The following is a 288,358-nucleotide window of genomic DNA, read 5'->3' on the forward strand; positions in this document are numbered from 1 at the left end:
ACCAAAAGTTATACACAAAATCTCATGCCTTTACCTACGCTTAATTATATTGTAATTGTGTATGAAAGAAAACAAAACCCAAACAGAAATTCACACAGGAACTATACTATTGAAGGTGACGTTCAGTTCTGAAATGTGTAAGAGGATACTACATATAATTATCTGCTTTACAAGTGGAGGAAAAAAGTATTAATGGCTATTGTGATTTCAAATTGCTGGGCCATAAACCTATTGGAATACAGCAAATCTCTGCATCTTTGCTCACTGGTCTAGACAGCTGCCATGTGGGTTCTCGTGCTTCTGGCTGGCTGAGTTAGCAAAGCTCTTAGGTTAGCATAAGGCCTGGTCTCTTATTCGAGGTCCTGTATGACTTCATTAGCCATTTGTAGTACTCTGTGCTCTCAAGGTTGCTGGGTAGAAACATTTAGAAGTACGTACTTGTTTATTGTGAGCCACAAAGGTAAAAAATGCAAGGGTACAGTTAAAGAAAAAGGTGTTTATTTAGGCCATCAACTAGGATCATAATAAATAACACAATATACTAACATAATAACAGATGTTCTCATGCATTTATCGTGTTTATAAATATAGACGAAAGCTGGCTTACAGGGCTGTTGGGATGAATTTGGAAAAGTGTATTTGGCAATTATACAGTAAAAGTTAACAGTGTTGACTATCAGATTCTATCAGTTTTTAGAATACATCCCCTATACATCTGTGAATAAATGGTAATGGTCTCTGAGAGTTTCTACTTTTTGTGAACATGCCAGAGTTAAGTCAATTGTCAAAGGATCCAAACTGACAATTTGTTATTTGTCAATATTTCTAATGAAAAACAGATCTTAGAAAAATGAACTCTTCTGCATTTCAGTGTAGAGGCTGGTATATGACAAGCTGGAATCCTTCAAACAATAAGAAAATGTGCCTCAATGAAATAAAACCCAAAAGTAGAAGTTTATAAAGAGTAACTCTGATACTCAATATACAAATGCTATAGTATTGCGTTTGTAATCTGGTAAGTAAATGACCAAATATCTGAATGCAAAAGTGATGAACTTTGATTAAAGCTTAATTTTGCTAGTAAATTTCACACAAAGGGTTAAAATAGGCTAATCTTTAACATAAAGCTTTAGGACAAATAATTTAAACATATCAAACACTAAAAATGTGTTTTTAATTGTTATTTACAGTTAATCAATGATACCAGTGTTTAGCTTAATCCAGCCAATTGCCAGTCTTGACCCCCTCTTTCAACATCTGTTATTAAGATCCTCCTTATAAATACGTAGGCAAATTAATTTAGTGAAGGAGAGCGATCTGTGGTCCAGAGTAACTCAATGTACGGCCATTTGGTTTGGAGACAGCGTTTAATAGGAGTGTCGTCTGTCTGTAGCATGGGATCTTCAAAACCCATTACAACTGCAGTCCCTTCTACATACATGACCTGTTGAATAAAATAAAGGCACCAAGGTCAATCAACAGTCTTAGCAAATTCTTACGTGGAATGAAAACAATTTTTAGAGACTAGCAAATAAGGTATTACATATTGTTGCAGATGAAACTTTACAAGTAATTTTATTTTGTTAGAAATGAGCAGGAATATCTGCTTACTGATTTGTGTCAAAGTAAATTTGTAAATGATATTTAATTGCTAGCTGGCCAGGTGATTTTTAAAAATTCAAGATCGTGTGAATCATAAAACACAGACTGTTTCTAAGAAAAAAACATTCTTCAATAGATCTATACCATCGGAAAGAAATGTTTAATTATCATATTTACATATAATTTATACAGGTCCTACTGCTTTTATACTGAGGTTCTCAGATGCTCATACTGCCTCATGAAATGGAGAGCTATAAAAGGAATATAGCTATTATGTTCTGAGGAACATGTTTCTCCTTCTAATTTAAGTATTGAATTTCTAGAGCTGAAAACAATTTGAATGTCAACAAAATTTGCTATTATGGTATTAAATATTCCTGAAATGCAATTCCATGAGTGCATTCTGTACAGCATGAAAAATCATGGAGAAAAAATTTAAAAAGATGTCAGGACAGAAAGAAAAGTAAAATAGAGGTTGAAGATCAAACTAACCAGATACTGTATATGCAGTGGCAATGATCACATAAATACATACTGACTGGCAGGTGAATACCAAGAATAATTTTATTCTGATTAATTTACAATGAAACATATTTAAAAAGTATTTTGGACATAACATAACAAAAACCCTAAGTCATTACCAAGGGCTCACTGTGGACATTAATGCACTCCTCGGTGGTTAATTTCTTTTTGCACCAAGACAAATTCTGATGCTGTGTAATTTAAAAGAAACAGACATAGATAGTCTTCTTCCCAAGTATGTAAACTTATTTTTACACATTCACTGGCTGATACACAGTGTAATTATGTTCTTCCAAAATAAAAGCCATAAGCTATTTAACTAAGAAGCCAAAAGAAACAACTTTATTATCCTTAAATGGTAGTTGCTTCTAAAACACATTAAATATAGGAACAGAATATATTACTAGATCAGATAATCTTGTGTCATGAATCTACTCATTCCTAAGAAAGCGCTAAAGCTATATTGTAATGTGAAATACATTTTTCTGGCATCTTTATTTAATATATTAGTTTCTAGTGTTGATGAAATAAATTGACATTGAAACTACAACTCTGGCTTTTCAGTCCCCAAAGCAAAACGGCCTTTTCTGAAAAGTTATACACCAATATAATTCAAGTTATTAAGTTAAATACAACCGGCTCTGTTTGTCACAAAGAACTTCATGTGCTCATGTCATTAGAGCAGAAGTGCTTGGGCAAGGTACCATGACCCACCTCCACGGCCTCAATCAGGCTCGGATGCCTGGTGGCTCAGACTCCACCTCACTTTGCCAGCATTCTCCTTTTGTCTGTTACCTTTTTAAATAGAACCTTGCTATGCAGCTTTAATTTTAGCTCTTGAATAACTTCAAAACATACTTCTGTGACTTAATGACTTCCATACTTTGCTTTATAGCTGTTGTATATTACCGTCATTCTAACAGTTCATCCTATTTGTTTTCTCATCTTTTTGTTAGTGTGTCAGAAGCTTGTCCCAAGCATGATTTGAAAACTTACACTATATACAGGTAGAGTGGCCAAGCAGACCAAGGACAGGATTGGGAATCAGGAACTCAGTTCCAATCCCTGCTCTGCCAATGACATGCTGTGCGACTCTGGGTGAGTCACTTAATCTCCCTGTCTCAGATGCCTCATCTGTAAAATATGGATAATATTTGAGATACATCTGGTAGGGATTGTATAGGTGAACAATTAGTGATTATAATGTACCTCCTATTACAAAGCTGTGCAAACATCAAACTCTAGATGAAGCACTCATTCGCACATTAGAAAACAGCATCCAAATTTTCTTGACAATGTACATTCTTTGCATATATATATATATATATATATATATATATATATATATATCTCTTTGGACCTGATAAAATTATCTAACTTATATTTTGTTATAAAGATAACAGTAAATTTTAGTCTTTTAGATTTGGTCTAATTAAAATTATGTACTTAATTTACACTATCTGTTTTCTGTAACCTTCCACAATTTAGATACATGAAGTCAGCATGGGCAGATCAAATTAAAAAGGAATGTTAGACCTTATTCCTTTAAAATTGGGTGTAACTAATATATATACTATAATTAGTATCTACTGTAACTGATACTTGAATAAATGCAAAGATAATAGACACTCAAAAAGGGGTAATTGATGCAACCAAACTCTAGCGTTAAGCCAGGTTGAGTACAGCTGGCAGTGAATCACCTATGTGCTTTGTCAGTGGTTAGCAAAGGAAAGCTGTGAAGCATCATGAGTAGGAGCAGGGGCTCTGAGTTGGACTAAGTTTCACTCCCAGCTCTGTCATTTCCTGGCTGCTTGACCTGTGAAATGGGGATATACAGACAACACTTACTTCATAAGGTGGTGTGGTGGTGTGAAACTTAAGCAAAGTACTTAACACAATTTCGGGTAAATGCTCAATAAATGCTGGCTACGAAGGTTGTTTATTTAAAAATATTTTTTTCCAACAAAAAATCTCACTGTTACCTCTTTCTTCCTTTAAATGGATCAGTAACAACTTTCACTGGACTAACTACAATGTTATTTAGAAACATGCTACATTGCCAAAGGGTAACGATCTGTATGGGGGTGTATTTAGTCACGGTGAAGCTACTGCTCTGAAGTCCAATGTCAATCTCCAATGTAGACTAACATCTACTGGTCAAATCGAAAGATGACCAATTCTAAAATGTGTCATCATAGTAAAGAGACTCTTGGAATAATCTCAGGTAGCAATTGTATGGGAATTGAATGTTGTTATATACTCACATACTTATTTCATCAACCCAGTTGAAGACCGACGACTACGTGAATTATCATACCTTTTCATTATAATTTGACTGCTTCAATCCATTGTAGTGGTAGACAGTAAAAGATTCTGGACCACTGGAGCCCTATTATAAATAAAGGACTATTAAAACTTTAAATTATATTTATATCAGGCAATTTCTAATCAACTGAAAGTAAAACACATGTTTCTCAAATCCTTGTCCTTTGACTGGGGACTCATTTGACAAAAGAAGGAACTTAGGTTTATGGAGTTATAACTACCAGAAAGCCCTGAAGCTGAAAGTGTTGCCTCTGAAGATGATGCTGGAAAGGAGGGAAGGTTGATTTCCATTATAAGCTCTTCCACACTAACTTAATGTTTTTAATTATGCATGTATCACTATAACTGTTTTTCAAAAGACAAGCTTCTGAAACAAAAATATTTCCTAAAATTTATCTTTCTATGTAAATAATTTGTTCCTCTCAATGAATTGAGAAAAGCAGTAGCATCACTTTTACTCAGACTAAATACACTTCCAGTATGTACCAATACTTCAAATTTGGCCCACAATATTGAATTAGTGGTTTCTTTTCCAAAAAATATCCAATATTTGAATATTGTCAACCATTAATTAGTGAAAAGAGCACTGTGAGAAATGAAAGCATACTTTAATGCTTAAGGCAACTTCAGTAATATTCAATAAAGGACATTATATCACTAACAGAGTAAGCTTATAGAAAAATGGGTCATGTTATTCCCACTATCTTAACCTTGCTTTTCAATTAGCTAAAGACCATGTTCAACCCTCCTAACTTGGCGTTCAAGGCCATTATGGGCCTGGCTCCCAGGGATTCTCCTCAGGGCCTCTGCTGGATAGATCCCCCTTGGCTTCCTGGCCATATCCGATGGATACAAGCAGGCATGTGGCCCTCCTTAGAATTTTTCCAACTGGAATTAAGGGAAGACAGCTGCTGGCAACTGGAGCTTCAGCTCCTACAGAAAGCTAGGCTGTGAGAATGTAGCCACTTTAGAAGAGGGGATGGGAGGTGGAGACGCTCCCAGTGCTGTTCAAGGACTCCAGGAGCACCTTCCCAGTGCTGCTTCAATTCACCTGAGCTACTCCTTCCCCTTCGTGTATTTTCCCCCTCACTTATGCCAATTTAGGCTGGGGTTCTGTGACCTGCAATCATGAGTCTTAAAATCGTACAGGGCTTTATCTGCCTTTTTAGTCTTATCTCTAATTACTCACCTTTCTGAATTCTGTTTTGGACAAGCATGACTCATTTCCCTATGAAAAGATCTTTTGTTGGCCTTTTGCACATTCATGAATTTTTTTTTACTCTTTAAAATGCCCTCCTCTCCTTCCTTTTTCCAGACCTGGTTTAAATCTTACTTTTTCTGTTAAGTGTTTCCTGAACACACTAGTTGGTTTTTTACTACACTGGAACTTAACCTTTATCATAACAATTGTCTAAATAATTTGAGAATGAATCATATAGTACTACCTTGTATCATCTCGTCTATTGTTATTTTGAAAGACTGTTTAACTTTTTATGTCTTACATTCCCAACCAGAGCCTAAACTCTTAAATGTTTTTTGTATCCCACTCAAAATGACTTACAGAAAATAGAAAAATCAATTTGATCCTTTCCTTAATTACATGAGTCAATGCAATTAGTTACATAATTTGACTCTTGACTATCAGAGTTAAATTATTTAAACTTAAAAAATAACCATTTTCCTGTAATCGAATACAATTTATATTCCCTATTTCCAGTAATTAACTGGCATAAAATACAGAAATACCAACAAAAGGTACTGTAGCCCAGTGGCAAAGTGCGTAGACTCTGTGGTTCGACAGACTATGATTCAGATTCCTGAATCAGCTACTAAAATACCTAGTGTAAGACCTTCAACAATTGTCTTAAGTTCTCTAATGCTCAATTTCCTCATTGTCAAAATGGGGAAAATAATAGTATGGAGTTAAGAAGGCCACAGTGCCTGATGGAGAGTATGTGCTTGGGAAATGGAAGCTGCTACTGCTATTCTTATTTAAACGAATGACCTTGAAAAGCTTATAAATATTCCAATTTTTTTGCTCCTGTGTCAGCCTCTACCTCATAGCAAAGAAATGTTCTTCCGTAGGACCTACTTGAAGCATTGTAAAGATTACTGAAGTTAAATATTTTCCTGGCTGTCCTTGTCACTCCAGTTTCACAACTTCATTTATTTGTGGTTGATTAAATAAATGTTTACTGGGCCAGGTACAGTGGCTCATGCCTGTAATCCCAGCAGTTTGGAAGGCCAGGGTGGGTGGAACACCTGAGGTCAGGAGTTTGAGACCAGCCTGACCAACAAGGTGAAACTCCATCTCTACTAAAGATACAAAAATTAGCCAGGCATGGTGGCAGGCCACCATGTGTAGTCCCAGCTACGCAGGAGGCTGAGGCAGGAGAATTGCTTGGACCAGGGAGGCGGAGGCTGCAGTGAGCTGACATCGTGCCACTGCACTCCAGCCCGCTTGACGGAACGAGACTCCATCTTAAATAAATAAACAGTTTACTGAATGATCACTATATTCATCTGTTAGGGACAAGACAGTATGTGATTAATTGCCAAAAGGAGTGCTGAGTCACTATGCATTTTGTGGCTACAGGAGAAAGGGGACATCAGTGGTATGTAGGGCATGATCGGAAAAGATCTATGACACAGAGGGCGTCTGAGCTGCTACAGGATGGGAATAGGTGGTACTGTGACAGGTCTTCCTCTAAAGCAGCTGTTCTGTAACTTGGGCCTCCAGATCACCTGCAGGGCTTGTTAGACCACACTGCTGCACCCACCCTTAAAGTCTCTGCTTCAGGGAGAAACCTGAGAATCTGCATTTCTAACAAGCTCTTGGAGATCACACTGAGAACTCACTGCTCTAAAGGTAATCAGGAGCAGGATCACATGCTCTGGGGAGGGAAACAGCATGAACTATACAGAGGCAACGAGACAAACCAGGCTCAGGTGGAGAGTGTCTTCAGAATAGGCAACAAGCAAACAGTGAGAGAGGAACACAGAGGGAACAAACAGTACAACCAAATGGAAATGTCTGTTACAGGCGAAGGAGAAGGAACTGGAACCCTCTTATTACCTAAAAAATTACTACAACTGTCTCACTTTACATTTTTCACTTCAAAATCTTCCCCAAATTAAATAAAAAACAGGAATATTGTATTTTTACTGTATTTATAACTAAGAATATTTCTATCAAATGTTCCCATAGCCTTGAAATATAATTAAAATTAATGCTGTATCAAAGTTTAAAATGCTATAATTTATTATTTATCCAGATATCTAGAACATCAGATTCCAATAAAAAAAAAAATCTAGTAGTCAGAATGTCAACAAAGAGGCTATCACACTGAAGGGTCTAATGTCGGAAAATACAATCTAATTTTTCATGAAGTCTTTGCCAAAGCTTTAAAAAGTCCAGTAGTCTACACTGTGATATCCTCGGTTACTTTTTGAATCTTACCTCTTTAACAATTTTATCTAGAATTTAACAATCTTTCTTAACAATTACATCTTGAATTCTAGTAATTTTCCCTCTAGCTTTTAAATTATTTCTATTTGTCAATCTCTCTAATAGCGGTAAAATAGAAATTGGAATGTCTGTTCCAACAATGAAGTTCAGTGCAAACTACACTGATATGTGATAAAATGACCATGATGTATATTATCTACTTAAGTAATTTGATTTAGTGGTAAAATGCTTCACTTAGAGAACAAAGACAGGTGTTGGATATAGAACTGGCTTGCCAGTGATACAGATATAACCCAAAAACATTAACGTTGGCACAGATGCCTCTGCTATTCCAGGTAACTGAACTATCGAAGCCCAGTGGAAGATATGTTCCAATGGGAAACAGCACAGACCCACTTAGGTTTTCTTCCACGCAACTGAAATTCTCCTGGAGCTTAGCTTCATTAGGTAGGGGCTTCTACTACCCACAGCCACCTTGACCTTCTCTCACAGTATTTAACAGTTTCCCAAGAGAAGAAAAGTGGGGGTGGGAGTGGAGAAAGATAATCTTTCTCTTTTTACTCCACAAACTTCCGAACTGTTCTCTCCATATCATTACGTGTATAGACTGGTGTCTGCATCGTCTTCTGCTACCCTACCCATCAAGGCACTGCGTTACTGTATTCGAACACACATTCCCTCTGTCTGGGAAGGTTTCCATGTAACAGTGCTTTCTCAGTCTCATATCTGCGCATTAGGACATTGTACAGAAAGAGAAAATGCTGCAAACAATCACAGGTAATCATCCCAACAGAGTAACAGTAAATATATTTCCTCAACTATGTTACCTGATCAGGAAAAAATTCTTGAAGAAATGGGCCCAATAATATGATTCCTAATCCTTCTGGATCTAATTTATTCTTCATGAGATTTATACTATGGGGAGAAAAAAGAAAAACAGTGGATACCAGAGGAAAAAAAAGCTGCTTTTCTTTCATGATTAAATTACTGATACTACAACACATTCAACTGCCAAAAATACTAAGAGCTGTTCTTTTTAGAACCTTAATGACAAATACACAGGAATGACATCTAATTTGCCAAAACTTGGTTATTTTTAAACTAGAGTAATCTGTTACTATTTAAACTTTAAATTGTGACGACTTTGGAATATTGTTCCTTATTAGGTAAAGTAATTTAAAAACCAAGGCTTATAAACTCAAGCTTGTAACTTCCCAAAGGCAAATTCTCTTTGCTTCATAGGTATGCCTGAATTTATCAATCAAATAAGGCATTTAACTAACAAAATGTTTATTTTAAGCCCAAGCAGAAAAAGAAACACGGTCAAAAGGCAGTGGAACATCAGATAATAGAAAACATCTCTTAAAAAGCTTACTTTTAAGAACTAATAGAAGCTTAAAATTCATAGACAATGTAATTTGAAGGTTAAAGAGCTACATTAATTCTCAAAGAGCTAATGTGTCATGAATGACAGTGAGTGATATATACTGTATTGGTCCGCAGCAGCCTAAACTGCGTACCAGCCCTTACGATGTAGGTGTACCAAGACTGGTGACAGGTGGTGTTATGTGTGACTAGAAAGAAGGCAGAAAAAAGCAGACTGCAGTTTAATTGGTTTAAAAATGGAAATAGTTTTCAGAAAAGTTTTATTTTCTATGCTATCTCAAACTATAAAGGACGAGTTAAATCTACCTTACTACACAACATGTAAAGTGTTATGTTTGGACATTTCAGGTGATTCTAGTCAACCACCTTCCTCAGGGGCAACTTCTCTCCTTTGAGTTTGCTGCTTCGGTCTGGGTCAGTTACCAGGTGTGCCTTTCACAAAAGGAGCTGAAGCTATTCTTGTGAGGGTCAACTATTTTTAAGGTTTATGAAAGCTGCATCTGTGCTGACATAGCCGTCTCTCTGGGAAACACCTGGGTCAGGCTGCCTCACAGTCCTGCTACCTGACATGTAGTATTGGCCTTGTGAGATGCTTTTGTGGGCCCGTGGCTATCATTCTTGTATAGCATACTGTACAAAGGATATGGCATTTTAATGAGTCTGAGTAAGGCCAGGAGGTTATGATGAAGCAAATGAAGGCAAGGTCATATTACATTTAATTCATTTAATCCTTAGGATGGCCCAGTTATTTTATGGGCCATCCTGTATTATAACTGTAACTAGGCCAAAGTAGAGTGAATACTTCAGTCCAATCTTTCAGCTACTTCAAGAAAAACAACCTGAATCAAATGTACTAACTTTATGATTCAAGGTACGTTTTCTATCTGATAAAACAAGGAAAATTAGGTAGATGACATATAGCTACGTAAGAATTTGGAAAAAAAAAACACAACTTTTTATTCTTTCTCTTCCTTAGTCTGGTCAGTAGCAAAAATTACTTGAGTTAATTCTCTTTTGCAAATTAGAGCAGTGTAAACAAGATGGTCTCTACTTGGAAATAAAGTTAGAAGAAGTGTAGTAATTAGTATCATACCATTTGTTGGACTAGGTCAACACTCTGAATTTGTTTAAATTGAAAACAATTATTAATATTCATTTGTTAATATTTCTATTGAGAATGGATGAAATCACAGCTCTAGTAAGATTGAGACAGATTAATTCAGATGTGGTTGGTTTATAAATGTTTATATGTATTGCATACTTTCAAAGAAAGCATGACTGAACTCATCTAAAAACAGAACAGGATCAAATTGTAAAAATGGTGTCTACCAATATTTCCTGTTGCTTTTGCTGAACCCTTTCATTATGTTCGATAAGCTCACGTTTTCTCATTCTTAGAAAAACTTACGGAAGGAAAAACTATGCTGAAAAAAGGAGTACAGATCCTATCTTAACTTTTATTCCCATATTTGATCAATACATATATCCACTTAACAAGAGTTATTTTTTCACGGATAATAACTAAAGATCTTAATCTACAGAGGAAGTTGTAGATGTAACAATGTATAAAACATAACAGTGAGAATGAAGACAATGACAGGATCCTAAGAAATACTGATATGCCATAATATATTGCAGCCACTCCCACGAGTTTCAGGTCAGTTAATCATTTAGAAATGTTAGATATCTTTGATCATCTTTATTTAAGAGGGAAAGTCAGAGGCCTGGTGGTTATTTAAGCAGGGCAACTAGCACTATCTACATAGAACCGTCATTACTGAAGATACTAAAGTCACATAGAATTTTAAGACATGGGGAAGTCTTTGCAGAGAAAAAACTTTTTAAAGTTTATAGAAAGACACTTTTAGCATTTTTTAAAAAGCAGGACAATAACTGCTGGGTGGGAACGGAAATTCAATTTAAGTATGTCAAGTCTGCTATAACATTGGATTAGTTCGATTTCTTTCTAAATCTTTGCTTTACATGGATTGCTATGCTTCGTATATGCAGATATAGATTTTTAAAAAGGTAAAAATGTACAATATGTCTTAAACTTAAATGAATCTTTTTGAGTTGGCTAAATAACACTTCCTGTTTAGCTTACTATTCAGGATCTGAAACAAGGTCCAATGCTTTCATCACATCTTCCAGAAGTGAATCGGGTATGAATCCATTATCTGGGGGGAAAAAATCAGAAACAACTTGAAATAAGAATTTACTTCAAGAAATGCTGTTACTGCTGATCAGATTCCAGGAAAAAAATCGCATAAAAAATACAAAGAGTTAAGGAATAGTATGCTGCTTATTTTACGCATCATACCTGTTGTTATTAGAGATTCTCTTCTATTAGTTTCAAATAAAAAAATTTTATAACTTGAGAACCCTGAGAAAGCTTAAAGTCAAATTATTTGACCTTTAAACAGTGTTACAGCGTTAAGCGGGGAAAATATTTTTCTACTTAATCTTTCAATAAACAAAGTAAACCTTTACATTCCCATTTAAAAGTTCATTTAAAAGAATTCTTTACCAACAAATTCCCTTTGTCACAATGTTATTTAGTTTCCTAAAGGAATGTTAGCGATCCACTGATATTTAGACAACTGACAGATTAACAGCAAAGATATTCTAAAACAGACTTGGTGATTTAAATAAAAGCTGTAGGTTTTTTTTGAAAAAAAAAAAAAAAAACACCAAAAAATCCTGAAATGAAGAGTCAAACTAATGCTGATGATGACTACTTTATGGAACATGGCCCAAACTCTGATGATGCAACAGACCATGACACACACAAAGTCCTTGTGGGGTAGTTTGAAATGAGAGTGGTTTTAAACAAGTAACTTGTTTATTCCTTAAATGTACAGTGCCCAATTTCCCCTATCCATTTACTCATGCCTGAAGACTCTCAGCTTTAAATCAGCTTCCAATGTCCTTCAGGGATTAGATGATTAAAAAAAAATCTTGCCATGGAGAACAAGATGTCCAAAAGCCCTGCTCCTACAATCAAACTACAGAATAAAGTGTGCAGTTGCTCTTTCAGGATGTGGAATTGTACACTATCACTATCAGAAAGGAATGAAGTTATGATTGTAGACTGGTCTTTTCTATTCTTAAACCTCATAAGGAGCTGTTTATCCATTTGAAGACAGATTGGCCTTGACTAAAAGGTTATGAGTCATCTAGGATAATTAAAAATGTGCAATTTTTTAAGTGAAGGGTTAGAGTAATTCCAGTTTGTTAAGTTACCAGTAATTTGAGGTATTGAGAATAAAGAAGACCTTGGTTGAAGGCACTTGTAAAAACATTCAAGCTCTGTGGGCTTAGCTTTGATGAGTCTGATCACGATTTTGCTTAAGTTAGGTCACAGCTAAAAAGGCTCAGCATCTCCAAATGTGAAACAGGCTTTATGTGGCCACCAGCAGACAGGAACAATTAGGTTTCTGTGTTTATAGGCTATATCCATTTGGTAGTACAGGTGGAGTCTCCCTCATCCAAAACACTTGGTTCTAGAAGTGTTTTAGATTTCAGATTTCTTCTGGTTTTCGAATATTTGCAAATACATAATGGTTGAACATCCCCAATCTGGTCCAAAATCTGAAATGCTCCACAGGGTCATATAGGCACTCAAAATTTTGGAGGATCAAACTTTCGGGTTAGGGGTGTTCAATTTGTACAACGTTCTTCAGGAGCACTAACAGCATGTACTTTGTCACAGCTGCCAGCCTTTCGGCAGAAACTATAACCTGCAACTCAGCTCCCACCCCAAGAAAAAGTTAATTGGCAAATGACAACAAAAACAACGTGACCTTCTTAACAACATGCTTAAAATACTAATTTTAAAACTAAAGATGTAATAGAATTTTCTCAATAATTCAAAGACTTTTAATATAGTCAAGATTAGAAAGAGATTTCAAAATTATTCTCCTTTGTAGAAAACTTTGATATGTTAATCATACCTACAAAAAAATTCTTTAGAAAAAGACCAGAATCGTTAAGTGTAAAAACAGATGAAACGTAGGTCATGTGACATTTCGTCAACTGACTCCCTAGAGAATAAGGAAACAGAGGCACAAAGACGAAAAGACGACCTGAAAGTCAACAGCAAAGGAAATCTCAGAATACCATTTGATTAGTCAAGCAGATCTATGAAGAACTAAAATAAAAAAATAGAACTTGCATGCGTTGGTAAATTAACTACATAGATATCAACACAAAAGAATGGGGACTATGAAAAGAGGGCAGAGCAGCCAATGGCTAGCACATACATACTGTAATACTGTCGGATTGTGGCTGACAGGAGGAAAAAAGCTGTTGGTTTAAAATTTTTAAAGATTTTTACCAGTTAAATATCCAGATTGCTAAAAGTGTCAAGTCCTTAGAGATTGTGGGGAGGAATAACTCAATGCAAAAGAGTGCTGATGAAGGAGAGTGAAAGTGAGGCGTGTCATTTACTGGATAAGACAACTGTTTCATAACTGGGAGGAAACCTGAGTTGGGCTTTCAAAGAAAATATAAAACAATCAGGATTTCTGTTCTGAAAGATTAAGAAAAACAGGAGAGACCAGCAGGTCTCAATTTTAACAGAGATACTAGCTAAACTGGACACTGCAGGAAGAAGGCAAATATCAAATACTCAAAATTAACAGAGAAGCTGGAAAAAGGTTTCTCAAGAGTTTTGCAACAAATAGCTTATAAGGAAACTGTGAAGCCCAGCATACTTGAGGCTAACATTTTCCATATACTGTGGGAGAGGGAGACTATGGTTTCTTGGGAATCAAAAAAAATTAGAATTTAATGTCATTGTAGTCAAATATTAAGTGATTTTATTTTAAACATTGTATATTTATGTAGCAACATACCATTAAAACCTTAATATAGATCTACAATTTAATAAATACTCTTATTGAAAAAGCAAGTGACCTCTTCCCCAAGGCCAAGTCACACAGACACAGAGTTGAGCTTTTCCGGACCTCTTTGGCATTAACTTCTGGCTGGCCCACCTGGCTCCCCAGTGGGCAATGAGTTTTGGAGGGCAGGGAGTCCAGATCCCCAGGGCCTACCACAGTGCTTGACTCATAGCTGCTCGATAACATTTGTTACTTTTAATGATACAAGCTCAGAAGTAAGTAGCTCGTTTATAGCTCGTACTGCAAATTCATTTGTATTATGTGATGGAAAAGGTACAAAATATGGTGGCAATATACAGAAAACTGTTAGCTGGGGCTGCCTGACAGAAACAGTGATGACAGTGACAGGAGTGCAGGGAGGCCACAGCAAGGGCGCAGGGAGGAGCATTTATTTAAAAGGAACAGAAAAGACAAGGCAATTCTGGAGGATGTCTAGGGAGTGGTGTATATTAAGCTCAATCTACAATAGTCCAATTATTCTTAAAGACTGGGATATTTTAAAAGAAAAGGTGTTGCTTCCTGACATGTAATTGTACAAGGGGGAGGGGATAAAGGAGAAAGAAGAAAACAAAATCCATTATGTATAATGTGAAAACCTGTGATGAGCACTTCAGACACTCCCTATGCAGACCTTGATGTCTTTGGAGATTATGGAATAAGCTCTGTGCCACACATTTTTAAAAAACAACACAACGGTTAAGGTATTGAGTACTGACTAATTCATATAAAGTAGTTGCTATTAAGTCCATTTTACAGTTGAAAAACTGAGTTAGGAACTTGTCCAACATCACACAGCTAGTGAGGAGTAACAGAGATGGTATCCAGAGTCACTAGAGAATTCTTGTTCAGTATCTTTGATCATATTAATGTATCTTCATCCTTATCATTTTACAAAAATTCCTATAAAACATGTACCTGAATACAAAGCACATATCCAAACAAACACTTTCTTCCACAAAAAAGATCCACAAAAATAAACACTGTGGCCTTTCTCCGAAGCTCATGTGGAACACTTTGAATAGGCCTAATACCTGATTCTCTTTAAGCTGAGTACGTATGCTAGTCTCCCCTTTCTGAATGTGAGATTAAACTGAGCCAATTATCTAGAGGAGATACATCAAGGTCCCGCAGAAAGTACAATTTTGCTAGTATTCTAAATGAGAAACTAACAGTTAAAAAATATATTTTTGACCTTGTTTTATAAGTATGCTTGATATCAAAATAAGTATTGGGCTCCTAAGATCCTCAAGATTCTGAAACGGGCAGAAATTGCTCAACTAGAAATGGGAGTATCAAATCCTTACTCCGTTAAATTAACAGTTCAAAGTAAACTTAAATTTAGAAAGGTTAAAAAGTACCTCTTTATGACTTTAGCCTTTCAGAAAGATACTGGTAGTAGAGAGAAGGGGAAAGATTGCTGAAACACTTAAAATCTAGTCTTGGTTCTCACATTTAGGTATGTGGCTCTGGAGAAGTGACTCAAACCATCACAAGGTTGTTCTCTAAAGAACAAAACGATGATGATCCCTGCCTATCTCCTAGGTTTGTGGCAAGGTTTTAATGAGGACATGGAGGTAAAGTGCTTTAGAAATTGTAACATTCCATGCAAATGCCACACATCATTCTTAGACAGATCCCCACTTACATACCAGGTTTATGTTCCAAATGATCAGTACTAAATCACTTGTTTAGGTTATGGAAGATGTGGTCTCATAGAGGCAATGCTATAAATAGTGATTCGCCTGTACATGTCTATTTAATTAGGAATATACCCACAGCACAGTGTTAACAGTGTGACTGCAAATCCACCCAGTCAGATACCCGGGTTTAGCAACCAGGGGTGGGAGCTAAAAGTGAGATAAAAATATAAAAATACTCCTGGGTACCTTCAGTGTCCCTCTAGGTCAGTTATTCTACGAGCATTCTGAAGAGGGTGACAAAGGATAACTGTCCCTATACCAGTCTCTGCTAAATGGAAACTGTATCTAAATGCTTGTAAGAACTTTTTGTACACTAAGTGTTGCTTACATCTTGAAACAAAAGCATACCATTTGGAGAAAGAAAATTAAATTAGCAGATTAGTCTGTAAGTGATTGAAAAGAATAAAAACTGAAAAATTAATCTACTTTTAATCCTTCTACTTCTTAGAGCTATCACATAGCTAAACCGTGAACAATGTGATATTTAGATGAAAAGTAGATTTTATCTTCTTCCTAAGTCATATATAGAGGCATAGTTTCTAAGCTATCTGAATAAATTTTGCTTAATAATTCAGTTTATAGTCCTGATAAGTTGTTACACATAACTCTGTAGATTAAAACCATTTAATTTTCTTTGTCTAGTAGAAATACAGCAAATTTATTTTCATATGCATCTCTCACAACTCAATTCTGAAATAACTGCACTGATTATAAGTTATGTTTTAGTATTGGTAATCTGAGAAGTTCTAATTTTCCTTGGTACATTGTAAAAGAATAGTACAAGCCTGCTACCTCATTAGTGATTACTGAAAGCAAACAAAACTACTACTTTTGACAACTGTCTCCTACTTTAACAACCTTAACTTCAGTATCTTTGCAGCATTGATGAAATTTTTTTAGTCTTACAACATCAGCCTTCTAAAGTTGAGTGCTCCTTTGTCTGCTCTGAAGGCATTTTTTCATGCCTTTATTCTTTAATAGTTATTATCTCCTAAGATTTTCTGATCCTCTCCTTGTATGTTTCTTTTCTCAAGAAACTCATTCACTCCCAGTTTCCCATATGAAGGTTCCCAAATCTTCACTAGTAAAACACAACACAACACAACACTTAACGATTACATGAAAGCTATGTGTTTGGTTTTGGTATGTTCGTAGTTATACTGGGTTAAGAATATGACTATCATCTTGGACAATCGCTTGTACCACTGGGCAAGGTGCTTTCTACATTATTCATTTAATATTCATAATGCCTCTAAGAACTAGGTATAGTCGTTCTAACAATGATACCTAAGAAAACAGCAGACCTAAAAGTAACTAGCCTAAAGTTATTTGCTAGTAAGTGCTAAGAGTATATTCTTAGAAATTTGCATGACATGGATTTTCAGAGAGGAAAAGAGCAGATCGCTAAGTGTAAAAAGTTTCAAGACAGAAGAAAGTATATTCATAAAGATAACTGAATCCATTCAGGTGTCCACAAGGACTTCACTGATCCAGCAACTTCCATTTCTACATGGTACTTTGTAAGGGAACTTTCAAGTATGACAACTTAGTTTTGAAGTTATACTTGAAAGGTGAGTTAGCTATAATAAAGTCGTAACTGTTACCTAAATATGTAAACACAAAAGTGATCAAAACAACCTCGGTGACAATGACTCAGCAGACATTTTAATGATATATAAAACTATACTTTGTTAGGCAGAACAGCTAAACATAGGCTCCAAAGTGAATGATTCAGATGATCTTCCTCTGCTTCTTTATCCTGGGAGGTCAATTATATAGAAATATCCTGGAAGATCTGTTTATTTAATATTCGTTTGGACAAGTAAAGAAGAAAATGACTTACTTTTCAAACAGTTTGTTCAAAAGGTGGTATTTTTTCCCTGTTTGGGGTCAAGATTAATCAGAGGTCAACTATACCTTCAGTACTCCAAGAAACCCAACTCAACAAGGACTTGTGTGCTATTTCATTTGTTCACATTTTCACTATTTTCCTTTTAAAATGTTCAAGAAACACAACTTACGTTTCATTAAATAACCCAATATATCTTTTGAATAAAATCAGGTAGGTATCAATGTCTTTCAAACACATGAAGACAGAAAACAGAGATGATGTTAATAAAATCTTTTACCTTCTGGGTCGTAGGTTTGAAAAACTCTTCTGGCTTGTTCTGAAGGAGCTTCAGGGGCAACTAAAGCCATATCCTGAAAAGATAAGAAGCACGTTGTCAACTAGCTATAGTATCATGACATTAAAAAGAAAACAGATACTAGGGTAGGGAGACATAATGACATTGGAGTCAGAAGACTTTGAGTTATATTTGTATCACAGATGTGTAACGAGATAGGTCATAAACTCTCCAGGTCATTTATTTTACATTTGAAAAATGGCAATAAAACTTCAACCACAGAAAATTGTTGTGAACAATACATGTGAAGCTTTATATAAATACTTAAAACACTGGGGAAAAAAGTCTAATATATGGGCAATTACTATAAAAATGTAGCATAAAAAAAAAACAAACACAAAAACAAAACCCGAACCATTTTTTTCCACATTTTTTTTGTTCAGGTAAGAAGAAATAAAATACACTCTAGTTTTCAAATATTTGAAAATAAAATCCAGAGATTTATTATAGCAAATAATGACACAATTAGATAGCAGTGCATTAAAAATTTTAATTTAGTAACCTAGTCAAAGCTCCATCAAGTTCTACATGTCCAGAATTTTAATTTTTCAGAACTCAAAGGAAACACCCTAGAGACAGAAATTTCTTTCCCCCATAAAACAAATTCTCTACCATGACTAATTTCTCACAGAAAACATTTATCAGGATTCTAAGCACAAAAACTGTGTTATCTTTGATTCTTTACATTTACCCCACATATCTAAGCCATTACAAAATTCTACTTGACACACATGAATCTAAAATGCAGGCTCTTGTTGTTTACCTTTGGTTAGCTTTTACCTATAATTATCTTTGCCTATAATGGTGTTCACTCAGACAAACGTCATCAGAGAGTAAGTTTCCAAGTACCCCTTCCCTACTACCTTGAATCCTTTTTATGGGGTACAAATGTTAAAATCTAAAATGCTGTTCCCCTGTGGACACAATTTTTGCAAGAAATGTACTTCTCAACTGTTATTCTAATATCTCACCTTTACCCTGTTCACGGGTGAAGAAACTAAGAATCAGAGGAGTTCGAACTCAACCATGAGGACTCGGTTCCTGAAAACCTTATTTATAAAAAACAGGAATGGGAACTAAAACAAGGCAACCTGTGCAAGCCCTTACACATTTTTCATGTATTATAATAAAAGGTAAAGCAACTTAAAAATCACTTGATATTTTTTAACATCTGTAAAATTTTGTAATGTACAGTTGTCTCTCATTTACAATCCCTGGCTAGAAACTTCTTAGGCGCACCCTTCACTGCATTTCCAACATTATTTTGCTGATAATGTGTATGCCCAAGTGACATGTTTTTCCTTTGGCTTAACTTTCAATGCCTTTTTGATTTTATGATCTAGTCCTTTATTGCTGGATCCTTGAACTGTATCTAGTCTTTTGCTGTTACAAAAAAATGCTGAATCAAATAAACGTGAACATGTAACATCAGAAACGTGCAGTTATATTTGCACAGCAGGTCACCAGAGTGGGATGGCTGGGTCAAAGAAAGGTTTACTTAACCCGAACAGTATTTCTTAAAAACCCTCTTTCCTTTTTCTGATACATTACCAATATAGCCTTAGCTCTATAATTAACTTTTATCCCAAAGCTAGGATTGCAGTGTTGGCTCTCAGATTTAGGGAACAATTGCTGACACATGGGTTATTATTATTCCTCAGTTCCCTTTATCACTCCCAAACCTGAGTTGCAGATTTCTACATTTATTCTAGTATAAGCTTTAGCTCCCTTAACTATTTCTAACACATTTTTCTTTTTCAATTGTCTCCATTTGACTGTTGAAATTTGTAGATGAACACTATAACCTTTGAAATTCTGGCTGAGAAGCTACATGGTTAACAGATCAAATTTTATGCAGAGGGGAACTTACAGGGGCACAAAATCAGGATACAGTTATTCTTTCTATTCACCATCTGTTCCATTCTCAACCTTTTTTTGGGTCACTAATAAGTGAGGAAAAGTTTTAAAATGAGTTTTAAGATATTGCTGGAAATTTCTAAGTATTACTTAAAACTATGATCTAAATAGAAGAAAAGGGAGTATCAGGTTATTTTTTCTGGGTTAAACTAAATCTTTGTGGGGGAAAGGTAGCAGAAATATAACTGAAGCATTACTTCAATATTCTACAAAGTAAAGTTTGGGAAATTATTGCTGTTTACATAGTAGAGAGAAGCAAGTAAAATTCCAGATTTTAGCCATAGAAGGTTTAGATCAGATTCTCTGGCATTAAGGAGCTGAAAGTTCTGGAGTGTAAAAATAATTTAAAGCAAACTACTTGATGCCTTTTCTCTAAGTGCCGTGTGTTTTTTAAAAAAATACTCTGCTAGTGGTTGGGCACTGGGGGTCACGCCTGTAATTCCAACACTTTGGGAGGCCAAGGCGGGCAGATAACGAGGTCAGGAGTTAGAGAGCAGACTGGCCAACATGGTTAAACCCCGTCTCTACTAAAAATACAAAAAATAGTTGGGCGTGGTGGCGGGCTCCTGTAATCCCAGCTACTTGGGAGGCTGAGGCAGGAGAATCATTTGAACCTGTGAGGCGGAGGTTGCAGTGAACTGAAATGACATTGCACTCCAGCCTGGACGACAGGGCAAGACTCTGTCTCAAAAAAAAAAAAAAAAAAAAAAAAAAAACTACACCAACGTAGAACAAAATTAAAGTAAACCTTAAAGAAAAGTATACCACTTATCTCTTTCTTGCCTCTGGTTATGAATAGGCTATATAAGCTCGCCTGCTATAGAAAGAGCAGTTGGAACTCAGGCAAATGTCCTGGTAGACTCTAGTTAACACATGTTCATTTAGAGCAGGGTTTGGTAAGCATTTTTCTGTAATGGGCCATTGAGTAAATGTTTATGTTTTGCAGGGCACATGGTTTTAGCAGCAAAATACATGACCATGGCTATGTTCCAATAAAACTTAACTTTACCAAAACAGGTAGTGACTTGATTTGGCCTGAGGGCCATCTGCTGACCCATGATTTATATAATGTATTACATACTTTTTTCCCCCAAATGCTCTAATATTTATTTTTTTGAGATGGATGGAGTCTTGCTCTGTTGCCCAGGCTGGAGTGCAGTGGCACGATCACACCTCACTGCAACCTCTGCCTCCCAGGTTCAAGCAAATCTCTGCCCCAGCCCCCCGAGTAGCTGGGATTACAGGCACTCGCCACCATGCCCAGCTAATTTTTGTATTTTTAGTAGAGACGGGGTTTCACCATTTTGGCCAGGCTGGTCTTGAACTGCTGACCTCTTGATCCACCCGCCTCGGCCTCCTAAAGTGCTGGGATTACAGGCTTGAGCCACTGCGGCCAGCCCTTAACATTTATTAAACATGCCAACTTTTTGATATATGGGGGCAATAAAGACATCTTAATCACCTTTACAGATTTTTACAAAGAATATATTTTGGCTATTATCAGAAATTAGAAAAGAGGGCAGGGAATTCTAGCTAGAAGGAATGGAATCATGAAAGGCAGGGAGATGTGACTTCATAGCACACAGGGAAACTGAAAAATGCGAACAGGACTCAGAACTGCGACAGAAAAGGAGGACTTAGGAAGGGAAATGAGCTTCGACAGAAGAATGAATTTGATTTTTGAACTTTTAGAGTTTGGAGGTAATGGTTAAACATCCAAGTAGAATACATGGAGTTATCTTAATACTTGGCACACTACAAACACTCACTGTTTGCCAACTGCGAGCTTCTCGTGAGCTATTAGAAATAGAATACCAGTGTTAGACTGAGGTTACGGCTGGGGAACCTGCCAGGGAAAATACTGAAAACTGATGAAAGCAGATTCCTTCAAAGAACTAAGAAGCGAGTACAGTTGATCCTCAAACAACACGGATTTGAACTGCATGGGTCCATTTATATGTGAAATTTTTCTCAATAAATATATTGGAAATTTTTCTTGAAAATTTGCAACAGTTTGAAAAACTCACAAACTGTGCAGCCTAGCGATATTTTCAAAAATTAAGAAAAAACTAAGTATGCCATGCATGCATAAAATATATGTAGATACTAGTCTATTTTTTTTTTTTTTACTACCATGAAATGCCACAAATCTATTACAAAAAGTTAAAATGTACCAAAACAGGGGCATACAGACCGTACCTGGCACCATTCACCGTCAAGAGATGTAAATGAATGTGAAGATGCAGTATCAGATCATAACAGCATGAAATTAACTTTAGTGCATACTGTACTACTGGAATAATTTCATCACCATCTCCTGATGCTATTGTGGTGAGCTTGTGTTGTATCTGCTTAAAGCACAAGTGTGGCACTAATCATCTCCGCATGTGCAGCCCATCACTCCAGTGAGTTCCACATCACAGTAAAAAGTGATCCCAAACAGTCCTCACATACTTTTCATCATGTTTAGTGCAATACTGTAAATCTTGAATGAAACCATGGGACCCATATGGAGTGCCACTAGTGATGCTGGAAATGCTCCCAAGAAACAAAAGTCTGGACGTAAGAAAAAGTGGAATTGCTTGATATGCACCATGGATTGAGGTCTGCTGCTGTGGATACTCACTATGTCAAGAGAAATGAATCCAGCGTAAGAATATCATAAAAAAAGAAAAGGAAATTCGTGAAGCCATTGCTGCAGCCATACAAATCTTCCACTTTTTGCAAAATACCTCCTTGTACAAAAAATGCGACTTGTATGTAAGTGCAGGATTGCTATAGGAAAGGCACACCTTTAGATTCTAATAAGATTCAAGAAAAAATGCAATCATTATACGACAAGTTAAAGCAAAACAAAAGTGAAGGAGCTAAAGGTGGAGAACTTAATGCCAGCAAAGGATGGTTTGATAATTTTAGAAACTGGTTTGGCTTTAAAAATATCAAGGTAACAGGAGAAGCAGCTTCTGCTAACAAAGAGGCAGCAGGTAAGTTCTCAGAAACCATTAAGAAAATCTTTGAGAAGAAAGAGTATCTGCCTGAACAGGTTTTTAATGTGGACAAAGATGCCCTATTCTGGGGGGGAAAATGCCATAAAGAACACTTATAAGTAAGGAACAGAAGCAAGCACTAGGATTTAAGACAGGAAGCAAAAGGCTACTGTTTTATGCAAATACAGTCAGGGTGATGATCAGGACTGCCCTTATCTATAAAACTGCTAACCCCAAGCCTTGAAGGGAAAAGACAACACCAGCTGCCAATCTTTTGGTTGTATAAGAAGGCCTGGAAGAGAACGCTTTCTCTGGATCGGTTCTATCAATGATGTGTACCGGAAGTTACACAGTACCCTGCCAGTAAGAGACCATCTTTTAAAGTTCTTCGGATATTGGACAAGGTCCCTGGCCACCTAGAACCCCATGAGCTCACCACCGAAGGCATCAAAGTAGTTAACTGCCCTCTAACGCAACATCACTAATACAGCCTCTAGATTAGGAGGTCATAAGGACCCTTGAGGCTCATTACACACAGTACTCTGCAGAAAAGATGGTTATTCCTATTAAACAGAACCCCAACAGCAAGAACAACATGGAAGTCTGGTAGGATTACACAGCACTGAAGAGGCCATCATTGTTACAGAAAAAGTTAATCCATCCAGCCCAAAGCATATTCCTGCTAGAGAAGACTGTGTCCAGATATTGTGTATGACTTCACAGGATTTACACAGCCAATCAGGGTAAAGGGTTTCAAGATACAGATCTCGGAGAAATTCAAGAGCTAACAGACACCACATCAGAGGAAATAACAGAAGATAGTTTGATAGAGATGAATGCTTCTGAACCAGTGCTGGACAATGAGGAAGGTGATGTATAAGAAGCAGGACCAGAATACAAACTGACATTCATCTTAATTTTAACATATTCTTTTCTCCAGCTTATGAGAATCCAGTATATAATACATATAAAATACAAAATATATGTTAACCTACTGTTGGTTAAGGTAAGGCTTCCAGTCAACAACTGGCTAACAGTAAATTTTTGAGGGAGCCAGAAGTTCTATGTGGATTTTTGACTATGCAGGGGGTTAGCACCCTAACTCCCATGTTGCTCAAGGGTCAATTATGTTTTCAAAAACGAATTGCATTAGTCTGTTTTCACACTGCTATAAAGATACTACCTGAGGTGGGGTAATTTATAAATAAAAGGTTTAATTGACTCATAGATCTGCATGGCTGGGGAGGCCTCAGGAAACTTACAATCATGCTAGACAGTGAAGGAAAAGTAAGCGCCTTCTTCACAAGGCAGCAGGGAAAAGAGCATGCAGGGGAAGCACCAGATATATATCAACCAACCAGATCTCCTGAGAACTCACTATCAGAAGAACAGCATGGGGGAAACAGCCCTCATGACCCAATCGCCTCCCACCAGGTCCCTCCTTGCGATGGGAGATGAGATCTGGGTAGGGACAAACAGCCAAATCGTATCAGGAATTAAGGCAACTTATTGGTTGAAGTTAAGTGTAAAACAAGTAACTCAAAACCTTGTTTGTGGGGAAATGATAACAAACCCATTTGTTAGCTATCTAAACAGAAACTCTTTTTTTCCTCCCAACAAACAATCTGGCGATATTGGTTAGGTTCCAAATAACAAAACCACCAACTATAACTGCCATTACTAATAAAACAAACTGTGTCTTAAACAAGAAAAAAAAAATCATGTTTTCCTTTTTTGGTCTCAGTCATATACTACTAACAGCTAATTTGGTCAACTCCTTAGGCATTAACTCTTAATCATATTACTTAAAAAAGATGTGTTTATACTACAGGATGAAAAAAAATGAAAAGAGAAAAAACCCAAGAGATTATTATAAATTCAAATGGAAATATTCCAGAAGTTTTCTTTCACAAATCAAAACCAGTACATAGTCTTCTAAAGTGATTACTGACTTGCTTATTTTGAGTGTTTACAATGCTTTTTGGATTACCATAGAAAATGATCTTTTAGTTAAACCTTGTTTAAATTTATGTAATGTTTAAATGTTTAGAGATGTAATCAGAAAAAGTTACAAAACCACCTTCTATTCCCATTAAAGTGTTTCATTTTGCTGTTCTTTTAACTCTGTAATTTTAATTCAAATTATAAACACTAATTTTTACCAATTTATTTAACTTAAACACTTGTAAACAGGGTTCCTAGTAAAAAGATCTGTAGAAAAATCCATGTAGCAAACTTAATATTAACATTCAATATACTGCATATTTGCATAGCAAGTTTGAAGAGCAAGTAAGTATAGAATTCCATTCAATTGAAAGTGTTTTACTGCCGTATTTTTCTTATTGTACGTAAAACGGTTAGAAAGAATGTAATAACTTTATAAATGTGAAGAGGAGGATTCTACCCCTCAGATTTTCCATTTCCAAAATGTAATATAGCAACAGTTTTTAGGTTCCATATGTAGTATATTTTCTCTAACTATACACAAAACCATAATTTCTTAATCATTTGGCAGGCTTAATAGATGGTAGAGAAAAACCCAGTCTGTGCACTCAAGGTCGCAGTCTAACAGAAGAGAGAAAAACATGCTACTCTATCTTTACTTCCATGAATATTATTAAAATTATCCTAAGAAAATTATATTCTAGGATGAAGTTCTAACAAATATACACTAATCCTATACTCCCCCCCAACACACACAAAAAACCCCCCCATGAATGATAATTAAGTAAAGGGATTCCAAGGTCAGCAAATATAGTTGCATTTTCTTTTCTTCATCCCTAGTTGTAATACTTAGGAGAAAATTTCAACATGTACTGCATTTGGAACTCTTTTAGGTACCCTCAGTAGGAACAGACCCTACACACATAAGACTCAACTATTACATACTGTTTTAGTTAGCAATTAAAGCTCTGATTTATCATCGAAATTATTTTTATTGTAAAAGCAGTTCTTTATATTAGTCTGATATAATCACATGATTTTATCAGAGGAATTTATATTCAACCAATTTACTGGTCAACAGGGATTGCTAAACAATCTAGCTTTTAAAATTATCTAGCCTCACTCAGCTTAATTGCAGGGGGTTGGCAGGGAGTTGGGGATGGAGGTAGGTGGACCAAGCTGTTAATGGGACTAATAGCCTACAATCATGAAACAGGTATCTCCTTTTCACGCAGCTCTGTATTATCAGTGTAACTATTCACTGTTCACCACAAACCTTTTAAAATGTTGTAACATTAGCCATCCTTCCAAACACCTACTGAAATATAAGGCCTGTGTACAGTGGGTTGGCTGGGGATAAGTAGTTCACGACTGAAAAGGTCTTTAAAGTTTATTCATTAAGCCTTTCATCATTATGAAGAGCAATCTGCTGTCATGATTCATCAAAGAACCTCCGAGAGCATCGTCATCTAACTTCAAGAATGATTGCTCATATATTTATGACACTTTAGCTTGCAGACAACATTTTATAGTGTTAAAAGTCCCTCCAATAAATAAACAGAAGGTAACTGGTATATAATTTACCTTTAAGTAAAATTTTACTTTATAATGTTTCACCTTTAGTCTTTGCTTACTATCTATATTCATGACCAAATAATTTGGGAAACAGATTTTAAGTCAATTAAATTATCTCAAAACATAGTATGTCATTAGCACCAGCAAGATTAACCGAATTCAGTTAATCCCAATATCTGAAAGCAGGAAGGATGGTGGTTTTTTTCTTACTCTTTCATTCTTTTCCAAATAATGTGTAACGCCCAGGTCACCTCCACAGTAGCCCACTGCTGTGAGGCACCAATCTGTGTAATATGGGCAGAGAAGCCAGGGTAGGAAACACGGCAGAGAGCCCTCTGAGGTTCCTCCTCTAGAAACACAGACTCTAAATGCACAAGTGGAAATAAGGCAGTGGGAGAAGAAGTTTCTAACAGATGTGATCTACTCTTGTGCCGTAATTAGTAAAATCATTAATGAGTGGGCTGCTGACTCTCCAAATTATCATAATTGACCAACTCACTTTAAAAAATCCGTCGAGCTTTTCTTGATGTTAGGTGATGTTCTTGGAGGTTCTTTGATTATTCATGACAGCAGATTGCTCTTCATAATGATGAAAGGCTTAATGAATATACTTTAAAGACCTTTTCAGTAATAAACTACTTATCCCCAACCAACCCACTGAACACAGGCCTTATACTTTAGTAGGTGTTTAGAAGGATAGTTAACGTTACATTTTAAAAGATTTCTGGTGAACAGTGAATATTTATACTGGTAATACAGATAAAGGTACCTGAAAAAATAAAGTTACTCTTTATTTCAAAGTTAGGACTCTTTGTATCGCTGGAATTCATTTAAACTGTTCAATCACCTAGATACAAGATAATCGATGGTGGTAGATATTATTGTTCCCAATTAGTTGCTGCTTCCTCCTTCTAAGAGGATTATTTGTCACTGTCTGTTGCTAAGTGACGTGAAGTACCTGTCTGTGAAAGGGGCCTACTTCCGTGCCTCAGTGACATCAGATTTAGCCAGAGAAATACAACTGGGAGTGACATTATGCCAGCTCCTAGCAGAAACTTTAAGTGCCACTATCTGGTTTGGCCAGGAGTCTTGTTCTTTTCCCTCTCTTATGAGAACTGCACATTCCAGGCAGAGGCTACTCCTTCAGCCCAGATTTTAAAATAAAGGAGACACGTGGAGCACACCTGCAGCTGACATGTAAGTTACGAGGGCGGTAAGCTTTGGGCTGGGTGTGTTGGGGAGAGGGTGGCAGTGGTGTGTTCCAGTACAGGCAAAAAGAGGGTACATTGTTTTTAGAGATGTTAAAACATTCTCAAATTCCTTTTTGCCATCACCACATGCAGGCAAATCTAAACAATGTCAGTGGTCAAATACTCCTTCTACCCGCAGGATGGGTTGTTCTCATCGCCCCCTTCTTGAATACCACTGTGTACATGACTGAAATGTCAGGGTTGTTGGTTACTGCAGCAAGCTGGCGAAAGGGATTAAAACCTAATATACTGGCTTGGGCTGTATGTTGCTTGTGCCACATGTATTCTATTTGATCTTCCTATTGAGAGCAGTCTACATTTTCCTCTTGTGTCTTCCCTCATGCTACCCAGGGACTCTGACCTTAACAATGTAAGCTGCACATGGAGGAATCTCCACATATGCAGACTTCATGTTTCCTATGAAAATGAATGCTTAAGAAGATGACTGAAACTGTAGTCCACTCAATACCAATTAATTTGATCTTGGGAGGCTTGGATTAGTATGAACAAAAAGTGAGGGCCCCCAACCAATCCTACTCTCCTTTTCTACAATTTTAAACAAGGTTTGCATGATTAAAAATTAGTCACAGTACTCACATTTATAATTTAAAATTTTATCACAGCTGTACAGAGAAGCTTTGATTGTTGACTGAGAAGGCCGTTCTACTTCCATGAATTTGCTTTATATTCATGCCATGGATATTCCTGTTTAGCTTTCTATATCAAGACAGACTTTCATATAGTAAAGATGATTTGGAAATAAATCTGATTATTTAAGCTGGTCCTATAGCTGATTGTCAACCTTTGCTTTCATCTTAATATCCTAGCACAACTAGTATGGTTTAGCTATAATCAACCAATTACTATTCCCCAAATACAGTATTAACTTTCCCATTACAACACTACATCTATATAGCCTTCATTTCATGTCAGTCTCAAAGTTACCATGTCCTTTCATTCAAGTATAATCTCTTCTACACCAACTTCTTCCTTCTTCCAGGCTCTACTCCACTCTAGCATAATGAGTTGTTTTCTTGAGGGAGGGAAGTTAAATGCACAGCTCAGAAGCCAGAAGACTAGAGTTTGAATCCTGCCTTGGTACTCACTAGTATCTAACTTTGGAGATGTCATTTTTCTCATTGGCCCCAGACTGTAACACGTAGATGAAAACGACATGCAGCTCACAGGGTTGGTTTGAGGATTAAATGAGGAATACTCCTGAGATGATTAATTAGTATACTGCCTAACACACAGACAACATTCAGTAAATGTTCACAGTAAACTATTACCAAGTATTATTAATCCTTACATTTCAACAGTACTTAGCACAATGCTGAATGTGTGTGACAGTAGGTAGTATGAGAAATCAGGTAGTGCCACAAGAAGGTACTAAGCTGGAAGAATAGAAGCAACAAGAGAGTAGGAGAATCAGTGGACACAATACGAATGATGGAAGGCTGGACCAGGAATGCTGAGCAAGATTTTGATAAGCACATTCTGGGCAGAGGGTAACATAAGCAAAGCGTGTGCATACACACGCAAAAATCCAAATTAAACTCAGTAAGACTTAGTGATGGTCATCTATTAACCGTACAAGACCTTTTTTTGTACTCTGCTATCAACTCTACTGGCTATAATTTTTTTCTATCAATTCTAAACAGATAGCTCAGGGTGTGGGCTTAAAGATACTGACTCTTAATAAAAACTCACAGGCTTCATTCCTAACAGAATACTTCTAGGCCCTTCCATCAGTATTTTATCTTTAGACAATTACTTGGATACTATTGTAGGAGAAAAAGAAAAATTCAGTGGAAGAGAGAGACTTCTTCCAGGAAGGCTGACATCACTGATGACTGAGAAGTAATACCTAAAAGAAAAAGAAAATTCAGGGAAATCACAAACACCAGATATACAAATACCGCTGCATAAGACAAAGAGTACATAAGGGTAATTGATGTTCACTTGGCTTAAGGAGGCAAGAACATTTATATTTTGAAAGTTTTCTGGTCAAAATGATTAGAAATAAAAAGCTTTAGTAGTATGGTGGCACAAGTCATTGGCGTAATCCTAGACTGCTGATGGGGGACAGCCCCAAAGCGTGCTAAGCAGCTAGGAAGGAGTTTGTGATTAAAAATTTACATATTTGTAGTAATTCAAATCATTGAGAATTAAGATGTCCAGATGTCTACCCAAACTTTCCAAGTAGTTCAGATATGAGATTAACTTCAGTATTCTTTAAGTTGCTATTTTAAGGTGTTAAAAGTCACGTAAATTATGATTAAACTACAAATACATTAGCATTTTCCCTATTTCCTTTCTGTACTAGATAAGGCACAAAATCTCAATATACGCACAAACTCCAGAATTTACTTAAGATAAAAGGATGAGGTAACCAAACTGCAATAAAACACAAAATGCCAACTGTGAATTTTCTTGGAACAGTAAAGCCTATAAAGCATCACTTTACTACTTTTCCTTAACATCGTTTTATTACACGCAGAGAAATCGTCAAAGTAGAACTGTCCAATTTTTAAACACCTAAGAGAAACAGGCTCTAACAGTTCACCGCAGTATTCTTCCTGCTACACTAAAGAGTAATAAAAGCAGCTTGTGCTGTAGAAATAATTCTCCCTACATTCCCAGTAACAGATCCCACTGGAAGAACAATCTCAGCTCACACAGCAACAGTTAAATAATTTTTTCCTCCTTAGCATTACATTCAGTTTCTTTGTGTCATGGATTTTCATGTGTTCATACCTGACAAGAAAACTGCTTTATCAAAGGAAAGGTCAAAGGTCAGGTTCTGCACATACACAGAGTCCCCTTATAACCATAAAAGGCAACAAAAAAGGGATGTAAAACTCATTTCCCCAACTTCAAAGGAGAGTTTAAATGGGGTACCAAGCAAATTAGCCACTGATCTTCTGAAGATGAAACTAGATGATATACGTAGGGTTCAACTATTTTTATACTGGATCAACAGCTGTCACTCCACATTGAGATTTAAATGCACAATAAAAACAAAAAAGGCATTTATTATGTCTTCCATTTTATACATTCTAAATTCTAGGAATATTTAAAGTAGATTTTCAGATTTAAAGTGCCCATTTTGAATTTGCATTGAAAATTAATTTCGTAATTAGTTCCCAATTTAAGGGAAATTAAGAAACTGACCTAAATAAATTATTCTTAAAACCCAAATATAAAAATAAAAGATGAAGAATCAATGGGGAAAATGATGGTTAGGGAGAAAAAAGAGGACAAATGCCCTAGTATTTGAACACTTAAATAATTATGTATTATTATGAAAGACCTGACTCCTTAAATATTTAACATATTATAAAACAAACGTTACACAGCCTTCATCTAATAAGAGCTAGTTTTTTCTTCTGAAATTAAGGAAAAACAATTCAAAAAGTTAACTTTAAGTTCTGTATTCCTTAACCATCTACTTTTCAAAGTACATTTCTTTTTACCTGTGCAGCAGGTTCGCATATTTTCAAGTAACCTCATTGAAAGTGCCATGATACGATTTCTGAAGACCCATGCCCACGGGGCACATTCTGTCTCCATGTACAGACCTTTGTTCTGCCATAGCTCAGATGACCTGCTTGGAAAGTTCTCCATCGTACTTAATAGGAATTAAGTTTCCCTCTTTGAAGAGGTCCATTTACGTACTGCATTTCACCTCACCCGTATCCTCTTATTAGAAGTTCTGTGGGAACCCTGCTGCTTGATGACTCTGCAGTTCCTATAAGGTTCCTGAAGTTAGATTCTGTGATATTTCCCTCAGTAGTAACTATACAGCTCTCATTTACATAGGGCGGCTTAGATGTATTTCTCACCACCAGACTCCTTAGGATACTATGTCAAGGAGTACAATAACAGTTCTGTTGTTTGACAGAGACAGAGGGTTAGTAAGAAAAGATGACTTTATATCAGACATAAAAGATGATTTATAAAACACGGCAGTTTAAATTAAAAAACTTAAAGTTATATTTCTTCATGAAAGAAATGTTATAAATCATCAACCTCAACATTTTAACAACCTGTTCATACAATTATTAATTTTTAATGATGATTTTCAAGTAAAACTGACTTGTGAAAAATCTCTTTTAATCCTACAAAATGTGTGGGATGATTATAGGTCAGGAGGAGGACTCCAGTACAATTAAAAAGGTAAATTCTGGGTCACTGGATATATCAAATATAAAGTGACAAGTACATTAAGTAAATACTTTGGCACTGAAAATTAAAATCATGAACCTATACTAGTGCCCTTTAAAAAAATATTTAATTACTTTAAGTCCTAAAAGTAAATAGTTCATTTCAAAAACAAAAACAGATAGTTAAGAGGTTATTTCACTGGACAGAAACAGTTTTCTTAACCATCCTCAAATCATGAAAGTAAATTTTTAACATGTTATACAGCATATAGGTAGTTTGACAAAGCTTATTTGTAAATACTCATGACAGCTGTTTCTATTCAATAATATGGGTGGTTTGAATTGGTCAGGTGGGATAGCAAAAGCTAGTTTTTCTATTTGCCCTCCACGTAAGATGCAGATCTATTGAATTCTGATGATCCAAGACTATTCAGCAATCTTAAGTGCACTTCCCAACCCCCAACTTATCAAGTAATAACATGGTTATCTCACAATTTTTTTAAAGATTGATCTACAGCGTGTTCAATAATGTATTTGGTCAAAAAAAAGCCACTGAGAACCTACACTATGCCTGGCACCGCTCTAGGAACTGGCAAACAGTAGGTAACAAAACACAAGAATACTGCCTTCACAGAGCTTACTACTGAGAGACAGATAATATAGAAAACAAGTAAATACAGAGTATGAATCTAGTACCCAGAATATACTAAAAACTCTTATAACTCAATAACAAAAAGACAAACAACCCAATTAAAAAACAGGCGAAGGACCTGAACAGACATTTATCCAAAGAAGATGTAGAAGTAGACAACAGGCACATAAAAAGATGCTCATTAGTCATTAGGGAAATGCAAATCAAAATTACAATTACCACTTAACACCCACTAGGATGACTATAATAATAATTTTAATAATCCAGTATTGGCAAAGATGTGGAAAAATTCAGTTTTCAAACTATGCCGATTATTTTGATAACGCAAATGAACATGGGCCACAAGCTTCGACTTCTAAAGGAAAGTAGGTTAGGAATAAAGGTAGAGAAGAAAAGAAAAAACAACTCACTAAGAAAATCAAGTCAAATTTAAATAAACATAATTCACAATAAAACCAAAGTTGAAATGTCAAACATATTTTTTTCTGAGGAAGAACAATGCTGTAATTTTAAAACTTAGTCAATATAATACACTACTTTCATCATATTTAATCGCTGAGACCTTAGTTTGTCCTGTATATAAATATGCGAAAATACATTTTTAAAATTTACTTACAAAATTTAGAAAAAGGAGCCAAAGCCATCAACCACTTGACATCACAATATTTTCAGTGCTAGTCCTGAGACTATGTATAGATTAATATTTGTGAAAATTTTGGAGGTGATATTCACTTCTAACACAACACACAAATTATTCCAAAACTGCAATGTATTTAAAGTAGTGGTATATATATTTGAATGTCACTGATTTAAAGGAAATACTTTTAAATCATGAAAATTGAACTCAAAAGTGCTACTATTTAAGAAAATGTCTATTTGTGCTTCATCTTACTTGTAATATAGTTAACATTACTCATAATTTTTGCCCAAAGTCATTAATTTGCTTCAGGAAAAAGATAATATATGTGCACTTTCTCCTATTACTAGGGTCTAATACATAAAGCTTTCATTCCTACAAAAATTTAATTACATGTATAGAACATATAAAACTAGAACTTATAATCTAAAACTTAAGAATAAAACTTTCTAATTAGATGCTTAATTCAGTTTTCCATGTACATTTGCAATAATGCTTAATTCTTCATTTTACTTATTTATTTATTTTTTGAGATGGAGTCTTGCTCCTTCGCCCAGGTTGGAGTAAAGTGGCACAATCTCAGCTCACTGCAACCTCCATTCCCTGGGTTCAAGTGATTCTCCTGCCTCAGCCTCCTGAGTAGCTGGGATTACAGGCGCCCACCACCATGCCTGGCTAATTTCTGTATTCTTAGTAGAGATGGGTTTTTCCATGTTGGTCAGGATGGTCTCGAACTCCTGGCCTCAGGTGATTCACCTGCCTCGGCCTCCCAAAGTGTTAGGATTACAGGCATGAACCCCTGTGCCCGGCCGATTCTTCATTTTAAGAAAGCAAAATCTTACTTTGTAAATTTCAATGTTCTATTATTTCTGGGAAATAGTATAATTATCCCTTCTCAATTATTCATGCATTAAATATTACTGGCAACATACTTTATTAATTCACTTAACACATATCTTTTTACCCCATACAGAAGGCTAAATTCAATACAGCTTCTGATATTTTACTCTGTCTTAGCTATCACATTTCTACCTTCCTACCCATGCAACATTAGAAAAGTTTTTAACTCCTCTATGGACTGGTTCCTTTGGCATAAAGTATAGATGTGGGTCAAAGGATTCTGACAGCTCTCACTTGTGCTAAATTTAAATTTAAAAACTAAGCAGTTTTTACGTGGTGCATCAGTCTACGTAATAGATTGTCTCCCGTCACTGCTCTTTGGAAGGAAATACAAGAAAGGGATGTCAGAGAAGCCACAGCATAGCCTGTCTCAGCAAGCTCAGCATGCCTGCCTGAGAGGTCTCTCATTTCCCCAATCCCACTTATTATGTGATATGCATATAGTGAACAAATTGCTTTCATAATGAGCAGTTACATTCAACACCAGCTAAACTGTTACATACACATTTTCTAAAGCTCTAAGATCTAATCATTAGCCACACCTATCTTATTAGACATTTCTACCCCTCTGCTGCCAAATCCAATCCATCACGCAGTCCTGTCATTCTACCTCAGGAGCAAATCTCTGAAATCCATGCTTATTCCCTCTACCTCACTACCCTGGACCAAATTACACTCGTTGTTTACCTGAAATACAACTAGAGAAGTCTTTTTTACCTATTCCCTGGGTTATCCTTCAATATATCCATTCTCTACAATTAGCCAGAGTTATCTTTTCCAAATGTGAATTTAATCCTGTTCCCTTCCTTCCCACCTCCCCCAAAACTACTCCCACTACCAATTTTTCATAAGTCCAGTTGTCGTAACTCTTAGTATCAAAGAGTAACATGGCTTGCTGTTCTTCCAGCCTCATCTTCCACCTTGTCTCCCTAATTCTCAGTGCTCCCTCCAGCCCTTGTCTTTCAGTTTGTTCTCACCCCAGTTCATCTGTCTGTCTGTCCTTCCTTGTTTAGGCATGAATTTGCTCTATTTGTGATGTAGAGAATGCTCTTTCCCCTCTCTTCTTCTGCTTTAATCTGATACCTCAGGTTCTCATTTGAGGCATCAATTTTTCAAGGAACCATCCCAGTTTTCCAAAACTACAATAAATTCTTACAGCATTACGGACCTGTGCTTTGTCAGCACTCATCACACTTGTAAATTTATGTGATTATTTGAAGATCCTTGAGTAACTCAAGGAGAATGTCCGCCTCCATTAAAAACAGGCCCATATCTACTTTTGCTCACCACTGTATTCACAACACCTGGCATAATGCCAGGCACATACCAGAGTCCAGTAAAAAGCTGATAATTGAGTATATGAATGAATGAAGACACTTGCAACTATTACCACCTTCACCGCGTAAGGCACATGAAGAATTCCACTGTTCTTCACAGGCATTTCACAATGCCAAATTATGGATTGCCTTGAAAATTATGAACTTAAAATAGACTTTTTTACTTAACTGTAACCAGAACAAAAGTCAGCACATGAAATACACCAACAAACATATCAGTTTTATAAAAAAAAGACATAATACTTACAAGGAACTGCTGGGGAAATATTAAAACAATGTTGTTTGTTTCAGGCCACTGAATGTATAATAAAGCAAACTCACCAAACTCAAAAAAACAAAAACAAAAAAAAAAAAAAAGAAAAAAGAAAAATCCACAGCCAAAACTGCTTGCTCAAATGCAGAAATATTAAAGAAGGAAGGGCCGAATAATGGTTCTTGTTATAATTTTCAGAAGAGCAAAATTTCCAGTATTTTTTATGTGGTGAAGACTATAAGAACATCAGTTTATATTTAACAAATCCAAAACAGGACTCAATAAATGTGATCAAGTATTATTGTTCTCATTTGCCATTAAGGTGATCTTCCAGCTTTGTTTTACTTTTATTTCAAGGGGAAAAAAACAATTCTTCACTGGTAACTCATTTTAAAGGTAACATTTCAAACAATCCAAATTCGATATTCTAAGAATGTATATAGATACTACACAATAAAGCATCACAATGAGTCGTGTAAAATATTCTTAGGGGAATATAAATGTCACTGGAACCCAAATGTGGGAAATCTGTCCAAAAGTTTTATTCATTCAACTAATAATTCCTCCCACCCCTAATGTGCTAGACTATATACCAGATCCTGAGACTACACAGGTAAGTCTCAAAACAGTAACAATTAGTATAAAATTCAAGAGTTCCTACACCCACATGGCAGGAGTTTGTGTTTTTCTCTTAACTGCATGTCTCTAATTCAACATGTTACTGCACCTGATGGGGAACTATGAATAAAAAGGTGGGCGAGAGACAGCCCCTGCCCTAGACAAAGTTAACTGGCTGCCATGGAACATGCAGAAAACAGTATGGGAATTAGAAACTGTGTGCTGTGTGACACATGCAACAGCACAATGGGCAAGTGGTATGGGAACCACAAAAGTATCAGGACAGGTAGGAAGACTGTATGTCATAAAAAGAAGGGCCTATTCCACTCTTAGGAACTCCCTCAACATCACTAACTTTTTCAGATAACGTCCTCAGACTCACCGCTCATTTGACACTGTTCCTTGTATTCACCTTCTGTGAAATCTCTCCTACTGTTCTGACAACCAAATCATTTCTTAAATATCAATTATAAAACTTAAGATTTAAAATATTGTCATCTTTTATATTTCATATATTTTAGTTTCATATAATTAGTTTTCCTTAGAGAATAAGGTTGCAGATAAACATGATTAAAAATTGGTTTGAAAATACATTTTTGTGTGTTAAGTCAGAATTAATTTTCTTTTATGGAAATGTATAAAACGAAATCCCCACTCAGGAGTTAGTAATTGTCAGTTTTTGTAGTTCACATTGTGCTTTTTAACTTCCTACTTCAGGAGGGAAATAAATAGCAAAAGCTTTCAGACTAAATGCAATGTATCAGTAACACTGTACTTTTAGCGTTTAATTTTAAAGCTTTCTGTGCTTAAGAAAAGGTAATTATGTATCTTGCTCTATAACCCCTATCTGGATTTTTGCCAACGCAATAAAATTAAATACAGTAATACATAATTACATTCACGAAAATTAGCATTGTCAATTCAGACTAGGGTACAATTTATACCATTTGTACTTTCTACAGAAACAAATAATAAACTTAGATTGACAAATGTATGCTCAAAAAGCTCAAGGAGAAATCAGGAAAGCACAATGAAGAAACCTCAAAAATACAATTCTGTATCTTCCTACGAACATTCAGCCACCTATCAAATTACCTATGATCCCAGAGATGTTTAATACATGTTTCTTGAATACTAAAAATGATGATGATGATGATGACGACGACCACAGCTAAGATTTACTGAGTATTTAATTTGTACTAGGCACTGCTAATTACTTTGTATTTAAGCCTGACAGCAATTCTAAAAGCTAGGTACTATTATGAATCCCTATTTTAAAGACACAGAAAGGGGGCTGAGAATTGTTAGGAAGTGGCAAGGCTGGGATTAAAACCAAAGTTGTCTGAGGACAAAGCTCTTAACCACTCAATTGTGGAAAAACATGACATACAGATTATAGTTGAGATTTAAAAATAGTTTCGTTATAAGAATTTTGAAATAGAAATATTCAGATATGGCGGGGCACAGTGGCTCACGCCTGTAATCCCAACACTTTGGGAGGCTGAGGTGGGCAGATCACTTGAGGTCAGGAGTTTGAGACCAGCCTGGCCAAGATGGCAAAACTGTCTCTACTAAAAATACAATTAGCTGGGTGTGGTGGCACGCACCTGTAGTCCCAGTTACTTGGGAGGCTGAAGTAGGAGAATCTCTTGAACCCAGGAGGCGCAGGTTGCAGTGAGTCGAGATTGTGCCATTGCACCCTAGCCTGGGCAACGGAGTGAGACTCCATCTCAAAAAAAAAAAAAAAAAACAAAACGAAAAGAAATATTCAGATATATTTCAGCTATTTCAATATTGTAATCAGGTATAAATTAAAATTGTGGGAAGTAATCAATCTTAAAAGAGCATTTGACTTCAATACCATTGAAGTACTAATAGACTTAAAAATTTTTTTCAAAGGAGATGCTGTAATTAAAACATTTTACATCATGTATCATCTAAGTTAATCTTGTATCCTACTTACAAAAAAAGCAATCTAAAACTTCAAAATTCAGTTGCTTTCTCCATAACAGTGATTTCCGAAAAAATTCAAAAGCTAAAGCTCTAAAGAAAGAAAAAGAAATTATAACTAAATCATGATAGATTTTGATTAAAAGACTCCAGATTTAGAGCAGGAAAACAGTATGTTCTTCGGTATTAGTTTTTGAGATTTTTGAACAATTCATTTGTTGTGGGAATAGACTGAAGTTTGCACAAAGATCCAAACCAAATATGAACTTATAATACTTGTTTGCCTGATGTCATAACTTAAAAAAAAAAATCCTGCTATAAGCATACCTTGGCAAAAAATACGGTGAGGTGAGTCTCACTGCCAACAATCCAAATAGGGAATTTTGGAGATTTCAAGTAAGAACCAACCTAGAACAAATGTAGCAAAATAAAACAAACAAATTAAAAATTTATACTGCCTCTTAAATATTTGCCCATAAATATCTGAAGCATAAAGTGTCCAATTTATATTTAACTGAAATAATGTATTGTGCCCGAGCATCTCACCCACAGAGATCAAATGCTGAATGTAAAAATGAGCATAAAAGACTGTCAGTACTGAGCTTATATTGTACTTTGACATTAAAACAACAACAATATAGATTTAACACAGCTGGAGATAACTATTTAGCTCTAAGAGTCATTCTCAGGTTTTGCTCAAGTTCCTAGATAAAATGACCACTTCTTAGAATTTCAGCATGAAACCTCAAACCCTAAAACTATAAACTTGTTGATAATAACTTTATAAGGAAAATAATTATAGTTTATCAAATGAGTAGATTTATGAATAATCAAAGGGAAAGAACATCTTTGTTCCCAAAGAATCAAGAAAAATTACAGTTTAAACCATTTAAGTATGTAAGTGTCCTGTTATTTGACTCTTCATAATAAAAGGTAAGTTCAAAGTTTCACAATAAGAACAGTCTCTTTAAAATGTATAAAAAGCCCTATTTGTACCCTGCTCTCAAGGTTATATAATCTGTGAACATTACTATACCAAAAACTTGAGAACACAATTGTGTGTGTGTGATTGAGGGAAAAAAAGCATAATACTGAACAAATAGAATAGACTTATGAAACCCAACACGCTCATGTCATTCAATCCCACTCTCATATGAAGACAGAAACTTTAAGTTAAAAATGACGAATCTTACCAATACAATTTGCTGCATTTTCCTTTTTCTTACAGACTGCCTATAATTGGGGAATTCCAAGTGGCTGTTTGCGGCAGTCAGGCCAAAAACTCTTTCCTAATCAGCCAGGAGCCCCTGCTTCAACCACCACCCTGGCCCTGTGGAATTTATTCTTATCACTAGGAGGGAAGTGGAAAATAGGTATTCTTTTGTATCCATGGACAGAGAAACTAGTATCTTTGTCCTATGATGGGAGGGATGAGTTAGATGTGCTAATGTGGCAATGTTGAGCCAGTAAAGTAGGAAGGATGGTTTGGGAACAGCAGAGAAGAATAAAAGAAAAGGAACAAAGAAAGAGGGAAAGGTATGATCACAGTTCCAGAGTGGACAAGGATTTTAGAGGTGAGCCGTGCAAGTCCTTGAATTCATATATATGGAACCAGAGAAATACACAGGATCTGTGCCTGGTCTCATCTCAAGCAACTAAATAGTACAGAGCTAGAATTAGAACTTAGGTTTTCTGACTTCTACTCTGATAGATTTCCATCACATCACATGGTGCCTCGTGTGGTGAACAGATTAGATATTAACCTTTCTTTTAGAAAAAGTGTGCATTTGAATTCAGGTAGAAGTAAAAAAAGATAAAAGAATAAATGAATGCTAAACTCATGGAATGTGTTATAACAGTAAAAATATATTGAATGCATAAATAAGTGTAATCACTTTGAACAACAGTTTGACACTTCCTCAGAAAGTTAAAAATAGAATTACTGTTTGACCAGTAATTTTACTTCTGGGTATATGCCAAAGAAAAATAAAAACATGTTCACAAAAAATTCGTTCATCAATGTTTACAGCAGCCCTAGTCATAATAGCTAAAGTAGAAACAACCCAACTGATGAACAGATAAAACTGGTTTAACATGCAAAAGAATATTATTTGGTCATAAAAAGGAATGAAATACTAACACATGTAAAAACACAGATGAACAATGAAAACACTAAGCTAAGTGCAAGGAGCCAGAAACTAAAGGCTACATACTATATGATTCCATTGGTACGAAATGTACAAAAGAGGTAAATCCACAGAGGCAGAAAGCAGAGTAGTGGCTTCCAGGGGCTGAGTGGGAGGAGCATGTGACTGATAACGGGTTTAAGGTTCTTTTTGTGGGTAAGGAAAACATTTTGGAATCAGATTGGGGTAATGATTGCACAGCATCATGAATCTATTAAAAAGTCCTGAATTGTATGCTTTTAAATGGTGAATTTTCTGGTATGTGAGTTATAAATCTATTTTTTTTTAAAGTAGAGTCAAAAGTAGCCATAGCCACCTTATTCTTCGTTGGGTTTGCACGTGTGTGTTGAGAAGGAGAAAGACTGCGGGAGGGAGAAAGAGATCATTTCATCACCTTAATTGTATTAATGCTTGTATGGTCAAAATGATATTGCAAAATGTTAATTTTGCCTTTAAAGGGAAATCTGCTACACTTATCAAAGCATGGGGAAATGTTCAGACTTACAAAATTAACAAAAGCACAATGACTTCCTTAATGCCATTCCTCTAAGCATCTGATAAAAAGTAAATGTAAAATATACATAGAATTTGAGAAGTTAGAGATGAACACTGCAGTGTAATACAGATTTTCAAAAAATGCTGTCTGGACTCACTTTTGAGGCCCTGACTAGAGGCCAGTCATTTCCTTGAAAAAGATAGCTAATTAAGTTCTTACTCCAGCCACTACCATTATAGGTCTCCCACACTCCAGGGATCACCCTAATCACCCTGGAGTCAAGTACCAGACTATTAGGGATAACCCAAGAGCCCCCCAGAAGTATTCAAATTAGCCAATCCACAGGGGAGTCCAGGCAATCTAGCTGACCCCATCCTACTTGAGGTACATAAGCTGTTCCTATGGCTCCAGCTTGCTGTACCCCAGTCCCCAGATGCAATCCTGCATGTGGCCCTGCCTGGCTGCCCTCTCTCATTTGCAGTTGGAAGGAACAGAGTTTTGCCTTTCACATATGCAAGTGTTAGTGTGTTTTGCTGCACCATTAACAGAGTCCTTATATCTTATTTAAAACCATAGTTAACTGCTAAAACACTACAGCAATATATAAACAGAAGAATATACAGCAGCAATTGACTTCCCACTAAGATCTTGAGGAGAATGTCCTTCTGTTCTACCTAAAAATTAAAGCAAAGTAAAGCTCACATTTAGAAAACCTTACAATTCTGGTGAATATGTCCATTTATTCATTCAACAAATATTTCTGAGCACCTAGCACCTAATATGTACCTAGTAACGTCCCTGTTTCCAAAGAGTCTATATTCCATTAGGGAAGACAATAGAAAAGCAAACTCAAGATTTAAAAAGTTAAGTAAATAAAAAGGGTCATTAATCATTCCTATTAAATATTGTGGAAAGGAGTAACTGAGGGAGTGGTCAAGAAAAAAGTCTCTGAGGTACGATCTGAAGTCCAGCCTGAAGGGGGCACTGAGCCATCCATCTTAAGAGCTGGATGACTCCAGGCAGAAAGGACAGCAAGAACTGGAGAGGGCTGGGCATATCTGGGAAAGTGAGAGGACACCAGTGTGGTTGGAGCACAGCAGTAGAGAAAGCAATGCAACTGCAAAGACCATCAAGGTCTTAAGGGATACACAGGAAATATTTCCAAATATAAAATCTCCACCCCCTAGCATCATACAAGACGCAGGCATGCAAGCACATCTCACCTGCCCCAACCCCCGCCTCCATGCTTAACTTTCTTTAGGATCTATGAATGTCTCTGTATATGTGTTAGGGGGAAGGGGATGCACTTTGATTCTCTAGTTGCCAGGCTGTTTCAGAATAGCTTTAGCTTATACAGTTAAAGTCACTTCAAATACTGTTTAACAATATGATCACTACTAAAAGAGTAAGGGCAGGACAAATCCGATTTGATTATCATATGCATATCACCCAGTGTTCAAGTGTTACCATGAAAAAGGAAAGCTGTCTGACAAAAAAAGAAAGAGAATAAACCATGGTTATTGTTATCACATATAATCATCACCATCCGAACCACTGCTATGGAACCCTGTTCTAAAATAGAAAAGGAAGGCCGCTGCCTTAGGCTCATGCCGTAATCCCAGCACTTAGGGAGGGAGGCCAAGATAGGAGGATAACTTGAGGTCAAGAGTTTGAGACCAGGCTAGGCAACATAGCAAGACCCTGTTTCTATTTAAAAAATTTTTTTTAATGAAAAAAAACTAGAACTACGTCTTTCTCCCAAATTGTGACATCTTATGAAGTTCAAGTCAGTAACGATTTACATCCCATTTAAAATTATTTACAATACCCATTTCAGGTGATTTCAGATTGTGTAGGAGGAGAATGAAATAAACAGCAATAAATGAGAGTTACATGGCAGTTCCTAGCCCTAGTACATGTGTCAAAGAGTTTAACGCTGTAAAATGCTTGAATTTTTTTTTAGTGTGAAATCATTTTTCAGACGGAATAAAGTCAGAATTTCAGGCATCTGGCAATTCTTTCTCTTTGCCTAATAAAGTATTACCAGTTGTTTTGGTGAAGCATATTCTTCATTAGGTAATAAAGAAACAGTGCTTTCTTCATCCTCATTTTGCCAAAAATAAATTCATATTCAATAATAGACGTCTGTAGTTTTTTTGAATTATTTTGTACTGGGTTCTGCCCCTCCTCCCACAAAAAATAACAATAGACCTGGCATAGGAAACTCAGCATAATCAGCCAGCTTAACCACACTTAGGGGATAGGAAGGAAGAAGAGAGCGGTACTGAACAATATTGCTGTGCTCAAATGTGCTGTCAGAGGAACAAAACAGTATCCACAATAGTGGACATCTGAACAAAAAAAACATTCAAAGTACCTTAAAAATCAATTTACCTTACAGTATCTTAAAGCTTCCATTAGTGTTAAAAATCCTACAGCTGCTTGTTCATGTATACCAAGAAGTTCTGCAAAAAACAAAAAAACAAAAAAACAAAAAAAACAAAAACTTAGCATTGTAGTAGTGTGTATAAATTTGAAACGTACTTATATGTATATATATTTATACTACACCAAAAATTTAACTTTTACCCAAAACTATACTTTAAAACTTAGCATGTATTTATTAGAAGGTAATGTCAACTAATCATTACAGTATTGCTCATTATAAAATACCATTAGATCAGCTTTGTGGTGGGTAAATGTGATACTTCAGATGTGTATTAAATGTATTTATAAAACTTGATATTCAGTGTTAACTTTTTAAATGAAAGAATTTACTCCCTGAAATCCATGCGATTGTTGACAAAAATACAAGAAGAAAAAGAGACTTAATACCTATGTAAAAGGGCTAACTTGAATTGACTTTCATTTTGAAAAACAAAAATGGATATGCTAATCACTGGTAAAATTTATCATTGGGTAGCAGTGACTGTACTTGCCTAATACTTAAAACATGGGCATTTAATGCCATCCCTCTTTCCTGTAAATAAACACAGGCCGTATGCTTAAGACTGGGGAAATAAAGATGAATAGAAAATGATCTCTACCATAGAAAGGCTCCGACTTTACCAAAGACGACAGATGAAAAAAACATGTGGTCTCTCTGTACACACACAGAGTGGTATGAGAGTATCTGCTTACAGTGTTAGAAAAGGCTTATAAAAGTGCTAACAGGGAGTTGAATCTTGAAGCATATTATAGTTTTCCAGGCCAAAAAGAAGATGAGAAGAAAATTCAAAGCAGAAGAAACAGCAAACAGGTATGAAAAATCAATGCATTTAAGGAATGAAGAATTTGGCCAAGTTTCCTTAAATGTTTCTGGCTTGGGGAACATGATAAATAGTGATTAACAGAGAATTAAGAAGTAGGTTCTGGACTCGTGTCAAGAGGTAACATGAGTTTGGCTTTAGACAAGCTGGGACTGAGGTACCTTTAGGTGCTCTAGCTAGAGAGGGATAAACAGCTGGAAGTAAGGCTCATGAATACAGGGGAGAAAGGTCAGGGTTGGATATAAAGATTTGGGAATGGTCAGCATAGAGATGAGAGTTAAAGTTATGGATGTGGGTAAGTCAGAATAGACACACCACAGAGAACAAAAATGTGATGATAATGAAGTCTTTTCATAAACGATATCCTTCAGCTAACATACATTAATATAATAATATATTCGGGTCCATAATATATCTAAAAAGCATTTCTTTCTGGTTAAAAATTATGTTCACTGTGAACATAATATATATATAATTTTGCATCCTTTTTACCATCTGGTCATGTTTTGTCCATTTTTCCATTAGGATATATTTTCTTATCAATTAATGTAATAAGAATATTAACTCTGTCATTTTTGTGGCCAACATTTTACTATGTAGCCTTAACTACAACATCTAGATGGTGTAAGGCAAGAGCTGACAGTTTAACTTTCTGGATTGGTAAATCCAAAATTAATAGAAGGTGCATATACATACAGTTTGTACTTTGTCACTAGCTTCTTACAAGCACAGATCGGGGAGAGTGATGCTTCTTTAATTGTGGTTTAGGATTCCTTAGGGATCACAGGACCCTTTTAGAGACTATGTGAGATCAACATGATTTTAATAATATGATGTTAATTACCTTTTTACAGAGTTTTACAGAGGTTGAATGATCTGTTATGTTGTATCAGACTACATTTATAAGCATATATGAAGATCCGGCTGTCTACTAGTAAGCCAAGCATTAAAGGGATTTGCAAAAATTTAAAACAATGTCACTCTCCTTAATTTTTGTTAATGGTTTATTAAAATGTTACTTATGTTAATATTAATAAGGGTATATTTTTTTTAATTATGTTTCATTTCTACAAATTTAGGAGGTAAATGTGAAACTTTTTAAACACATATACTACATAATGATCAAGCCAGGGTATGAAGAATTTCCATCACTCAAGAACAATGGTTTTGTTAAGCATAGTGATCCTACTCTGCTATCAAATATTGCATTTATTCCATCTTACTGTATGTATGTTTGTACTCTAACCCACTCCCCTCATGCTTCCCCCACCACCCGCCACTTACCGTTCCCAGTCTCTGTTATCTACCATTCCACTCTCTACTGCCATGTGATCAAATTTTTTTAGATCCCACATATAAGAGCATGTGATTCTGTCTCATTGTTTCTGGCTTATTTCACTTAAGATTATAATCTCCAGTGCCATCCACGTATACTGCAAATAATAGGATTTCATTCTTTGTTATGGCCAAATACAGTTCCATTGTTTATAGATTCCAGTTTATCCACTGACATGTTGATGGACACTTAGGTTGATTCCCTATCTTTGCTATTGCGAATGGTGCTGCAATTAGCATGCAAGTGCAGGCATTCCTTTGATAAACTGATTTCTTTGTCTTCGGGTAGACACTGAGTAGTGGGATTGCTGGATCAAATGGTAATCCTAGTTTTTTTGAGAAATCTCCATACTGTTTTCCATAGTGGCTGTACAAGTTTACATTCCTACCAACAGCATATAGGAGTTCTCTTTTCTCTATCTTCGCCACACTTCTTTTGCTGTTTTTTAATAGCCATTCTGACTGGGGTAAGATGACATCTCACTGTGGTTTTGATTTGTAGTTCTCTCATGATCAGTGATGTTGAACATTTTTCATATACTTAAAGTGAATACATATTTAAAATTTTCTCAACGTCTAACATGAAAAACACTGATTATTTGCTTTGGGATCCTTCATAAGAACATAAAGGGCATGAGATTAAAAGGTCTTAGAATCTTCAGGTTAAAGCAAAACAAGGGAGAGAACAGCTCAAATAGGTATAAATGGATACTTCATATCTTTGCAAACTTTTCTCTCCCTTTCCTTCTGAAATGTAAGCAAGTTTAAATGTTTTCATGTAAAAAGAATACACACATTGGGAAACAGTTTCACAGTTTAATTTCTAAAATCAGTTACCACCACCTAGTGTTACAATTAGATACTACATCATCTGTTTCCCTGGGTTTTTAAACAAATGTCTAATAATATTATCATGTTACTAAATACAGCAAACTAGTTGTTCATAATTCTTGGGTAATGAACTATTCAGATTTGATCAGTAAACACATGCCTAGACACCTAGTTTGGATGGTAACATTTTAAAAATGTATTATGCCTATTTTCTTAAACAGAATATGTACTTAACATTTTTACCTTCTTATGATAGTTTCAAGAGCATCATCACACTAGGAAAATTTACTTTTATGCCAAGTTGTAATACAGTGAGGATATAACATTCTCACGTTACAATTTACAGAATTTATTTGTATGAGACTTTCTCAATAAGCCTTGAAAGTGTCTATTTTCAAGTATCCCTAATCTGAAAGTCTGAAATCCAAAATGCTCCCAGATCTGAAGCATTCTGAGAGCCAACATGACTCTCGAAGGAAATGCTCATTACAGCATTGTGGATTTCGGATTTTCAGATTAGGGCTGCTAAACCGGTAAGGAAAAATGCAAATATTTCCAAATCTGAAAAAAAACCCAGAAATCTGAAATGCTTCTGGTCCCAAGCATGTACTCCACAGTTGCAAAAAATTCCAATTACTTTGTGATTATATTCTTGTCTTCTTTGCCAGAATTAATTTACTATCTTTTATTATCAGAGACGGGGTCTTGCCATCTTGCCCAGGTTGGTTTCAAACTCCTGGCCTCAAGTGATCCTCCTGCTTTGGCCTCCCAAACTGCTGAAATTAAAGGCACAAGCCAATATGCCCCACCTGATTATCTTATAAAAGAGAATGAAACAAACCATGAAGACTCATTCAGTTTCTGACTCCATTTTTAGGAGTTCCACATACTAAGTGGAATATAACCAGAGAAGCACCAAAGAAAGATGATATTTTTTGGCCTAACTATAATATCCATTTCTGTTTATTTTTTAATTGACAAATTAAAGTTGTACATATCTATGGTGTACAACATGTTCTGAACTATGTATACATTGTAGAATGGCTAAACTGAGCTAAGTAACATATGCATTATTCTATGTATGATTCCATCATCTTTCAATTAGCTATGCATTGGACTGGCTGTTAATACTGATTTCTTTTTATAAAAACAAAACAAAACAAAAAAACCCACAAAAAACTATGAAACTTCTGGGTTTCTGAATTACAAGAGTTGACTCTTTCCCTATCCCATAAAGAAAATAATAAATAAAAATAACCATCAAATAAGCATACAAAAATACTATGGACAAAAATAATATACAAATACTGAAGAATTCCTTTAAGATAAAAAAGAGACCATGAAAAAATTAATCTCCAGAAAATCAAAATCAAAGAAAACTTTAGCTCAACATACATGTAGTGGTACAAAATGAAGATGGATGGCAGGTAGAGAGGAAACAGACCACAAAAGGATTTGAGAGCCTTAGGAGGAGTTTGGATTTTATTTTAAGTGCATAGGGAAGCCAGCCATCGAACGGTTTTAAGGGAGAGAGAAACATGATCTCACTGAGTTTGAAAAATATCACACTAGCCACTGTGAAAGAATGGGCAAGAATACATTTAGTTTGATTACTTCTATTGTGCCTTATTTCTGTTCTATTGGAGAAACAAAAGACCGTTTCAAAAGCTGGGGCAGAATGAAGTATATGGATTCAGGACCATATAATCTATATAAAACACTAAGTAATTTTTACTAAAGAATGTACAAAACAATATAGTTGGGAAGATAATATTGTGAAGATATAATTTCCTCAAAATAACCTATAAATACAATATAATCAATCCAAATCTTCAAAGATGTCTTAAAACTGGAACTTGAAAAGCTGAGAGAAAAGTTCAATTGGAATAGATAATGTAGAAATGACTATGACAATTTTGTAAAAGTATAATGTCAGGAAACACGCTAATGAATATCAAAGTATATTATAAAACTATGTAATTGTGAAGTTTTGCATAAGAAGTCACTAGTAAATAGATCAGTGGAACAGAAGAAATAAAAACACGTAAATATGGAAAAACGTGTCTAACAAAAAATGTATTTCCTATCTGTGGAGAACTGACTGGAATTAGGACATTAGGTAATTCTTTGAGAAAAAGTCAAAAGGCAGATCCCCAACTCATACCATTCATAAAAACATAATCCAGATAGACTAAAGAGCCAAACATTAAAAAACAAAAAGCCCACAAAAGTATTCTTGGAAAATACTAGAGAATATTAGTTTAATCTTGGGGTGGAGCCAGGCATGATGGTGCACGTCTGTAGTCTGAGCTACTCGGGAGACTGAGGCAAGAGGATCACTGGAGCCCAGTTCAAGGCTGCAGTGAGCTATGACTGCACCACTGCACTATGGCCTGGGTGACAGAGTGAGACCCCGTCTCTAAAAAATGAAAATAAAAAATCTGGGGGTGGGAGACACATCAAACTGATACAACAGGAGGAAAAAAAAAAAAAAAAAAAGCCCAAACAGAAGCCATATAAAAAAAAAGACCAAATGATTTAACCTCATAAATATGAAAGCCAGTCAGACACAGTAGCTCATGCTTGTAATATCAGCACTTGGGAAGGTCGAGGCGGGCGGATCACCTGAGGTTGGGAGTTCGAGACCAGCGTGGCTAACACGGTCAAATCTCGTCTCTACTAAAAATACCAAATTAGCTGGGCATGTTGGCGTATACCTATAATCTCAGCTACTCGGGAGGCTGAGGCAGAAGTGCTTGAACCCAGGAGGCAGAGGTTGCAGTGAGCTGGGATGGCACCACTGCACTCCAGCCTGGGTGACAGAGTGAGATTCTGTCTCAATAAATAAATAAATAAATAAATAAATAAATAAAAGCCTTGGGTATAAGAAAATATATCATTAACAAAGTTAACGAGAGAGAAGGCTGGGTGACAATACTTGCAGCAAAGGTCAAATAGAGAAAGAACTAAGAGAATTTATAAATACCTCCTAGAAACCGAACAAAAGAAAATAGCTCCTTCTCCCCAAATGCCAAAAAGATGAGAAGAGGAAATTCACAGAAGAAGACGACTAAAAACTGACAAACACATGCAGAGATGATCAAGCTCAGGCTCAATGAGCACCAGAGAAATGTCAATTAAAACAGTCTATCATTTGTCAACAAACTGACAAAATGTTAAAGATGGACAATTCTAAGTGTCAGGGAGGATGCAGAAAAATACGAACTCTCCTACACACTTGAAAGAGTAAGTTTATACTTTTACCAGTTGATAAAGCAAATTTTAGAAGGACATCTGGCATTATCTATCAAAATTTAACAGCTGTTCCTCAAGAAGTTAAACCTTATGAGTTACTGTATGACCCAGGATTGCAACTCCTTGGTCTATGGCAAAGAAACCCTAAAATATAGATCTCATAAAAACCTGTATATGAATGTTCCTCACAGCATTACTCATAATGGCCGAGTGGAAACACTCCACATGTCCATTAGTTGGTGAATGAATAAATGTGGTACATTTGTGCAATGGTATGTTATTCATCAATAAAGAGGAGTGAAGTACTGGTACATGCTAAACCATGGTCAACATGAAAATATTATACTAAGTGAAATCAATCAGTCACCAAAGACCAGATAGTGTATGATTCCATTTCTATGAAACAGCCTGAACAGGCAAATCTATAGAGCAGAAAGTAGATGAGCAGTTGCCAGGGCTGGCGTGGAAGGAAGTATAAGGAGTTACTGCTAATGGGAACAGGGTTTCTTTTTGGGATGATAGAAATGTTTTGAAATTGATTGTGATGATGGCTAAACAACTCTGAGAAAATATTTAAAACACTGAATTGTACATTTTAAATGGGTGACAAGCATATGTGAATATCTCAACAAAGCTGTAAGTAAAAAAAAAAAAAAAAAAAATTAACAGATGCCTACAATTTCAATATACTTTCTACTTTCAGAAATCTAACCTGTAGGTATATATACTTAAATATATATGGAAATACTTATATACAAAATATGTTTACTACGGCAGTTTCTTAGAGCCAAAAATGGAAACAATCTAAATGTTTACCATAAGGAAACAAGGCAAAAGACAGACTAGGAAAAAAATACATTTACTGACATCACACATACATTCATTCAGCATTTACTGGACTTATTTCCTGCTCTGACAACATAGTAGGAGGTAATATAGAAAGAAAAATTATAATTAAATTGTTACTAGTTGAAAATTCTTAGGCAAGTTGCTTTACCTCTCTAGACTTCAGTTTCCTTCTTTATAACATACGGAGTAATACTTTCCTTGAAGGGTTGTTGTAAAGATTAAGATCCTATTTCTAAAATGCCTACACTGGCCCATAGAAAAAACTTAGTTTCCCTCAAAAGCCTACGCACCTCGTTTATAGAAACAAAAACATGTACACAAATAACTATGATGCGAGGTATAATAGAATGAAGCAGACTGAGGTAAAGCACCATATATGATCAGAGGGAGGAGAAAACTTTTCCTGCTGTAGGGGTAGGTGGAGAGACATTAAGTAGGAGTTAATATTTTAATGGAGCCAGATGGAATGAGCAGGAGGACATTTGGGGGAAAGTACTATTAGCTGTCTGAAAAGAGCAGTGGTTCTTAATCCTGACTACACAGTATCACTTGCTTAAAAATATATAAATGCCCAGATTCCAGCTGAGAACAATTCCATTACAATCTCTAGGTGGTAGGGCCTAGGCATGTGATTTTAAATTTCTCCTAGTTAATTGTGATGTGCAGCCAAGTTTGAGAACCAGTGGATTAAGGCACTGGATTTGTGAAGGAGACTAGTAAAAGATTATAAACATAGGGTTGAGTAGGAACACAGACGCTCTTGAACGCTAAGAAGCTGAAACTGTAGTTGGTAAGCATTAGCAAGAGAGTCACGGAAGGCACTGAGCAGAGAAATAACCTAAGAGGACATGTAAAACAAAATCATTAACCTGTCAGTTTGTAGAATATACTGGAGTGGAATGACAGATAGAAAGCTATAGCATGATAGTCTAGACAGGTGAGAGTAATGAGACCACAACAGACTTGGCAAAGGAAGAAAAAAAGAGAGCAGCTAGCATTTCTGTGCTTGTGCTAGGCAGCGTATGTGAATATGTCTATTTTTAACCTCAATGCACAGGTAAGAAAACCGAGGCTCAGATAACTTAGTAGTTTGCCCACAGTCAAACAGCAGAGGCATAAACTAACTGGTGCCATCACCACTCCCAAGGTCTCTACTTGTTCCACCATGGCGCAGCGTCCTGCAGTACACTTGGCCTCCGTGAGAGAAAATTCAAGAATGGAGAATCTCGAGGACTCAGCAAGTCATTAGATACCTGACAGTAAGGTACAAATAACTAGCAGGTTTTCAAATAAAGCTTGTTGAATAAATTAACATCAGAAACATTATGGCAAACTGCGTAACAACCTTTGCCCTCGAGTGTTTCAATTTTCTACAAAGGGCAGTTACAACTATTGATGATTTTAAATTTCTCCTAGGTAATTGTGATGTGCAGACAAGTTTGAGAACCAGTTGTTAAGAGTGCTCATTATGCAGCAGTGGCAAACATGTATTGAACAGTGTTTAAGGACTTGATGAATATCCTTTTTGCCATTTTCTCACCTCATTCTAACTATCCTGTGATAATCACTCCCATTGGAGGATGAGAAAGAGGCACTGAGTGAAGTATCTTATTTAATTCCACAGTTTAATAAATGGCACAACTGAGATTTCAACCACAGTAGTCTAATTCCGCACAGCTAACATACTTAATCATTATGATATACTGCCTCTTACACTACATGTTAGTCTTGAGTGCTATAATACATACGTGAGATGGCATGGGAGTTTATCTTATTTAAATTCCACAGTATACCTGAGAGGTAGGTATCTGCCCCATTTATAAAGAAGAAGCTGAGACTGAGATTTTAATCCAAAGATTCCTGTCCGTGGTACAGAGTTAGTAAATGAGTCATGCAGTGTGCCACTTTCAAGGAGAATGAGGGGTAAGAAAACGCTATGATTTTAGCAGGTAGTGAGGTCTTTGCTTTAGAAGAGCAAATGACACAGATTTCAGATCATAAAGAGTAAATATTTTAGTAATGCAGGCAAGGAAATTCTGCTGGTAAAAGGATGGAGAGAAAGAGGCTTTGTTGTCTGGTCGTTACACATCACGGTTTTTGTTTTAAGCAGCAGAAGCCACCTAAATTTTGTGTAGACCAGGGAAGAGAGTCACATTTAATAGAAGAGACTATAAATGGAATCAACAGTAACTCTGGAAAGATATATAGTTCTTCTAAAACAGGAAAAAAGAATATGGTGAAAAAAGACAACTTGAGATTCTAAAGTCGGCTGAGAGTGTGTGGGCAGAGGTAAAGTTAGAGACAGATAAAGAGGAGAAGGGGTTTGAATCCACTGCCTTAAGCAGCTGTAGATAAATGAGTTATAAGGAGTAGAAAAAAGGGTTACAATGTGCAGTCAGCAGTGAGAGTTCAAATGAGTTAAGTAGGATTAATTTACAGTACGCCCAACCAATAAAACTGATAATAAGGTTTCTTTTCTAGCAGTAATCACCAGCCTGGCAGCGGGAGAGAAAATGTGTCCTATGTGTTATCTCGGAAAAACCAACAAGTTCAGTGAAAGATAAGTGGGGTATTTTTCTCATTTTTAAGTTTAATGATTGAAAACAGTTCGCTTCAAGTAAACATTCCAAAATGCAGGAAATATACCCGATTTTCTTTTCCAAGTTAGCTATTTCAAAGTTATTGCTTAGTTTGGCTTTTAAACTACACAGAAAAAGGGTCCACAGCAAGATGACAGTCTTGAAAAGCATTATTTCAAGAAACAAAAATGATGTATGTGTACATCTCAAGAACTGAAACTGATAATTGACTAATACATTCTGTAAAGGAAGTAACGATTTCACGGCAAGAGCTGCCTAAGGAGCCTCCTATTCCTTTTTTCTTTTTTGAGATGGAGTCTCGCTCTGTCGCCCAGGCTGGAATGCAGTGGCACGATCTCAGATCACTGCAACCTCCGCCTCCCAGGTTCAAGCAATTCTCCTGCCTCAGCTTCCTGAGTAGCTAGGACTACAGGCGTGCGTCACCACGTCTGGCTAATTTTTATATTTTTAGTAGAGAAGGGGTTTCACTGTGTTGGCCAGGCTAGTCTCGAACTCCTCACCTCAGGTGATCCATCCGCCTCGGCCTCCCAAAGTGCTGGGATTACAGGTGTGAGCCACTGCACCTGACCATGGAGCCTCCTATTCTTGAAACCTCATTCTGACTGTTAATCCTGCCAATGAAAGGTACCTCATCTTAGTCTATGAGAGGTTGGGTGAGGAAAAGCCGAGGGAGGCAGAGGAGTATTCCGGTTTGCGGACTAGGATAAGCTATCGAGAATCCGGAGAATGCGTGGAAAGATGAACCACACTGATGGGTACCAAGTGTGAGAGAGAGTGATGCGCTAAAGACAGTGTGGGAAGGGTCAGGCCAGAGCACACAGTAAGAAGCAGCAAGGACAGAGGGTCAAGTGGGATGAGGCACCTCGACCCAAGTTCAGCGAACACCTATTGCTTCCCTAATCATATGAGATAAGATACCTGAGGGTCCAGAAACAACTGGAAGAAGAAGAAAGAGGGGAGTGTGCAGAAGCCATCACAGGTGAGAGCGAAACAGAGAGACCTAGAAAACCTGTATATTACCCAAGAGAGACTGAGATGAGACTTTTTTTCACTGACAGGATTAAATGCTTTCAGCTATGAATCAGAATAAGGGCTGAAGAACAGGATAAGCTCAATTACAGAGAGCTGAGCAAGATAATTTGTAGTTTTTGTTCACGAATTTCACTGTTTAAACTCTGACCTTTATTAGAAATCAGCAAAACTTGGTTCTCATTCTAACCTCACCACTAAGTAAATAATTTTGCATATGAATTAAATAAGAAGTGACCTTAGTTCTTAAATTTCTTAAATAGTAAAATGGGTTTTACTGTGGTGCTTTTTAATTCTGAAGTTTTAATTTTAATGATTTTTCCTTAATATTATACCCTTTCATGTTTCTGTTAATTAACTACACATTTCGGAATTAGAGAAAAATTCAAATGGAAGATCATGAATCACTTCAATGGGAGCAAAAAGTGGTAACTATTATTTTCTCAATTATATTTGCTCTGTTTGCCTGTGAGCTCTGAGAACTCTAGAGCTTCGTGTCCTATACTACATACTTCATGGAGGTACACTGTGGTTACTCAATTTAAGTTAAATGAATAAATAAATGAATTCAGACTGACCCAGTAATAAACTGAAGGCAATTTTATTCCGTTATGTATCAGCTCTCCTTAATGGAATGGATTGGCCAAAATGGGATCCATTTCAATGTGCCTGGCAACACGTGAAGCCACAGGAAAGAAATAATTGAGACCAGAAATGGAAGTGGTAGTGGAAGAGTTGGTAGTTTAAAAGTCTCAGACAGTATTAAATTTGCTCTGTGTTTTAAAGTATGCACATTAAAAGTAACATAGGCAAAAACCCAAAGTAAATATTTCACATCACGAGGCTTTGTAATGCTCAATTTTAAGCAAAGAATGCAGTACTATCTCTGAATAAATATGCACTGTGTTTATATATATTAAGAGTCATAAATCCCAGTTTTATACCAGAGAAAATGAAAGGCTTGAGAAGTAACTTGACTGAAGTCATACATTTGGGATTTGAACCCAAGATCGCATGGCTTCAAGATTAATGGTCTTAACATTATGGTGCCTTGAAAACTGTAAAGGATTCTTCTAATTAGAAAGCACTTAACTTCTAGGTAATGTAGAGCCATTAAATAGATGAATAAAAATCAGCTGTATTCCACTGAAATATTATTCATCAAAGAGAGCAACATAACAAAGAATATACTTACTCATTCCTGAGCACTCTCTGTCACCATCCCATACATTAGAAACAGCATGTCCCGTCAGCAGGAGATTAATTAAACTTTGGCTATTAATAAATATTAAAAAGCAATTAAATATGAATATAACTAGTTGCCAAATCAAACAATTCCTATAGCAAGGTATAAAGTAATGACTTTTCACATTAAATTATGTAAGAATTTACAAAGTTAGGGAAAACCTTACATGTTCCATTTTATATATTCGGCCTTGCTAAATGTATCACTAAGTATATCAGCACAGTGGTATTTAGTGTTCTACATATTCACATACATTTAACAACTTTACCTAACATATATTTAAATGGATAAAAAATGATAGACTAATAATTTACTTAATATTTACAATCTTTAAAAATGAATATATAATTATTAATATTTTGTCTTTGATGAAAGATACATGAATTTTCATCTTTGAGGCAGAAAGGTCTAAAAAGGACTCATGTATTAGAGTAGGTTAACTATCACTGTTTCATTGATTTTTGGTAAAAATAGCCATAAAAAGCTTGAGAAGGAGGGTGGTCCGAGAGGAAAACTGGGAATTTTTTTCTCCCAAGCAGAGAAGCATTTACAAAGATATAATTATTTCTAAGTCAAAATGAATAAATTTTATCATTAAAAAATCATAAATGGATTTGTTAAAATACCTCCCCACTGTTATCTTAAAACAAAATATTTGCCACAATAAATACAACGCATACATAAAATGAAATTAACATTTCATAATCAAGCAAACAATGCATAAAACAAAGAAGTGCTCAAATCCATAGATGTTATACTGTTAACACCACTGACAAGCAAAATTACCTGACTCAGTCATGTTTTATCGTAAGTCAGGTTTCTAAAAACTAGAGTTCACATGAGGAGACGAGATTTTAGTTAATTACCTGCCATGTCCATATACAGGATCTATCAAGGGTTCACTTGCATCTTCAATTTCATTTTTTATGTTTTCAATGCCCTAAAGAAACAAAGAACTCATTGACTTATTTCAAAAAACGAAAATGAAAATTATGATAGTTTAAAAACTGACTAGTTTACACTATAAACTAATACAATTATTTAAGTAACTTTTCTACCATGAGTAACTCAGATTTGAAGTGGGGGGACATTTGAGATAACTGTAAAAAGTAGTTCCTCAAATATCTTTTATTTTCTTTCATGGGATCTATATAAAGAACACTCATGGATGAAATATGTACTGTTGGTTAAAGGGGCAAGGAGAGAGAATTAACTTTTAATCGGAGAAAGGAGAAATTATTTAATAAATGAATTATTTAAAAGTTAAATGAATATTAACCTGTTAAGGAAACTGATTTTTTTTAGATCATGTAAAAACTTATTGCAGTAAATACATACACAATGAATACTGATAGAGATATAACATTAAATAACTTGCATTTTAATTATTTAACTGGTACATAAAATGGAAGGTTTACTTCTGATTTTAAGTATTACTTCACAAATATTGGTCATTCAAATGTATACTTACAAAATGCAAATTAGAAGGCCAGGAAGTGCCTTCTTTTCTTAAAAACCAATTTCCTGATATTTTCTAAACCTCCAGAAGGGCACTCAGCTCCCAAAAGTTCTAGATACTGGGTAAGTACCAGAAGACCTACTAATTGTAACCTCATCAATTCCAAAAAGGACAAAGATAAACTGCCATTCATTGTTCTATTCACTTAACTTTAGCCGTTGGTTCTATCATTTCTAACAATTAAACAGATGATTAATTAACAACCAAGATTTTTAATGAATGACTAAATCTCGCAGGGGGAAACAAAGAAGCATGAGCTCTTGCATGTGCCATCCTCGTAAACAAAACAAATCAGGCTATGATAATGTCAAGATGAATACTATCAACAAGTGACACAATCACTAATGAGGAAGCGGATATCATTTTAAAGACCAGGTCAAGGAAGGACAACTTGCATGATAATTTATTGTCTGTAAAGAAGAAGAAACAGGAGATATCAAACGTTTTGAGCATTATAAAGTTAGAGAATACTGAACAGTCAAGAAGAACTTATAAGAAACCAGTCATCTTAGATACCACTATCACTGCTACTCCCAACATCTACACAACTAAGCACTTTTGGTTCTCTTATTTATACTTAATAATCCAAATAAGTATTTATTTACATTTCTAAATATGCTCCCTTTCTTTTCCACTCCATGACCTGTCCTAGTTTAGGCTTCTCTTATTTCAATACCCACTTTTCTAGTTTTCCTGACTCTAGTCTTGTACTACAAACACCAACTCTTATCCATCACAACTCCCTATCCCAATTTAATACATCTTTTATCAACAAAAAGATCTTGTCACTCCCTTGTTCAAACTTTTTACTGTGTTCCAATTCTGAGCAGATGAAACCTACTCTTTGCACAGGGTATGTAGAAAGGCCTTCATACTCTAAGTCTTTTCTTACATACGTGCCCAGTCTCATCTTCCACAATTGCCTCTGGTGTCTTATGCTGCAGTTAAGGCTCAACTACTTAGAGCTCCCTAAACCTGCATTATACCCTCAATCCCTTACACTTTTATACTTGCAGTGCCCACTGCTGGAAAAAATTTCCTCCAGCTTTTCCATACAGAAAACTTGCCCTCATGCATCAAGGTCCTATCTCTGTCAGATGGTCCCTACTAGAAACAGTGTGCCCTTGATTCCATCTAATAGGTTCAGACAGAACACCAAATGCCAAAACACACTGCCATAATGGAATTATTAATGTGTCATTTTTTTTACAACACTAAATACATATCACTAAAAATGTATCCCATATTATTAATACAAACATAGTCCTTAGCATAGAGTCAATGCTCAAAAAACATTTGTCAAATAAAAGAAGTCTGATTTCAGACATGATAGATATAATAGGATAGTCAACTGAGACTAACACGTTACTAGAGCTATGAGACTGGTATTTGGGGAAAAAGAGTAGGACTAGAAAGGGACATATTGGAACTATTATATAGCTATTTATAAAGGTAACCTGAGTAAATGATATATCCATAAAAGGTATACTGGATCCAGGGAAGAAAATTTCTGGAATATAAAAATTTAGAGGAGGAGAGAAAAGAGCAGGAGGTAACAGGTAAAGAAGGAAAGGAAGCTATCAAAGAAAACAAAACAAAGTAAGAATCGTGAGACGTTATAGAAAGAAAACTCAAACAGTAATTTATCAAAAAAAAAAAAAAAGAAATCAAGAAAGGGAATGAAGGTCAAAAACAGCTTCCAGAAGGGGTTAAGGGGTCAAGTGATACACAGAAGGATCAAAGGAAACACAATTTGGAAGAACTGACAGCATTTCACAATTAGAACATTATTGATCATCTCTGTAGTTCAAAAGAGCAGAGGTGAAAGTAAGCATGAAACTGCTTAAGTAACGAGTGAGTGCTGAGGAAACAGAAATTAACTAATTTTCAGCGTAAAAGATTTTTATTCTAAGAATTTAAAAACAGCATCAGGAATAAAATTACTCATCACGGCAGGAAAAACAGCACTAAATAACATTAATCAAAGGCAGAAAAAGCATTTTCTTGAACACACCTTTGTCAGTAATACAGAATACAGAAAAAGCAATACTCCAAATTTATTTCCCCACATTGAATACTGGTCCAAGACAGCATCTTTTAATTCTGGTAAACTTCTGAATGATCTTTTTCTGGGGGAAAAAAAGAATTAAGTATTGGTATCATGATGAGGTTAACTACATTCATAAAAGGGAAAATTTTTAAATTTTCTTATACATTAAAACATACACATACAAACAGGAAACTTTAGGGACATTTCTAAATTTTTCAAATACAAATTTAGCCACTAAAACCAAAAGCTATTTCTGACAACTATCACAATATACGATATGTATCATTAAGAAAGAACACCTACTTGGCAGGGAACCTCTTCATCTCTTAGGTGAACTGTCTGGCATCAGTAAATTCTTCAATAATATACAGTTATTTAAACAATAGAGTGGCCTTCTTGTAAGAGGGGGTAAACACAAAGAACACTTCACTTTTTAAATCCTAGAAATTACTTAACAAATATCTGAATGCCAAAGATAACTTACATTTGCGGCTTCTTTTAAAAGAAATTAATGTTGCATTTTAAACCAAATGCCACCCATAATTCTATCAACAGCCATCTTTACCTTTAACTTTGTAATAAAAAGTTTAAATGCTCTAACAAAAATATGGGCATTCTTAATAAAAGGTATAGAAAACAGATACTGGCAAATAAGAAATAATTCTAATATTTATCCTACTAAAAATGTTTATATTTGTTAAGGACACAAAAACATTAAGCTAAAATGATTTTTTTCATTGTAATGGTGAAAAAGCTTTTTAATGTTTTTAAAAAGCGTATTTGGATAGTTAATTAAGGACTCAGCATAATTTAAACATTTACAAACTATTTTCATTTAAAGGCAAATTAATCCTGAAGCAATGGATTTAAAATTTATGTTTAAGTAGCGCATTTCTATGTAAAACTAAGAACTTTTGCACAGTATGAACAGACTTAAAGTGGCAATGTGTCCACAGAGTAAGTATTTTAAATGTTCCAATGTTACTTACTGAATTAATGCATGAAATCGCTCAAAGCCAAGCTCTTCGACAGCCAAGGCAGCTATACATAAAAGACACTTTTCAGCACTACACATGGCAAATAAATGACACAAGATACACACAGCAGGCTGTAAATACTTTCAAGCAATCAAAACTTTCCCTATTTCCTTACTCCCTTAAAATTCTCAGTTTATTTTCAACTTTATTAAAACATTATATTTCAACATCTTTGTCATCATCAATATAACTAAAATGGATATAATACTGAGAATGTAGAAGGGTGATTAAATAGACATTTCAGTTCAGCTATGCTATGGTAGTTTATAAAGTATGAAAAATTACTGATAATCAGTGCTTCACACATCATAATGTGTCCTGCACTTTTAAATAATCTTTCAGATTATATAAATCCAAGTAATATCATCAGAGCTAACCTTCCTTTTCATAATATAAAATTTTAAGGTTTAATGCTTAATTATTAAACAAACGTGTATAAAAAGGCAAAACACTCTCAAACTACACAGGTTCAATGACAGCTTTAAGTTTGTTTCCTCATTTATTTGTATAACTGTTAAAAAGTTTTCAGTAACTTATTTAGATTATGTTTATTAATCAAAGGAAATCAAAGCATTTTAATCAGAGGTAATGTTTATTGAGCAGTTTACTAAGTGCCAGGCCCTTTTTTAAATGCCCTACATGTCTTACCTCATTTAATCCTCATATAAACCCTCTAAGCTCCATTTTACAGCAGAGGAACCTGAGGTACACAGAAAAATCCTCTCAAGAGTACATAGGACTAAACAGCAGTGATGAGATTGGAGCCCAGATAGTCTTGGCTCTGGGGAGTTATTTATCACAATGCATAACTTCACATATATTTTATAAAGCAAAACTTACTACTACCAAATATAAATTCTCACTGGTGAGTTAAGAAAATTGATTCAATATGAAGTCAAAATTTTAAATTTTTATTTACAATTTAAAATGTCGCATTATGCTAGCTTTCCAAAGCCTAGTTGTAAGTGTTTCATATTTCGTTTTAAAATCTTTAGCAGTCCAAATGGATTCAGTTATCTCTTGGTTTATGTGGGAAACAAACTGAAATTGAACCTGAGTATTCACTACTGCGAACAACTGTGCATTACCAACAAGCCAAAACTATACACACCACATAAGCCAATGAAATTAATGTTTGTAGAGAAAGTAATATTAACAAGAGGGGAAAACACTTTACATTAAAACTTTCAGAAAATGAAAACTCTACCTAATCTTTTCCAAATTATATTATTTGTTCTGCAATGTTAGATGATCTAAATAGTTTTACTGGGTATACTACAAAAGTAGACATAAAGATAATAATTTAGAGAAAAGAGGCAAGCAAAATAAAAAGCTTAGCAGGCAGGGATGGTGGAAAAATATAAAACACAAGAAAAAGAACATAGCTGGGAATAAAGGAAAGAACAGGTAAAATAGATTGTTACATGGAATAAAAATTGTAATATAAATACAGTTCATTTGTCACTAAGGTAAATTCTCAAATTTTCAGTTAACAAAGTATTTCAAAAGTATACAATATTTAAAAAATTTAAAATATGGTTTACTTCATGGCAACTTTTAAAAGAGATACAAAGTAAACTGGAAAATTACTAAAATGTGTTTTGGAGCGTAATTCAATATAATATGCCCATCTAAATTAGTTACTGAAGTACCAAAGTGAATGCATTATAAGGCCCTTCAACCTACAGCAATGTAACCTATCACTACAGAAATGCATAGCACATTCCATAGTGCGCACTCAGTATACTACTAAGATACTAATGGAAAATGTTATATAAAAAGATCTTACTATTTTCTCACACATCAATATACAGACTGGCTTTAAGCATATAATCTTCAAAAATAATTTTTCAAAAGATCAACAATTCCTCTTTCAAAATTTTAATATCCTAAATGAAACTATTAAGTGTGTTTATATCCACACAGTAAAACCTGGAGAATGTGTTAAAACCAATCTTAATGACACTTTGGACTACCATCCTTGTGACTGTTTTCCACTTGTTGTTTTCAAATGTCATTATAAACTCTAAAATATGTTCTTTTTGAAAGGCCATGTTTCAAAGGCTTCAAAAGGAAGCATCATTCAACTGTTTAAATGTTCAAAATTATTCCTTGCAAATGTACTACTATTAGAATTTGCCAGGCTTAAGGCATTTTAACTGCAAAGGTAGGAGAAAAAAGATACTGACAACACAGAGACATTTTAGTCCAGGGAGGCAACAGCATCTTACAGATAATACTATATGGAAAGAAGAATGTGTATCACATACAATTGAAATGTACTTTCAGGTAGGTAATCTCTCTACAAAAAATTTCCACAGAGATGATAGTTAATGTGATGCTCTGTGGGTAGAATAAATCACTTATTTAACGTAAGCACTTGGGACTACCAATTATCAAAAACCATCAAGTAGCAAGATTACTCCTGAAAAGCAAATCAGAAAAGCAACTCTTAACTAGCTTCCGTACCACTAGCTGTCTCCATTTCACATCGGCAGCTTTCGGGTCAATTACATAAGAATTTTCAAAAGTTAAAAACCACGGAATATATAATTTTTATGAATAATTAGAATAGCTATTATTTAACTTATCTGAAATCAAGGTATGAAAAACTTAAGGCATAACTAAAATTGCCTTAAAATAATCTATATGTATAAAAATAATCCAAATAATTCAGAAGGAAAAGCAACAGCTTGCAACGAAGAGAAATGTCCCCATCTTTGCTCTGGGAAGCAAGTAAAGATAAATTTATGAAATTTTCTGATGTCAAAAAAAACTTTTTTTGCAATACCAAAGCAAACATTAAGGCATCTGAAACTGAAGTATATCATTATTTCTAAATAAGAGTTCTAAAGCTCAAAAGAGATTATTATCAAGCAGAAGTTAACCAGAACACTTTAAAAAGTTTAAGAGATGCATTTTTTTGCAAAAAAGTAATATCTTCTGGTAATTAAAATAAATGAAATGGAAATAAAAAATATTAAGGCTCAGTAATTAAGCTTACGCTAGAAAAGAATACATGTTATGAAAATGTAATGTTTTATTCAAAATATTCAATAGATTCATTAAAACAAAGGTATAAGAAAAAAACTTCAGGAAATAAAAATGTATCTTACAAGAATGTTCCACTTGGCAACTAGACTCTGCAGGACTCCCAGAAATACTAGCAGTTTCCTCAGTTGTCTTTCCTCTTAACCATGAAACCAAGCAGTATGATCCAGAGTGGTCACAACAAGCACTTTCTAAAATATCACACAAGGTATGACAAAGGAGTTCCTTCTGTTCTTCCTCTAAAAATAACCAAAGCATAAGTTATAACGGTTTCCTCTGAAAAAAAAAAAATTCTGCCATGAATAACAATAGTAAGAATGTGTTGATGAAAATCAAGCATTTTAAAAACAGGGAAAAAATCTCTAAATAGATGTTAAATTATGTTTTAGAAAAACAATGTGTTTGTGGATTGAAATATCACTTTAAATAAAGCCATCCAAATAAAACCATCAAGTAGAAAAAGAATCCTGAAAAATGCAGAATTAAACATTATGAAAATCACAATCTGACACTGATCATCACTTTCTTAAACCTTTAGCAACTGCAGCATTTAAGCCATGAGGTTTCCTTTACTGCAGAACTGAGCACAATGGAAAGGCTTGTTGAGACCTCTATTTTCTCCCCTCACTTCTGAATTAGTCTCAAGTCCTGGATCACCCTGTCCCAAAGGGATAACAGTGAGATGAGATACTGTCAGCACCTATGTTACCACAATGCATTACATCAGCAGACGCCAGCGGTTAGAATACAGATTTGACAGAAAATAGCGCAAATGCTCAGACCATCTCTTTCTGAAGAACCTTAGCCGCACTCTCTTTTCAAGCAGTATTACTCTCAAGAAGTAGTATCACTTTCTGAAGCTTTCAAAAATTGTATGATGTAAGGAGGTTTCTATCTCTCCTAATGGATTAACAGTTCTTTAAAGGCAGGAACGATGTTGTTCACCTTATAATCACCACGGTATTTATGACACTTATGACAACGCTTTACAAATATTTTATCAAAGTGAATATAGTTCTGTGTAAGAAACAGTATAAATTTTATTAAAAGTTCAACAATAGTATCTCAAATAGTTTCTTCTCTACTAAAATTTTTTTTCTATTTCACCTATTAATTTAAAACTTATGGAAGTGATATTTTACCTCTTAAATTCAAAATCATTAGTAGATTCTATAGTCATGGTTTGGAATGTAAGCTGTTACATCCTTAGATACAAAACTGGGATTGTAATTGTCCTACTTTCTTCCAGAAGGTATTGTGAGGTTCACAGGAAATTGTGTACGTGAAGGAAAGATCTTTGTAAACTGTCACGTGGAATGCAAATTCTTATTATAAGCTGGCATCACATCTCTCTGGGTACAGAAGCTCATGTTACAGAAGCTATGACAGCTTCATTTGCAACTTCATCCAAAATTATTTGCAGTATTTGCATTGTGTAAGGCATTATACTAAAACATGCAGGAATATAATGATAATTCTGAGGTACTGCCCACAGCTAAGTAAGACCAAAAAAGAAAAATGACTATTCTTTATTGTATGCTGCCACCTAACAGTTCTAGGAAATGCACCAAGTTTTAGCAAGAAGCCAAAGGTTTTTCCCTTAATTATACCATCATGTCTTATAACACCCAGTTAGAAAACCAAATTTGGAAATATGAAGTCACTGTTCACGACACTTTCTAAAACATTTTAAAAGGAAACCTCAGGAAAAAAAAAATCCCACTGATACTTAATTTTCTTAGATAATTGTAATTAAACTACTGCCAATGAATCCTGCATAGATCATCTCTATGAAAGCAGAGGATGAAGCAAAAGTTTTTAAAAGACAGCTATCATACCTGAACAATCCCGCCAAGAAGACTTCTCAGAAGAAAACAGGAGCTTCTTCAAAAGAAATGCCTTCACACAATTGAAGCAATAATTAGTGAAATGCATTATAACCATACATCATATCATTCTTCAATTTTAAAACGGAAAACAATCATTTGTACCGCCTTTCTAATCTTTTGACTAGTTCTGTAAAGATACCAAATGGGTTCCCCTCACATTTGACAGAAACTGTGCAGAGTTATTTATTCAGAGTATACTACTATAAACTTGATTCTAGATTCATAAAATTCTTCTTCTTCCACAGTACATATTTTCTGACAAGTAGAAGAACTCACTCACATAACAGAATAACTGAAAAGCACAGAAACTTACTCCTCTATTCACAAAGTGAAAGCCCTGTAGAACAGGAACAAGTCTACATTTCATTTAGATTCCTCCAGGTAAAAGAAATCTAAATATAAAAGTGGTTCTGTTCCCTTCGCCTTCATCTATGACACAAAAGTAACACCTTTACAGTCACCACTTTATTATCGGGAGCTCAAGATTAACTAAAAAAGCTACAAGATTCAGAAGAAAAGACAAATGGATTTCTAAACTTCCCCTTAAGCGAGTCAATGATGTTACATTGGCTATTTGATAAAAAGCTGCATAGGGAAGTGTCTCCTTCTCAACCTGTAGTTCAACAGTAGCTACATCCCAGTCACCTGACTTGTTTAAACTGCAGATTCTTGGGCTCCACCTACTCTATCTGAATCTCTAGAGGGCAGGTCCAAGAAAAACAGGTTACAATGATGACTTTTCCTCACCTGTGTTTGAAAGTATTAGTGTACAGATTAGGAAGACTGCTTTTTAATCAGGCAAACTTAAGTTTGAATCCTGGCTCCAATATTACTAACTAAAAATAACTGTACAAACTTTAAAAGGTTATAGTGAGGATTATATGAGAAAATCTATGTAATGCACTTAGCACAGTACCTGGCACCAATAAACAATTCAAGGTATTACAACAAAAAACTAAGTAATATTCCATTTACATAGGCATAAAGTCTACAAATACTGTAATCAAGTGCTTCTGATTTTTCCCCAAAATGGCAACAACCATCAAGTGGAACAGTATAACTACATCACAACATTTTAGAAGTGAGATGGGGAGATTCATTATTTCACTGCCAATATAACTACTGTTAGCATTCTGACATACTTCCTTCCCATGTTTTTTAATACCTAGTTTTAATTTTATTACAAGTGAATCATAATGGGCATATGAATGTATTTTCTGTTTTTCTACAGAATTCATAAGTATAATTCTTAATCACTACTTGTCTATCAAGCTATTTATCAAAATTTACTTATTAAATTACACTATTGCGCATCACATTGCTTGCAATTTTTTTGCTACTTTAATATATAAGCTCCTTCTTAAATACAACTTTTTCCATATTAAATATTTCTTTAGAAAAGATTCACAGAAACACAACTATTGCATCAGAATCTGCATTGTCATGGTTCCAATTATAGCTTAAAATTCCTTCCCAAAATCAAAGTACAAATTTGTACTATATGGCAGTATATGAGTGTGCCAGCATCATCCCACCCTTACATGCACTGGCATTTGTAATTTTATTTTTAAAGATGAGAAAAAGTAAGAAATAGAATCTAGTTACAGTTTTATTTTTACTTTTCTGGCTTCCCAGTGAGGGTGAGCATCCTGATTCTTTGGCCGTAAAGCATCATTCCACCTGTTACAACTGCACATCTATGCCCATTTCACCCCTGAATCTTAGTGTTTTTCTAATTAACTTCTACAAGTTATTTATATAAGAAAGACAATATCCCTTTATTGCTAATATTTAATGAAAATATTTATTAGTTTGGAAGTCACTGTTTCTCTTAGAGTGTTGATGATAAATTAAGTTTTCTTATGGTTAAATATTATTCCAAAAATATATTTGATATATGGTACAAAATGATCTAAACTTATCTTCCCCTCAAAGTGCTAACAAGTCATCTGGATGGGATTTATCAAACTTTATTTTATTTCACCACTGATCTTAGTTCCTTCTTTATTCCTGGTGTGATAAATTCTGGGTAAATTGTTACAGGTAATGAGGTCTATGATTATATTAGCTATTTGGTTCCATTATTTTGCCTATTCTTTTTAAAAGGTATTATGCTCTAATTTTTATACTCTAAAAAAGTTTTAATATATGTACTTGCTCACTTCTAGTCATCTTTAATAACTTAGTTTTGACTTTTAAACTGAAATATTAATACACACAAAATTCTTCACAAAGTGTACGTGACTCGGCCAGGCGCGGTCGCTTATGCCTGTAATCCCAGCACTTTGGGAGGCCAAGGCGGGTGGAGCACCTGAGGTCAGGAGCTCGAGACCAGCCTGGCCAACATGGAAAAACCCCATCTCTACTAAAAATACAAAAATTAGCTGGGTGTGGCCTGGCGCGGTGGCTCACACCTGTAATCCCAGCACTTTGGGAGGCCAAGGCGGGTGGATCACGAGGTTAGGAGATCGAGACCATCCTGGCTAACACGGTGACACTCCAGCTCTACAAAATACAAAAATTAGCCAGGCGTGGTGGCGGGCACCTGTAGTCCCAGCTACTAGGTAGGCTGAGGCAGAGAATGGCGTGAACCCAGGAGGAGGAGCTTGCCATGAGCCGAGATTGCGCCACTGCACTCCAGCCCGGGAGAAAAAGCGAGACTGCATCTCAAAAACAAAAAACAAAAAAAAACAAAAAAATTTGCCTGGTGTGGTGGTGCGTCCCAGCTACTCAGGAGGCTGAGGCAGGAGAATCACTTGAACCTGGGAGAGCCGAGATTGCATCATGGCACTCCACCCTGGGCAACAAGAGTAAAACTGCATCTCAAAAAAAAATAAAATAAAATAAAATAAGTAAATAAATAAAACTTTACGTGACTCTTTTTTTTTCCTTTTTAGAAATGGGGTCTCGCTCTATTGCTCAAGCTGGAGGGCAGTGGCATGATCATAGCTCACTGCAGCCCTGAACTCCTGAGCTTAGACCCTTTCCTTTGAGCCTCTTGAGTAGCTAGGACTACAAGTGTGCACCACCATGCCCAGCTAATTTTTTCTTTCTTTTTTTTTTTTTTTAAGAACAGGGCTGTCACTATGTTGCCCAGCCTGGTTTTGAACTCCTGGCCTTAAGCAATGCTCCTGCCTCAGCCTCCCAAAGTGCTAGGATTACAGGTGTGAGCCACTGTGCCTGGCCTATGTGATTCTTTTTTTTTTTCTGAGATGGAATTTCACTCTTTTGCCCAGGCTGGAGTGCAGTGGCATGATCTCGGCTCACTGCAACCTCCAGCTTCTGGTTTCAAGTGATTCTCCTGCATCAGCCTCCCGAGTAGCTGGGATTACAGGCGCCTGCCACCACACCCGGCTACTTTCTGTATTTTTAGTAGAGATGGGGTTTTACCACGTTGGCCAGGCTGGTCTCAAACTCCTGACCTCAGGTGATCCACCTGCCTCAGCCTCCCAAAGTGCTGGGATTACAGACGTGAGCCGTGGTGGCCCGGCCGTGATTCTTAAACTTAATTACTATCTCAAAGATACAGAAAAGTAGGTTCAGGATTTTGAATATAACCATCACTGCATAGCACCCCACTTGCAAAAATAACTACCACTACTGAAATATACTGTATTTTACAAAACAGGAAACTCCTGTGGTATACCCTCCATTTAACTATATTCATGCACTACTTGCAATAAAAACCATGCTATTACGGATTAAGAGGGGCAGTATTTATATAATCTAATTTACATATGGACACAACAAAGGAATCTTCAAATTCAGATAACATTCCTACTAATAACCAAAATTTGTTTCAGTCACTCAGTACAACAGCTATAATTGCTAATTTATAGTTAAATTTCATTCTTCACTTTCCATAATTCCAAGGCAAGATTCGGACATTCAAATTTTTCTTCATTTTAAAAAAATTCTCCTAATGTAAAAAAAAAAAAAAAAGATCTATAAAAGATATATTTTCGAATCAACCATAATTTTTTTCTTTACAAAAATGTATTTTTAGCAATGTAAATATATAGAGTATAACTTCTGAGAAACAATTTGCTTTGTAGCCAACAGTTTAGCAATGCATTTTTTTTTTTTTGAGACAGAGTGTGCTTTTTCACCCAGGGGAGTGCAGTGGCACAATCTCGGCTTACTGCAAGCTCCGCCTCCCGGGTTCACGCCATTCTCCTGCCTCAGCCTCCCAAGAAGCTGGGACTACGTACGCCTGCCACCACGTCCGGCTAATTTTTTGTATTTTTAGTAGAGATGGGGTTTTCGCCATGTCAGCTAGGATGGTCTGGATCTCCTGACCTTGTGATCCACCCACCTCAGCCTCCCAAAGTGCTGGGATGACAGGCGTGAACCACTGCACCCAGCCAGAATGCATTCTTTATACCCAAAGAATAATAAATGCCACATTAAATATATATTTTCAAAACATGATGGTTAAAACAATAAATTAGCTGTAATTTTCATAACAGTTCTTTTATAACAGTTCTAAAGTGACACTGTCATTCACAGACATCAGTACTGTAGTAAACTGAGAATTCAATTCTTAGTTTTTACAGTTTAATAGTTTATAGTGAATCAGCCTTTGAAATTCAAACAGTGTAACACATCAAGATTCCAAATCAAATAAAGACATTTTGATAAATCCTATGTTTTGTGCAAAGAAAAACATTTGGTTTTTGAAATTGTTTGAAATCAGTTGTTATAAATTTCAATCAGAAAAGTCAAAGTTATAGCATAAAATAGTATAAGCTGCCAACTTATTTCAAATTTGAAAAAGTTATAGGCTATAAAAATATGAAATCTTCAACTTTAAGAAAATAACTTTTATAGACTGAACAAATGAAAATAGTACAATTACAGCGATTGTACCTATCTAAAGTATAACATGTTATTACTTAATAGGATCTCTATATTAAAGATGTCAAGAAACTTCCTAATTTTCTCAAAGTCACGAAACACCTATTATCTTTCCTTGAAAATATAGTCAAAAGGCTAGTGTTGTGCAACTCATCAATATTCTGAATTCATTTTTGTTTTGGATATTTATTGTAATTTACAAGAGCAAAATTTAAGAGTTAACTGATCATGTCTCATAATTACTATATGGAGTACAGACATTAAAAAACAACAAGTATGAAAGATTTCAACATGTCCCTCTAAGGAGTTGGTAAAGGAGTCTATGTTACCTGAACAGGTGCAATAACAGCACAGGGGCCACCTTCAAACTGTTCTAATGCAGATCCCTCTGATTCACTAAACACAAACCCTAAAAATGAAAGCAAGTAGCAAAGATTAAAAATATAATTCAAGTAGCAGCTAAAAGAATCTTTCATGTACTTTGCTTTGAGAACCATCACTTATCACAACAGCAAAATACCTTCAAGTCATGAGATGCAGATTAAGGAACCTTTTGGAAAAAAAATCAATAGAACCTATGCTCCCCCACCCCAGAATGTACGTAAGAGTACATATACCCACACAATTTTGCACCCAGGAACTCCTCTAGGAGGATAAAGTATGGACTTTAGTAAAATGACACTAAATCTGACTTTTCATCTGAGGAGGACTAGTTAATCTACTAAATTCAAACAATTTTTAGAACTCTTTAAATACCATATCATTGTATCATTTCAATCTTTCACTCACATTCTATAAGCTAAAAATTAAATGGCATCGGCCAAGATGGCTCATGTCTGTAATCCCAGCACTTTGGGAGGCCAAGGCAGGCGGATCACGAGGTCAGGAGATTGAGACCATCCTGGCTAACACGATGAAACCTCATCTCTACTAAAAATACAAAAAATTAGCTGGGCATGGTGGTGGACACCTGTAGTCCCAGCTACTTGGTAGGCTGAGGCAGGAGAATGGCGTGAACCCAGGAGGCGGAGCTTGCAGTGAGCCGAGATCGTGCCACTGCACTCCAGCCTGGGCGACAGAGCAACACAATGGCATCATAGACAGTACATGTGTTTATATTGGCTCCACCTTAATTTAAATATTACCTAACCAGCATTGACTGATAGCAACTAGTGGAAGTTCTTCAGAGGGCCCTAGGTGAGAAGTTGGGAGAACCCAGTGACCATCTGGATAACCCTTTGAAGATCATTTCACCTGCTTAGGCCTCAGTGTTCTCATTAAAATAATCAATCCCAATTCCAAAATGCTAAGAATCTATAAATTCCGTTAATTGTTACTATTCAGTCATTCAGCCAAATCACTTCACGTTAATGAACATCTGATATTATGCCAAACATCTAGGATATATGCCTGGATGACACAGTCTCTGGTCTGGAGGAGCCACTAGTCCAGGTGAAGAGAGACATACAAATAGATAATTACTAAAATAAAGGAATAAACGAATGTTGTAGCAGAAGAATGCAGAGTATTGTAGACACAGAAAGGCATGCTCTAGTCTATCATAACAGGTAACTTCCAGGCTCATCTTTAACAGCAATTTGCCAGAGAGGCAAAGGTGAATGAATAAAATTCAGCTACAGAAAATACCTTAATTAAAGAAAAAAGGTTTTCCAAGAGGAGGGAATGTGTATAAATCAGAGACAATTTAACATAGCTAAAGGGTAGCATGGGGGTAGGATGGAGGTGCCAGCAAATGGGCGGCAGGAAAGATGACAAGTGGTTAATATTGCAAAGGGCCAAAGGGCCAAAGAACCAGGACTTAACCAGCAGAGATCTTTCAGTAAAACAGTAGTATCATCTTACTGGGCTTTTTTCTTTTTTTCTTTTTCCTTTTTTAAAGGAACAGAACCAGGAAGAAGTTGTTTCAACATCCCTATAGAGATGCTGCTGACCTAATGAAAGCAACATTAGCGTGGAGAAGAGAAAGTATATTCAAGTAATATTTCTGAGGTAAATATAAGATTTATTTAGTATGTTTAAGTAGGGCAATGGCTTGGTACAAAAGAAATTAGAGCTGTTTATGAAGTTTCTAGCTTGAGACACCAGATGAGAGCAAAGGAGAGGGTGCTATTCCATCCCACCTCCTCTCTTTATCTTCAGTCTCTTCTAGAAAGCATATAAACATTTATCTCACATATTAAAACAAAACCTTAAGATTCCACCAAAAACTCCAACCAGCACTCCATCATTCTTGTCCTCCCAAAGCCCAGCTAGTCATCTATATATACCTTGTCTCAATTTTCTTACCCATTTACTTAACCCTCACTAATCTGGTTTTCAACCCATGAGTGAACCAAACTCATTCTCACCCAAGTTCATCAGTGACCAGTACAGGCTAGTTCCCAAGTCTTATCTTATTTAATCTCCCAAAGAATCAACCTGAAATGCTGACCACAAATCTGAGAAACCTTTGTCCCTTGGCTTTTCATTCCAAGTTTTGCTTTTCTAGTTCTTCTGTCTCCATGATCACTGCTTGTAAGTGCTAATGTTCCCCAGGTCTTGGCTTTAGGATCTATGCTCATTTCATTCTATGCATTCTTCCTGAATAATCTCATCTACTCTCAGAAATTCCATTACTGGTTATAACCACGTAATTCCCAAATACAGCCCAGATTAGAAACTCCAGACACAGACAGAGTCTAAGTCCCTTAACATGGTCCTGTATAATCTGGCTTCTGCCTGCATCTCCCTCTTCACCCTTTGCCATTCTTCCTTTCAGACTCTGGGCACATTGAGTTTCTTTCAGGTCCTGAGATATTTCATTTTCTCTCTCTCTTACCCTTTGTACATGATGTTTCTTCTGCTTGAAACACCTGCTAACCATTTCTCTGGAAAACTCAAACTTATCTTTAGGTTTCACCCTAAGATAAGGTCTTCCTGCTTCAAGGCTTCAAAACATATCTTGAACATGTTCATTTCCATCCCATCTCCAGTTCACCTTATAGTTCAAAGCACTATAATCTTTGACCTTAAATACTGTCAAGAGTTTCCAACCACGTCTCCCTATTCCTTCCTCCCTCCTGTCCAGTCCCCAAGTATTTACCATAGTTGCCAGAAGAATATTTTAGAAATGGAAAACAGATTTTGACACAGCCTGCTTAAAACATTTCAATGGCTTCTCATTGCAATTAAAATAAAACCCAAACTCCTTTTTGTGGTCTGGAAGACACTGTATGATCTATCAATCCAGTTGACTCTGTTTACACTTACAGTCATTATCTGCTGTGACCTTAGGTCCTCAGAACATCCCAGAGACTTTACCTGTAGCCTCGATGCTTACTGTTCTCTCTACATGAAAATGCTCTTTCCTCTACTCTCCATATAGATAAATCCTTATTTGTCAGGTCTCACTTTAGGTGTTAATTCCTCAGAGGGATATTTCCTTACAAACCTATCTAAGTAGTCTCTCCCGTCATCCCCCAGCACAACCAGTACTTATCATAATCTGTAGTTATTGTTTGTTTACCTGTTAATCATCTGCCTTGCCTGACCAGTGTTGTATCTGTGTTACTGATCACTGTTTTCCCACAGTATGTTGTATAGCTATTGCTCAATTAATGCCTGTTGATGTTTTGGCAGGGAAGATAATGGCGGTGTTTGTTTCTAGGAATAACAAGTTCAGTCTCAAAAATGTGAGATAACCATTTGGCAATGTTTAGAAATCGGAGATGTAAGTGTGTAGCTCAGGGCAGGACTGAGGATTAGAGGCAGCAATTTCAATCATCTTAAACATGTCAGTTAAAGTGCATGAGAACCTGTAGAACAAAAATAATGAAGCTGGGAACATTAAAAAGTGAGCAGAGGCTGAGTCGGCAAAGAAGACTGACAAAAATTAGAAGGATAAGAGAGAAGCACATTAACTGAGCTCTTGGAAAGGAAAAATCAGAAGCAAAGAGTAGTCAACTATGACAAACGCTGCTGAATAAAGATATAAATTAAAATACTAGATTAAGCATGTCACTGGGATACTAAAAACATAAATTTACAGCACTGGGAAGAGTAGCCAAATTTTAAAAGTTGAAGTGTAATTCGGATTAGAAAGAGAAATAGTAAAAGCAAACTACAGTTGGCCGTCCATATCCATAGGTTTGGTGACCACAAATTCAACCAAACACAAATGGAAAATATTTGAGGGTGATTAAAAAAAAGGATGGTTGGGTCTGTCTTAAACATTTACAGACTTTTTCATATCATTCCCTAAACAATACAATGTAATAACTATTTACATAGCGTTTACATTGTATTAGGTATTGTAAGTAATCTAGAGATGATTTAAAGCATAGGGGAAGTTGTGTGTAGGTTATATGCAAATACTGCAGAGCGTCTATGGATTTTGGTATCTGCAGGGGGGTCCTTGAACCCACTACCCCTCAGACACCAACAGACAACTATATTCAAGTTTGGCGGAAGGGAAAAAGAATGATAGCTTGAAGGGTAGTTGGATAAAGAATTATTACTTTGTAGGCTGAAAGGCATGACTTAGAAAAGGGAACGAATGATTATATGGAAAAGAGGAAGTTTAAGGTCTCCAAGTCCTGAAAAAGAGCTGAGAAAGACTTTTAAAGGTGGTCCACAGACACCTCTGGAAGTCTTAGAGACCCTTCAGGAGGCCCACTGGAGGTTACAATTATTTAAATGATAAAACTAAGACATGATTTGCCCATTTCACTGTGTTGACATTCACAGTGATGGTACAAAAGCTATGGTGGATTACATTGCCGGTTCCTTAGCACAAATCAACACAGTAACATCAAGCTGTCCTAGTGGTCACTGTCCTAAAAAACACCCCCATACAGAGCCAATTTAAGAACACACTTACTGCTGCAGTCAAAACTACTAATTTTATTACATCTTGATCTTGAATACAGTGTCTTTTAAAAAATATATTCTGTGGAACAAAATGGAAGCTACCCATAAAGCACTTCTGCTACATACTGGGTATGATGCTCAAAAGTTATCTCAAGGAAAAGTATCTGTGTAATTTTTTTTTTAATTGCAAGCTGAACTAGCTACTTTTTTTTTTTTTTTTAAATGGAGTGTTACTTTTACCTAGTATAACTACCAATAAGCTACAATTATTCAGACTTGAGTATCTGGCTGACATTTTCTCAGAAATAAGTGAGTTTGACATTTCAAGGAAAATAGCCAGTGATAAAATTTCCAGCTTTCAAGCAGTAACTTGGAAAACTTGTGTCCACCACTGTGAGTCTGACAGCTTCTCAATGCTTACAGATTGTTCTGATGAGCTCACTGGTAACAGAAACAAACGTGACTTCTAGTGTGGTTATCATGACATACATCAACATTTGGAAGACTGTCAGTACACCAATAATTTCCAAATCACTGATGCATACTGTCACAAATTAATGCACAGGTAAGAGATCCACTTGAACTGCAAGACAGACCAAAAGATTTCAATTTAACAGAGGATGAAAAGTTATGTGATTCAGTTTTAGATTTCGTATTGCAACTAATCTCTACAATACTCTGATGTGTCAAGTTTTGGTGTGGTATTAAAGAAGATTATGTGTAATTATCCAAAAAGGCTACTACCATACTTCTTATACCTTTTCCAATTACATATGTGAGGCCAGATTTTCTGCATCCACTTCAACCAAAACAATATATTGCCACAGACTGGAGAAGCATATGTGGGAATCCAGCTGTCTTCCAATATGATAAACATTAAAGAGATTTGCAAAAATGTAAAACAATGCCAAAGTCTCACTAAGTTTTAACTTTTTCATATTGAAGCCCTCAACAATTTTTAACACTGTAATGGGGACCTGAGTTCCAAAAACTTGAGAGCCACTGGCTTAGGAGAAGAAGTAAATTTTGGAAGACTTTTAAGTTAAACATATGAGGAAAAATGAAAAAGTGAAGAGGTGTTACATATTGAGAGTGAGAGGAATGAGAAAGGTACAGAATTGAGGAAAGTGTTAATTCCGAAAAACATAAGGAAAGAACTAACAGAAGCACCGAGGGCTCAGCTAAGATTTAAGTATTGGTGCTGGACACAATTTTCTCCAGCAATACATAGCAGCCTGGGAGATCAAAAATAGGACAAATGGAGAACTGGAATAGAGAAGATGCATGGAACAAAGTTAATAAGGAAAGTGACAACTAAGGTTTCTGGTTATGTTAAAACAACCAAATTTAAGGTCCAACCGAGGAAGAAGAGACGAAATCTTCACTGTTTGGCCAGCTCTCCTCCTACTGAGAATAAGGAAAGGGCCCCTAGTGTTGTACCCAAGTGCAGAGGTGAAATTAAGATCTGCTAAACTTTTCGTGTATGAAATTAAAGTTTGAATTAGTAATGGATCTTGCCTTCCTTAAAAATTTAAATAACGTAACCCAATTATCCATGGGTGGGGCTTTTAGTTGGAACTGCATTATAGTGAGTTGCTTTTGCACTCTGAATATTAAAAACCCATGGAGAGAATTCTAAGCAGTTATACTTCATGCCAATTTCTGTTTAATTCCAATATACATGTTTCAGTGTGTTAAGTGATAATGGACAAAGGCTATTAGAGCCAAAATGAAATAAAGTCAGCTAAATGAAAATTAAGTATTCTATCCTAAAACAGGACTATGCTAAGGAGACTTCTCTTTCTATAATAAGGTTTTACTTAAGTTTGAATTCCTTAGGACACAGCATTACTTTTCTTGTCAAGAGTTCTCATACTCAATTATTTCCTAGTTTTAGAAGGACTTAACTTACCATAAATGGCTGTTTTTCCTGATTAGGTCTGAAACTATCCATCTTAAAACATCTAATCCTACGTATACAATTTCATATCACATTACACAGTACCAGAGATCACAGAAAAGTCTTTCTCATTTTCACATTTTATAGCTCAGAACCAGGGTAAACCTGAGCCATGAACCTCATCGCAATTTTTCAATTTCTTGTTTTCATATTACTTACTATATATATTTATACACACACATAATGCACACCATTTTGACAACTATAGCTTCTACAATTCTAGTCTTCCATGTAAACAAGGCTATAGAAAGACTTAGTTTGACATCCAGGCTGAGTCAAATATCTCAACTGGACCTTTCATCTTAAAAAATGAGGATAACTACATTTATTATTTGTTATCTTTCAGGGATGTTGCAAAGATTAGGTAAGATTTTCAAAAGCTGTAAAATATAGTATAAATATATTATGACAGACAGACACTTTGAAGTATTTGAATAAAACAAAGTACTAAGGAATTAATTTTGTCGTATATGCTTACCAATTACGAATTACAAAATATTGGCTGTTATGCAAATCATAATTTAGGTATGTTGAAGAAAGGAAAAACCTACATAAGAGAATGTTAAAACCTTCCAAAAACAAAAAAAATATTTGAAACGAGGTGATCCACAGTATTAACTTCACTTCGGAAGAAAAATTAATGATGCTGGTGTATCATTGTATTACTTTGATAGAATAGTAAATCACATTAAAATAAATACCCAAACATGCCTTTAAACCTTAAATTAACCCAAGTGTATTAACTCTTAATATATTTTATATTTATATTTTAATGGATCCTTCATTTTTCCTAAGTTATTTGTTAAATCTCATTTTTTTTTCATATTATGTAACAAAAATTGTGCTACACTGAAAGCCCAAAACTCTAGTTTCAATCAACTACACCTACACGCCCCTCTTCCCCTGGGGAAAGAGAAAAAAAAAAATCCACCCACTGCACTGCTACAAATAGTGAAAATAAATATCTCTCTTTCTGACTAGTCTTTAGGAGAAACAATAAAATAACTGGAAGAAGGAAAATAATTGGAAGAATGAAAAATGGCTTCTAAGAGTTTACACTCTCCATCAGGCGTCAGCAAACTACAACCCTCATCTGCTTTCATGTTTTGGAATGCAGCCACACCCATACTAACTATGGTTGCTTTTGCTGCAATAGCATTGATGAGCTGAGAGGCAATAAAAAGGCCACTCACCCTCTAGAGAAGTTTGCCAAACACTGAGCTAAGCAATCAATGTTGAAAAGAAAATAAATTCCAAATAACTCAAAATGTTTTTATTTATACAAGAAATACTACTTCTGTCAGGTCTAGCTGATTCTTATTTTGGTTCTGTTGGGTTATGGTCAGTCTGCCCGCTTCTTACCATCTCCAGTGCCACTACTCTGGTCCAGGATGGCATCTTTTCTCCCCTGGATTGCTGCAATTGTCTCTTCTCTGATCTTGTCGTCCCAATCCACTACAGTCTATCCTCAAATACACCAGGCAGATCAATCCTTTAAAAGCTTGCCAGGTGGTATCTCTCCTTTGCTCCAAATCTTCCAAGGACCCCCGTTTCATGTACAAGATGAGCGAAAGTCCTTCTAATAGGCTAGAAAGCTTTACATGATTTGGGCCATTTTATTTCTTATATCATCTTTTATTATTCTCCTTTTCCTTTATTCCCTCTCTTGCCACACTAACTTCCTTCTTGTTGCTGGAACAGACCAAGCGTAGTTTGTGTGAAGTGTTTTGTAACTACCATTTGTTCTGCCTGGAGCACTCTTTCTTCTGACTTCTGCATGACTAGCAGAGTGACTCCAAGTGTTTGCTCAAATCTCATCTTAAAATAAGGCCTGCCCAGGACACCCCACCCAGAACTCCATATCTCCTCATCTTCAAACTATTTATTGTACATGTGTAATTTATGCTACATTATGTTTACTGTTTGTCTTCCCTCCCACCCTACTGACTCTCAACTGTAAGAGCTTGGAATACTGGTGTAGTTTGTGGGAAGGGAGAGGATAAATAGTGCTAATGAGCTAAGGAAGTGAAAATTATATGCTATTCTTTAAAAAGTACTATAGGCAATTGAGCAGGAGGGAAGCAGAGAGGAGAATAAATTTTCAAGTTAAAATAAAACCCTGCCAACTTTAAGCCCTTAAATTACATGGCTTATTGCCTTTAAAATTAAAACTGCCCAAAAAAAGAAAAAGAAAAACACCCCACATTTTTTTAAAACGAACAGGATTTGTAGAAGAGAATTATCTAAAAATGTCAAGCCAATTAAAAACAACTATGTGCCACTCCTGCAGCTTATTGTTTTAACAACCATATCAAAAGAATTTAAGTTGGTCAATCAATATAATTTCATAGATGAACTATCTCTAGATATAATTGCATAAATATTCACGCCAAACATCTTACACCTGTATCTTGCTTCCAGAAGACTAATGAGACTGCAGTTGTCAATTGGAGACAGTCACAGACTATGAAATAAAGCCAGAGTTGATGTCACATTAGTAATGCAGCAAAGCAGTGTCTTGTGTCTATTCCCACAATCCCAAAGGACTGCCAAAGCAATATTTAGCAATGGCCTCAAAGAACAAACAAATGAATACAACAGTTAACATACCAAAACCAGTAACAGGACCCCTCTGATTCAGAGGTGATAACTTCAAAAATATATGTTTGGTTGCCTTAAAATCTCAATCAGTGTAAGGCCTTGAAGAGTTACATATTCAAAATATAACTAACTGCACTCTATAAACGAAAAAAGAAAGAAAGAAAGAAATCCTTTATTTTGAAATGGTACTGACGGAACTAATCCTGTTAAAGAATTTCTGCATGATTAAAGGTGGCAGAGCATTCTAATAAGTCATTATAAAGTCCTATTGAGAATAATGATTATCCATCAAATAAACAACTTATTGTAATTGTCGGGAAAAAGCCAAAGAGTGAATGTGGCTTAGTCTACAATTAAAATAACTTAAAATAAATATAAAATTATTTTTAAAAATAATATAAAAAGAGCTACCATATACCGAGTGTTCACTATATGTCAGATAGTGTCCTAAGCGCCTAAATTATTTACATGGCCTTTAATCCTCACAACAACTTTATAAGGTCTATTATCCGTACTTTACAGAGAAGGAAACTGAGGCTTAAATAAGTTAAATTGCATGAACCTGAATCTATTCCAAAGCCTGTGCTCTTAACCATTACTGGAACTGCTGCCCTGAATCTTCCTTGCATTTGCATTACAGTATAAATATAAACAGGGCTGAATATTATCTTATTCTACTCTGTAAAATGTTTTATAAATGTTAATTGATTACAATGGAAGTAAATTTCTTCTTAGTCTTTCACAGTATTTTAGAGCTGTTTACTATTAGAATAAGTAAGTCAAAGCGGGAAGTGTTGAAATAAAATCTCCCTCTAAGGTGCCCAAGATTAGGTAACTGACATAATTCAATGTGGAAAAAAAGAGCCCAGGTCATTACATGTAGGGTTTGGAAACTCAAAGGAAGATAATAAAAACAGAGGTGTATTAGGAATTCAGACCTGGAATCCATTCCCAGTTCTATCAATTTGTGCAAGTTTGGCCCAGTCATTTACCTTCACAACTAATTGTTTTCATCTGCAGAGCAACAGTGAGGGACTAAATATCCCAACTTATAATATATTATAATTGTAATTTTACCAGCTCTTAAAACATATCTGGGAGGGAAGGAGAGATTACGTAAATCTTGAATATTTTTTACAAGACACGCGTTTTGAAATAGGGGTTTATATTTACTCTGCCAAAATTCCCCCCAGTCTATTTAGGGAACAGGTGTTCTCTAAACAGATGTTTTAATAATAATATTGTTTTACATACATAAAGTATTGATCCTTCTGACTCAAGGTTATGCTTTTAACCTCATCATCATCTTTCCTGAGTCACCTTTAGGAATGTGTCAGTTGTTTGCCTATCGAAACTTAAGAATTAGGGATAGTTACCAGTATAAAGCGCCCAGCCTGTTACGGTGCAGGAATTCAATAAATGCTTCTTTTATTTCATTATTGTTTGTACTAAGACTCTTTATATAAGTAAAAATCCTGTCTGGGTTACAAGTATACCGATAGAGGAAGTACTATGATCCATATTCCTTTTTTAACAGTGACAGATAATAAACCATATCCAAAACGGGGATACTTTGGGCCAAGAGTACACTTTTTAGCAAGCAACAGTGTTTACACACAGAGTACCACACCTTACCACATAATGACAATACAAATAAAAAACTGCTTTTTGAATTAGCCACTTGGACTTTCCCGTGGACGTCCCTCCTTCTTACCAAAAATAGACCAACCACCACCAATAGAGAGCTCTGTTAGGGGGTAAAGATGGGGAAGGCCACAGCACCCCCTTGAGAAAGTGGCACCAGGGCACGGGGCGCACCTTCCGTGTCACGCCCTGCAACCCAGCAAGGGGCCACCCCCTCCTCCTCCCCAGCCGAAGCGCAGCCCGGAGGATGGAAGAGGCGCTGCGGGTATTTAGTGGCAGCTGTAACCTTTCTCCTACTCAACCTCTCCCCACCAAGGCAAGGCAGGGCGTGTCTAGAAAGTCCAGCTTCAGCGCTGAGCACCGCGACTGGGACAGAGTGCGGGGCGCGCGAGGGGCTGGAGCGAGAGGCGTCACAGGCGGACTCTCGCAGGGCAAAGGAAGCAGCGGCTGAAAGTGAGAGAGCCCCGCCAGGGTACCTTGCGTCCAGCGGCAGAAAATGGTGTCCGAGAGACCCGGGCTGCTCTTGGTGCCCCACACCAGCTCCATCAGCTCTTTAGTCAGTTCGGACATGATGGGAAACGGGCGGGCGGGTCTTCGCTTTGCGGACTCCTGCCCCGGAACATGGGGAAGGGGCAACTCCAGAGACAGCGGCTGTGGGACGGCGGCGGCAAACGAGTTGGAAGGTGAGGCAGGAAAAAGGAGAAGGGGCTGAGAGCCACTTGCAGAGACCGCGCCTGTCAACCCAGGTCCGCGCAGCAGCGAGTTTTCCGTACCGGAAGTACTGGTGCCACTTCCGACTCCTCTTTAACTCCCGCCCCTTAGAAGCTGAGGGCCCGGAAGTACCCTCCCCGGAAGTGAAATTGGAGGCGGAAACAGCCGCGGAAAGCGGTGGAAGTAGCTTCTCTGCTTTCTGAACCGTCTGCGACCCTTTGGTGGGATGGTAGTTTTTTATTGGGAGGGGGCGTCGGCGTATTTCTAACTTCCAGGAATACCTCCTTCCTCTAGGCACTGCTCTGGGCTCAGCTGGAGGCTCTGAGGCCCAGGCCCTAGGAACTAGAACATATGCCCCTTGCTTGTATTTTACAATATTAATTTTGTAAAACTAGAACTATAAGGAAATGGTTGAGTCACAGTGCGGTACCATCTTTGCCTTGGTAAGGCGCTTCTCATAAGCTGGAGGCTGTCCACCTCTGTACTTCAATAAATCAAAGTCAGACCAACTAGTACCAAAAACCATGGCAAAGAATGTGGCATAATGTGCATTAGAAATGCTTCTACCAGCTGCAACACAGAATTACAAGGTATTTGTAGGGAAACAGATTCAAAGCAACCTGTTTGTAAATGTTACAGCATTTTCATCTCCAGTTTTTGAGACTGCAGAGTGTGTGGGCAACACCTGGACTAAAGTTTAGGTTTTACTAATTAACTAGCAGTTAAATTGAGTTCATGTGAAAACTTATGTTTGTGCTGCTTTAAAAAAGAGGGCTTGTATTGCCCAAGCTTTAAGTTTAAAACGAAAGGGCAAAATCTGATTTTAAAAAATATATATATGCTTTTATTTTGGTTCTGTAAGGTTTTTGTACTCCTTGGAAACCATATTACTTTGGGATGCAGTAATGCATAGTTAAGAGGCCAAGCTGTGGGTCATACTGCCCTACATTCCTACCTTTTGTGCTTACTAGCAAGTTACCTACTCTCTACCTAGGCTTTTTTCTTTCTAAAAGGGAGATTGCATACATTTCATATATTGTAAGGAATAAATGGAAAAAGTAACACATGCAGAGGATTTGGTGTACTTCCTAGCACATGGAAGGCATTTATGCAACAGTGGATTTTTTTTTTTACCTGGAGAAGCCATTTTGTGGGAATTTGATGCAACAGTAGTTCTGACTTTTTTACTCATACATTCTAGCCAATTGTATTTTAGTATAATACGTTATGTTCTCTAATTCCAAAAACATGCAGTTTCATTGTAGAATACCCTTGTATTTGGCTAATTAAACCATTTGGCTAATTTAAAATCTTTTAGATTGCAAATAAGGTTTTGTTAATTTATACTTTATTTCTAGCTATTTTTTTTTTGCTATTTGTACATTATTTCTAATTTTATTTTAATTAATTTTATTTGTTCAGTACTCTTTACTGTAATCAGGGGGACTTGCCCAAAGTGCCTGTACTAGAGCCATAGCGTTCCTCTTGATCTTTATTCCCTTTAGAATATTCCTTGCCTTATTTTTGCAAATCAGATCTTACCTATCCTTCGTGTCATAGTGTGCATGCCACTTTTTAATAAAGCTTTCTCCAATCATTACAATTGAAAGTAATAATTATAATTTCTGAAGCTTCATAGTACCTTATCTGTAACTTGCTTATGACAGTTCCTATCATCATTGTATTTGCAAAGAATTATTTGTTTTTCTCTTGGGATATAAATTTGTGGAAGCAAAGAGCTGTCCATAATCCTAGCAAGGGGCCTTGAACATCACTGGATCTCGATAATTGTGATTCAAAGGAACAAAACTTGCCTTTACTGGAAATTAAGAATTCATTGTCTCTCAGCAAGTGAGAGATCGGGGAAGTAGTACTGACTGCTCCAGTTAAATATCTTATATTTGCATGCTGATTACAATTTACGTAATTCTTCCACTTCCTGAGAGACACAGAAGAGTCTATGTACATAGAGCTCATAACTGGCAGACTTCTAAATTCAGAGGTGTTTCCACATTTGACTTTCTCCATTAATGTATGGAAATATTAATGGTATAGTATATATAACACCACATTTGTTTCTGTTCCATTAATATACAGATAGTAGTTATAAGTTTGATTAGTTATGAAAAAACAAAAAATTGTATTTTCAAAATGTATTTTTTTAAATGAGAAGTTTTTTGATCTATGATTTTTCTTAGTTTCCAGCTACAATCATGCTAGTAAAATTTTGGATAGACATTTATAGGAATGTCCTTTCCACTTTCACATTATAATGCTTTTTTTTTTTTTTTTTTTCTTTTGGAGGCAGAGTTTCGCTCTTTTGCCCAGGCTGGAGTGCAGTGGCACCATCTCGGCTCACTGCAACCTCCGCCTTCCGATTTCAAGTGATTCTCCTGCCTCAGCCTCCCGAGCAGCTGGGATTACAGGCACCCACCACCATGCTGGCTAATTTTTGTATTTTTAGTGAGATGGGGTTTCACCATGTTGGCCAGGCTGGTCTTCACTCCTGATCTCAGCCTTGCAAAGTGCTGGGATTACAGGGGTAAGCCACTGCACCCGGCCCACATTGTAATTTTTATTTGAAATCTTTTAAATTTTTTAATTAGCAGTACATATCTTTAACAAGGAATATTTTACTGTTAATTTATTGCTTAATTATTCATTAGATATAACATTTAAATATAAATTAATATTCATTAAAATTGTTCTTATTCAATAATTATCTATAAAATAAATATTTAAATGAATCACGTTTTGCATCTATACCTGGTGCTGGATGAAAATGCCTTTCTCTTGTTTTAATGACTTGGAAAATTATGTAAATGTTCTTTGATGTATTTGTAACACTTCATATTTTAGCATATTTTTCTCAGGACTGTCTATGGTTTTGATTAAACTTGTATCACTGAGGTGTATATAGGTTGTATTAATAATCTTTCACTTCCTATTTATATGTAAGTTTTATTAATAATACTTCTGTTTCTTTCAAATTCAAGTCAGGGTGCTTCCATAAAACTGGGCTGAGATTTCCATTATAATGAATTCTTTTTATCCATCTTTACTATTTCAGGCAACAAAATTAATTACTCAGCATTAAACTCTAAGTCTCTGTTTAATTATTTTCCTGTCTTTTCTCAAAGTTTTTTGCCAAATAAAAGCACAACAGCTTTATTACCTAGTTCCTAGCAACTAATATGAAAAGTACAATTCTCCAGTTGGAAACCCTGGACTCCTAATTTAGTGTATTTACATTACTCCTTATCTAGAATAAATCAAATCTTTCAAAAACTCACCCTGTAATAAGATTAATAACTTTTAGGTGGGTCATTAAAACAACCCCATAATCATTTATTAATAAAACTTTTTCATTTGTATGTCCTCTGCCTTCCAATAGCAGCATAAATCTAGCAAAGCAAATGAAACTACTTCCTTCTGCATCATCCTAACCTTATCTCAGCAGGATAATACTTGTCCAGTTGAGCATACAAGTCCCTTTCAAACTCACCAACATCATATTCAAGGGTAGCGTAGTGCATCACTCCCCAGTGTGTCTCCTACCGACATTAATACATGGTGGCAAAGGGGATCTGTCATTAAATGCTGGGTCAAGTAAACTTAAACAAGCCTTGCAACTCTCCAAGAGTGGGGATCGTGTTTAATGTTAAAAGACATTTGAATCATTTCATTCACTGAACTTCTTAGATTGTTTATGTTCTGCAAAATACTGTTAGGGAATCATGGGTCTAATGACATAGTCTCTTGAAATGGAATTAGAAAATCTGAACGTTAGTCCCTATATGGGCAGTAAGTGTGATGTTCGGTGGATCATTTAACTAACTGTACCTTGCTTTCTTCATCTGTAAAATAAGAGAAGTAAATTTAGATTATCTCTTAAGGTCGTATTTGCTGCAGGTCCTGTTCACTTCTGTGATTCTGAAAAGTGGCTGTCTTTAATTTGAAATGTATGGGAATAATGGGGAGAAAAAGAATATTGAAAACGTATATGGAGTAGACAAATAATTATGGCATTCTTTACTAAGACATAGAATAAAAGAGGTTATTTGCCATTTTAGCACTTGTGTTAACATGAAATGAAAAGATAAAATTCCAACTTGTACATTAACACAAGACTGTATAAAGTAAGCATATAATATTTACACACTTGGATGTGTCATAGGTACCTCAAACTCAATATGTGCCAAATTAAACATGACTCTTCCCACAAACCCTGCTTTACTCTCCATGTTTCATATATCCGTGAATGGTGCCAAGATCTACAAAAAGCTCATTCCTTAATGTTCTCAATTGTGATAGAATGAATAAACACCCTCTTTGAGGTTCAGTTACCACATTCATAAAGGGGACTTACTAATAATTGCATCTTACAACGATTGTGATATTTAATAGGGAACATTAGGCACGAAAGAAATACGAGCATTGAAAAATACTATTCCTGTGTTAGCTTTATTAATGATTTAGGCAAAACATTATAAAGGAGCAAAGATAGCATATGAATTATTTCTGCATTGAAGTGGGGAAAACCCAGAGAAGTTTGAGCTGGATAGAATCTTGACTAGAGAAGAAAGGGAGGATGCGCATTTTATGCTTGAAATACTCTGGTGGCAGAATCTTAGCATTTGTGTTAGTGAAGAGAGATAAGTCAGGAATATCAGGCTATGGAGGGTGTGATGGACAGAATTCTGTCCCTCCGAAATCCATATATTGGAGCCCTAACCCCTAATTAAACTGTGTTTGGAGATAGAGGCTTTAAGAAGGTAGTTAAGATGAAATGAGGTCCTAAGAGTGGGATTCTAATCCAATAGGACTGATTTCCTTCAAAGAGGAGAAAGAGATACCAGAGCATGATGTCTCCCTCTATATAGAAAAGGCCATGTAATGACACAGTGAGAAGGTGGCCATCTACAAGCCGGGAAGAGAGGCCTCGCTAGAAACCAACCCTCTCAACATCTTAATTTTGGACCTCTAGACTCTGGAACTGTGAGAAAATAAATTTACACTGTTTAAGCCACCCAGTCTGTGCTATTTTGTTATGGCAGGCCAAGCAAACTAATACAGTCTGTTAAAAATATTAAATGTTAAATACAGGCATGCCTCAGAGATATTGCAGATTGAGTTTCAGATCATCACAATAAAGTGAATATTGCAATAAAGCCAGTCACACAAATGCTGTAGTTTCCTAGTGCATATAAAAGTTATGTTTACACTATACTGTAGTCTATTAAATGTGCACTAGCATTATGTCTAATAAAGACAATGGACATATATACCTTAATTTAAAAAATACTCAATTGCTAAAAAATGCTGATGACCATTTGAGCCTTCAGTAAGTTGCAATCTTTTTGCTAGTGGAGGGTCTTGCCTCCATGTTGGTGGCTGCTGATTGGCTTCTTACAAAATTGGAGTCAATCCTCTCCAACCCAGCTGCTGCTTTATCAGCTAAGTTTATGGAATATTCTAAATCCTTTATTGTCATTTCAACAGTGTTCATAGCATCTTCACCAGGAGTAGATTCCATCTTAAGAAACCGCTTTCTTTGCTTATCCATAAGAAGCAACTCCTTATCCATTAAAATTTGATCGTGACATTATAGCAATTCAGTCATACCTTCAGCCTCCACTTCTAATTCCCATTTTCTTGCTATTGCCAACACATCTGCAGTTACTTCCTCCACTGAAGTCTTGCTTCCTTCAAAGTCATCTATAAAAGCTAGAATCAATTTCTTCCAAACTCCTGTTCCTGTTGATATGTTGATATCCTTCCATGAATCACAAATGTTCTTAATGCCAGCATCCAAGGTGGCAACCAGTGACCATGCCTCTTGATAGTCATATCCTTGGGTAGTTCCTTTCCACATTGAAAAGACCCCAACTGCCTGACCAATTGGATATTGTGAAAGTAACGGGATGTGATTTTCAAAGGCATTGCAGTTTCTACCTGGTCTTGTGTCTCTGTTTCTTTGAGGGAAGCCAGCTGCCATGTTGTGAGGGTACTCAAGTTGTCTATGGACAGGCACACATAAAGAGAAACTGAAGCTAGATGTTCCCATCCCCAGTCTCTAAGATCCCCATTGGTTATTATTAGGACCTTCACCAAGACAAAGCAAATTCAGCTTTTTCTGAAATTTTCCTACTCTCAAAAAATAAATTATGTCTTGGCCTTCAGCTTTGTTTGTTTCGGCCACTGCAGGAAGTAAGTTTTGTTTGGTTTAGTGTGTTTGCTTTAAATGCTGCCAGGGACCATTTTTGACTCTCATGTTTCATCTTAGGTTGCTGATTAATAAATACAAGCCTGTCATTTTCTTTCTTTATCGTTTCAATGGTACTTAAAAAGCAGACAGTCTTTGTAATTCAATATCAGTTAGTGATTAGCCACGGATTGTCCCTGTGGCTCTAGTTTGGTCAAGGATAATTACAAATTGTAGAAAGAGACAGTTATAAACTTTTAACTGCCAAGAATTTACAGTAGCTGGGGGATGGATATACCGACTGGTTCAATGAAAGGAATTTAGGTGGAAACTCACGCATCCATATGCATACTGAAAATCGAAAAGTCTTAAGCAACAACATATTTAATGAAGAAAAATTTCTCTTTTAGATTGGCAACAATATAAGGCATTCTACAACCGTCACTTCTATTCAATATAATAAAGGAAGGCCAGAAGAAGAAATAAAAAGACTAATAGAAATAAAGCTTCATGATTCATAGCCTGTCTCATGTTCAATTTTGTAATTAGCATTTTTCTGGACTTCTATAGCACACTCTGCCCTTAATCCTTAAGACCTTTCTCTCGAACTGTTACTTTTTTGCATGTCTCTGACTCCCTCACAGCAATGATCAAATCCCCTCTGGATGAATTGAGACTCCAATAAAAACATATCAAATCCAGCAGCTTAACTTTTGCCAATATGGCAAAATATTCATGAGGGATACATTCCAAAACCCCCAGTGGATACCCGAAACTGCAGATAGTACTTCATGATAAAAATACTATGTTTTTTCATATACATACAAACCGATGATAAACCTTAATTTATAAATCTGGTATAGTAAGAGATGAACAAAAATAACTAATAATAAAATAGAACAATTATAACGATATACTGTAGTAAAAGTTATGTAAATGTGGTCTCTTTCTTTCTCCTTCCCAAAATATCTTACTGTATTATACTCAACCTTCTTGACCATGGGTAACAAATATGGAAAGAGAGACTGTGGCTAAGGCAGGGGATTATGGTACAATACTGAACCCCTCTTCCATAGTCTGGAAGAAGAATGACAATTTCTGTTGGGGAAAACTCAGAAACTGAATGGATTTGGATGCCCAGAAAAGAACGTCTGGCAGTTTTGAACTAAGTCAGCAATAGTAAAACAAAATGGATTCTATGAGTTGAGACTGCTTTTAATTTTATCCCAGACTCTCTCCCAATTTTCTTGGTTCTCTTAGAAGGTGTCCAAATTGGCTTGGCTAAAAATCGATATTGGAATGTTGCATATAAAACCCGGGGAGGAAAAGGCATATGATCATTAACAAACTCCCTGGTTGAATTCATGTCATGATCACCAGCATGGCTTCTGTCCAGGCAGAAGGTCATGCTTGCTGAAGAATGAATGACCTCTGCCCCTGGGCATCGTGTCACACATTCTGTGGCTTTGGGAAGCAGCCTTAGGCAGGATTGGAGCCTAGATGGACAGACAGAGGTCTTTTTTACCTTCAAAAGTAAACAACAGTAGAACCCCCAAGGCTGCTTCTACATTCTTTGGTTTATATTTTTGAAATGTGTTATTAAAAATGTCAAATATATGAAAAAATGGAGAGAAAGGGATAAAAAACACCTGTCACACCTAGATTTAATAATTAAATCATTTGTTTCATCTATTTTTGGTAAATTTTAAAATAACTGATTATAGATGTCATAACAATGTTTCCCTAGTTATTCCAGAATGCATCTCTAAGAATTAAAACTTTCCCACAAAACCACATTATCACGTCCAACAAAATTAATAATTTCCTAAAATAATTTATTATCAGTCTTTATCTGCATGTCTCCATTAAGTTTTACAATACCTTTTAGAGCTAGTTTTGACAGTCCACGATACAATCAATGACAACATATGGCATTTCTCTAAAGAATATTTTAACGTAGAACATTCCTCTTCCCCTGTTTTTTCATGACCATTTGTTGAAGAGACTGCATCAATTTTCCTTTAGAACATTTGATTCTGATTGTTTCCTTCTCTGATTGTTTCCTTGTAGGAATGTTTCATTTGTACCTTGCTTAGGTTTTGGAATTTCCTGTAAATCAGAAGTTTAGATGGAAAGATTTGATTCAATTTAATTTGAGCACATTAATTAGATGGCAAAACAATTCGCAAGAATATCTTAAGAATGTTATGTTTTTCTTATTGCATCACACCAAAACTGGTCGGTCATCTAATTACTAGTGTTGCTAATATTGATTATTCATGCAAGGTGTCCCCATGCAAATAACCTGTGGGCTCCACCTTAGCTCTGTGTCATTTCAATTCTCTGTTAGCCTTTTATTTAATGGTTTAGCAGCCACTAAAAATTCTTGACTGAATCAATTATTCCATTGAGAGTTGCAAAATGATCACCTTCTGTTTTTTGGTGGTTGTTTTTCTCACTTGTTGGGTTGGATGATTGATTCATTATTTTTCAACCTTCCTACTGCATTCTAATATAATATTTAGTGCTATAAAGTTACAATCTAAATCTCACACAAATGTTGATATATAATATAATTATCATTCAGTTCAAATGTTTTATGATTCCCTTTTTTTCCTTAACCCATTTGTTATTTACAAGTAGGTTTTAAACCTTCAGACATCTCTTAGAGTTATCTATTTATTATTGTTTTAATTATATTTTGTTCAGAGGACAATTGTTTTTATAATCCTGATACTTTGGTATTCGGTGAAAGTTGCTTTTAGGCTTAGTTCATAGTCATTTTTAAAAAAGGTTTCATGCATAATTGAGAAGAATATCAGCTCTCTCTGATTTTTTGGTATAGGGTTTTATGTATTGCTAACAGTTTAAGAGATTAATTCATTGTTTTATACATCCATAGCCTTAAAAAATGTTTAAATCTAGTTAATCAATCATTTAGAAAGGAGACTGTTAAATCTCCCACTGTGGAGGTGGATTTGTCAATATTTTTCTTGCTGTTGTATCGAGCATTGCTTTATATATTGCTATATTATATATCTGATACCCACACATTTAGAGTTGTTATACCTAACAAATAATTCATTTAATCTGTAAGATCATATTAGAATAAATAATGGCAGTGTCCAATATTTAGTTCCCCTTTGTGTAATCTCTATAATTAGTCTTCATATGTATTATGTTTTTATAGTCAAGGTTTGTTCAGGTTTACTGTCCTACTTGTCACTTTCTTTGCTTACCTTTCCTTCTTTTTGGATTTAATTTCCCATTTCTTAAAGCATATAGTTTTTGAATTCTTCCAATGAGAAATTTTATTGTCACTAAACATTGGTTTGTAAAGAGGGTGCTTATTTTTGTCATTCTTTTTTTTTTTTTTTTTTTTTTTGAGACGGTGTCTCACTTTGTAGCCCAGGCTGGAGTGCAGTGGCACCACCTTGGCTAACGGGAGCCTTGAACTCCCAGGCTCAAGTGATCCTCCTACCTCAGCCTCCAGTGTAATTGGAACTACAGGCACATGCCACCATGCCTGGCTAATTTTTTGGAGGGCTGGGATTACAGGCGTGTACCCCCACACATGACCCATTTTGTCATTATTCTTATGTGTTAATTTAGGTGGGATAAAATTCCAAGGTCTAAACTCTTACTAGCCATGTACCTTTGAGAATGTTGCTCTACCTAACTCTTCCTCAGTTTTCTCACCAGTAAAATGAAAATTAGAGTATGCCCACCACTGGGTTTGCGCCTGTGGTCCTAGCTACTCAGGAGGCAGAGGTGGAGGGTGGATTTTATGTATTTTATTTTTATTTATCAAACATTTGCATAGCATTTACTATGAGCCAGCCCTGTTGAAGAGTTACAAATGTTAACTCATTTAACTGACATAAGGTAGGTTTTTTTTTTTTTTTTTTTTAGGGATGAGACTTTGTCTCTATTATTATGATTAAATTAAAAATAAAATAAACTGTTTTTGGAAATATGCTGGTCTAGATAAATAACCAGTAAGCACATTTTAAAATTACTTGTATAACATGGCAAACATACTGTCAAAAACTTATACTTGTAAGAATGTAACAGGTATCCCCATAGGCAAAATCTGAAGCAGAACCCGGAAAATCAGAGCAATAAACCAAAGAACTCATTATTTCTCAGCTGCACTGGAGGAAAGTACACATGCTTTGTGGAGTGGGAATTAGTTTCCAAGTTGTTTGGTTTTAAGGGCTAAAGCCAGAAGATAATGACTTGAACTTGTGTGATTTTACCAGTTGAAACTGAGCCAGTCAAATGGCTGTACCATTAGTGAAAGTGTGGAATAGGAAAAAATTCCTCGTCTCTAATAAATTACAAATAAAATACATGAAATAAATGAATAAGGTGTGAGTTGCTTTCTGTCATTCCTTAAAAGATAACATTCTACAGTTGTCTGCCGTTTATTATTACTTTTGAAAGGTTGGTGGTTTATCTAATTGTCATTCCTTTTTAGGAAACCTGTCTTGTTTCTCTTTTTGCATTTGGGATTACTCCCTCATCCTTAAGTTTCTGCTATTCCACTGGATTACCTAGGTATTTCACTTCTATTTATACTGCTTGGGAGTGTTATATATCGTCAATTGAGGAATTTGTGTCTTTCATCATTTTGGAGAACATTTCAACCATTTCGTTTTTAATATTTTCTCTCCATTATTTCATTTCTTGTTCATCTCTGGAAATCTGAATAGACATACATTGGGCTTCGTTCTTCCATCTTCCATGGCTCAACTTCTCTTTCCCATTTTTCATTTCTTTCTCTCTGGAGCATTATATATCTGCAGTAAAGTCTCCCATTTATTAATTCTCTGCTTAGCTCTATCTTATCTGTTTTGTCCAACCTATTAGGTTTTCAATTTCAATAACGTATTTTTATTTATACAAGTTCCATTTGATTGTTTTCCAAATTTGTCTGAACTTTCATGATAGTATTTCATAGCTCACTTACAATAAAATATTTTCTTGTTAGTTTTCTGATTTATGAGTTATGCACTCATGTTCAATGGGGGGTTGTTTGTTTGTTTGTTTGTTGCAGGATTCCTATCTGGTTATATGGTCTAAAGAGAGTATGTGTCCCATAAAAAGGTTTTGAATGTGCTTCATCCACGTACTTCCAGTGATATTATGCAGTGATGCAATCACAGGCCAGTTTTATGTTGCTTTCTCAGCTGAAACATTCCTGAACCACATAGATAATGGACTGAAGAACTTGAGCCCATGCCAGGAACTCCATTATCAAAAATTCTCAGATCTGACATTTTACTTATCCATCTAGATTCCCAGGTCAAGATATGCAAGCATCCATGCCTTTTTCCTGGGCTGGCAGATATTCTTTTTTCTATTCCACAGTTTCACTAATGGTACAGCCATTTGAATGGCTCAGTTTCAACTAGTGACATCACTAGTCAAGTTGAAGTGATTATATTTTGGCATGAGACCTTCAAACCAAACAACTTTGAAACCAGTTGCCACCACTCAAAATACATATTCTTTCCTCCAGGACAGCTGAAAAATATTAAGTTCTTTGGGTTGTTGCTCTTATTTTCTGGGTTCTTCTTCTGGTTTTGCCTACGGGGTTTCCCTTACTTTCTTGCAAGTATAAGGGTTTTTTATTTTGCATGAGTTTTTAAAATTTTTTTAAAAAATTTTATTATACTTTAAGTTCTAGGGTACATGTGCATAATGTGCAGGTTTGTTACATAGGTATACATACATGTGTCATGTTGGTTTGCAGCACACATCAACTCGTCATTTACATTAGGTATGCCTCCTAATGCTATCCCTACCCCAGCACCCCACCCCCCGACAGGCCCCAGTGAGTGATGTTCCCCACTCTGTGTCCACATGTTCTCATTGTTCAGCTCCCAATTATGAGTGAGAACGTGCAGTGTTTGGTTTTCTGTCTTTGTGAGAGTTTGCTGAGAATGATGGTTTCCAGCTTCATCCGTATCCCTGCAAAGGACATGGAATCATCCTTTTTTATGGCTGCATAGTATTCCTTGGTGCATATGTGCCACATTTTCTTAATCCAGTCTATCATTGATGGACATTTGAGTTGGTTCCAAGTCTTTGCTATTGTGAATAGTGCCACAATAGACATATGTGTGCATGTGTCTTTATAGTAGCATGATACATAATGCTTTGGGTATATGCCTAGTAATGGGATGGCTGGGTCAAATGGTATTTCTAGTTCTAGATCCTTGAGGAATCACCACACTGTCTTCCACAATGGTTGAACTAATTTACAGTCCCACCAACAGTGTAAAAGCATTCCTATTTCTCCACATCCTCTCCAGCATCTCTTGTTTCCTGACTTTTTCATGATTGTCATTCTAACTGGCATGAGATAGTATTTCATTATGATTTTGGTTTGCATTTCTCTGATGATCATTGATGAGCATTTTCTCACATGTCTGTTGGCTGCATAAATGTCTTCTTTTGAGAAGTGTCTGTTCATATCCTTTGCCCACTTTTTGATGGGTTTTTTTTTTTTCTTATAAATTTTTTTAAGTTCTTTGTAGATTCTGGATATTAGCTCTTTGTCAGGGGGTAGACTGCAAAAATTTTCTCCCATTCTGTAGGTTGCCTCTACACTCTGATGATAGTTTCTTTTGCTGTGCAGAAGCTCTTTAGTTTATTTAGATCCCAATAGTCTATTTTGGCTTTTGTTGCCATTGCTTTTGGTGTTTTAGTCATGAAGTATTTGCCCATGCCTATGTTCTGAATGGCATTGCCTAGGTTTTCTTCTAGGGTTTTTATGGTTTTAGGTCTTACATTTAAGTCTTTAATCCATCTTGAGTTAATTTTTGCATAAGGTGTAAGGAAGTGATCCAGTTTCAGCTTTCTACATATGGCTAGCCAGTTTTTCCAGCACCATTTATTAAATAGGGGATCCTTTCCCCATTGCTTGTTTTTGTCTGGTTTGTCAAAAATCAGATGGTGGTAGATGTGTGATGTTATTTCTGAGGCCTCTGTTCTGTTCCATTGGTCTATATATCTGTTTTGATACCAGTGCCATACTGTTTTGGTTACTGTAGACTTGTAGTATAGTTTGAAGTCAGGTAGCATGATGCCTCCAGCTTTGTTCTTTTTGCTTAGGATTGTCTTGGCTATGTGGGCTCTTTTTTGGTTCCATATGAACTTTAAAGTGGTTTTTTCCAACTCTGTGAAGAAAGTCAGTGAAATAAAATTGTTTACAGACAAGCAAATGTGGAGAGATTTTGTCACTACCAGGCTTGCCTTACAAGAGCTCCTGAAGGAAGCACTAAACATGAAAAGGAACAACTGGTATCAGCCACTGCAAAAACATGCCAAATTGTAAAGACCCATCGACACTATGAAGAAACTGCATCAATTAACGGGCAAAATAACCATCTAAGATCATAATGACAGGATCAAATTCATGCATAACAATATTAACCTTAAATGTAAATGGGCTAAATGCCCCAATTAAAAGATACAGACTGGCAAATTGGATAAAGAGTCAAGAACCATCAGTGTGCTATATTCAGGAGACCCATCTCAGGTGCAAATACACATATAGGCTCAAAATAAAGGAAGATCTACCAAGCAAATGGAAAGTGAAAAAAACAAGGGTTGCAATCCTAGTCTCTGATAAAACAGATTTTAAACCAACAAAGATAAAAAGAGAAAAAGAAGGTCATTACATAATAGTAAAGGGATCAATTCAACAAGAAGAGCTAACTATCCTAAATATATATGCACCCAATACAGGAGCACCTAGACTCATTTAAAAAAAGGCCTTAGAGACGTACAAAGAGACTTAGACTCCCACACAATAATAATGGGAGACTTTAACACCCCACTATCAATATTAGACAGATCAACAAGACAGAAGGTTAACAAGGATATCCAGGACTTGAACTCAGCTCTGGACCAAGTGGACCTAGTAGACATCTACAGAACTCTCCACCCCAAATCAACAGAATATACATTCTTCTTAGCACCATATTGCACTTATTCTAAAATTGACCACACAATTGGAAGTAAAATACTCCTCAGCAAATGCAAAAGAACAGAAATCACAACAAATTGTCTCTCAGACCACAGCGCAATCAAATTAGAAGTCAGGATTAAGAAAGTCACACAAAACTGCACAACTATATGGAAACTGAACAACCTGCTCCTGAATGACTGCTGGGTAAATAATGAAATGAAGGCAGAAATAAAGATATTCTTTGAAACCAATGAGAACAAAGACAAAATGTACCAGAATCTTTGGGATACATTTAAAGCAGTGTGTAGAGGGAAATTTGTAGCACTAAATGCCCACAAGAGAAAGCAGGAACAATCTAAAATCAACACCCTAACATTACAATTAAAAGAAGTAGAGAAGCAAGAGCAAACATATTTAAAAGCTAGCAGAAGGCAAGAAATAACTAAGATCAGAGAAGAACTGAAGGAGATAGAGACACAAAAAAACCTTCAAAAAATCAATGAATCCAGGAGCTGTTTTTTTGAAAAAAAATCAACAAAATAGATAGATCTATTTTGCTATTTTATTAGCAAAACTAATAAAAAAGAAATGAGAGAAGAATCAAATAGATGCAATAAAAAATGATAAAAGGGATATCACCACTGATCCCAGAGAAATACAAACTACCATCACAGAATACTATAAACACCTCTATGCAAATAAACTAGAAAATCTAGAAGAAATGGATAAGTTCCTGGACACATACAGCCTCCAAAGACTAAACCAGGAAGAAGTTGAATCTCTGAATAGACCAATAACAGATTCTGAAATTGAGGCAATAATAGCCTACCAACCAAAAAAAGTCCAGGACCAGATGGATTCACAGCCAAAATCTACCAGAGGTACAAAGAGGAGCTGGTACCATTCTTTCTGAAACTATTCCAATCAATAGAAAAAGAGGCAATCCTCCCTAACTCATTTTATGAGGCCAGCATCATCCCAATACCAAAGCCTTGCAGAGACACAACAAAGAAAGAGAATTTTAGGCCAATATCTCTGATGAACATAATGGCAAAAATCCTCAATAAAATACTGGCAAACCAAATCCAGGAGCACATCAAAAACCTTATCCACCTCAATCAAGTCGGCTTCATCCCTGGGATCCAAGGCTGGTTCAACATACACAAATCAATATATGTAATCCATCACATAAACAGACCCAATCACAAAAACCACACAATTATCTCAATAGATGCATAAGAGGCCTTCGACAAAATTCAACAGCCCTTCATGCTAAAAACTCTCAATAAACTACATATTGATGGAATGTATCCCAAAATAATAAGAGCTATTTATGACAAACCCACAGCCAATATCATACTGAATGGACAAAACCTGGAAGCATTCCCTTTGAAAACCAGTACAAGACAAAGATGCCCTCTCTCACCACTCCTATTCAACATAGTGTTGGAAGTTCCGGCCAGGGCAGTCAGCTAAGAGAAATAAATAACAGGTATTCAATTAGGAATAGAGGAAGTCAAATTGTCCCTGTTTGCAGATGACATCATTGTATATTTAGAAAATCCCATCATCTCAGCCCACAATCTCCTGGAGCTGATAAGCAACTTCAGCAAAGTCTCAGGATATAAAATCAATGTGCAAAAATCACAAACATTCCTATACACCAATAACAGATAAACAGAGAGCCAAATCATGAGTGAACTACCATTCATAATTACTACAAAGAGAATAAAATATCTAGGAATCCAACTTACAAGGGATGTGAAGGACCTCTTCAGATTTTATTTCTCCTTCACTTATGAAGCTTAGTTTGGCTGGTTATGAAATCCTGGGTTGAAAATTCCTTTCTTTAAGAATGTTAAATATTGGCCCCCACTCTCTTCTGGCTTGTAGGGTTTCTGCCAAGAGATCTGCTGTACTCTGATGGGCTTCCCTTTGTGGGTAACCTGACCTTTCTCTCTGGCTGCCCTTAACATTTTTTCCTTCATTTCAACCTTGTTGAATCTGACAATTGTGTCTTGGGGTTGCTCTTCTCAAGGAGAATCTTTGTGGTGGTCTCTGTATTTTCTGAATTTGTATGTTGGCCTGCCTTGGTAGGTTGGGGAAGTTTTCCTGGATAACATCCTGAAGAGTGTTTTCTAACTTGGATCCATTCTCCCCGTCACTTGCAGGAATACCAGTCAAATGTAGATTTGGTCTTTTCACATAGTCCTGTATTTCTTGGAGGCTTTGTTTGTTTCTTTTCACTCTTTTTTCTATAATCTCGTCTTCTGGCTTTATTTCATTAATTTGATCTTCAATCAGTGATATCCTTTCTTCCACTTGATTGAATCAGCTACTGAAGCTTTTGCATGTGTCATGAAGTTCTTGGCCATGGTTTTCAGCTCTGTCAGGTCATTTAAGGCCTTCTCTACACTATTTATTCTAGTTAGCCATTCGTCTAACCTTTTTTCAAGGTTTTTAGCTTCCTTGTGATGGGGTTAGCTTCCTTTAGCTCGGAGAAGTTTGTTATTACCGACCTTCTGAAGCCCACTTCTGTCAACTCGTCAAACTCATTCTCTGTCCAGTTTTGTTCCTTTGCTGGTGAGGTGCCGCAATCCTTTGAAGAAGAAGAGACACTCTGGTTTTTGGAATTTTCAACTTTTCTGCTCTGGTTTCTCCCCATCTTTGTGGTTTTTATCTACCTTTGGTCTTTGATGTTGGTGACCTACAGATGGGGTTTTGGTGTGGATGTGGTTTTTATTGATGATGATACTATTTCTGTTTGTTAGTTTTCCTTGTAACAGTTGGGCCCCTCAGCTGCAGGTCTGTTGGAGTTTGCTGGAGGTCCACTCCAGACCCTGTTTGCCTGGGTATCACCAGCAGAGGCTGCAGAACAGCAAATATTGCTGCCTGATCCTTCCTCTGGAAGCTTCATCCCAGAGGGGCATCCTCCTGTATGAGGTGTCTGTTGGCCCTTACTGGGAGTTGTCCCCCAGTCAGGCTACACAGGCATCAGGGACCCCCTTCAGGAGCCAGTCTATCCGTTCTCAGAGCTGGCAGAACCACTGCTGTCTTCAGAGCTGTCAGACAGGGACATTTAGGTCTGCCAAAGCTGTCTGCTGCCTTTTGTTCTGATATACCCTGCCCACAGAGGTGGAATCTATAGCAAGGTAGTAGGCCTTGCAGAGCTGCAGCGGGCTCCACCCAGTATGAGCTTCCTGGCCTCTTTGTTTACACGGTGAGCACAAAACCGCCTACTCAAACCTCAGCAAGGGCGGATGCCCCTCCCTCCATCAAGCTGCAGCGTTGCAGGTCAATATCAGACTGTTGTGCCAGCAGTGAGCTGTGGCCCCGGGACCTGCCGAGCCAGTCACGGGAGGTAATTTCCTGGTCTGCCAGTTGCAAATACTGTGGGAAAAGCATAGTATTTGGGCAGGAGTGTACCATTCCTCCAGGTACAGGCTGTCATGGCTTCCCTTGTCTAGGAAAGGGAAATCCCCTTACCCCTGCGCTTCCCGGGTGAGGTAACGCCCTACCCTGCTTCGGCTTACCCTCTATGGGCTGCACCCACTGTCCCACCAGTCCCAATGAGATGAACCAGGTACCTCAGTTGGAAATGCAGAAATCACCCATCTTCTGTGCCGATATCGCTGGGAGTTGCAGACCAGAGCTGTTCCTATTTAGCCATCTTGGAAGCCTCCAACTGTTTTTCTTGTTTGTGTTTTTGAGAGTATGTTTGCTATAAGAGTAATTTTTAAATGTGTTTACTGGTTATTAATCCAGTCCAGCATATTTCCCAAAAATGAGTTTAGTTTTCCAAAAATGAGTTCTGAAGAACCATCATATTCAATCCAATGTAACTATGTGTTGGAAGAAAAAACTTAACGTTAGAAAAACTGTTTCTCTAGAACTTACATTTAAATATATGTAAGAAAACTAATCTTAATTATACATTTTCTTATGTTCATGCAATGATTAGCCCTTAAGCAAATGCTGTGCCATTCTACAGAATGCCAGAAAGTCAAAGTACCAATTGATATAACCAAATCAAATATAAGCTAGCCATCTCACTGATACATTATCTGATCAGTGGTCAATGACCTGTGTTCTATCTCTTGATTTAAAATTCCAGTAAACATTTGATACTGCGTTGTAGTCTTAGAATTCAATTCTGCCATTCCATCAACAGGTGGTGCCATTGTACTATAATTTGAATGTTGTAAAAGAAAAATATTTTGTCATTAGTTGCGCTGATAAGCATCTCAGCTTTTTTAGAGCTGCTTTTGCACCCTGAGAAATTTTGACTTTAGGGTTTTAAAAAATGTTACATGGTTAAAGTCATATTGCAGAGCAAAACTGGCTGGATTCTTCTCATGTATATTAAGTCTAGAAATTGCATGCTGTATGTCTATTTTGCCTACAAAGTCATAATAACCAAAACTAAAATTCATAATAGGTAGTTATATATTCCAATATATAGAGAATATCTGCTTTAATATTTTTGATCCTGAAAATTCTCATCTTATTTTCGTTTTATAAATTTAAAAAACTACTAGGTATTAGAAAAAAAACAAAAAAAGCTTCACTATTTTGTAATACCAAGAAAAGCAAGACAATATTTGTGTTTTTTTCTTTACATATACCATTAAATATAACACGGGACAAGGGTCACAGCTCTGCCAAAAGATCTCTTTGTAGCTATGTGTTGCCAGAAACAACACTGTGGAGCTCCCTTTGGTGTTGTGGCAAGTCATGTGGGGACAGCTTGACTTGGGTAACCTCATATGCCCTGTCATAAAGTGAAGTAAGAGAGGATGACATCAGACTCTACTCCACTCTTTGTTCTGCCTGCAATTCACTATGTAAACTGGCAAAGCTATTTCCTCAAGGGTAGCTGTCAAAGTCACAGCATGATCACGGGAGGTGGTAATAGGAAGTTGGCATGAGCCACTGACAGAGAAATTAGTTTGAGGCTTCTTGTGATTCTCCTCAGGGATTTTAGGAACAGCCAGCTTTTCTAAGCGAATTAGTCCTACATTGTTGTGATGGATGATCAGAAAAAACAGTAATTGAAAATGATACAGTTCTTTAGTAATGCTAAAACTGTAAACAACAGAAATATCAAGAAATGAAACAAACAGTTAGAACCATTTGGATAAATTAGACGAATAGGTCAGCAGATGAAAAATTCAGTTTCAAAGTAGACAAAATAGAATTTATTTGGGAGCAGACATCCAAGTTAGGGGCTATATGTTAAATGATGCAATTATCAATACACCGAACATATTTTTTTCTTTTATTAATAAACTGGGAAATATTCTTAAAATCATTTTCCTTTGGTTTAAGTTTGAATGTATAGTTTTCGTTTACACAGCATATATCTGTGGTTCACAGATACATTCTGAAATTTATTCTTGAGTTTTTTCTTGTTCATTCTTATTATGCAACTCTGTCACAATCCCCATTTCACAATTAAGATACATTTTGAAAAGTTACACTGAACGTAAGAATTGGAGCCCAGACTAAAAGCCAGATCTCTCTAAATTATGTTCTCTTTTTTATTCCACAATGGAGACTGAACAGATGAAATTTTAACTATAACTATAGTTGCTCTGTTGTAGAGTAAGTGAGTAAGTTTAGAGGACAAAGACAGTGTATAGAACAGTACAACTGTTAATTTTATTTGTTTACTCCTTTTAGACATGGGAGTCTCACTAGGTTGCCCAAGCTGAAGTGTAGTGGCTATCCACAGGCATGATTATGCCGCACTATAGCCTTGAATTGCTGTGCTTGTGATCCTCATGCTTCAGCCTCCTAAGAAGCTGGGACTACAGGCAAGTGCCACTGCATCTGGCTACAAATATATATATAATAAATAATATATATAACAACAACATATATATATATATATATATATATATTTTTTTTTTTTTTTGAGACAGAGTCTTGCTCTGTCACCAGGCTGGAGTGCAGTGGCACGAGCTCAGCTCACTGCAACCTCCACCTCCCAGATTCAAGAGATTCTCCGGCCTCAGAATCTCGAGTAGCTAGGACTACAGGTGTGAGCTACCATGCCCAGCTAATTTTTGTGTTTTTAGGAGAGACGGGGTTTCACCATGTTGGCCACGATGGTCTCGATCTCTTGACCTCGTGATCCACCTGCCTCAGGCTCCCAAAGTGCTGGGATTACAGGCGTGAGCCACCGTGCCCGGCCAAATATTGTTTTTATTAAATTGTGATAATAGATATTTTTCCCCTATCCTTTCCATGAATTGTGTTACCATATGGTTCTATCTTCATTAAGGTTTGAATTGTGCAGGCAGGACCTTTTTGACTTTCAGATCTGGCATTTTTTTTTTTTTCTAATTGGAGTAGTAAGTGAAGAGTGGAAAATATACTTTTGCCTGGCACAAAAGAGAATGAGGGCAGATCCAAGCCTTATTTTGTTATTATTCAATTCCCATCTGCCATTACACTCTTTTAAAGTTTGTTTGCAATTTTTTATCCATTCTGTGAGAGATAACAGAGTACACTTTTGCCCTTTTTCCTTTATGTCAGGGAAGTGAATAATGATTTTTTTTAATGAGGATCAACTTTTAATTTTGAGACTTTATACGTCTTGATAGCAGTAAGCATGCTTTTTGTTAGTTAAAAATTGTAGTTCTTTTTACAGAAATTTTATGTAAAGTGGTCATATATTATATTATGTCATATTCTTTTTTTTTTTCTTTCTTTCTTGAGACAGAGTCTCGCTCAGTCGCCCAGGCTGGAGTGCAGTGGCGCGATCTTTGCCCACTGCAAGCTCCCCATCCTGGGTTCATGCCATTCTCCTGCCTCAGCCTCCTGAGTAGCTGGGACTGCAGGCACCCATCACTATGCCGGCTAATTTTTTGTATTTTTAGTAGAGACGGGGTTTCACCATATTAGCCAGGATGGTCTCCATCTCCTGACCTCATGATCTACCCGCCTCAGCCTCCCAAAGTGTTGGGATTACAGGCGTGAGCCACCGAGCCCGGCCTACATCATATTCTTTAACTTAGAACTGATAAAAATAGAGGGTTTGATTTATCATTGTTGAAGGTCGTAGAAAACAGATTTGGAGCTGCAAGAACACAATACACTTCCCCTGGAAAATATTCCAAGAAGTAAATCTCTGGACATTGTTTACAGCCCTAGTAGGATACAAGAAGAAATGTTCTTTATTTAGAAAAAGAATCATAAAGCTAGGAAATATTAGCTAAAATGTCTATAAGTAGGGAAGAAAAGAGAGAGGAATGGTAGAAAAATGCAGATCTCCATAAATGTTGTGGCTGCGATAGCTTGGGCTGCCATGGAAAATACCACTGATGGAGTGGCTTAAACAACGGACATTCATTTGCTCACAGGTATAGAAGCTGGAAGTCCAAGGTTAAGGTGCAATCAGGGTTGTTTTTTGTGAGGCCTCCCTTCTCGGCTAATAGGTGGCTGCCTTCTCTCTGTGTGGTCACGGCCTTTCCTCTGTGCAAGCTTGGAGAGCACGCTCACTCTCCCTTCCTCTTGGATCCTCACCAGTTCTATGGGAGGCCCCACTCTTATGACCACTTCACTTTCATTACCCCCTTAAAGGCACTATCTGTAAATATAGTCACATTGGGGAGTTAGAGCCTCATCATATGAATTTGGGGGCATGACACAGTTCAGCGCATGACAATAACCTTAACACTAGGACAGTTGTTTTGCAGAATGTCACTCGATCTGAGTTTCATGTTTCCTCATGAGGAGATCTAGGTTAGGGATTTTGGGTGGGAGTCTCTCAAAGGGATTACTGTGTTCTCACTGCATCCTCTCAAGTGATTTTAATGTGTCCAATGGTGTTTACTCTGATCATCTGAGTGACCAAAGTGGTGACTCTCAAGACTTCTCTGTTATAAAGTTTCTTGATGTGTTGCTAAATAACAGTTAGTAAGCATGGCTTTTAGCTTGGAAAAACTGATACCCCTCATTAACAAAAGTAGAGATGCCAGAAAACTCATGAGAGATTGTGGAAGAAGGGGTGTTCAAGGACTTAAAAATGCTAGAATGAGTCTACTGTACCTAACCAGAAAACCCACCAGCTGACCGTCCTCAGGAGGGTCCAGAAAATACGACATTGGCCAAATTGATAAGAAATGCCCTGGTGAGGAGAAGGGGCACCAGCATTTTGAGAACCTCAGGAAAGTCTGTCTTCTGTAAGCTGGGGCTGAAGGTAGCTGACGGTGTTGCAGAACTGAGCTTTTTAATAGCAACGAGGATAGTAGATCCCAGGATAGCGGAGGCCAGGAGGCAGCCTTTAAGAATCAGAAGAAAGATGAACATAATTCCTATAACAGGTAGTAAGACTGGAATTGCATTCAGGGGAACCTGATCTGCAGGGGACTTGGGAGATGGCATATGGTTTTCGTAAGGGCAAGAGTGTTGAGCCGCTGTCACAGGCTGGGTTCTCTAGAAACGGGCTGGTGTTTAGGAAGCAGGTTGTTCACTCAGGTATGTCCTTGGGATTGAAACTTGTGAAACTGAGGGAAAGAAAGTGGCATTAAGCAGAGGGAAATGAACTTCATACAAGCCTGGCTGACCCGCAGGGTGAGCTGTGAAACTCACATGGTTTTTTAGCAGTGTTCCAAGCTGGGTTGGGATGGCCAGGCCTTATTGTCCCACATTGATCAATGAATAGATGTTGGCCACCTTGGGAAGGGGCAGGTATTAGTCAGGATTCTGCAGAGGAACAGAATCAATGGGACAGACATCTAAATCTCTCTCTCTCTCTCTCTCTCTCTCTCTCTCTCAAGAGAGATTTATTGTAAGCTATAGGCTCATATGACTATTCAGGCTTACGGAGGCTGATTCTGGAGGCAGATGTGATTCCACCGTCTGCAAGCTGGAGACCCAGGAAAGCTGGTTCTGTAGATTCTCCTCCAAGACTAAAGGCCTGAGAAGCAGGAGGGCTGAGTGCAGGGGAAGATCAATGTCCTGGCTCCAGCAATCAGATAAGGAGGGAATTCAAACTTTCTCCACCTTTTTTGTTTTATTCAGGTCCTCAATGGATTGGATGATGCCCATCCACACTGGGGAGGGTGTCTTTTTTACCCAGTCTACTTTGTCAAATGCTAATCCCTTTTAGAAACATCCTCCTAGACATATCTAGAAAGGATGTGTCACCAGATATCTGGGCATTCCCTGGTCCAGGCAGGTTGAACCATAAAATGACCCATCACTGGGTATAATGTTGGGTAAGGCAGCTCTCTGTCACTGACAAATCCCAAAAGGGTTTGCCAACTGAAGCCTATCTGATAATAACATCCCTAAAAACTGGAGCAATGAGCCCTTTATTGACTGAGGATCTGGGTGATGTATTAGAGTGTTCAGTACAGTCTACCTCTTGTGTCTACTTTGTCACACATTTTCTAGGAACTGCTCTTTCAGCTGGTGTGTCTGTGGGACACCAAGAAGAGGAAGGTTAGTGGGACCAACTACAGAACTCACTGTCGCATATATATTTCCAGTGTGCACAGGCTAAGTCTTGCAGCTCGTTTTGAAGTATAGTTTCCTTTCTTTCCTCATCAGGCCCAGCACATTCCTGACTGGCCTAAGTTATGACTTCACCTGACTTATAGGCCTAGAGAGGCCAGGAAAGGACTTAAAGGCAGATCTCAAGTGGGACACATTTTGACTTGCAAGGAAGAGATTTCTAGCATTGTCTTCAGGCAAGGTGGAGCATGCTAGCTTTTAATAGAAAGAATGGACATTTGTGCAGGCTCAAAGGATTCAAACACATCTAGGAATTTAAGATTTGGGGAGAGCATCAAACCAGACACCTCCTTCCTATGTATCAGGACCCTCTCTCTCTCTCTCTCTTTTTCTTTTCCTTTTCTTTCTTCTTTCCTTTCTTTTCCTTTTTCTTCCTTCCTTCTCTCCTTCCTTCCTTCTCTCTTTCTCTCTTTCTTTTCTTTCTTTCCTTCTTTTTTCTCTTTCTCTCTTTCTTTTCTTTCTTTCCTTCTTTCTCTATTTCTTTCTTTCTTTCTTTCTTTTTCTTTCTTTCCTTCCTTCCTTCCTTCCTTCCTTCCTTCTTTCTTTCTTCTTCCTTTCTTTTCCTTTCCTTTCTCTATCTCCTTGTCTCTTTCTCTTTCTCCCTTTCTCTCCTTCTTCCTTTCCTCCTTTCTTCCTTTCCTCCTCTTCCCTCCCTCCCTCCCTCTCATCCTCCCTTCCTTCCTTCCTCCCTTCTTTTTTTTTTTGAGATAGAGTCTTGCTCTTGTCACCGAGGCTGTGACACGATCTTGGCTCACTGCAACCTCTGCTTCCCGGGTTCAAGTGATTCTCCTGCTTCAGCTGCCTGAGTAGCTGGGATTGCAGGCATGGGCCATCATATCTGGCTAATTTTTGTATTTTTGGTAGAGACACGGTTTCCCCATATTGGGCTGACCGGTCTCAAACTCCTGGGCTCAAGTGATCTGCCTGCCTCAGCCTCCCAAAGTGCTGGGATTACAGGCATGAGCCACCATGCCTGGCCAGGACACATTCTTTCTAAACCAAACCCTGACCTCAGTATAGTGGATTTGTCTTTAGTTTTATTTTAACTAAACTAATTGTGGAGCTCAGTCACCTCCACAATTCATACCTGGACATAGCCCTCAGTTCTCACTGCCTTCCCAATGTGAGGTATATGACAAAGAACACCATCTGGCTTTCAGACATAGTTTTCCATTAATAAGTCTCAGATTTTTGTTACATATTTCCAGAGTTTAACACAGTTTAACCCTACTCATCCAATTTTCTTGACCTTGTAGCTACGATTCCCTCCATCTTTCTCAAATTTCTGATACACCAGCTAGTGCACACTGTACTACTGATAGCCATCCCGGTTTACCACCAGCAAAAGTTTCTGGGAGCACCTGTGTTCTGCCTACCCCTATGGATGTAGTCCTTACTGCAGCCAGTGGCAGGTGCTATCTTCAAAACCCCATCTTATCTCCTGCTTCCACAGAATACTCCTGGGATCAACTGTTGCAGGTTCTAGGACAGAATTTAGGGTGTAGGTGGAGTCAATACCTGTGGAAGGCAGGTTATGGAAGCAAGATTGGGCAGAGGGAAATCCAGCTCTGTGGCAGACCCAACACTAGTCTTGGCCAACTGCAGGGCAGCCCTGGAGCCGAAATGGTCCTTTAGTATTGTCCTGAGTTGAGTGGGGATGCTAGCCCTTTATATTTCTGCACCAAGCAGTCACTGGATGTAGGCCATTCTGGGAAACAGCATGACCTTAGTAGACAGTGTCTCTACAGCTGGGTGACACCTAAGGATGCTGGCAGTTCAAAGGTGCCTTCAGAGAGCATCCCAGCATCTGGGACTTCAAGTCGTTCATAGAAGAGGCACCTGAGTGGTGCATCACAGTGTCCAAAGCAGTTGTCAGTAAAGGCCTTGCTTACTCTATGCCGTCAAAAGATACAAAGAGTGTATAAGCAGGCCAGGCATGGTGGCTCATGCCTGTAATCCCAGCATTTTGAGAGGCCGAGGCAGGTGGATCATGAGGTCAAGAGATCGAGACCATCCTGGCCAACATGGTGAAACCCCATCTCTACTAAAAATACAAAAATTAGCTGGGCATGGCAGCATGCACCTGGAATCCCAGCTACTCGGGAGGCTGAGGCAGGAAATCACTGGAACCCAGGAAGCGGAGGTTGCAGTGAGGCAAGATCACACCACTGCACTCCAGCAGGGGCGACAGAGTGAGACTCCGTCTCAAAAAAAACAAAACAAAAACCCCCCAAAAAAACAAAACATGGATGAGCAGAGGCTGAAGTGGGTGCTCCGACAGAAAATGATGAGATCCTTTGGTAGTTCGTAAGTGTGATGATTGAGTATTCACATGCATGTGTGAGATGTGTCACTCTCAAACCTTATTGCAACGTGGGCACATTACTCATCTGACATGGAAAAAGCAAATAGGTCAAGTACAGTGGCTCATGTGTGTAAACCCAGCACTTTGGGAAACCAAGGCACGAGGATTGCTTGAGGCCAGGAGTTCAAGACCATCCTAGGAAATATAGTGATACCCTGTCTGTATTAAAAACAAACAAAAAAAAATTTGCCAGGCATGGTGGTACATGTCTGTAGCACCAGCTACTCGGGAGGCTGAGGCAGGAGGATTGCTTGAGTCCAGGAGTTCAAGGCTGCAGTGAGCTATATGGCACCACTGCACTCCAGCCTGGGTGACAGAGAAAGATCCTGTATCAGATAAATAAATAAATAAATAAATAAATAAATAAAAAAATACGCCCTTGTCCAGTATCTAGGCTTGAACTTTCTCACTCTGAACTCATTGACTGAAGAAGAGCTAGAGTCTTCACAGAAAAGAACTCTGCAACTCCACAGCACGTGTCTGAAATAGTGATTGTCTTAATCCTTCAACGAAGACCCCTAGAGCCATTTATTTGGATAAATGTACACTGGAGAAAGGACAAGACCCAGCTGTCTTGCCAGCTGTTGGATACAGATCCAAGTTGGAACTGATATCCAAGGACCCTAAGTGGTATCATTTCCCCACACAGCCCCCATCCCATGCCCCAGACATGTATATACAGGGGAAAGGAAATCGATGAAGTCCTGGCCCAGGTCTGTTTCACTCTGAGTCCACTGGGTTCACTTAAATTACAGTCAGTGTATTTATCAAGTTGCTGTGTTTTAAATCTTTCACTCTTGCTATTTGTTTCCTATCTGTCTGGTATTTGTTTTTTTCCTCCCTCTTTTTCCTGCCTTCTTTTGGAACAAATGAGTGTTTTTCAGAATTCCATTTTATCTCCTTTCTTGGCTTTATCTTTTAGTGGCTGTTCTAGGTTTGCTATACATCTATTTTATTTTATTTTACGTGGAGTCTCACTCTGTTGCCCAGGTTGGAGTACAGTGGCCCAATCTTGGCTCACTGCAACCTCTGCCTCCCAGGTTCAAGAGATTCTCCTGCCTCAGACTCCTGAGTAACTGGGATTACAGGCGCCCACCACCACGCCCGGCTACCATTTGTATTTTTAGTGAGATGGGGTTTCACCATGTTGGCCAGGCTGGTCTCGAACTCCTGACCTCTGGTGATCCATCCACCTCAGACTCCCAAAGTGCTGGGATTACAGGCATGAACCACCACGCCTGGCCGGTTTACTATATATCTTGAATAAATTACAATCTACCTTCACCACTTCATATAGAGTACACGAATCTCACAATTTTGTACTTATATTTCATCTTTGCTGTTCTTTGGGCTATTATCGCCAGTCCTTTTACTTCTATGTTTGTGATAAACCCTGAAACCTTTAATAAGTGTGGGTGATGGGTGCCTCAGTCCCAGCTCCCTTAAGTAGGTACAAGGCCTTGTTTCCTGCTCCCTAGAAGTGTCTCAAAATACATGATCCATAAATTTCAGCTTCAGCTACCATTCAGGTTTCAGCTTTCTAAACACCCTATTGTTTTTCCTAAGAATTTTTCCTATTCTTGGATGCTTAGCTCTTCATTTAAAGAGGACTCGTCTATCTATCTATCTATCTATCTATCTATCTATCTATCTATCTATCTATCATCTATCTATCTATCTATCTATCTATCTATCTTTTTTTCTTTCTCTCTCTCTCTCTCTCTTGTTTTTTTTTTTAATGGAGTTTTGTTCTTGTTGCCCAGGCTGGATTGCAATAGCGCAATCTCAGCTTACAGCAACCTCTTCCTCCCGGGTTCAAGGGATTCTCCTGCCTCAGCCTCCTGAGCAGCTGGGATTACAGGCATATGCCACCACACCCGACCTTTTTTTTTTTTTTTTTTGTATTTTTAGTAGAGATGGGGTTTCTCCATGTTGGTCAGGCTGGTCTGAAACTCCCGACCTCAGGTGATCCGCCCACATTGGTCTCCCAAAGTGCTGGGATTACAGGTGTATTTCATTTCTAGGTAGTTTGGGATAATTTTTCAGGATATATGGTCTGCCGTATTTCTGGAAATACAAGTATGACTAATATAAAAACAAAAAATGTTGATTTTACAGTTACATACATACATGTTGCTAGGGTTTGGATGTTTAGCCTTTCTAAACCTCATGTTGAAATTTACCCCGAATGTTGGAGGTGGGGCCTGTTGGGAGGTGTTTGGGCCATGAGGGAGGATCCCTCATGAACAGATAATGCCCTTCCTTTGGAGTTAGTGATGCTCACTTTATTAGTTCCCAAGAGAGCTGGTTGTGAAAAAGCTCCTGGCAGTTCCCCACTTTCCCTTTTGCTTCTTCTGTTGCCATGTGATCTCTGCGCATATCAGCTCCCATCACCTTCTGCCATGAGTGGAGTCAGCCTGAGGCCCTCACCAGATGCAGATGTCCAATCCTGGACTTTCCAACCATCAGAACCATAAGCCAAATAAGCCTTCTTTTCTTTTTAAATTACCCAGTCTCAATCCGTTATAGCAACACAAAGCAGATTAGGGCACATGTATAAATATTATAAACTTTGCATTTGTTACTGAGGATATACATTCTCTTAAGTGGTGCCTTTGAACATTTATCATAATCAATGGTGTATTTGGCCACAAATATGTTTCTCAGTAAATGTGTAAAGTCTGCAGAACACATTCTTTAATCACAAAGCCATCACATTGATATTAATAACAAAAGGTCAATAATAAAAATTAACTACTTGGAAACATGTAAAATATTTTCTTGTATGACTTCTGGGCCAAAGTAAAACTATTTACTTCACAAAATATTAGAAATTCATGGCCTCATTGTTTATTGTTAAGCAACAAGTCATAGATATAAGTTAACTAAAGTACCATTCAATGAAAACTAATAAAGGAATATTAAAATATACCAAAGAGCTATAGGAGAAAGGTATAGCAGAAATAGAGAAAAAAGGAGAAAATAATAAACCAAAAGCAGTGAATAGAGAAGTTTATTTTTGAAACAACACATAAAGCATATGAGAGGAACTCTGATTAGATTAATAATCATAGAAGAAATGCAAAGATTACATTAGAGGAGTGGTCCCCCAAACATATTAGACCCAGGAATGTATAAGCAAGGCCTGTGAAATGTTCTAGACACACAAACTGTGCTATCTACCTTAGTTAAAATGTTTTGCTTAAAGTAAAAAACAAACAATAAACTTATAAGCTTAAAGAACTAAGGCACTTTATTGGTTCATTTCACTGCATCCTTTAAAGATATATCATGAAGAATTTACTGTGAAATCACATGATGACAAGCATTAAATTTTTAAAACATGAGGGGGAATAGATAAAACAATTGGGGAGGGACCTCCTCTTTTGGCTTTGGAGCCTCCCCCCTCCCCGACATCCACCCCGCCTCTGTATGGGGGAGCTTCTTCTTTCTGCCTTCTCTTGTCTTTCTTGCCTATTAAACTCTCTGCTTCTTAAAAGCACACATATACACAAACTGTGAAGAATTTGGTCGTTTTTGAAGTTAGGACCAAATGATGGATTCACTGTATTTCAGTTTACTTTTCCATAGGCTTGAAAATTTCCATAATAAAAAAGTTAAAAAAAAACCCCCCACAAAACCACATGGTTAAGAATAGAGAGAAGGGTAGTTACTATCACCAGAGAACGGGTGAATAATAGAACAGACCTCCTCTACACAGTTAACTGTTATTAGACAGTAATAGGAAATTACATTTTGAATTCTTTTTCTATAGCTAGTATATTCATACTATAAGTACTAGAAAAACATGTAGAAAAATAAAAATGATAAACAAGTAGTACTTATGAATATAGATCTTAAGGTTTTCAAAGAGGAATTAAAACATATAATGCCATCATAACCAAATTAAATTTTTTCTAGGATTTTAAGGATGGTGCAATATCAGAAAATCTATTAATATAATTTATCTCATCAATAGGTCAAAGGAGAAAAAATTAGCTGTAGAGATGCTGAAGTGGCATTTGAGCAAAGTCAACTTCCAATTTGCACAGGACCTCCCAGAAAGCTGTGAACGGCAAGTTACTTTGGTAGTATAAACAGGGTGTTTCAGAATCCAATTGCCGAACATCGACTTAACAGAAAAACACTACATGCTTTTTCCACTGAAGTTTGGAACAAGACATAGGATGCCTACTATCTATGTTGGTTTTTTTCTTTATTGACTATTGCTTTGGAAATTCTAGTCAGTATAATCAGACAAAGAAAAAGGAGGAAGGAAGAAGAAAGGAAAAACAGTTTTAAATAATACTACAGAGATGATCAAATGATTCCCTTCCTGGAAAAACTAAGAGAACCAATTGGCTGGTTATGTAATCTTGGAATGCAAGAGGAATTTCTAAGTGTATTCTCAGATGCAGAAATGTAGAAGGTTAAGATTGCTATATGATAAATTAAGAAAAATTTAAAACAAAATGGTCATAAACCCACCAGACAGAAAAATGAAAGTCAAATAACAAACTAGGGAAATGTATGTGTAGCACATATGCTAAAATGGGACTGATATTTATATTCAAAATTTCTTTTAATATATTTAAAATATTAAAAATTTGTCAGTATTCTTCATCTTTCATCTCCTCTCTAATTCCATGATCCAGATCTATCTCAGAACTCCTTACTTTTAATATATTTAAAAGATCTCTTACAAATCAAAGAGGCAAAACCATATACCTTTTTAGAAATGAGTTAAGATTGGGAGGCTGAGGCGGGCCGATTATGAGGTCAGGAGTTCGAGACCAGCCTGGCCAATATGGTGAAACCCCGTCTCTACTAAAGAAACAAAAAATTAGCTGGGCGCGGTGGTGGGCACCTGTAATCCCAGCTACTCGGGAGGCTGAGGCAGAAGAATCGCTTAAGCCTGGGAGGTGGAGGTTGCAGTGACCTGAGACTGCACCACTGCATTCCAGCCTGGATGATAGGGTGAGACTCCAGGAACACTTTTACACTGTTGGTGGGATTGTAAACTAGTTCAACCATTATGGAAAACAGTATGGCGATTCCTCAAAGATCTAGAACTAGATGTACCATATGACCCAGCCATCCCATTACTGGGTATATACCCAAAGGATTATAAATCATGCTGCTATAAAGACACATGCACACGTATGTTTATTGCGGCACTATTCACAATAGCAAAGACTTGGAATCAACCCCAATGTCCATCAGTGACAGACTGGATTAAGAAAATGTGGCACATATACACCATGGAATACTATGCAGCCATCAAAAAGGATGAGTTTGTGTCCTTTGTAGGGACATGGATGCAGCTGGAAACCATCATTCTTAGCAAACTATCACAAGAACAGAAAACCAAACACCGCATGTTCTCACTCATAGGTGGGAACTGAACAATGAGATCACTTGGACTCGGGAAGGGGAACATCACACACCGGGGCCTATCATGGGGAGGGGGGAGGGGGGAGGGATTGCATTGGGAGTTATACCTGATGTAAATGACGAGTTGATGGGTGCTGACGAGTTGATGGGTGCAGCACAGCAACATGGCACAAGTATACATATGTAACAAACCTGCACGTTATGCACATGTACCCTAGAACTTAAAGTATAATAATAATAAAAAAAATTTAAAAAAGAGTTAAGAATAGAATGTATAGAATGTAAAAGTATAATTAACAAAGAAAGAAAAAGACCTACATGTGAATAAATATTGTACTGCTCTAGTGATCAAAGGGCTGTACCTTAAAACAGGATGCATGTCTCACCTCCTATTTAACTAGTCAATACTTATAGCTAGTTTTGATGAATTGTTACATATTTATAAAATAATTTGTCAACATGTCTCAAAAGTCTTAAAAGAAATACTCACTCTTTGATCCAGCATGTATGCTACTATAAATTTATCCTAAAGAAACTATGCAGATGTGTGTGTGAAGATTAATTAAAGCAAAACATGTACAAAATAGGGATTAATTAAATAAGTTATGGGGCATTTTCAGTGCAAAATGATGCAGTAATTAATGTAGAAGAGGTAAATCTATATTTATTAATATGACAAAGATTCCTGCGATATTACTGAATGAGAAAAGACAGGTTACCCAACATCTGTGTGTGTGTGTGTGTGTGTGTGTGGTTGCCAAAAAAAAAAAGATGCTAACTTGAATAGTCAAAACAAATAAAAAGGGAATTTATTTTAACAAAAAAGAGATCTCAAGGATCCCAAGGCTACTTCTTATGAGAAATGTCCCAAGAAAAGTCTCACCCATGTACTACACGTATTAAAAAATTGTCAGTATTCTTCATCTTTCATCTCTCTCTCTTTTAATTCCATGATCCATGATGGGTTATGTCTATCCCAGGAGTCCTAACTTTATGCATTACAGTCCAGCTATATCTAGAAAATGCTAGGCATTCTGTAAATTCCAGTTTCAAATTTCTGGAGAGACTTGGACCAATAATATATACATATATGAGGTCTTTCCTTAGTGTATGAAGTATGGCCAGAGAAATAGATTATGTCATTTCAAGTGTGGCTGCCAGGAATAGGTTTGTGGAGTCGATGATGTTACTGGAATAAAGGGAATGCGCAGAGCTGGGTACAAATGCAACAGGTGTCATAAAAATGAGGAAACATACTCATTTAAGTTGAATCACCTATGGGTCTTCATTCAATAATTAGAAGTATGACATCTTCCCAAAATTTGAAAAGCAATGTAAATTTAAATGGCATACATTTCTTAAACTTGCTTCTGTTCTCTCAGCCTCTGTCTCTGTCTCTCTCTCCTCTACTCAAAGCTTTATCCCATCTCTCCAGATCACCTAAAGTTTCACACCACAGTCTTTACTGGGCTGGTCTTTTCTCTTTTCCTTCCATATTCCAGATCTATTTTATTATGCTATGCTCTTTTCTATGTAGCTTATTCAAGCCAGCCTTGCTTCCTCTTGTATCTCCCCATCCCCTACAACCTCATTCTGGACAGTAAACACCAAGGCACTCTGCTGTCAGCCATGGGATTCCCAGCCAGCACAGAACTAACAATGCTGTATTTTTCCTAATCACATACAATTCACTTACATGAATGGAAAAAAGGCTGAAAGATATAAAGTCTTAATACCATTTATTACCAGAAGGTGAAATTATGGATGATTTTTAAAGGTGTTACACTTTCTCATTTTGTATTAGTTGTAAATAAAGAAGTAAAGATGCATGATATGGAAAATAAACATATAGTTACTTACCTTGTGCCAAAGATTCTCATTAATATTGCTAAAATATTTTTATCTTATCACTTTTATCCCAAGCATATTAAAGCCTCCAAATCAAATACTTCATTTTCTATAATGCCTTAGCAAAACACTTTACATATAGTACTAATACATTTTTTAATGAATAACTAAATATACAAATAAAGTAAAATTAATTTTGTAGTTTCAACAACTATCAGAACAGAAAAATCTATAAAATCATGTAACCAAGGCTAATATTTTTCCAAATCATAAAAAGACCCAGTGTAGCCATTATACCAAATTGCTTCCTACCAAGAAGTGACTGCATCATTTTGCAACATGTTGACCAAAATTAATATCCTTTGCTCAGCAGGAGTTGAATAAATATTTAACAAAATCCATTAAGTTATTATATGATGATCTATTCTATACTTTGTACTACATATGTACACTATGTATATACACTATAATAGTATACACTGATATACTATATGTAGATAGTATATTTGTATATATAGTTAGTATATGTGTATACTATCTATTTATAGTATATATGTATATACTGTAGTACTGTATATACTATAGTACATGTATACTATATATACACATATGTGTATACTAGAGATAGTATATACTATACATAATATGTATGTGTATGTATACTACATATAGTGTACATAGATAGTATACATATATGTGTATACTCTATTATATATAGCATATGTATATACATGTATGCTATAGTACTATATAGTACTATATGTGTATATGTGTATAGTACACTACATATGTGTAGTGTACACTACATATATAGTACACATAGTACACTACATATATAGTACACATACACATATAGTACATATACATATATAGTATATATGTACCATAGTATGCACAGTACTATAGTGATGTAATGTCCTGAGCTAGAAGCTATCTACTTATTGTGGAGTTTTGTTGTTACTTATTGCTAAAAGCCAATTTTCTTATTTTGTTTTAGCCTTTAATTTCAATCAACTTAATCTTGTGAGAAACCCTGCAGGACTTGAGACTGGAGAATTTCCCATTGTGGGAACATATACACCATGGACTACCAGGCAGCCAGAAAAAGAATAAAATCATGTCCTTTGCAGCACCACGGATGCAGCAATATCCTAAGTGAATTAACGCAGGAATGGAAAATCTAGTAACACATATTTTCACTTATAAGGGAGAGCAAGACATTGAGTACATATGAACATAAAAATGGGAATAATAGACACTGGGAACTATAAGAGTGGGGACAGAGGGAAGCAAGGTTTGAAAAACTACCTGGCAGGAGGCAGTGGCTCATGCCTGTAATCCCAGTACTTCGGGAGGCCGAGGTGGGCAGATCATCTGAGGTCAGGAGTTCAAGACCAATCTGGCCAACATGGTGAAATCCCTTCTCTACTAAAAATACAAAAATTACCTGGGCATGGTGGCAGGTGCCTGTAGTCCCAGCTACTCTGGAGGCTAAGGCAGGAGAATTGCCTGAACTCAGGAGGCGGAGGTTACAGTGAGCTGAGACTGTGTCACTGTACCCCAGCCTGGGCAACAGAGCTAGACTCTGTCTCAAAAAAGAAAAAAAAAAAAAGAAAAAAGAAAACCTATCTATTAGGTACTATGCTTACTTCCTGAATGATGGGATAATTCATACCCCAAACCTCAGGATCACACAATATGCCTATGTAACAAATTTGCACATGTACCCCCTGAATCCAAACTAAAAGTTGGAAAAAAAAGAGTTACTCACTGTGGTATTTGTATGTCATTGTCCCTGGCAGCTGTCCTTCCCCACCTTGCCTTCACTTGAATTTATCCAGTGACTATTTCTCTTCACTTTTCTTGGTGAAACCAAGCTGCCCAAGTAATGGCTGCTAAGATGCAAGAATAATTTGCACTTGCTGACTTTGGTGATGCTCTCTTGCCAGAACCTTATGAAACATTCCACTCTCCTTTCCAAGAAGGAGCACCTCTTGGGAAACTTCTCCTACCAGACATTGCTGAATAGAGGATTCGGCTGACAGTGTTCTGGTAGATTTTTCTTCCAAAATATGAATAATGATTAATAATATTAGGGGAATAAAGTTAAAATAGAACATTGTTAAAAAGTTTGTCAATGCAGCAAGGATTCTGATTTCAGGGGTTGAGTGTTAGGTTAGTAGAGTGTGGTTCAGTGTGGCAATTATATTGTTAGTTTCAATATGTCTATACCTCATGCAAAATGTAAGACTAGATACCTACCAGCAAAAAAATGACCCACAACCTATCTATCTCCCACAGCTGTTGGTACCAACCGTGGCATCTACCTACCAATCAGCAGAACTCCAGTCAAAAGACAGGTGTTCTAGTCTGCCCCAAACATTCATGCATTTGGATCCTGTTAATAGACTAAATGAATTGAATATTATTTTTGAAGCCTATTATTTAATTTTCCAAAGATACAGAAAGCATCTATTTTTTAATAGTCAATATCTTGACTGATATTCAAATGAAGACTTAAGAATCCTTACATATATTGAGAAAAATGATCTAATTACTGTATTTTTGTAAGATAAGGAGAGGTTGACTTTTCCACCTGTGAAATTTCACAAGGCTCTTTTCCTATAGAATTTTGCCTGCCCTGCTTTGTAGATGCCAACCGCCTGGGAATTATTCTTGAAATTGGACAAGACATCCCTTATAGAAAATTTATTGTCTACTATTATATCAGAAAGTAGCATATTCTTAGTACTATTCAGTGGAATTTAGGTTTTTAGGAAATTTTGCTAACCCTAAGAATGGCAAAATAATAGATTCTTCCATAACTCTACAAGACCACAGGAACAGGTGCTGTGACTATGACCTCACATTATACAACTGGACTCTTCATTGAGTCGTTGGAGTTACAGAAAATGAAAGGCAATTAACTGAAATATTTCAATTTGTCAAATATTTTCTTAACATTTCTGCTTTGAGGGCTACAGAAGTAACGGAAAGTCTTTGTCTTGGAGGATTTGTAGTTCATAAAGGGATGTGTTGGGGGAGTTAGAATACGGTGAACTATGTTGTTTTGATAATGGTGATTAAAAAGACAATTGAATAAATAACTTGAATATGAAGAAGAATGGGCTAAAGGCTCTAAATACGGTTGATTCCTTGCGGGAAGAAGTTATAACATACAGTTGTGTCGCAGGACAGGTGAGCCCCCAAAATGGGGCTTAGCTCACGTTTTTGGCCTTGCTCAGGAAGGAATTCAAGAGTGAGCCGGTGGTAGAAGAAAACAGCTTTACTGAGGTGTCAGCAGTGTTCCAGTTCCGTGACTGACCCTGTGGAGCTGGGCTACTCCATAGGCAGAGTGCAGAGAGTAGCAGCCCTAGGGGCAGTTTGGCAGTCATATTAATACCCACTTCATGCTAATGAAATGGTGAGTTGTTCAGGAAATAGCTAGACAATAGGCAGTAACTTTTGGGTGTTGCCATGGCGATGGTAAACTGTCATGGTGCTGGTAGGTGTGTCTTATGGAAAGGTGCTTTTGGTGCCTCTTCCAGGTTGTGGCCAGTCTTCAGTCTGGTCCAGAGTCAAGCGCCACCTACCTTCTACCTCAGTTGGGAAGATCACTAAAGCTTCCATGGTTGCAATGCGTGGGTTGGGGGTTGATATTTGAAGGTTTCCAAGGATATAAACTCCCAACACCCTATGGTTATAATAGAATTTGACAAGGCGCTTCATTCGACATTGTATTTCCTGTGCAGGGTATCCTGCCTCAACATAGTAGGTGTTCAGAAGCATTTTTTTTTTTATTGAATAAAACAAAATTCTTTTTGAGAAATTTAGATATTTCAGAAGTTAATTTATGGAAGCCCTAAAACTTCCCATTACCTTATCGTGGTATGGATTTTTAAAATAATATATTTAGGGGAGATGACATTATGTTCCTTTAAATATTACCATTTTGATTTTTGAGCCTTCCTGTTTAAAAATGTTGACCTGTCTTCTTGGTAGTCAGGAATCTTGAAAGCTCAGGCTTCTCCATTTTATGACCTCATAGATTTTTGCCAGAAAATGCTACTCTGGGAGGAAAGTAGTGGAGCTGAAACTTCAAATAGAATCTCATGAGTCATACACATGTCTGCTAACAGGAGGGAGAACAGGATGGCCGCACGAGTAGGGACAGTCATGCAAAGGGAGTTACTTGATTTTTTTTCTTCTCCTCTTAATCAGGAAATAGTCGTTCCTCCTCCACGTTTATTATTTCTTTAAACAATATATTCCTCTGACAAGAAGTTAATGATGAGTCACTTCTAGGAGGCAGAAATTTGATTTTCTAAATACTTAGTTCTTCGTAGTTAGCAGAGATCCAACATTGACATTTAAAAATTATTCTGTTTCTGTAACTTGGATACTCTTTAAACTAACAGGACTATGTATGTGGAATGGTGTACACCTGCGTGATAATTCATGTCAACCATGCACTTACTAGAAAATCTCAAATGCTTCCCTACATAAATCAGTTCTGAGACTCAAGAAGCCAACTCATTAAAATTTACTTGAGATTCCTGTAACCTTTTCTCAGGAAGCAACAGCAGGTAAAAAATGTGCAGCTTAAAAAAAAATGTGCACAAAACTTCAATTCTAGTCTATAAAAAAATCTTTTTTTGTGGGTAGTTGAAAAGCCTGGCAGAGGGTGGGTGGGAAAGTCATGAAAGTTTGGAAGGATGACATAGTAGATTATGGCAAATTAGAAATTTGTCACAGAATATTGATGGAGGAGATGCCGGGCTGAGTCAGATTTTCTCAGTGCTGAGGTGATGGTCGATTACAAATTAGGTTCCTTTGAAAATTGCACTAATATTTTGGGCCACTAGGTCATTAGAATTTGCTTCTCCCCAAAGCAGTAACGATAATAGTGACTCAGTCTGCATATGTTGAAGCTGGTATTATATTATTTATTGCTAGGGACATTGTCAATGTCTGGATGACTGCTGTTTGCAGGAATCTCATGCCATTCCCTTGCTTGATAACTACCAAGGGCTCTCTATCAACTACAGAATACAACCAAATCCCTTAGCATGATGTGCAAGGCCCTCTGCCATCTGAGAAGCTGCTTAGATTTTATTGTCTCATGCTAGTACCCATCTAGGTCCCAGGTCAAGTTTCAGATCCATCTCCTATATATTCAAGAGTTCTCCATTCTTGCACTCACCACAGTAAACCCATATTATAAGTCAATCTCCTTGGGGGCAGGGACTATGGTTTATTAATCTTTGTAGTAATAGCATCTGGTACATGGAGTGCTATAGATGTTTGTTAAATTAATAAGCATATGTTCTATCTTATTCTTTTTTTTTGAGATGGAGTTTCGCTCTTGTTGCCCGGGCTGGCACGGTCCCAGCTCACCACAACCTCTGCCTCCCAGGTTCAAACAATCCTCCTGCCTCAGCCTCCCAAGTAGCTGGGATTACAGGCATGTGCCACCACGCCAGGCTAATTTTTGTATTTTTGGTAGAGACATGGTTTCTCCATGTTGGTCAGGCTGGTCTCGAACTCCCGACCTCAGGTGATCCACCTGCCTCAGCCTCACGTAGTGCGGAGATTACAGGCGTGAGCCACTGCACCTGGCCATGTTCTATCTTCTTTTAATATGTAGCATAACTACCAACTAAGTAACACACTTGGCACGCAGTAGGCAGAATTCTATAGAAGTCCCCGATAGCCCTCACCTTTGTGTAATTCTATTCCATTTCAGTGCAGTGGAAACTTTGCATATGAGGAGATACCACACCCATGACTACAGACTATATTATATTATGTGGCAAAAAAGGAGATAATCTAATTACATGAAACCCTTTAAAAGCCAACTTCTAATGTACTGGTGAAAGGAATCAGAGATCCAAAGCTTGGGATGGGATTTGATGCATCTTTGCTGGTTTCGAAGATGAATGGGACCACTCCCAGCTCCTAGAGGCAAAGGAATGCAGGTGGTCTCCAGGAGCTAAGAGTGGCTCCCTGCTGATAGCCAGTAAGGAAACGGGGACCTCCACTTCTGCCAACAATCTGGATGAGTTTAGATGTGGATTCTTCCATATCCTCCAAATAACAGACCAACCTGCTGATACCCTGGTTTCAGTACTGGGACACCCGATGAAAATAATCCAGCCATGAATGAGTCATGTCATCCTAGAGTTCTTACTTACCTGGCTGTGATATAACAAATTAATATCGTTCAAAGCCACAATGTTTGTAGCAATTTGCTTTGTAGCAATGAACAACTGGTATACCTAGTATGCAACTTCATCAGATAAATTGTATGTGCGTGTGTATGTGTGTGTGTGTTTTTGTTTAATTAATAGATAATAGGTGCCCTCACATCAAATTGATGCTTGCTAATTAAATCAGAGTACTTAGTCTAAGGTGATTTGTTCATTTCAAATAATGTAACAAACTGTTATTGGGTATCTGCCATGTCTCCTGTATTACGCTGTGTCCTGGCTGAAATTCAATCCTGAATATAATATATACAAAATACCTTGATGTTCTGGATCACAATGGCTGAGACATAATTGCAGACACAAATTTTATGTCAAATAAGTGAATGTAATAGTCTTAGAGTTTGAATATTTAGGGGGTTTCTGCTATTAGAAGTACATTTATTTTCTAATAAATATTCTAATTTTATGTTTGGTTCTTTGTCAAATATGCTTGACATTTTTGGATAATATCCTTTTTCTCTGATGTATTTTTAAGTACTCTGCCCCAGAAGAATGTTTGCTAACGTGTATTTAGCTTTTCTAATGCTTTAGTGTTGGTGTTGTCATGTTAATTTGTCAGTCATATAGCTAGAAATGAAATTCTTAGGTTGTCTGGAATTGCTAAAGTAACTATATGTTATGTAAGGCATTCGTCTATTGAAGTAATATGTATACTTTAAATAATTGTACTTTTGCAGCCTAAAAACAAACAAATTCAAAATACTGATGTATACCCTCTTTAGTACCCTTAAACCAGAGATTGCAGACAGCAGTATAATGATGACTGTCCATGATTATGGTCAACTTTTCAAGTATTTATCAAGAGTTTTACATATGAAACAAAAGCCCAACATCTCTGATCATTAGAGAAATGCAAATCAAACCACAGTGAGATACTCATGCCAGTCAGAATCCCTATTATTAAAACGTCAAAACCAACAGATGCTGGTGAGGTTGTGGAAAGGAAAAAGGAACATTTTTACACCGTTGGTGGGAGTGTAAATTAGTTCAACCACTATGGAAGACGGTATGGCAATTCCTCAAAGACCTAGAGGCAGAAATACCATTTGACCCAGGAATCCCATTACTGGGTATATACCCTAAGGAATACAAATCATTCTGTTATAAAGATATATGCCCATGTATGTTCACTGCAGCACTATTCACAATAGCAAAGACATGGAATCAATCTAAATGCCCATCAATGATAGACCAGATAAAGAAAATGTGGTACATATACATCATTAAATACTATGCAGCCATGAAAAGGAATGAGATCATGTCCTTTTCAGGGACATGGATGGAGCTGGAAGCCATTATCCTCAGCAAACTAATGTAGGGATGGAAAAACAAACACCACATATTCTCACTCTTAAGTGGGGGTTGAACCATGAGAACACATGGACATATGGCAGGGAACAACACACACTGGGGCCTGTTGAGGGGTGGAGGGAGGAAGAGCATTAGGAAGAATAGCTGATGGATGCTGGGCTTAATACCTAGGTGACAGGATGATCTATGCAGCAAACCACCATGGCACATGTTTACCTATGTTAACAAACCTGCACAACCTGCACATGTACCCCTCAACTTAAAAGGTGAAGAAAAAAAAAAAGAAAAACAGTTTTAGTGTATGCTGAATTATGACAGATCCCATTGCACATAGAGAAGACTAAAATAGGATATCTAAACATGGTAGCTGAGGAGCCAAGGACTACTCTAATATATACAGAGCTGGCCACAAAGTACGCTAGCCAGGAAACTGCTCTGTCTCAGTCTGCAGGGCATGCCAAATAACAGTAGAAAAATAACAAGACTGGGAAGATCCTATAAACAAATCATTTCTGAGGGTATGCACTATATGTGTTTGGAATGAATGTTTTTGATTAGCTTCTTGGGGATGAGGAAGAGGACGGTGAGACCCTTAGAGACACGCCATGCTGCAGGCCGTGTGTTGTACGGAGTGAAGTAGGAAGGTCTTGGAAACAGTAGGGTAGTGACTGAACTCTGTGGTCCCTGCCCTATGTGCTTCCTCATACCACGTGAATCTCTTCCGGATTAACAGGTAACTAACATGAACTAGAAAGGTACCAAATTATTAACCTTCCAGGGGGTCCTACACATGTATTGGCTCAGAAATTGACAAGAAAACAGTAAATACAACACGACATATAGGAGCAAGTCTAAAACATAATGAACATGAAGGATTTAGAGAGTTAAGACACGGTAGATGGTAGCTGCACAGTACAGTAGATGCCGAGACTTGAAGTAGACCCTGAAAAGAGAGGAGAAGTTACATTTTCCCGCAGGAGTGATTAGTATTTTTTTTTTTTTTTTTTTTTTGCAGGGAGACCCATGGCAGAGCGGGGACCAATGAGGGGGAATCCTCACTGGAATCCAGGCTTTGGACAGAAATGTGAGCAGGTGAGTCAAGACCAGCTGGCGGAGAGATTAAATTCCTGCCAGAGAGAGATTTTAGAGTTGATCTAACAGACAATAGGGAGTGAGTTGCTTTTGTTAAACAGGTGATGCTAATTAATTGAGGGTACCCAGGAGTCAATCAGCAAGTTAGCAGCTGAAGAAGTTTAGTGTACTGAAGAGTATTTCCTTTGGAGAACTGCTCCCAAACTGGTCCAATAAGAACCACTCAGGGCCAATTGTTTCAACTGAAGATTGCTAAGCCGCTCTTGCAGCGCTCATTTCCATGGGTTTGGGATGAAAGCAGTATTTCTACAGGCTCATAGAGTAACTCTTATTTACACATAATTCTCTTATAGGTGGTTAGAAAATATATCTTATAACAGACTTAGTGTTTGCCATCTGGGGACTTTTGGTCAGATTAGACAGAAAAAAATTCCCTAATCTTGGTGAGGAAAGCAAGAACTTGAGTGAGCTTCATTTGAACAATCTAACATTTTCCATTTAATGGCTTTAAACGAATCCCCCAACTTTTGGAGTGTTTTGTGTTATTAATTCGTTTCTGAATTGCGGTATTTATAAAAAAGACTTGTGCAGCTTAAAATAAGACATTCCACGAAATTGCCAATATTACTAAATGGTTTATAATTAATTATCCAGTCTGTCCAACCATTGCATTTTGGTATCAACGGAGGATTTTTCTCCTTCTGACCAGTAGAGGGGGCTATAACTCTTGATATGAATAGCTGTTTTTTCTAGACAGAAATTACATCACCGACCTGTACTGTTGTTGAACTATTGTACCCTTGAATTTATAATTAATATACTAGAAATATAATGTGGTGCATATTTTTCATACTTTATCACTTTAGACTTACATACATTATTTATGGTACCGCTTGTTTTATATCTCCCAGTATAAACTTCTTTGCCAGCCCAAACAGACCACAATTATTAGGATAAATGTGGCTCTTTTCTTGCATCCAACATTACTTCTGCCTTCCCCCTTTTCTGGAACACCAGTGGTTACCATTTGTTTGAATATAACTTACTTGCTTGAAACCCAGTTCAGCAACAACTCTTTAATAAATCCTTCTCTTATCTTCCACTTCTCAATTTGCATAGCGTGATTAAACTCCTATTTTATTGATGATGATCAATTGATTGAATGAAAGGGGGACTCACTCTGCCACCCAGGCTGGAGTGCAGTGGCGCGATCTCGGCTCACTGCAACTTCCACCTACTGGGTTCAAGCAATTCTCCTGCCTCAGCCTCCAGAGTAGTTGGGATTACAGGCATGTGCCACCACGCCCAGCTAATTTTTCTATTTTTAGTAGAGATGGGATTTCACCATATTGGCCAGGCTGGTCTCGAACTCCTGACCTCAAGTAATCTGCTCACCTGGGCCTCCTAAAGTGCTGGATTACAGGTGTGAGCCACCACGCCTAGCCTAAGCTATTTTCTAGTGCTTAATACAACTGTTTATTTTATGTTTACTAAATACATCATGATTTTTATTATTCTCCTATTAAATCATATGTAAATTTCTAGAAAAACTACAAAATGCCCTGTTAAGTTTGAATTTCAGATGAAGTAAATTTTTTTTTTTTTTTGACATGGAGTCTTGCTCTGTTGCCCAGACTGGAGTGCAGTGGTGCGATTGCGGCTCCTTGCAAGCTCCAACTCCCGGGTTCATGCCACTAAATGTTTTTTAGTATAACCAAATCCCATAAAATATTTGAGACATGCTGACAATAAAAAGTACTTATCCAGAATTCACATTAACTGAAAGTTTAGTATTTTTATTTGCTAAACCTGGCAACCTTAATTATAAACACTTTGGTTGTTGAGTCTTTGTCTTGTTCACATTCATGACCACAGAGCATAGTGTCAATTTATAGTAGCTGCTCAATAAATGAAAGGGTCAAGATGTTATATGTGGCCAAGTTATTGTAGAATGAACATTATTTCTTTGAATAACTGCTTTTAAATGATCTCCACTACTATTACATTAATGTGTTGACAGTGAATTATTATTCATTCTAAAAAAGAAATACTTGTAAGGAAAAACTTTGTGCTAAGTAGAAATTTAAGGATTTAAAAATAAAAATTGGAGGGAACATTTGAAAGATATTTAAGTGTCTTAAAATATCTCTTTGAGTTGTTAAGAAACATGATGTGATTAAGAAAATTCTCTTGCCAAATGAATCCAAGAAAAAATGTATGATTTTAAAAGATGCATGATGTGTTGAATCAAGACATACATTATAAAAAGATGGTACCAGTAATATTCATTGTTTAGAATAATGAGTTTGTTCCCATACTTGGACTTGGAAGGGAAAGAAAAGGTGCTATACAATCGGGGTAGTACCCTGATTGAATAAATATATTTTGTATACTTAATCTAAAATATCTATAAGTCTAGCTACCTTAAACCAAATCTCGGGCATTTCTCCACAAGCCGCTTAGGCGTTGGGAAAGATTTAGAAAAGAACAAACCATTATAATTAACCTCTATCAACTGTTAAATTCTGCACAGTCTGTCAAACCTTCCTCTGACAGTTAGAAGTCTTACGTTGGGTGATCTTATGTCCAAGTTCCATCATAGTCAGCTTGACACGACACTGATATGTAGAAAGATGAAATTATATTGACATAGCCGATTTAAAGGAAATAGCAGTCTAAAGCAGAGGATACACACGTGCACACACACACATATGTGTGCACATGCACACACACCAGGACAATCACAGGCGACTGAAACTTGAACGCAATTTGAATCTCATTAGCAACAACGAAATACAATTTATAACAGCGAGATACAATTCTTCACCTATTTGCTAAAATAAAAAAAAAAGATACTACTCAATACTGGCAGCACTTCACACACTGTTGGTGGGAGTAAAAATTGGTATATTCTTTCTAGAAAGTATCTTGGTTTTATATATATATACATACACGGATATATATATATATATGTATATATATACTTTACCTAGTAAGAGCCTTTTTATAAATTCTCAGGAAAGAAACATACAGAAACTCATATAAAGGAGTATGTGCAGATAATCTCATTACATTTGGAGGAAGGAGGGGATGTTCATCCTTGGTGACAAGGTAGAGCAGCTCCCTTTGCTGGTCTGCTTCTTGGGGAACAGGCACTATTGGCCCAAGATTTGCTTTATCACATAGGACCTTTTATTTCTGGCCCTGTTATTGTCTCTTGTTGAGATCTCTCTCCCCCCGCCACCACCCTAATCCCCAGCCCCCTGCACAGAAGGCCTGATGAGGTCCTAGTATTTCGCAAAGGAGTAGAGTTGGAAGCCTTGCTCGGCTTTTATTCCTGTGGCCTGGAAAGACAGGCCTCTTTACGTCCACCTCTTTTCCAGGTACATTTCTGGAATTTGTCGTTTTCATGTAAATATTTAAGTGTTTAATGAAAACAAGTGGCTGTATAGTTGGCTATTAATATTTATTAAATAATATTTCCTTATTGAGTTGAAGTGCTACCTTTAACTTATAATGAGATCACCATTTGGGGAACATTTTCTACTCTCAATTTGTTCACTGATGTTTCTGTATATTCCCTCCATAGGCTTTTAAATTTTGTAAATACGTAAGGGTAACTTTTCTTATCATTCTACTTCTTCTTCTGGCTTTGTATCTAACTCTAGAATGAGTCAATGGGTTCAAGGTCAAATGATCCTGTTGTTCATATGGCTTTATCTGGTGTGAAGAAATGGAGTCACAAAAAGTCTGGGATTAAGTTCCTTTTCTCTGTGTTCCATAGCAGCCTCATTGCTTTGCTTTATTGAATCTCCTTATTACCTCTACACTACATTGTGTCTTCAGGCCAGGACATACCCATCCCTGATTCCTCTGTGCCTGGCTTATAACTGGTACCTTGTCCAAGCTTCTTACTTTATGGGTGTCTTACTCAGTCTAGGCTGCTATAACAGAAAGCAATCAAGATAGATGTGAGCTTTAAAGATTAAGAACTACATCTCCATCTATTTAGATTGTTTGTTTGTTTGTTTTGAGTATGAGTCTCTCTCTGTCACCCAGGCTGGAGTGCAATGGTGCAATCTTTGACTCACTGCAACCTCTGCCTCCTGGGTTCAAGCAATTCCCCTGCCTCAACCTCCCAAGTAGCTGGTATTACAGGCACCTGCCACCATGCCCTGCTAGTTTCTGTATTTTTAGTAGAGATGTGTTTTCACCATATTGGCCAGGCTGGTCTCTTGGTCAGGCTGGTCTTGAACTCCTGACCTTGTGATCTGCCTGCCTTGGCCTCCCAAAGTGCTGGGATTACATGCCTGAGCCACCATGGCTAGCCCATCTCCATCTATTAATATGTTCATCTCTGCTGTGAATCTGGAGAAGCACAAAGGGATGTGGATAAAGCAGACATTGGGATAGATTTTCCCAGTGATCAGGACTGCTTGCCGGTGCTTCTGATTATCCTTCCTCTGTTAGTGTGTTGTTCTAAGGAAGGCTGTAATTAAAGCTGTAGCCTTTCAAGTTAGAATTAATTTTTCTGGAATTTTATTTTGTTCTCTGGGAACAAGGTCCGCTCCATCCCTTGCCAGTCATATCATGTATGTATTATCTAACTTACAGACATTCACATTTGAAATACATTTTCAAGAAAAACCGTTAAAGTGACTGATCTTCCAATTTAAACAAAATTTGGGACAATGAATCCTACATTCAACTGACTTTTAGGATTCAGTATCTTTTCCCTGTGGCCTCCTGTTTTCTAAAAGTAAATCTTCAAAATAGTATTTTGCAATTTCATAGACCTTTTGGTATTTGAACCACTTTCAGTATGCTTCCGATATATTTAATTAATTCTTTCTACTTTATTACAATAGAATAATATATTTCCACATTATTCCTTATGGTCATTAAAAATTTTAAATATCAGGTATCTGGTTCTTATCTGTTCAAAATGAATCCAGATGTTCACGTACCGCATGGGTGCCAGATTTTTTTTTCCATCCTAGGCTTAACTTTGGAGAATAAATTTGGAACAATTCTGTGGGGACTGTTGGTCACAGATGGCTGAGTAATCATAAATCCTCGGGTGGAGATAGAGTCCTTCTGGATAGCAGTGTAGAAACTGATTTTCATAATTTAAAATACTCAACCCTGCATCATCCACGTAAACAAAAGGTGTCTCTTGTTTTTTTCTTTTTTAAAAAAGTGACATGTAATTAGCTTCTAACACCTTAATTTCATGTTTACTCTTAACTTTATTTTTTGGCGACTTTCCAAGAAATTTGTTCCTTCCCTCCAGGTACAAAAGGGTTCAGTTTCTTTCAGTTAAAAAAAAAAATCCCTCTTCTTGCTGAAAACTTTTGCTTGTATCTCGAGTTGAGTTATAACACACTGTCTCTTCTCATCACCCTTGTCGCACAGCATTATAATAATCGGTGCATATATGTGAGCTCCTTCAAGGCAGCGATTGTCTCTTATCAATCGCTGCAACTCCACTGCTTAGCAGAGTGTCTGGTATATAACAGGTGCTAAGTGAAAAATGAAGGATGGTCTCTTAAGTCAGAGGTTTATACTGCATCATGCTTATTGTCCAGTAAAGGATAAAGGAAGGCTTTAGTAAGTTCTTTAGTCATTTTACTTAAAAATGTTTTAACTATTTATTTTATAAGCAAAAGGAAAGTTATACATTCTTGATTTGCAGAAGAATTTAACACAATTTCTAGGCGCTCTTTATTACATTTAAGAGCTTAAAACAGTTTTTTTTTCTGATGCTGTTAACTTTATCAATCAAGCCCAAGTAAAATCTGGTGGCACACTCGAGTTAGGATAATTCATGAAGGGGCAGTGGTGTTTTGTAAGGGGACTACGTAAAAGTGGTAGCCAGGGAGCCAAGAGAAATTCTGAGATGGTGCAGTGCCTTGGGGCTGATATACCAGGCATGGCCAACCTTAGGACCAAAAGGAAGAGTGGAGATAATGGTATTGGAAATTGAAAGGAGAACATCGTGTGTTTTGAGAACTGTGACCTTCTGTGGAGGGACATGACCAGCCTGAGGCAACCAACTATACTTTCCTCTCTCCCTTTGATGGTCTGCTGGGACTCTCTATTTGCTATCCCAAAAGTAAGCCTGAGGGAAGGAGCACCTGTTGCTATTGGCCTTAGGGGTTGACCTTCCAAGCAAGAAACAAGATGGCGGAGGATGGAGAGTAGATTTCGAGGGGAATGACAGATCTGGGGCACAGTTATCACAGTTTATTATACTGAAGGTACTTTTTCTGTGGAATAGCCATCCTGCTGAAAGAAAGACACAAAACCAGAAAACAAATGCTCAATGTAGTAGGGTCTGCCTTTTCTTTTTTTTTTTCTTTTTTGAGTGCATTTAAAGCAATCCTGGCCTTCAGAAACTGCACTAGGTGGCAAGATATGATGAGCCCAAGAAAGCCTTCAATTGTATAATATTATCCCAAATGTGAGTTGTGTTCCATCAATGGCACTGCCTTTGGCCTCACCTTCATATGGAGTTCAAGACCACATTTGCACTAATGAGGTAGTTTATCCCATAAGAGAATGCATTTCTCAATGCACTAAAATGCTTTCCTTTTGCATCAGTCTTTTAAAAAAATAATGTAGAGAGATTTCTCCAACTGGATTCACTCTGTGTGGCCTGCAAAATGCAATTTGTTTTCTAAATGCTATATTATCTTCATCCACCGCCTTCAATTTAAATTTTAGTAAATGGTGCTTTAGTTCTCTGAAAATTCTCTTTATGCTCTATATTGGACTTAAGTAGATGCCAATTTTCACATATCTGGCTAAAAAGAATATTGATGTCTAAATAAATTTGAGAATAGAAGACTTTATACATATTGATTTTATCACATCACAGATATAAAGCATATATTTGATACTTACCTGAAACAGGCATCCTGATACAGCAAAGAAATGCCTTTAAAAATATGTATACATAGAATAAAAAAGTTTTCTTTTCAGACAAACAGGCCAAAGACGTTCAAACAGGAAAGCCAGTCCATTTAGGCAGCAGACTTGTCACTGAAACCATAGTTTGAAAATCACTAGGCCATGTACAAAAATAGCAGAGTTAAACTGCTGCATTATCACAAACATGATGTCTCATAATTGGACAATAAATACCTAAATTTGAAAAATCTAAAGCCCTTTGGAAAATATTAATTTAGTACAGCCAGCAAGTTAATCGACTTTTTTTTTTTTTTTTTTTTTTTTTTTTGAGATGGGATCGTGCTCTATCACTTAGGCTGAGTGCAGCGGCATGATCGTAGCTCACTGCAGCCTGGAATTCCTGGACTCAAATGATCCTCCTGCATCGGCCTCCTAAGGAACTGGGACTACAGATGCACACTACCAGGCTTGCCTAATTTTTATTTTATTTATTTATTTTTTTTCAGAAATGGGCTCTCAATGTTACCCAGGCTAATCTTGAACTCCTGACCTCAAGGGATTCTCCCACCTCTGCCTCACAAAGAGGTAGGATTATAGGCCTGAGCCAACACACCCAGACTTAATGAACATGTTTGAAGTAAAACTTCCTGCAGTGTGAAGGCACTGCCAGGTGAGTAGCTTTTGACAGTGTTGGGCTACGTTTTATCACAGATAGGACTGACTCGTTTTCATTAAAAATCAACTCATTTAGGTAACAGCACACTTTGACTCAATACATCAATATTTCTGTATGTTTTTTAAAAATAAACAGAACGCCTAACCTTCTAACTAGTTATGAAAACATAAAAATATCTAAGATGAAACTTCTGCAAAGAGAACAAGGTTTGGAATTAAGACGGTCCCAACGGAACTGACTGCATTTAGAAAAAAGTCAGCATGGTACAATGAGACTCATTTATAAAGAGGAAATCTGAGATTGAACTCGTTATATTTTTCCATTGAATTGGAGGTAGTAGTTAATAGCTTAGGCTAGGGAGCCTGACCACCTGCATCTGCATCCCAGCTCAACTCTTTTAGGAGTCACAGGAGCTGGAGAAAATTATTTAGCACTTTTTTTTTTTTAAATGGAGTCTTGCTCTGTCCCCAGGCTGCAATTCTGCCTCAGCCTCCCGAGTAGCTGGGACTACAGGTGCATGCCACCACGCCTGGCTAATTTTTGTATTTTTAGTAGAGATGGAGTTTCACCATGTTGGCCAGGCTGGTCTTGAACTCCTGACCTCAAATGATCTGCCCACCTCGGCATCCCAAAGTGCTGGAATTATAGGAGTCAGCCACCGCGCCTGGCCTGTTTAGCCTGTCTGTGCTTCAGTTTTCTTGTTTGTAAAATAGAGATTCTCATATAACTACTAAATGGGATTGCAGTGGGCCTTAAAATTACTGTATGTAAAATTCTTATAATAGTGCTTGGTATATAGTAGTGTCATGTAAGTATTAGCTATCATTATTAATTATTAAATTGAGTACCACTTTATTGACTGACAAGTGATTTTGTGTAGGTTACCTAGTCTCAGTACATTTCAATTTAATTGACATCAAAATATGCTAATGGGTGCCTCACCTAATTTTGAATGTTTTTGTGACTATGTATTTACTCAACAAACATTTATTGAGCCTCTACTCAATACCAGGCAATGTGATAAATATTGGGAAAAACATATTGAGTAAGAAAGACAGTCCCAGTTATCATGAAGCTACAGTCAAACAGGCAATGTTGACATTCTGGTGTGTAGAGCTCATGGTGATATAATTGGGTCTGAGAGTTGAATGACGCCCGATCTCCTATCTTATGAATGACTCCAGCTCCAAAACCATCCTTGTAAATATTGTATCTCTCCAAATTGTCAAGGATGTCCTGTCTTATTCTTCAAGTTCTAGCAAGCCCCTCAAAGTTTAAAACTCTAGGTCAATAATTCTGAATTGTATCCAGAGAATAAGATACACCATAGACACACCATCTAGAGAAGAGAGTGGGCAATGTGATATTCCATATGCCAATCCTGCCTTCTGCATCCCCGTCTGTGGCCATCGGTGATGACATGAAGCTTACAGTCAAGCGGCTTTCCTGTACCACCACCACCATGACTGTACCCTACCAAGGCCTTGTTGGGGTCCTACCTTCAGTGCTCACAAACAGGACTTGAAGACAGAAGGTCTCCAGGTCCTTACCTCACTTCTCATTTTTCTTAAGATCCCCCCTAAGTCAATGAATTAAGGGCCATTTTTAATAAATGAAAACGCATTTTGTTGGATTGATTCATTCTTATTTTAGAATCTGTGTCTGTCAACATCAGTGGAGCTCCTCTGGGTCTCAATACGTTGTGTAACATTTCTGCTCATGTTCCTTCGTGTTTTCATGTCTCCTTTGGTGCTTAGCTACTGTTTAGTTTGTGCCGGTTGTTGCAATTGCAGAATTGTTTATAGAAATAATTTGAGGCCTAGGATGGTATCTTCCTCCTGAGAGGGCTTTACATGTGCCTTTTCCAGGCCCCTGAGAGCGGCAGCAACCTGGGATCATCTCAGACCAATTTCAGAGACTGCAGTGCTCTGAAGCTGGACTACATGCCCTAGGAGGGCCTGTCGGCTTCTGGGTCACAGTTACTTTGGGGACATCAAAATTCGGGTTTCCACCCTAAGCAAACCCCTCCTCCCCAATGTGGGGGAGGGTCCCATACTTAATTCCCCTCAGCTTTATCCTATTAGCCTGTTACAGTTCTTCTATCCCTTCACTTCTCAGCCACTCTCTCTGCAATCAGTGTCACTTCTAGTGAAGAAGTGACCTTAAAACAAAGGAGGAGGAGGAGGGAGGGGGAAGGAAAGAAGAAATGGAAAAGAAAAGGTATATGAAACAAATTTTGATTATTGAGGGAGTACAGGCTATTTAAAAAATAATAGTGCCAGGGAACCTGAATCAGAAAAAACTGCAAAAAGGTTTGTGAATAAAAGAGACGGTTTGGGGTCTGTCTTGAAGTTCATTAAAAAATACTAAAAATCCTTCTCCTCTGTAACAAATTCATTGACCAAACTGTACAGAAAACATGTCTCCAATTTGCAGTTGACTGTACTATGAATTAACTAGGAATTCCTTTGTAAACATTGTAATGATGACAAAATGAACTGAGGAGAGGGGATGGGAAGGAAACAAGGGAATAGGATGGGATGGAAGATTGGGGAATTTTTGGTGAGACTGAGACTTTGCTATGGTCTGAATAAGTCCCTTCAACATTCATTTATTCCTAATTACCATTATGGTGATATTAAGAAGTGGAGCTCTTGGGAGCTGGTAAAATCATGAAGGCTCTACCCTAATGAGTGGGATTAATGCCTTCATTAAAGGGGTTGAAAAAGATGACTTTGCCCCCTTTGCTCATGTGAGAACACAGTGTTTGTCCCTTCCACTGTGGGAGGATGTGATAAGAAGTGCCATCTTTGAAGCAGACAGACCAACTCTCCCCAGAGACTCAATCTGTTGGAGCCTTGATCTTGGACTTTGCAGCCTCTGAACTGTGAGATATAGACTTCTATTATTTGTAAATTACCCAGTCTGTAGAACTTTTTTTAAAAAATAGCATCACAGACAATTGCAAACCCAGGTTTTTGGATCCAGAACCTGTGAAGCAACCAGTGTTCTGATTTCTATCACTAAAAGTTAACTGTAACTGTTCTAGAACTTACCATAAATGAAATAATAAAGTATCTATTCTTTTGTGTCCTCTTCTTTTGCTTATAATTGCTTTGAGATTCATCCATGTTGTTGCATATTTCAGTTCACTTTTTTCATTGCTGAATATTATTCCATGATACTAATATACCACACTTTGTTTCCCCATTCATCTTTGATAGGTTGTTTCTAGATTTTGGTTATTATGAATAAGGCTGCTCTGATCATTATTATTTTTGTGGTTAAATTTCTAGGAGTAAAGTTGCTGGAATATGGGTGGCCAAATATTTAACCTTATACAAAATTACCAAAGTGATTGTTCCACTTTACACCACCACTGACAATGTGTGATCATTCCAGTTGTTTTCATCGTCACATAGAGTGTTGCTGGTCTTTCAAATTTTAGCCATTCTGCTGAGTGTGTAGTAGTATCTCATTTTTTTTTAAATTTGTGTTTCCCCAATTAATCATGATTTTGAGAGCCTTCCATTTGCTTATTGGCTTTTAGTATAAGATTTTTTTTGTGTGTGTGAAGTGTCTGTTCAAATCTTTCACCCCTTTAAAAAATTTGAGTTGTTCATGTCTTTATTTTCGATTTGAAGGAGTTCTTTAGGTGTTCTGGGTATGCGTTCTTTTCCGGATATGTGCACTGAGAGTCAAGTCAAGCACTTCCAGTCAAGGACTTCTCCATTTAGTTTCAAGTTGACAGGTAAAAATCAATCATCACAGTAGGGTAATTCCTCCATCTTTGTTTTACTACATCAAGAATATCTTGACTATTCTAGGTGAGATGGCTGGCTGTGTTCCCACCCAAATCTCATCTTGAAATGTAGCTCTCACAATTCCCACGTGTTGTGGGAGGGATGTGAGGTAACTGAATTATGGGAGCAGGTCCTTCCTGTGCTATTCTCATTATAGTAAATAAATCTCATGAGATCTGATGGTTTTATAAAGGGGAGTTCCCCTGCAGAAGTTCTCCTCTCGTTTGCCACTCTGTGAGATGTGTCTTTCTCTTTCTGCCATGATTGTCAGGCCTCCCCAGCCATGTGGAACTGTGAGTCCATTAAACCTTTTTCTTTTGCAAATTGCCCACTCTTGGGTATGCCTTTATCAACTATGTGAAAATGGACTAATAGACTTGGTTCTTCGCACTTCAATATAAATTGTAGAATCAGCTTGTCAATTTCTTCAAAAAATCATGTGGGAATTTTTATTGGAATTGTGCTGAATCCAAAGATCAACTAGGGGAGAATAGGTGTCTAAACAGCATACACATACAATAAACTTGGCCTATCTTTCTATTATTTAAATCTTTCATTTCTATCACAAATAGAAAAATCTATATTCACAAGCAAAAGAATGACGTTGAACCCTTCAGCAATAGTTTTCTAGGAACACTGTTCGTAGAAATCTGGTACAGCGATCTGGTATGTCTTTTGTTAGATTAATTACTAGGTATTTGCTTTTTTAAATGCTATTGTAAATGGTATTCTATTTTTATGTTTCATTTTCCAATTATTTATTGTTCTTATATAGAGATGCAATTGATTTCATATATTGATTTGGCATCCTGAATCCTTGCTGGATTCTCTTATGCACATAATCATGTTTTCTGCTAATAGTGACAATTTCATTCTTTACTTTCCAATATTTATGAAATTTTAAAATATTTATTCTGTTGTTCTTACTGCTTTGGCTAGAACGTTTACTACATTGTTGTATAACACGGTAAAAATTGATAGTCTCGCTTTTCTCCTGATTGTAAGGGGCAGGGCTTAATATTTAACTATTGGTATAATTGTAGCAGCAGAAATTTTTTTAATCCATGAGGAGTGCTGACTTTTGCCAAATACTTTACTACATCTTTTGAGGTAATTACATAATATTTCTCATTCATTTTGTTAATATGTAGAATTACATTGATTGATATTTGAATGTTAAGCTAATCTTACACTTTGAGGATTGGGGAGGAAAACTCCACCTAGTAATGATGGATTTATTATTCTTTTGATATATTCCTGGGTTTAAATCGCAGTATCTTGATTTTTGTGTCTATGATCATGTAGGTTATTTGTCTGTAATTATATTTTTGAAATGTTTTAATTAATTTTTTTAAAAAACCATGTGGCTTCATGAAATGAGTTGAGAAGATTTTTTGCCTCCTCTATTTCTTGAGATAATTTGTATATAATTTTTATTATTTCATATTACTTATTTGGCCAATTTTAAATTGGGTTTTTTTGTTGTCGTTTTTGAGTTTTAGAAGTTTTCTATATAGTCTGGATTTTAATCCCTTATCAGAATCAGATATGTAATTTGGAAATCTTTTCTCCCAATCTGTGTGTTGTTTACTTACTATGTTGATAGCGTCTTGTGATCTATGTTAAAAAATTCACGAAGTCCAATTTTTCTACTTTTTTCTTTTGTTGCCTATACTGTGATGTCACATTCAAATCATTGCCAAAGTCAGTCTCATAAAGTTTCCCTGTGTTATTTTTCTCAGAGTTATATAGTTTTAGGTCTTACATTTACGTACTTATTTTGAGTTAATTTTTAAATATAATGTTAGGTAAGGGTTCAACTTCATTATTTTGCATGTGGATATACATTCTTTTTCCAGGGCCATTTGTTGAAAAGACTGATTATATATTAGGGATTGTTTCTGGGCTCTCTAATGTATTCCATTGCTCTATACGTCTGTCTTTATGCCACTAATACACTATTTTGTTACTGCAGTTTTATAGCAAATTTTGAAATCAGGAAGTATGAGTCCTCTAGCTTTGTTCTTTTTTCAAGATTGCTTTGGCTATTCTGCATCCGTTGAGATTTCATATGAATTTTAGGATAAGGTTTTCTTTTTCTGCAAAAAATAGGAATTTTGATTGGATTGTGTTGAATCTGTAAATCACTTTGGATAGAATTAACATATTAACAATATTAATTCTTTCAATCCATGAACATGGGATATGTTTTTCATTTATTTATCTTTTAAAATTTCTTTCAGCAGGATTTTGTAGTTTTCATTGTATACGTCTTTTACCTCCTTAGTTAGTCCCTGAGTATTTTGATCTTTTTGATGCTATTGTGAATAAAATTGTTTTTATAATTTCTTTTTCATATTGTTGAAATGTTAGTATATAGAAATACCGCTGATATTTTATGTATTAATTTCTGCTACTTTGCTGAATTCATTTATTAGTTCTGTCAGTTTTTTTAAAAAGAATCTTTAGTTTTCTACATACAAACTTATATTGAGAGATAATTTTATATCTTCTTTTCAAATTTGGAAGCATTTATTTATTTTTCTTGATTCTTTGCTCTGGCTAGAACTTCCAGTACAATATTGAATAGAGGTAGTCAAAGCTGGCATTCTTACCTTCTTTCTGATCTTAAGGAAAAGCTTTTGGTTTTTCACCATAAAGTAAAATGTTCATTGTGGTTTTTTTCATACTTGGCTTTTATTATGTTGAGGTAGTTTTCCTCTATTACTAGTTTGTTGAGTGTTTTCATTATGAAAGAGTGTTGAATATAGTCAAGTGCTTTTTCTACATCAATTGAGATGATCTTTTTTTCTTCATTCTGTGAATGTGGTGCATTGCATTGATTGATTTTCTTATATTTAACTCTTCTTGTATCCCAGGAATAAAAGATATTTGGTCATGGTGTAAAATTATTTTAACATGCTGCCTAATTCAGTTTGCCAGTATTTTGTTAAGGATTTTTGCATCAATGTTTACAAAGGGTATTGGCCTGTAGTTCTCTTAAATTTTAGTGTCTTTGTCTGGCTTTAGTATCAGAGTAATGTTGGCCTCACAAAATGACTTAGAAAATGTTCCCTCCTTTTCACTTAGGATTGTCTTGGAGATGCGGGCTCTTTTTTGGTTCCATATGAACTTTAAAGCAGTTTTTTCTAATTCTGTGAAGAAACTCATTGGTAGCTTGATGGGGATGGCATTGAATCTATAAATAACCTTGGGCAGTATGGCCATTTTCACGATATTGATTCTTCCTATCCATGAGCATGGTATGTTCTTCCATTTGTTTGTGTCCTCTTTGATTTCACTGAGCAGTGGTTTGTAGTTCTCCTTGAAGAGGTCCTTTACATCCCTTGTAAGTTGGATTCCTAGGTATTTTATTCTCTTTGAAGCAATTGTGAATGGAAGTTCATTCATGATTTGGCTCTCTGTTTGTCTGTTGCTGGTGTATAAGAATGCTTGTGATTTTTGTACATTAATTTTGTATCCTGAGACTTTGCTGAAGTTGCTTATCAGCTTAAGGAGATTTTGGGCTGGAACAATGGGGTTTTCTAAATATACAATCATGTCATCTGCAAAGAGGGACAATTTGACTTCTTCTTTCCCTAACTGAATACCCTTGATTTCTTTCTCTTGCCTGATTGCCCTAGCCAGAACTTCCAACACTATGTTGAATAGGAGTGGTGAGAGAGGGCATCCCTGTCTTGTGCCAGTTTTCAAAGGGAATTTTTCCAGTTTTTGCCCATTCAGTATGATATTGGCTGTGGGTTTGTCATAAATAGCTCTTATTATTTTGAGGTAAGTTCCATCAATACCGAATTTATTGAGCGTTTTTAGCATGAAGGGCTGTTGAATTTTGTCAAAAGCCTTTTCTGCATCTATTGAGATAATCATGTGGTTCTTGTCTTTGGTTCTGTTTATATGCTGGATTATGTTTATTGATTTGCGAATGTTGAGCCAGCCTTGCATCCCAGGGATGAAGCCCACTTGATCATGGTGGATAAGCTTTTTGATGTATTGCTGAATCCGGTTTGCCAGTATTTTACTGAGGATTTTTGCATCGATGTTCATCAGGGATATTGGTCTAAAATTCTCTTTTTTTGTTGTGTCTCTGCCAGGCTTTGGTATCAGGATGATGTTGGCCTCATAAAATGAGTTAGGGAGGATTCCCTCTTTTTCTATTGATTGGAATAGTTTCAGAAGGAATGGTACCAGCTCCTCCTTGTACCTCTGGTAGAATTCAGCTGTGAATCCATCTGGTCCTGGACTTTTTTTGGTTGGTAGGCTATTAATTATTGCCTCAATTTCAGAGCCTGCTATTGGTCTATTCAGGGATTCAACTTCTTCCTGGTTTGGTCTTGGAAGAGTGTAAGCGTCCAGGAAATTATCCATTTCTTCTAGATTTTCCAGTTTATTTGCATAGAGGTGTTTATAGTATTCTCTGATGGTAGTTTGTATTTCTGTGGGGTCGGTGGTGATATCCCCTTTATCATTTTTTATTGCGTCTATTTGATTCTTCTCTCTTTTCTTCTTTATTAGTCTTGCTAGCGGTCTGTCAATTTTGTTGATCTTTTCAAAAAACCAACTCCTGGATTCATTGATTTTTTGGAGGGTTTTTTGTGTCTCTATCTCCTTCAGTTCTGCTCTGATCTTAGTTATTTCTTGCCTTCTGCTAGCTTTCGAATGTGTTTGCTCTTGCTTCTCTAGTTCTTTTAATTGTGATGTTAGAGTGTCAATTTTAGATCTTTCCAGCTTTCTCTTGTGGGCATTTAGTGCTATAAATTTCCCTCTACACACTGCTTTAAATGTGTCCCAGAGATTCTGGTATGTTTTCAACTTTTTGGAAAAGTTTGAGAAGAATTTGTGTTCTCTAAATGTTTGGAAGGATTCACCAGCAAAGCCACTGTGTCCAGGGCATCTCTTTGTCAGGAGATTTTTTATTCCTTATCCAATCTCCTTACTAGTTATAGGTCTATTCAGATTTTTAATTTATTCCTAATTTTGTCTTGGTAGGTTTTGTGTTTCTAGGAGTTTGTCCACTTCATCTAGGATATACAATTTGTTGGCATACAATTATTTAGAATGTTCACTTATAATCCTTACTCTTTCTTAGAATTGATGATATCTCCAATTTCATTTCTTATTTAATAATTTGAGTCTTCTCTGTGTTTTTTAAATTAGTCTAACTAAAAGCGTTTCAAGTTTGTTGATCTTTTTAAAGAAACAACTTTTGGATTTGTTGATTTTCTCCATTGCTTTTTTATTTTCTATTTTATTTATCTCTGCTCTAATTTTCATTATTTCTTTCCTTCTACCCTTGGGTTTAGTTTGCTCTTCCTTTCCTAGTTCCTCAAGTTACAAACTTAGGTTGTTGATTTGAGACCTTTCTTGTTTTTTAATATAAGTGTTTATAAATTTAACCCTTGACACTGCTTCTACTGTGTTCCATAAGTTGTGCTATGTAATGCCTAAGGATTTTCTAGTGTCCCTTTCAGTTAGTTTATTTTGTTGATCCATTGTTTAAGAGCATACTGTTTAATTCTGAGAAATCTGTAAAATTTCCAGTTTCACTTGTTTATTTCTAAGTTCATTCCATTGTGGCAAAAGAGAGTATTTTGTGTTATACGTATTTAAAAAAACATACTGAGACTTAATTCTTAGCCTGACACAGGCTCTATTTTGCAAAATCTCTCATGCGCTTGGGAAGAATGTGTTTATTGTTTAGGGTAGAGAGTTCTCTATATATCTGTTAGATCTAGGCTTTGTTGTTGTTGTTAAGTCCTCTATTATCTTACTTATCTTTTTTTCTGGTTGTTCTATTAATTATTGAGAGTAGGGTATTGGAATCTTCACCTACTAGAACTGCCTATTCTTCTCTTCAATTTTGTCAGTTCTTGATTCATATATTTAGATGCTCTGCCATTAGCTTCATACATGTTTTTGATTGTTATATCTTCTTGCTGTCTTGACCCTTTTATTGATATATAATGTCTTTTGTGGCTCTCGTAACCTGTTTTGATGTGAGGTCTATTTTGTTTGATTTTCCTATGCCCAACCCTGTTCTCTCTTGGTCAGTATTTGCATGACATAGCTTCTTTCATTCTTTCATTTTCAATCTATTTATGTTTTTTGATCTGAAGTAAGTTTCCTATAGACAACATAGAGTTAGATCTTATTTTAAAATCCATTCTGCCAATATCTTTTAGTTGGGGAGTTTAATCCTTTACATTTAAAGTAATTATTGATAAGAAGGTACTTTTATTATTTTGCTATTTGTCTACATGCCTTATAGCAGTTTTGTCCCTCATTTTCTGCATTACTCTCTTTTATGTTCAGTTGATTTTTTTATAGTGAAATGTTTAAATTCCTTTCTTATTTTCTTTGTATATATTCTATAGTTTTCCTTTGTTGGCACCATGGAAATTGTATTTAATATCCTAAAGTTATAGCATGCTAATATGAATTTATATCTGTTTAACTTCAATAATACACAAAATTCTGCTCCTTTAACTGCTCCATTCTCACCTGTTTCAGTTGAGGTAAAAATTACATATTTATTGTGTGCTAAAAAACATAAATCTTTTTAGTGCATTAGCCTCTTAAATTATTTAGAAAACAAGATATAGAACTAAAAACCAGTTACGATAATTCTAGCTTTTAGAATAATTACTTTCTAATGTAATAGTCTCATATCATGTAGAAAACAAAAGTGCAATTACATAGCATTGTTATAACACTTCTAGATTTTATAATTGCTCATGTATTTACCTTTATGGAGAGATCATTTTCTTCATTTGGCTTTGAGTTACTGTCCAATGTATCTTTTCCTGCAGGACATCCTTCAGCGTTTCTTGTAGGTCAGTTCTAGTGGTAGTGAACTTCTTCATGTTTTGTTTATCTGAAAATCTCTTAATTTTTCTTGCACTTTCTAAGAATGCTTTTGCTAGATGTTTGATTCTTGTTCGACAGGCTTTTTTATTTAGCACTTTGAATATATTGGATCACTGCCTTGTGGTTCTCCATAATTTCTTTCTAAAAATTTTTTAAAAAATTATTTTGAGACAGAGTCTTGTTCTGTCACCCAGGCTGGAGTGCAGTGGTGTGGTCTGGGCTCACCACAACCTCTACCTCCTGGGTTCAAGCGATTCTCATACCTCGGCCACCCAAGTAGCTGGGATTCCAGGTGTGGGCCACAATGTCCAGCTAAATTTTGTATTTTTAGTAGAGAGGGGGTTTCACCATGTTGGCCAGAATGGTCTCAACCTGACCTGATCCGCCCACCTTGGCCTCCCAAAAGTGCTGTGATTACAGGTGTGAGCCATCACCCCTGGTCCTGGTCTCCATAATTTCTGATGAAAAATTTGCTGATGATTTCATTGAGGATCCCTTGTATTTGACAAATTGCATTTTCTCTTGCTGTTTTCATGATTTTCCCTTTGGCTTTCAAAATTTTGATTCTAATGTGTTTTGAGGTGGGTCTCCTTGAGTTCATCTTACTTGGAGTTTCTGGAGCTTCTTGCAGGTTTATGTTTATGTCTCTCATCAAATGTGGCATGTTTTCAGCCATTATTTCTTTAAATATTCTGCCTTTTTCCTTCTCTCTTCTACTTCTGGGACCCCCGCAATCTGTATGTTGGTCCCCTTGATAGTGTCCCACAGGCACAAGTCTTTGAAGCTGTGCTCACTTTTCTTCAGTCTTTTTTCTCCCATCCCTTAGATTTGATAATTCCCATAATTCCCATTGCTCTATCTTCAAGTACATTGATCTACTCAAATCTGTTTTTTGAATGCTTCCAGTGCATTTTTCATTTTAGTTATTGTACTTTTCAGCTCAAGAATTTCCCTGTTTTTTTCTGTTTTAAAATCTCTTTATTGATATTTTCATTTTGTTCATACATTGTTTTCTTGACTTTCTCCACATGTTCTTTTAGTTTTTTGAGCATATTTAAGACAGTTATTTTAAAGTCTTTGTCTAGTAGATCTGCTACCAGCTCTTTTAAGGACAGTTTCTGTTAATTTACTTTTTTTCCCTTTGAATGGGTTATACTTTCCTGTTTCTTGGTATACTTTGTGTTTTTTTTTTGTTGTTGTTGTTGCTGTTGAAAACTGTGCATTTGAATGTAATAATCTGGTAACTCTGGGAATCAGATACTCTACCTTCCCTAGGGTTTGCTATTTTTTTTTTTTTAATTATTGTAGGCTGTCTCTGTGCTATGGATAAATAAGCCTAAGGCATAAACTTAAGGGTCTTCTCAAGTCTTTCTGAGCCTACACCTTTCCATGGGCATGTGTGTTCACTTTTTAATTTTCCCCATATATGCCATTGTGTTTGAATGTTCTGGTTTTTTTATGTCTGGCTCTCCAAAGGGAAAAACAAAAATAATAAAGGTAGGGAGGATGGGTACTATCCCTTTAAGTCACCCAGCAGTCACTTCATCCAGAGGAGAAGGAGCTTGCAACAATATGTGAAGGTGCAAACCCAATGGCCACTGCCTCTTTGTATCTCTGTGATTAGAAACACCAATTAGAAACTACAGATCCCCAACACTTGGAGGACAAGGTCCCTTTTTGCGCACTCTGGCTCCCACAGGCTGTGTACAAAGACTATTATTCATGTATCAAGCACTATTATAAATGCTTTATATGTATTAACTTATTTAATCTTCACAGAGAAGGCAGAAGACAGGTGCTGCTTGTTATACAGGAGACAGAGGGAAAACTGTTAGAATTTGCTATTTGTTTCAGATACTCTTTATCAAGTTAAGAAAATTTCTTTGTGTTATAAATGGGTGATGATTCTTTCAGAAACTTTGTGGCACCCATATAGATCATTATACTAATACAGTAAGTTATATGGAGATCTCCTTGTATTTCTGAAGAAAAGCCTGTTTGATCTTGGTATGGTAGTTGCTTAATTTTACCTTTATTCATTTGCATATTTTAGATACTTGTATAGTTTTTTTAAGGTGTACACTTTTGATCAACATTACACTAATATCAATGAGTAAGTGGGGTGGTGACTCTAATGATACTTTTATTATCTTTGTGTAGTGTCTTACATTTTGATAAATTTTTTTACTTTGCCTTATCAAGCTCCAGATGATACACAAATTAATGTATTAATAGGTTACTTAACAGATTACCCTGTACCTCTTATGAAAAACACCGCTATTAAGAAATTAATTAATTAAAGCACTTTGCATGGTGCCTTAAATTTTCATAATTTTTTTTACCTTGTCTTATCAAGCTCCAGATGATACACACGTTAATATATTATTAGGTTACTTAACAGATTACCTTGTACCTCTTATGAAAAACACCACTATTAAAACCTTGACCTTCTACTCTAATTTAACATAGCTTTAGGATATATTTTACCTCTTCCATCAAGCTTCTGGGACTTACAATAGGAACAGGACACTTTCTACTACAGTATTTTCCATTTGAAGACAAATACCATGTTCCTTTCATTCTTTGTTTTCTCCAGCTCCCGTAGAGATTTGATGAGTAGTCAAAACTTATTAAATATTTTTTGAATAGATGTAGTTACTGTGACTTGGGCGAGAAGATAGATTTGAGTTCTTATTATTGACTAGATCTTACACTGAGTGTTTCTATACCCCTTTTTATCTTCCCTTTTAATGACAACTAAACCCAGAAGGGAGGCAGAATTCTAACTGTAAAAAATTAGCCTCGTGGAAAACATGGTTATGAAACCACTGCTTTCCTGTTGCAGTGTTGGTACCAGTGATGCTTACTCCTAATTCTCTATCTTTGGACTAAAGTAAGAAATAAAGAGAAATTCATTGGAGATGCTGCTATCAGACACATCACCTAGTGGACTTCTTTGGGTGGCCTTTATTAAGGCAGATTTTTCAATGTCAAGTTGTAAAACAATAAGCATATGATTTTACTATTAGTTTCCTCTGAGATCCAGTCTCTCTATTTATGACAAAAATATGTTACTAGTATTTTTAATCCAGAGTTTCTGTAGTCTATAAATTTAAATCTGATCTTGAATATAATATATGCCTCCTGTAGATAGAAAAATGTTCCTATTCACACTGGTACAGTTACTTCAGATTATGATTTTCAGTGTCATATTTTTTTAAATAAAATGTTTTAATTTTCTTTCATCCGAGCACTGCAAGCTTTATTTTTAGGACTGAAGATTTAATTCCAACAGGATATGTTTAGAACTCTCTTGTACTGGCTTTCTGAAAACATTGCGTTTCATCTTATTATGAAAAGTGTAAACAGGTTATAGCTCAGAAACAGGTGCTGAAAGGCTCAGCTCTTGAACTTCATAGGGATGTCTTCCAGCTGAGCACAGCAGACTGTTCACATGTGATTTCAAATAACATTGAATTAGGATCCCACATCTTTCCATCATTTTTCTCTCTTCGTTTGTTAACTGGCAGTACACAGTGTAAGCTTCATTCATATGTTAAATAAAAAAGCATCCCTTCCCAATTCTGTCAACACATTTCCACAGGAAACCACATGTCTAATAAGCAAAAGAAATCTTCTAAATGAAATTTTCACAAATACAGTGTCAACTGAGATTTAGTACAAGTGCACCTTTAAAAAATCCAACAACGTTTACTGAGCATCTACTCTCTGTCATGTATTTCTTCAAGAATACAACTGTAAATATGACAGGTAAGATCCTACCTGTCGTCGGGATTACATTCTGGAGGAGGAAGATGGAAAACCAACCAGCCAGCCAGCCAGTCAACCAACCAACCAACCAACCAACCAACCAAAGTCTTTCCAGTTAATGATAATTGTCATGGAGAAAATACAATGTGAGCTAGAGAGTGGGATAGGGATTTCAGCATGGGAGCACATGGCAAAGTTGGAGAGAGGACATTTTGATTTTTCTTTAACTCTTGTTAAAAGGTTAAAAAGGGCTCTAAAGCACTTAAAGAAACTACTGATGTTACAGCATCTCACTAATAAAAAGTTAATATGCATTCCTAAAAGGAACATCTTACCATATAGACAAAATAACAGTATCATATTTAATAAAATCTATAATTCCTCAGTGTAATCTAATAGCTGATCCATATTTAAATTTCTTCCAATTATTCTCCAAATGTCCTTCACAGTTCATTTGTGCAAACATGACTGAATCCAGGGTCCTATATTGCAACTGATTGTCACATCCCTTACGTCTCTTTTGATCAAAAGCAATTCATAACATAGGGACTTGACCAATTGTCTTGTTGAATCGTCTACCTATTGGACCTTGTCTCACTGCTTTCTCATGATGTCATTTAACTTACAATTCGATACCTTGATTTTCTGTAACTTGAAACTTAGTTTGAAAGTCTTGATTAGGTTTAAACATTTTTAGATAGAATACATCATAAGTGATTCATATTTCATACCATATTATATCTATAAATATATATTAGTCATACAGCCATCACTGAAACTCAACATTGACCATCATATTAGAGCGATGATAGCCTTGTCCCTTCATTGTACATTAGAACTTCCATTTACAACCAGAAAATAGCCTGTGTGGCACACTTTGGCATCATATATGCATCTAGTTCCCAAATATTCATATAATGGTCTTAAAATCAATTTGTAATCACTGTCTGAATACACAATTTCACTAGCCATTGCAAAATAATTATATTTTTCCTAATTTTTTCCTTCCTTTTATGGGTTATTTTAGTTGGCAGACTTCTACAGTTTTCCCTCATAAACTGGGTTTATTTGGCTACTTGGAAAAACAATTTGTATTGGAAAGACAGAGATACAAGCATTTAGTTTTTTCCTTTGATTTCTAATTTTCAAAGAAAGATATTGATTTAATAGTGAAAAAGGTGAAAATGCATTTTTTTCCAATTGTTTTCCTTTTTTGATTATTAGGGATTCATAGATTTTTATTAATTTAATATTTCATTGAATGTTCAACAATCATATCATTAACCTATTTTTTTAATGCTCAAACAGTAACAATTTTGACTAGTGGAAGTCAACCTGGCCCTTGGTAATTCAACCTGGCCCTTGGTAATTTTGATGTCTGTTCCTTGAGGCATTGATTAGGAAAAGTTTTCCTGAAAAGGACACAAAATCACATCTCTAAAATTAAAAAGTTGGTAAAATGGACTCTATGAAGTCAAACAAACTCTTGCCTTTCCAAAGGCACTGTTAACATAATGAAAAAAGCACTTATAAAATAGTCCTAGGGTCAATAAACTACTTTGGCAGTCACAATTCCATCCCATTAGATGTTTTTATAAATAAATATAGTTTTACTGGAACACAGATACATTCATTCATTTAGGATTGTCTACAGTTGCTTCTGTTCTACAACAGGAGACTTGAGCACTCTTGAGAAAAACTTTGTGTCCTGTAAAGCCTGAAATATTTACTATCTGGCTTTTTGCCAAAAAAGTTTGCTGAATTGGGGTTGGGACCATAAAATTTAAAAGTTTATGAAATGTGATTTTTTTTTTTGTTTGATGTTGTTTCATGGGTTTGTTTTTTTTCCAACCAAATTATTAGCTTCTGTTAAGAGAAGGAATGTCAATATCTTTCACAATGCCCAGGCAGATAGCTAGCGTAGTACAGATTTTTAAAAAAATCTGTTAACAGCCGGGCACCGTGGCTCACGCCTGTAATCCCAGCACTTTGGGAGGCCGAGATGGGCGGATCACGAGGTCAGGAGATCGAGACCATCCTGGCTAACACGGTGAAACCCCATCTCTACTAAAAAATACAAAAAACTAGCCCAGCGAGGTGGCGGGCGCCTGTAGTCCCAGCTACTCGGGAGGCTGAGGCAGGAGAATGGCGTGAACACGGGAGGCGGAGCTTGCAGTGAGCTGAGATCGCGCCACTGCGCTCCAGCCTGGGCGACAGAGCGAGATTCCATCTAAAAATAAATAAATAAATAAATAAATAAATAAATAAATAAATAAAATAAACTTGAGAGTGCTAATATTCTTTCATGACCCTGATTTCATTTTTCTGGGTAAATACTTAGAGGTGAGATTGCTGGATCATAAAATATTTCTATTTTTAATTTTTTAAGGGCCTTCCATACAGTTTGCCATAGCCCATAGCTACTGTACCATCTTGCATTCCCACCAACGGTGAACAAGGGTTCCAGTTTTTTCCACATCCTTGCAAATACTTGTATCTTTTGGGATTTTTCTGATAATACCATCTTGTACACTTCAAAATTTAAGAGAGTACCTCTCATGTTAAGTGTTTTTACCTCAATAAAATAAGTATTTTTTTAAGTGACAGCAAAGGTGGGTGTCTATCACTGTGGTTAGTATTTTGCACATGCATTATAATTAATATCTGGCTCTGTGCAAATTACAACTCAGCTTCAGATTCTGAAACAGTGAAACCTGTATGGCAGTAAAATCTGTTAAATAAATACAATTTCTGTGCAATGAGCAAATTATTTCTTGTGCTATTGTTCATAAATAATGGAACACTGTGAAATGAATACTCAAAGAAATATAGATCTATTAAAATAATGCACCATTTGCCTAAGTTTATGCACTTAGCAAGATTTACTGTAACTGTAAATTATTTCAAAATTGACAGCAGTGTTTCATAAATTTACTGTGTGGATAATTTGGAAAGCAGTCTATTAACAAAGCAAAGCAGAAGAACTTAGTTTCATCTACTTTTCCTAAGTTAGAATTATAGACCAGTTAGTTTTGTTATGTTAAATACTTTTATAGACATTCTGTTTTACACATATTAATATTTCTTTAAAATTATAGCTGAGTGCTATTCACATCTGTGTGCACTTGTATGTATATGTGCAAGTGTAAAAGTCTTAGATTACAATAAAGTTCTTAGATTACAAAGAGGTTTTATTTTCCTTTTTATTTTTAAACTGTTGGTTTATAAGTCTTAAACCTTGGAAACTCAAAGTAGATAATGGTTTTTCTGCCCTGGGATTATGGCTACCGGGTTAGTTTCATTTTGATGAAATCTGTCATTGATAAAAGACAGTTCAAGCTTCTCCAAACCAATTAAAATGTTTTTGCCTCAGGAGGTAAATAAAAGCACATGATAGAACTAACACAGAGTGGAGAGTGGTAATCAGTATAGTAGTTCAGTATTGAACAATATTGAACACCATAACAATAACACCTAATAAATCATTCTGAAAGGTACATTGGATATATATTTTTTTTCAAGGACAAATAAAGTATACCCATGAGGATCAAAAGGATGCCTGTGTTACTTTTATGATCTATTTTGTAAAGTATTGGTTATTTCTTCTAAGGTAAACTTTAAATTTCCTTAATATATAAAATAGTCCTCAAAATATTAGAACATGTCATATTATGTTTAGATATAATATGAATTAAGATATATATTGATTTAGAGATGTATGTAAATCTATTTGGAATCCTATTTAAATCATTTTAGAGCCTTAATGCTTAAAAAATTTTTTGCACTGCTTTTATCACAAGACTTTTTAGTGTTTAATGCAAAGCCTTGCTAATGTTAATTTTACTCTTAGATATTTTTCATTTAGTTTCAGACAATAGAACAGTTAAAAATTTTTTTTTGTAATAAAATTAACAAATGTTTTGCTTCTGTCTTCCTTTTTTTTACTGCTTTTTTCTGGTGAGAATTTTCCAGCCATCAATGGTCTAATGATCATGTCACAATTGGAAGCTAATGAATTTGAGTGAGGATATGAGCACAGTGGTTTTAAAGAAACACGTTTGGTGCATTGGCTCATTTATTCATCCATCTGCCCATTAATCCATCCGTCCATTAATCCACCTGCCCATTAATCCATCCACCCACTCATCCATCTACCCACCCATTCATCCATCAGCCATCCAATGTTTTTGAGATCTACTATGTCAGACACGTTTATTTTCCTGGTGAATGACTTTGAAAACAGAAAACCGTAAAGCCCACCATAATTTTGGAAGTATGAAAACACATAGTATAAATGTTAATTATATTGTATTTGAGGGGCAGCATACCTGGAGAACAAGTATCTTCTGTAACCGGAGACAGCACTGTTAGTTAAAGGAAGCTGGTTAAAACCTCTGTAGTGGCTTTCTCTAATAGATTTTAATAGGTGTTTAAATAGTGTTAAGCATTTGATACGGAACACCACTCTGTAACTTGATTTAGTCATGTAACTGCACTAAAACTAGAAATAATGTCTTTTTCAGACAGATTAGGTCTAATAATGATTGTGAAAGTCTTGAACGTTAAGTTGGTATCATCAGTGTATGAGAATGATTATTTCCTTGGTGGGTATTATTCTTCTTACTATTATTCTTAGAGATGGGGTCTTACTATGTTGCCCAGGCTGGAGTGCAGTGGCCATTCACAGGCATGATCATAGCACACTGCAGCCTTAAACTCCTGTGCTCAAGATATCCTTTCACCTCAGCCTCCAGAGTAGCTGGGACTACTGGTGCACACCACTATGCCCGGCTTATTATCACTCTTTTTATCCTTGCTCATATAAGTGGAAAAATTTTTACTGCACTCCCTATTACATTCTTTAAATTTATGATGTTAATCTTTACAGTATACTTAGTGGTCACTTGTCTTTCTACTTCAGTAAGTAGTATATGTGTGTTCTAAAATTTGTCCACTTTTGTATGTGGAGGTGTCTTTTTAAAAAAACGGATTCATAAGAGCTCATCGTATATTAAAGAAACTCTTTGTCATTTATATGGTAAATATGTTCAGTCTGTTCATTGGAATTTCACATATATATTAGCATAATTTCTTATATGGTCAAACTTACGGCTATTTTATATATTCATTTTTTAATTGCTGTGATTGGTGTTATTTTTTGAAAATGTTTTCCCATATTTTACAAATATCCATGTATATTTTATCCAGTAAGTTTCAATCTTTACATTTAATTTGTGAATTTCCTGGAAACAATGCTAGTGTGTTTTGCAAGATGGAAAGCACACTTTAAAAAAATCATTTGTTCATCCAGCTTGTCTCAAACTGTGGGGACATTTTCTTCAAAAAAAAAAAAAAAAAAAAACCTTTTACTTTTAGAATAGTTTTAGGTTTATAGAAAACTTGCAACAATAATACAGAGAGTTCCCACGTACCTCATACCCAGTTTCTCCTGGTACTGACAGGTATGATGGTGTATATCTCACAATTAATGAAATGGTATTGATACATTATTAACTAAAATCCATAGTTTGTTAGATTTCCTGAGTTTTAAAAAAAATCTAATATATCCCCTTTCTGTTCCAGGATCTCATCAGAATACCACATTATATTTAGTTGTGTCTTCTTAGACTCTTGCTGGATGTGACAGTCCCTCAGACTTTCCTTGTTTTTGATGACTTTGATAGTTTTGAGGACGACTGGTCAATTGTTTTGTAGAACGTCACTCGACTGGGATTGTTTGTTGTTTTGCTTGTGATTGGACTGGGTTATGAGTTTTGGAGGGGGGAAGACTATAGAAGTAAAGAGACATTTCCATCCCATTATGTCAAGAACACATACTATCAACACAGCTTGCCACTGTCATTGCTGATATTTACCTCTGTCACCTGGCTGAGGTCCTGTTTGTCAGGTTTTTTCACTGTAAGGTTATTCTCCCCCGCCCCTCTTTTTTTCCTTACTTTGAGACAGACTCTTACTCTGCCATGTAGGCTGGAGTGTAGTGGCGTGATCTTGGCTCACTGCAACCTCTGCCTCTTGGGTTTAAGCAATTCTCCTGCCTCAGTCTCCCAAGTAGCTAGGATTACAAATGCAGGCCACCATGTCTGGCTAATTTTTGTGTTTTTTAGCCAAGACAGGGTTTCACCATGTTGGCCAGGCTGGTCTCAAACTCCTGAACTCAAATGATCCGCATGACTTGGCCTCCCACAGTGCTGGGATTGCATGAACCACTGTGCCCGGCCCTTTTTTTCCCTCTTTCCATATGGTGCTCTTGGAAGGAAGTCACTATGTTTAGCCCTTACTTAAGGAACAGGAGAATTGTATTCTCCCTACTTGAAGGCAGAATGTCTACATAAATTATTTGGAATTCGTCTGCACAGATTTTTCTACAACAAGCACTTCTGGTCCTTGCTCTTCACAGAAGATGAATTCCAGATAGCCAGTACCACTGTTGCTCCCTGAAACCAGTTGACCCTCAATCTTAGCCTCCAGTTACAACTTGGTGCTATTGGTTTTGGTCCAGATGTGTTTTTGAGGGTAACTACGTAATTTTAATTTTTAAAATATATACTTTATCTACCATTGCTATAAATTTTGATGGAAGCAATATTTCCATGTGAATTCTCTTCACCATCTTTAATAAAAGGCCTTCAGACAGATATTATGTATCCTTTCAAGAAATTATTGTTTTAATTCCAGTTTACTTAAAGTGTTTATTTTAAAAAGTAGAAAAGGGCTGGGCGCAGTGGCTCAAGCCTGGAATCCCAGCATTTTGGGAGGCCGAGACGGGCGGATCACGAGGTCAGGAGATCGAGACCATCCTGGCTAACATGGCGAAACCCCGTCTCTACTAAAAAATACAAAAAAACTAGCCGGGTGCGGTGGAGGGCGCCTGTAGTCCCAGCTACTTGGGAGGCTGAGGCAGGAGAATGGCGTAAACCCGGGAGGCGGAGCTTGCAGTGAGCTGAGATCCGGCCACTGCACTCCAGCCTGGGTGACAGAGCGAGACTCCGTCTCAAAAAAAAAAAAAAAAAAAAAAAAAGTAGAAATGAATCTTGATTTTTTATCCATTGCTTTTCGGCATCTATTGCATTAATTTTATTATTTTCCTTCACTCACATGTTTAATTATATTAATAGATTTCCTATGACTATATCTTCTTTGAATGAGAATAGTTCTGTATGACCAGGTTGCGTGTATATACTATATATATGATTTTTATACATTATATGTATTAAAATGTATTATATACTTACATAAATTTTGTATATATTTACATATAAATTTTTATATATACACATAAATGTGTACAATTATGGATCACTTTAATGACACGGATATATCTGAGAAACATGGCTAGGAGATTTTGTCAGTGTGCGGATATCACAGAGTGTACTTGACCGAAACCTAGATGGTACAGCCTACTGTACAGCTAGGCGAGAGGGTATAGCCATTGCTCCTAGACTACAAAGCTGTACAGCAGGTTACTTTACTGAATACTGTAGGTAATTGTGAACACAACAGTATTTGTGTATCTAAATATATCTAAGCATAAAAAAGGTACAGTAAAAATACAGTATTATAATCTTTTGGGATCACCATCATACACGTGGTCTATCATTGACCAAAACATTATGCCACAGCTGAGTGTATACACATTCATGAAAAACACATGTTTTCATTTAACTTCTAATATTTTACTTAAGATTTTGCATATATATCCACAGGTGACACTTATTCATTTATCGTTTCTACCTTTGTCTGATTTTTTTTTAAAGCAAGGTTATTCTTGTTTTGTATAAGAAATTGTGATGCCGTCCATCTTTTTCTCTGTTACAATGAGGTCCTCACTCATCTATTCAGGAGATCCCAATCCTCCCAAATCCAACATTAATAGTTTCACCTCAGAACATCACAAATGTTTCATAGTACGTATAGAACGCAGCTGCATTAAAATAAATATTTTTGTGCTTACCCACATCTAGAAATACATAATTCTGCCTCATTAAGACTCGTAATATCAGGCAAACTGTATTGCCAAGCTTGCAATGCCAGATGGTCCCTGCGAATTTCAAGTCTCCACTCTAAGGCTACCTGAGGTCTGGTTGACACCATGGTGGCGGGCCTTGGTATTCCGACCTGTGCGCTAGGGTTTGCTTTTTAGATACCTCCTGGCCAACATCTGTGAAGCCTCATTGTGTCCAGCACCTTTGCTGTGACCCACGTTGCTTCTAGAGCCTACACGTCAGGTAAGGGCTTTGGTATTGCATAAGGCAGGTCATGGCCACCAGTTGTGTATTTATAGTCTGGTAAATGCAGCCCTGCCTCAGTAAAGTAGCCACTGTCTGGATAAAGCTGCCTTAAGATTCAGTGATCATCAAATGCACAACTTCATAGTACTGTGCTAAAGACAGAATAAAATCTAAAATCGTGACTGTATTAGTCTTTTCTCATACTGCTAATAAAGACGTACCGAGACCGGGTAATTTATAAAGAAAAAGAGGTTTAATGGACTCACAGTTCCACACGGCTGCGGAGGCCTCACAATCATGACGGAAGGCAAAGGAAGAGCGAAGGTTCGTCTTACATGGCGGCAGGCAAGAGCGTGTGTGCAGGGGAACTGCGTTTTATAAAACCACCAGATCTTGTGAGTCTTATTTACTATCACGAGAACCGCACGGGAAAAACCCAACCCCATGATTCAATTACCTCCTGCTGGGTCCCTCCCATGACACGTGGGGATTATGGGAGCTACAATTCAAGATGATATTTCAGTAGGAACACAGCCAAACCGTATCAATGACTGTAAAAACTCAGACCCATGGCTCAGTGAGGTCTCTACAGACTGCTAAGCCTGTTTCACTAAAGCCTAAAAACGAAACTGTGTTCCCTGGCTCCATTTGTCCTGTCCATCTTGCTACTTTAGTTCCTGCATTCAAATCCTTACCTATTTCTCAGAGTTCCCTGCCCAAGGCATTAAATGATAATACCACTCTGAAATGAATTTACTATCCCTTTCATCTGGGAAGGAGGAGGGACCCCAGGGTGCTCTGTGAGTGGAGCTCTTCCTTGCAGGGGACATCAGCAGGGAGAAGGAGTCCTCTCTCTTCTGCCTTCTATTCGTTGGGTTGCCTATGTCTGTTATTAAAATATACTGCATTTCCACCCCCTCCCCATTATACTAACTTTTTTTTCCTTTTGCATTTGGGATAACTATTCTCTATATAATTGTTTTGATTGTTTGCAACCTGAGTTTTGCTTTTTACTTTTATTTAATTTTGATTATCCTTGTAGTATTCATTTGTTTCTGCTGTATAAAAAATCAGATTTTTTTATTCCTAGACAGTTATGACATTCAATTCTAGTTTATTAATGAATATATCATCCCACATTCTATGGGGCTTCCAAACAGTTTTTTCACTTGTTCTTTTTTGTTCAATCCACAGGTTTTCCCTTGTCTCCCATGTTACTTTACCGCCTACTCATGCTCAAAGTAGGAGCATGAGTAGGAATGTTCCAATATAGAGAAAAGATAAATGTGTATCCTAATTTTATTCCCCAATTATCCTGATTTTATCATTACATATTATATACATATATCAACATATCATAGGCACCCCATAAATGTGTAAAACTACTATATATCAATAAAATTAATAAAGCAAAAGAATAAGATAAAAATTGTTGGGATTTGAAGTACTTCAACAAGAATGTAGGAGAATTTAAGTAAAATTGAAGTAAATTGTTCTGATTTTCAGTTTGCATTGCACTGAAGAGGAGTAAAGGACATTCAGGTGGTAAAATTCTTTTATGGCTTTGAACTTTAAAAGTTAAATAAAATAAATAAAACTGAAAATAAGAATTCCTTTGTAGCTCTTGCCCTTTGACCTCCCCAAAACAAGCAGCTCTGAAATATAAGCCATGTAGTAAGATTAACAATTCTTTTGATAATATTTTTTGGACAGTGAGATCTTTTTAAGAAGTTGCTTTCTATGTCATTTAAATGAGGGAAGAGCCAGCGTGCACAACTCAAGATTTTAAGCTGCCAAAATTACTCCCTGATTTGTTTCCCATATTCCGCATTTATTTTATTAAGTTAATGTAGCCTGGGGTTATTTCCTAACACCATGTAGTTGAATGTACAAGCCCAGTCTTTATTATGTACAGGTGGGAAATTATTTTCTTGGCCTGAGATGGAGCCCTAATTTCATCTCTGCAGAGGAACTGAAGAAATGTGTTGAGTGTTGTTAGACACCCGAGCTGCAGCAAAACTCCTTGCCAACACCAACACACTTGGCAGACAAACTGACTCTGGAGACCTTGGATGGTTGTGACCCAAGCTGAGGCTTCAGCAACAAATCGGGAAGTCAAGGGAACACAGAAGGTTATCTAAAGAGTCAGTACTTCCAAGAGAAAATACCCTGTTAGTTTTTACTGTTGTGTAGCACATCGTCACAAATTCAGCAACTTCAAACAACACACATCTATGATCTCAGAGTTTCTGTGGGGCAGGTGTTTGGGCACAGTGGAGGTAGGCTCTCCGCTCGGGGCCTCATAAGGTTGCCATCCAGACAGCACTGAGAGGGCTGCATGGCTGGGCGATGCAGAAAACTTGAAAACACTTCCCAGCATGGTGTCAGTGCAGGGAAATGATATTTCTGCACTGGAGGTGGCTTGGCACAGCAGCTCCTGGAGTTTTCTGCCTCCAGTCTGACCTGGGGATGACATGTTGAATCCTCAGGGCACTAAGCTGTTACAGAAAGCCAGATCCAGAGGGGTTTTGTTAGTGGGATGCAGGAACAACACAGAAATAACTTGCGTGGATTGAGAGATTTTGTTAGTGTCTTTTTTCCCCCCAAGAAAGCCTCATTCATACTTACAGTCCCTGAGATCTTGAATAATTGACATTGTTTGCTTTTAACAGCTTTGTTGAGATACAATTCATATACCATACAATTCACACATTTAAAATAGATGGTTAATTGGATTTAAGTAATTCAGAGTTCTGTAACCATCTCCACAATCAGTTTTAGAACATTTTCATCACCCCAAAAAATACGGAACACTCCAAGCTGCCACCCCCTCAATCCCTCCAGCACCCCAGCCCTAGGAAATCACTAATCTACACTTTGTTTCTATAGATTTACCTCTCCCGGATATTTTGTATATATGGAAGCATATGATCTGTGGGCTCCTTTCAGCGTTACTTAGCATAATGCTTTCAACATTCATCCATGTTGCAGCATGAATCAGCATCTTGTTTATATTTATTGTCTAATTATATTCCATTGTCTGGATATATCACATTTCATTCATCCATTCATCAGTTGATGCACATTTGAGTTGTTGCAATATTTTGATTATTATAAATAATGCTGCCTTGAACATTCACGTACACGTTTTTGTGTGGACATAGTTTTTACTTTTCTTGGGTATATTCCTAGGAGTGGCATTGCTGGATCATATGGAAACTCTGTGTAGATAGAGAACCTCTTGAAATGCCAGGCTGTTTTCCAAAGCGATTGCACCATTTTTGCATTCCCATCAAGTGCATGAAGGTTCTGACTTCGCCGTACTCTGCCCAACACTCATTCTCTCTCTCTCTTTTAATTATAATCATCCTAGTGGACGTGAGGTGGGATCTCACTGTGGGTTTGATTTCAATTTTTCTCATGGCGAATGATGTTGAGCACATTTTCATGAGCTTAGTAGCCATTTGTATATCTTTTTTTTGGAGAAATGTCTACTTAGATCCTTTGCATGCTTTTTTGTGTTTACCATTTAAATTAGTTTTATTTATTAATACTTCCAGTTATTCAGTTAAAAGCAAGGCATATGAAATACATCCTCTTATTGCTCTATAAATGCATGCAGTTCATTGTGTATATCATAAAGAATAAATTATGCAAACAAACACCACCTTCTCTTCACTCTGTTGATTGTTTCTTTTGCTCTGTAGAATCCTTTTAGTTTAACTGTTGTTTGTCTATTTCTGGTTTTGTTGCCCATGCTTTTGAGGTCTTAGGCATAAAAATCTTTGCCTAGATCAATGTCTCAAAGAGTCTTCTCTATGTTTTCTGTTGGTAGTTTTATAGTTTCAGGTCTTATTTTTAAGTCTTTAATCCATCTTAAGTTGATTTTCGTATACGGTGGGCGGTAGGAGTCATTCTTCTGCATACGGTTATACGATTTCCCCAGCACAATTTATTGAATAGTGTGTCCTTTCCTCAGTGTATGTTGTTGACAGCTTTGTTGAAGATCAATTGGCTATAAATATGTAGATGTCTTTTTCTATTGTTTTTAAATGTGCATGGCATCTTGGCTTGGTATTAAATTTGTGCATCATGCCTTCTTTAAGGATTTTGTACATGTTTCTTTCATATGAAACACGTGTGAAATTTTTCTCTCAATCTTGCCTTTTCTGGCATTTTGCAGTATTGAACACAGTTCATTCTTATTTCCCATGTCTTTCTGGAGGAAAAAAATAATTTCTCTTCAGACAATACCACTTCTAATAAAAGATTTTGGCAAGCAAGACACATATGATGTTGAAAGTTTATGACGATACAACGTTTTCCTCACTTAAAATGTTACTGTCTGATAGCTACTCTTCAGAGTTGTGGATTAGTGTTGTGGCTATTTCCTATTCTATTGAGGTTAGAATTTTATTTGCTGTTATTATTGTTTGCACTTCGGTTTCACAGAGGAGAATGAGGTAGAAATGCTTTTAATGCACCATCTTATATTTTGACTAAAAATGATTGAGAAGAGGCTGACAGAGCTTCAACAGAACTGTTAAAGTTGAAGAACTGAGTGAATATGTATTTTATATAAACCGTATGACAGGTATTGTCCCGTAGTTGTCCTAGTTAACCTATCGGAGGCTGGTATTAATATCCACCTTTTTGGCGGGGTGCAGTGGCTCATGCCTGTAATCCCAGCACTTTGGGAAGCCAACGTGGGTGGATCACCTGAGGTCAGGAGTTTGAGATCAGTCTGACCAACATGATGAAACCCCGTCTCTACTAAAAATACAAAAATTAGCCAGGTGTGGTGGCAGGCACCTGTAGTCCAGCTACTCAGGAGGCTGAGGCAGGAGAATCGCACACAGGAGGTGGAGGTTGCAGTGAGCCAAGATCCCGCCATTGCACTCCAGCCTGAGTGACAGAGCGAGACTCCATCTCAAAATTAAATAAATAAATAAATAATAAAAAATTCCACATTTTTATAGATGAGTAAACGGTGGTGCTGGCTGGGAGGAAAAGTGTACAAAAGAACTGGAAGACTCCTACAAGAGCAAAAATTATCTGCATTTAGAAATGGGATGGATATTCCTAGAGCTGATAGGAGACGGATGATCTGAAAGAAAAGAAAAGATTGGAGGAGCTTAGGCAGAGATCCTGGTGTGCAGAAGCCGGAACTCTATAAAGATGCCTAGGAGAGGAGAGAGTTGGTGCAGACATTTGAGGAGAGGAAGATATGCTCAAAGAGCATTTGGGGAAGAAATTGTACCATGTGTTGTATAGTGTAATTCATGTTTCATTGTCCTCATTGTTCAGTGAAACATACATTGCTTTTCATGATGTTTTGAATGCATCTGTGTTTCAAATTTGACACTGGGATGAGTCTGTCATTGAGTGGTCCAATTTTTTTTTCTTTTAATTTTTATTTAGGATCAGAGGTACATGTGACAGTTTGTTGTATGGGTAAACTTGTGTCACAGGGACTTGATGTACAGATTAATTGGTCATCCAGGTACTAAGCATAGTACTCAATGGATATTTTTTCTGATGCTCTTCTCCCTCCTCTCACCTTCTATCCTCAAGTAGACCCCAGTGTGTGTTTTTCCCCTCTTTGTGTCCGTGTGCTCTCATCATTTAACTCCCACTTGTAAGTGAGAAGATGTGGTATTTGGTTTTCCGTCCTTGTGTTAGTTTGTTAAGGATAATGGCCTCCAGCTCTATCTATGTCCCTGTAAAGGATATGATCTCATTCTTTTTTATGGCTGCATAGTATTCCGTGGTGTATATGTCCTACACTTTCTTAATCCAGTCTACTGATGGACATTTAGGTTCATGTCTTTGCTACTGTGCATAGTGCTGCAATGCACACATATGCGTGCATGCGTCTTTATGACAGAAAAACTTACATTCCTTTGGGCATATACCCAGTAATGGGATTGCTGGATTGAATGGTTATTCTGTTTTGAGCTCTGTGAGGAACTGCCACACTGCTTTCCACACTGGCTGAACTAATGTGCTCTCCCACCAGCAGTGGATATGTGTTCCCTTTTCTCAGCCTCATCAGTATGTGTTACTTTTTGATTTTTAATGGCCATTCTGACTGGTGTGAGATGGTATCTCACTGTGGTTTTGACTTGCATTTCTCTAATGATTAATAATGTTGAGTATTATTTCATGTGCTTGCTGACCACATATATGTCTTCTTTTGAAAAGTGTCTATTCATGTGAGTGTGCCAAATTTTTAAAATCTGGGTTATGGTATCAATGTTTACCTTAAAAAATAATGATTGATTTTGTATTTCCCAGAGGTTCTGTGATTTCTTTAAGACAGGAGAAATGCTTTAATATACCTCCCATAATACTTAATTTTTCCTATAGGCATTCTTTAAAGTATTAAGCGTTAATATTGACAATAATGGTAGGAAGAGCCAAAAGTTTAGTTAGCACATATTTAAGCTTGCTAATAAATTCAAGAGAAACCCATAATTTAATCTAGTATTGAGTTGTAAAAATAAGTTTTAAATTCTACACATTAAAAAATCATCTTCTAATTAATATTTTAGTGTGCCTTTTAAGTGACTGTTTTTCTGACAAAGTAATACATTTATTGCAGAAAATCTGGGTAACACAAAAATGTATAAAAAAGAAAATTAAAATCACCCATAATCTTGTCATCCAGTAAGTATGTTGTAGCATATTGTTTCATTCATACATATATATATGTTTTTCTGTATATGTATACATTGTTTTAAAAATCTCTTTTTAATCTCCACCTTTCAAGTATACTTCTAAAGCATGATTTCAAATGTTTTCATAGCTATAGTTACTTTTAGATAATTTCAGATAATTCTTTATAATTTCTCTTTCATTTAATTAATTTCTTATTTTATAAATAATAATGAGATGAATATCCTTGAATGTACACATTTCCCTCTAGCTCAATTTATTTCATTAGGATAACTTCTCAGAAGAGTAATCATTGGGAAAAATGTAAACAACTTTTCAGTAACCAAATTTTTATGTGAAGGGTGATAGGTACACATTTTTTAAAAAATCAAAGAGTGCAAAAGAGAGAGAGAAAAACCTAAGGTTTTTCTTTATATCTTCCAAACTCCTGGCCTCCTTTCCTAATCCCAGAATCAAACTCCATTACTCCATTTGTGTGTGCATAAAATTTGCACCTCCCTCTCTCTTCCATAGAGGTAGATTACACATATACTGTGTTCTACAGTTTATTACTTTCCAATATATCCTGAGTATATACACTCATTATCAGCACATGCAAACATACTGCCTTAAAAGAATACATCATGGTGTTCTATTATATATACTACAATTCCTTTGACCTGTTTACTTCTATATGAATTCCTTACCATCCTCCCAGTCTTTTGCTATTCTGAAGATTCTACAAGGAATGGTCTTCACCATAGTTTTTGTGAATAGGACCAAATATATACTAATGTTCTTTAGTTTTGGATACAGACACATGCATCTATCCATATCTGCATCCTCACCTCCTCTCTTTGCTTTCATGCTTAGAACCTGTAATAAACATTTGTCATTTCTTATCTTCTGTGTCCATGTCCACTTCATACAGCATCCCAGCTTTCTTTTGGAAAAGTTTTTCGCCAGGTGCTGTGCAGCCTTAATGTGATAATACATTCAAGTGTCAGCACTCACATAACAGGATCCAAACATGTCCTTGGAGATTCTTCTATTAGATTCTTCCTCTAACTGACTGGGTTCTGCCATGACAAAGCATATATATGATCTCTTGACTAGTCAGATTCCTGGGACTTTGAAATCTTGAGCTGTGGACACTAGAAACAAACATCAATGCTTAGAGTTCTTTCAGACTTCTCAAGTGGAGTCTGGATAGGACTGCCAAACAGTGTCTTCTTGGGAGACCTTTTGTCGTGACCTGATCTTGTCTGCCTCTACCTGGTCCTTCGGCCCTTCCTTCCAACCAGAGAAACTCCCAGAGACTCTTCTTTTGAAAACTTCTCTTCTTACCTTTCCTTGAGTTAGCCAGAACTGGCTTCTGTTGCAACCAAATAAATCTAGTGAATACAAAGAGTATCCTTCCATTTGCTCCTAGTTGACTTATCCTTTCTCTTATTGTGTCTTTGCTACTTGCTTTGTTTTGTGTCTCTACTGTTTGCTTTGTTTTAAGACGTAGAGAATTCTCTAAAAATTTTAAGCAAGTGGATATGTGTTATTAAGGACAAATTAATAACCATTTAATTATTTTCTAAAAAACATTAGCTCGATGTTGCTTTTATCTCACTATGCAAGTATCTCATGGCAGCACTGTTTCCTCTCTGATGGGTGTAATTCTGTGTAAGTCCCAGGGCTCTGCTTACAGACACAGGGACCTTCAGACTATCCAAGGAATTCCCTTTGGTGTGATCCTCACAGGGACTGCTGCCATCACAGTCAGATCAAACTTCTCCACATCAATGGATGTTACTTATGTTCCTCAAGAATGTCCTGGAAGAAACTCATTTCCTTAAAATACTGCTCTGATTTCTCTTGTTGAGCAGGGGACAGTATTCGAGCCCTGGGCAAGGTCTCACATTAATCCAGCCCAATTGGCTCTAAATCTGTCAGTTATTCCTCAACCTTTCTCTGATGCAGATAGTCCTTTTCTCTTGCTTCTAGTATAAATGTAGGGTTTCCCCCTCGTATTATAGAACTCTATCATTTCAACAGATACCTGGTAGTCTAATATTCTTAAAGGGATAAGAAGTGGATTTTATCAACCACATATTATAGAGAAGAAAATGGTATTGAAAAATTATCGCTGGGATTAGTTCCATTTTAATTAGAGACAAAGCCAGGAATAGAAGTCAGGTGTTGCATGGTTCCTTTACATATGTCATTAACTCTATCATGTTTCTTATATAAACCCATCTAGAGGCAAAAATTGGTTGCTAAGATTTTTCAATCTTGTATTTTAAAACATGCTCATGACTAATTTCTCACTACATGTAAAAAAATCGTATACAATAACTTCAAGGGAAAAGTGAGTCTATATTATGAAAAGAGCTCTGAGAGTCAACTACTCTGCAGAAAACAAATAAATGAATGGATACCAGCGCTCCAGATCTCCTTTTGGAGGATAAAGTTTTAACCCATGTGTTATCCTCACTTCAACTTCTGTCTCCTGACCCTTCTCAGCTTCTGGATTTGTAAGAAAATAATAATAAATGACATCTTACATGTCTTTAGATTTTTGTTGTTGTTTTTGAGATGGAGTCTTACTCTGTTGCGCAAGCTGGAGTACAATGACGCGATCTTGGCTCACTGCAACCTCCACCTCCCGAGTTCGAGCGATTCTCCTGCCTCAGCCTTCTGAGTAGCCAGAATTACAGGTGTGCACCACCACACCTGGCTAATTTTTGTATTTGTTTTTCAGTCGAGATGAGGTTTCACCATGTTGGCCAGGCTTGTCTCGAACTCTTGACGTCAAGTGACCCACCCACCCTGGGCCTCCCAAAGTGCTGGGATTACAGGCGTCAGCCACTGTGCCTGGCCATGTCTTTAGATTTAGGACAGCACTTTCCTATACCTCTCTTACTGAATTCTCACAATACCAGATGGCAGGTATTTATCCCACTTTAATAGATAAGGAAACAGAAACTGTGCAATGATAATACCCAAGGTCACACATTAACAAATGGATGTACTGGACTTAAATTCAGCTCAGAGTCTATCCTGGTTTCCTGATGCCATGCCACATTAGTTATTTTATTTTGTTTCATTTTGGTTGTCTGGTGTTTGGAGGTAGTATTTATTTGTACATTTGGGGTTGTTTGATGAAAATGGAAAGGTCATTAATAGCTTGACAGATATAAGAAGTCATATTACCGTCTCCCATTTGTATATAGTTTTAGAAGAGTTGTATCTACTTTTTAAAAGATTTCTCTAAAATTTAATATGACCTCAAATTCTTTTGGGGGAGGTATGTTTTCTGAGGGAAGGATCAGAGTTTTGCCCTGATGATGTCATTGTTCTCTTCAGTATTTCTAGGTTTATTCTTTCCACTCTAACCATTCCATCCACCAACATAAACAACTGTGATGCTTTGCTTTGCTTTTTGCCTCTTATTTGCTTTCTTAGACAAGAGGCTGTTGTCTGACTCCCCATCTTTCTAAGTCTTATGAACTGAAATCAGGCCTTAGTGTAGTCTCTTGCACATAGTAGGTGCTCTAAAAATTTTCCTGGTCTTTTACAAGCTACTTGTTGAATGGATAAAATTTTAATTTTACTTGAACTATGAGGATACAGGGCCTATTTATGTTAGAATCATGAAAATGACTTGATTGGCTTTCCTTTGGTTCTTATTGCTCTGTGTGTGTGTTGCCCCTAAGTTTGAGAAACAGGTTCTAAAAAAGTTGCCCTTCCCTTCTATTATCTTAGCATGTAGCAATTTTTAAAATTCACGTATTTATTTGCAGCATACTTGAATTTCATGTAGATGTAGATTTGTAATAGAAGAAAGATTGGTGAAATTACAGAAATAATTTAAAACTATGTAGGACACCATAGGGGTTTAACATGCTTCATTATGATACAAACTTAACTATATCCACTGAGAGAAGGTTGGCTGATAAATTATTAGTATTTATTTACAACGCTCATTCTTGAATTTCAAAGCTTTCAAAACTAAAACTAATTCTACATGCAAAAGCCTCCAGAAGAAGAATGCAAAAGTAAAGAATTAAAGAATTTTACTCTAATATCAAAACTATATTATGCTAATATGATAAAAAAATTAGGCACTATAACATTTCAGGATGTAAAAGGATGGATATTCTTGAAAAGGTTTGGGTTTTACTATTAGCTATATTATTTTCCAATTAATAGTGGAAACACATTGATATATTTTCCATCAGCATAAAGTTATAAGTATTTCCTCACTAATAATAATAAATGGTAGCATTTAGCATATAAATGGTGCAAACTCTTAAATTACCTTTACTTTTGCTATATGAGTGCAGCTGAGGAGAATTTAATGCATTTTTTTACATGGTATAATTTTATTTTGCTCATACAATGTGAGGTGAGTAATAATGATATTCTAATATTAATATAAGTACAAAATATACATATTGATGAGTAATAGCCATGTTTTTCAGACCTCCTTGCCAAGTCATATTAAAATGACAAATAATTGCAATTGCTTAACAGAGAAATGGTGCAGGATCTGTAGTCAAAAGCACATTAGGGACCAAGAGTATCCATTTGTTATCCTTTGTCAGAAAAACATGGCTCCTAATGAAAGTGAATGTAGAAATACTGATTGAGGACCGCGACACTAAACCTTTTTCTCGACAAGAGTCATGATGTGGGTATTAATAAGAGGACTGAAAGGCGAAGTCAAAGCTTTGATTCTTAAAATGTGTATAACCTGGATTTGGTTTTTGTTTGATTTCTTTAAAATTAAGACCTGTTAATTTTGAAGGATGGGGGGATCATGGCTATGCGGGAAGAAAGTACAGTATAAAATGTGGTAGAGACATGCCAATGATATTCCACGGTCAGAGTGTTCAAGCAGGATTCCTATGGTAACTTGGGCAAATGTTATTTAAAATCTGGACAGCTCTCAAATCAGAATCTGAATACCTCTTAAAAAAGAAAAAAAAAAAACCTCTGCTATTTCTCCTCTCCACCTGTTAAACATTCTCTTCCCTCTTAATTGCCTTATCTTTTTGAAGATTATGGTCTGTCTATGCAAAATATTGCTGTAAGAAGAATTTTTTGACCAGGAAAATGAGTAACCTGTTAAAAGGAAACAAGAAAACAGAATTCCAGTTCAGGGATGCCTCTGCACAATTTTCAGAAATTACGATGACTTTGTTATAAGCCCAGGCATATATAGTTTCATAGCATTTTGAACCCACTGATTCCTGTTCCAACAAGATTTAATATTAGTGGTTCCTTCTGAAATGGAGTAAACCTGCATGTATATTTCTATGAACATACAGAAAAATTACGTTCTAGTTTCTAGCAATTTATTCAAGATTTAGGTATAGAATATCATGGAGCAAGAACTGTGCTAGGCATTAGGAATACCATTGTTCACAGCTCAGCAGGAAGAAAAACAAGCAAACAATATTGTCACTAATTGAACACACTGAATACCAGGAACCTTGCCGAGTTTCGCATAGATTATCTCATTTAATACTCACAACAGCTATCTGCTATAGACACATTATTTTACAGATATGAACCTAAAGCACAGGGAAATTTAATGCATTGCCCAAGATCATACAGTTAGTAGGTGCTGACGTCAGGGTTTGAACCCAGATTCCAGCCTGTGCTCTTAATTGTGATATTTTGCTACACAATATAATACAGCTGGAATATAAGCACATGGAAACTACAAGGGCATGAAGGAGGTTGTGTCTAATTGTCAGGGATATGGGGTAGGAGCTGAGAAGCAGGCTATAGAATAGAGAGAATTACTCAGCAAAGGAAAACTTGTAAGGGGTTCCAAGTATCAAGTGGTACACCAGGTTAAATACCATTAGCAACTGTAATAGAACTTGGCATGTTAGTTTTTCCCTTCATATTTGTTTTTATTTTAGTTGTTCTTTGCTTCTTTCTACATGCTTACTAAATGGGCAAAATAAAAATTGGTGTTGGGGGAAGGGAAGTAGGGTGGAAGATGAGATTAGAAAATAAAAATGTAGAGTTTTCATTCCAAATTAAGTGAGAAAATATGCTTTATATTCCCTAAGTTAATAAAGGTACTTCATAAAGTAGAAGAAATTACAGCTTATTGATAGAAAAATATAATCTAGGATCAGAAAAAATTTGAATAAAATTGAACCATTCTTGAACTGTTCAACTTAAAAGTGTATGTATGTGTGTGTGTGCATGTGTGTACATGTGTGTGTTTGTGTACATATATACATATATATACACACACATTAAAACCTCACTTATCCTACTGTCTTAGTCCATTTGTGCTGTTAAAACAAATTTTTAAAAGAACAGAAATTTATTTTCTTACAATTCTGTAGCCTGAGAAGAACAAGATTAAGGTACTGGCATCTGGTGAGGGCCTTCTTGTTATGTCCTTACATAGCAAAAGCTTGAAGGGCAAAAAAGACAATATCCCTCCATCAAGCTCTTTTATTAGAGCGTTAATCCATTCATGAGTAGAGCCCTCCTAACCTAACCTTTCAAAAGATTCCGTCTACCATCACTCTTGCATTAGGAATTAAGTTTCCAACACATGAAATTTGGGGGACACATATAGACCATAGAACCTAAATACTTTAAAGCCTAACTTATCTTCAGTTCAATTACCGGACAACCTCAATTATCTTTAATAGAGCAAAGAATCAGAAAGTGAGTAAATAAGACTTCTGAGTACAATATCCTAAATAACTTTAATTCCTTCAATAAAATATGTGAGCCCCTTTGTGCTCATACACAATTGTGATCAAGACTGACTTAGCCTGACCCAGAGCTTTTGTACTGAAGTTAGGCTATTTTCCTTATGGAGGAACTCCTTGGGTTTTTCACTTAGGACAAACTGTCTCTTATATCCTGAATAACTTGTCTACTATAAGTGGCAGATTTCAGGGATGGGAGAGCTGGAGTGGAAAAAGCTAGAGATGGGTGGAGTAGTATCAAGAAAAAGGAGAAACTAAGAAAGAAATACATAAGAAATTAAGATAATGTCATTAAAATCCAATAGCCATAGACCTTTCATAGACCATAAGTATATTAGAATATGGCATAACAGAGGTTCCTAATAACTCTGAAGGAATAATAACATACAAGATGATATGGTTATCATTTAAGATATAATATACATTAGTATAATTTTAATCAAAATTCTACATTTAAAATCATAAATCATTGTGACATTTAAAGCTGTTTAAAAGAGTGGACTATAATTAGGATGAACACATCCTTCTTAGTGATTGCAATGTAAGAAGCAACTAGACTTCACATATTATGAAAAGATGGAGTGGATATTTGCCATTGCTATTCTCTCTTCTTCTGGAAGAAGCCATGATATTTTTGGGAAGCTGTTCCTCTCCTCCTCAGTCTCGTGGAGGCTCCACCTCTAATACTAAAGTGGAACATATGATCCAGACTTAAGCCAATCAAGGAGTCATATTTTCCCAACAACACAGTGTAATGTTCAAAGATGCATGCAGTTGATCCAGTAGGAGTACATCTCAGAATGATTTCTGAGAATGGTAAGAGAAAGGCTACGCCTCTTTCTTTCTGGTTGTCATGCTGAAAGAATATGGCTCTAGGAGTTGCTAGACACCATCTTGTGACAGGAAGGGGAGAGCCGATCTGGGAATGAGCCAATCATGGAAGCTGAGAGGGAAAGGGGATAAACCAAATATTGGTAATATTGCAGAACTTTGTGAGCAAATCCATTCCCATTTTGGTTAAGCAGCCTAGTAGCTTTCTTTCTAAATTTATAATGACTAGAATCTTAACCAAATACGTGGCAAAAATAATAAAGAACCACAACCCTCCTATTGGTGAGGATGTGGGAAAAGTATATATATACATTGAGGTAAAAATATAAAGTATTGCAGTCTTTCTGGCAACATCCATTAGCATTCATCTTGCTCCTGAGAATTTATATCTTAGAAGCAACAACAAACACAGATCATAAATTTCTAAGAATTGAAGTTTTTTATTGCAGCATTTTTCATAGCAGCAAAAAGGTGGAAACAAAACGAATGCCCAAAAGTGGGGTAATGGTGAATGTGTGACAGCCCAGTCACACCACAGAGAGCTAAGACTATTATCTAGTTTTAAGAGAATGAGTAAAGCCATATTACATGACCAATTTTCACAAGGTATTTTAGAGTGAATATCAAAATACAGAGAAGTAACACACCATGACCTCATATTAAAAAACCAAGACAAGCTCCAACATATAACTATGCATAACTATATAGGTTTACAGGAGTACATAGAAAAATATGAATAGTATTAGATTTTTAATGTGGATTATTTGGGGGGGTATCTGATGTCAATTAAGAGAAAAGCATAAGAAAAGGAGAAAAGCTGAAAAGAAAAAAAATACTGTCTTAGCTGATGCTTGCACATTTATGTAAAATTATGTGTACCTGAAGTATATGTATATATGTTAGGCATGCTAAGTATGTACAAAGAAATTAAATATGAAAGAGTATTTTAGGTAGACTCCAGGTTTACTGTTATATCTCATTAAAAAAGAAAAGAGAAGAATAATAGCTGATTGAGTTCAAAGGTGTCGTGTCCATTTTGTTATAGGTAAATCCGTGAGACTGATTGTACCAGGGCTGGAAGGCAGTCCGAGGTCCATCCTTCCAGTCCACCATGTTCAGCTTCTTAAGACCTGGGCTCTTACAGAGAAATGGCTGGTAGTTCTGCATATATTCATCACATGATAACACCAAGGGAGAGAAGCAGAGTAGTGCAGAAGACAAACTTAGACATCTGTTCTCACACTTCTGACTGACAGGCCACTGGTCATGGGCTTTACTTCCCAGTGGACTGGTGGTATTCTTTCCAGCTATATTTTCAATAGCCACTCTAGAGTCATTTTGTATCAGATTATATTGTATTATACTCTAGTCTACTCAAGCCATATTTTATTATAGTATTCTAATGATTCATGTTGTGTTATGTTGTTTTGTGTTATGATTTTACTATTAATATATTATTTTGGGGGTGATATATGCTTTTCATAAACATTTCAAATTGCCCATTGCCCAATTTATTTTTCGTTTTGTTCATTCAGGTCCTAGGTTTGGGGTGTAATTTTTAAAAATCATTTTTAATTTTTTTAATAACCATTTTTTTAAGAGACAGATTCTCACTTTGTCATCCTGGCTGGATTGCAGTGGCATAGTTACAGCTCACTATAACCCTCAACTCCTGGGCTCAAGCGATCCTCCTACCTTGGCCTCCCAAAGTTCTGGGATTGCAAACATCAGCTACTGTATCTAGCTTAAATCCTTTTTTTTTTCTTAATAATAACTTTGTTGAAATAGAATTCACTTGCCATCAAAGTAATCATTTAAAAATGTACAATTTGGTGTTTTTTTTTTTTAAATAAGTACATTCACAGAGTTTTACAACTCTTACCACTGTCTAATTTAAAAATATCTTCATCACCTTCTCCTCAAAAAAAACTTCGTAACCATTGGCAGTCACTCCTCAATTGTCCTGGATAAAACTTGAATTACAATATTGGATGGAAGTGACAACAGCAGACATCCTTGTCTTTTTCTTAATCTTAGGAGGAGGAAAATGTTCCATCCTTCAGGATTAAGTAAAATGCTAGTTGTGTGTGTGTGTTTTTTTTTTTTTTTTTTTTTTTTTTCCTTTTCAATTGATCCCTATTCCTAGTTTGTTGAGAGTTATTTTTATGAGATGGTATTACATTTTGCCATTTCAGCATCTATTGAGATGATCATGGTTTTTTCCCTTTATTCTATTAACATGGTATAGTGCATTAATTGAATTTTGGACATTAAACCTGCCTTACATTCCTGGGATAAATGCCACTTGGTCACAGTGTATAAAACTTGTTATATGTTGTTGGATTCATTTTGTTAGTATTTTGTTGTAAAATTTTGCATCTGTTTTCCCAAGGGATATTGGTTTGTGATATCTTTGTGATGTCTTTCATTTCAGTGTCAGAGTAATAACATCTTTATAGCATTAGTTAGGAAACATTCTCTATTCTACTTTTTGGAGGAGTTTGTGAAGAGTTGTTAGGAATTCTTTCGTGTTTGGTAGCATTCAGCAGTAAACCATTTGACCATGAGCTTTTCTTAGTAGGAAGTTTCAAATTCATAATTCAACATCTTTACTTGTTATAGATCTATTCAGATTTTCTATTTCTTCTAGAGTCAGTTTCAGCAGTTTGTGTCTCTAGGATTTCTTCATTCATCTGCATTATAAAATTTAATGACAAAGTTGTTTATGGCATTTTAAATAATCATTTATATTTCTTTAAGTTTAACTAAGGGTTTATAATTTTTATTGATCTTTATAAAGAACCAACTTTTGGCTTTGTAAATTTTCTGTATTGCTTTTCATTATTTCATTTATTTCTGCTCTCTTCTTCATTAGCTTATTTTAAAATAATTTTTGGTATACAATTAAGGTATGCAATGTATTGTTATAATATACATAGTAAAATCACTACAATTTGAAGCAAATTAACATATCCATCATCTCACATAGTTACCTGTTTTGTTTTTACAGCAAAAGCAGCAAAAATCTACTCATTTTGCATGAACCCCATATGCAGTAAAATTTTATTACTTATGGTCCTCATGTTGCACATTAGACCTCTAGATTTGATCATCCTACATATCTGCTACTTTATATTCTTTTACCTTCATCTCCCCTTTGCCTCTTACCTACCTCCTTCCCTCCCATTCCTGGTAACACCTGTTTTCTATCTACCTGTATTAAATTGTTTTCTTTTAGATTCCACATATAAGTGAGATCATGCAATATTTTTATTTCTGTATCTGGCTTATTTCACGTAGCATAATATCATCTGGTCTCATTGATGCTCCAGCAAATGCAAGACCTTGTTCTTTTTTAGGGTTGAATTATTTATTATCTTATTTCTTCTGTTTGTTTTGGATTTGGTTTAATTTTTAAGTTGGAAGGCTAGATTATTATTTGAGATGTTTCCTATTTTTTTATTACTTGCATTGACAGGTATAAATTTCCCTCTAGTTACTGCTTTAGCTATGGATGCATAGGTTTTTGTTTGCTGCATCTTCATTTCATTCATCTGAAAGTATTTTCTAATTTTCACTGTGATTTCTTATTTGATCCATTGGTTATTAAAGAGGATTAAGTCCCACATATTTGTGAACTCCCCAAATTTCCTGTTGTTATTGAATTCTAATTTCATTCCTTTGTTGTTGCAGAATATATATGCTTTCGATCCTTATACATTTAATGAGGCTTATTTCATGGACAAACTTAGAGTTAATCCTAGAGAAAGTTCCAAGGACACTTTAGGAAAATGCTCATTCTTTTGTCGTGAGGTGGTGACATCTGTTACATCCAGTTGGTATATAGTTTTGTAAAATCCTAGAAAGTTTGTTCATACATGCAAAAGCTGATGTTGGGTTTTATCGTATTTTCTACCAACTGGTAAATTTTATAAATTACATATTTTTAAAATGATTTATTTTATAATTGACACAGATTATCTTCTCAGGTATGCTATTTCTCGAAGTCTTAAGACAATTTTTTTTTTGTTTGTTTTTCGAGACAGATTTTTACTCTGTCACCCAGGCTGGAGTGCAGTGGTGTGATCTCGGCTCACTGCAACCTCCACATCTCAGTTTCAACCAATTCTCCTGCCTCAACCTCCTGAGTAGCTGGGATTACAGGCACCTACCACCACGCCCGGCTGATTTTTTGTATTTTTAGTAGAGATGGGGTTTCACCATGTTGGCCAGTCTGGTCTCGAACTCCTGACCTCAAATGATCCACCCACCTCGGCCTCCCAAAGTGCTGGGATTACAGGTGTGAGCCGCTGCACCCAGCCGAGACTAATATATTAAATCAAGCCAAAAATCAATTAAAATTACATTTGCCTTTTAATAAACTGAAATATATACATACTAGTAAGTTCTACATGAGAATATTTACACCAGAGAGAAGCAAATCTTTTCTTCCTCCAGTGTAAAGGGGTTTCTACATGTCATTTTTTTGTGCCAGAAATAACATTCGTTTCCTTCCAGGGATGTACTCACCTTCTAGAGTATGTCTATATTGTGGTTCCAGAAAGACAAATCCTTCACTGATATATTGTGATCTGGGCTTTTCAACCTCGTTTTTGGAGTGGGTTTTGCATGGTGGGAGGGATAAGAAAACCACAATGTAAAGTAGCGTATGTTACATAATGCAGGGACACTTTTATCGTTTTTGCCTAAACTATTATGCATAGTTTGGTTATAGATGACCTCAGAACCACTTTTCTTGTAAAATATGAAGGATTCATATACTAAGTAGAGAAAGCTTGGGATTCTAGTTCTGGCTATACAGTGATTTATTTGTGTGATATTTGTTTTTATTTTATTTTTGGAGATGGGGGTCTTGCCCAGCTGGAGTGCAGTGGGGCAATCATAGCTCACTGCAGCCCTGACCTCCAGGGATTGCACCATCTTCCTGCCTCAGCCCCCCAAGTAGCCAGAACTGCGGGTGCTCACCACTATACTAGGCCAATTTTTAAATCTTTTGTAGAGCCAGAGTCTCCATTTGTTGCCCAGGCTGGTCTCAAACTCCTGGGCTCAAGTAAGTCTACTGCTTCAGCCTCCCAAAGTGCTGGGATTAAACATGTGAGCCACCATGCCTGGCCTTATTTGTGTGATCTTTGAACAAATCATCTGATTTTTGTCTGCCTTATTTCATTTTACTATCAAAAGGAAGAGGGTAGATAAGAGTACTTAGTGGCTTCCTTTCAATTTTTGCATTTTTGCACTACATTTAAATGTGGAAGAATCACTCCCAACAAAAATGGGTAATTAAAATGTCAGAGTTAGAGTGGGTATGAAGAACTGTTTTGCAAATGAAAGAAATAATGGAGAATTTAGATTTTTTTCCAGTAATGTAAAGACATCTAAATCCTGTTGTATGAAGGACAAACTCATAGAATCGGACGTAGCTCTATGCTTTTGTTTCTGGGACCACTTAAAACTAACACATTCTAACCAGGTGGCTGCCTAATCTCTATCTGTATCCTTAGAGATCTCATGATTTCTTTAGATGACATGTTGAAAAACCATGCTATGCTTTTGGCTTCACCATTATGACCTGTTCCTTATCTAAGCAAGAATTATTAAATGTGTGGTTAGCAAATGCTCCACGAAATCAAATTTCTTGCTTCTTTGTTTCATATTTTTCTAGAAAAGTGAAACTTTGAAGGAAATACTCAATAAACAAGAGTATTTTCTCAATATTGTTTTTAAAAAGTCAGAAAGCACATCATCGATAGCAATAATACTAGGCTTTGATTAAATAGTCAACTCCTTAAGGATGTTCTAAGTCTACTCACATTAAATGCAGTCGTTTATACTTTTCCCCCTCTACATCTACACAGTTTGACAGTAATATTTGATGTACCCAATGAGCTTCTGCAAGACCTTAAATCACCATATAGAACTCTACTACTCACTATACCACGTACTAAAACAAAAGCCATCTTATGTTGGAAACATTTTGAAAGGTAAAGACTGAAATAAAAAGGTCTTTCTTGTAATTGTTCTAAAAATGCAACAGAAAATATATCGTTTGCTGAGAATTCTATAATAATTCTGCATATTATTAACTGAGAATAATGCTACTATTTTCTCCCTAGCGTCTTCCGGTGCATTGGAGTTAAAGTTGTCAGGCCATCAATACTCTGCTATTCCTTCTCCCCTGGGTACTACAATCTTTTTCACTTCCCTGTCGTTTGCTATCCTTCGTGTGTCTCTAAATCAACCTCTCGAGTACCCTTGCCAATTTCTTAAGTACACACACTTATGCAAGTTGTAAAATGAGTATCATCAAGCCCTGATTTGGGATCATCTGATATATGTCCCCTTGGGCACTAAGCAGCCAAAAGATCCCTCCAAGAAAATCTCCAAAGAAAAAGAAAACCTCCCAAAGCATAAACTTAACCAATCACACAAACACATACAAAAGAACAGAGAGCAATTAATTTTTGAACCATGACAACCTGCTTATTTCTTCACACATAAAAGTTATTACCCTTTTCTAAGCAACATTCCTGCTCAAGTAATTATTGGCCATAAAATTATCCATAAAAGCTGTTGAGGAATCTGAATAATTAAAACTGCCTTTGGCCATAGCTGGATTAAATACTCAAAGGTGATATGTTAATATTTTTTCTAACTTTGTGTTTGTCTTCGACTTGAAAAACTAGCTTAAAATGAACTTTTTGAAAGTGATATAATTAAATGACATTTATATATTTAGCGGAATTATTTTATTTTTAAATAATGGGTATTTAAAAATAATTAAGTGCTTTCATATAATGTATACATTAATTTTTATATTACAGTACAACACGTCCTTAAATGTTTCTTCCTTTTGTCCTATTCTAATCTTGTCATTTCTCTACTTTAATAGAAAAATCATGCAAGGAGGCCATGCCGACAAATGTACAGCAGTCCCGTTAGCATTTAATCTCCGTTTAAAGAAATGCAAATATTGCTGCTGATGGTATTGAAGCCTTGTCCAGTAATCATTTGGGGAGCTCGCCCGTTCATTTTTCAAGCTGTGTCTATTACAATCAGTCACTGAAAATTGTGATCTAGGATATTCGTTCTTCACGAAAACAATGAAATTAAACTACAGGGCATTGGAAAATTGCTTTCATATTCAAGCTGGGCTACACATACACAGACACCTTGTTGATGATTTTACTGCTTCGAAGAAAATGTATTGCTACTGCCACAAGCCTGTCTTTTGGTACTTTATCACTTACAAGTGATGATAAAATTGCGACAACGAGACTTCTTTTTAATCTTATAGGTCACTGCTGGTAGTCTGGACTCTCCACCCTTTTGTCCTCTCATTTAGGGTAGATAAGGTGGAAAATTCCCTTTAGCTGTCTCTAAATTTCATTTAAACAATGGCAAACACTGACTTTGTCTTCTGATTTTCAAGTCCCCAGATCTTTTAATGTATCAGTTTTATTTCTTCATATTTTAAAATTAATTTTTAGAAAGAGTTCTGAGTCTATTTGAAATTGTTTTTATAAAACTAATTTACTAGATGTATTCTGAAGGGTGCAAATACTTTTATGAATCATAAATATGAGAATGCTGACTATAAAGCGATTTTGTTGCTGAGTTTCTTTTCATTATTATAACATGAGTTTTTACTAACTACTCAGATAGGGATATTTAGACAGATATTGCATCTGGCAACATACAACTGCCAAAAAATAGTATTTCTCAATAAGTTTCTCGAATCCTTGAGTCCTATATAACAAACAGTGAAGCAAATAATCAAATACTTATTTAAAGCTCCTATTTTTGAGGGTTTTTTTTCTCTTTGATTTGTGAACTTTTTCACAGGTTTTCTTCAGGGAATCCTTCTCTAAAGCCACGGATGCATAGTGCCATGCTCTATTTCTTTGATGCGGATTTTGTATGTTATTTTAACAGTCTCTCAGCAATAAAGGGAGCCTTTGTTGCTTCCATAATACACTACGTCTTACAGAAGAATGCTTTATATTATATGAATGAGGAGTAACGGACTCTCAAAGTAGCATTTCCACTAAAGTATCAAGGGTGCAATTCAGAATGTCTTCTCTCAAAAGGTTCCAAATAAACAGTTTACAAATGTATTTTTAATTTCTGATTTAAATATGTACTCCGCCTGGCTAGCTTCATTCTATAGGTATATAAACCATCAAAAAAGGAAAGTTAGAGTGTTTTTACATGTTTATTTAGTCGGGATGCATTTTTTAGATAGCAAAAACAGGCTGGGGATGAAGTCTCACTAAAAGGTTATTCGTGACCATTTTCATGTATGGTGAACCTACTGTCTGTCAGGGACTTTGCTGGGTGCTTTATAATATCTCCAGTACTGCCTGTCACCCAGGAGGTTATGTCTTATTATACCCATTTAAAAGATGAGAAAAGTGATGCATGGGAAGTTGGTGCCCAGGTAGTGAAGGACTGAGCCAGGATTCAAGTAGTGCTTTATTCACCATTAAAAATGATCCGGCCAGGCGCGGTGTCTCACGCCTGTAATCACAGCACTTTGAGGAGCTGAGATGGGCAGATCACGAGGTCAAGAGATTGAGACCATCCTGGCTAACATGGTGAAACCCCATCTCTACTACAAAAAATTTAGCTGGGCATGGTGGTGCACACCTGTAGTCCCAGACACTCAGGAGGCTGAGCTAGGAGAATCACTTGAACCCAGGAGGTGGAGGTTGCAGTGAACCGAGATTGTGGCACTGCACTCCAGCCTGGCGACAGAGGGACACTGTCTGAAAAAAACAAAAACAAAACAAAACAAAAGATCTGAGCAAAACATACTGTACTGTCTATAGTTGTCAAACAAGAGTTTGACAAATGAGCAAAACTAACGAAAACTCAAAGGGACACTGACATTGGGTTTCCATCCTTTTGCAACCCTGTGCAGGGCTGCCATGGGCTATCAGTCTCTAGATCTACAACTCAGCACTGTGTCCACAGGACTCATTTAGATTATTACACATGAGATTATTCTCTAAGCATGTCTCCTGATGAGTGAACTTTTTGTAGGGAGGAGGGTTTGTTGGAAGAGGCAGTTAAACCTACTTGATTTTCTTTCTGATTAGCTTTTATTTCAGCTTAAGTGCAGGGCTTACAGCTTATGTAGTTGTCTATGCAGGCGTGTTTTCTCACGCTGTGATTCTATATACTTGCATTCAGAGAATGACACCCACTCTTTGCTTCTTATCATGTGTGGCTCTGTGCAATCCTACCTTTGTGGACTGACTTGCAGACCCAAATGTAAAAACAGCAAGGAGTTTACTCATCAAGTTACTCCCCTTTTCTTTCTTGCTAACATCACCATGAAGTCTTGTATGATCAATGGGAAAAGAGAAAATCACTTCCTACTGGACTGACTTTATATGAAAATACAGCTCTCTGGAAGCCATTGTTCTAAGGGAATGAACACAGGAACAGAAAACCAAAACCAAATACTGCATGTTCTCATTTATAAGTGAGAGCTAAACATTGAGTACACATGGACACAAAGAAGCAAACAGTAGACACTGGGGGTGGAGGGTGGGATGTGGGTTAGGACTGAAAAACTATAATACCTATCAGGTATTATACTCATTACCTGGGTGACAAAATTATCTGTACACCAAACTTCCATGACACGCAATTTATACTCACGTAACAAACCTGTGCATGTACCCTGTATTAGTCTGTTCCTATGCTGCTCGTAAAGACATACCCGAGACTGGGTAATTTATAAAGGAAAAGAGGTTTAATGGACTCACAGTTCCACTTGGCTGGGGAGGCCTCACAGTCATGGCAGAAGGTGAAAGGCACGTCTTACATGGTGGCAGGCAAGAGAGAGAGCTTTTGCGGGGAAACTCCCTCGATAAAACCATCAGATCTCATGAGACTTATTCAGCATGGGAAAGATCCGCCCTTATGATTCAATTACCTCCCACTGGGTCCCTTCCATGACATATGGGAATGGTGGGAGCTACAATTCAAGATGAGATTTGAGTGGGGACACAGCCAAAGAATATCACACCCCATTGAACCTGAAATAAAAGTATAAAAGTTGGAAAGAAAAAAAAATGCAGCTCTCGTAAGTACAGAGATAAATAAGACAAGCATTTGCCCTCTTGGCCTCTCTGCAGGCTTGTTTTTGTTAAATGTGATTGCGGTTGTAAACTATCTCTTCAGTGATGAGGAAGGACCATGATGATTTAATATAACTTTGCATAGTGCCTAGAACTGTGCCCTGAATGAGAAATCATGAAAGTGCATTTACTAATATTCATGAAGCCAGAAGATGACCAGAACCTCAACCTCGGCTGATGTCTGTTTACACATACAGGTTGCAGGTCCAGTTTTATTCTGGAAAGAGCACCTTCAATACTGCCTCAGAATTTTAACTCCACCACATTGCCTGAAAATCCATAAAAGTACATGGAAATCCTAAATAATTTTATTTCTGCTTCAAACTAAAAGTCTTATTTTTGCTTCTAAAAGCTGTTTTTGGAGTGTTCTCCATAATTATAAAAAATGTCTGTATGTGTGACCAGAAATTCTTTAATGGTGAATGCTTAAAGATTCTAAAAGAGAAGTAATTGGGTCATTTGTAAAAATATCACAGCCTGTGCTTTACTACAGAATGTTTTTCGCTTATGCAAATGGAGAAAGACTCTTAGGATTTTCTTAAGAAAATGATTAGTTTCTTGAAGAAATATAGCAAAAGCTTTTAAATCAGAATCTTCTTGCTGAAGCTTTGCCTGAAGAGGAATTATTGTTGTAGTGGGGGTTATGGGAGAAGGCTGTACTCAGAAGCACAGGTGGTGGCACAGCTTAATAATTTCACTAGAAAGTAAGGTTTGTTTCTTTAAACTTGCAGGTCTGGAATCTGGATTTCATTAGTAAAATCAAAGAAGATTTGATGGATAATGAACTTATATTATGTGAGACTGATACATAAATCAAGAAGTCAATTTATTAATTTTAATGTGGGAATTTAAAATTCTAGTGACTGGGATGCATACATTTCCTATTAAGGTCATATTTTTTCCCCTGTCAAGATTCCTGGGAAGCCAGGCAGAAGTTTCCTTAGTGAGCACGGATTTGTGCAAACCTTCAGGCATGTTTCATGGTGAAAGTTTATGGTAATATATATTCTCTACAGAAGAAGTAAGTTCTCTTTTATAGGAATACTTGCACGTGTCAGATTCAGCCTCTTTCCCACCTATACTATGCTAGACCAAAAGTTCACATTTTTATTTGCCAAATACACTTTTTCTATGTAAGCCAACCTCATTAGTTGGACATTGGTTCTTTACATGTGTGTTTAGAATAGACAAAGTTGAAAGTCCCATTCAATTTCTAATGGAACTGGAAACTGGAACTTCAATGAAAAAGAGTTTTGTTTAGGTATAACTGACTTACAATAAACTGTACTTATTTAAAATACACAATCTGGTAAGTTTTGACATATGATACACTCATGAAACCACTACCATGATCAAGATAGTGAACACACCCCCCATCCGTCAAGTGAGACCTCTTTTTTCCCTGCCATGCCTCACTTTACAGGAGACTACTAGTGTGCTTTCTATTGCTGTAGGTGAGTTTGCATTTTCTAGAGTTTTATATAAATGAAATCATATGGTATCCATTTATTTGTCTGTTTTTTTTTTCACATGGCACAATTATTTTGAGGTTCATCCATTTTGTTGCAAGTAACAAAAGTTCATTCTTTTTATCACTGAGTAGTATTCCATCATATGGATGTACCACAATTTGCTATTCTTCACTTATGGATAGATGTTGGGCTATTGCCAATTTTTGGCTATTACAAATACAGCTGCTATGAATATCAGGTACAAGTCATTTCTGAGGACATGTGCTTTCTTTCCTCTTGGGTAAAAATATGTAGGAGTAGAATGTCTAGATCATTAAACGTTGTAAGAAATTGCCAACCTGTTTTCCAAGGTGGTGGTACCATTACACAGTTTGATTAATAGTATGTGAGAGTTCTAGTTCCTCCACACTTGTCAACACTTGGTATTGTCAATCTTTTAAATTTTAGCCATTCTAGTGGGGGTGTCATTGTGGATTTAATGTACATATCCTTAGTGATACTGAGTATGTTTTCATCTGCTAATTTGCCATCCATTTATTTCCTTTGATGTAGTGTCTGTCCAAATTGCTTGCTCATATATATATATATTTTATTAAGTTTTAAGCATTCTTACATACATTTTAGATATTAAGTCTTTGTCGGATATATGCTTTGCAAAGATTTTTCTCCCAGTCTGTGACTTGGTGTTTCATTTGCTTCATAAGTGTCTTCTGAAGAGCAGAAGTTTTTAGTTCTTATAAAGTTCAATTTATCACTTTGCTCTTTTATGGATTCTGCTTTAGGTATTGCATTTAAGAAATCTTTGCCTAATCCAAGCCTGTAAAAGTTTTCTCCTGATTTTTTTCAACATGTTCAAGAGTTGTAGGTCTTATATTTAGGTCAGTGACCCATTTTGAGTTAATTTTTATATATGGTGCAAGAAAAGGATCCAAGTTAATTTCATTTTTGCATATTACTATCCAGTGTTACAGCACCATCTGTTAAAAAGGCTATCCTTTCTCTACCACATTGCCTTTGCTCTGCTGTTAAAATCAGTTGTCATATAAGCCAGAGTTTATTTATGGATCTTCTATGCTGCTCCATTGATCTATTTGGCTGTCTTTATGCCAATACCACACGATTTAGCTTATCGTATCTTTATAATAATTCTTGAAACCATGTAGTGTTAGCCCTCTAACTTTTCTTTCTCTCTCACAGTTGTTTCGGCTATTCAAGGCCCCTTGCATTTCCATGTGAATTTTAGAAAGAGTCAGTTTCAGCTGGGTGCACTGGGGCACGCCTATAGTCCCAGCACTTTGGGAGGCCAAGGTGGGTGGATCACCAGAGGTCAGGAGTTCGAGACCAGGTTGCCCAACATGGCAAAACCCCATCTCTACTAAAAAATGCAAAAATCAGCCAGGGATGGTGGTGCACGCCTATAATCTTAGCTACTCAGGAGGTTGAGGCGGGAGAATCGCTTGAACCCGGGAGGCGGAGTTTGCAGTGAGCTGAGATGGTGCCATTGCACTCCAGCCTGGGCAACAAGAGCAAGACTACATCTCAAAAAATAAAATAAAATAAAATAAAATAAAATAAAATAAAATAAAGAATAAAAAAAGTCAGTTTCTACAAAAAAACAACCTATGAGGGTTTTGATTTGGTATTGATACTGCAGATCAATTTGGGAAGCACTGACATCTCAGCTATCTTCCAACCTATGAACGTGGCTTACCTCTGCATTTACTTATGTCTTCTTTAATTTGTCTCAGCAATAACTTTGTAGCTTTCAGGGTGCAGATCTTTCGTGTCTTTTGTCAGATTTACCTCTAGGGAGTTCCTATATTGTGACACCATTTTAAATGACACTTTAAAATTTTTCAATTTCTGATGACTTTACAGAATAAAGCCCAAACTTTGTATTGATATTCATGGCCCTTTGTTCTCTGCCTCCAGCTTTGTTTCCGAGTAATTCACTTTACTCCACATTTGCTGCACTGCAGCTTCACGGAGTTTCTTGTCATTCCGTGATGAGAAGTCTGTTCAGCCTCCTGGTCTAGATGCATCGCATGTTCTCCACGTGAAATAGACTTGGCTGTTTCTAGGCCTGAAGACACCCTTTCAGACCTTAGCACATGTATTCCTTCTTTTTTGACAACTTACTTTTTCCCCTAAGAAGATGAACATGACCCTCCTTTATGCTTAATATTTTTTCTTCTACAAGACATATCACATTTATAAATTATTCTTATTTGTTTACCTGGCTGGCTGATTTCCCTATTAGAGTATATGTTCTTTCAGGGCAGAAACGATGTCTTGTTCACTTTGGTGTCCTTAGTATCTGGCAAAGTTTCTGCACTATATAGGAGCCCAGTAAATTGTTAAGGAAATAAATCAAAACAAAAAAGTCAACCAGTAACAAATTTATGGGAAGCTTAATTTTAGTATATGAATGTTATAGTTAGCAAGTATTAATCTTTAAAAATCATTTTTCATATTATAGAACTTATCTATGTTTATCATAAAAAATTGCTATGTATTGCTATGATACATGGTGAGTTCTGACCCTAGTGGCCTCAGTAGAATGTGTCAAGTTAATCTACATAGTAAATGGGTTTCTATTAAAACTAAGTGTACATTACATTTTCTTTAGGGGTGGCGCACCAAAAAGAAATGATTTTTCAAGACACCTTAACCTAATAGTACTCTAACTTAGTTCAGAACTGAAGCCTACAGCCATTTAAGCTTTAAGTTATAGCTTTCACCTAAGAAAAATATACTACTCATTTTGAAATATCTCAAAATATTGCAAAATATCCATCAATCAGGGTCTTAAAATATTTGTGATTTGTATCCTTTGGAAACTTTTGCCATAATTTTGTGTTACTATTTAAAATAGAGCAGTTTAGGCAGTCAACTTGCTATTGGTTTTTTTTTTTCCGCCACCAAGATAGCAGCTACAATTTTATACATCCTCATAAAACTTTATCATATAATCAGCATAAGGTCAGGAGAAGTTGAATCGAGTAATGAAACAGTTCTCAGGAGATGACTTATTTCAAAGGAAACACTCCCAATGCTATTTTTTTTGTAGATCTTTCTTATTCATAGAACGATTCAGAAAGTTTTCTGTTCAGTAACATTCAAGACTCCTATGGGGTATTTATTCTCTTACATTAAGAGACTTTTTTTTTTTTTTTTTTTTTTTTTTTTTTTAGAGACAGAATCTTACTTTGTCATTTGTGTTGGAGTGCAGTGGTGCTATCATAGCTCACTGCAGCCTTGAACTCCTGAGTCCAAGCAATCCTCCTGCTTCAGTTCCCTGAGTAGCTAGGACTATAGTTATACACCACCACGTTTGGCTTATTTTCTAATATTTTTTGAAGAGTCAAGGTCTTGCTATGTTACATTGCCCAGGCTGGTCTCAATCTCCTGGCCTCAAACAATCCTCCTGCCTCAACCTCCCCAAAAGCTAGGATTATAGCATAAGCCATCATGCTTGGCCAAGATATTTTGTTACAATGAGGACATAATTTATAATAAATTCCTGTGGTGATGGTATATACATAATACATTCTGATGTCAGTGATTTACAAATATATGATTTTTATTTTATTCCTCAAAGTTAACTGAAAAAGAATTATTCTCCCTCTTTTAAGTCAAATTTACCTTTAACTTATATTCTATAATGTAATTCTTGAATAGAGACTCTGGATTAATTCAATGTGTAGTTTTCTAGAGGGAAAAAGTGAACACAGTAATGACAAATGATGCGTTTCAAAGAAATCATGTGAATTATGGTGAAATCAAGACTTCATTTAACTTTGAAACCCTTTAACTATATTATTAAAGAGTAGCATAGAAACATCTTCCCCACTTTGCTCTAAAATACCATCATACTTTAAAGCTATGTGTATTTATCTATAGACATTCCTTAGCATTGTATAAAATGGCTAAAAACATTAAACTTCTGATTTTTTACAATATTTCCTAAGTTCATTTACAAATCTTAACCACATACTAATTTTTTCTTATAAAAATAATTGCAAACACACAAAAAATTCAAGTGGTATACAAGTGCGTGAAGTAAAAACACCTAAGGTTCCTTGTCTCCTTAAATCCCACAATGTCTCAGTGTTTGATGGATATATTGATAGTGAAAGAAGTCTTAGTATAAAACTTTTTGCATAAGCAGAGGATAATGAACTTGCTTTTCCACCAAAGAGCAAAATGCTAGACTTGTACCTGGATGTCATCAAACTCGAGCAAATAGAAGCATTTGAAATTTGTGCCTTGGAGCTGAAAAACAAGTACGCCTGAATGCTAGAGGCTAAGGAATGAGGGGAAAAAAAGCATTAGAGAAATGACCTAGAGAAATATAATATGATTTGTATCTTAGTGCATCTGCCATTGTTTAGGGATATCTATTTTCCCTATCTGTCTTTCTAATCTAGTGTTCTCTTTTTCTTTTAATAATATGAAATCGTATTTTTCTTTTCTCATGTGTTTCATTTATTATTCTTTGCTGTTTATAGAGATACATATCAGAGTATGCAAGGAGTCGCTTTAAAAAAATGCTAGAAGATAAGGACGGCTACGGAATGTTAGGACCCCGAAGTTCATAATCAGATTTCATTTGTTCTGATGAGGGAAATGCTGCACAAGGCTGGAAATGGGGTATTGATCTACTCATATGTGGTTGTTCCAACAAAGCTCTTGAAAATTTCCCTGTTCAAAATTGCTGTAACTACACTTAAAAGGCAAAGAGAAAATCTATGAAAACAATGCGCAACATTTATGATAGAAAAAGCCTCTTAGTAACTGTAAATGTCCACATATTGAAACCAGTAAGAAAATAACAGGCCGGGCACAGTGGCTCATGCCTGTAATCCCAGTACTTTGGGAGGCCAAGGCAGGTGGATCATTGGAGGTCAGGACTTCTAGACCAGCCTGGCCAATGTGATGAAAACCCATCTCTACTAAAAATACAAAAATTCGCTGGGTATGGTGGCAGACACCTGTAATTCCAGCTACTCCGGAGGCTGAGGCAGGAGAATTGCTTGAACCTGGGAGGCAGAATTTGCAGTGAGCCGAGATCACACCACTGTACTCTAGCCTGGGTGACAGAGTGAGACTGAAAAGAAAAAAAAATAGGAGCTGCCCCCAGTAGAAGATATATATAACAGCTCTGTGTTAAAAGAGTGAAAGATTAGCACCAGCGTTCACATGATAGGGGCAGACTGATAGGGGATTATTTAATGAATAACGAACAGAATAGTGATAGTATGGAATACTATGCAACTTTTTTTTTTTTTTTTTTTTTGTAAGACAGTCTTGTTCTTTCGCCAGGCTGGAGTGTAGTGGCATGACCTCAGCTCACTGCAACCTCCAACTCCCTGGTTCAAGCGATTCTCTTGCCTCAGCCTCTCAAGCAGCTGTGATTACAGGCACATGCTACCACACCCAGCTAATTTTTTGCATTTTTAGTAGAGACAGGGTTTCACCATGTTGGCCAGAATGGTCTCAACCTGACCTGATCTGCCCACCTCGGCCTCCCAAAGTGCTGGGATTACAGGTATGAGCAACCATGCCCAGCCACAACCTTTTAAATAAGGTTATAGAAGCAGATTCACTATTGTAAAACATATTATGGTCATCAGGATTTAACCATAGGAATCTTATAGTTCCTAGCTAAATGGAATGCGTCTTCTAACAACAACAACAACAACAAAAAAATCAGTCAAACCAGCAATCTCTTCTTTCCCCCTACCTGACGACGGGCAACATTTCAGAGGGTGACTGTTCCTTCAGCCTGGGTTTCAGAATGAAGACAGCACAGTGCAGGCCCATAGCTGATCCAGAATGGATATGTAACATACGTGAAAAATCTTTATGATGTCAAGTCACTGAGATTTGGGGGTTGCATGTTACTGGTACGTAATCCTGCTTCTCCCGGCTGATTACACCCTCCTTCTGAAGTAACAAGCTTAGTGTCCACTGGGATACACCCATCTAAGTCGTTATCTTGGCTATACCACTAAAAAGCTCTGTGATTTTAAGTAAATGATCTAAATGTAATTATAAACCTCAGCCTCCTTACCTGCATACAATAAGGTTAATAATACTATTTTATAGGGTTATCACAATGATCAGTAACTAGAACATAGTTAATAACATGGTTCTAGTTAATAGCATAATACTTGGTACATGGAATACTTTCATTGGACATCAGCTATAATATTATTACTACCCCAGCTGGAGTTGGTGGAAGCTCAGGCAATTCATGCACTCACTTTCCTTTACTTTTTGCCCAATATACCAGGAAATGTGGTTATTTCATTTTTTTAAAATCAGTGTAATACCAGGAGTCCCCACACCATTTATCCTCTGTGGGTAACCTGGGGAATGACTGTAAAGGTATCTTGTCTCTAAGCCCAGCTTGCCTTAAAGACATCTCAAACAGCTCCAAAACATTAGCAGGCATTCTCTGCAAACTACTGTTGGGCCTCATTTCCTGTTTCCATGGGAGAAGTGTCTGTGCTCTTACCGAAAGCCAACACCTCCACTTGTTTTCTAGATCCTATCTTCTCTTGCCTACCCAAGGACATCACCACCACCACAAGCTCTTTTTTCTCCATTTAAAAAAGAGACCTTTCCCATGCTTCTATATGTCTCATTGCAAATACCATTTCTCTATTCCTCTTTGCAACAGAAAACAGGTGGAACTATGTGGGTGGGGAAAATTCTGAGAGACCGGAAGCTCGATCCTAAGATGATGTATTTGGAAGTTGAGACCAGATTTCATTCTATCACTTTCTCTTTAGAACAAGTAACTAAAGTCATTATTCAAAAGGACAAAAACATTGTATCCATCTCCAAGCATGCCCAACTCAAAGAAGATCTTCAGAATATTTTAGTTTGGCCGTGTGGCAGGAGATCAGGAAGCATGAGCAATTTGTGGTCTTGCTTTCCTTCACTTTTCTTTTTGCCCAGTATACCAGGAAATAGAATAATTTCATCGTTTTTTTTTAAATCAGTGTGATACCACAAGTGTCTATATCATATATTCCCTGTGAATAACCTAGGAGGGTGACTATAGAAGGTACCTTGTTTATAAGTCTACAAGTCTAGCTTGCCTAGAGAAGACAGCTCCATCAGCACCAAAACATCATCAGGGATTCTCTCCAATATACTGTTGAGCCTCATTCTTTTCAGATTCCATATTTGCGAAATTGCCTACTCACTAAAATTTAGTTGTAACCCCCAAATCAACAGTTGTGGTGCTTTCACAGTCTTTCACGCACATTGCAGGGTAGCAGAAAATGTGAGTCGTCAGATGCACACATTACCAGCTGAGATTAACAAGGCGACGCTCCATCTTCCTGTTTTAGCTCTGTGAACAAGTGTCCTTTTGCAGTCTATTTGTGCCATAGTTTTTGCATTTTTGTGCTTTTTGTTGGTGATTTTGCTGCTTAGAATGGCCACCAAGCAGAGCACTGAAGTGCCGTCTAGCGTTCCTAAGTGCAAGAAGGCTGCGAAGTGCTTTACAGAAAAAATGTGTTAGATGAGCTTTCTTCAGGCTTTAGTTATAGTGCTGGTGGCTGTGAGTTCAATGATAACTAATCAACAACATAGACTAAATAAAATGTCTTTAAACAGAGATACACACAAACCAATGTTATGTACCAATCAGTTTATAAAAAGGTCAAGATGACAATGTTAAGACCGGAGGCTCACTGGAACCTATCCTGTATTTCCCTTAGGAAAATGGCTCAGTATTCAGTAATTCAGTATTCTTGGAGACTTTATAGAACATAACTAGTATGAATAATGAGAATTAACTGTAGCTTCTTTCAAGTTTCTGTTAAATCATCTGGGAAGACATATAAAATGAGAAAAAACCACACTAACAGAATATGGAATTAAGGCTAACATTTAACCCTTTTCTAGGGGATGGTAGGAATTTCCATGAACTACAGGGTAGATAGAGCCAGATTTTACTGACTTCACTGAACAGAAATAAAATCTTTTCATACTCTATCAGTATTCTTACTGTCGATGGCCACAGAGAGCCCAAAACATTGGTTTGAAAATATGTACCGATACATGTATTTATTTGAATATATGAACATATATCCGAATATATTTTTATATGGAGATTTGCTATGAAGAATTGGTGATTATGGAGGCTGAGAAGTCCTATGAGCTGCTGTCTGCAAGCTGGAAACCCAAGAAAACTAGTGGTATAATTCAGTCCAAGTCCAAAGGCCTGTGAACTAGGGCAGCTGATGGTATAAAGCCCTGTCCAGAGATGAGATGAGATGAGATGAGATGAGATGAGATGAGATGAGATGAGATGAGATGAGATGAGATGAGATGAGATGTCCCAGCTCAAGAAGTGAAGCAGGAATAAAAGGGGCAAATTTCTTCTCTGCCTTTTGTTCTGTTCAGGCTCTCACTTGGTGCCCACCCACATTGGCAAGGGTGATCTACTTCATTGATTCCACCAATTCAAATGCTAAGCTTATCTGGAAACAGCTGCTCGAACACACCCAGAATGATGTTTAATCTGGGCACTCCATGGCCATTCAAGTTGACACATAAAATTAACTATCAGAAGTAGCAAGTTATAGGTAATATATCTTTGCATTTCAGAGTCCCCGAGGATCTGATCCGATAAATACCACTTACTCCTAACACTAAGCATGCCCGATGGAGGGCAGATGGAGAAGCTCCCACTGCATGAAGCACAGTTCAATTTGCACAGATACCAGGTATCTCGTGAGCAGTAATTCCATTTCTAACAGAGCCTGGTCATGAGCAAGAACTGTTTCTCCAAAGGATGGTAGCAATGCATTGAAGAAGTCTTAGTGTTTTCCTTTCAAATCCAGTGGCCCCATTGTAATTATTTTCTTGGGGTTTACCATAGCACACACGCTATACCTGGTCTACTTCAAAGAGATCACACACTCTAAGGCTTCTTGAGTCACGGGGAGTGGGTAGCAACCTGGGTTACCTAGAGAGCTTTCTGCTCCTCCTGGCCTCCAGGAATAAGGAGTCAGGTGAGTCACAGAGCCCTTCGTGCTATCAGAGAGGCCACTTCTGCTCCTTTAGCTCTGAAGTTCTCGCTAGAGAACACGTGCATAGCCACTGCCATCATGCACCTCAGCCACTTACACCAGGCACAACAGGGACTCAAGGTTCCCACATCTTTCCTTGTTATTTGGACCTTTATCCCCAGTATGGTTCTGCACACCCTCTGGTATGCTTTGGCTGTGTCCCTACCCAAATCTCATCTTGAATTGTAGTTCCCATAATCCCCACGTGTCATAGGAGGGACCCAGTAGGAGGTAACTGAATCATGGGAGCAGTTTCCCCCATCCTATTCTCATGATAGTGAGTTAGTTCTCATGAGATCTGATGGTTTTACAAGAGCCTTTTTCCCCCACTTTGCTCTGCACTTCTCTGTCCTGCTGCCATGTGAAGAAGGATGTGTTTGCTTCCCCTTCTGCCAGGATTGTAAGTTTCCTGAGGCCTCCCCAGCCATGCAGAACTGCGAGTCAATTAAACTTCTTTCCATTAGAAATTATGCAGTCTCTAGTATGTCTTTATTAGCAGCGTGAGAATGGACTAACATACCCTCTAATCTGACCATATGTCTATACATTCCTGACATTCAAAGCCCTTCCACTGCGTTCTCTGGAATTCACAGTCATCACCCACAAAATCCCACATGACTTCAGCTGTGTTTCTGAATGTTCCATTTAGCTTCTCACCTTCAGTGAAATCTGGCTATTGCCCCAGACACTGTTTCTCTGGTCCCTCAGAAGATGGCTGTTTTCTCTTTCACATTCTTTGTACTCCTGGGCCTCCCTGACTTTTCTTAAGCCTTTCCCTCTCCATCCTCCCTAATGCTTCATACCCACCATTTTCAAACACATGCCATAACCTGAGTTCATTTCCTAAATCCGACCCTCCTTGGTTTGCCCAGTTACAGACTTCCTTTTCTATACCCTTCTTTCTTGAGGATTTTAGCTTCTGGATATCTGCTGTTGTCTCTATCACTACTCCTTTAATAATTCATAGTGACTTCAGTATATACATAGATGATCCTTCTGATACTCTGACATCTCTGAGCCTTCATCTTCTTTCTGTGAATGACCTCACCATTCCCCTCACCCACCATAGTCCTATCCTAAACTTTGTCATTAGCAATAAATGTATAGCTTCTATAATTGTAGTTTCAAGGATTTCATTGTTTTACCACAACCTTAAAAATTTTGCAGTCCACATTCTTCAGGTCCCTGTGTTTATCAAATCCTTCAACCCTCTGAGTCCCACAGTTCATTGACCCTACTAACCCCTTAATGTCCCTTAACCCTTTATGTTATGCACCTTCCTCCTTAGTGGGTCTGGATCCTGTGATACATCATTAACACTCCGCTGCTTACACTTTCGGCTGTCACAGTCTCCTTCCCTCCTCTGATCCCATGGTCCTTGCTAGTAAAACCTCAGGACCTGTTTAAACCTATACTTGTACTATTCAAGGGTTGTACTTGTGCTGTTGGAACTAGCTGGAGAAACATACCCAGCCATGCTAACTGGACCAACCTCAAATGTTGCCTGGAAATGCCGCATTTCCCTATCCATGACTTTCCTTTGCATCTGTCTTGTCTTCCTCTCTGCTGATTTTGTATTTAGTCATCTCTTGTAAAACCTTCAACACCCGCTTAACAATTCCCACTTTTCAGATAATCTTGCTGCTTCTCTCATTGCCAAAATAGCAATAATCTGAAGAGAGCTTCCACAAGCTCCCACCCAGCCTCACCTCTTGTTCCCATGGAAAAATTGTCTATGCTCTTGCCTAAAACCAACACTTCCACTTGTATTCTGGATCTAATCTCCTTTGCCTCCTGAAGGACATCATCACTGCCACAGTCTCTTTTTTTCTTTTTTTTTTTTTTTGAGACGGAGTCTCGCTCTGTGGCCCAGGCCGGAGTGCAGTGGTGCAATCTCTGCTCACTGCAAGCTGCTCCTCCCGGGTTCACGCCATTCTCCTGCCTCAGCCTCATGAGTAGCTGGGATTACAGGCGCCTGCCACCACGCCCGGCTAATTTTTTTTTTTTTTTTTTAAGTAGAGACGGGGTTTCACCATGTTAGCCAGGATGGTCTCGATCTCCTGACCTCGTGATCTGCCTGCCTCGGCCTCCCAAAGTGTTGGGATTATAGGCGTGAGCCACCGTGCCAGGCCTTTTTGCTCTTTTTAAGAAAGAGACCCATCCCATACTTCTATATGCCTCATTGCAAATGCCCATTTATCTATTCTTCTTTGCGGCAAGCTCCTTGCAACTCCTTGCTACATTCACTTCCTCTCTTCCTTTTTCTTTTGGTAATGCTTGAAAAACCCTCCAAGGCTAAAAGTCAGTTGCAGCAAAAGGGAAAGTGGATGAGAAAATAAAAGACATACACAAAGAATATTTGAATCACACTTTCATTGGGTCCCTGTTCTTTAAATTCCATCCTAATAACTGACCAGATGCCTGTTTTACCCCTACCCACAGCTTCCTTTCCCCTTTTCCTACCATTGAGAGAATCCTTATGTCAATGCCTGAGTCAGAGTTTTAAGGCTGCAAACCTAAACCTTTCTCCTAGGACAAAACCAGAAGTACACTCTTTAAGCAAAGATAAATCCCACATAACATATTTCTCCAACGTTCTGTGTATGTGTGTGTGTGTGTGTGTGTGTGTGTGTGTTCACAAAATTATGAAGTCATACAAATTCAGTTTGAGGCAAATAACAATGATTTACCCTACAAAATTAAGCAAGCATAGAATAGAACTAAAAATACAAACTGTCCTCTACTTTGTTTTTGAGATTTTAGGATTGCGCTGCTTCTTACCTACAAAGGGCTATGAGAAATTCAATGGGTCGTTCAGCAGGGTGTGTTTGAAGATTAAAGACTAAAAAATATTTTGCCAAAGCTGTCTTTGTGTGCTTAAATACTTTTACAGTTTAAGGTGAATGGACCATACAGGTAGTTGTATTCTTTAAACAGCATACATTTTTATGTGCATTTTAGCCACAGCTAGACATCAAAGTAAACACACACTTTCTCAAACTAGAAACACTTCTACACTAATTTCTAACATTCTAAGGTTTAATGATATAATTTGCAAATTACTTTGTCTAATGAATAATGTATCCTCTCTATGAAACCTATGAGCAACAAACAGATCCTCTTTTCAAGGTCCTTTAAGATGACGCTGAAGCCACCCTTGAATACTTACTTTTGGTCTCTCTAATCTTGAATGGTGAAATACTTGAAACTATCTGATCATAACATACAGAAAACTTTCTGAGATGAATTTGCCAAGTCATGTAGTTTGCTTTCCCTGGTCCCCAAAATTTCAACTCATGTGTCCTGGCTTTTCTTTGGAGGAGAAGGGGAACCAATTAGTCATATACTAATCAGAATTCTTGGTTTGAATGTGTAATTAATCTTTTTTTGATCAATCATTAATTTTTATCAAACAGCCAACTCTGATACAAATTGGGATGGCTCATTTCAGATGGAATAGCATGAAGCAGTCTTGACCAAAAATGAAAGAAGATCTGTATGTTTTCCAGATGCTACCTGTTTGAAAGGCCCTTATCTTATTAATTCTTCTTCTTCTATGTCTGAATTTCTAGGCTCACATCCCAGAGTTTGTCCCATCACAGAAGAGATAGTTATTACCGTTAAATATTTCAAAACGTCTTTTTGAGGCTCACTCTTTGCTCAGGGCGAGGAAACTTCATAGAGAAATTAGTTTAACATCAGGTCACACTAGGCCTATTATTCTTTCTTTTAATAGGTAATTACCTGCTATCCTTCTAACAAATAAGTAGTTAGATATCATCAGGCCATACCAGACATACTGCCACTGTGAAGTAAAAGTGCTCAGTTATGTTATTCATTAACTAATTCGTTCATTTTTCTCTTTACTTAACAAATATTTGTTGAGAATATCAGACTGTACCAAGCACTAATAACCCACATGTGGTTAGGACATAGTAGATGCCCTCAAAGAGCTCACATTTAGTGGAGGAAATAATAAAATGATACAATTTGATAAGAGGCTATTGTGACTCTGTATCTGGATGTCTTGTCCCAGTCCTGGCCTGAATCCTTTTGGAGTGAATATTTGCCATTCCTTTTTAAAACCCAGTATCTGAAATCCATCTCTCACAAGTCTCAGGAGGAGGGAGAGCCCTTCTTCCACTATAGATGTTAAACCTGTGGATCTTTCCTTTTCCAGCCTCCCTTGCAGCTAAATTGTAAGTGCATGACTTAGGCTCCTCTAGTTGAATGCCTCTGTTATTTATTTTGCGACAGGAGCCTCGTAGGATAGCAGTTGGTAGAGGTGGTAGTTGAAGCATAGTGTTTAGCACTAGGGGCATTGAGAGTGCAGCAGCCCTGTCCTCACCAAATATGTTTGGTAGTGTTCCTGGCTGCATAGACAGGAGCTTAGATCTTCAGTCTTCTTAGCTATTCTGTGGACTACCTACTATTCTTCTAAATGACTTCTTTTTCTGCTTATATCATGTGAATGTCTGAAAATTAAATGTGTTGGCAAGTCAAAAATTTTAGCAGGTGGGAAGGAGATTGCTTGTTTTGTTGTGGAAGGGAATTATTTAGGTGCCAAGTCAAGAGGAGGGGATTACATGATAACAATATTTAGAACTTGGTTTAATTGGATTTTGTCCAGAGACTCATGTGGATCTTTTACCCTAAGGTGCTAGCTCTTATAACCCTGAAATTTTAAGTCATAATCTGAAATGTTATAGGCTTCAAAACTAGTAGTTCTGTTGCTCAAATGAATTTCATTGTCTCAAAAATATCCATTGTATTTACTATTGTTTTCAGATATTTTTTGAAAGTCCAATTCGATACTCTTTATTATAAACTGGGTTTATTATTTTGTCCTTTTTTGTTCTATCTTTTGAGTATTTAAAAAAATATTTGGTTTTAGCTCATTTTATTTTTACTTTTTAGAGAAAGGGTCTTGCTTGGTTGCCCTGGTTGGAGTGCAGTGGCACTATCATGGCTGACTGCAGCCTCAACTTCCCAGGTTTAGGTGATTCTCCCATCTCAGCCTCCTGAGTAGCTGGGACTACAGACACATGCCACCATGTCTGGCTATTTTTTGAATTTTTTGTAGCCATATTGCCCAGGCTGGTCTCAAACTCTTGGCCTCAAGCAATCCTTCCATCTTGGCCTGCCCAAGTGCTAGGATTACAGGCCATTGTTTTTTAAAAAGTATACTTTCAATGACTGTTTTTATCACTTTACGTAATGTTTTAAGATAATCACAGCAGAGCATCAATGTTGCACAGAATGTAGCACAGATGATAAAGGCCCACTTAAAAATCATTTTCAATAATTTAAGATGATTCTAAAAAAGTTCCCCAAAATACTGAAAATGACTTTTTCCATAAATTATATCTAAAACTCCAAATGACCATCTAATCTGGGCAGCTATGAGTTAAATGATGGCACCATGCTTTTCTACTTAACAATACATTTTGGGGATCTCTTCATAATAATATAGAGGATCATCGCCCTTCCTCTTTACAGCTACATAGTATTCCAATTCGTGAATGTCTCACAGTTTATTTAAAAAATCCTCTATTTTTTAACATTAGGGTTTTTTCTAGTCTTCTGCTTTTATAAATAAGACCACAGTGAATATCCTCAGACAGATGCCATTTTTACCCGTGTATCTTTGGGATAGTCCTAAACATAGGATTGCTGGGTCAAATAATAAATATGTATAATCATTCTGTAACTTTTTATTTTTAAATATCACGTTCTAGTCCTTGTCCATATGTGTCTATATTTTACAGAATGTCACTCAAATTTATGAGGCTTTCTAAATTTCATATTTACTTTTTTTTGACATGAGATCTTATTCTGTTGCTCAGGCTGAAGTGCCGTGACACAATCATAGCTCACTGAAGCCTCAAACTCTGGGGCTCAAGTGATCCTCCTGCTTCAGCCTCCTGACTAGCTGGGGACTAGAGGCCCACATAACTGGTGACTAGCTAATTTTTAACTTTTTTGTAGAGACAGGATTTTGCTTTGTTGCCCAGGTTGGTCTCAAATCCTGGCTTCAAACAATCTTCCCACCTTGGCCTCCCAAAGCGCTGGGATTACAGGTATAAACCACCACACTTATCCTGTATTTATATTTAATATAATGTTTGTGTTTTCATACAGCTTCATAATTATTTTTTATTACTCTATAATAGTTCATCATTGAAGAATGTCTCAAAATCATTTTTATCTTTTGTTTCTTTCCTTCCTGAGTTACTATTTAATGTTAAACTGAAGGGCATCTATAATACTTCTGTTTTTGCCACGTGTAAGGCACACTAGGAAGTATATTTGTGTGTGTATGTGTGTGTTCATATGCATAAACATTTCTGTCTCTCTCAGAACATCTAATGCCTATACATTTTCAATTTTTTAATTTGTACGTGCAAATTTTTGAAAAAACTGGATTTTAGATTAGACCATCGCATCTTGTACTAAATCCATTAGGTGACAGAGAGGCAGGCTTGATCCAAGGCAGGCATTTCTATATACTTGGAGCAAAAAGACTGAGCATGACCAGCATTCACAAATTGTATTAGTTTTAAATATTTAAAAAGTTCTGCAATCACAGCCCTTTGGGAGGCCGAGGCAGGCAGATCACTTGAGGTCAGGAGTTAGAGACTAGCCTGGCCAACATGGCGAAACCCCATCTGTGCCAAAAATACAAAAATTAGCTGGGCGTGCTGGCACAGGCCTGGAATCCTAGCTACGAGGGTGGCCGTGGCATTCATCTCTCCTTGCCTACATTCCACTATTTCCTTTTCCCCTTGTTGAGGGGTCGTGCTGTGGGTCAAGAGGAAGAATTGCTTCCCGAACCCAGGCTTAGGAGTTCCGTACCTCCTTGTGAGTCCTCCTAAACTGGATTTGTACCTGGGCACTCCCTTCTGCTTTCACAGCTTGTTACAGAAACTATTTAAAATTACAAAGCAAATTACTGAAAAGTGTGTATTTAGACAGTCTCGTTGGTTTGGCATCGGAATCTCCCTGCAACTTAGGAGGTGAATTTTGCTCAGTTTTCTACTTTATATAGTGGGAATCCTTAAATTTAAATAATTTAAAAGAATTGTGAGAATTAAACACAACTTAATATAAAAATATTTTAGCTATTAAACTTTAGTTTCTTTTAAAAATTATATTCTAAATAAAATTATGGTCACTTTGGATATTTCTTTTCTTTCTTTCTTTTTCTTTTTTTTTTGCAACGGAGTCTCACTGTATCGCCCAGGCTGGAGTGTAGTGGGGCGATCTCAGCTCGCTGCAACTTCTACCTCCTGGGTTCAAGTGATTCTCCTGCCTCAGCCTCCCAAGTAGCTGGGACTACAGGCGCCTGCCACCATGCCTGGCTATTTTTTTGTGTTTTTAGCAGAGACGGGGTTTCACTGTGTTAGCCAGGATGGTCTTCATCCCCTGACCTTGTGATCCACGCGTCTTGGCCTCCCAAAGTGATAGGATTACATGTATGAGCCACCGCGCCTGGTCTGATTTTATATTTCTTAATCCAACTCAGAACCTCTGTGACTTCTCATGGAAAAAATAGAAACTTAACATGGTTAAGCCTAATATAATCATTCAGCTATTCACAAACAGATGATTTATGTGGTACAGAAAGTCAGATATCATATTTCTTAACTGTTTTCATATCAGAAATTTATTGTCATAAAAATCTAGTTTTTCTCTTAAAATATACAGAGAAGTAAAAATATTTTAATTGCTAAAGTCACACTTTAATGGTAAAATGCAAAATTATTAAGATGTGTAACAAATGCCAAATGTGTTTGTTAAATGAAGAAATCCATGAAAAATCATATGAAAGTGGACATGAGAATCACTTAAGATTATTTACGGTACGATTACCTAGGAGATTTGAACAGGAAAGGAAACAAAAAGAACATAAACGATGAAAAAAATAAATAATGAAAGAACACCTGATTTTCTTTTTCTTAAAGAGAAGCCAGAAAGAAAGGGAATCAGGGGCATTTAAAATGTGATATAACTGTGTGCGATTTTCTTCCAGGACCAAGAGCCACACTGTTATCCAGTGAAAAATGAATATGAGACATTTATTGCTGCCAGGGGATTCCCTGGACTGCCCGTGATAGGCTTGAACTGAGGCTTTGCTTGAAGGTTATGTGAAGACTTTGTCATTCAAAGTCGGCACCACTGACAAGAACTATCCTCAGTAGGGTTACGCGGAGCTCCAGTGGATAAACAAAGGGGCAAGATATATTAGAAAGCACGTGAATGCCCTCTGCCTCCACACCATTACTCATTCAGATTTATGGTGTGTGATTTTTGACTCACTCTGGCCAGGGTCACTGGTCATGCTATAAGGCGGTCTATCATCAATAAATACACAATGATCACAGGTGCCAAAATATGCACAAGCCACTGTGGACATCTCAAAAGAAAACCAGTTATTAAATTATGGTCATACTCATTTTAGAAGTAAACAATAATTCCCTGGTTTGATCAACCACCATTTTCAATGGACCCAGTACTAAATAATTTCTCGGCTGTTTCTAAAAATCAAATTAACCCTCATGGGCCAGAGATTTACTGCTCCAGAGGATATTAAGAAAAAATATTCTACAGGTTTTGATAGCAGTCTCTAAAAAAGGAGTCCCAAAGCTATTTTGAAATGCCACCATCATTGAAATAAATGAAAGAATTCCCAAGATGATTATTTCGTACTAGACAACTCTAATTTGTGTTGCATATGCTTGCATTAGTAAGTTCTGAAATTTTCATCAAATATTAGATGTTTTACCTTATACAACCTTAACTCTTGATTTTGCACTCACTCCCTACAAATAGAATTATTCATCTGTTAATCTTCACCATGTCAGTAAATGGCTACTAGTAGTCTGTCAGTCCAAAAACCTGATAGTTGCCAGTAGGGTGAACCACACCTGTAATCCCAGAATTCTGGGTGGCCGAGGCAAGTGGATCACTTGAGGCCAGGAGTTCGAGACCAGCCTGGACAACATGGTGAAACCCCATCTCTACCAAAAATACAAATATTAGTGTAGTGTGGTGGTGCCCCTCTGTAATCCCAGCTACTCAGGAGGCTGAGGCAGGAGAATTTCTTGAACTTGGGAGGCGGAGGTTGCAGTGAGCCAACACTGTGCCACTGCCCTCTGGCTTAGGTAACAGAGTGAAACTCTGTCTCAAACAAACAAACAAAAATCCAAAAACCTAATAGTTATCTCTGACTCCTTTTAATTTTTCACATTCTACAGCAACTTTAACAGCAAATCTCTCCAGTACAATGTAGCACTTCAGACATTTATGGGAATTTCTCCATTATATCTAAATTAAAGCTAACATGTAATTTTTTATTTGTACACATTTATGGGGTACATGAGACATTTTGCTACATAATATAATACATATTAAGTCAGGAAATTTAGGATGTCCATCACCTGAGTACAAAATATTTTTTTCTGAGTGTAGTCATCCTTCTCTGCTGTCAAACACTACATTTATTCCATCTTACTGTATGTTTGTATCCTTCAACCCACTTTCCTTCATGCTTCCCCCAACTCCCACTCGCCCTTCCCAGTCTCTGAAAATATATATTTTTAAATGTAGAGTAGAGCTGATGAAAAGTAAATCAATTCTTTATAGGCCAATAATGAAAGGTATACACAAATTCTGAGTGTGAAGTTTGTCCCTGGGTAAGTGTCTATATGCTCACTGGCTGAGAGCTTGCATTTTAAGCGACTATAAAAGCAGTGGAGAAAAGTCAAATGAGAAACCTCCGAATGGCGAGAGACTGGACTGAAGACTTGGCTCATGAGATGCCCCACATTCTTACAGGGCAGGAATCTAGGTGAAGAAGGAGAACATAAAGAATTTCTTAGGAATTCTTCAGCCGGGCACCATGGGTCACACCTGTAATACAACACTTTTGGAGTCCAAGGCAGGCGGATCACCTGAGGTCAGGAGTTCGAGACCCGACTGGCCAACATGGTGAAACCCTGTCTCTACTAAAAATACAAAAACTAGCTGGGTGAGGTAGCAGACATTTGTAATCCCAGCTACTGGGGGAGGCTGAGGCAGGAGAATTGTTTGAACCCAGGAGGCAGAGGTTGCAATGAGCCGAGATTGCACCATTGCACTTCAGCCTGAGTGAAGTGGGACTCCATCTCAAAAAAAAAAAAAAAAAAAAAAAAAAAAAAATTAAATTAACAAAAATTTCTTAGGAATTCTTTACTGTGAGCTCGTATTCAGAGGGGTTTGGGGTCTGAAATCATATTACATGTATGGTCGCCCCAGAAAAATCAAGCAAAATTTTTGTCACTGCTCAGTGCCTTTTATTGATTCACCCTCCTCCTTTTATTGTTCACCTCTCCTCCCTGGACACTTAATGTTGCAGAATCTGGGCGCTTAGATCTTTTTCCCTACATTCACTCCCTGGTGCAGATTCACTCATAGACTTATGTTTCCCTCTGGCCTAAACTCCAGACTCACATATCCACCTGCCACTACACATCTTCACTTGATATCTTGGGGTGCTTCATACCTGAGTTTCATGACTGCATTTCTCACTTCTCCTCACTCCCCACCAAACCAGCTACACCTCAGTTTTTCCCACCTCGGTTGCTCAGACCAAAACCTTGGATCATCCTTCACTCCTGTCTTCTTCTCACATCCATATCCAATCTTCTAGAAAATTCTGTTGGGATCTACCCTTAAAAATATCTATTATTGGCCGGTGTGGTGACTCACGCCTGTAATCCCAGCACTGTGGGATGCCAAGTTGGGCGGATCACCTGAGGTCGGGAGTTTGAGACCAGCCTGACCAACATGGAGAAACCCTGTCTCTGTTAAAAATACAAAATTAGCTGGGCATGGTGGCGTATGTCTGTAATCCCAGCTACTCGGGAGGCTGAGGCAAGAGAATCATTTGAACCTGGGAGGCTGAGATTGCAATGAGCTGAGATCACGCCATTGCACTCCAGCCTGGGCAACAAGAGTGAAACTCTGTCTCACACACAAATATATATATACACACACACACACACACACACACATATGCATATATACATATAATATATAATATATATACATGCATATATACATATAATATATAATATTGTATGTATATCTGGATTCTTGCAATAGTATTCTACTAGGTTTTTGTTTTTGCCTGTGCCTCTCTGTAGTCTATTCTCAGCACAGTAAGTTGCTGGAGTGATCCCCTTAAAATGTAAATTAGATCATTTTTCTACTCACATCTTACAGTCATTCCTGGTTTCACTCAGAGTCAAGTCAAGTTCTGATGTAAAGGCTGTGTCATTCAAAGTCGGCACCACTGACAAGAACTATCCTCAGTAGATCCTATGGGATTCAACTAGACCACCTCTCTCACTGCATGTCTTTCCCTCACTTATCCCTTCTAGCCACCATCAACCCCAATGTTTCTGGAACACATTAATAGACAACCCCACCTTATGATGTTTTCAGTAACTTTTCTTTCTCTCTGAAACACTCTTGTCCCAGATACCCACATGACTCACTTCCTCACCTTCTTCAAGGTTTTCCTCACAAGCCACCTTTTCAATGACAACTACCGTAACCTCTCTATTTGAAATTGTGACTTGCCTTTCAGTTACATCCCTGATCGTTTTTTTTTTCCCTGTGCTTCTTCTTTCCATAGGATATATCCCTTTTAATATACTACACAGTTCATTTATTACATTTATTTTCTGTTTTGCTATGTTAAAAGGTAAGCTCAACAAGCGTGAAGATTCTGACTGTTTTGTTTGTTGATTTCACCAAAGCACCAGAACAATGCTTAACATAACAAAGCCACTCAAAAAAATCTGGTAAGTTAAATTAATATAGAACAATCATGATGCCCAAATAAAAAAATGGACAGTATGAGAAAAAAATCACTGGTCCTTTTCATTTATAAAAATAGATGTAAAAATTCCAAAGAAAATTACGTCAATTTAAATTCTCCAATATGTAAAAATCTGAAGTGTAAAAATCTAAAGTTTTTAATACATCTCCAATGTGTAAAAATCTTTAGTGTAGTATCTGAAGTTGTTTCAATACTAATAAGTTTATTAATTTACTACATGATTATCTCACTTAGACAAGAAAAATTACTTTATAAAATTCAAATATTATATAAGTATCTCAGAAAACTAGGAATAGAAGAAAATATTCTCAACCTTGTCAAAGACCAGGTTAACATCACACTTACAGGTGAAATTGTTAAAGCATTTTCTTAAAACTGAAAAATATAGATAAGGATGCCTGCTATCACCACTTATAGGCTATTTTTTCCAGGAAGCATTATTCAGTGATCTAAGACAGGAAGAATAAATTAAAATCATAAGGATTGGAAACAAATGTCATTATTGGTAGGTGATACAATTTTTTTTTTTTTTTTTTTTTTTTTGAGATGGAGTTTTGCTCTTATTGCCCAGGCTAGAGTGCAATGGTGCGATCTCAGCTCACTGTAACCTCTACTTCCTGGGTTCAAGCTATCTACTTCCTGGGTTCAAGCTGGGTTCCTTCTGCAGCCTCCCGAGTAGCTGGGATTACAGCTGCATGCCACCACATCCAGCTAATTTTTGTATTTGTAGTAGAGAAAGGATTTCATCATGTTCATGTTGGCCAGGCTGGTCTCGAACTCCTGACCTCGTGATCTGCCTGCCTCAGCCTCTCAAAGTGCTGGGATTACAGGTGTGACCCACCACACCCAGCCAGTGATACAATTTTTTACATCAAAATCTAAAATAATTGATCAATTATTAGAATAAATAAGATAGTTTAACATCATCAATATAACACAAAGTTCAATGTACTCCTATACTACAGCAACAAGCAATTAGAAAACACACTTTAGAAAGCAAACTCCATTTGTAACAGTAATGACACCATAAAAAATAAATACCTGATGTAAAGCTAATGACCTGCAAGATATTTTTGGTTACTTCTAAATAAATAAGAGGAGAAAAATAACCCGTTAATGGTTTGAAACACTCCATAGTGTAAACATGGCAATTTTCTTTAAACTGAAGTCTGAGTAATATATTTCTAGTTGAAATCTGATTGAAATGGTTGCTTTTCTTTGTGAACTTTAAGGCTAATTCTAAAATGTGTTTAGAAAAGCAAATACATATTTGACAAAGAACTAGGGATTTAAATCTTCCATACCACCTAACAAGTCTTATTGTAATGCTATAGCAATTAAGTAAATAGTAATGTATAGTAATTAGCATTGGGGTGGGAAGTAGCAAACAAACTAGTGGAACATGACAGCCTAGAAACAGGCTTTATCTCTATGTCAAAGTCTACTATCTGATAGAACAGGCATTGTAGGTCAGTGGAGAAAGGATGGACAATTTAATTAATTGTACTCTGTCAATTTTTTATGTACATAGTAATAAATGAAGTGAATTCTACCCCATGCCATACATAGAAATCAACTCTGGAGGTTCAAAGACTTAAGTGTTAAACACAAAAAACTTTAAATTTCAAAAGACAATATACAAAAATGTTTTTACCATATTGTGAGTAGGGAATGATTCTTAAATAAGATCCCAAAGCACAAAGAAAAAAGAAAAACAATAAGCTTTACTTTGTATCTGGGGAACCCACACCCAATATTTCAATGTAGGTTCTTTCTATTTTCCCTAAGTGTTGGCCAGTCTGAGAAATAAAGATAAAGAGTACAAAGAGAGGAATTCTACAGCTGGGCCACCAGGGGTGACATCACATATTGGTAGGTCTGTGACGCCCACCTGAGCCACATAACCAGCAAGTTTTATTAAGCATTTCAAAAGGTGTGGGGGTGTAAGAACAGGGAGTAAGTCACAAAGATCACATGCTTCAAAGGACAAAAGGAGAACAAATATCATATGCTTCTGAGGAAACAGGGCAAGGACAAAAGCAAAGATCACAAGGCAAAGGGCAAAATTAGAATTACTGATGAGGGTCTATGCTCAGCTGTGCACATATTGTCTTGATAAACATCTTAAACAACAGAAAACAGGGTTCAAGGGCAGAGAACTGGTCTGACCTCAAATTCACCAGGGTGGGTTTTTTTCCCCACCCTAATAAGCCTGAGGGTACTGCAGGAGACCAGGGCATATTTCAGTCCTTATCTCAACCACATAAGACAGACACTGCCAGAGCGGTCATTTATAGACCTCCCCCGAGGAATGCAATTCTTTTCCCAGAGTATTAATTATCAATATTCCTTGCTAGGAAAAGAATTTAGTGATATCTCTCCTACTTGCACGTCTGTTTATAGGCTCTCTGCAAGAAGAAAAATATGGCTCTTTTTGCCGGACCCTGCAGGCAGTCAGACCTTATGGTTTTCTTCCTTTGCTCCCTAAAATCGCTGTTCTTCTGTTCATTTTCAAGGTGCACTGATTTCATATTGTTCAAACACACATTTTACAATCAATCTGTACAGTTAACGCAGTTATCACAGTGGCCCTGAGGTGACGTACATCCTCAGCTTAAAAAGAAAACAGGATTAAGAGATTAAAGTAAGACAGGCATAAGAAATTATAAAAGTATTAATTTGGGGAACTGATAAATGTCCATATTAAAATGAAATCTTCACAATTATGTACAGAGATTGCAGTAAAGACAGGTGTAAGAAATTATAAAAGTATTAATTTTAGGAACTGATATATGTACATATTAAAATGAAATCTTCACAATTTATGTTCCTCTGTCATGGCTCCAGCTGGTCCCTCCATTCGGGGTCCCTGACTTCCCACAACAACTTTGATAAAATTTCTAATTATCTATCAGCAAATATTATAAAGAAATAAAAGTAAAACTGGGGGAAAACTAGTAAATACTTTGATTACAGATGTATATGTTAGTTGCACTCCATGTAACTAATAAATGACTAGACCCCACATTATGTAACAAACTCCTAGAAATTAACTAAACAATCAACTCAATAGAACCATGAAACAAAATCACAAACTGGTCTCTCTTGGAAGAGGAAAATATAATATCTTCTCTTTAATAATAAAATAATTAATAATTATCAAATATTAATAATTAAATTAACAATTATTAAATTATTTTATTTTTAAATATTGTATTTATTAAATTTTATATAATTATATTATAGAGAAATTACACTTATAAAATTTCTCATTTGTATTTTATCAGTAGATTGCCTATTAAAACTATAATAAGATACCATTTCACATCAAATGGATTAAGAAAAATTTAATAAGCTGAAAATGTCTTGTATTAGTGAAGATAGAGAACCAAAAACTGAGAGCCAAAGACTGAGAGCCAAGCAAAAGGGGTTTCCCCTTATAAAACCATCAGATCTCGTGAGACTTACTCACTACCATGATAATAGTATGAGGGAAACCACTCTCAATGATTCAATCATCTCCCACCGGGTCCCTCCCACAACACATGGGAATTATGGGAGTTACAATTCAAGATGAGATTTGGGTGGGGACACAGCCAAACTATATAATTGTATAACAAATTATCCCTAATCTTAGTGACATAAAACAAGAAATGGTTATTATCTCATCATTTCTGTGGCCCACGAATTCAGGAGCAGCTTAGTTGCATGGCCTCGTTCGAGTTCCCTCATGAGACTGTAATCAGGATGCTAGCAGGGCCACAGTCATGCAAAGCCTTGACTGGGAATAAATGATCCACTTCCCATTGTATGTGTGTGGCTGTTGACAACAGGCCTTAGTTTCCTACTGGATCTTCACTGTGGCCTCAGTTCCTTACCACATGAGCCTCTGCATAGGGCTGCCAGCGTATCCTTAAGACTGGCAACTGATTCCAGAGAGAGAGAGAGAAAGTGCAAGATGGAAGTTATGATGTCTTCCATGACCTGGCCTTGGAAGTGACGTACTATCACTTCTGCTACGTTCCATTGGTCACATCGACCAACCTGATAAGATATGGAAGTGGGAAGTTCTCACACCAGGAGTCAGGGACTGCTGGGGGTCAGCTTGCAGATTGGCTACCCCAAGAGGTTACACCAATTCTTTAAGCCAAAAATGATCAGGCCCTAATAAAAAGAAATCACAATGAGAGGAACAAAGTAGAGAATGACTTGATAAATATGTAGGAAATGAAATTAATAGTGATTGCTAAGGTGTGGGGAAGAGAGAAGAGGGAGAACAGAGACAACTCCGGATTCTCAGCTTGCATACTTAAGTAGAGGCCAATACCTCAAAATCAGGAGAAAGAACAGTGAAAACAAGTTTTCTCTTATTCTTTATCATATTTATCAGTGACTTTTCTGAGCACTTCTTACTGTCTTCAACCCTCATTATATCCTAAGGTCAAACTATTCTCAACTGACAACATAGTTTCCTTACAGAGAACATCAAGGCAATCTGATACTGAATTTCATCAACTTTTAATCTTATCATCACACAATACTGTGCTTCTTTGGTCCTGAGACACTTTTTTTCGTGGTTTAATGTATTTTAAGTTGGAATATGTGTTCCAATCAATTAGGCTTTAGATTCAATGAAAAATGGCTTATTAGTAACTTGATTCCTTTTTTTCCCCCTATACATTGTTTCCTCAGAGAAAGATGAAGTACTTTGTTTGTCTGTTTAAAAAAAAAATGCTTGATTATCTGATGGAGTCTGTGTGTCTTGGAAGAGTCAAATTTTAACCCCTTTATTTCAGCCTGCTTTCTGAAAAGTGTAAACTTTGTATCGTCCCTAGATTCATCACGGATCTTGATGGTTCAGATTAAAAGTAGGGAGGCAAATATGAGTGAATATAAATTATGTTGGGGTTTTTTTTTTTTAAACTAGTCTTAAGTTCCCAGTAAATCCTGTGATGCTGATACTCCATGCTTCAGCCAGTATATGGCTGTTAGAAGGCTTCTTTAACATCATGGTGGTTGGGTCTCCATCAAAACACTATGGTCTTTTCAAGGGTTAAGTGCTTGCTTGGTCCAAAGACAGGACTTTTGGTCCCTGACAGCCAGACCAGATAGTCCAAACCTCCAGCTGGGCTCTCAGCTGACTGTCTTATTCTACTTGGCATGATGCCTCTCTCATATCCTGTTAGAAAGAGAAAACCCAGCAAGAGAACCTTGCTGTCCAATTAAACGTAATAGACCAGGAACCATGATCTAACCCTTAAGAGCCATTTTTGGATGGGAGGAAGCATTAATGATTTTCATCGACTTAAAAAAACCCCTCACCTATAGAATTATTTTTCTATCCCTAGAGCATTAAATACCCCTGGCTGAAGATACTTTCTTTTAGAAGTGGGAGGCCCTAAAAAGTTATTTTGGCTTCTATCTAACACCAAGGTCTGAGGTTAAACAAATCTTGTATGTCATGGATTTCTCATCAAATTCTATTTTTCTTTTTCTTTCTTTTTTTGAAATGGAGTCTTGCTCTGTCACCCAGGCTGGAATGCAGTGGCACGATCTCGGTTCACTGCAAGCTCCGCCTCTCAGGTTCACATGATTCTCCTGCCTCAGCCTCCCAACTGGGACTACAGGCGCCTGCCGCCATGCACGACTAATTTTTTGTATTTTTTTAGGAGAGACAGGGTTTCACCATGTTAGCCAGGATGGTCTTGATCTCCTAACCTCGTGATCCACTCACCTTGGCCTCCCAAAGTGTTGGGATTACAGGTGTGAGCCACCGTGCTCAGCCATCAAGTTCTTTATTTACATCATGACTTTCTGAAAAAAATACTTTGTACTTATTGAATTTACTCTAAATGAGCATGGGTCATCATGATAGGGGTCGTTTAGCTCAGGACCAAGGTTTTGGTGTCTTAATTGCACATTGACCCCATCCTTTCCTCACTCTGTCTGGTATTTCTTTCACCTCCCTTGCATTTCCAATCTGTTCTTTGAATTCCTCCCATTCTTGTGATAAAATTTTCATGTCTCTCAACTACTCTATGAACAAAGAAAAACCCTTTCCTAGATCCTGCTACTTCTTTTACAACAATTTAATCCATCTCCCCGCCTTTGGTTTTCTAACTTCTTAAAAAATGTGACACCAACTGTCTTCCTTTTTCTTCTTAAATTCTTTGCAATCAGGCTTCTCTCTCAGTGGTTACACTGAAACTGCTGTCCCAAAAATCCTGAGTGCTGGCCGGGTGCAGTGGCTCATGTCTGTAATCCCAGCACTTTGGGAAGCTGAGGCGGGCAGATCACTTGAGGTCAGGATTTCGAGACTGGCCTGGCCAACATGGTGAACCAGCATCTCTACTAAAAATACAAATTAGCCAAGATAGCACCATTGCATTCCAGCCTGGGTGACAGAACAAGATCTTGTGGAAAAAAAAATCATGAGTACTTAATTGCTAAATTCTTTGAGATTTCATGCTTTTCTCAATATCATTGACTTTCCAACTTTCTACTTTTCTTCCTTGTGTTTTGTAAAAATTCTACCCACTCATCCACTTTGGGATCTTTCTAAAGTGCAACTAGTTTGTGTCGTTTCCCTGCTGTCTCCTTCGGCCTCAATATCGAGTAGAGACTCTCGAGGTCATTTATAGGGTCTGCCATGATCTGACTCCTGTTCTGTCATCTCCAACCTTATCTCTTTCTACCTGCTACCTTACACTCCATGCCTCAGCCAAGCTGAACTACCTGTAGTTCCTCAAACATACTAGGCTTATTCTGTTTCACCTCTGACCTTTGCATATGCTTTTCTCACTTGCTGTGACATTCTTCCATATTTATTCTTATTATTCATACTTACGTTGAATATGTTATTCTTACATATTTGTGTAGCCTGTAAGCTTTTAGAAGAAAAGATTATGTATCATTTTACTGTTGTATGTTCATCACTTACTACAGTGCCTCTCACTTAGCAGTTTCTCAATGAGTATTTGCTGATTGACTGTATGCATTATTCATGAATGAATGCAGCATTTGATCCACAAGGCTACTCACACTGTCAACACTCCTTTCTTTTCCTGTTGGCCTTTACCTTGTTGAGTCTTCTTTGATCTCTTAGTGCTTGGTTATCTTCTCTGGTTTAATCTGTTTCAGGGTCTTTTCCTTCCATTGTCTCCCACACACCTGCAGAATGTTGTTCATTCGGCCCAGCTCTGATCATGTCACTCCTTTGCTATCGCTAAGTAATTTTCAATGATTCCTCACTGTTCATATTATAAAGGTCAAAGTCCTTTGTACCCTCCTAGCAAATTTCTGCAGGCAGTGATTATATAGTTTCCTGGTTTTATCTCTCATTAGTCTTATTCTACTAATCTCCACTCCAGTAACCAGACTACCTTGCCCATGATTTTCTGTTTATGCCGTTCTCCTCCTTCAGAATATACTTCTTCTACTTCTAATAAAAGTTTAGCTGTGCTTCAAGGCTCAGTTCAATTGCCACTGTTCCATAAATATTGCCCTGGCTCCCCAGGGGAACAAAATAGTTTCCTTCCCCTGTGTTCCCAAAGCACTTTGTTTGCGCCTTCTTAGGCACTTGTTATATCTTACCTTCTGTTAAGGATATTCTTGCATTTGCAATTCAGTGATAAGGTGAGAATAGATCTTATTCATTTTTGTATTCTCATGAGTGCCTTGCCCATATGTGTTCGATAAATGTTTGTTGAATTGAATGCTAATAAATCAAAGATATAAAGCCTTAGTGTTAAGCATTAAATCACGGTGAGTTATACATTTTATTCTTTATCCAAAAATACATGGATGGTGAGCACACCAGAAAGCTAGTGGCCATTTTGCTGATGCTTTTCTTCTTCAGGAATAGGAACTTCTTTAACTTATATAAAAGGAAGATTAGCTTAATTGAACAGGGCATGAAATTTATGCAGTCCTTAAAATATTGTAATAAATAAGAATCATGAATATTAAACATGTTTCCTATGTTCAAAATTGATTTTAAAATACAGTGGCTAAAGCATTTCGAAAACAAATGAGGGTTGTTTAGTATTTCAGAAATTTGTCCTCAGTTTCAAACTCTCCATATACCATAAGGTTTTCAAAGGAAAGAACTATTTCATCTTGTTCACAATAATGACTATTTCTGTTGGATTCTGCGCTCGAGAAAATATTTGTTGCTTAAATAAACAAGCACCTGTGTTACAGTGTAACAATCAAGAGTCTGTATATTTTTTTCCCACTTATTCATTTTGTATGTGACCTAGGAAAAGTCATCTCACCTCTTGAGAAGGCAGCCACCTCATTGGTAATATGGAGGTATCAGTACCTTATCTGAATGAGGGCAAAAAGTTACCTGAGACAGCCTAAGACACTCTTATTTTTCACCCCTTCTGAAGTTCTCTTTTACTCATGTGTACCCTGATCTTTCTTAATGAACCCTTCCCACATTATCAATGACATAATGATCACAAATGCTTCCATGAAGTTCAATGGTGTAGCTCTACATTGCAAGGAGTTTTTTGGTAGACTTCAGTCTTTACGTAATAGAAGCACTCTCCGGATAAGACAGAGAAACCTGATGACTCTGCAGAAGAGGCTGCAGGCAAGGCAAAGCTATCTATGCCCTTGCCATGTCTAAGAATGGTCAAACATCACAAGTGATTAGTCTCTCAGATAAGGGATTTGCTTTTATGAAAAACCCCCAAGGAGGGACGGAGGCCAATCTGGCATCTGCTGCAGCATACACGCATCCTGGCAAACTACTTCAGGTCAGTAGTCAGGAACCATTTCTTCTGCTAGGATGAGCTTCATGTGGAAGTATTGTCTGAAATATGAGCCCAAAGCCACACTGAGTATCATCTGCAAGTGACAAAAACTATATTTGTTCATTAGCAGGGTTAATAGGCATATTCCAGCAGGTCTTATTTCAAATTGTGCTTTCCCAGGCATGAATGAAATGGCCTTTGAAATTTAATCAGGCATAAAAAAATTACACACATTATTCGTATGATAACTGTTCACCTGATAGAAACATCATAGACAAACTATGTTTTAGCGACCTCAACATCTTTTCACAGACATCTGTGGCAACCCACAAATGGAATTCAGCAACCAAACTGGCATTTCATGAGTGGCCTTCCTGGCTAACCCCAAACAGTTCACAGAAGCCAGGTAATATGATTTGCTTCCTCTCAGGGGGCACTAAATTATTTGATGAGATGACACTGAGATTCAGCAATACTCTTCTTTACAATAGGACTGACAGTTACTCTCTCCTGAGTAGATGGAGACTTTGACAAGTACTGAGTCAAAGCAAAATTTGCTTGGGACATCCAGGTAGAAATTTCTGGCTGATGCTTGGGTAGACGGTTATGGTATTTATGTCAAATCATAGATTAGTAAAGGATTTTTTTTCTTATTCAGTCATGGATGAGTATGAAAACAAAGCTGTATACACTTCTTTCCCATTTAAAAACACTGTGATATGAACACTTAACATGAAATTTACCCTCTTAACAAACTTTTAAGTGCACCATACAATATGTTAACTATAATCATTCTATTGTATGGCAGATATGTAGAACTCATTCAACTTGCATAACTGAAATTATATGCCCATTGGAAGCCACTCCCCATTCTCCCACTCTCTCAGCCCCTGGAACCCACCATTCTACTGTTTGTTTCTGTGAGTATGACTATTATAGATACTTCATATAAGTGGAATCATGCAGTATTTGTCCTTCCATGACTGGCTTATTTCACTGAGCCTAACGTCCTCCAGGTTTCTCCATGTTGTTGCATATGGCAGAATTTCCTTCTTTTTGAAGGCCATAGAATGTATACATACATACATTCATTGTATGTATACACCACATTTTCCGTGTCTATTCATCTGTGAATAGACAGTTAAGTTGTTTCTACATCTCGGCTACTGTGAATAATGCTGCAAAAATATGGTATGCAGATATCCCTTTGAGATCCTTTCAGTTCTTTTGGATGTATACTCAGAAATGGAATTACTGGATCATATGGTAGTTCTATTTTTAATTTTTTGAGGAACTTCAATACTGTTTTCTATGGTGGCTGCGCCATTTTGCATTTCCACTAAAAGTGTTCCATACCAGTTCAATTTCTCCTCTTTCAATCCTCACCGACACTTACTATTGTTTGTGTTTTGAATAACAGTCATCTTAACAGGTGTGCATGGACATCTCATTATGGGTTTGATTTGTATTTCCCTAATGATTAGTGATGTTGATCATGTTTATAAACGCCTGTTGTCCATTTGTTTATGTTCTTTGGAGAAATGTCTAAGTCCTCTGCCAACCTTTTAATCCAGTAAAGTTTTTTGCTATTGTGCTGTAGAAATTTCTTATATATTTTATATACTAACACCTTATCAGATATATGGCTTTCATATATTTTCTCCCGTTCAGTAGGTTGCCTTTTCACTTGGATAACTGTTTCCTTTGCTATGAGTGGCAAAGGAAGGGGCTATGAGTTTGCTATAAATGCCTGGGTGATTAAATAATCTGTACAACAAACCCCTATGACACAAGTTTACCTATGTAACAAACCTGCAACAAATCCCTGAACTTAAAATAAAAATAAAATAAACATAGCCACCTTTTCAAATAAAAATGAAGCTTTTTAGTTTTATATAGTCCCACTTGTCTTTTTTTTTTTTTTTTTTTTTGAGACAGAGTTCCGCTCTTGTTGCCCAGGCTGGAGTGCAATGGTGCGATCTCGGCTCACTGCAAGCTCCGCCTCCTGGGTTCAAGCGATTCTCCTGCCTCAGCCTCCTGACTAGCTGGAGATGCATGCCACCATGCCCTGCTAATTTTTGTAATTTTAGTAGAGATGGGGTTTCACCATGTTGGCCAGGCTGGTTTCAAACTTCTAACCCCAGGTGATCCACCTGCCTCGGCCTCCCAAAGTGCTGGAATTACAGGTGTGAGTCACTGTGCCAGGCCCCTCCCACTTGTCTTTATTTGCTATCATTGCTAATGTTTTTGATGTCATATCCAAGAAGTCAGTGCCAAGATCAAAGTTATAAAGCTTTTCCCCTGTGTTTCTTCTACAAGTTTTACTGTTTCAGTTCTTATGTTTAAGACATTCATTCATTTCGAGTTGATTTTGCATATGGTGTAGGGTAAGGTTCCAATTTCATTCTTTTACATATGGATACCCACTGTTTTCAGTGCCATTTTTTTTAAGAGACCATCCTTCCCTCATTGTGTATTCTGGCACTTTATTGAAGATCAGTTGACTGTACATGTGTTGGTTTATTTCTGGGCTCTGTATTCTGTTCCATTTGTGTATGTATCTGTGTTTATGCCAGGACCATACTGTTTTAATTACTGTAGCTTTGTAATAAATTTAAAAATCAGCAAGTGTGATGCCTCCAGCTTTGTTGTTCCTTGTCAGGATCTCTTTGGCTTTTCAGGGTCTTTTGTGGTTGTATACGAATTTTAGGTTTGTTTCCCTATTTATGTAAAATATGTCATTGGGATTTTGATAAGGATTGCATTGAATCTGTACATTGCTTTGGGCCATGTGGACATCTTAACAAGATTAAGTCTTCCAATCCTGGAACATAGGATGTCTATTTATTTGTGTCTTTTTAAAATTTTTTTCATCAGTGTTTTATAACTTTCAGTGTACAAGTCTTTCACCTGCTTGGTAAAATGGATTCCTAAGTATTTCGTTTTTTCATGGTATTGTAAATATTATTGTTTTCTTAATAGATTCATCTGTGTTTCATTGCTTTGTCTGAGCAATCTGTATCAGTAGAACTCACCCCGACCCATAAGAAATATGTTGGGTGACTAGTCACGTAAACGAAGTGCCTATTTTCAACATATTAATCTTTAACTCTCTTAAGAGGAATTAGCATTTATTGTCTACTGAATGCCAGGCACAGCCTTAGACTCCACATACATTATTCCATTTGATCCTAGCATCTGTCTGAAATAGATATTATTAAACTCCCTTTTCATAAGGAAACTCATATTTAGAGAGGTTGAGTAGCTTGTTAAAATTCACATGGTTAAGAAATGGGAGGGCCAGGTCTATTTGATTCCAAAGTCCGAGCTCTTTTTACAAATATACACTGTCCTAAAATTAAAACATAGGCCTTGCTTAATTAGTTCTAGTATGTTGTGCATCAGAAACGGCTCCTAACCTATGCTAAAAATTATCACATAAGGGGTAATTGAAATTATTTTCAGTGTTTTCTGCAGAAGTCTGCAGAGTTAAGATTTTCTGTAATTAAGTTCTGTATTTTAGCAGTCTTCATAAGCTTCTTGGAAAGTAGAAAAGCATTCTTCCTTTGGTTGGAGGGTCAATTCTTATCCAAAGGATTCTCTGAGTTTCCTTTCTCCTTAGATCGTGGAGTTGGACATGACTTTGGAGGTCACAAGAGTCAACCACTCATTTTATGCATAAGCAACCCATAAAAAGCTTTGGAAAGGTCAACCAGGTTGATTAACATCACTCAGCACTTACTGGCAGAGTTAGGAATTACATCTAAGCTTCCTTACTCTAAATCCCATGCCTTATTATCAGTGAAATTATTAGTTTCTAAACTAGGACTCATGCTTTTGTTGCATAAAGTAAATTTGGCCACTTTTTTAAATGAATTGATTACTTCCAGTATGACTGTGACTTACTCTGTTTTTCTCACACATATAGTACATATCCTTTGTACATAGTCTAGCCAAAATTCTGACATGACTTTGCAGCAACATGGATGCAGCTGGAGGCCATTATCCTAAGCAAATCAATGCAGGAACAGAAAACCAAATACCACATGTTCTCACTTATAAACGGGAGCTAAACATTGGGTACTCATGGACATAAAGATGGGAAAAATAAACACTGGGGACTACTGTAAGAGGGAGGCAGGGTGGGAGGTGAGGGTTGAAAAACTGACTGTTGGCTACTGTGCTCAGTACATGGGTGACAGGATCATTTGTATTGCAAACCTCAGCTTCATGCACTATACTCAGGTAATAAACCTGCACATGTATCTCAAATCTAAAATTTTTAAAAAATGAAATTATAAAAAAATTCAGGCATGAATTGTATATTTGAGCTATCCAAACTCATATTCCATCCCTGAACATCTGCTTGGACTCTTTACACCAGAAACTAAATTTCTTGAGAAAGTCCATCTTAATTACTCTGTATTTATAGAGGCTCAAATGGTCCTAATATTTATAAATGCTTATTAAATATGATTGGATTATGCCATTTGCTTGATATTCTTTATTAATGCTAATGTGCATTAGGAGCAAATTTTTAAACTTTTATTTTATGTTCAGGTGTACGTAAGTGCAGGTTTATCACATAGGTAAACTTGTGTCATGGAAAAGCAATTTGTAACAAGCAACCCATTATCAATGTGTCCAATACTCGTGGCTTTACTGGTATCCTTGGGACACAGAAAAAAAACAGAGACACTAGTTTGTACAGCTACTAAAATATTACCGATGCCTTTGCTAATAGAACATAAGGTTTTTCTATTTAAAGCCAAAAAAAAAAAAAAAAAAAAAAAAAAAAACTTTGGTTAATGGGTACAAAAAAATAGAAAGAATAAGACCTACTATTTGATAGAATAAGAGGGTGACTATAGTCAATAAGAACTTAATTATACATTTAAAAATAACTAAAAGAGTTTAACTGAATTATTTGTAACACAAAGGATAAATGCTCAAAGGGATGGATACCCAATTCTCTTGGGTATGATCTGCTTGTTTTATTATATTAGTGTATTGCATGCCAGGATCAAAACATCTCATGTACCCATGAACATAGATACCTACCATTTACCCACAAAAATTACAAATAAAAAAATTTTTTAAAGTTCTTATAATCCCTTAAAATTATCTTAACAATAAGGCTTAGTTGAACGGGTAAAAAAACCACACACACAAAATGGTAGCCAGAATGATGAGTCTACTAAGTAGTGGAGTTGTATTATGATGTATGATCTTTGATTCCAACTTCAGAGAATCTGTTAAGAAAGAAAATACAGATGTAGGATTCCAGAAGGCATGAACAATCTTGAACTGTTAAGTTCTTTTGAAAAATGAGCTGAGCAGAGCTGAGCTATAGAGTGAAAGCAAGTTGAGTTATGTCGAAATAAATTACAGGGTGCCATTTCTATAGACCCAAAGGATTCTGCAGGTTGAATATTTGCAGGTTTATATCTAATTTTAGGGATCGGGACATTTCTGTTCTCTTCACCATTTTTCTTGCCATACAGAAGGAGATCGAAATAAGTGCCAGTTACTGAGAACTAACCGATGGCTTCCCGAGGTTGCAATGTTTTAATTAGAGAGATAATAGGGCCAGATTCTGCTGTTCAGTGAAGGGAATCTTTTATAAAAAGGCTTATAACAGCATGAGACAGATTTTTGTTTGATAATGAGAAACAAAATGTGTAAAAATGAAATTGTAAAAAGGACTAAGCAATGGAGTGGTACTAGATGAATATTCTTTTTTTCTAAATAACTTTAGAGACAATTGGCACATTTGGTAACTATATTGACTTTTTCTATATGGAAAAGTATCAAAACTTCTTGGAAGTGACTAGATTGAGAAACAGGGGTACAGAAACTGGCCCCTCTGTAGTTTGTAACCTATGCTTCTTTTGCTTTTCTTTTCCGGTTTGCTCCTCACTGTTTTCCCACAAGAAAGGACTGCATAAAAAGATGTCAAGCCGTGTAGTTCATAAGGAGGAACACATTGCTTTTATATCTGGATTTGTAAAAGACACTAACTTAATGTGTTTTAGTTGTATTATTTTAATTATGGCAACAAAAGAAATTGGAAGCTATAAAGAGCCATTTTCTTAAGCCAATTATGTGCACGTTATGTTTATAAACAAAATCCATTGAAACTTTATAAAAATAAGAAATTTGCATTTATATTAAATCCTAACTCAGTTTTAATAATGCACTTGCTAAATTTTTTAACCACAGATCTGATTGCCTACAAAAAAGGAAAACAATCATCTCATGACATGCCTAAAGAAAGGTCAGGAAATTTTACATTTTCTCAGATACTCACTGAAATTAAAGCAAACTAAAAAGAAAAATTGGCCTTTACTTCTTCTAGTCTCCATTGCAAATATAAAACATCAGGTCAATATTATTTCAATAAGGAGCATTTTAAAAAGCAAACCAAGTAAACAAAACATCAATTGTACTTATTCAGCTGATGGTCTTAGACCATAGTCCTGGACTGAGATCTGAATGTTTTGGAACAAGAAGCCCAGCCTGCTTTGCCTTTCTATCTAATTTTACAGAAAACTAGGACAATGGCAACATGTCATCACTGAGGGCATGCTATGAAAGATTTATCTTCCTGTGTTCAAACAAATCATTAGATTTATCGCTTTTGGTATCATAGGTCTTCATTGAGTCAAATAAAACATATTTTGTTTACTACACTGGAAAGATATAAATGCTAAATACTGTTTAACTTTATTTTATGAGAGTGAATATTATATTCTTCTTTCCAGTGACCTTTTATTGCTTCGTGAATAAAGAAATAATTTGCTAGACAGAAATAGCAGCAAGAGACTCATGGAATTTATGACCAGACAAACTCTCCTAAAACTGAAAGATAAACATGATAGTTTCAGATAAAAATAGAGAATTTTTCTGTACTCCAGTCTCAAAACTTTCACAAACTTTATATCATACAGGAAATAATATATGATTTAAATGGTAGACAACTCATCAATCTTTTGTAACGAAAAATAAAATCAAAACCAGTGACAGATATGAGACTTTGCCAAACTCTTAAGCATTTGCTCCTTTAAAAAATATCACAAAAGGAACAGATAAAAATGAGTTTACCCTTCACAAGAGAAAAACTATCCTGATAGCACCAGAAGGAAACAGTACAACATAGCGGTCAAGACTAGGACCCGTGGAACCTGAGAGAACACTTCATGGTTCTGTGACTTCGGGCAGGTCTCCTGCTTTCTGAACCTCAGTTTCCTCTTGTAGAAGGTAGAGATCATATCACTTGCTATCCTATAGTGATGGTAAGAAAACTAAATGGGATAGACATAAGACCCCTTGCTTTGTGCCTAGCACATGTTAAGCACTTGATACACATTAGACGTTATTATCACTTTTTGTTAACAGCTGATTTTTTTTGGTCAGATCTCCGTAAATCATGGTGGCATATTAGAGTTATGGCCATTCAACAAAAAGTTGTAAAAATACAGGCCATCAATCCATTCTGCCATCTCTCTTGAAGCACTCTGAACAATCTTTTCTTGACATTTTTTTTTGTACTTGATATTGTATCAGAATATCATAGTTTGAAAGAAACTGAAAAACCAAGTATTCAGGGATTTTGCTTAAGATGTAGAAAGCTAAAAAGAGTATGTTCAGCACCCTTACAATAACAAGATGGAATGTATATGAAATTTTAAACTTTCCTGAATGCATTAGAGAGCTTAAGTCACAGGGAAAGTCTAAAGCTGAGAGTAGTAAAATAACAGAAAAAAAATAAACAAAAAAAACATTGCATCAGTGCAGCCACAACCCTAAACACAAAGTGTCACTAGAGGAATTTTAATTCTAGGGTGCACTCATGGTGACCACAGCAAAAAGAAAACTAAAATCCAGGTCAAGTCATGGCTACACTGACTCAACCCCCATGCTGATTATCTACCAAATTAACATTTTCTGGCCATTTGCAGGCCCAAATGCTATTTATATCAGGCACTGTTGTTTTATGCAACGTGTCTGACATTCAAACAAGAATTATGAGAAATATTAAGAGGCAAGAAAATACATGCTGTCAATAAAACCAACAAAACCAGACTCTAATATGCTCCAGATGTTGGAAGTCACATAGGGAATTAAAAATAGCTATGATTAATGTGTTAATATGATTAATAGTGAATAAGATACACCACATATGTGACTAGATAGGGAGTTCCAGCAAACAAAATAAAACCATAAGAAAACAATCAAATGGCAATGCAGAAATAAAAAACATAACAGAAATAATGTCTTTGCTGGGCTCAGCAGTAGAAAAAACTGACACAGGTGACAGCTGACTGAGATCATTAAAGTGTTGAAATTTAAAAAGAAATTGTCAACTCCAATGTATATATGCAATGAAAATATCTTTCAATAACAGCAGGAAAATAAAGACGTCTTCAAATAAAAACTGAGAAGCCTTCAAACAAATAAAACTCACAAAATTTACAACAAGAATATCTGTGTTTCAAGAAATGTTAAAGAAATTTCTTCAAGCAGAAAAAATATGATACTAGATAGAAACTGTGATCTATGAAGAGTGCTAGAAATGGCAAGAGTAAAGGTATGTATAAAATTTATTTTCTCATTTAAATTGCTCTAATAGAAAATTATTTCTTTAAAACAAATAAGTAGCAATTCATTGTGTTTTAGCTTTCTGTATATTGTGTGTAGTGAACTTCTTTTAAAAAGCCTTATGTACTACGGTTGCTATGGCAAAAGATGTACATGAGCAATTGGGAGTATATGGTTGTGAAGTTATTACATGACATGTGAAATTACATAATATTATTTGAAGATAGGCTGTGATTAATCACAAATGTATATTATGAACTCTAAGGAAATGACTGTCTTTTTTTTACAGAGCTATAAATAATAAGTTAATAGTGAACATAAAAATGGAATCATAAAGTACTCAATATATTAGGATGCAGAAAAAGACAGACTAACAGCAGATATCTCAGCAGAAACTCTACAAGCCAGAAGAGAGTGGGGGCCAATATTCAACATTCTTAAAGAAAATAATTTTCAACCCAGAATTTCATATCCAGCCAAACTAAGTTTCATAAGTGAAGGAGAAATAAAATCCTTTACAGACAAGCAAATACTTAGAGATTTTGTCACCACCAGGCCTGCCCTACAAGAGATCCTGAAGGAAGCACTAAACATGGAAAGTAACAACTGGTACCAGCCATTGCAAAAACATGCCAAAATGTAAAGATAATCAATGCTAGGAAGAAACTGCATCAACTAACGAGCAAAATAACCAGCTAATATCATAATGACAGGATCAAGTTCACACATAACAATATTAACCTTAAATATAAATGGACTAAATGGTCTAATTAAAAGACACAGACTGGCAAATTGGATAAAGAGTCAAGACCCATCAGTTTGCTGTATTCAGGAGACCCATCTCACATGCAAAGGAGGGGTTGCAATCCTAGTCTCTGATAAAACAGATTTTAAACCATCAGAGATCAAGAGAGACAAAGAAGGCCATTACATAATGGTAAAGGGATCAATTCATAAGGAAGAGCTAACTATCCTATATATATATATGCACCCAATACAGGAGCACCCAGATTAATAAAGCATGTCCTTAGAGACTTACAAAGAGACTCAGACTCCCATACAATAATAATGGGAGACTTTAACACCCCACTGTCAACATTACACAGATCAACGAGACAGGAAGTTAACAAAAATATCCAGGAATTGAACTCAACTCTGCACCAAGCAGACCTAATAGACATCTATAGAACTCTCCACCCCAAAGCAACAGGATATACATTCTTCTCAGCACCACATCGCACTTATTCCAAAACTGACCACATAGTTGGAAGTAAAGCACTCCTCAGCAAATGTAAAAGAACAGAAATTATAACTGTCTCTCAGAACACAGTGCAATCAAACTAGAACTCAGGACTAAGAAACTCAATCAAAACGGCTCAACTGCAGGGAACCTGAACAACCTGCTCCTGAATGACTACTGGGTACATAACGAAATGAAGGCAGAAATAAAGATGTTCTTTGAAACCAATGAGAACAAAGATACAACATACCAGAACCTCTGGGACACATTTAAAGCAGTGTGTAGAGGGAAATTTATAGCACTAAATGTCCACAAGAGAAAGCTGGAAAGATCTGAAATTGACATCCTAACATCACAATCCAAATAACTAGAGAAGCAAGAGCAAACACATTCAAAAGCTAGCAGAAGGCAAGAAATAACTAAGATCAGAGCAGAACTGAAGGAGATAGAGACACAAAAAACCCACCAAAAAATCAATGAATCCAGGAGCTGGTTTTTTGAAAAGATCAACAAAACTGATAGACCGCTAGCAAGACTAATAAAGAAGAAAAGAGAGAAGAATCAAATAGACGCAATAAAAAATGATAAAGAGGATATCACCACCGACCCCACAGAAATACAAACTACCATCAGAGAATACTATAAACACCTCTATGCAAATAAACTAGAAAACCTAGAAGAAATGGATAATTTCCTGGACACTTACACTCTCCCAAGACTCAACCAGGAAGAAGTTGAATCCCTAAATAGACCAATAGCAGGCTCTGACATTGAGGCAATAATTAATAGCCTACCAACGAAAAAAAGTCCAGGACCAGAAGGATTCACAGCTGAATACTACCAGAGGTACAAGGAGGAGCTGGTACCATTCCTTCTGAAACTATTCCAATCAATAGAAAAAGAGGGAATCCTCCCTAACTCATTTTATGAGGCCAACATCATCCTGATACCAAAGCCTGACAGAGATACAACAAAAAAAGAGAATTTTAGACCAATATCCCTGATGAACATCGATGCAAAAATCCTCAATAAAATACTGGCAAACCAAATCCAGCAGCACATCCAAAAGCTTATCCACCATGATCAGGTGGGCTTCATCCCTGGGATGCAAGGCTGGTTCAACACACGCAAATCAATAAATGTAATTCAGCATATAAACAGAACCAAAGACAAAAACCACATGATTATCTCAATAGATGCAGAAAAGGCCTTTGACAAAATTCAACAGCCCTTCATGCTAAAAACGCTCAATAAATTTGGTATTGACAGAACGTATCTCAAAATAATAAGAGCTATTTATGACAAACCCACAGCATCAGAGAAATACACAGGCATCAGAGAAATGCAGATCAAAACCACAATGAGATACCGTCTCACACCAGTTAGAATGACAATCATTAAAAAGTCAGGAAACAACAGGTGCTGGAGAGGATGTGTAGAAATAGGAACACTTTTACATTGTTGGTGGGACTGTAAACTAGTTCAACCACTGTGGAAGACAATGTGGCGATTCCTCAAGGATCTAGAACTAGAAATACCATTTGACCCAGCCATCCCATTACTGGGGATATACCCAAAGGATTATAAATCATGCTGCTATAAGACACATGCACACATATGTTTATTGCGGCACTATTCACAATAGCAAATACTTGGAACCAACCCAAATGTCCATCAGTGACAGACTGGATTAAGAAAATGTGGCACACATACACCATGGAATACTATGCAGCCATAAAAAGGATAAGTTCATGTCCTTTGTAGGGATATGGATGCAGCTGGAAACCATCATTCTCAGCAAACTATCACAAGAACAGAAAACCAAACACCGCATGTTCTCACCCATAGGTGGGAATTGAACAATGAGAATACTTGGACACAGGAAGGGGAACATCACACACCGGGGCCTGTTGTGGGGTGGGGGGAGTGGGGAGGGATTGCACTAGGAGATATACCTAATGTAAATGACGAGTTAATGGGTGCAGCACACCAACATGGCACATGTGTACATATGTAACAAACCTGCATGTTGTGCACATGTACCCTAGAACTTAAAGTATAATAATAATAAAAAAAAATTCAAATAAAAATATAACTAAAGTGACTATATTTTTATCAGACAGAGTTTATTTCATAACAAGGAATGTGAGAGATAAAGAATAATATTATCTAACAATTAAGGGTCAAGGTACCAAGAAGATACAATGATCCAAAATATGTATTCAACTAACAATGCTTCAAAATATACAAGGCAAAAACTTACAAAATTTATAAGAGAAATAGACAAGACTTCAATCATAACAAAATTTATGCTTCTCTTTCAGTAATAAAACAAGCAGTCAGAAAGTCAGCAAAGATACAGAAGATGTGAATAACACTATGAAACAACTTTATCTAATTGACACTTATACAACACTCCATTTAATAATATCAGACTAACCATTCTTCTCAAGCACATATCCAAGATATTCTGAGCCATAAAAGAAAAAAGCAAATTTAAAAGAATTATAATCATTTGAAGTAATTTTTAAAAACATAACAAATTAAAAATTAATAGCAGAAAGACATCATAAAATACCTAATACTTGATTTCAAGACTAACTATAAGGATACAAATATATAGACAGCCTGGGATTGATGAAAGGATAGACATATAGCTCAGTGGAACAGGAAATCCAGATATAGAATCACACATGTATAGTCAGTGGGTTTTCAACAAAGGGGAAAGGGGAATTCAACAGAGAAAAGGTATTTAGTGTAATAAATGGTGCTGAAATAATGGGCTATTCATATGGGAAAAAGTAAATCCTGGTTCTTATCCTGTACCATATACAAAAATTAGCTATAAAAGAGATCATAAACATACATGTAAAATGTGAATTTAAAACTCATAGAAGAACAAGTAGAAATTTTGTGATCTTGGATTGACCATGATTCCTTAGGCATGATAACAAAACACAATACATAAAGAAAAAAAATTATAAGTGGTTTTCATCAAATTAAGAGTTCTCTTCTTTAAAGGTCACTGTTACAGAATGAAAAGATAAGCCAGAAATGGGAAGAAAATATTGCAAAATACATATCTGATAAAGATCTTCCATCCAGCATAAAAAGGAATTCCCAAAACTCAATAATAAGAAAACAATAAACTCAATTAAATAAAAAAGCAAAGGCTTTTGGAGGAAAAAACTCCATTTCACCAAAAACTTATATAAAGGATAAAATTAGTAAACTAAAAGAGAAGTCAGTAAAAATATGCCTACTGGGGTCCAAAAAGAAAAAGGCAAGGAGAGTAAGATATGTGAAGAGTAGTAAAAATTCTTTAAAATTGGATGAAGTCCCCAAAAGAGAGAAAAGAGAGAATAAGGATGAAATAATATTTGAAGATACAGCCAGGTATTTTTCAGAGCTGATAAAAAACATCAACCCACAGAATCAAGATGCTCCTAAAGCCTCAGTCAGAACCAATATAAAGAAAACCACACCAAAGACCGCATTTAAACTGCTGAAAATGAAAGACTAAAAGAAATCTTAAATGACTGTGCAGAAAAGGGGCATATTAACTTTAGAAAGTAAGTACAAAACTGGAAGCTGATTTTACCATACACTAAGAAGCTGGAGGAAAATATCATGATATTTTTTATAAATTTTTATACATTGAAGGAGTACAAGTGCATTTTTGTTACATGGATGTAGTGTGTGATGATGAAGTCTGGGCTTTTAGGGTAACCATCACCCAAATAGTGTACATTGTATCTATTAAGTAATTTCGTATCCCTCACTCCCTTCCCAATGTCTATTATAGAACCATATCATTCTTTCAGTAATGATCACATTTTTAAACAAAGGTGAGGTCTTTCACCAGCTGACCTACACTAAATTGTAAGAGGAGTTCAGTGGAAGGAAAATTAATTCCAGAGAGAAATGTAACAATATATGAAGACCCACGGAAAGGAAAGATGTTTGTAAATTTAAATGATTGCTGACTGTAGAAAACAATAGATAATGTTGGGTGTTTAAAATATGTGTGGGATTAAATTGTATGATGATAATAATACAAAGGTGTGAGAGAGTAAATAAAGTTGGTGTGCTCTAAAACTCTAGCACTGGCTGAGTGGGGTGGCTGACTCTTACAATCCCAGAACTTTGAGAAGCTGAGGCAGGAGGATCACTTGAAGCCCAGAGTTCGAGACCAGCCCGGGCAGCATAGTCAAACCTTGACTCTGCTAAATTAATTAATAACTCTAGCATTAACTGCAAAGTGGTCAGGTAATTTGCACAACGTTTTTAAAGTAAAATATCATGTTATAAGTTATAAAGTAGCCATTAATGGAAACAGGAAAAGAATGTAGAACTTGCTAGCTAACAGAGGGAAAAGGTGAATAATACAGACCTTTATTAGTCAAGAAGACAGAAGAGGAAAAAAAAAGAAGAATATAAAATGGGAGGAGGTGAAAATAGAGAACATTTTAGATTGTAGTTTTAAACACAAACAGAATTGTAATTACATGAAGTGCACACAGGCTATATAATCCAATTTGAAGACTGAAATTAACAGATTGGTTACAAAAGCCAAATTCAATGATAAGCTGCTTACAAGAAACATATTTTAAATAAAAGAACCAGAAATGTTATAAAGAAAAAAATGGAAAAAGATGAACCATAGAAACACTAACTAAAGGATGGCTTATGTAGCCTTACTAATAATTGTCACAGATGATTAAGGCTTAATTGGAAGTAAATATGAATATTTCATAATTATGAGTTTAATCCACAGTGAATACAATACAATTCTAAATCTATATATACTCAATAACATAGTTTTAAAAATAAATTACATAACTAAAAGGACAAGTATTAAATTCATAATTATAATTTAAGACTTTTCTATATCTCTCTCTATAGTTCATAGAAGAAACAGACAAAAACATCAAATATATCTGAGAGACCTAGTACAGTTACTGTCTGCTGCTGAGGTTTACACTACAGATGCAAGAAAAAGGGTCCTGTGCTTTCTGTCTTTCTGATTGACTACTGAAGTTTGTAAAATGGTTTTTCTTCATCCATCAGGCTCATTATATGATTTTTCTTCTTTTGTCAGTTAAGGTAATCAACTAAATTAATTTTCAACTAAATGAAATAATTATCAATGAACCACTTTGCACTGCTGAAATGAGACTCACGTGGTAATATTGTATTATCCTTATCTGCCTGTATGTAATATTCTAGTGCTGTGTTTCAGATTTTTATATCTAATGCCATGACAGGGATTAGCCTCTACTTTAACAAAGAATAAAAGGAAAATCTCTCATTCAATAAAGAGTAACCACAAATAAAACATGTAAAGAACTTCATATTTAAGTATGGGTTATTGAAAGCTTTTCTCCTGAAATAAAAAAATCAATGATATAGTCTACTAGTTTATTTAAATATTATACTGGAAATCTTAGCCAGTACAGTAAGACAAGAAAAATATTGTATTAGAAAAGAAGAGGAAAAAAAAGGTCGTTTGCAGATGACATTTTTGTGTTTACAGAAGAACTGTTGGAATTAATAAGCCAATCTAATTTTAAACCCAGAATTTCATATCCAGCCAAACTAAGTTTCATAAGTGAAGGAGAAATAAAATCCTTTACAGATAAGCAAATGCTTAGAGATTTTGTCACCACTAGGCCTGCCTTACAAGAGACCCTGAAGGAAGCACTAAACATGGAAAGGAACAACCGGTACCAGTCACTGCAAAAACATGCCAAAATGTAAAGACCATTTAGGCTAGGAAGAAACTGCATCAACTAACGAGCAAAATAACCTGTTAATATCATAATGGCAGGATCAAGTTCACACATAACAATATTAACCTTAAATGTAAATGGATTAAATGCTCCAATTAAAAGACACAGACTGGCAAACTGGATAAAGAGTCAAGACCCATCAGTCTGCTGTATTCAGGAGACCCATCTCACATGCAGAGACATACATAGGCTCAAAATAAAGGGATGGAGGAAGATTTACCAAGCAAATGGAGAACAAAAAAAAGCAGGGGTTGCAATACTAGTCTCTGATAAAACAGACTTTAAACCATCAAAGATCAAAAGAGACAAAGAAGGCCATTACATAATGGTAAAAGGATCAATTCAACAGGAAGAGCTAACTATCCTATATATATATGCACCCAATACAGGAGCACCCAGATTCATAAAGCAAGTCCTTAGAGACTTACAAAGAGACTCAGACTCCCATACAATAATAATGGGAGACTTCAACACTCCACTGTCAACATTAGACAGATCAACGAGACAGAAAGTTAACAAGGATATCCAGGAATTGAACTCATCTCTGCAGCAAGCAGACCTAATAGACATCTATAGAACTCTCCACCCCAAAGCAACAGAATATACATTCTTCTCAGCACCACATAGCACTTATTCAAAAATTGACCACATAATTGGAAGTAAAGCACTCCTCAGCAAATGTACAAGAACAGAAATTATAACAAACTGTCTCTCAGACCACAGTGCAATCAAACTAGAACTCAGGACTAAGAAACTCAATCAAAACCGCTCAACTACATGGAAACTGAACAACCTGCTCCTGAATGACTACTGGGTACATAACGAAATGAAGGCAGAAATAAAGATGTTCTTTGAAACCAATGAGAACAAAGATACAACATACCAGAATCTCTGGGACACATTTAAAGCAGTGTGTAGAGGGAAATTTATAGCACTAAATGCCCACAAGAGAAAGCAGGAAAGATCTAAAATTGACACTCTAACATCACAATTAAAAGAACTAGAGAAGCAAGAGCAAACACATTCAAAAGCTAGCAGAAGGCAAGAAATAACTAAGATCAGAGCAGAACTGAAGGAGATAGAGACACAAAAAACCCTCTAAAAAATTAATGAATCTAGGAGTTGGTTTTTTGAAAAGATCAACAAAATTGACAGACCGCTAGCAAGACTAATAAAGAAGAAAAGAGAGAAGAATCAAATAGACGCAATAAAAAATGATAAAGGGGATATCACCACCGACCCCACAGAAATACAAACTACCATCAGAGAATACTATAAACACCTCTTCGCAAATAAAGTAGAAAATCTAGAAGAAATGGATAATTTCCTGGACACTTACACTCTCCCAAGACTAAACCAGGAAGAAGTTGAATCCCTGAATAGACCAATAGCAGGCTCTGACATTGAGGCAATAATTAATAGCCTACCAACCAAAAAAGTCCAGGACCAGAAGGATTCACAGCTGAATACTACCAGAGGTACAAGGAGGAGCTGGTACCATTCCTTCTGAAACTATTCCAATCAATAGAAAAAGAGGGAATCCTCCCTAACTCATTTTATGAGGCCAACATCATCCTGATACCAAAGCCTGGCAGAGACACAACAAAAAAAGAGAATTTTAGACCAATATCCCTGATGAACATCGATGCAAAAATCCTCAATAAAATACTGGCAAACCGGATTCAGCAATACATCAAAAAGCTTATCCACCATGATCAGGTGGGCTTCATCCCTGGGATGCAAGGCTGGTTCAACATTCGCAAATCAATAAACATAATCCAGCATATAAACAGAACCAAAGACAAGAACCACATGATTATCTCAATAGATGCAGAAAAGTCTTTTGACAAAATTCAACAGCCCTTCATGCTAAAAACGCTCAATAAATTTGGTATTGACGGAACGTATCTCAAAACAATAAGAGCTATTTATGACAAACCCACAGCCAATATCATACTGAATGGGCAAAAACTGGAAAAATTCCCTTTGAAAACTGGCACAAGACAGGGATGCCCTCTCTCACCACTCCTATTCAACATAGTGTTGGAAGTTCTGGCTAGGGCAATCAGGCAAGAGAAAGAAATCAAGGGTATTCAGTTAGGAAAAGAAGAAGTCAAACTGTCCCTGTTTGCAGATGACATGATTGTATATTTAGAAAATCCCATTGTCTCAGCCCAAAATCTCCTTAAGCTGATAAGCAACTTCAGCAAAGTCTCAGGATACAAAATTAATGTGCAAAAATCACAAGCATTCGTATACACCAGTAACAGCCAAACAGAGAGCCAAATCATGAATGAACTTCCATTCACAATTGCTTCAAAGAGAATAAAATACCTAGGAATCCAACTTACAAGGGATGTAAAGGACCTCTTCAAGGAGAACTACAAACCACAGCTCAGTGAAATAAAAGAGGACACAAACAAATGGAAGAACATACCATGCTCATGGATAGGAAGAATCAGTATCGTGAAAATGGCCATACTGCCCAAGGTTATTTATAGATTCAATGCCATCCCCATCAGGCTACCAATGAGTTTCTTCACAGAATTGGAAAAAACTGCTTTAAAGTTCATATGGAACCAAAAAAGAGCCTGCATCTCCAAGACAATCCTAAGTCTAAAGAACAAAGCTGGAGGCATCACGCTACCTGACTTCAAACTATACTACAAGGCTACAGTAACCAAAACAGCATGGTACTGGTACCAAAACAGAGATATAGACCAATGGAACAGAACAGAGTCCTCAGAAATAATACCACACATCTACAGCCATCTGATCTTTGACAAACCTGAGAGAAACAAGAAATGGGGAAAGGATTCCCTATTTAATAAATGGTGCTGGGAAAATTGGCTAGCCATAAGTAGAAAGCTGAAACCGGATCCTTTCCTTACTCCTTATACGAAAATTAATTCAAGATGGATTAGAGACTTAAATGTTAGACCTAATACCATAAAAACCCTAGAGGAAAACCTAGGTAGTACCATTCAGGACATAGGCATGGGCAAAGACTTCATGTCTAAAACACCAAAAGCAACGGCAGCAAAAGCCAAAATTGACAAATGGGATCTCATTAAACTAAAGAGCTTCTGCACAGCAAAAGAAACTACCATCAGAGTGAACAGGCAACCTACAGAATGGGAGAACATTTTTGCCATCTACTCATCTGACAAAGGGCTAATATCCAGAACCTACAAAGAACTCAAACAAATTTACAAGAAAAAACCAAACAGCCCCATCAAAAAGTGGGCAAAGGATATGAACAGACATTTCTCAAAAGAAGACATTCATACAGCCAACAGACACATGAAAAAATGCTCATGATCACTGGCCATCAGAGAAATGCAAATCAAAACCACAATGAGATACCATCTCACACCAGTTAGAATGGCGATCATTAAAAAGTCAGGAAACAACAGGTGCTGGAGAGGATGTGGAGAAATAGGAACACTTTTACACTGTTGGTGGGATTGTAAACTAGTTCAACCATTATGGAAAACAGTATGGCGATTCCTCAAGGATCTAGAACTTGATGTACCATATGACCCAGCCATCCCATTACTGGGTATATACCCAAAGAATTATAAATCATGCTGCTATAAAGACACATGCACACGTATGTTTATTGCAGCACTATTCACAATAGCAAAGACTTGGAATCAACCCCAATGTCCATCAGTGACAGACTGGATTCAGAAAATGTGGCACATATACACCATGGAATACTATGCAGCCATCAAAAAGGATGAGTTTGTGTCCTTTGTAGGGACATGGATGCAGCTGGAAACCATCATTCTTAGCAAACTATCACAAGAACAGAAAACCAAACACCGCATGTTCTCACTCATAGGTGGGAACTGAACAATGAGATCACTTGGACTCGGGAAGGTGAACATCACACACCGGGGCCTATCATGGGGAGGGGGGAGGGGGGAGGGATTTCATTGGGAGTTATACCTGATGTAAATGACAAGTTGATGGGTGCTGACGAGTTGATGGGTGCAGCACAGTAACATGGCACAAGTATACATATGTAACAAACCTGCATGTTATACACATGTACCCTAGAACTTAAAGTATAATAATAATAATTAGAAAAATAAATAAATAAGCCAATCTACAGAAGTCTCTCAATATGAGGTTAAAATACAATAATTGGTTGTATTTGTATCAGTGACAAAATTTACAAAAGTGATATTATTTACAGTAGAATCTAAAATATCAAATAGGAATTCATGTAACAAGTGGTATCAAAAACATTCCTGTACTACACTGAAAACTACAAAATACTACTGTGAGAAATTAAAGAAGGCCTAATTAAATGGAGAAATATTCATGCTCATAGAAATGAAGACTGATATTGATTATCCCTGAAATACCACAAAAATTTAATGCAATACCAGTAAGAATTTCAACCAGTTTGCTTGTGGAAATTTACAAAATAATTCTAAGGTTTACATTTTATAGTCAGAGAAAGCTGAGTTAACCAAAAGGTCCAAGGATATGCAGGGAAACCTTGACAAATAAACTATAACTGAAGGATCCACATTACTAGGTATCAACCCCTATCATACCCATATATGTCATGTGACAAAGGTGGCATTATAAAGTTGTGTTGAAAGAATGGGAAAACATGAAAAATTGTTTACAAAGTAGAGAAGAATATGTTTAGATAGAGAAATATTCTTAAACGAGAACCAAAACTCTAAAAATAAAGTTTGGAAACCTGACCTCATTAAAAATATTTTCCATGCAACAAAAGAGATTATATGTCATTTAAAAAATGAGATAAACTGTAGGAATGTATTTGTATACAACCAAAAGAATACTATGTTGAACATTCGAAATGTTCAAGAAATCCTACAAATTCGTGAGTATAACACAAAACAACTAAATAGAAAAAAAGAAATCAAGTCATATTTATGGGTGGTAAGTTAAAAAAAAAACTATAAATATTCAATCAATATATGAAAGAGTGTTTAATCTTGCCAGGATCCATACAAATGCAATTTGAAGCAGCAATCAGATACAGTTTTGTATTCATTAAATCAGTAAAAATTAAAAATCCTGATAATATTAAGCGTTGACAAGCCTATGGAAGAATAAGCTGTCTTATACATTGGTGGTGGTGCTCCTTAGGAGCAGTTGGGTAATACAGATGGCCCCCAACATATAATAGTTTGACTTAAAATTTTTTGGCATTATAATGGTGCAAAAGTGATACACCTTCAGTAGAAACAATGCGTCAAGAACCCATACAACCATTCTGTTTTTCACTTTTAGGTCAGTAATCAATGAATTACATGAGATAGTCAATACTTTATTATAAAATAGGCTTTCTATTAGATGATTTTGCCAACTATAGGCTGATGTGAGTGTTTTGAGCATCTTTAAGGTAGACCAGGTGTATTCAATGCATTTTTGACTTATGTTATTTTCAACTTAAAATGGGTTTATCAGGTGATAACCCAACTGTAAGTTGAGGAACATTTGTAATTTCCAGTAAAGTTGAGGAAACATATGCCCAGCAATTCCACTTCTGGATATACAACTTCAAAAAAAAATTAACAAGTGTACAAATAATTGCATTGTTCAATGTGACCTTGTATTAATGTAAAACTGAGAACAATATCAATATCATCCACCGAGGATTAAATTGTGGTATAAGCATTCGATGAAACTGATACATCAATTAAAATGAATGAATCATTATGGATTAATCTCAAAAGCATAATTTAAGTGATTAAGAAAACAAGTTAAAGGATATGGGCAATATATAATTCATAAAATTTTTAAAAATCCACACAATCATCTTCTATGTTATTAACACATCCATATTTGTTAACGGTGTAAAATTAGCCAGGAAGGAAATTTTCTAATTTAAGAATTATGGTTACTTCTGGGGAAGAGGAAAGAGATGTATAGTAGAGATGATAGAAGAGATGAGGGGATAATCTTGAAAACTTTATGTCTCTTTAAAAAAGGGATCTCTGGTGACATAGTAAAACATTAATATTTGTAACATCTGGCCATTTTTACAGATATGTCTTACATTTATATGTATATTTTTCTTTAAGTTTGAACTATTTCATAATAAAATCATTAGAAAGTTAGTGACCCTGACTGGGGATGGTAGCAATGGAAATAGAGATAGAAAACAAGTAAGAAATCTGAACTGATAAAATTGTCATCTTGGCACCTGGTTAGCCAATGGGGTTGGGGAGAGGGAGAGAGGGCAGGGAAAGGAGGCAGATAACAGAGAGATCAAAGATGAAACAAAAGTGTTAATCTTAGGTGGGGCAGATGTTGGAGTGGGTGGGGGGTGGGGGCTGGATTTGAGGAATATGGGGAGATACGGGGCAGGAGGCTCGAGAAGAAGAGGATGAGTTTAATTTTTAAAAATAGTGAGTTGGAGATGTTGATAAGACATGCAGTTACAGATGTCAACAGAGAATTGAAACCAGCAAAAGTCAGGAGAGAAATTAGGGATGAAGCTCTACTGTTTGAAACCAATAGAACTGATAACTAAAACTGTGAGTTCAATAAGTTCCCAGGAAGTGAAGGTCAAGAGAGAAAGGAGAACCACAGCAAAGTTTGTGGTACAACATCTACATTGTGGTATAAGCCTGCGAGGAGGAGCCACAGAAGAAAATGTAAAAGGCTCCAGAGAATCAAAAGCCAGCCTGGCCTAGAAGCCACGTGGAAAAGAGAACCTCATGAAGGAGTTGCGGTCTTGATGGTCAGTGTTGTGGAGAAGGGAGGGAAGGTGAGAATGGAGGTAAAAACGGCTGTGTTTGCTGTTGGTGGGAATGTAAATTAGTTCAATTCTTATGAAAACTGTATAGTGAGCTAAAAGCAGAACCACCGTTCAACCCAGAAATCCCATTACTGGATGTATACCCATAGGGAATAGAAATCTTTCTATCAGAAAGACACATGCACGTGAATGTGCATTGCAGCACTACTCACAATAGCAAAGACTTGGAATCAACCTAAATGCCTATCAATGACAGACTGAGTAAAGAAAATATGGTACATATGCACCATGAAATACTGTGCAGCCATAAAAAAGAATGAGATTATGTCTTTTGCAGGAACATGGATGGAGGTGGAGGCCACCATCCACAGCAAACTAATGCAGGAACAGAAAACCAAATACCATATATTCTCACTCATGAGTGGGAGCTAAATGATGAGAATTTATGAATACAAAGAAGTGAACAACAGACACTGGGGTCTACTTGAGGGTGGAGGGTAGGAGGAGGGAGAGGAGCAGAAAAGGTAACTACAGAGCACTGGGCTTAATACCTAGTGATGAAATAATCTGTAAAGCAAACCCCCATGACACGAGTTTGCCTATGTAATAAACCCTCACCTGTACTCCCGAAACTAACATACAAGTTAAACACACACACACACACACACACAACTGTTGTGTTTGGCAACTAGGGGGCCTCTGATGACCTTAGGAAGAAGTAGAGAAGATGGTGGCCACCAGGATACTTGTCTGGCTAATAAATGTGTACAGAAAGAATTGGGAGCAAAAATGAATCACTGCATCCTGGACCGTGTGAGCTGCTGTCACTGTTTCCACCCATTCCGGTGGCTCCCCTGAGCCTGGCATTGCTCCAGACTCGGTGGGTACCCACCCAGCTGCTGCCATCCCCTCACCTTCCTCCTGTGGCTCTTAGCTGAAGACAGTTGGGGAAGTGACTCAAAAATAAAGCTGTTTATCCCGGCCCGGCATAAATAAATGTCACTTCACTCTTCCCTGCCTCTGAATCATGGATATCCTGTATTTCGCTGATCTTGTTTATCCTTGAAGTTGTCTTCAAACATTTCCCAGTCTCCTGAATTGCATACAAAAATAACGAATATTTTTAAAAGTGTAATTGCTGTTGTTTGTTATTTTGTCCTGCCACTGTGCTGCCTTAGACCATCTGGACTGGAGGTGGACTTGTTAAAAAAACACCCAGAAAGGACACTCTCACTAATTTGAGCCTTAAAGAGAGAAGGAAGTCCTTAGTCTCTCTCCCTAGCAAACAGATCTTTATAGAGTTTCCTGGCCGCACAGGCAGCCAAGATGTGGCTAAATCTGGGAAGCTTCTCGAGAGCAGTCTGAGACTTCTCTCCACAACTGTGCTCAGCTACACATGGTCTGTTTGTTGCTTTAAATGAACATCACAGGCATAATCATAACATACACCTGTATGGAACTGCGCACTTTTCGAATTAGTTTCACACACATGAGGGAATTTCATCATCCCCAAAACTCTGAAGTCCTGAGACTCAGAGAGGCTGCAAGATCAAGGAGAAAATCATGTCAAGTCGGATGGTGCCGGGACTTCCACTTCCCCATCCAGTGTTCTGCACCAGTGTGGATCATCTTCAGCAGACTTCACCACTGAGACGTGAGATATGACTTTGCCTACAACAGCAATTAGGAGGGGGGAAATGAAAAGGTCAATTTCCATTCCACATTGATAGATACATGATTGAGTCATTATTTCTCTATGCCAAAGCTGGAACAAAATGTATCCAGCAGAGTTCCTTTTAAGGAGAGCATTGTGTGTGTGTGGACGATGTTACTTAACAAGCCAGCCTTGGGAGAATCCTAGATCACAACTGGTTTGAGTTTGCCCTCTACCAGACAAGCAGAGGAACTTCTTGATTTAATTGGGAGGAGAAGGAAAGAAAGAAGGAAACATAATATGGGAGCAGACCCAGGGAAAGACTGAAGTCTTTACGTTCCGTAGTATTGGTATTATTGAGACAGAGTCTCACTCTGTCACCCTGGCTGGAGTGCAGTGGTGCAATCTTGGCTCGCTGCAACCTCAGGTTCAAATGATTCTCTTGCCTCAGCCTCCTGAGTAGCTGGGATTACAGGTAGGTACCACCATACCTGGCTAATTTTTTGTACTTTTAGTGGAGATGGGGTTTCACCACGTTGGCCAGGCTGATCTTGAGCTCCTTACCTCAAGTGATCCGCCCGCCCTGGCCTCCCAAAGTGCTGGAATTATAGGTGTGAGCAACCGTGCCTGGCTATGTTCTGTATTATAAATATCTCCCTGATCCACCAAATCTGCAGGCAAATAATGAAGCACATGGAACGGCTGGGTCAGGTGCATGTCTTTTGGACAATGTATGGATTCCCCCAAATCTGCAGGTAAAGAATGAAGCACATGGAACAACTGGAGTGGGTGCATGTCTTTTGGACAACAGGTGGATATTTTGTGTCCCTATTTAAAAGGGTAGAAACATCTAGGGGCTGAGCGATGACTAAATATTCAATTAGGCCAGGTGTAGTTGTTCATGCCTGTAATCCCAGTACTTTGGGAGGCCAAGACAGGTGGATGGCTTCAGTCCAGGAGTTTGGGACCAGCCTGGGCAACATAGCAAGACCCTATCTCTAAAAAAAAAAAAAAAAAATGCAAAAATTAGCCAGGTATGGTGGCATGCACCTGTAGTCCCAGACACTTGGGAGGCTGAGGTGGGAACATCGCTAGATCTCAGGAGGTTGAGGCTGCAGTGAGCTGTGATCATGCCATTGCACTCTAGCCGGGGTAATGGAGCAAGACCCGTTTTTTTGTTTTTTTGTTTTTTTTTTCTAAGAAAAAAAGAGAACTCAATCGAGGATGCCAGAAAAGTTGTGGGAGTTCTCTGAACTGTCACAGGTTGTGGGTTTGGGATTTAAGCCAAGTTCCACCACATTTATGAAGGGCAGGAGGTATCAGCAGGCATCTGAGTTACTTTAGAAATCAGAGAGCATTTTCAAAGTACTTATTTGCATATCTTTGATCCAGTGTCTAATTAAATACACAAAAAAACCATGTGTGTATATATATATACAAATACACACACATTTCCTTAGAATAATTGATTAATCCAAGAAAAATGTGTCATTGTGATATAGAATTTTAGTTTAAGTGGGGAAGAACATTATTGTTTCACGTGCACTCTCTTGAAAAGGGAGCTTTAGCTAATAATGAGTGCATGCTCACTGGAGATGTTTAAGAAGATACTGATAAGATCTGTGGAGGATGATACAAAGGCAGTCCCTTCACTGGCTAGAACATTGATTCCCATCAACTCTAAAACCTGTCCTTTATTATTTAATTACGAGAGAAAAACAAAGGGCATGAAGCCTTCAGAAATGCCACCTAAGGTAATTTCTAATCTTAATAACACAAAAGACAAGCATAGCAAAGAATTTAAGTATAATTTGGCCTTAACCTTCAATTTCTGACAGGGTTAGATATTTTCTCCACTGAGTCGTCTGATAGTTTGATGCTGAGGCTCTTTATCCTTTAACTCAGATGACTGGATTCTGAATGAAAGGGCTGGAGAAAGTTTTATCCACCCATAGTAGCGGTTTCAGTTCTTTCCTATTCCTTATTACTGCTGATGATACGTAAGAGAGGCAGGGAAGTGCTCAGAGAAAAGAGACGCATGTCTATTTTTCATTGCAAGAGAGATACCGTAGAAAAGTTTTTTACAAAGTGGAAAACTCAAGGATAAATACAACACCCAAGCAACAACAAAACTCCTCCTTCAGTTTTGTCTAACACTAAACCATGAGACTGAGCCCAGCCAAGAGATTGCGATTCCAGGTGAAGACTGCAGGCATGCACAACTGGTACCATGCAGCCTGTGGAAATTGTGAAATGTAGAGTAAAACTGCGGAATGTAAATGTCACACATTGATAATATCACAAGCTGGAACTCTTTGAGATGGGAAGAAAGCAAGCTTAGGTAGAACTGACCTCTGAAATAAAGGAAGAGAAGGGAAGAGAAACTCTGGAAACATGAAGGGGGCATCACAGGTGGTCAAGAAATAGGATAAGTGTATTTGCTTCCTTTTGCTGCTGTGACAAATAACCACAAACTTAGGGGTTTAGAGCGACGCAAGTTTACAATCCTACAGTTTTGAAGGTCAAAATTCCAAAATCACTCTCAGTGGGCTAAGGTCAAACTATTGGCTGGCCTGTGTTCCTTTTGGAGGCTCTAATGGAGAAAACATTCCTTGCCTTTTTCAGCTTGTAGAGGCTGCTGATATTCCTTGGCTCATGGGGTGCCATGGTTTGGCTCTGTGTCCCCACCCCAATCTAATCTTGAATTGTAGCTCCCATAATTCCCACACGTTGTGGGAGGGACCCAGTGGAAGGTAGTTGAAGCAAGGGGGCAGTTTCCCCCATACTGTTCTTGGGGTAGTGAATAAGACTCATGAGATCTGATGGTTTTATAGGGGAAACCCCTTTCATTTGGTTCTTATTCTGTCTTGTCTGCTGCCACGTAAGACATGTCTTTTGTCTTCCACCATGATTGTGAGGCCTCCCCAGTAAGGTGGAACTGTGAGTCCATTAAACCTTTTTTCCTTATAAATTACCCAAGTCTCAGGTATGTCTTTATCAGCAGTATGAAAACGGACTAATACATGAGGGCATCACTCTAACTTCTGCTTCCATGGTCACATTGTCTTTTCTCATCTTTATCCTCCCATATGCCTCTTAAAAGGATCCTTGTGATCACGTGGACTGCCCCTGTATCATCCAGGAAAACCTCTCCATTTCAGCCTCTTTAATCACATCCACAAAGTCCCTTTTACTATATGAGGTATCTATTAGGTTGGTACAAACATTATTGTGTTTTTTGCCATTGGCAAAAACTTTGGATTACTAAAAATTTTACTATATTTTTAGTACATTTTTAGTTTCATATCCAACTCAAAGCTCTTCTTCTCCCTTCTCCCTAGAGAAGGGGATAGGATAGGATAGGATAGGATAGGATAGGATAGGATAGGATAGGAGAAGGAGATAATTTACTAAAACTACTAAAAACTACTTTGGATTTTATCCAAAGTAATGGCAAAACCACAATAATGTTTGCACCAACCTAATATTAACAAGTTTCTTGCATTAGAAGGTGGACATCTTTTGAGGGTGGGGTTGGGGAGGTAAAATGCAGACCACCACAGAAGGTGACCACAAAAATATCATCAGGAATATCCGTGATCATAGCAAAGTATATGAATGAACATTTTAGTAAACAGGGAACAACCAGCCCTATCATCCAGGAAATCTCCCTGTGGGGTGAAGAGTTCATGTCAATGTACATTGATACGGTGCCATCTGCATGCCAGGATTTGGAGGGTGAGAGACTTTTGATCCTAGCTATGGGAAAAAATAGCTTGTGTTCGCGCTCATCTCCTTGCTACTTTGTCATTCCTTTCCCTCTCCTGGAAAATTATTTAGCTTTCAATTCTCTACTTAGGCATTCAAGGACATTTTATATAAGCCACTACATCCTCTTGAGACAGGGAACTCCCTGACCTCGCCTCTTTCAGGATGGAAGAAGAATTTTCTCCATGAAGCCAAGGGAGGCAGATTCTAAGAAAATCACTTGTAAAGTTGATGAGCCTCTCAACTGGATTCCCACTCAAATGGGTCCAGGGCTACCTGTTCTGAAACTGTAATGTATCTAATTCTGTGGAGCTCTCTTGGAGTGGAGGAAAGAGAAAGATGCCAATGACGATTGCAGAAGCATTATTAAAGCAGCCTGCCTTCCCACTACTTAGCATGGTAAAGCTATGGAATTCCCATGGCTCAAGTGGACACTGAGGGCTGTGACTTGGGTCAACTCGCTGGAATTCCATTGAAAAGCAAGAAGATCTAAGCAGTTGGAAGCTGTGGGACAATCCACCTGTGCTGTGAGCTATGGAATGGAGGGAGGATGATGGAATTGGTCAAGTCAGAACTAATCTCCTATGTCTAGCAACTGAGTAGTGGTGAGGTTCCCATAGGTCCTGCCTCTAGAACTTGCAGGGGTGCTACACGTGAGCACCCATTTATACAACCTGAACACACAGCCCCTAACCACAGCCCGCACACAGTGGTCATCAACAATGTGCCAGCCACTCAGAGCACACCCACAATCAGGCAGCCTTAGGTGGAGCAGTGGCATCCACAAGCCCCGAGAAGCAAACACTTATTTACCCTTTTCTCTCTCTTCCCTCTCACTAATTCCCCACAGAGAAGGAGCAAAAGACCTCAAAGAGGAAGGGAGAAAAATGTTTGAGAGCCACACCACCCCCTATACCCTTCTCTAGGGAGAAGGGAGAAGAAAAGCTTTGAGTTGGATGTGAAACCGAAACAATTTTAAATAAATCAGACTGAATCTTAAATACTGGAATGAGAAATTTCAAATAACTACTATGTGTCTGAAGAACCATAGAATCTGGCCAATATGATATTAAAGGAGCCTGTTATTGGAATAAACCATTTCATTTTTATACCCCAGGAAGTTGGGTCCAGTGCATAAATTAGTTACAGAAGCATTTAGGTACAGGATTATATTTAATTTTTTACTTTCACTGTCAGCTCCTTGAGGGTAGGGAACTACCGTGTCATAGAAAATATTAATTGAAAGGAACTTAAACCTACTCAAATTACATCACAAAGAATGTGTTTATTAGAAGCACAGTGGGCTGAAACAGAAGAGGAGCTGAAAAAGCAAGCCTTGGAACAAAGTAACTGAGTACCTTGTCTACTGGGAGTTCAAGTTCATGGACCTTCAAATGAATGCTTCCCCAATAATGAGATTCAGCCAACATTTGGCTCAGTATGTCTATATTTTACTTCAAAATGAGGAGAAAGAAAGGCTTAGTAAAGGGAGATAGGGAGGAAGAGAGGGAGGAAGGGAGGAACGAAGGTAAGGACTGGGAGAAGGGGAGAGGGTGAGGCAGGGGTGACGGTGGGGAAGGAGAAGGGAGAGAGAGGGAGGATGGGAAAGAGGGTAGAGAGAGAGAGACTTAGCCAAGCCCATGGATCTGTTCAGTTGAGGTTAGATGAGGGATTGGTGTGGTTACAAATAGCGTGTTCAAGTTGTATAAACATTATTGGATCATTTAATAAATGGAATGTGTTTTCCATCAATTCATGATCACCATAGTGCCTCAATATCTAGGGTGTCCATGTCTCCCATTTAGTTCAAAGGGCTGTATTTTAACTAGAGATATATACATAAAATCCTATATCCCACTTGTTGTCTCATTGAAAGTTTTTCAATACTTTCTTGGTTTTAGCATTTTATTACAAAAGCCAGCTGCATTGTCAGGGACAAGTCAGCCTGCCACTGTAATTTTTCCACCCACTTTTGAGATGTTTATCCTGAGCAGCCTCTTCCTCTCCTCTTTTCATGACATTTAAATATCTGGTAAAAATCAGTTTGTTGTTTTGGCATATCATATAAAACATCAAGAGAGTAAGAAAACAACCCAAACTTGGTTAGCCATCGAGTCAGGGGTAAGAATGGTAAGTGGAAGAGTTCATCCCATCACATCAGAAAAAATGTCAATTTTTCAAACTACCAACCTCCTTGACTCCAGAAATTCTTATCTACGCCCAGTGTGATATAATTCCACCTCCCACATGCCCCCGGCCTCTCCAGAGCACTTCAGTGAGGTACAGCAAAACTGAGAACATCTGAGCTGAGTCAGTTATTACCTGTGAACAACTAAGGGAATATGATATGTCAGAGAACTGTAATGACATCATGAAAGGGACAAATTGACAGGAGATATTAACCAGGGTGGCTTTGAGTCTAGACCTTCTCAACTTAGGAAAATTCTAGACTTAGCTTTTACAAGACTGTCCTTACCTGATTATGCTCCAGTTAATGGCTTTGTCTTTAAACGTTATTTATAGACAATTTCAAGTTCACATTAGTTATTCGTGTTTTTAAATTCATAAAGACGTCTACATCAACCTGGATAGAGATGGGAGGAGAGGAAGCATATGGACGTGTCACAAGGAAGGTTCTGCTGTAGAGAAGGCAGATAAAAACTTCAGATGTCAGAAAATGACGGAAAAATACAGCACAGTGAACATTTCCTCGTCTGGCACGGGGCCAGCTTGTGACTGGTTTAGTTTGATGCACAAGCTCTGATCTTTGAGCTTCTGAAAAGTTTCTTGCTTTTTCTTTCCCATGCGTCAGATTCAAAATTGCATTGCCTTCAGTTATTCTGTCAAGGGAGCTATAAGAGATTATGAAGGAAAAAATAAAAGATATAGAAATAAGTAAACTTAGAAAGTACCATCAAAAAATCATCATAATGCAGAGCTTACAGAGGAGGAAAGATTCCACAGCTTTCCAGTAAGATCAGGGAGAATTTCGTCAGGATGGAGAAAACACTGTAATGTTGGAAACTAAATGTTCATCAAAAGCAGTATTTATAGGTGGGATTAAATCAGTGCAGATTGAAAATACAAGTGAAAAGGTTGATTAGCATTACGTCAGTGCTTTCCTAGAGCATAACCATAGCTGTGTTCCAATAAAACTTTATTGGAAAAAAACAGCTGATAGGCCAGATTTAGCCTGTGGGTGTAATGTACCAACCTTTGTGGTAGAGAATTCAGAGGGATATCAGATAAAATGCAGAGGAAGAAGGATGAGAAAAGAGGCCTTGTATTCTAGGTGCTCTTTTACCATGCGCAAAAGGCTTTTCCCATGCTTCTCAAAGCACCCCATGAAACTTTCAGAATAAGTACATACTCAGAGAAAAAAAGGCATTATAATGATGTAAGTGGTCAGCCAAGTCCAATATTGGGGTTTAGCCCAGGAGGGTTCTTAGCTCTGCCTAAGAAAGAATTCAAGAGTGAGCCAGTGGTGTTAGACAGCAACTTTCATTAAACCAGATCTGCTCTTTGCAGAGCAGGTCAGCCTCATAGCCAGTGCACCCAAAAGTCAGCACATGTATGCTATTTTCTAGCTGTATTTATACCCACCTTTAATTATATGCAAATTAAGGGACTGGTTATTCAAAAATCTCTAGAAAAGTGGCAGTAACTTCCAGGTTGTTGCCATGGAATGGGGCAGTAACTTCTAGGTTGTTGCCACGGCATTTGTAAACTGTCATGGCGCTGCTGGGAATATCTTATGCTTATGAGCAGCAAAGCCAACTACAGGATGCTTTTGGCATCATTTGCTGGTTACGACCAACTTCTTCACTTCATCTTCTCTGGACAGGAAAATAAGTCCTGCCAGTCTCCTACCTCAATAAGGCAAATATGGATACATAATACACACACACATATTTCTATGTAAATTACAACTGATTGATAACAAAAATAGCTCCTCTAGCTCCTGAAGATGGAGTAAGGCAAGGAAGTGTACCTTCTTCATAGGACACTGCAGTCGCTCTGTACTATATGTGAATCCATGCATGTATTATCCTCATGCATGCTGTCACCCCCAAAGCCCGACACCCACTCTTCTTCTCTCATGTAACTCAAGCTTGAACACTCGGATTTAGGGAAGTCCAAGGCACTAATCGATTAATTATAAACCAAACTCTCTCTCACCTTCGTCTGGCTATTGCAGAAATAAAAACATTAGGTAACATGAGAAAATGTGATTTTCCTGGAATTAGCAAAATGATGACGTAGATATGGTTTTCTCTTATTCTGTAGGTAAGCAGTTTTTTAAGTATTTATTTATTTAAAGAACTGCTGTGGTGGATAAACTGTCACAGGGAAACCTAATCACGTATAACCTGGATCAATAGGGAGCAGACCCTGTGCGTCCCCCGAGAATGTCAAGGCAATTTCTTGGGAACCTTCAGGTCTACTGAGCATATCTCAAATCAACTTCCCCAAGGAAGTTGAAGCATTTGAAGAAAACGTCTCCACAGTTGTTCATCTAAAAATACCTGTGTCAGTTCATGTGGAAAATGGTCTTATAGAGCTGGGGAATATCATGATCTAGCTGGTGAGGCCTCTCTATGGTATTGTCACCACAGTGCAAAGTAGAATTAGTGGTATTACATTTTCCTCATCTGTGAAATGGGAATAACAAGACATATCTTGTGACTTCATAGAAATGACTGAAGATCATTCACTAAAATGAATAAAAAAGAACACTGCAAACGATGAAATGTTACATCACCTTTGTTCTTTCTCCTTTCTATTTTGGACAACAGAAGTCAAAAAGGGAGGCCTATTGATTTAGATGAAATGTAACTTTAATAGAAGTAGCAGAAAGTAACCACAGATACATTTTTTTTTCTTCTTTTCAAATGATTAGGGACATGGAAAAAAAAATGTTCATAAGATGTCTGCAAAAGTCAGTTCAATGTTTTTTCTCTTTTCCTGGAAGTCACCAAAAACCTAATGTAAGATGAAAGCAAAGAAGGTAAAATCTATCTTCAGTAATCTTTGGAAACATATCCACATATCCAATCAACAGTTGGCAAAATACAGGTGAAAGCCACCAAAAGCAGGTGAGATCAGTTGAAAGCTGTGCAGGAGAAAGTGACAATAACTGTGAAACCAGCAAGAGGGCTCAGCATCAGCACCTTAAGAAAAGCAGCAGCAAAAGCACACGTCTTAAAATTAAGGAGTGATGTTAAAATATGGAAACTGTATTTCTTGCTTGCAAAAATGAGTGTGAGAACTTGGATGAGAAGAGCTGGTGGTAGAAACCATTTGGCATCTGGCTCGATTCAGAAAATGTAGGCAGAGCTACACAAAGAATCATCCAGAGAAACCACGTCAGGAGTCAGCAGTCACAGAGATGTAAAGAATCTCTGGAATGGGAAACTTGTTTAGTTCAGAGACTGTTCTGGGCCCTCTCCTTTGTCTACCCTGTCATCCCCACTCCACACATGTGTAAATATCTGCTCCAGAAAAATTCATCTGATTCTATGACAAATAAGAAAAAAAAAAAAAAAAACTAGCCCAGAATCAACTCCAAGATACCATAAGAAAAAAAAAACCTAGGGGAAGGAGGAGGGAAGCAATATTTATTAATAGAAAAAGAAAATGCATAAAAAGTAATCATGGTACAGAATAAAATGGTAACAAAATATTTTTTTCCATAAATTTAAACCAATTGAAGTCAGTTCCTAGGAAGGAAGAACAAAAGCAGCAATATGAGAACTCAGATGATGAAACAATAAAAATCAGCAGAGTACAGGAAAGAAATAGGAAAAAAATGTCACTTCAGAAGGGAAGACAAAACTGGAAGGAATACAAGAGACAACAGGTGCAAGGAAACAGTAAGAAAATAAGATGTCTTTAAAATGAAAATAAAGAAGCTTAAAAAAGTATTAGGAAAGAGTGATAAATAAAACAGACAAGCAAAGAAGGCTCAATATACACATAATTGCAGTCACTGATGAGAACCAAAATATTGACCAAAACAAAAGACTAGGAAAAAAAATTTAAAGGTACAATCTTAAAAACTGCATGAAATAAAGACGACTTGGGCTTACAGTTTAGATGGCTACATTGTACTGTAAAATTGTCTCAGAACTTTCAATGTTAATACATACCATAAGGCCAGGCACAATGGCTCATGCCTATAATCTCAGAACTTTAGGAGGCTGAGGTGGGCGACTTGCTTGAGCTTAGGAGTTCAAGACCAGCCTGAGAAACATGGCAAAACCCCATATCTACAAAAAATGTAAAAATTAGCCGGGTGTGGTAGCTCATGCTTGGAGTCCCAGCTACTTGGAAGACTGAGGTGGGAGGATTGCTTGAGGCCAGGAAGTCAAGGCTGCAGTGAGCCATGATCATGCCACTGCACTCCAGCCTGGGCAATAGAGCAAGACTCTGTCTCAAAACAAAACAAAACAAAACAAAAAACAAACAAAAAACTCAAAACAACAACAACAAAAAAACCAGAGAATTATTCAACTCTAAGGGCAGGGAAAGGACCACATCACTACGAGGTAGGATGGCTACTTAATTTATCATCCAGACTAGGACATTTTGAGAGTAAAAGGGACAAGGAAAATGCTAAATAGAGTGAGATGCTGAGACACGCATATGGCAAGACTGTCTAGGAAAAACCAGGGCCTGCAACCATACTACTTTAAGAGAAGAGCATCGGGTCACATCAGGTTTCTCAACAGAAAGGTAGTAGAGCGACATTCTAGATTTTCAAACTAAAAAGTCAGAAATTTGATACCTAGAATGTTCTTCAAGTATGTAAGACAAAGAACATGAAACACACCAGAACTGAAAGGATAAAGTACATCCCAAGATGCACTAGAATAAGGTATTAGAGGATGTCTTCGGCCAAGCCAAGGACGATGGCAGAAATTATGGTGAAAGTACTGTTGGTACACATGAAAAATACTTAATTGATGAGCAGATCAACAGATGTGGAGATTGGGGTGACAGGAAGGAAAGGAAATATTGTTTGCTCTGCCAATGCAGAGGTACCACAAACGCTAAAAATTAGGAAAAGAGAAAAAAGTGGCAGGTAGAGTTCACTGACTATATCATCTATGATAGCAAGGAGTTAAAGGATATCATTTAAAGACAACAAGCGTGGTAATAAAAGTTCTTTTTCTTTAAATAGAAGTATTTAAGAATACAAAAATAAGCACTAAAAAATACTACTGACAAAAACCAGAATGGTGGAAGAGAGAAGGGAGGGAGAGTAACACGAAATTTAGTGATCCAATCAATGGTTTAGGAGACTAAAGGTATTATATAATAGTATAAAAAAGGAACTTTTAATACCAATTAAAATCCTTATACATAAAAGGATTCAACTTCAACAAAGCAAAGCAAAACATAATGAAACTCTTTTAAAATACTATTAAAGAACTCTTCAAAATGGGTAAGAAAAAAACTAGCAACCCCATAGAAAGAACACAGGTTGTCAATGGAGTTCACAGAAAAATAAACTCCTTCCTTTATAGTAAGAGAAATAAAAATGACAACTACCCCAAGATACTATTTTCACCTACCATAAGGATAGAAATCTAAAGGTTTCATAATCTATTCTGTGGGTGAGGTTTTGGGGAAAGGCTATTTTAAATAGACTTTATTTTTTAAGAGCAGTTTTAGGTTCACAGCAAAACTAAATGGCAAGTACAGAGATTTGCCATCTAATTCTGTCCCCACACATGCATGGCCTCCCCCATGACCAACATCCCACACCAGAGCGATCCATTTGTTACAATCTGTGAACTGACACTGACACATCATTATCACACAATGGTGAGTGTTTATATTAGGGTAAACTCCTGGTGTGTACATTCTATGGATTTGGACGCATGTATAATGACATGTATCTACCATTAAAGTATTATACACAGCAGCTTCATATCCCTGAAATCCTCTGTGCTATGCCTATTCCTACCTCCCTAACCCCTAGCAACTGCTTATGTTTCTCCTATCTCCACAGTTCTGCCTTTTCCAGAATGTCACATAGTTAGAATCATACAGTATATAGCCTTTTCAGATTGGCTTCTTTCACTGAGCAATATGTATTAAGTTTGTTCCATGTTTTTTAATAGCTTGATAGCTCATTTCTTTTGGGGAGACACTTTTTAAATGGGAGTATTGCCGCAACACTTATAAAGAATCATTTTGCACACCTACCGCAATTGACAAATGCATCAACCATTTGATCTAGCTTTAGTGGTGAGCTCACACTGGGGAGGGCAATGTGTAGGTTATGTCCTCTAAGTACCGGGGAGATAAGGAGATTTATCAGTATGCAAGTGATATAATTAAATTTGCATTTTGGAAGCACCAAGTGGTAAAAATATGTAGGCTCTTTTGGACCAAGGAGAAATAAAGTCAGAGTAACTTGATTAGAAGACTGTCTTAGGCATAAGATGATAAAGGTAAGAACTAAAAGGGTGATGATGGGAACTAAAAAGAGATGGTTAATAATTTAGAAAATTCCCAGGAGGCCTGGCATAGTGGCTCACACCTATTATCCCAGCAGTTTGGAAGGCCAAAGCAAGAGGACCGCTTGAGCCCAGAAATTCAAGACCAGCCTGGGTAACATGGCAAAATCCTGTCTCTACAAAACATGCAAAACAATTAGCCGGGTGTGGTGGTGCATGCCTGTAATTCCAGCTACTTAGGAGGCTGAGGTAGGAGGGTTGCTTGAGCCTAGGCGGTCGAGGCCACAGTGAGCCATGGACCCCACCACTGCACTCCAGCCTGGGCAATGGAGCGAGAACCTGTTTCAAAACAAACAAACAAAATAATCTAAAAACCTTTGTGCATCTCTTAATAAGGATTCATTTATTCATTCATTCATTTAACAAAAATTTATCTAACTGTAACATGTGCCAGTCTTTAAAACTGATATTTACACATTGGGTTTGGCATAAAGAAAAAAAAAAACAAGGGTAAATATGTTACAACATGTTGGAGATAGGAGTCTAAAGCTCAGATGAGGGCTTGTGCTTAAGATAGGCTTAATGTTCGAAAGTCACCTCAAGGAGCTAATGGTTAGAGCAAGGAAGCAGGAGTGGTTCACTCTTTTGTACACTTAAGGAGAAGCTGAGAGGCAGAGAGTATCTAAGAACTGGATGTGTTTAAAATTATAGGGTAGTAGAAGTGATAGAACTCAAAAAAAAAAAAAAAAAAAAACCAGATACAAATAGGAAGAGACTCAGTCATGTTCACAGCCAGGGAAATAAAATGTAGAGAACGTCCAAGAACTAGAAGATGATCAACAATATCCAAGTTCATAGACAAATCTCCAAGAAGAGGTCACTGAATTTGACATGAAATGTTTCCTTAGTGATTTTAGAGTATAGAAGCAGAATTTCAAAGACCTAGTAAGTAACAGATGTTGAGAAAACGTAGGTAGTGGATAGGAATTATGAATTCGAGAGCTAAAAGTAAGGCAGACCATAAGGAGGTTAACAGAGGAGGAAGGAACTTCAAAATATTTTTAAGGTAAGTGGGAAACTGTGCATGTATAAAGACACTGTGGAAGGTATCAGTGAAAAAGCAGATATTTAAGAATCAAGAGAGGGCAAGATACAATCATGGCACTAAGCTCTGGGAGACCAAGTACGTTTTGATAAAAGATTATGAGAGAAATCGTTTACCATCCTCCTAGGGATGGAACTAGCCCTGGAAATAACAAGATAGAAGAAAAATATCGATTCTAAATCATTGGATCAAGGCCTACTTATTTAAGAGAATCAGATGAAATCAGAAACAAAGTTGTAAAACAGAATACTGTTACTGTAAGTTTTGTCCTCTGTATCCCCAAAGATTCTGGAACATAAAGATATTTAAACTCGAAGGGTACAAAGTCATGTAGCTCTACTTAAAATCATGGAGAAGCATCCCACCAAACCAATACCTCCTCCAATGTAGACCCAATTGAACCAGGCAATGTTGTGGATTTCAGTGATAAGAAAGTGGCAAGTATATCCAATATGCATTATACAGTAGATAAAATGTTAAGAGCTATTCCTACATAGAATGACAGAGCAATTCCATCATCCAGTGAAGCATAAATACTGTGCTATCTAATCCTCTTGGTTGGAAAATCAGCATTCTCTATTTGTTTCTCTTTCCATGTATACAATGGGTGAAGCATGTTAAGAAGCATCTATGGATATGGTAGACAAATTATGCATATGCCTACTAGATGTTCAAAAACTTTTATTTCCTAAGCAGGAGTGTATCCAGTTGTCATCCTGACTCTCATTATTAATAATAATTCACGGAGTGCCATCCATCCATTAGAGATGAGAACCTGGGCATCTAGAAAATGTCAGTGTGATGTTTATACTTTACATTCCAAAGTGGTCAAGGAAAAGTAATTGAAAACCTCATCTGTACTGTTTCATATTCTTCTACTCTTCTACTGGGGAAAATGGTCCCAAGCCTGAAATCACTATCATAACCAAGGGATTCGCTCGGCCAGTGAAGGATTCATGTGAACAGAAGGCCTTTCCGGCAGGGTGGCAGTGGATGGCCACCTACATAAATTTGCCACATATGTCCAATAATGTCACATAATGTCAGATGCCATTATTTTCTTTTACAAGAGTCACAAATGCAAATCTCTATTTTTAAATGGATACAAACTTTTTTAGCCATTAAGTCTAGATATTAAGATTTTTGTTTATTTCCTTGTGCTTTATTAATGAAAGCCTTCTAACTAATTTCAAAGACTCCAAATCAACTTATTTTGTAGGATTGTAATCTACCTATAGTTGTAGATTTAGTTTGCTGAGTTATAAAGTGTGTCATTTTAATCACTAATGGATAATTTCAATAAGCATTAAATATCAATTTTACTAGAAGTATGTCGTTATACTGTGAGTAGCAACCTTACCTTCACATCTGAAGTAAAACGAAAATCAGATATTATAAGTTATCTTAACCAAAGTTGAGACTCATGGAGAATTTTACTTATTAATCATCTGCTATCCCTATCTCAAACTTATATACATATATGAACTTTCTTCAAGATTAATTCTTGTATATTTATATGTCTTCCATATTTTTAAGTAAAAATCATCTATTTCTACTTTGATATAAACACCTGTGACATATACCCATCTAGTTTGAAAGATGGCATATTAAATCTATTAAGTACACATATGGTGGTCTATTCATTTTTTTTTAACTTGTTCTAGTCTTTCATGATCATCAGCTGATATTATTTAGCTCTTGCTATGAGAGAGATGTCCTGCTAGGCAGTTGAGCTACGTTGAAGCATAAAACCAAGTCCTTTCCAAGCATTTTCAAAATAGGTGGGGAAACAAACTTAAACTAAAAAATACTTTAATTGATAGAAGGGATATACATAAAGTCCCCTGAAGGAGGTAAATGAAGAAGAGAGCCATTTAAACATGTGAAGACAGAACAGCATGAATGAATTAATTCATTCACACTCCAATTATCACACACCATTGTATGCCAAACTAATTAATTCAGTATCAGTAACAATATGCAAACAACAAAACACAAAGGAACATCATCCCTTATGACAGTAGGATCTTTTCAACCTGATTCTTAAGAAAAGTTACACTAAGTGCCTGACACTGTACACATGCTATCTCAGCCGTTCGATTCCCCAGGTAAACCTGCGGAGTGAACTCAGAAGGTCAACAACTTCCTGAAGGTCATTCATCTAGTAAGTGAGCCCAAGTCCAAACCCAGTTGTATGACATCAAAGCCAATGTTTCTTCCATTATATGTCTCTGTCTCCTTTAAAACATAAATCACATAGGACCCCTTTTCATCAAGGCTTATTTCTTCACTGAATAGACCCATCCTGGGTCAGATCAATGTCTTTTGAATGTTACTAATTACATTTAGTAAAGGTTGATATAAATAATGAGACTTTGAAACAGCTTATAAAACTTTCCATCTCCAGGCCGGGCATGGTGGCTCATGCCTGTAATCCCAGCACTTTGGAAGACCGAGGCAGGTGGATCATGAGGTCAAGAGATGGAGACCATCCTGGCCAACATGGTGAAACCCCGTCTCTACTAAAAATACAAAAGTTAGTTGGGCGTGGTGCCGCATGCCTGTAGTCCCAGCTACTCAGGAGGCTGAGGCAGAAGAATTGCTTGAACCCAGGAGGCGGAGGTTGCAATGAGCCGAGATCACGCTACTGCACTCCAGCCTGGGTGACAGAGCAAGACTCCATCTCAAAAAAAACAAAACAAAACAAAACAAAAACCTGTCCATCTGCAATACTATCACAGGCATTTTATGGAGTCCTGGGTACGTGCACTTTCCTACCTCTCCTCCCTCGAATCAGTCCAGCTTAGTTACACAATGCTCACCACTCAAATTAACCAATGCTTACACCAGGAAGCCCCTCACAATCCTCCTAGGTAGGTCAAATGTTCTTCTTAAACACCCAGCAGTTTTCCTTGGACTTCTTGTTTCCAGTCCAGCACATAAGAAGCTGGGGTTTGGTTGCTCCATCCTAACGACAAGTAAAAAGCTTAACAAATTGAAAAACCAACAACTCTTCTTAAAAGTGAAGTGAAAGGCAAACCACTGCCCCCAAAACTTAAGAGACCAACAGGCAAATACAGAGAATCACAACTTACCAGAGCCCAAACGGCCCAGGAAGCAGCGCTGGGAGGGGACAGCAGAGCTGTAATTAACCAGTTCCTGGAGGCTCCGAGTGGAGGAGTCTCAGAGGTGAAAACTTTAGGGAGACCCAGTCATTGAGAAGGCCCCACACTTTTGGGAGTTTTATGTCCTGGATCTCTACCAGGTCCTCACTGTGAATACTGTAGAAACATCCCGTCAGTCTCCAGCAGCAGCAGGAGAAAGCAAGCCATTTTGAAATGCACCAGAGCATTCTGTGCGCTTAACAAGGTCGGCCCTCAGGTGAAACTATTTAACCAGAGCCTAACCTGCTAGTTTTATCAGAGACAAGTGACCTGGGGAAAGGAGTGCACAGGCATACGTTGTTTTCATGTGCTTGACTTTATTACACTTTGCAGATATTGTGGTTTTGACAGATAAAAGGTTTAGGGCAACTCTTCATCAACCAAGTCTGTTGGTGCCAGTGTTCCAACAACGCATGCTCACTTTGTCACATTCTGTTAATTCTCGCACTGTTTCCCACTGTTTCATCATTATTATAGCTGTTATGGTGTATTCAGTGATCTTTGACACTAATATTGTAATTATTTTGGGGGACCATGAACCATGCCCATATAAGATGGTGAACTTAATAAAACTTATGTTTTGACCAACTGGCCATTTCCCCATCTCTTTCTCCCTTTCCTCCAGCCTCCCTTTCCCTTAGACAACAATATTGGAATCTGGCCAATTATTAACCCCACAATTGCCTCTAAGTGTTCCAGTGGAAGGATAAATTGCATGTTTCGTACTTTAAATCAAAAGCTACAAATAACAAAGCAAAATAGCCTTATTGCTGATATACAGTTTTAGTGGTTTGGATAGAAGATCGAACCAGCCACAATATTTCCTTAAGCCAATGCCTAATCAAGAGCAAGGCACTACCTCCCTTCAATTCCATGAAGACTGAGAGAGGTGAAGAAGCTGCAGAAGAAAAGTTGGAAACTAGCACAGGTTGGTTCCTGAGGTTGAAGGAAAGAAGCCGTCTTCATCACATAAAAGTGCACAGTGAAGCAGCAAGTGCTGATGGAGCAGCTGCAGCCCGTGTGGAGAGTGATGATGAGATCATGACTTTAGTTTGGGACATGTTCAATGTGGGGCACCTGCGAGGTATCCAAGAGGAAAGCATAGTTGACAAATGAAAAAAATTAAGTCTGAAGCTTAGTAGAAAAGATCATGTGAGGGATATGAATCACAAGTCATTAAAGACATGGAAGTGGGTGGGATTGTGGGAAAGAGGGTATAAATTAGGCAAGACTAGACCCAAAGATTGTACAATGCAATATGCTTAATTGAACTCCAAGCAAGCAGGGACCACATGAATTTTGTTCACTACTCAATTTCTGATATAGTTTGTTTCTGTGTCCCCACCCAAATCTCATGTATGATTGTAATCCCCATGTGTCAGAGGAGGGGCCTGGCGGTAGGTGATTGGATCATGGGGGCAGGCTTCCCCCATGCTGTTTTCATGATAGAGAGTGAGTTCTTATGAGAGCTGATGGTTTAAAAGTGTGGCATTTCCCCCCCTCGCTGTCTCTCTCCTGCCACCATGTGAAGAAAGTCCTTGCTTCTCCTCTGCCTTCTGCCATGATTGTAAGTTTCCTGAGGCCTTCCAGTCACGCTTCCTGTTAAACCATCAGAACTGTGAGTCAATTAAGCCTCTTTTCTTCATAAATTAGCCAGTCTCAGGTAGTTATTTATAGCAGTGTGAAAACAGACTAATACAAATCCCAATACCAAGTGTTGTGTCTGCTCATAGTAGACAATATTTGTCTTAAGTGAACCGATAATGAACAATGAAGGAATGAAAGGAAGAGCAGAAGTCAATAGAAAGTCTGAGGGTAAAAAAAGGACAAAGACAAAACAGTTGGAGGTGAAGAAGGAAAGTGCAGTGTTGCTGGACCAAAGGAGGAGAAAATTTCAGGATGGGGATTCTTTTCCTCAATGTATCAAATGCTCATGTGATATTATTTTTACTAAATTAGCTATCATAGGCACACATGTCAGATTAATTTTTCCTAAGCTTTATTTTTACAATCATGTCATTATCTTTCCCAAAAAATCTCAAACTTTTTCAAGAAAGATAAAATTTAAACTCATTTGTGACAATTAAAATCCTCTATAATTTGGCACTAACTTGTGTTACCAGCCTTACTGCTCACTGGCTGGAACCCTTCCTTCTATTCTTGTTCCTCTCCTCAGTCTTTCCTGAACAAGTTAAGTTTCTACCTGATCCCCAAGACGTTGTCCCTCCTCCTTTCCTTTGCCTTTGAAAATTTACCTTTCATAACTCCACTAAAGTCCCATTTCATTCATGACAGCCTCTTGACTGTTGTAGCATGCACTTGTGTGTCCTTTCACTGAGTTCACTCTTGCCTAGGCTGTGCTCATGATGTCAGACTTTTGAACATTTGTAAAAGCAAAGCACAACTATGGATTTATCTTAACAATATGGCAGAGCTTCTTTCCCTGGGTTCTAAAGCAATGTGTCAACTCACAGCTGCTCATCTGACTTTGAAGGTCCTCCCCCAGTGTTCAAGCTATACTGACACTAGAAACAAACAAACAAAAATGATAGCTGAATGGGGACTGACTTATCCAAAATGTCTTGTCCTATTTCTACCAGTTGCTATGGAGGCTAAGAAAGCATGCTACCTTTTTTTGTTTGTTTGTTTTAATCTTTCTATTGACTTATCAGGTTAGAGTCAGACCTGATCCATGATAGGAGAATATCGATAAAGGTGTCTAGATGGCAATGCCACAGAAGCTGATTTGGTGACAGTTGAAATTTTCTCTTCCCATTTTCACCCAACAGGCCCCTTAGAACAATATTGTATTAGTCTGTTTTGCATTGTCATCAGGAATATCTAAGACTGGGTAATTTATGAAGAAAAGAGGTTTATTTTGGCTTATGGTTTTGCAGGCTGTCCAGGAAGCATGGCACTGGCATCTGTCCCTGGTGAGGCCTAAAGAAGCTTCCAGTCACGGCAGAAGGCACAAGGGGAGCTGGTATCTCACATGGAGAGAGAGGAAGCTAGACACAGAGAGAGGGGAGAGGTACCACATTCTTTTAAAGAGACAGGTCTTGAGTGAACTCAGAGTGAGAACACGCTCCTTATCATGAGAACAGCAACAAGACATTCGTGAAGGATTCACCTCTGTGACCCGACACCTCCTGCTAGGCCCAACCTCCAATATTGGAGGTCACATTTTAACATGAGTTTCAGAGCGGACACAACATCCAAACCATATCAAACATCTACTTATTTTTTTTAATCTACTCATTTAGTTTTCTGGGAAATCCATTCCAATCTGCATGATAATAATGATATTTAGGGTTACCATCCTTGGGTGTTCCAGTCAGATCTTTTGTTGCTCTTAACATACTAAATCATAACTGTTTAATTATTGTCTGCCTCATATGACATTTTAATGGAGGAGGACATTTAAAACTATGATTCCTTGTGCTCAGCATGGAACTTAAATAGTTGGTGTTCTGTACATGTTTGCTACATGAATAAATGAATAAAAATGAATGAATATGATTGTTAGACCTTCCATAATTATTGCAGCAATTGCTCTAGTAGTATAAGCTGCTTAGTTTCTGAAGTTACCATACTTTGCTTTTAAGTCTCTGGAGGAATTTTAGTTTGCTCAGAAAGTTTAAAAAAAAGGAAAAGAAAGGGAAAGGAAATACATTAGCAGTTGGAAGCTGAAGGTGATGTTCAACACTAGTGTTAATAGGAAAAATTTATGGCAATGGAGTGAGCAGAAAATAGACCTTTTTAATGGCCACCTTCTAGATTCCCATTGAAACAACTAACTAAATAGAACAGAATATATATAGACAGCTAACTTGAAAATATTTCTTATAAAAAAGAGCAGAATCCCAAGAAAATAAGCGAGAAGATATTGGCAAAACCCAACTAACAACACATTAGTCAGATAGGTGACAGAGGAGGGAAGCAAAGGTGGGTCTGTTGGGGACTCTTTGCAAACATTATGTGGATTAGCACGCTGTGATGCCAGCTACCACTGTGGCTGATTCAGGGATTTGTGTTTGCAAGAGTGAGCTATAATAAACTGAATGACAGCATTGTGTGGGAGAGGGACACTGGGCTTGCCAGGTACTGCTGCAGCTCATACCTGGCACTGAATTTGCCAAACAGAAATTGATTATCATGAGAGCTGGAACCCAGCATGGCAGTTCACTAAATACAGAGAATAAATAACACGGAGACTCAGATCTTTGCTGGGACTGTGCAGGGTTTCAGCTTCCACTCCACTTCTGCAGGCTGCTTGCATTGTGAATCGAGAATGATAATTTACAGTAGATTTATGTTTTCCCTTTCCCTATTGTCTAAACATGAAAGAACTGGGCACAATTCCACATCTGTCTTTGACAGACTCCATTTCAATGCTGAATTCAGCTATAAGCCAATGGATCTCTTGCCGTAAGGATAAGCAAGCAGAAGTCTTATATACTAGACCTGGAGGAAAATAATCCAGACTCAAATAACAGGGAGACCACAAAGAATCAGAGCAGCCACGTGCCCCTGAAATTGACAGGGGGAAATGTTCTGATTCATGGTGTCTCTGGATTCAAGCAAATATAGCATCTAAAACAAAAGAGAAAAAACTGAGGTCAAGAGATACTGCATGAAGTTGAAAATGTAGAACAAAAATCAGATTGAGGGCAGTGTACATGAGCTTGGATGTTGCAGAAAAAACAAACTTGTAAAGCAAAAGACAAAACTTTAAAATTCTTCAATAATTGAGGAAAAAAGAGTGAGGAATAATGAAAGACATGGAGTGTAGGTCCAGGAGATTTTAGTGGTTTCTGAGCTGGGCTACAGATGCACCTACAACACTACTACCAACATCCCCAACACATACACACACACGCACACACACACACACACACACACGATTTTCATTATTTGCATGCACAGCGTGATGCATTCTCCTTTTTCCTTTGTCCAGAGACACGATATCTGTCCTTGTCTCACAGAAATAGTGTGGAGATGTCATGGAAGGCAATAAAGAACTGGGATTTATTCTCCCTGGATTCCTATTATTGAGAAGATATTGTACAGGATCCCAATTCTGAGAAGTCTTTTTATTTCAGCAGTAAAATGGCAATTGCGTTTGTAAAACCAGCAACTTTTCTTACCACACAACATCTTTGATTTATCTCTTATTTCCTGGCAACTTCCTTTTAGGGTGAACTTGTATCATATGCTCTGACTGGCCAAAGAGGAAGTATCCATAGACATCCTAAAGTAGCAGACTTCACACTTCCAGTTGTACAGTAGTTATAAAATTGACCCTCACAAAGAAATTCTCTCAACTTTTTTTTTCATCACATTAAAGAATAAAAATTTGGAATATATGTCTTTCAGTGGTGGGCTTTGATATGATTGTATGATATCTTTTGCACCATGGCTATAGAAGACCCTGATCCTCTCTGGACAGATAGAAAACATGTACCAAGGGAGTCTAGAAAAATCCTCACAGCAAGAGAGAGAAAAGCTTAGCAATCTGTATGATCAAAGGTCAGCCTCCTAGTCCCAGTGGGATAGCTGTGTACAGCAACCACTGAAACTTACAAAACGTGTTTGGAGATCAGTGCAGAGAGACCAGAAGAAGTAACCACTTGCATATTTATTAAACACAAACTTTCCAGACCAGGGAAAAGATTCAAAGTTCTGAATCAAAAATGTTAACTAAGTAGCAAAAAATATAAAAGAAAACTATAGGTAATCTTATCTGTGGATAATTGTGCAATCTAAATTCAGAAAATTTCTACATGCATTAGGTAGACAAAACTTGTGGTCCTAAGACAATAATCAGGTGAGTTTCAGAAAATAATGGAAAAGCATGGTCAGAGAATTGAGAGAAAATGTGAAGTCCAAGAATTTTTCACAGACATATGGTATATATAATAAAGGAAACAGAAAGGTATTTTTGGATATTTAAAAACTGAGAAGTTAAACAATTCTTATATCTTTCCTAAAAATATTACTCAAATCTTACTTTCTAGTAGACCAAGAATAAGTCAAAGATAAATAGTTTTAAAAGGGGGAAGTTGTGAAACCATGTCAGTAAGCATCAAAATCAGATACACATAGATTTAAGCTTAAATATATGTGGGAAACACAGCTAAAAACTAATATTTTTAGAAGAGAAAAAATACAATATATTAAAAAATCCCAGTAGGTTTCTGCTTCCAGGAAGATGCAATAGGTGTAATTTTTCCTATTTCTTCTATTATGTGCAACTAAAATTGTAGACATTCAATATAAAGCAAATATAAGCCAGATGTGGTGGCTCACGCCTGTAATCCCAACACTTTGCAAGGCTGAGATGGGTGGATCACTTGAGTCCAAGAGGTCAAGACCAGCCTGGGAAACATAGTGAAACCCGATCTCTACTAAAAATACAAAAATTTAGCCAAGCATAGTGGTGCACACCTGTGGTCCTAGCTACTTGGGAGGTAGAGGCGGGAGGATGGCTTGAGCCTGGGAGGCGCAGGCTGCAGTTAGCTGAGATCGAGATAATGCCACTGCACTCCAGCCTGGGTGACAGAGCGAGACTCTATCTTGAAAAACAAAACAAATAACAACAACAACAACAGAAACAAACATAAGAAGACTCTGTAAAGCAGAGAGAAGTCAGGCTGGCTAGGGAGCTTAAAACCCAGAAACAATAAGGCAATAGGATCCGTGGGTTTGTCTGATTCATATTTCCCAGAACCTGGGGACCTAGGAATGCCCACAGGTGTGGGCAAAGAAAAAGCCCAATGACCTCTTATTCTGTCCAGCCAAAGGACCAGAGGCAGCCTAGCAAAACAGAAAATGCCTCAACAGTAACTGCTCTAATCTACACAAACACCACGGAAAAACCCGTGGCTCTACCCCAACCCATGCTGGCAAAGACTTACCCTGAAGCCTAGACTTCCACCCTTGCTAGAATGTAATGAGGCACCCAAGTCCCCTTGCTGGGTGGTATCAGAGTAGGCTTCTGGAAGTTAGGCCTTTTACCACGACCCACATGTGCCAAGAACATCTCTCCTCCCGTGGCATGAGTGAAAGCCTTTTGAGGGGGAGTAGCAAGGCACTCCTACTTCTCCCAGCCAAGGTGGCATCAATGAGGCCTGGTGAGGAGCCCAGCAATAGCACAGAGCCCCTTCCCTGTCACAGCTTAACAGAGACCAAGAGAAAAACCTGGACGTCTCTCATTTTGCAGTAATCAGGCCACTGGCCCCTTTTCATTCCCCCAGGACTTTACCTATGAGAGCTATGTCAGAGACATAGCTATGACAGCTACCACAAAAGGTTTAAAAAAGACACAGAGTGTTATAATTTACTACCCAAGATGTCTAGTTGTCAATTAAAAAAACAGATAAATCTCAACTAAAATGAAAAAAAAAGGCAATAGACACCAACATCAACATGACAGATGTTAGATAATTCTAACATCTGTCTAAAGATATTTTAAAGCAGCCATCATAAAAATGCTTCAAGGCTGGCTGAAGTGCCACATGCTTGTAATCCCAGCATTTTGGGAGGATGAGGTGGGCAGATCACTTGAGCCCAGGAGTTCGACACCAGTCTGGGTAACATGGTGAAACTCCATCTCTACAAAAAAATATAAAAATTAGCTGGGCATGTGCCTGTAGCCCCAGCGATGTAGGATGAGGTGGGAGGATCACTTTGACCTAGAAGGTTGAGGCTACAGTAAGCTGCGAGCATACCACTGCATTCCAGCCTGGGCAACAGAGCAAGACCCAGACTCAAAAAATAAAGTTGCAATGTGCAATTATCAACGTGCTTGGAAAGAATGAAAAGTAGGAAGGCTCAGCAAAGATACTGAAGAGAGGCCAAGCATAGTGGTTCATGCCTGTAATCCCAGCACTTTGGGAGGCTAGGGCAGAAGGATCACTTGAACCCAGGAGTTCGAGACCAGATTGTGCAACACAGACCACATCTCTCCAAAAAAAAAAAATTAGCCAAGCATGTTGGCACAGGCCTGTGGTCCCAGCTACTTGGAGGATGAGGTAAGAAGATCACTTGAGCCTGGGAGTCTGAGGCTATAGTGAGCTGAAATCATGCCACTGCACTGCAGTCTGGGCAACAGAGTGAGACCCTGTCTCAAAAACAAGACAAAAAACACACAGAAACTGAAGAGATAACGAAGAACCCAATGGAGTTTTAGAACTGAAAAATATAATAATTGAAATAAAAAACTAAATGGATGGCTGAAGAGCAGAATGAAGCGGGCAGAGGAAAGAATTGGTGAACTTGAAGTTAGAACAACAAATTACAGCAAATTTGCACATCACAGGGAAAATAGACTGAAAAGAAAAATGAACAGAACCTCAGGGATCTGTGGTATTCTACAGAAAGATCAAACATTCCTGTCATCAGAGCCTTTGGAAAGAGAAAAGAAAGAGAACAGGACTTAAATGGCTTACCTTTCAAATTTGGTAAATGATTCCAAACAGGATAAACCCAAAGGAATGAAGAAACCACCAAGACACCAAGACACATTGTAGTCAAACTTCTGAAAATAAAAAGAAGAGAAAAATCTTGAAAGCAGAAAGCAGCAAGAAAGAAATGACACAGGATCCCTAGGGGAAAAATAGTTTGAATAATGGTGGACTTCTCATTAGAAACCATGAAGGCCAGAGGGAAGCGATACAAATTAAAGTGCTAGATGGAAAGAGCAATCAATCCACAATCCCATATTCAGTGAAAGCAACCTTCACCAATGAAGGGGACATTAAGAATTTTCGGCCCGGCATGGTGGCTCACGCCTGTAATCCCAGCACTTTGGAAGGCCGAGGCAGGTGGATCACGCAGTCAAGAGATAGAGACCATCCTGGCTAACACGGTGAAACCCCGTCTCTACTAAAAAGTGCAAAAAATTAGCTGGGCATGGTGGCAGGCGCCTGTAGTCCCAGCTACTCAGGAGGCTGAGGCAGGAGAATGGCGTGAACCTGGGAGGTGGAGCTTGCAGTGAGCCAAGATCGTGTCACTGCACTCCAGCCTGGGCAACAGAGTGAGACTCCGTCTTAAAAACAAACAAACAAACAAACAAACAAACAAACAAACAAAGAATTTTCACGAGAAAAAAAGTAAGAGAAATTGTAGGCCGGAGAACTACCCTAAAGTAACAGCTAAATGGAGTTTTCTAAACAAAAAGGAAATGATAAATGAAGGACCATGAAACATCAGGAAATAAAAAAGAAAAACAGAAAGAGTAAAATATAATCATACATCTTTTAATCACAGGGATATGTTCCGAGAAATGTATCATTAGGCGAATTTGCCATTGCATGAGCATCATAGAGTGTACTTACACAAACCTAGTGGTCTAGCCTACTATACATCTGGGCTGCATGGTATAGCCTGTTGCTCCTAGGCTTCAACCATGTATAGCATGTCATTGTACTGGATACTGTAGGCAACTGTAACACAGTGATAAAAATTCACTTATCAAAACCTAGAAAAGATACAGTAAAAATATGGTATTATATTCTTAGGGGACCATCATATATGCAGTCCATCATTGACCAAAGCATCATCTTGCAGCACATGACTGTATAATACATTTTCCTTGTCTTGGGTTTTCTAGAGTATATTTGAGTGTTGAAGCAAAAATTACAACAGTCTTAAGTGCTTCTAAATCTACATGAAAGGAACATTTAAACCATTTACAAATAGGAGGTAATATTCTACACTATGGGTCAAACTAGTAAAATGTTAACGCCAGTAGATTGTGTAGTAGTTCCTCCAGCAGACTCATTTGTGCCCCCAAAAGTCTGACCTATGTGGATTATCCAAATGGACTCACTTCCTCTCTGGATTCGGGTTGACTTCAATCAACAGGGAGCACCAGCAGACTGCTGGAAACAGGAGAAAAATGGAGTGTGAGATACAGGTATTTATTTTCCTTTTTCGCTCCCTGTGAATAGACCAACAGCTTGCTGCATCTTCTTATCCGAAATGTCTCAGAGTCATTTGCTGAATCAGGTGCATCTGTTTGGCAGAGAGGACGAGAGGGTGAAGCTCATATAGAGAAAGTTATAAAAACCTTTAAAAACATGACAAAAACATACAAGGCCAATTTTGGAACTGGCGCTACACCTAGTTGTAAGGGATGCTGGGAAACAGTCTAAGCTATGACATCATTGCAAGTTTTAGTCTCATATAAAACATGTGTTCCTTAATTCAAATTTATGTGCCTCAATAAAGTTTTGTATTCCACATACTCCCTCCTTTGGAACCCGCAGGAAGACTAGATGGCACAAATTCTGGACTGCGTGTGGGAACCCACACCCCAGTCCCATCCCCTAAAGACAATAAAAACCCAAGCCATTTTCAGATTAAACAGAGTGTCCATCCTGCTTTCCCCAGAAAGCTTCGACGTGTAATAAATTGCTTCATTGTGTCTTGGTGTATGTGTGGCACATCAGTCTCAGCCTCTCAACAGCTTTTGGATGAAGGATGGTGGGTCCTGTCCTCCGTGGGGCAATCAGAATACAGTCCATTTTCATATTAGGTTATTTGCATTTTGTGGAATGATTTGAAATAATTCTTCATATATATTTTTTTGCCTCCCAAATTTGTGGATGGTCTTTTACATTGTCAATATCAAATTTGGAGTTATGGTTATTCTAGCTTCAGGAAATGAACTGATGAGTGTTCTACTTTTTTCTATACCCTGGAATAGCCTGTTTACAATGGAAACTGTTCATTGAAGTTTGGTAGAACTTGAAGTGGAGATACTTGAGCCTGAACTTTCCTTTTGTGGAAAAATGTTTGATGATGGTCTCACTTTTTAAAATTCCTTGAGACTACTTATATTAAAATTATGTATTTTAATAAATTTATTCCAAGTAAGTTTTCATGTTTGGGGCATAAAATTGTCCATAATATCCAACTATTACCTTTTAAACTGTCTGCAGACTTACAATTTGACAGATTTGTGAGGAAAAAATCTGCAGAATCCATAGTTATGTTTTCCTTTTTGTTATTGTTATTGTTAATCTTTGCCTTACTTTTTCTTAAAAAACCTTACCAGGATTGTGTAAATTTTATTAGCCCTTTCAATGAACAACTTTATCTTTGTTAACCTTTCCTTTTTTCCCTCTAGCCTCTATATCTTTTACCTTCTCTTTTATGTTTTTCATCTCTTTGTATCTCTGCACTGAATTCTGGATAATTTCTTCAAATATAACTTCCAACTTTCTATTTTTCTCTTTTGCTGTGTTTAATCTGTTGTTAAATCATCCATAGAATTTTAAATTTCAATTATTATATTTTTTTGATTTCTGTTTGGTTCCGTTTTAAATTCTGCTTGGACATTTTTTATAGTTTCTTTTCAAGCTTGTATTGCATACATATGCTTAATATTTTTTTCATGGTCTCAATTTGATATGACAGTATCAAAAGTACTTCCATATTTATTCTTGCTGTCTCTGATTTCTACCAGTTCTCTTCTATGGGGGTGTTTCCATATGTGTTTGGCTATTCTTTTTTTACTGTAATCTCAATTTTCTTGCAACTTTCTTTTAAAGAATTATTTTAGGGTGAGATCAGGATTATAATTAAAAATATTTAACAACTGCTATGGTATAGGCACTATGAAATCAAAACAGATGCTATAAACAGTTGTGTAACTGACATTGAAGACTCAGGAGAGGAAGGGTGGGAGCAGGGTGAGGATGGAAAAATTACCTATTGGGTACAATTTACACTATTTGGGTGACAGGTACACTAAAAGCCCAGACTTTACCACTATACCATTCATGCATGTAACCAAAACCATTCGTATGCCTAAATGTATTGAAATTTAAAAGTAAAAATTAAAGTAATTAACTAAATTGATTAAAAAATGATGCCTGAATACGAGTTAAATAACATGAGATAGAAATTGCAAAACCATTCCATGAAATTTTACAATCTAACTTATGTAAGCTTAAATCTATTTAAATATATATCACCATTTCAACAGTTAATATTTAAAATATTTGCTCACAATCATTTTGGTTTCCAGGAAAAAGAAAAAATGTTTTCTATTTGGATGTTTCTCTACATTAAACAAACTTTAGAGGCATTTAATACATGCCTATTAGATAAACTGATGAATTCAGGGAAAAGAAAGATGCCAATTTCAACAGATTCATATTTAAAATATTTAACAACCGGTATAGCATGAATATTAAGCAATTTAAAGAGATATTGGTTCAATAAGAATCAACACCAGTTGCAAAAAGCTCATGTGAATGTACTCGTGTGTTCTGGATAAGCAACAGCATTTTCTGGAACGAAGGTAAATTCATCAAGAGAGAATTTGCATTTGGTTTTTCTAGGCATCTGGGGACATTTACTGTCCAGGATCACTTCAAATTACATTTTTCCTTGAGATGTTTTGGAATCTAAACTCATGTGAATTTCATTTATCAACTCTCCTAATGGTTACCTTTGGGGGCTAGACTCCACATTCCTAAGCTCTGCTTAGCACACGGTTTAAAATAAGTTTCCTCTTTTTGAAAATTCTTGCAGAGAATAGGTTTATTTCTGCTTTTCTTTTACAAGGGGACTCTTTGGGGTCCCAGCCTGAAAGGAGGAAAGTCTCCTAGTAGACTTAGTGTGCTGGGTGGTTCTTAGGATTTGCAGGGAATAGGTTTATTTCTGGTTTTCTCTTACAAACGACACTTTGGTGTCCCAACTTTAAAGGAGAAAACTCGGCTGGGCATTGTGGCTTACGCCTGTAACTCCAGCACTCTGGGAGGCCGAGGTGGGAGGATCATGAAGTTAGGAGATTGAGACCAGTCTGGCTAACATGGTGAAGTCCCGTCTCTACTAAAAATACAAAAATTAGCCAGGCGTGTAATTAGCCCACACCTGTAATCCCAGCTACTCGGGAGGCTGAGGCAGGAGAATCACTTGAACCTGGGAGGCAGAGGTTGCAGTGAGCTGACATTGAGCCACTGCACTCCAGCCTGGGTGACAGAGCAAGACTCCATCTCAAAAACATAAATTTAAAAAAAAAAAAAAAAAAGGAGAAAAATCTAGCAGACATAGTGCTGTATGTGGACCATGGATTCTGACTCCTAGGTCCTGTATCACTGGAGTCCTGGAAAATTGAAGTTCCAATTTATCTCAGGCAAAGGACCGTAAGACCAAAGCCAGTTACAGAGAAGGGCACCAATAACCCCATAGACCTTATGGCCTGAGGATTTCTTACTTTCCTGTGAGCTCATCAATGAATTAAATATATTTTTAAAAGCTTTATCCAGAATTGTTGATTGTTTGTAATCTGTGGGGAAACTGACCCAGGTATTTCTTCTTCCTATTATGGAACAGAAATTCCTATGTTAATATTTTATCTAATGCAAAGCTCGTTAAACTATATACGGATTGAACCTGACATCATAACATTGTTTTGACAGGACTTAATCAACAAAATTAACTAGATGAGGCATATTAGTTTAAATATAATTTGGTATTTGGTGCAATTATGGCAAAAACAGAAAAATAAATTACCTTAAAGGGCTTTGTTTTCTAGGAAGGAAAATACAAAGTTTGTCTCTAAATTAGATGTAATTTTTAAAAATGTTGACCAGTGTACATGTGGTTGTGAAAATAGCAGGCATTGAAACAACAATACATCCTAAATGTAACAACATCAAAACATTGACACAACATATCTTAAATGTAAATGATCATAGTTGGAATTGCTGCATTGATTATACCATCTAAAAAATTTTCAAACATTGACTTTGAAGCTTATTGGTTCATTCATCATGACATATGAGTAATTTGTAGATAATCAATGGAATTGTCATTAAGTCTCCCAAAAGATGTAGTATTATATTCATAAGAGGTATAGAACCAATTCCCAGGAAAATCTATCACAGACATAAGGCTTCATTACATGCAGACTAAAGAATGAACGCTAAGCCAAAAGTGTCCAATAAAGTGTGAGCTCGAATGTCTTCAAACTAGAAAAGTGAAGTCACTATTGCTATATTTTTCACAGTCAGTAATAAGCAGTCTGATTCTAAAAGTACATTCTACCAGAAGAACTTGCCCCAACCAACACTGGGGAAACAAAATTAGCTCTGAACACAAAGGAATGTGAATGAAAGATAGTCCTTGCTTTCCAATTTTGTGAGCAAGTTACAACTCAGGAGAGAATTAGAAGAATATGTGAATTATTCTGAGGGAAAAAAATTAAATTTCCATTCATATTGAGAGGAATTTGAAGGAATTAGCAATAAAAGTGCTTTGTTTTGTGCTCTGATTAAAAGAGAAAGCAGGCTGGGAGTGGTGGCTCACGCCTGTAATCCCAGCACTTTGGGAGGCCGAGGTGGGAGGATCACTAGCTCTGGAGTTCGAGACCAGCCTGACCAACATGGTGAAACCTCGTTTCTACTAAAAATACAAAAATTAGCCAGGCATGGTGGTGGGTGCCTGTAATCGCAGCTACTCAGGAGGCTGAGGCAGGAGAATTGCTTGAACCCGGGAGGCGGAGGTTGCAGTGAGCTGAGATCGCACCACAGCACTCCAGCCTGGGCCATGGAGTGAGAATCTGTCTAGAAAAAAAAAAAAAGACAGAAAGCAAAAACTAAATACGTAATTCCAACCTTTGGAAAAATTTGTATTTAATACAAATCTAGTGCTCAGGGCAAGAGTCTATATACACAATGTATTTATATGTATTATATATATAAATCTATATTATATATATATAATATGATATATATCTATTTTATTCAAATCAAATGAGACATCTCGCTTTCTGACATACCAGCATATGGTATGTAAATGTGATATGTATTTCCTAAAATAAAGAACTTTTTTATAAACCTCAATTTGGATGACTTGCATTGAGAAATAAGATATTTGATTAATATATTGTATGTAATTATTGAATTTGCTTTATTTTATATCCATGACACTTAATATGACTAACAAAGACGTAGCACACAATATTGTCTTTTTGTACAGTTGTTGTGAAATCACATTGATAATTGATGACTGACCATTCATTCAGTTGTTTTGAAATATTTTTCTTGAAGCTCTTTGGTGGCTTAAGTTTTCCCCCGACTACTGGTTCTAGAATAGGATTAAGTGAAATAGCCAGAGTGTACCTCTCCATCTTCAGATTCAAGTGCATTTTTAAACACTTGCACTAAGCCCATTTTTAAAAGAAATGGGACAAAATGCCGAGATTAGTCATACATAAGGTCAGAAAAAAATCTGTTTATTACGGATTGGCTAGGTATTCGATTTCTTTATATTGGACTCTAATCAATTTCAAATTGTAGTTGCTTTCATTCCTGAAATGGGGACTGAGTTGAGCAGTGTCCCTTGCAAAGTCTGAATTCCCGGTTCCTCAAACGGTTCTCAATCTGAGCATGGTGGACATCTCCTCGGAATTATCAGCAGGTCGGTCATAAATCATAGAGCCTTCTGTTTACACCTATGACTGATCTCTAGGAACAGGATCAATGCACTTCATTCCTGAAACCTGAAAACAAGCATCTGTGAGAGAGGGTGTCAACAAAGACAATATTTTAAAAGGTCAAACCTTAATTCACCTTGGTTCCCAGAAATATTCCTTATAGCTTTTTGATGAAAACAATTTCCTAGCCTTTGATGATTGCATTCTAACAGCCCTGCAGTCAGGAACATTAAAAGTAGTTATATGCTCATTTTTATTCCAAAAATTCTTAGCATTGCTAAATCAACATCCCCATTTTCAAGCCCAGAAACAAAGGTAACAACTGACCGATTTCTAGAATATAAGTTCTCATATAAATTCTGATATAAAAGTATATTCAGGAGGTAGCTTTTGTTGAAAATAAGAGTAATGTCATTTCTAAGCTGCATGTGTAGTATGTAAAATATATGCAGTGAAAGAAACTAAAAGAAGCATATTTTTATTCTATTTTATCATTTTGCTTGATGCTTCAATGACAATTATGTTGAAAATTTTCTCTTGTAATTCATCTCGTAAGATATCAGTAAGATTACACCTTCAAGATGAAATCAGGAGAAAAAATCTTTTCATTTTTGCTACTTTAAGATCTATTCCTTGTCCCAGAGCCCACCATGTTTCAAGGTATGTAGCTTGAAGAAATAGCATTAACAACTTTTTACATAAAATACTTTTATGAATGCAAACTTTGAGTGATTTTCTGGCAAATCTAATTTATTTAAATTAGGTTTATTTAATTACTCATACAGCTGTTCTGTGCCCTGAATATAGCCCAAGGGACTATTTAAAGTGCTTAAGTCTAAATGTCATGTTTTATCACTATGTAACGTGTAGCAAACTACAACAAAAAATTTTTGTTGCTCACTGGGTAGTACTTCAAGAATATGCCATTCCTTTCTTTTTTTCTGTGATATGATAGTAGTTATGAAGCTCCAAGCTAAATATAAGTAGGACTGACTTTTTTTTGAACACCATCATGTCATCATTCAAGTTACAGCTATATCCTTGCTGAGAGAAGACTCTTCCACTCCAATAGTTTTAATTACCGTCTACACCCAGAGTTTTCAAGATCCATATCACAGCCCACTTTTCTTTCTCGTTCTCTAGACCTACCTCCAATGTCTACTGAATATCTGCTCTTAAATAGTCCACATGTCCAAACTGGAATTTACCATCTTTATTTCAAACAGATCATCTTGTTTTATTCTAACATCAACAAATGGGTCTTCATTTACCATTTAGATGACTGCTTCTAAGATGATTTAGGGCATAAAATGGCTTAGAGCTGACATCGCCTCTATCCTTACACGGAACAAACTGTAGACAATATCACTACTTAGCATACTAGAAAGGGCTTAGTCTCTGAAGTCAGATGACCTGGGTTTGAATCGCAGCCCTACTGTTATTTACAATATAATCTTGGGCAAATTATTTCTAGAAGCCTTGGTTTCCTCATCTATGACAAAAATACAATCAAACGTCTCAGCGATATCTAGAGAATTTAAGGAGAAAATATATGTGTAAGTGTTGAATGTAAGACATAAGACAATGTAAATACTAATTATTTCTATTTAGTATATTTCTAAAAGAAGAAGCCAGTGAGGATGATAGGCTTAAAAATAGAATAAGTCATCTTAATTTATAAGATGATAGTATTCAAGCCACTACTACTGAAGTCACATAATGCAACTTAGTTCTCTGAAGTTTTATTAGAACTTGCCCAATTCTAGTACCAACTAAACATGTGGAAGGCAAAAGTACTTGTCATCCAAGTAAAGCGACATATTTTGGAAATACTTGATCTATGTACACATATCGTTAGGAAAAGAAGGTTGAATTTACTGACCATATTATGGATCCTTTTAGATCAATCGAAATTAGTGAACACTTGACTCGCGTTAGAGCAGAAGTTAGAGGCAGCATTTCCCTACGTTACCATTAGGAAATGGGTAAATCAGGTCAAAGATGTGATTGTCCTCCAAACTTAGGGTTTCTTAAATCCCAAAGGATCTTGCAATACAATTAAATTTAAATGAGATTCTGTCATAAGTTCCATTGTATTACACACCACCCTGTCAGCCCAGAAGGCTCAGCTCTTCCTGTTCCAAGCTATTGTGTGAGCAGTTTGGGTGGCACTTGTACCACAGAGCATGGTTTACTGTCATGACTATCTTTAAAGTGGAAGATGCAGGGGTTGCCCTGATGACCTGGTCAATAGAAATGAATGAACACTTGACTTGCATTTGAGCACAAGTTAGAGGGAGTGTTTCCCTAACAACAATTAGGAAACGGAAAAACCAAGGATGGTCTCAATATGTTTCAATATCCCTAAAACTGTTGAAAAACCTCTATATTCAAATGGCATTACTACAATGAGAGCATCACTCCAATAAATAAGTTTCCCAACCATATATACAGTTGTTGAGTCTTTTTTGCTTGAAAGAAGTAGCAAATGGCAATATCTGAAAGGGACATTTTACTTTTTTTTCTTTTAATAAAGCAATTCAAGGTTGCTGATGCCATATATTCAAATGCTTAAACCACGCGCACACCCAAAACATCCACAATGGCTTAGATGACATATTCACCAACAACATCACAATCTCCAATTTTCATCACATTGTCATTGAACTTGTTCATACAGGTAGGTTCGTCTCATGTTCCAGCCTTTATTCCCAAAGCATTTGAGGGCTGACAGTTTTATCTCCTTATCACATTATTTCAGTTATTTGCAAGCAACATGTAGCAGGAACCGGAACATCTTGGGGATAATTACTCTTCCAATAATTTGCAACACTAATGATACTTTTCTAGTTTTTTATGGTGCAAGTGTTTTATGCTTTATTAATTTGCACTGGGTCTTTTCTTTGATATTTTTCCTACCATCTGAGAGTTTTACAGGTCTATTGCTTGTACGATGCCTATGAAGAATGTTTTTGACTACAAAATAAGGAAAATGATTATGATAATACTGAAAAGGCCAGACGCTGGCCTTTATAAGAAAAAACATACATTATAAAACTTGTTTTTCTTTGTCTTCCCTAAATAGGAGGTTAAGTTATAAAGTTGAGTGAGGCTAGTTAAGGAGTAGGTGCCTCAGGGCTATATATCAGCCATGATCATCCTAGTAGGCTAGCGTATCATTAAGAGACCATGTCAGAGCAGATCAAAGCCCCTTCATACTAAACCTTGAGATCTGGTCCTATAGCATGATTGAAATTCTCTAGGAAAAGAGAGTAGATGGGGCAGGTTAATATAGCAACATAAGATGAAGCTGTTATAACCATTTTTTGACCCTACAGTTTTGCCTTTTCCGGAATATCATATAAACGAAATTATGCAATCTATTGCCTTTGCAGTCTGGCTTATTTTACGTACAAAAATGTGCTTGAGAGTCATCCATTTTGTGGCATGACTCAGAAGTTTGTTCCTTTTTATTGCTGAGGAGTACTCCATTCTATAGATACACCACAGTTTGTTTATCCATTCACTTGTTAAGGGGCATATTGACTGTTTCCAGCTTTTTTGCAATTATGAAAAATGCTGATATAAAATTTTATCTACAGGTTTTTGTATAAACATGAGTTTTCGTTTCACTTAGGTAAATACTAAACCTAGGATCACTGGGTCATATCGTAAATGTATGTTTAACCTAATAAGAAATTGCCAAAATATTGTCCAAAGTGGCTGTACTATTTGGCATTCCAACAGCAACGAATGAGCATTTTTATTGCTCTGCATTCTCACCAGTATTTGTTACTGTCAGTTTCCTTTTCTAAAAAAAAGTTTAGCATATGGTTTTTTGCCATCTCAATGTCTTGCTTGGTGAAATATCTGGATATTTTGCTCATTATTTATTGATTGTTTACTTATTGTTGAATTCTAGTGGTTCATTATATATTCTGAGTACATCCATTGAAAGTTATACGATTTGCAATATTTCTCTGTCTGTGGTTTGTCTTTTCATTCTCTTAACAGTATCTTTCACAGAACAATACTTTCAGTTTTGATACAGTCCAATTTACCTACTTTTTTGATTGTTTGTGATTGTTGAGTAGTACCTAAAATTCATGACTAAAGTCATTGTCATCCAGATTTTTATCCCACCTAGGAGTTTTATTGTTTTATGCTTTATATTTAGGTCTATGATCAATTTTGAGTTAATTTTTGAATACCCTGTGAGATTTCTGTCAACTTATTTTTCTACTTATGGATATTGTTGTTCTAGCACTAGATGTTTTAAGAACTACCCTTTCTCTATTAAATTGCCTTTGCACCTTTGTAAAAAGTCAGTTGATTATTCTGTGTGGGTTTAATTCTGGGCTATTTTATTTCATAAATTAACACGTTTATCATTTTTCCAAAGCTACACTGTTTTGATTACTGCACTTTATAGTAAGTCTTAAAATCAGGCCACAAGTGCAGGTTCTGCCTTCAGGCAGTGTGCGTCTTCTGACTTTATTCTTTCAATAATTATTTTGGCTTTGTTCTTCTTTCAAGAATTATTTTGGCATTCTAGTTCCTTTGCCTTTTCATGTAAATTTTAGAATCGGCTTATTATTATTTTCTAAAAAGGTTTCTGGGATTTTGATTACCATTGGGTTGAATCAGTAGATCAAATTGGGGGAAATCAACAGCTTAACAATATTGTTTCCAGTTCATGAACATGGTATATCTCTCCATTTGTATACATCTTTGATTTCTTTCATTAGTGTTCCATAGTTTTCAGCATACAGATTCTGCACATGTTTTGTTAGATAGATCATTGTTCTGGTTTTATTATAAAGGGTATTGTTTTTAAAACTATAAATTCCAAATATTCATTTCTGGTATATAGGTATACAATTGATGTTTGTATATTCTCTTGGTATCCCATAACCTTTTAAACCTCATTTCTTTAGTCCCAAAAATTTTTTTGTAGATTCTTCGGAATTTTCTACACAGATAGTCATATTGTCTGCAAATTCTGTTATTAGCCCGACAGAATCATACTCAAACTCCAAGTTATACTCTGTGTAGAGGAAAACAGTTCCTTCAGTCATGTCACCTAAAACATCTTGCCCACACCTATGTTCCACACTCATCAAACTATAACGTAATTAGTATTTACATGTTTTTCTACACTAGGAAGGACCTGGAATGACAGGAAGGACCTGCCATTTTTGCCTTTTCATTCCAAGCATCTAATAAAGTGGCAAACACCTAAGAGGAAGGCATTATTTAGTAAAGGACAGGCCAAAAATAGAAGAAGAGAAGTCAAGGAAGAAAGGAAGAGAAGAGAGAAAGGAAAAATGAGACAAATTTACACACTACTGGCCAGGCACTGGGGCTCATGCCTGTAATCCCAGCACTTTGGGAAGCCTAGGCGGGTGGATCATCTGATACCAGCCTGGCCAACATGGTGAAATCACATCTCTACTAAAAATACAAAAATTAGCAGGGTGTGGTGGCAGCTGCCTGTGATCCCAGCTACTGGAGAGGCTGAGGCAGGAGAATCGCTTGAACTCAGGAGGTGGAGGTTGCAGTGAGCCAAGATCACACCACTGCACTCCAGCATGGGTGATAGAGCAAAACTCTGTATCAAAAAAAAAAAAAAAAAAAAAAATTACACACTACTAATCATATATTCAAAGAAATATACAGTTTACTTATTTTCTATTACTGATCTATTAATCTTCCTTGTAAGTATCACCCTACTAGCACTGGAAAGAGAGCACTGAGCTTGCCAATTCTTTATCTTCATCTCTTCTAGTTTAAGTCATTTTATTCAGGCAACTTAGTATGTTTGGGGAAATGTTCAATTTTTCAGTTGTTTCTCTCCATCGTCCTCTTCTCCAAGATGGCATCTGGTCAATGGCATTATACACATGACTTCACACTGGCCTGGAGAGGAGCCTGGGATCTAAGCACTGTTACCTTATGCTGTTATTGTTCACCTCTTCCTGACTCCTCTGTTATCTCTTAGTTTTCTTGTGGTGACTTCTCTGCTAGCATCAACTACTGAAGTCTTGACTGAAGTTTGCAGCTGATAGTCTAAAGTTTATATTTTCTCTTGGCATGGTCAGGGTCTACGGCTCTCCTTTTATTCAGTTCTAGCTGGGCTCTTGCTGGCCCTGAAGTCAACTCGAATTCTCATCCAAATTCTCTTTCTATCCTCTGGCTTAGGAATTGTGCACTCCACAATTCCTGCAGAGGTTACCCTTGCCCGAGCTGCCTTCATGAAGTTCCAGCATCTCACTTCTCACTTTCCCCTACTCCACAGGGTGACTAGATGAACATGTGGATTCTTTCTGTACTAGCTGGGAGCCAAAGTAGACTCAGGAGGCCCACTCTCTGTCTAACCATGCTAAGGCATACATTCATCCATCGTGGTAGGCTCCTCTTGGTGTTGAGTGAAAGCACAACATTGGAACAGTTTTATTTGATCTTTCATATGACATTTTGGAATTAGGAGAGTAGATTTCAGAATGAAATCAATGTACACTTCCTAAAGGACGTGATATTTAAAAATACTTTTTTGGCAATATGAACCACCTCTTTAACTCAGTCTGGCACACAGTAGTAAAACCAAATGAAAATACAACTGGACAAAGACCCAGTAGGGTAGTTGTCCAAATAATCAAGTCACTGAAAAATTCAGCTGTAATGTCCCATCATAGTGTGAATATGGTTGAAGCTATAAATATGAGAGAACTTATTGAGAAATGTACTTTTTTTTTCTTTCACTTCTTATATTGGATTTTAAGTTGGCCCACTTTAGCAGTTATATGAAACACTGTACCTTTGCTGTCTGTTCTCATAGCTAATGCCTTCGCTGTGTGTACACCAGTTTCTAAAAGTTCATGGTCCTCAATCTCTGGGTTTAACTCACAAATTTCTTTTTCAAATCAAAGGCATCCAAGAGTATCATTTAAAGTACCCATGATTATATATATGTATATATACATATTATATATGTGATATATTATGTGTAATATTATATTATGTATGTAATATATTACATAAAATATATTAAAAATACCCAGGCAGCTCTTAGTCACCTCATTTCTCATTACACTGTATGATGAATGACAATGATTCCTATATTTACACATAAGTCTCTGGATTCTTTTATTCTAAACTCAAAATCCATGAAAAAGTTTCCCAAAACACATTCATCAATCCTTCAGTTTTTCAGGCACAGTTTTTCAGTCCTTAAGCCTCATGTTTCTTACTGTATAATTGCTCGAGGTGGCGCTCCTCCCTCATCAACTCTTTCCAATGGTACATGTCACTCCCTTTAAGTATAGCTTGATATTAAATTTGTATTTCTGTGAAATTAACTTTCCCAAATTGCCCTGGCACCATTTAATTAGGCCACTGGCCTATTCCAGTGGACACAGACTCCTTTCCATAAGTTCCCTTCCTTTCCTGCAAACACACAAATGCCCTCATTCCATGTAAGTGTTGCCACAGAAGTTCACAGTCACACTGTGGGAGACAGCGTGATCACAATTGAAAAGGATCCCATAGAAAGCTCAAGAACTGCAGTGGGTTCAACACTGTCAGTTAGATTCAGGCCACAAAGTAATCGTCCAACTGGTTCCAATTGCAAGGAAGTCTTAATGTGATTATTCAGAGAAGATTGATGAGTAGGTGGCTGACTTGGCCCATTTTAGGCCTTGTTATTTTAAAACTGAAAAGAGCCATATACACAAAATATTGCAGCACTTCTAAAAGTGGAGGGTGTGTGCTGCCTGTAGTTGGTGAGGTAATTTTAGGTGGCGCAGGATCAAACATCTTGATCTTGGTGTTTATATTTTCCCATCATTGCATAATTACCATGCATGACTCAAAGACTAGAAAGGAGGAGAGGAAAGAGAAGGTGAGCCAGAGGAAGAAGGAACCGAAGCCAGGAAATCTGTCTATAGCTGAGGCGGAGGTGTTTGAGTCCCAAGACCGGACTGTGGTGCTTGTCAGCTGTGTGGGTGAGAAAGAGTGTGTGTGTGACACATGTCTAGAGAAGCAGACTGATGAGCAAAGTGCCCAAGGGAAAGGTGGACTCAGATGATCATACTGACTCCTCAATCCTTCCTTGACACCCAAGATGTCCAGATGGAGAACTCAGCCTCAGCATGGAGAAATCCCACCGGCAGTAGAAGAAAAGAATGCTTGGGAAGACATGTGGAGTAGAAAATGAGCAAGAAAGCTTTCAGAGAAGGAAAAATGGGTAATGCAACTAACAGTAGGGGAGGTGGAATTTCCAGTAAATAGAGGCCTCCTGGGGAATAAGAAGATAGTTGAACTGCTAGTGATGTAAGAAAGAATAGGGATGGTGAATAGAACCTTGAACTGGAGGTTGGAACACTGAGATTGCCTTCCGGATGTGCAAAAAAATCACTCTGAAATCTGGGGTAAATCTCTTCTGCTATAATTAGAAATAGATTTATTATTACTTCTTTGTTTATTTTAAAATAACCTTATTATTATTATTGTTTGAGACAGGGTCTCACTGTGTCACCCAAGCTGGAATGCAGTGGCATGATCTTACCTCACTGCAAATCTTTAACTCCAGGGTATGAGCAACCCTCCCACCTCAGCCTCCCAAGTAGCTGGGACTGTAGGCACATGACCATGACCAGCTAATTTTTCATTTTTGGTAGCCATGGGGTCTTGCTTTGTTGCTAGGCTGGTCTCAAACTCTTGGACAAGCAATCCTCCTGCCTTGACCTCCCAAAATGCTGGGATTATAGGGGTGAGTCACCATGTTTGGCCCTTATTTAATTTTTTAAATAATGTTTACAGTAACCTGTGTGTGGTGATAATGTTTTTCCATTTATGGTTGAAACATAAGTCTTCCTTCAAAGTAATGTTATTAAAATAAAAGAGAAAAAAAATGTATGGATGAGCACTGGTATCAAAGAAAGTTAAATTGTGGTACAATAGAGTCAATAACCATATGAATCCTGGAACCGGCCTGTCTGGGTTGAAATTGAGGCTGTACCACTTACTGATTGTAATCTTAGTTAAACTATTCGACTTCTCTCTGCCTCCATTTTTGCATCTGTATAATGGGGATAATGATGGTTCCAATATCACAATGTTGATGTGAAGATCAAATGAGTTAATATATCTAAAGTTCTCAGAAAACTGTCTGGCATATCTGTACGTCTTGTTTTGTATGTGTATATAGATACAATAAAAGCTGATTTAAAAGTTACAGAATGTACAAGTACAAAACACTCGTCTAGTCTAACATCCCTATTCCACAGAGATTTAGAAGTTATATGTTTGTAAATCTCAACTTCTGGGTGGCAGGACATGGATCAGAATCCAGTTTTTTGGGCCAGGCGCAGTGGCTCACACCTGTAATCCCAGCACTTTGGGAGGCTGAGGTGGGTGGATCACTTGAGGTCAGGAGTTCGAGAGTAGCCTGGCCAACATGGTGAAACTCTGTTTCTACTTAAAAAAATGCAAAAATAGGCAGGGCATCATGGTGTATGCCTGTAGTCCCAGCTACTCAAGAGGCTGAGGCAGGAGAATTACTTGAACCTGGCAGGCGGAGGTTGTAGTGAGCCAAGACCCGCTACTGCACTCCAGGCTGGGCAAGAGAGTGAGACTCCATCTAAAAAAAAAAACAAAAACCAAAATGGAATCTAATTTTTCTGCATCATCTTCTAATTCTACCTGTTTGTTTTCCATCAGTGTTTACCTTGCCAATACTGCCTGAGCAAGCAAAATAAAGCCTTATGGCAAATAAGCTTCTTTGTAAAAGGAGGATCATACCCTATTAGCATAAATACATCACAGACAGCATTGAGAGATTTGCAAAAATCATCATTTTACTTAAGAATCTCATATCTATCTCGTAAAACATGAGGATTATTACTGTTTCTGGTTAATAGAGGAAATAAAAAGTGAATGAGCGGCTGGCCATTAAGAAAAACAGACAACAATGGCATGTGTCTCTTCTAGCAGCAGATAACTTAGAAGCACGGATAACCTAAAATTGTCTGCAATGGATTCACTGATAAGACCTCACAATTCTCATGAATTCATCCCTTAATTCTTATGAATTTACAATTCTGACTCTTCATTTGCCATACTAATTATTGGACCATAGAGTCTTTAACCCTTCATTGTTTACTAATTAAGTCAATTAACTACATTCCATTCATTTTAAATGAGTATCATTTTGGTTACTACACACACACACGTAACAAGAAGCCATATAACAGTAAAAATTAATCTTTCTTTAGACTCTCTCCTAACAATTCACTTCTTTTAAGGCAACCAGAATAGGAACCTCTGTCTTGTGGGGCTGGGTGTTTCATTAAGTGAGCACAGTAATTGTGCCCTCATTAGGAGCTTTTTAAAAGCTTTCAGGAAAATACAATGTGAAATAAATAATGCTGATTAAACACCCTTTCATGGAAGAAATAATAGAAAGAGATCAAGTGATAAATGAAATGAATGTTGCGCTATCAAAGCAAATGGTGATTAATGGAAGGCCAGTTCTTTGCTTGCACTGGGACCTCTGTAAGCTGGTCAGTACCATTTATAATTGTGTTTCAGTGTTTTGCAGCCCAGTCATTTATACTAACGGTAACATTGAAGTGATAAATTAGGAAGAAGCAGGTTGTCTAATCAGCAGATAGGCAGATTGCAGCTCCAGTCAAAAGGAGAGTCATTCCTTTTCTTTTCTGTGTTAATAATGAAGGAATAGAAGGATGGTTTGATTTGAAGGGAAATTTGCCAAATACGCAGGCATTCACATACTTAAATTATTTTCATATTTCCTTTTCTTTCTTTTTAAAGTACGTTTTTCATTTACTTTAGTCCTCTTTCAAATGATCTACCTTTTCTTTTAACCACCTAAAAGAGAGAATTGCAGTAAGCCAGTGCTGTAAAAAGGTCATTTCTTGTACCTTAACTATTAGCTGTTTCAAAAAATTTAGTATTAACTGCAGACCATCCTGCTGTGACTTGTTACTCTGCAAGGAAAGCATAGCCAGCAACGCTGTACTATCTGTTGGACTTTGTATCTCTTAAGTATATTCTTTTTAAAAATTTTTTTACTTTAAGTTCTGGGATACAAGTGCAGAATCTGGAGATTAGTTACATAGGTATACATGTGCCATGGTGGTCTGCTGCACCTATCAACTCGTCATCTAGGTTTTAAGCCCCGCATCAGTTAGCTATTTGTCCTAATGCTCTCCCTCCCTTCACCCACCCACCGACTGGCCCGGTGTGTGATGTTCCCCTCCTTGTGTCCATGTGTTCTCATTGTTCAACTCCTACTTGTGAGTGATAATGTGCAGTGTTCGGTTTTCTCTTCCCGTGTTAGTTTGCTGAGAATGATGGTTTCCAGCTTCATCCATGTCCCTGCAAAGGACATGATCTCATTTCTTTTTATAGTTGCATAGTATTCCATGCTGTATATGTACCACATTTTCTTCCTCTAGTCTATCATTGATGGACATTTGGGTTGGTTCCATGTCTTTGCTATTGTAAATAGTGCTGCAGTAAACATATGTGTGCATGTCTTTATAGTTGATGACTTATATTCCTTTGAGTATATGCCCAGTAGTGGGATTGCTGGGTCAAATGGCAGTTCTGGTTCTAGATCTTTGAGGAATCACCAAACTGTCTTCCACAATAGTTGAACTAATTTACATTCCCACCAACAGGGTAAAGCGTTCCTATTTCTCCACAGCCTCGCCAACATCTGTGGTTTCTTGACTTTTTAATAATTGTCATTCTCATTGGTGTGAGATGGTATCTCCTTGTGGTTTTGGTTTGCATTTCTCTAATGATCAGTGATGATGAGCTTTTATTCATATGTTTGTTGGCCACATAAATGTCTTTTGAGAAGTGTCTATTCATATCCTTTGCCCACTTTTCGATGGGTTTGTTTTTTTCTTGTAAATTTGTTTAAATTCCTTGTAGATTCTGGATATTAGATCTTTGTCAAATGGTAGACTGCCAAAATATTCTCCTATTCTGTAGGTTGCCTGTTCACTCTGATGATGGTTTCTTTTGCTGTGCAGAAGCTCTTTAGTTTAATTAGATTATATTTGTCAATTTCAGCTTTTGTTGCAATTGCTTTTAGTGTTTTCCTCATGAAGTCTTTGCCTTTAAGTACATTCCTGATTAAGGTTATGCATGTCTCATAAGTGATGAAAAAATATTTCCGGGAATATATGCACATACATTTTAGCTTAAAAACGTATATTCACTAATAAAAATAAAGATTCACTAATAAAATTACCCACCACTAATGCAGATTCCATTTTGTATAGAATTTTTATAAAATGTATAGAATTCTATATAAAATTATATTGTATTAATGACTAAATATTAAAGTTTATTCACTTTTAAGCAGCAAAATTGTATTTTGTTAACTCTTTGATATCCTGAAGTGATTTTGTTCCGGTTTAGAAAATAATTTTCCTTTTCCTCAAAGTTAACAGACTTACTTTACACTTTGTACATTTTCATTTGCCCATATTGCCAGCCAAATTTCAATACTAGGTACTATTAAGTGTTACTTATCTTTCCATTAATGTCTATATACCAGATGTGTGATACCAAATGCCACTGGTTCTGCTGTGCAACTTGGGTTAAATTTCTTTTTTGAAGGTGTTGCACAATGTGTTGCTTTTGATTTACTTGTCTTTCTCTCTCTTTTCACGGATTTGGCCAGAGTTTCTTTAGAACTCCATTACAAGCCACAGTGTTTGTCTGAAACATTGCTTTTTTATGATGAATTTTAGAACAATCCTGAAATCTCTCACATGCACTGGAGACTCAGTGTCAGTATACATAATCAGGGATGCCTATGGCACAAGAGGGACTCATCTCTTTGTATAAGTTAAATGCCAGCATTTTAGGTTCATTCATGGACACATATAAGGAGAATGTGAAAAAAACAGGACAGAGAAAAATGTAACAAGAGAACTTAAAAATTTGGAATATAATTATTGCTTTGAATAACTTAATTCCACTTATTTTCTTTCTTTTATAACTCATTGGTTTCTATTTGTCTTCCAGTCTTCAGCTTGGAAACCACTCCCACATATAACCTTCTTGATGCATCAGGAATGAGTCGGGTGCCCCACTAGCACACCCAAACAGTACTAGGTCACAGCCCCTGTTCAGCACTTAGCACCCTCCTCATCAGGGCCTATATGCTTATCTGTCTTCCCATATAATATTACCACCTTGACGCAGGGACAGTGCTATGTTCATTTTTGTATCCTCAACACTTATCATAGAGAAAGCACTCAGTACAAGGGCATGCTTTGCATATTTTGACATGACTGCAATTTTGTCGAGAATGTAACCTCACTATGGTATACAATGGAGTGCTCTGCTAAATCAGCCTTGAAGACTACTGATTTGGAAGATCACAAATCATAAACCCTTAGGTTTATGGCTAAGATTATTTGGTGATCTCTCTCGTTCCTTTTTGCTTTTTACAGGAGGTAAGAGGAAAGCTCTGATTTTTTCTGTGTCAAAATTTGCAAGGCCTGAACAATGAAGTTTTGTCACTCTTGTTATTGATGTAGTTTTTATTTTAAATGGTAGAGAATTCCAACGAGTTATCCTGTAACTTAAAAACAAAAATTCTTCTCAAATGTTCCTCTTCCAGCAAAACACAAGAAGAGAATCAGACATATTTTCCCATTTGTTGATTTGCAAGTATGAACTGCTTTCATTGACAGGAAGGAGGACATTTGAGCTAAGGTGATGATTTTCACCTGGCCTCTTCCCAAAAGTTAATATTTAACTTGTGCAAAGCCCAGATTATGAGTTGGGGGCTGGAGAAGATGCCTGGTGGTGACTGCAGTGGGAAAGCATGCACTCATTTGTGTCTGCTTTTGCAAAAATAAAACAAAACAAAAAGAATAGCTTGAATCAATTTTAATGTTAAATGCATAGAAATGAACTCATGACCCATTTTTTCTGTGACATGAACAATGCACGGATGATAGCTAAGTTCTTTCCTTTTGAGTATTTCTCCTCTTAAAAACCTTCATAATGACTTGAACTGGCAGCCTTCATGACTTTGATGGACCATTCATGTGTCTCACAAATTTCTATTTTTGTTACTTTACATGTTGAACAAATATTTAGTGAATGAATATTTGAATATTTATTTGTTGAGCAAATATTTACCATAGCACCCTTGGTAAAACACAGGCTCAGTCATCACATGGACTTACCTTATGCTAGTTATTGCAATCATTCCTTAGTTGTTACAAATATTTTTAAGCAAGCTACTGGTGTGATAGGAAGGTTCTGGGTTCAGTTAGGTATATAGAAAATGAGGCTGGAGTTGTAAATTGGAAAGGATCAAACTTTGAGTTTTAAATTGGAAACAATTTGGCTCTTCTTACATCTGGAAGTCAAAAGGAACGGCCATGTCAAGAGTTCTTTACAAAATCCTGTGGGAAAAAAACTAAATACATCTGGAGGGTTTATCTTGTTTGGAGGTGAGCAGATTCAGTTTTCCTCTTTATCTAATTAATAAAATTAAGTGTATTTCTTTGTTTCATGATCGGGTTTATTTTGCATGTATTTTCTGAACAATGACTGTTAGTAATAAATATCAAATGGATTGGAATCACCTCTTTCTTTGCTCAGGTTTATTTTTATCAGCTCTGCTGTTACCCTGGGCTACACCTGAAAAAATGATGGGAGCTAAAATATAGGGCCATGAAATATGACAATAGCACTTTTCCAAGGGCAACAAGTAGGCTGTACTTAGCATTTGAAAACATGTTCATTATTTCAGTGAGATTAAAAACATATAGGAATCCAAAAATATAATTAAGAAGAGCACAGAGCAAAGCATTTATAAATATGGGGGGTGAGAATGAAGATGACTTTGAGACACCTGATCTAGTTGGTCTCTCTCTCTCCAAAATATTAATTTTTTTTAAAAAGACCGACTTCATAAAGTGAAGTATTTTACTTTCTGCAGCATACCCTCAGTGAATAGCACTAAGCACTGGAGATACTCAACATCTGAATAATGCAGCCTTTTATTATTTGTGGTTTCCTTGATAAGGGGCAAAAATTACATTTCAGATTCTGCTCTCTTACATCTTTGTTATAAATTGTCTCCCGATTAGTGTCATTAATCATATTTCATAGACAAAGAAATGAGATATACAGTAAGAAGCGATCTTTTAAGATTTTAAAAGTTTGAGAGATAAAATTAAGATTTTACTTTACCAAATTCTAGTTCATACCAATCTTTCAAGAAAACAAACTCAGTAATTTACAAACAATTTGAGGAAAAACAATGGTAAGATAGAAAAACAGTTTCCTCAGGTAGCTTTTCTTTATTCATAATGAGATTGCTAAAATAATTTATCATAATTATTTACTGCTATCTAAGTTAATGCTCCTATTAAAAAAGTGTTTTTATTTTAAGGAGCAAATTATATACAGCTGACTTGAAGGTATACTCAAAAACTTTGGTTACAGTGAAATAGTAGTTCCATATTTTTATTTTATATTCATTTACTATTAAACATCCTCTACTATGGAGACTTTATCTAAAGTCAGATTCGATGCTTCAAATACTGAAGACATAAGCAAAATGCTCTCTTACCTACAAGAAGTTGGCTTTTCTCTCTTCCTTAAGGATTATCTAATGGAGGTGGGAATAAGTTTTGGACTCTAACTCTCCACTAACCTGAAATTACATGTGATGTGAATGGGCCTATTGATCTGAACTAATGACCTTTTTGCTACACCACTTAAAAATTATAGCTTTAAAAAAATGACATAAGTAAGCTTGCAAGATAGAAAGAAAATTACTCAGGGCCAAGAAATTAAGAAAGAATGATAAGCCAAGGAGCAAGTCCATGAACTGATACTGAGTGATGTGAGCTTTATGCATATTTGGGGGCTGAATTTATACTACCTGCAGGCTTGGGAATTAAAAGGTAGAAACAAAACATTAAAAACTGGTCTCAGGTGGTACACTAAAGAAGGGTACACTAAACCTAAAGCTAGCAGAATATAAAAAGTAGCGTGAAAATTAATGAAATAGAGACAGAAAAGCAAAAAAGAGAAGCAATGAACTGAAAGCTCTTTGAAAGGTCAACAAAATTTAGCTAAATGGACAAAAAAGAAGAAATAAACACTAAAACATATAAAATGAGATTTGAAAAATGGGACATTACTACCGATCTCACAGAAATAAAAAGAGTTATAAAGGAATACTGTAAACAACTGTATGCTCACAAATTAATTTAGGTGAAACAAATTTCTAGAAAAACATAAACTACTATAGTTGACTCAGGGAGAAATAGAAAATCTGACTAGCCATGTGACAGGTAAAGAGAATGAATTCTACCAAACATAAAAAATAATACCAGTGATGCACAAATGCTTCCAAAATAAAAACTAAGGAAACACTTCCCATTTCATTCTATAAGACCAATATTATCCTGGTACAAAAACCAAAGACATCACAACCAAAGAAAACTAGCTACCAACATCTCTTATGAATGTAGGTGAAAAACTCTTCAACAGAATACTAGCAAACTAATTCCAGCAACATATAACGAGGATTATACACCATGACAAATTGCAAAATATCTTCGGAATGCAAGATTGGCTTAGTCTCAGAAAATCAATTAATACAATAACTTATATCTAACACTACATCACAAAGAACTAGAAAAAAATAACAAACTAAGCCCGAAGTTAGCAGAGAAAGGAAATAACGAAGATTCCAGCAGAAATAGAGAAAATGGCAAATAGAAGAAAATAAAAAAAAAAAAAACAATGAAACTGAGTTGGTTTTCTGGAAAAGATCAACAAAATTAACAAAAATCTAGCTAGATTAAAAAAAAAAGAGACAACTCAGATAAAATCAGAAATGAAAGAGGAGAAATTACAACTGATGTTGTATATACACCAACTTATATTGATATATTTATAGATATAAATACTGATATATATATCAGTATATTATAGCCTGCTATATAGATAATATCTATATATAATATATATACTATATATATAGCAGGCTATAATATATAGTATCTATATGTATAGATATCATATATAGTATATAGCATGTATAGATATAGAGATATAGCATATAGATACTATATATATATAGTATCACATATGCTATGACAAAAGCAAGTATCCAGAAAGCTGTTGTATTAGGCACAAAGCAATGATGAAACTCCTCTCACGTCCAGTGGCTAGTAAATAGTGGAGCATGACTGAACCAGATAATTTAGCTCTAGAAATCCTGTTCTTAACAACCAGGTCATATTGAATATAAGAAGCTACATTAACTTGACAAAGGATGTCTACCAGCAACCTCTAAAAACATCATAATTAATGGTGAAGTATTAGTGATAATCCCCTTAAACCAGGCAGATGACAAAGTGTTTGCTTTCACAATTTCTACTCAAATAATAGCAACATAGGGATAAGAAAATTGAAGGAAGTATAAGGATGAAAAACAAAGTCACAAAACTAACCTCAAATTTAAATTATGCAACTATTTACATACAACTTTTCCATAGAAAATCTCAGAAAAACCAATAAAGCTAGTAAGACAAATCAGTGAAGTTAAGAAACAAATTCGATGTACAAAACCAGTAACATCCTAAGCTGTAAGTATTCCAAAATAGAATTTTAAAATACAATTTATAATAGATGTGAGAACTCTCATGTAACTAAAAAATAAATCTCTTAAAAGATGAGTAAGACCATAATGTAGGAAACTACAAAATTTGAATTAAAAAACTAAAAGATCACAGTAAATTTAGATATTTATTGTATTTGTGTGTTTGGCCATTCAATATTATAATGCTAACAATCAAGATTAGTTCAAGCAAAATCTCAACAGCTTTTACATAGAACTAGACAAGCTGATTCTAAAATTATATAAAAAAAATAGAGCCAAGATATGCAAGAGAAGTTTGATAAAAAAGAGAAAGGGCAGAAACTCATCCTAACAAAGCAAAAATAAACCATGATCACACAATATAATATTGATACGGGAATACCCATAAATACTGAAATAGACAAATGGAACAAACACTTAAAAATTTTAGAATAAAGACATATCAATAGGGAAGATTTTTTAAGAAGCCACAGTCAACCACAAATAAAAGAGGAAAAGAGTAAATTTCTATTTAAAGAAACACTAGAAACACAAGGTATAGACACTTGAAGAATACGAAAGGTATTAGTATCTAATATACATGTGTAAATCTATACATCAATGTTTCTACATTACATAACCAAGTAAGAAAAATAGGAAAAAGATATATGAGTAAGAAATAAAAGAAAAATCTAAATAGCTAAATTCTATATTTTAAAAATGCTTTACCACACTAGCAATTAGGGATATCAAAACAATACCAAAAATGAGATATCACTTCAAATCCGCAGGTTGGCAAAAATTATTAAATTATTTTTAAAACTTTGGTTTGACATTTATTTGTAAAATATTTTTGCAGATTAAGAACACTAAACCTTTAACCAGTTATGTTGTAAATATTTTCTTCATTTTAATATTTTGACCATATACCTTTTTCCATGATAAATATTAAATTTTTACGAAGTAAAATTTTCTAATACTTTTCTTTTTTCCCTTTTTTTAAAATCAAAGTTTTTATTACATAACATTTAATTCAACCATATTTAAAAGGTGATAAAACTGCTTTTTATTACTCAACAAATGAAGAAAGGTAACCGCTTCTAGAAAGGTTGCTGACTTCGCCATTTGATAGCAAACAGCAATTTAGAAAGCTTCAGTTGAAGATGTTGAATTCACTTGCCCCATTTTCATTCCTCTCCATGAGCGCGGTGGACTGAAGCTGCTTATCGGCCATCTTGCCGCAATAGAAAAAACCTCATGCTTTTCTAATACAGTTTCATTCTTTTGTTTTGTATTTAAGCTTTATTGAGGTATAACTGGCAAATAAAATTGTATATATTCAAGGTGTATAATGTGAGGATATATGTATGCCTTTTGAAATGATTACCACAATCAAGTTAATTAATACATCCATCACTTCAGTTACCAATATTGTGAGTGTGTGTGTGTGGTCAGGAAACTTAAGATATACTCTTGCTGGGCATGGTGGCTCATGCTTGTAATTGCAGCTATTGGGAGGGTGAGCATGAGGAAGGCTTGAGGCCAGGAGTTTGAGACCAGCCTAGGCAGCATAACAATATCCCACCTCTAAAATACTTTAAAAAGAGATAAACTCTCTTAAGAAATTTTTAAGTATACATTTTCTTGTCAGATTGCACTGATCAGAATGCCAACTATAATGCTGAATAGAAATATTAATAGTAAGCACTTTTGTTTTTTAGAACTAATGACAAACAGAATATTTTCAATACTTTACAATACAATCTAACATTTCTTGTAGGTTTTTTTAGGCATTGTTCATCGGATTTAAATATTTCTTTTATTTCTAGTTTGTTGAGAGTTTTTAAAAATTGGTTTAGTTTTGCTGTTACCATGAATAGATGGTGAAATTTGTCATATGCTTTTACTACTTTTAGAAGTGTGCTGTGTAATCTCCAAGTATTTGAGAATGTTCCAGCTATTCTTCTTTAATTGGTTTCAAGTTTAGTTCCATTGTGGTGTGAGAAAAGACACTGTACAATTTATATTGTTTTAAATTCATTAAGGTTTGCTTTATGATCCAGAAATGTTCATTGTGAGCTTGAAAAGAATGTTTATTCTGCTGTTGTCAGATGAAGTCGTTTATGGATGTCCATTATATACAGTTGATTGATTGTATTCTTGAGTTTAATGATGTCCTTACTGATTTTCTGCCTGCTAAAACTATTTCTGATAGTGAGGTGTTGAAATCTCCAACTATAATAGTGAATTCGTCTACTTCTTGCACTTACATCAGTTTTTGCCTCTGTATTTTGAAGCTCTGTTGTTAGGTGCATACGTATTAAAATTGTTATGTATTTGTGGATAATTGACCCCTTTATCATTACATAATGCCCTTCTTTATTCCTGATAACATTCCTTGCTCTGAGATCTATTCTATCTGCAATTAATATAGTTATTCCTGCTTTTCTTTAAAAAAAAATTTGATGTTAGCATCGTACTGGGACAAAGAAAGACATACCATGCTCATATATTTTTTCTCTGGCTTCTTTCAGAATTTTTCATTTATCTTTGGTTTTCTGTAGCTTGAAAATGATATGCATAAGTGTAGGTTTTTGGCGTTTGTCTTTTTTGGTGTTCCCTAAGCTACTTAAATCTGTGGTTTAATGTATGACATTAATTTGAGGAAATAGTTATTATTGTTCCACGTATTTCATTTGTTCCTTTCTTTCTTTCCTTTCTTCTCAACATTCTCATCACACATAGGATGTGATACCATTTGGAGTTGTCCCACAATTCTTGGATATTCTGTTCTGGGTTTTTTTCCAGCTTTTTTTTCTCTTTACTTTTCTATTTTGAAGGTTACTACTTAGATATCCTTAACCTCAGTTCTGTCTAATCTAGTAATAAGCCTGTCAAAGTCAGTCTTCATGCCTCTTCCAGTGTTTTTGATCTATAGCATTTCTTTTTGTTTTTTCTTACAACTTCCATCTCTCTGCTTGCATTGCCCACTTGTTCTTGCATACTATCTACTTTATCCATTAAAGCCCTTAACATATTAACCATAGTTGTTTTAAATTCCTGCTCTTATAATTAATTCCAACATCCCTGTCATATCTGTGTCTGGTTTGAATGCTTTCTCTGTTCTTTCAACTTGTTTTTTTTCCTTTTAGTATGTCTTGTGATTTTTTTCTTAAGAGCTGGACATTATGTGCTGGGTAAAAGGAACTGCTGAAAATAGTCCTTTATTTTTTAATCCAAGAATCACAAGGACAAGCATGAAAATAGGCCTTTAGTAAGTGGTGGTAAGGTTAAGAGGGTAGAGAAGCTCTCTATAGTCCTATAATTAGTTCTCGGTCTTTCAGTGAGCTTGTGCCTCTGGACTGTGAACTTCACACATGCTTCTCAGTTTTTTTTTTTTTTTCTCTCCTTAAGTGGAACAGGATGGCTAAAGTGGCCTGGAATTGGTTATTTCCCTTCCTCCACATGGAAGACAAGAACCTGCTGGAGTCAGGTATTTCTCTTCCTCAAGGTCAGTCAGGCTTTCATAAAACCCTAGCAGTTTCTCCTGAAGGCATATTTTATTAAAATGAACAGAATGCTCCGGTGTATTTCAAAATGGTTCCTTCTCCTGCAGGAAGCACAAAGGGATTTTTCTAGCATATTCACCTATGAACCTGGTAGAACTCCAGGAGATAAAACACAAAATGGTGCCCCTCTTCCACAATGACTTGGTTACCCTCAAGTTTTTCTCTCTCAGACTTGTCTACATAATGCCTCCAACAGTTTCTTAATTATAGTTCAGCACTGGTAGCCACAGAGGTTTCAGCTCCTGAATTTCTCTTCCAGTACGTTGTGGTTCTCTGCATCTGCCTATCAATTGCTTCAATTTGGGAGGGACCAGTTTGCCCTAAGACTTCATTTTTCTTACTGATTGTTAGTTTTTCAGTTGGTTCAGCTTTTTAGTTGTTAGTTTTCAGTTGGTTCAGCTTTTTTCTTGTTAGGATGGTGTGGCCACTTTCAAGCTTCTGACATGCTAGAGCAAAATCCGGAAGTCAATATGTCTTAGAGAAACCCTTCATGGCATACCCCACAGGGCCACAAGGAAGATATCCAGGTGGTCATTGATACACAATTCAGACACCATTCAACCATTTCAAGTGTACAATTCAGTGGATGTTAGTATAATATATTCATGTATTTGTGCAACAATTATAAAACCAATTTTAGTAGATATCACCACTCTTCAGCTGTCACCTATAAATTTACCCTGACAGCCCTAGACAGACACTAAGCTTCTTTCTGTCTATTTAGATATACCTGTTTTGAACATTTCATATGAATGGAATGAAGTAAGATTTTTTGAAATTGGCTTATTTCACTCACAATGTTTTCAAGGATTATCTCTGTTGTAGCATATATTTGTACTTCATTATGTTTTATTGCTGCGTGCTATTTTATTTTATGGATTTACCCCCATTTTCTTTATCTGTTCCTCAGTTGATGGACATTTAGGTAGTTTTCACCTTTTGGCTATTATGAATAACACTTCTATGATCCTTCCTGTACACATTTTGTGTGGTCATGTCTTCATTGCTTTCAGATACATATGTAGGAGTGGAATTGCCGGGCCATAAGATACATTATTCAGAGAGGAACTGTAAGACTGATTTTCAAAGTGCCTATATCATTTTATATTCCCACTAGTAGTGTAGAAGAATGCCAATTTCTCCACATCCTGGCCAACACTTGTTGTTATACACCCTTTATAGCATTCTAGAGGGTTTGAAGTGATATCTTACTGTGGCTTTGATGTGCATTTCCATGATGATTAATGATGTTGAGAATCTTTTCATATCCTTAGTGGCTATTTGTATATATTCTTTGGAGAAATGTCTATTCAGAACCTTTGCCTATTTTTAAATTGTGTTTCTCTTCATTATAGAATTGTAAGGGTTCTTTATTTTTCTAGATAAAATTTTCATTGAGATGTATGATTTGCAAATATATTCTCTGATTCTATTGTTTATATTTTCATTTTGATGTTGTTGTTTTACTTTAAAATGTGTAAGTTTTAAACTTTGATGATAGCCAATAAATATTATTTGTGTTGCTTGGGTTTTTATCATATTTTAAAAACCAGTTGCATAATATAAAGTTATATTTACCCCTATGTTTTTTCAAAGAATTTCATAGTTTTAAATCTACATTTAAGTATTTGATCCATTTTGAGTTAATTTGTGTATTA

At 36.8% G+C, this 288,358-nt stretch overlaps 1 protein-coding gene, 1 long non-coding RNA gene and 1 other non-coding gene across 12 annotated transcripts; 2 read left to right on the forward strand and 1 right to left on the reverse strand.

Moving 5' to 3' along the window:
* Positions 1–476: 476 nt before the first annotated feature.
* Positions 477–81,653, reverse strand: MINDY3 (MINDY lysine 48 deubiquitinase 3). Of its 10 annotated transcripts, XR_001446988.3 has the most exons (16): positions 81,330–81,645; positions 70,109–70,188; positions 64,872–64,932; positions 63,099–63,272; positions 59,935–59,986; positions 58,910–59,024; positions 56,243–56,316; positions 55,326–55,405; positions 43,357–43,427; positions 38,608–38,688; positions 18,038–18,110; positions 11,409–11,481; positions 8,746–8,833; positions 4,442–4,513; positions 3,121–3,258; positions 477–1,444 (listed from the first exon to the last, which is right to left on the reverse strand). XR_001446988.3 is itself a non-coding variant. In NM_001193862.1 (15 exon segments), coding segments are annotated over 15 exon segments (1,338 nt in total). In that variant the 5' UTR covers positions 81,424–81,653; the 3' UTR covers positions 478–1,294.
* On the forward strand, positions 44,113–132,771 carry LOC144331081 (uncharacterized). Its single transcript, XR_013397937.1, has 4 exons — positions 44,113–44,221; positions 71,680–71,789; positions 123,478–123,554; positions 130,973–132,771. It is a non-coding gene; the product is annotated as an uncharacterized LOC144331081 (long non-coding RNA).
* Positions 107,568–107,671, forward strand: LOC114670233 (small nucleolar RNA U13). The gene has a single exon (XR_003719714.1). It is a non-coding gene; the product is annotated as a small nucleolar RNA U13 (small nucleolar RNA).
* Positions 132,772–288,358: the final 155,587 nt, after the last annotated feature.

The sequence above is a fragment of the Macaca mulatta genome, chromosome 9 (genome assembly GCF_049350105.2).
Source record: "Macaca mulatta isolate MMU2019108-1 chromosome 9, T2T-MMU8v2.0, whole genome shotgun sequence".
In the NCBI taxonomy this organism is placed as follows: Eukaryota; Metazoa; Chordata; class Mammalia; order Primates; family Cercopithecidae; genus Macaca; species Macaca mulatta.

Bases quoted from the DNA above. Each gene is read 5' to 3' on its own strand.
- MINDY3 (XM_015146476.3), bottom strand. From the start codon at position 81,423: ATGTCCGAACTGACTAAAGAGCTGATGGAGCTGGTGTGGGGCACCAAG. The intron at 64,933-70,108 runs GTAACATAGACT...AATTGTGTGAAG, and splicing joins CTGTTATTGCACCTGTTCAG to GCATTTCTTTTGAAGAAGCT. The intron at 4,514-8,745 runs GTAACATAGTTG...TATTTATAATAG, and splicing joins AAGAATTTTTTCCTGATCAG to GGCTCCAGTGGTCCAGAATC.